The 283,677-nt window shown below is 37.2% G+C and overlaps 8 protein-coding genes and 3 long non-coding RNA genes across 13 annotated transcripts; 7 read left to right on the top strand and 4 right to left on the bottom strand.

Annotated features, from left to right (window-relative positions):
- The first annotated feature begins 3,284 nt into the window (after positions 1 to 3,284).
- LOC139136373 (cytochrome P450 20A1-like) lies at positions 3,285 to 26,494 on the top strand. The gene is made up of 12 exons (XM_070704099.1): positions 3,285 to 3,419; positions 5,144 to 5,223; positions 5,587 to 5,756; positions 7,107 to 7,252; positions 10,527 to 10,694; positions 11,692 to 11,758; positions 12,612 to 12,791; positions 18,266 to 18,389; positions 19,073 to 19,187; positions 19,712 to 19,776; positions 20,671 to 21,658; positions 24,617 to 26,494. Exons 1-11 carry the CDS (start codon positions 3,324 to 3,326, stop codon positions 20,921 to 20,923), a joined length of 1,464 nt encoding a protein of 487 aa, XP_070560200.1. The 5' UTR covers positions 3,285 to 3,323; the 3' UTR covers positions 20,924 to 21,658; positions 24,617 to 26,494.
- Positions 26,495 to 32,658: 6,164 nt separating this feature from the next.
- On the top strand, positions 32,659 to 42,896 carry LOC139136382 (cytochrome P450 20A1-like). Its single transcript, XM_070704110.1, has 11 exons — positions 32,659 to 32,758; positions 33,535 to 33,599; positions 34,153 to 34,322; positions 34,899 to 35,044; positions 37,316 to 37,483; positions 38,432 to 38,498; positions 39,350 to 39,529; positions 39,986 to 40,109; positions 40,788 to 40,902; positions 41,246 to 41,310; positions 42,176 to 42,896. The coding sequence occupies exons 1-11, from the start codon at positions 32,663 to 32,665 to the stop codon at positions 42,426 to 42,428; spliced, it is 1,449 nt and encodes a 482-aa protein (XP_070560211.1). The 5' UTR covers positions 32,659 to 32,662; the 3' UTR covers positions 42,429 to 42,896.
- An 8,042-nt stretch (positions 42,897 to 50,938) lies between these two features.
- On the top strand, positions 50,939 to 67,099 carry LOC139136366 (cytochrome P450 20A1-like). The gene is made up of 11 exons (XM_070704093.1): positions 50,939 to 51,060; positions 56,483 to 56,562; positions 57,104 to 57,273; positions 57,817 to 57,962; positions 59,311 to 59,478; positions 60,291 to 60,357; positions 61,749 to 61,928; positions 62,500 to 62,623; positions 63,823 to 63,937; positions 64,404 to 64,468; positions 65,505 to 67,099. Exons 1-11 carry the CDS (start codon positions 50,965 to 50,967, stop codon positions 65,755 to 65,757), a joined length of 1,464 nt encoding a protein of 487 aa, XP_070560194.1. The 5' UTR covers positions 50,939 to 50,964; the 3' UTR covers positions 65,758 to 67,099.
- Positions 67,100 to 86,522: 19,423 nt separating this feature from the next.
- On the top strand, positions 86,523 to 94,941 carry LOC139144514 (cytochrome P450 20A1-like). Its single transcript, XM_070715215.1, has 9 exons — positions 86,523 to 86,556; positions 87,713 to 87,858; positions 88,170 to 88,337; positions 89,291 to 89,357; positions 89,980 to 90,159; positions 90,689 to 90,812; positions 92,282 to 92,396; positions 93,450 to 93,514; positions 94,689 to 94,941. Exons 1-9 carry the CDS (start codon positions 86,523 to 86,525, stop codon positions 94,939 to 94,941), a joined length of 1,152 nt encoding a protein of 383 aa, XP_070571316.1.
- Positions 94,942 to 109,562: 14,621 nt separating this feature from the next.
- On the bottom strand, positions 109,563 to 110,340 carry LOC139136316 (uncharacterized). The gene is made up of 2 exons (XR_011553180.1): positions 110,203 to 110,340; positions 109,563 to 109,729 (listed from the first exon to the last, which is right to left on the bottom strand). It is a non-coding gene; the product is annotated as an uncharacterized lncRNA (long non-coding RNA).
- A 25,442-nt stretch (positions 110,341 to 135,782) lies between these two features.
- LOC139136305 (cytochrome P450 20A1-like) lies at positions 135,783 to 172,910 on the top strand. The gene is made up of 11 exons (XM_070704034.1): positions 135,783 to 136,072; positions 138,563 to 138,642; positions 139,334 to 139,503; positions 140,103 to 140,248; positions 141,449 to 141,616; positions 143,963 to 144,029; positions 144,691 to 144,870; positions 145,456 to 145,579; positions 167,746 to 167,860; positions 168,942 to 169,006; positions 169,793 to 172,910. The coding sequence occupies exons 1-11, from the start codon at positions 135,959 to 135,961 to the stop codon at positions 170,043 to 170,045; spliced, it is 1,482 nt and encodes a 493-aa protein (XP_070560135.1). The 5' UTR covers positions 135,783 to 135,958; the 3' UTR covers positions 170,046 to 172,910.
- Positions 172,911 to 177,349: 4,439 nt separating this feature from the next.
- On the top strand, positions 177,350 to 259,040 carry LOC139136355 (cytochrome P450 20A1-like). Its single transcript, XM_070704083.1, has 10 exons — positions 177,350 to 177,716; positions 247,129 to 247,208; positions 248,974 to 249,143; positions 249,783 to 249,928; positions 252,097 to 252,304; positions 253,703 to 253,883; positions 254,433 to 254,556; positions 255,272 to 255,386; positions 256,595 to 256,659; positions 258,005 to 259,040. The coding sequence occupies exons 1-5, from the start codon at positions 177,558 to 177,560 to the stop codon at positions 252,283 to 252,285; spliced, it is 744 nt and encodes a 247-aa protein (XP_070560184.1). The 5' UTR covers positions 177,350 to 177,557; the 3' UTR covers positions 252,286 to 252,304; positions 253,703 to 253,883; positions 254,433 to 254,556; positions 255,272 to 255,386; positions 256,595 to 256,659; positions 258,005 to 259,040.
- On the bottom strand, positions 187,679 to 195,082 carry LOC139136298 (uncharacterized). The gene is made up of 4 exons (XR_011553179.1): positions 194,985 to 195,082; positions 192,825 to 192,986; positions 191,161 to 191,219; positions 187,679 to 190,818 (listed from the first exon to the last, which is right to left on the bottom strand). It is a non-coding gene; the product is annotated as an uncharacterized lncRNA (long non-coding RNA).
- LOC139136281 (uncharacterized) lies at positions 206,100 to 214,880 on the bottom strand. Its single transcript, XR_011553178.1, has 3 exons — positions 214,793 to 214,880; positions 208,708 to 208,800; positions 206,100 to 206,523 (listed from the first exon to the last, which is right to left on the bottom strand). It is a non-coding gene; the product is annotated as an uncharacterized lncRNA (long non-coding RNA).
- On the bottom strand, positions 217,619 to 222,817 carry LOC139138660 (cytochrome P450 20A1-like). The gene is made up of 5 exons (XM_070707182.1): positions 222,736 to 222,817; positions 222,151 to 222,320; positions 221,395 to 221,540; positions 218,330 to 218,497; positions 217,619 to 217,748 (listed from the first exon to the last, which is right to left on the bottom strand). Exons 1-5 carry the CDS (start codon positions 222,753 to 222,755, stop codon positions 217,653 to 217,655), a joined length of 600 nt encoding a protein of 199 aa, XP_070563283.1. The 5' UTR covers positions 222,756 to 222,817; the 3' UTR covers positions 217,619 to 217,652.
- Positions 259,041 to 263,984: 4,944 nt separating the features above from the next.
- On the top strand, positions 263,985 to 281,690 carry LOC139136325 (cytochrome P450 20A1-like). 3 transcript variants are annotated; one of them, XR_011553181.1, is made up of 12 exons: positions 263,985 to 264,094; positions 269,020 to 269,099; positions 269,798 to 269,967; positions 270,514 to 270,659; positions 271,275 to 271,442; positions 272,066 to 272,132; positions 273,050 to 273,229; positions 275,214 to 275,337; positions 276,044 to 276,158; positions 276,920 to 276,984; positions 278,252 to 280,015; positions 281,361 to 281,690. XR_011553181.1 is itself a non-coding variant. In XM_070704055.1 (11 exons), the coding sequence occupies exons 1-11, from the start codon at positions 263,999 to 264,001 to the stop codon at positions 278,502 to 278,504; spliced, it is 1,464 nt and encodes a 487-aa protein (XP_070560156.1). In that variant the 5' UTR covers positions 263,985 to 263,998; the 3' UTR covers positions 278,505 to 281,690. The 3 variants fall into 3 exon arrangements, 2 of the variants coding, with proteins under 2 accessions (XP_070560156.1, XP_070560164.1); XM_070704055.1 differs by having other exon boundaries at positions 278,252 to 281,690; XM_070704063.1 differs by lacking the exon at positions 263,985 to 264,094 and having other exon boundaries at positions 269,017 to 269,103; positions 278,252 to 281,690.
- The last annotated feature ends 1,987 nt before the right edge of the window (positions 281,691 to 283,677 follow it).

The following is a 283,677-nucleotide window of genomic DNA, read 5'->3' as shown; positions in this document are numbered from 1 at the left end:
GATGTAGGGTAGGCAGATTAGCTAGATGTAATCACAAAGCACATCTGTGATACAACACAGATTCCACTTTGTGAATACACCACTGCTAAGTTAAGGGAAAGAGGAGAGGCTTTATTGAAAAAAGAAGGAGGGAAACACCGACAAAGTTATAAAATAAAAGCACAAAATGAAACGGGTAATCTATAGCATTAGCTGCGGCTGAAGTGGCTGCCCCAATGCGGAAGGAATGGCCGGCCAATAAATCTGGTTGTAGACCGATACGAGATATATAAAACAGTCCGTAGAAATGCTGTGAACGTGTGACGGTCTAACGGCGTTCTTTCTGACAGGAGAAAAAGTGGTTCGGATGCAGTGGCAGACATTGCTTGACGGACAGACATGAAACGGAGTAATGCGTAAACAGGACAGATCGCGGTACCCGTGGGGAAGAGGCGCAGGTCGAAGCCGCGGCGAAATTGGTCAGTTTTTGAAGACTTCAGTCGTACTGACAGACAGGAGACCCGTCCGTTGGATGCAGTGGTGGTAACGTCCCCGAAGCAGAGGTTCCACTGAGGGTCAAACTTATGAGTGGCGGATGTGAACTCACTACAGCGCAGAAACCCGAAGAAAGCGAGGAGGAATGCCGATTGCAACAAAAGGTCTACATATGGGCCGAATACTCCTTCGTTGAGGATGTTGCACATGCGCCGGAAGATGTCCGCTGTAATAGGGAGGCGTGGTCTTGTGGTTGAACCTTGTAAACGATGGATCCCCGTGAGAACATTCTTGAGGCGCGAGTAAGGATGGCCGTATTCTGACACAAGGGGATTGCGATGACCATTCATAATATAGTAGGAGCGTATTCCAGCTAGATACAGTTTAATAGTGGACAGTTTAAGGTGAAGGAAGGTGGCACAGTGGGTAACGAAATAGACTAAAAGTTCTTCGAACACATCAGGCAGAGACGTAGAACTTAATGAAAAGTCTGACAACGAGCAGAACGTTTTCCATGCATGTAAGCTTACCCCCGACGAATAGGAACTTATTGTCCTCTTGCTAAGTGATGCTTGTTGGAAGATCGCCACAGCATTTACTCAGTTTGGATTCGCTGGTAAGAGGGTATGTCCGAAATATCGCATCGTATACGCCCAGGGTTCGGTACTAATGGTAATACTGTGCAGAAAATAAACGTTCCATTTTGTTGCAAGGTGAAATATACGACGCACGTACGCTATCAATTCAGTCCCAGACAAAGAAATAATAGTCGGGATAGGAAGACAAGAGTGACGACTCCATAATGTGGTCTAAGAGGCAGCATAACTTAGAGACTGACAACTGTTCGACAAAAAATCGAAACGCAGAATCCAAAAAGTTAGTTTTGTTCAAGGAACGTGATCGTTTATTCCCAATTTACCTTGTGATCCTGTGCTGTTTCATGGGATATACATGTACGGCCTAGGTGTCAGTATTTTTGATGACGTGTTAGTCTTTCTTCATCTCTTCATTTCCATCTTTTGCTTGGTTGGTCATTTTTAAGCAACCTACAATGTCCAGTATTCGCATTTACATGAATAAAATCCTGTACTATATGTTTCGCGAAAAAGGGGCTTGCTTGAAATATGGAAAATGTGAAAGGTTATATTAATTTTGGATTCACCAATTGTTTTCATTTTTGTCATTTTAGGAACACAATCTTGTGTAACAAAGTAATGCAGCAGTGATGGCACTGAGAAATAATGCCTTACAAATATGAAAATGTGTCATGTGACAGTGTCTTTGTTTTTTGCTGTCGAAGGTTGTCAAAATCGGTAATGTTTGCTCACCTGATGTTAATCATTTCCGTCTACATTCTTTGCCCAAAAATTTAAACTCAATACATCCTTTTTACTCATTAAGAACTCAAAACATTTGAAGACCATTCTATTTTGATCCCATTCTTTAAAATCTCAGTCTGTATTGATAATTTTACACCAACTATTTAAATGCATCGAAACTTGGCCTACGAAGTACGATAGCTAGTGTTAATAATTTAAGAACAACATCAAAACTCATGTTTAGTATAGCATATAGTGTTAACTCCGCCCTTACACTGTAAAATACCATCAAACACTACTACATTTTGTAGTTTGTATTGTATAGATACGATTGATTGATTGATTGATTGATTGATTGATTGATTGATTGATTGATTGATTGATTGATTGATTGATTGATTGATTGATTGATTGATTGATTGATTGATTGATTGATTGATTGATTGATTGATTGATTGATTGATTGATTGATTGATTGATTGATTGATTGATTGATTGATTGATTGATTGATTGATTGATTGATTGATTGATTGATTGATTGATTGATTGATTGATTGGTTGGTTGATTGGGTAGTTGTAAAAAGCTTACTTAAACCTGTTGTTTGAACATTACCCGATCATTTGCATCAACCATAGTGCCTCTATCCACAAACTTGAAGTCTTTGTTAATAGGCAGCAGACAGTCCAAAGGTTCTTCTGAATATGCCGGTCACGATATAGACCCTCGAGGGTCGAGGGTCACGATAAGTATAAAACTTTAGTTTCGGCACGGCAAACTTCCATAGTGACGAGGGTTGACACGAGTTACATGCAATCGATGTCATATGTCATATGTCAAAGGTTCCGCAACTGGGGCCAAATGTTATATTCATTCGACAAGCTTCGCCCGCTGACAAAAGTCAGGTTTTATTGATCCGAGCTGGCAATATGACTCTACAACATTACCCAGTTACTTTACCCCATTAGAGGGACTGTGCCACATCATAACTATACCCACGACAAATAAGTGGCCATCAACTTGTTTGGAACAAGAAAATTGACGACATAACTTAGCTCCATTCTGGAGGTATTCGAATAGGGTCGCCGGTCGAGCGGTGTCAATAGCCATATAGGGCAGCTTCTGGCTATTGACACCCGGGTGTCAATAGACAGTACCCCTGTTCAGCGTCATCAACCGGAACATTTTCCCACTTCGCCTTGACGCATATGTAGCATCTAATCAGTAATTAACAATTTGCATACTCTCTCATGATTGTTATTTTATGTTCAGCTGATGCCATTGGCCTGGCTAGATCAAGTTTGATTAATTCAAGTCTGCTTTCTAAGGCTTGCATAGCAGCCTGATCAGGGAGCCCAGCATAAATGCTCAAAATGTTTGACACCTCTAGTGAATTGCGACTACAGCAAGCATCCATGACGGTTCAACTTATCAACCCACATCATGTAAGGTTAAGTGACCTTCACACGGACGACCCATGACCTGGTGAACGGTATTTCCAGGGACGTTAAATATGTGACAGTAAAACAAGATGGCGAATGTAGCTGTTTTATTCGCCGTGGCTATCGTTGTCATTTCGATTCTATACCAATGCCTTAGACCAATCTTCACAGCTCGATTTTCAAAGGTACGTTAATTTGTAATCTTTACTGAATCCATTTCGTGTACGAGTTGTACGGCTTTCACTCTGATGTGTGATCTTTCAGGGGAAAAGGCTACCAATTAACTGCGCATGCTACGGGCACTTGTACAGTCGCTTGTGGTTATGTGTACGGCGAACATTCTCTCAGCTGTCATAGAATTCTCATCTACGAAGGAGGGACGTTCACCGTGTACCTACCAACTGAGGATATAGATCAGCTTCAAGTTTCGTGGGAAGCATAAAGTGGTAGGGTTTCCTGGCCTTCAAGAATTCGCCAATTCCATAGTTCTAGAGCAACATGTGAGCGTCTAATACATTGTGCAGTTAGTGATCGACCTATGGTGGCGCTGTTGCTAATAATACAGCGTATATTGCTTAGTAAATTTTTCTTTGCAGAAATTCAATTGTCATAAATTTATTGACTAAATATAAAAATAATAGATTGTACTTCTTTTGTAAAGGCAAGCAGTCGTATTAAGCTCGGGCGAAAATGAATGTTAATGTATCTTAATTTATGCAAATCCTTCCTTGGTTCCTTTTCCCCTGATTTCAACATATCAGAAACATTTAACTCCTCTCCAACAATGTCAAATTTTGTGAAATTTTCACATTTTTTGAAATACTATATATGAACACAAAAATTTGGCAACTAAATCCTAAAATTTTGAATAAATACAGTAGTATCAAGTTCTGTTTGCTTAAATTAATGGAAACAACTAATGAATGTATGTCTTTTCCAAAGCTTGAATATAACCTCCGAAATTACGCCAACGGGAATGGTCCCAGGTGCAGAGGGTGAACGTTTGCAAGATATCGGTGACTTTCCATTGTCTTTCCACTGTATAAGTCCAAGAATGTTCTTGACTATTGCATACTTCTTTTGAACAATTTGCATAATCGAAAAATAGTGACACATTTGACAGACTATACGAAACACGATTGGAACTAATTTGGGATAATAGGACGGTGAAATAATGTCCCTATAACCTGTAAATGTATTTTCATCTACTTGTTTTTATGAGTAATTTGTAATAATGTAACATGCAGTTCTAGATACCAAAAACGTTTGAGAAATTTGAAATAGGCCTATATGAAGATCAAATTATTCAAATTAGTTCGAATCGTAACGAATATAGCCTAAATGAAACCGGTGTTAAAAGATTAATGAGTTCACGGAAGTCAGTTAGTCTGTAGAAGGGTAGCGCACAGTACAAAGTATTGTAGAGAGAAGAGCGTTAGAGCCACACATGTATCAATTCAAAGGAGGATTGAGAGATTAGTTTTAAAGCCACATCTATATTACAAGCCAGTGTTTATGTCTCCAGGTATTATAGAGCCTAGGCTCGTAACTAGTACTTAGGGTCGCGAAATGTTTTGAACTGAACCAGTTGAAACCAAGGGAGAAACAGAGTCTGACTCACAAGCAATTCAGCAAAACAATAACGTCATACACTGCATGCACCAAACTTTTGAGATCTCAACCGATAGATGGGAAATTTCAGACATTTTTGAAGATGCCTGAAGTTTTAACTTTGCATTTAGAGCTATTTTTGATGAACTGGCAAACATGTTCGATGGGTTATATTTAAATGTAACAGTTCTTCGGATTTTAACGCTCAGCCAAATCAGTTGACTTAAATTCAAAATTGCTTCCCATGCTATGTTTTACAAACAACAAAGAAACTAATCCTTCACTCACGTTTTTGCAGGGTGATGACAAAGTCGCAAATGCTGAAGAAAAATTGACAACAGTGAAGAAAATACCAGGAATGGAGAAACGACACCCCGAGTAGGTTTATCGAATTTTTTTTTGCAAGTTAAGACAGTTAATTTGATTGTGTTCTGTCGATGGAATGTGTATTTGACAAGATAACTGTCACTCCTAATAATTTTTCCGTATTTTTGTTCGGTTCCTGGTATCATGGTTTACGCGATGCCATTGTAATGTGAATGTTGTTCAAAAGCGTTTGCCGTTGCCGTAGTAGCAAAAAGAATAAATAAGTATTTCGAGCTAATAGAATTGAATCACTACCTATATCGAAGAATTGTTTTTTTCCAAGTAACAAACATTTATCATGTTATAGTACTTGCATACCGTAAAAATGATCACCATGTTACCAGCTCTCAAATACTACTATATTTTCATAACTAGGGATGGCAATTTACAAGACATTACGGAAGCAGGTGGTTTTCCCGACTTTCTATTCAAGTTACATGACAAATATGGCCATATTGCGTCATTCTGGTATGGTAAGCATTATTACGTCAGTCTGGCGTCACCCGAAGCCTGGAAGGATCACATCAAGCTATTTGACAGACCTGGTAGGTGAATTACCATCCAAATATTTCCATGACAAAATCAGGATTAACACGCTTTATATTATTTAGCAATATTTCTGTGGGTTCAAATTGTGTAATTATCACAGAGAAGCTGACATAATGGTCACACACATGGTTCTGTAGTTTTGTGAAGTGCAACCATAGCGTGGCACTAATTGCGAGCTCGCACGAGAACTGATACAGATCATCAAATTTGATCTTTTTTCCTTGTAAATAATATAAACAAAAGTTATGCTAAATCGTGCGGATACTTTTAAACTAAACGGTATTTTAAAAGTGAAAACGAGACAGAAAACACAAAGAGGCGCTAATCGCATTAAGGTTTATTTGAGGAGCTCTTCTAATGTTATACTTTTTAAAAGCAAGAACAAAAGAGACAAACCAAATGTACAAAGCCAATGCCATGGTGTCAGACACGTTACTGCCTCCTTTTGCGATAAGGTATTATTGACAATACCTGTGATATCGCAGCGGTGCTGTGGCGAATCGATCGCGCTCGGGACAAGAGTAATCCCCGCAGAATAGCTGCTAGCCACCCCTTAGACTTTTTGGTAGTTTACTAGGACACCGATGGGTGTCGCTGATTTTAATTTCGCAAAATAATGAAATCTATTAATCTTCGAATAAATATCCATTTTGAATAAATAACCATTTTCCTGTGAGCAGTCGACGGACTGGACTCTGCGACGTTTGCCCGCTCGATCTCGTGTAAAACGTAGTGAATACGCCGGAGGTCAAAAGTTCAAATTCGAGCAGAAACCGTCGACGGCCCACTAATAAATGATTGAAAATACATTGTTGTCACAGTCAAGTTAGTAAGCAGGAGTAGGATGAGGTGAGTCGTAGATAGTCAGTGATAGAGTAGGTGCAGTTTGATTTATTTAAAGATGAACCAACTTCATTATTTATGAGCTAAATCAGCGACACCGATCTGTGTTGTAGTAAAGGGCACCATTTTACAAGTGTTATAGCAAAAAACTGATGACGTCAAATTCCCGTGCACTATACACAGTGCCATAATTACAAAGCGTCTGTGTTTTGTGTTTGGCGATTTGACGTCATCAGTTTGTGGCTATACCACTTGTAAAATGGTGCTTAGTAGCTACCAAAAAGTCTATATGGTGGCTCGTAGCGATTCTGTGGTGATGACCCTTGACCCGAGCGCGATCGATACGCCACAGCACCGTTGCGATATTACAGCTAGATTAATAAATGCCATTGTTAAACATCGCCATTACTCGAGATGGAAATAAAACAGTGAAGACAATGAAGTACGTGAACATTTCAAAACGTATTAAAAATTTCAAAATGACTGATTTGTCCCCCTTGCAGTTGAGCTGTTTGATTTTCTGACGCCATTAGTCGGTGATATCAGCCTCCAGACAACCAATGGTAAAGAAGGCAAACACAGGCGGAAGATTTATGATGTTGCGTTCCAAAATGAGGCCGTGAAGAATTACTACAAATGTATTCAAGAGGTAAAATAGTACGAATTATAGTCATGTAAGTGAAAATAGCAGTCTCCATGATTCCTCTACAATAAGTCACGAGAAGGTTTGGAATCTTTAGGAGCAAACATTAACTTTCTAATTAAAACACTTCTACACAAAACATCTTTGAACAGTGCGTTCAAAACGCCGGGTAGAACATATAATGATTACAAGTTTCATGTTATATTTATCTACATATAAACATGCTCATAGTTACAAATACTAACATTCAAGTAATTGCGTAAATGTATGTAATTAGACACCACTGTCAAATTCATTAGATTTTCGATCGGATTCGAACCAACAACGTACAACATCCGGTCACATAGCGAAGGCATAACAGTCGAAAAAGCTCGGCCAAATTCCCTGCCTTAAGGTGAAGTACTACGAATTACGTCAAAATTAAGTTGTGGTGTCATTTTTTTGAAACTTTGCACAAATATTCTTTGAAGTTGTGCAAGTGCAAAAATAAAATAAAAAATGGGGGTCACCACGCTCGTTTCCATGGAAACGGACGTTAAAATGGCGTCGTTAGAAATAAATAAAAATGATATAATTCACTTAATCTAAAGAAAGCAATTATAAAAGCTTAGCAAATGAGTTAATTTTAATAAATACCAAGACTTAAGATCCATATCTATCGAATGTATAGTTTTCATGATGTTTGTAAAGAATTTTTTACATAAGTATCGATTACAAAATGACGATATCGAAATTATATCACTACATAATTTTCGAACTTTCTTCCTGTCGCTTTGAATGGTGTCATTTTGAGCAAACTTGGCGAATAAAATCCTGACATAATACCATTTAGTTTAAACTTTTAATAAAAGGGTGTCACCACGCTACTTTTTACAATATCTCCAGGTGAATGGGTAATATGCGCCATGTAAATGGGAGAGAAATGTTAATTTTTCGCTCGTATTGAATAAAATCAGCTTCCTAGGGGGTAAAAAATGACAAAATTATAGGTCACATGTATTTCTAAGAGACTGGGTCAAAAAAATTAGGTAAAAGCGCAATTTCAACAATGACAGGTGATGTTAAATACATGCGCTACAAAGTAACCCATTTGCGACAGGCTGGAGTTAAGTCTGCGCAGAAACGTTCTAAAGCGTGTGCGCGTCCGAATTCGTCGCCCTTTACCTTAAATCACCCGTGAAAGACACGTAGATGAAAATAGCATACATACACAAATACATCCATACATACATTACCTACCTACCTACCTACCTACATACCACATACATACCTACCTACCTACCTACCTACCTGCCTGCCTGCATGTATGCATGCATGCTACATACGTACACACACATACATACATACATACATACATACATACATACATACATACATACATACATACATACATACATACATACATACATACATACATACATACATACATACATACATACATACATACATACATACATACATACATACTGGTTTATTATTAACACTCAAAAGGTGACCGACGGTAAAAAAGTATGAGTTACAGGGAAATTAAAAGGAGTATTACATCTAAAAAACACCTACTGAATAATAAAAAATAAAATAAATTATTGCGTGTAAAAACACTGACAGAGTAAAATAAAATAAAACAAAGTATTACATCTAAAAAACACTGACTGATAAATGCGTTGTTAAATAAGGAGACAGAGCATTACAACATCATGATGACTGATTGTTCAATCTAATACAATGTACAATGGGGCTATTTTCCATTCGTGTGGTCCTACATGTAAAGGTTTATCTTTTCTTATGTCGGGTCTCGTAACCATGTGAATGGATAAATACGATGGTATCAACCGGGACTCGAACCCACAACGCACGGCACCCAATCACCTAGCGCAGAGGACAACAGACAAACCGCTCGACTAAATCCCCAATCCTAATAAAGATTGGTTCAATAACCGAGCTAAGGATGTTACAATTCTGACTGCGCCCTCTCCACTCGCCGTAGAGTTCGTGAAGCACTCACGCTAGCACACACGCTATCATACATCTCACACAAACTATATCGAAGCGAAGCAATGAATACAACGCTTTACACCGGGCGGAAGATAGCCTCGGAGACAATTCTGTCCACCAGCAGAGCTATCAACCCGGGAAAGAGAAATACGATGGTATCAACCGGGACTCGAACCCACAACGCACGGCACCCAATCACCTAGCGCAGAGGACATATTTGGCACTAAGTGATGTAGTTTGTGGTGTTCATTTGTTACTTCAGACCCAAATTTTCTACAAATTTGTTTACGCCTGACTTCTAAACTCACAATTCCCAAACATTTTAAAGCATCGTCATAGTGAGAGAAAGGCAAGATGATTCTAAGTGCTCTTTTCTGGACACTCTCAATCGCCATTTTCAATTTCTCGGTGAGCCAACCTTCCCAAACTATGCAAGAAAATTCCAGACATGATCTAATAAGTGAAATGTAAATCCGTTTTAGGTCGTCCGTTGTTGCCCCATATCTACATAATACTCTTATTAAATGTAATCTCTTACTGACTTTAGATATAATATCATCAATGTGTTAATCCCATTTAAGCGTGTCAAGTAATGTAAGACCAAGACTTTTGTATGAAGTTACAACTTCTAAAGTAACGTTGTTGATGTTCAGTGGAGGAATGAATATTTCAGATTTTGAAAACACTATTCTCATTTCTTTACACTTTTTAATGTTCAGTTCCATCTTAAGCTTGTTTCTCTGAGACCATTTGTAAATTTCATCAAGGTCTGACTGTAGAGTTGAATTTGTAATATTCTTGTGGCAGAAGTGTTCTGATATGGTTGTGTCATCCATAAAGATAAAGTGAGAGTTCCTGATTATAGTATGAATATCATTGACCATAAGTACAAACAAAAATGGTCCAAGTTTAGTACCCTGAGGTACTCCGGCGATAACAGTTCTCCAACTCGATATGGCGTTATCTATCACAACTCGTTGCTTTCTGTTGAAAAGGAAGTGTGCAACCCATTTGATTAAATTTGTATTGATTCCTAGCTTAATCAATTTAGACAAAAGAACAGTATACATACATACATACATACATACATACATACATACATACATACATACATACATACATACATACATACATACATACGTACGTACGTACGTACGTACGTCCGTCCGTACGTACATACATACATACATACATACGTACGTACGTACGTACGTACGTCCGTCCGTCCTGTATTCCGAACTATTGACTTGCCGCTGGTTACTTACACTGTTCTTTCTTTCCAAAGGTGGCTAATGATACAGTGGAGACCCTTTCCTTCATTCCTTCGGGTGAAACTATACCTCTGCAACCGCACTTATCATCTTATGTAAGCAGGGCTTTCGGAAGGGTGTCTTATGGTGACTTCTTCAAAGACGAAGAGAAAGTCATTGAGCTCCGCGACACCTACGAGACAGTAAGTGCAATTGCCTTACATATTGTGCAGATAATTGAGGGTGTAGGGACCTATATGAAATGTTGTTGGCACTGCAATTTAGTGCAGATCGGATTCAAGGTATTACACTAGGTTTACAGGTACACAGTAAGAGTACATAGAGAATCACAATTGCGATAATATAAGGTTATCAAAACAATATCGGTATTTATGTCCGAGTACATCGTGGAGTGGAGATATTGTCCGAGACGGACAAAATCCCGGTATTTTGCGATTAATTTATTATAATACACCTTGTTAGTCCAATTTTACCAGACAGAAAGCCGAAATTCAGGTGTTTTTGGATGCGCGCTGCACTGAGTGATGGCCAGCAGAGGGGATTGCGTTCAGCGCGTTCGCTAAACGCACAGAACGTGATTTCAAACCACGCAGCGCAGTACGAGTGATAGAAATTGGACGTCAGCAGCATAATCATACTCAAACTCACAGGCGTTGGACTGGCCACTATTCATTGCATGATATACTCAATGTTAAGAAGCAATATGTTTGTAAATACCGTAAAATCTTTCCTTGTTTTTCCCCGTGTGGACGTAAGGGTGTTACGAGGTTAAAGGTCAAATAGCGTCCGATATCACCTAATGTTATTGTACTCCACGTCAAAGTTATCGGACTCCGCGTCCTCTTATACCGTAACTTACTGTATGACGAAACTCCCTAGGTTACAGACGCAGGTGTAAATTAATAGCTCTTACGAAAGTCACACTACCTAGCTACTACCAAGGAGAGAATTTGTAAATTATGCACTGGTATTATCCAAATAAAAAAAAAACGAATTAGCTAACGAATTAGCTATCGTTATCAACGATGTCACTTAAACCATAGATTATTTGAAGAAGCTTCATTATCTGTTGGTAGGAAACCAGTTAGTGAAAGTTTAGGGGATTAAAGTGGACGAATTTCACTGCCCATCAAACTAAGATCGAGGCCAGCATTTACCTTTGTTCATGATCCTTTCCAGACCATGGAGGCGCTTAACCAGAAGATGTCTGACGTTGGACCTGCAAATGAAGAGAAATTCAATACGGGTTTGTATATTAAAGTTGTATTATACTCTCAACAACAAACCGCCACGGCTGTAACCATGATCTCAAACCTAATCCAAGCTTCTACTTAGGCTACAATTCAAATACCAGCGGGGGATCTTCCACAGGAGTCTGTATGATGCTCGTTATAAGATATAATATTAACATACGGTGCACATGCTTATTGAAACGGCTTCTATTTCGAAGATTACGCAATTGTGATCTCAAAGAAGGCGTTACTTGAAATAACTTCTTAGAAAGACGGCGATCTGCACTTTCATTCTTAAACCTAGCAAATTGTCAAACGTTGTTACAGACGCAAAGTCGGCCATTAAATATTTATATTAACATGCTAATTTTATCGGCCAAACTATAGAAGAGGGTATGACAGCCAGTATGGATTTAGATATGGGTAGATTTCCTAAATTATAAGTTCTTTAATCTGATGGATGTACATCACATCCTTGTATCTCCTTAATGTTTACCAGGGAAGTCCCTAAACAAATCCAACATTTATTAGGCGATGCAATTTATTCAATCAAGAGTACACCCTGCAACACAATGTCGAGTTAAACAAAACATCCTGTTTGGTCTGTCATTTATAAGAATGGTGGTTAGTCATGGTTTTGTAATGCCTTGTAAAATATACCTTGAGCCTAAATATTGCTGGCCTAAATAAACCTTTATCCGTTCTTATGCATTTTTTTTTATCTTGGTCATCCATATTTGATCCGTTTAGTGTTTTGAACACAATAAACCAAACAGACGAACAAACCAAGCCATCGGGAAAACTACCAAGGTTACGAGTGATACTATTAGTGAAAACCTAACTTTAAATTTTTGCTCCATTTTTCAGCCTTGAATGCCTGGCGTGGACTAATACAAGAAGCAATTCAACACCGACGTGACAATCCTCCACTGAGGGAGGAAGACAGGAACTTTCTCGACGTGCTCATTGATTTCTGCGCAACTGACGAACTATTGTATAGTGAAGCTTCCCTGTTCTTCCTCGGTGGTTACCATACTACTGCCTACAGTAAGTAACTAAAATATTCCCCTGAATATTCGCGCAAGTATGTTAAGGCATGGGACACTTTAGGAAACACGCCGGACTGTATTTTTTTAAGGGATAGTGTCAGTGTTAGGATTGATTTAAATTTTGCCACCTCCTTTGTTCTGTTATCCTTAAACAGATAGAATATATATAATGTTGACTGACACAGTCACGTGACTAAAACTTTAAATTTCCCCTCTAAATTCGTACATTTTAAAAACTGTCCACATATATGCTCAAAATCTCCGTCTCTTCTGCATCTTATGAAAGAACAATTATAATTCAACAGAACATACACCATGAACTGGATAAAAATCTGAAAAGTCTATGAAATATTTGAAAATGTCCAGGAAATATAAATGGTTGCTCTTTTTTAGGTTTTTGAAGAAAAAACTTGACATGGAAAATTCATGATTTTGAATTTGTCAGTGGTTATTCACAAGGGCTTTCACTGTGTCCGTCTGGGAGCGCGATTTTAGAGATTCAGAGTTTTAACCTTTCAACTTCAAACCTTGGGCGATTTAGCAGGCTGCTTGCAGCTTGTTTGAGTTTTTCAATTTCTTTAAACTTTGCATGCGTTACCTCGACACTATCCAAGCCAGTTCAAGCGCCATAGTCTTACACGGTTTCAAAAAAGAGTAAAGACGAGTCCTAGGTTAACTTTTGCACTCATCTCTTTCGCGCCAATGGCCGTAAATTATCCACGTCTTAATGCTGAGCGTAGTTGCGAAAAAGGCGGCATCTACTCCAAGTGGCCGGGGCCACGGTACCAGACCTCGGTGAAAGACGAGAGGGAAGAAAACTCCACTGCCAGACGTCAGTGCCGACCGTAATGAGCAAGTTATCTTTCAAGATGTCACCTTCGAGTTTATATCAGAATTGAGAGCTTTGAAGGAAGAGATAAACAATATCAAAGCCGAACTTCGCTGTGGGCCAGAATCATTATCAGTGCGTATGGATATCAATCCAACCACAGTCACTCGTGGTCTATTCAGCTCTGGGACTATTCGCCCCATAGACGTGAGTACATGGGGCGAATAGTCCCAGAGCTGAATAGACCACGAGTGACTGTGATCCAACCCCGAACTCTGGCGAGCGCGCCAAGCGGTAGATGTCAAAGTTTAAAAAATCACTCCAAACTGAAATGTATATACAACGACCCCTAAGTTCAGAGAAGAAAAGTCTAAACAACGAGACAAGCAAAACCAGGTCAGGAATAGGACCAGATCCCGTAAAGCTCACGATGTGTTTCTGAAAAATGACCATCCCCTACGACGTTTCCATGACTCCAGCATCCACACATAATTATTGAAATGTAATTGTTTAACAGTCAGTGATGAGGGTTTACCTGCCTCACACAGCAGTCAAGAATATCTAGAGAATGAATGCATACATGTGCCTTTGTCTAATTTTAAAGATGATGTTGAACATCAAAGCATTCACATTGTATCATCAGATATAGAATGTATTTTACCAACTGTCCTTGCCACCTGTAACTCGGCAAGGTCAACGTAACACTACTATAATTTGCATGTGAATCAGTTGCAGAAGCATTACTGTGAAGATTCATTCGGTGCTCTTGAAAAGCGTCAGTCTCATACTCCTGTTTTATCATCCAATGAGCGCACAAGGTTCGTTCCAAACGATCTACTGCATTCATGTGGTACTGCTTTCTTGATCATTATGGTACAGCAGACATGGACACTGGTCCATGTACAGAGGCATTGACTTCAAATGACAAACAAATGACAAACAGAGCATATCTTTCTCAAAGTAACGATTCAGTTTTCACAGATGATAAGGGTCATGGCACAGATAATGTTGTGGGTAATAGCGCCCCCGAGCCCACACCCATGCGGCCAACATTGAACGCTGAGGGTAACGCATTTGAACCACATGGCATGCCGGGTCATCATGATTCTCTGTCCTCCCTCGGCGTCCTGTCTGTATCGCGCCTTTCGGGTCGCACCTTAGTTTACGCGAGTCAGTCCGGGTCATCCACATTGACCCACGCAAGTTTCACATCTAAACTCCATTCCCTACGTGATATAGCCTGTTTTCAGTCTGAGTACTTTTCCGGCCATGATTTCCGTCGTAGGGGCGCAACAGTTAAATAATAACACACGCCAGCGAGGGCAAGATCACGATTTGTTGCCCGCCAAAGGGATGGAGCTCATGACGGTAATATTGATAATGCCCGAGCCGAAGGCGAGGGTATCATCAATATTACCGTCATGAGCACCAGCCCGAGGGCAGGCAAAAAATCGTGATCTTGCCCGTGCTAGCTTGTGTTATTAATTTTATTACACCGAACAAACACTTTTTTTCGAAACTTTGCTCAGAATGCAGTCAAGTGTCGATCGAGACTCACCACAGTAAAACGTTCTATTTGTTGCTCGATCGCACTGCTACATGAAGTTGAATTAACGTCTAAAAACGAAGACAGTGTTGTTCAAGCTTTTCTCGTTTAATCTACTAAACGTCGTCATGTACTTCAGGTCGAGCTTATTTCTTGTACCTTTTCAAAAGCCATTGCTTTACAGAAAATACCAAGCAAATGTACGCGATGATGTGGTATGCGCAGAAAGGACGCGCGGTATTCCAGAACGTGGTAGCGGGCTATATCACTGCACGCGACAAGGCTATATCACCTAAGCCATGTTCTATCACTTTTTGTTCTATATCACGTGAGGGAGGTTCAGCCAATCACAGTACCTGAATAATACGTGAGGTGTAATAATAGCATGTTCTGCGCATTTTTCCGGGGAACTAGTAGAATCACATGGTGACTGGAAGACACAAGCCTATCTGCTTTATCTAGAGATCCCATTTTCCAAAGGATTGGAAGTCTCAGAGCGTATTAACAGTTTCATACGTTCCATATAGAGTTAACCAGTCAATAATCACATGCTCTGAACATTTTTGGGGGTACATCATAATCACATGCTATGATGTTTGAGACTGTTGGATTTTCAACGATTAAAACGCTTCACGTTGTTTTATTGCTGAAATTTCTGTCCGTAAACTGTTTCAGATTGAGTCTTTACGCTTGCTTTTTCAAATTAGCGTGCACAGGGCTTGGCCATCTTGCCCTTTCTTTGCAGGTCACATGTGATAAATGAGGTGATCCTGCCCCTTTGTGCCCTTGTGCCCCTATGGGGTCGCGCTTGTATAGAGCGCCCTCAGAGGAAGCAAATAATTATTTAGAGTTGTAACCTTTCAACTCGAAACTGCGCGAGTTAGCCGGCTGCTTGCAACTCATCTGACTTTTTGAAATCCACACCCATCCTCCTACAGATAGTCGGTGGGCATTTCACTATTTTATCACAGTCCTCAAAGTGTAATGTTGTCTTCGTTGCCCTTTTTGCAGGTCATCTGTAATTTAAGTGAGGTGACCCTGCCTCGTTCTGCCAAGCCCTTGTGTCTTGTGTTTTCTGGGTAATAGTTTATTCCATTATATATATATATATATATATATATATATATATATATATATATATATATATATATATATATATATATATATATATATATATATATAACACGCACACTAATGATTTAGTTTAAATAATCTTTTGTCTCGAAGTTGAAATATTTAAATAATAACACATGAGAGCGAGGGCAAGATCACGATTTATTGCCTGCCCAAGGGATGTGGTCATGATCGAAATATTGATGATGCCTTAGCCGTAGGCGAGGGCATCATCAATATTTCGATCATGACCACCAGCCCGAGGGCAGGCAAAAAATCGTGATCTTGCCCTAGCTCTCATGTGTTATTATTTTTATTACACCGAACAAACTTCTTCGAGTACAGTTCGCCTTTCTGCATGAGTCCGGACCTCAGTGTAAAATGTTGTCAGTGCCAAGTCTAGGGTTGCCGCTGAAAGTTTGCAGATCTCCTCGGTCGCGTATCCAAATTTGTTGCTTGCATAGTCGCTGAACACAGAAATTGCATTCCTTGTTGCCATTTTCGTTCGTTTGCTGTTTACTTGCATCAAAATATCGTCTTACTGTGCCGGTGACAGCTCTGCATGACGTTTCGCAGCGATAGTAGCAAGTACAAGCGAACGACAATTTGTTACGCGCAGAAAGGATGCGCAGTAAGTAAAATGACGTCACCTATGTAATATCAAATGCAGAGGGCATCATCACGTTGGCAGAGGGCATCATCACGTTCTTTTACATGTCACGTGAGTCGTGTTTAACCAATGGTAGTGAACGTTGAATGAGTGAGGTGTAATAAGTTATTATATCCCATATGTGATTTCGGCGGGCAAATATAGCCTTTTAGTCACCTGACTTGGTCAAAATCTAAATATTTGCTAAAATTTTGTTTATACATACTGATAGAAATTTATTGTTGCCATCATTAAAGTTATTTCGATCAGAACTTTCTAAAAAACTTGCTCCTTACCTACTGTTAAAAGAATTTTAAAAGTGTGAAACCCGTGCCTTAACATACATGCGTGTTCAATATTATTATCCTTGATAAAGTTCCTGTTACATCGCCCTAACCTTTACAACAATTCACATTATTTGATGAAACCACATATTCTCATGTGTTAACAAGATTGGTTACGTCGATGTACTAGGATTTATTATATATACAGAGGCACACTGCATGAAAACCCTATAATTCTTACAGTATTAGCATAGATTATTGTCTGTATTTTAGCTGAATAGCGCACTGATGAAGACAGTCAAGAGTCCATTGCTTGTATTCAGCCCGCCTGTACTACAGTAAAACCTGTCTAAACCGAACTCTGTCGAAACTGGAAACCTGTCTAAAGTAAACCCTTTTTAAAGTCGTATTGCAATAGAACTCTATGTTAAAAGGACCTCAATAAACCAAACACCTCTCCAAACCAAACAATATTCTCAGTCTCTGTAGGGTTCAGTTTAGACAGGTTTTACTTTATTATTATCATTATAAGACTTTATTTAAACTCGATACACTGTTGAGCCAAAGATTCCTCTCATACATTGTCGAGATTCAAGAAAAATACAATATGTACATTAAAAAAATATAAAAAACACAACAGGGGAAAAACACATTAAGACAGCAAGAAACAGATGACAAAATATAAAATTGCCAAAAATTGCTTTACACCTGTATTCATGTAGATTCATGTGAATTTACGTGCATTATTCTATAACACATTTAACACATTAATGTGAATTTATCTGTATTATTAGATTTTGATGCAGTGGCTGATTTTTACAAGCTTTGCATGGTAATGATAAAGATGTAATGAAGATGTATATGTCTATTGCTGCTAATATGATGGATATGAAACATCTCTAACTTGCGGATTATATGGCATACCATCCCTGTGACTTTAGCAAAGCTTCTAAATCTGACAAGACACTAGTTATTGTTCGTATTTAAACTCATCAGACTTCATGCTCCAATAAACTTACATGTCACCCTGGATTCAACTTCTTTCTCCTAGTGCTTGTATGGGCGATATACTTTTTGGCACGGGACATGGAAATACAGGATAAACTTCACGAAGAACTAGTCGAAGTCCTCGGGAATGAACGAAATGTTGATTTTCAAAACCAAAGTCAGTTAAGGTAATCACTCTATTATATAAGTATTTCTCGACTTTCAGACGAGTATTAATCGATACATATCAAGGATCTAGAGTTTCTATGCACAATACTCAATCACAAAAGAAACGATTCGGAGATTTTGTATTATCCTCTCATTTACCGCTCAAGATTCTTTATTGCGTACTTTACTCAAATATGATATAAACACACGAGTCTAATGCATGTACACTCCCTTAGCTTGATGCACAAATAAAAAGATTTTAGGTTGTCATTGATTTCATAAATTGCATCTTGAAGAAATCATGTTGCATTTTCGCTCACCCATCCTCGTACATGGTGTGTGCTAGCTTATAATAAATGTACTGCTTAATTTTATGTCCCAGAGAGAATTACCTTGGCTACATTGAAAGTTCCATACACGACCGTCAAATGAAATTATTTTCCATTTCTACATGTCATAATGGAACTTTTCTTAGCGATTACATTATTTTGTTAAAATGGTAATCTTGTCAGTAGATATTCCTCAAGTTCTTTTGGATTGCGTCAAGTCAAGTTTGCTTAAACAGTTTTCTGTACATAAAAGTTATTCGCAATATCTAGCAAACGTATATCCGCTTTGTTGCGTACGGACAATTTACTGTCTCGGCCTGCAGTAAAAAAGTTTACCATAAGGTGAAAAAGATGCCAAATGTTCTTTTTAACAGATACCTCAAGAGAGTTCTGGATGAAACCCTACGCTGTGCTGTATTTGCCCCATTTGCTGCAAGGGTGAATTTCGAAGAGGACATGAAAGTCTTAGATTACATTATTCCAAAAGGAGTAAGACGTATTAGGAGTTTTACATTTGCATTTGAGGGCAACTGTATCAAATGCGTAGCATAAGTCTTATTAAGTCAATCTAAATATGCACCTCCGAGTACATATATTCGGACTTTCAAATTTTTGCCATTTTCTGATCTACCACTTGTTGGCGATCATTTTGAAGACCATGGCGTAAGAAAAACTTTTATTGTCAGAGTTTATTCAGAAAATCTATATATAATTTTTTTCGCATTGAGTAAACAAAGGGATATGAGCCATTTTGAACCCAAAAATTTGGTATTTTGTTCCTCTGGTACTAAAATTTGCACGGCGACCCCTGATTTTTATTCTTGATTTTGAAAGAGAACGAAAGAAAGATTCCTCGAGGAAAGTTATAGCAAACGTTTAAGTCTTCTACGTTCAAAACGCATACTATTTTAAATGAAAAATACACCTTAAATACGTTTTCGACAATATTAATGTATTACAATATTAATGTATGATAAATTGTGTTTTTATACGTTTATCCTTCGTCTTTCCAGACTGGAGTAGTACACGCTTTGGGTGTTGTGTTGGCAGACAAGACCATATGGCCCGTCCCAGAAAGGTATATCTGAACTATAAAACGTAGATTGCACTCCGGGACGGACTTTCCGACTCTCAAAGTTACATCACTTTGTTTAAGCTTTTGTGCACTTTTCAAAGTATCGACTTTGTTAAGTCAACTCCAAAATGTAAATTTTCCGAATCCAGCAAACGGAAAACATGTCGTTCTCAATATCAGCTAGCGATTAGGTAATATGGGTATCTATTTCCAAACTTGCGCGATACCGCAGGATCGCGATCATGGAAAAATATTCCAGGAAAGTTTATATCTTTGCTGATTGACAAAATATGTGTCAAGGGCTCGTGTCGCTTTTCCTTTGCCGCAATTCTTTTTGCTTTGTACGTTGCATTACAACTGACACTCATTCTGACAGGACACGGAAGCACGTGATATAGGAAGTGATCAGTCGTTTTTGTAGACATTTGAAAGTGGCTGACCGACCGTCGAAAAAACAGTGCGACACCCGCAGTATTGTGACGTTCGATGGATGACTGCCCTCCCTTTCAGGACAAAAGGTTTTAACAAGTTGAAAAGTCATGTGAACTCATATTACAGAATATTGTAACGACCGGTCATTTAACCACTGTGATAACATACACATATAATTTTGTGAACATATTGATCTTCATGTAATACATCATTACCTTATAAAGTCAGTCGATGCCAAATCATTCCGAGGCGAAGGTTTGTACTCTAAACCAAACGACCTGGGCCCTAAGCAGAGAATAATTAGCAAAAACTGGATGGCTAAGCATGTGATATGCTGTGTCGTGATGAAACTTTATTTGTGCATACATTTGTAAAGTCTCGCTAATTTCGAAAAGCAGAAAATTAAACACTCGCTTGCTATCGATGACCTCTGATTAATAAAACTTACTTCAATTTCATACACAGGTTCGACCCGGACCGATTTCTCCCCGAAAAAGTTGCAAAGCGTCACAAGTTAACATTTTCTCCATTTGGATTCGCTGGCAAGAGAATGTGTCCGGGATATCGTGTATCCGACGCCGAAGCTTTTGTGCTATTGGCAACACTTTGTAGAAAGTTCAAATTTCATCTGGTGGAAGGTCAGAATATAAAGCGAAATTACGGTCTCATTACATTGCCAAGCGATGAAATTAAGATAACGTTAGAAAAAAGAGAGTGACAACTCCGTAGCACAGATCTTCACAAATCGAAAATGGTGTAGCGAATGATGTAACTTACAAGAGGAATCCAAAACGGACTGCATCAAATGACTGTTCCGAACTGCTGGTTTAACTGTTGTTTTCGTTCATGTTACAGTGCCTATTTATTAGCGTGCTTTTTGGATTGCCAGTAACGATTGTAAATGTGTTTTTTTTTCTACTACATGCTGTCTTTTTGCTGTACTATTGATATTGATTTAGATGTATTTCCTGATGCAGACAAAGAAGATAGGTTGACACATGTATTATTATTTTTGTATGTAGGCATGCGTTGTAGGGGAACGAGCACAATTAACGTCAGGGGGAGAGAAACTATTAGGGTGCAAACCTTGAACAAAATTTTCTAATACTAAACTGGCTATGTCTGTGCATTGGTATATGTTTGACAAATTATTATAAATTGAGGCCGACTATACATTGTAGTCTATGGTACAAACTGCATTAAATATTTTTGAAAACTGATATAAATTTACTCCTCTTTAATGGGGTAATCAGAAGTGCTTAGGTGTACAACAAATATGATATTGAATTTTATGATGAAATGAGGATGAAAAACTGATTTTAAACTAGCTGTATCTGTTAAATCGATAATTTGCTTTACCGTCCTTTTCCCTAGCCCATTGTGTACCTTTTATGTACCCCATGATAATATTCGACTATTCTTGTCATTTCTCATTCCCACATTTTTTGCTCACGTGTTCACACACGTGAGCTATTTTGCAGCGATGTCTGTCTGTCTGTCTGTCTGTCTGTCTGTCTGTCTGTCTGTCTGTCTGTCTGTCTGTCTGTCTGTCTGTCTGTCTGTCTGTTGGTCCGATATCTCAAAAACAGCTGATCAGATCAGAATTAAATCAGGTACATAGATTAGTTTGCAAATGGCAAGAACTGATAAGTTTTTGGTCGGTCTGGCTTGCATACTTTTTGCTCATTTGCATAATTAATGATTTTAGAAAAAAACGGATATACATTAAAAACGACTGCACACAATTTGATGAGATTTGCTACAAATGTTGATCACACCAAGATATATCAGCAGTGGGAAGCATTAAGGGGTGACATGAAAGATAGTTGCTAATTTGCATATTTAATGAACTTTCCTAATCAGGGATATATATCTGATTTGACTGGATCAAAATTGACCAAACTTCGTATGTATATTGAAGATAGTATGATTTAACATTATTGAAAGTCGTTAAGCATTTTAACTTCACCCAATTCCCAGTTTGCATATTTAATGAACTTTGCTAATTAGGGATATATATTTGAATTGACTGGACCATTGTTGATGAAACTTGCTACATGTATTGAAGCTACTATGATACAACATTCTTGAAAGTCATTAAGCATTTTTACTTCAGCCAATTCCAAATTTGCATATTTAATGAACTTTCCTAATTAGGGATATATCTGAATTAATTTGATTTTAGGTATTGAAGCATGCTATATACATCAAAGATATTGTGATATAACATTATTGAAAGTCAAAAGACATTTTTACTTCAGCCAATTCCTAATTTGCATATTAAAGGAATTTTCATAATTAGGGATATATATCTGAATTGACTAGATCAAAGTTGATGAAACTTGCTATACACATTAAAGATACTATGATACAGCATTATTGAAAGTCATTAAGCAATTTTTCTTCAGCCAATTCCTAATTTGCATTTTCGATGATCTTTCCTCTGAGATTCACTTGATCAAAGTTGGCAAAACATGCTATGTACATTGATGATTATACCAGGTTAAAACAATATCGAAAGTCATTTCACATTTTCATGTCAGCTAATTTATAATTTGCATATCTAATGAGCTTTCACAGTTCGGCATATATGGCTTGAAGGACTTGGCCAAAGGTAATTACACTTGCTATATATAAAGTGGTGATACAATGACAGCAGTCAAAGAACTTTAATATTTTCATTTCAGCTAATTACATATTTTTATACTTCATGACCTTTTAGAATTAATTGGTGGTGAATATTGTTCATTATGTTGATCATAATACTTTCAATGAAGTTGCAAACATGTGGCAAAGGTTCAAATTTACACATAACTGCAATATATAATGAAACACGTGAGCATTTTCAGTTCATATCTGGTTTGCTCACGTGTTTACACACGTGGGCATATGTCGCAGCGATGTCTGTCTGTCTGTCTGTCTGTCCGTCTGTGTGTCTGTCTGTCTGTCTGTTGGTCCATTATCTCAAAAACGGCTTATCAGATCAGAATCAAATCTGGTACATATATTCAGTTAGCAAATGGCAAGAACTGATTAGTTTTTGGTGGGTCTGGCTTGCATACTTTTTGCTCATTTGCATAATTAATGATTTTAGAAAAAATGGATATTTATTAAAACAACTACACAAAATTTATGAGATTTGCTGCAAATGTTGATCACACCAAGATATATCAGCAGTGGGAACCATTAAGGGTGACATGAAAGATAAATGCTAATTTGCATATTTAATGAACTTTCCTAACTAGGGATATATGTCTGATTTGACTCGATCAAAATTAACCAAACTTGGTATGTATATTAAAGATACTATGATTTAACATTATTGAAAGTCATTAAGCGTTTTAATTTCAGCCAATTCCTAATTTGCATATTTCATGAACTTTGTTAATTAGGAATATATATTTGAAATGACTGGACCAAAGTTGATGAAACTTGCTACATGTATTGAAGCCACTATGATACAACATTTTGAAAGTCATTAAACATGTTTACTTCAGCCAATTCCGAATTTGCATATTTAATGAACTTTCCCAATTAGGGATATATATCTGAATTAACTTGATTGTAGTTGTTGAAACTTACTATATACATCAAAGATACTGTGATATAACATTATTGAAAGTCAAAAGACATTTTTACTTCAGCCAAAACCTAATTTTAATATTAAATGAATTTTCATAATTAGGTATATTTATCTTAATGGACTTGATCAAAATTGATGAAACTTACTATGTATATTAAAGACTCTATAATTCAATATTATTGAAGTCATCAAGCATTTTCTCTTCAGCCAATTCCTAATTTGCATATTTAATGAACTTTCCTAATCAGAGATATATGTCTGAATTGACTTGACCAAAGTTGACAAAATTTGCTACACATATTGCAGATACTAAAGCCACTTCCTAATTTACATATTTAATTAACTTTGCTTATTAGGGATATATACCGGATTTACTTGATCAAAGTTGGCAAAACATGCATGTACATTGATGATTATACCAGGTACTAGATCAAACAATATCGAAAGTCATTTCACATTTTCATGTCAGCTTATTTATAATTTGCATATCTAATGAGCTTTCACAGCTCGGCATATATGACTTGAAGGACTTGGCCAACGGTAATTACACTTGCTAGATAAAGTGGTGATACAATAAGAGCAGTAAAATTACTTTAATATTTTTATTTCAGCTAATTACATATTTGTATACTTCATGACCTTTTAGAATTAATCGGCGGTGATTATTGTTCATTATGTTGATCATAATAATTTCGATGAAGTTGCAAACATGTGGCAAAGGTTCAAATTTACACATAACTTCAATCACGGTCCGGACCGTGCTTCAATATATAATGAAACACGTGAGCATTTACAGTTCATATCTGTTTCCCACATTTTTTAAGTCAGCATTATAGTTTTCATATGCACACACCAGATGTGAAGTGAATTTGCTCATGTGTTTTACAACAGGTTCACTAAGAGTAGTACGTTTTACGGAACAATCAGATATCTGTAATATCATTTTAAGTAGCAGGTTTCATCAACTTTCGCACAGTAATCTCAGAGTTAAATCACTAATTAAAAACTTTATTTAATATGTAAGTGAGCTGTTTATACACTTGACACTGCTAAATGCTTCATTTAGATATTTATCAAAACATCTGTAGCACAGTTCATCAAATTTAAAGCAGTAATTTTGGAGAAATATCACTAATTACAAAGTTCATTAAATATGCAAATATTTTATTTATTAACCCGACACTGCCAAATGCTTGTGAGTACAATTAGATATATATCAGATTAATATTTATTGCAGGTATCATCAAATTTGGTGCAGGAATTTTAGAGTAATTTCTCTAATTACCAAGTTCATTAAATATGTAAATGAAACCTTAATTAACTTCACACTATTAAATGCTTTACATCACAGTTAGATATCCATCGGATCAGAATCGACAGCAGATTTAATCAAATTTGAGGCAGTTACTTCGGCGTTATATGAACTAATTACAAAACTTCATTAAATATGCAAATGAGCTATTTATTACCATTACACTGCCCAATGCTTCTTAGTTAAATGAGATATATCAGATCAATATTTGTTGCACGTATCATCAAACTTGGTGTAGGAATTTTGGAGGCATATTACAAATTAAATATATAAATGAGCAGATAACTGACATGACACAAACGGTATCACCATAATGTTCTGAGATTGTCATCTGTTAAAAGTATCATGGAATTTAGTGAGGTCATTACTGTCTCAATAGGAAACCATTATATTAAAAAAAATGATATTTCATAACTTCATTAATATGCAAGTCACACTAATGAATATCTAATCAGTTCTCGAATTGGCATATGGTACCTGTCTATCAAATCTGACTTGAATTCGTTCAAGCGTTCTTGAGTTATCGTTTAAAACGACAGACAGTCATACAAACACACTAACACATACACACACACGAACAGAGAGACAAACATCGCCATTAAATTAGCTTATATGAACACGTGAGGTAATTATGATAATCAGACATGTAAACTGTAGTTTCATAGGATAATTTTAGAAAACTGGTTTTATAAAAGAATGGTAGTCTGCTTCATGTAGAGTAATTAGCGGTATGTGTTTCATAAAGTGGAAGTGGTACTCATTTGCATGCCCCCTTCAACACTCAGTTTTTCCGGAGCCTTCCAATTTCTTCCGTCTTTCTGCTATTAATTTTGCTCGTTCCCTAAGAGGTATTACCGCTGTGAGTTTGCTGAGTTTAAAATGTCAAAAACAAAAGCAGTTTACAAGAATGCGATTGCAGCAAACGTTACTTTTTGTGTACTGTGCCCTTCTGCTTTTCAGGTTAATCATTTTGAGTCTTGTGTTGTGCAAATCTTATTTCCATAATTTCTTTGTGTCAGGTAACATTTACACCTGAATGGAATTTTTCCACACAGTATGTTACGTTGAAGGTTCTGTTATTATTATTATTGTTTTAGGGGAGTGTCCGACTCCAGGTTAAGTCGCGTAACTTCCAGTTTGACAACGCTTGTTATCAAATTATGAATGCCGGTCCAGTGTCAACGTCCTGCGCTGAGAAGAGTAGTGCCTTTAGTTAAAATTGAAGTTAGCCGATTAATCAAATTTTCAAAGTCGGCATAGCTTTTCTACCCGTTGATTTCTCATATGGAAACTATACTTACCACGTTAATAGTACTTATAATTCATAATTCATAATATAACACTGACTCTACATTCGGTGTATAATAAAATAACAGAATGTTCATGACTCAAAAGCAGTTTGGATTATTATGATTTTTACAGTTATGCTAATTTATGGAGCTACCGTACACTCTTGATTTAATGTTTTCCCGTATGTCACCAAGTATTCAACACACAGGAACTGTCCATTTCATTAATCAGAGAGGAGGTTTTACATTTTCGCTGCTCCGACGTTGAAATGGGTGTGTAATTTTCCTATTGATAGAATGTGTGTGACACTGTAACTATTACAATAGTTCCGTCATCTCGACTCAAAACCAATGAGATCCAACTCTTGAAACTTCGTTTGAGAGAAGACCCGTTCAGAGGAACCTTACTTAGAATATGCCTTTATGGGGACGGTTCAAATATGACCATGATATTCGAGAGGGTACATGTAAAATACAGGCTCTTAGCCAAAAAGCGCAATTTTTTAGCTCAAATGTTCACATACACGAGCTAATGTTGTAGCGATTTCTGTCTGTTTGTCTGTCAGTGCTTGTGTATGTGTGTGTGTGTGTGTGTGTGTGTGTGTCTGTTTACAAGATAACTCAAGAATGACTGAACACATTGAAAGCAGATTTAACAGACTGACAGGTACCACAGGCTAACGGCAAGAACTGATTATATTTTGGTTAGTGTGGGTTGCATATTACTGAAGTTATGACAATTCATTTTTTTCATATAATGATTTCCTTTGGAGACAGTAATGACAGTGTAGGCATATTTCAAGAAATACTTAGAGGTCATTACCCAATATATCGCCTGTTCCTGTTTCGTATCAGCATGAGTGTCATTTATGCTGTGTCAGACACGAGACGAAATCGAGGGTCTGACACAGCACAAATGACACGAATGCTGGCACGACACAAGGAACAGGCAATATTGAGTAATAACCGATTTATCATATACCCATGCCCCCGAACTTTACCAATAGGACGAAAAACCTTAAATTTTGAAGCTTTACTTTATCACGCCTTGCGCGTAAATATCGGATAATTAACGTGAAAAGGTTTCAGTCGTAAACTATACGATGAAGTCAACATCACGCGCGACATCGCTGCAAGTCTTCCATATCTCAATGAACCCAAAGAAAAAAGGCACTGATTCAAAAATTGTCATACAGGAGAAACCTTTAAAAGTGCAATATGCCATGCCGTCGTACGTTTACCCTGAGAGTTGTCATGCCAACCGTCGTCGCGCGCGCGACATCGCTGTCATGCCACGCGCTCGCTACCTGTTCGGGGGTAGACTGTATACAGTGCTGGCTCCGTGCAAACGAAAGAATGTTTGCTAGAGCTAGTCCAAAAATACAAGAAATTTAACAGAAAAACCATGGGGAAAACCTAACAAGACTAAACATGATATTCCGGATTTGGCAACCGAAATACCCGTGTTCCTCGAAGCTCTTCATTTTTTTTACGTCGGCAACATCGACTCACAGGCGGGGAACGGCAGCCATTTTGTTTGTTTACGTTGTTTACCAACAAACTGCTGTTGTAGTTCGGGAAAACTGCATAACCGATGACGTTTATCGTGCATATCTCGACGTTTACCTTGAAATGTCACTTGGATGAAGCGATATGGGCATGGTTGTATGATAATGCACAAAATTTCATGAAAATTTTCACTGATGACAATCTCAGAACATTATGATGATACTGAGTGTTAAGTCAATCATTTGTTTATTTGCATATTTAATAAACTTCTACAATTAGTTATATAACTCCGAAATTCCTACACCTAATTTTTATGAGACCTTCTACAAATATTGATGTGATAGATATCTAATTGTACTGAGAAGCATTAAGCAGTTTCAAGTTAAGAAACATCCCATTTGCATATTTAATGAAATTTGTAATTAGTCATATAACTCCAAAGTAACTGCAACAAATTTAATGAAATCTGGGAAGATACTGATCTGACAGTTATCTGACTGTTCTGTGAAGCACTTAGTAGTGAGAGGTTAATTGAGGTTCTTTTGCATATTTAATGAACTTTGCAATTAGTGATATAACTCTTTAATTCTCAATAATTGTACAGTTGGAGCCTGGGCCCTGGGTAAGCCTAATTCTGAACGTAATAAAGTCAGTTACAGCGGCGTCTTGGATTGACTGTACCTTTGTCATTATTGTTGAAGTATCCCTGTTGTTGCGCCAAACACCGCCGGCTTCATGAAGCGGTTTTTTCTCAGTGTACTGGTTCCGCCGTCATATTCATTTACGTATAATCTGTTGTTTGCATGTCAACATATTGACCTGTTTACAGTCTCCTGTGAATACTAATCGTGGCCGTAATTTACACAGACATAAACATTCGATCCCGCCAGTGAATGTCAAAGGTGAAAGGGATTAATTTGGTCTCGGGTATCAAGTCCCTGGCCTTTAAGGTTTCATTTACATATTTAATAAACTTCACAATTAGTGATATAACTCTGAAATTATTGCACCAAATTGATGGAACCAGCTGCAGATATTGATCTGATAAATATCAAATTGTCGCGTGAAGCAGTGCATGAAGCAGTCTGACTCGCGTACCAGAACAATTATTCATTTCTTAATTGTTTGCGTTTAGTGTGTTTTGCATATTTGAAAGTGTATTTTACGTTTCGCTGTAATCTGAATGTCAGTGCAGTCTCTACTCCAGAGTGGGGAAGACTGTATAACACTACGATCCTTTAACGCCGTTTTTTCGAAAATTGCCGTACTTTCTTAATCAATTGCCTCAAATTCGTCTTCAGTGGATAAATTGTGTGGAATAATCGATAGATTGTCTGTATTCCTATGTTGCCCCACTTGAAGTTTGTTCCTTCACTAGGGATGCCAGGATGTCTAATTTTGTTCAACTGTGTTCAAGGTAGTGTTCGTATTGTTTTTTACTAGATTGAAATATATGTTCTCGTCAACATGTTTTGTGTCGTAAGTTTCTGTTATAAGGTTTTATATTTCTCTGTTATTTGTTCTGAGTCATCTGTCATAAACTTTGTGTGGTATCACTGGTTAACGAGTTATTTTGACGCTTCCTTATTATGTAATTATCAGACTGTCTAGAACTGCTGTTCCACTTCCATTATCTAACGGTTTGATCAGTACCTCGCCGTTTTCTGATAGCGTTCTCAAAGTATTCTATTCTGTGTTTCGGAAAGGAAACCTAGTTTCAGGAAAGTTTGCAATAACATTACACTAGTCTTATTAAAGTTATTATTTACTCAGGGCATTGATAAACAAATGATCACATATGCAAGTTCAAGTTTATTACATTTATGGTTGAGTTTTATTACATTTATGGTTAATTTGTTTATTACATTTGTGGTTGCGGGTTGTTACATTTATGGTTGACTATTTTATTACATTTGTGGTTGAATATATTACAATTGTGGTTGATATTACATTTGTGGAGATTATTACATTTGTGGAGGTTACAACCCTTTCCCTTTCACTGTATCATGTATTCGTCCCGTTATCATCTTTCGTTAGGTTTTATTACTATGCTGCATCCATTATCTGACGCGTTTGATTGCCCATGCGGTTAAGCAAGCAAAGGTATACCTTTGCTGGTGCTTTGATTCGTTGTTGACTTTGTCAAATTTAATTCGGTTAAAATCTGGTGACAGTATCCACAGATTAGTAACTTTCCCTCGTTTGCTTTGGCACATTAGGCAATCAAAGCATCAGTTCCTACACATTTCATGGTTCCCTGCGAATTACAAGACATACCGAGTGAACATTTCAGTTGCAGATGTTAGTAAAATTGCAAAATACGCTTCTTCAATTTAATTTAATGCAATTTCAAAATGTATACCGAATATCTGGAGAAGGTGTTAAAGGTATACTGTCACCTTTTCCAATTTTTCCACAGTTACCATGGAAAGATAAAATCTAATCAATCACAGATTTTAAGCGGGTGGCCGCTTTTTAAAAGTAGCCACATCACATGGGCATTTTGAATACCTAGGAACACCACTTTGGCCATATATGGGCATATTTAGATTACAGGTGACTGTATACCTTTAAAGTGTCCCCACTGAGAAAGAATGACAAGAACTTCCTGGATGTACTCGATGGGTTTGAAGGACTAATAATGAGCAAGTGTTTAATGATGCTGACCTGTACCTCCTAAGTGGTTACACACTGCTATGCACAATAAGTGAATACAAATTCCCAATTCATGTTCCTTAAAAATGAAACATCAAGTACTCAGTTTGTTAACGCCCCCTTCATCACTGTCAGACAGTAACATTTCAGTTTGATTAAACTAACACGGCTCTTGGTACATCAATGTGTAACTTCGCCAGAGATCATGAAAACCACGGTTCACCCCGGAGATGGGATGCGTAGACCAAGTGACAGTCGGGAATGTGCAAGGACCCATGAACTTGTGAATTGATTTGCAAGTCGAAATGATTGGAAAGTAGCTCATAGCGTATCGATATCATCACAATTGTAGAGTTGAAACCACTTTCGTTTGTTTCTAAAATTGTGTAGGCGCCCTATATAAATACGTATAAGGTTCTTCTTACACTACAACCGCAGAACGGAATTTTAGATAACAAGTGGCAGTGGTTGAAACGCGTTATCATTTATAGAAGGGAAGTCTTCATTTAATTACTATTTTCGTTGTGTAATGACAAAGGCATCACATGTAGTGACATTATCATTATTTTATTAGGCCGCAGATGCTTATTCCCGAAATCAAATTTACCCACGACGCCAGAGTACAAGCGCTATCATGATTCTTGCGATACTTGCACTCATTCCCCAGTGTTTTTTTTCCCTCCATTTCCACTGAATACACTACGCATCAATCGTCCATTTATCGCTAGTGCGGAACTCAGCATGTGCACTACAACACAGTTAGGTTCGTCATGCAATCTCTAACAATTTTAACTTATTTCGCTGTCACGCTCGGGTCAGGACGTTTGAAGTCACTAGTTCACAATGTGTCTGTTTCTTTCGCCAGTTGCAGTGATATTGCAAGAGATATACTAGCGTAAGGGTCCTTAATGCAGTATTTTGATTTTCGGGGTTCATGTTTCATGATATGTTGCCCTATTGCATTTATAGTATAAGATGATCTTATATGATTTAAAATTCACTCATTTTTCATACATAACAACACCCAAAACATAAAGAATTAATATTTTTCCGACGTCGATCTTTTGATGTTGTCAGTAACATTTTACTTAACACGATTGGAACTAATCTTGGATTGTTGAATAGTGAAGTAATGTTGGTTTAATCTTCAAATGTTAGCTCATTTGATTTTTTTGCAATTCACTTGTTAATGGGTAAGTTGTAATATTGTAACTTTAATCTATAGGGCGTCTAACACTTTCTTGAAATTTGAACGTAACAGTTAAATGACTAGAATTCTCCGAAATAAGTCCCAATCGTGTTACTAATGTAAATAATCAGTTTATTAGAGTTTACGCGGAAGTCGGTTTACTCTTGAATATTTGTAGATACAAAGTAGCTGTGCTTGTGTATAAATAGGTCTGTCACTTTATTGAATTGTTATGTGTTGGACAGCATTTATGAAGACAGTACATGACAATACGATATACGAAATACAGCTACTTATAAGCGAAAAATGGCCTCAATCAGCTCATTAGATATTTTGTCATGAAAAACGGGGAGCAGGGTCCATTTGCTGGCCCTCCACTTTTGAGAGTAATGTACTATATAACATATAATTATATAGTGGTGAAAATGTGAAAATGTTTAACTTTTATTTGAGAGAGGGACACAAAAAAGTATGGTCTTAAGAAAGGAACTTCTGCTGCCGGCAGTACTAAACAGCAAGAATAGAGCACGAATAAACAACCTGATAAAGTAGAGTAACAGTATTTCCTGTTCATAATGAGGCATAGGCAAATTTTTTCCGTGTTACTCAGGAGTGACAATACTGTCCTTCGCCATATTCAGCGCGGATGGCTTTGTCTTTCGCCCACAAAAACAGTTTTAATACTGCCTTTCTGACCATACGTTGTAGTGAAAATAGTTTTCCATTCTTTTAAAGAATACAGCAGTCCGATCAGGGAGTCAAACATAAATACTAAAATGTTTGACGCTTTATGAATAAGTGATTAAAACAAGCATGGCTGACGGTAGAACTTATCAACCAATCTCATGTAAGGACGATTGACCGAAGTACGGACGACCCATGACCTAGTCAATGTTTATTTGCCTACATCGGAAAACAAGATGGCGAATGCAGCTGTTTTAGTCGCTGTGGCTATTGTTGTCATTTCGATTCTCTACCAATGCCTAAGATCAATCTTCACAGCTCGATTTTCAAAGGTAGGTTATTTTTTTTTGTTTTTGAGCAGTAGGTCACGCACGCTGATGTGCGATTTTGTGAAATGGGCTAAAAGTGACTGCTGCTGGCACGACCGCTTGCAATTATAGGTTTAAGCCTCTGCCTATCATAGAATTGTTTTATGAACGACAAGGGGCGCTCAAAGTGGATTGAACTACATGCGACTATGACAAAGACTCATCTCCCGTATACGCTTCGTGGCTAGCATGAAGTTGCAAGATTTCCTGAGTTCATTAAATTTAATTTTAGTTTTTCTGTAAAAATGTAGAGAGATAAGCGCAATGTCTGTTTCACAAGCCAATGTCTGTGCTCCAGGATGTTATAGCTATTTGATGAGCACAGCCACTTGTATGAACTTTACAGTGCAAAGGCGATATGTTAGGCCCCTGATTACAGGCCCTAGGCGTGTAACATGTACTTAGGGTCGCTAAGTGTTTGAATGACCTAGTTGACACCGTACCAGGAACAGGCTCACTGGCAAAATTGATAAAGTCATTTATTGCAACCATAAACCTGTCCAGATGTTAACGCATGGATGAGAAATTTCAGGCATTTTTAAGATATCATGACCTAAGAAAGCCAATTCAAACATCACACAAAGCTACATACAATGAACTAGGAAACATCAGAAATGGGAAGATATTTTACTGTGACAGTTCCTCCAGATTTTGGTTATATTGTAGGCATGATGACTTAACGAAAATGTACAAACACTTCATATACTATGATTAGTCCCTCACTTTTATATATTTCCCAGGATAAAGCTGTAGAAAAATTGACAACAGTGAAGAAAATACCAGGAATGGAGAAACGACACCCTGAGTAGGTTTGTCAATTGTATTTCACGTTGAGATGGCGAAATTATTTATGTTCTGTCGACGTCATTGTAGTCGACTGAATGTGTATTCCGATCAGAAAGAGATGAATCTCATGTTTGACAAGAGTTCAATGTGCACTTATTTAACTTATTTAAAAAAGTGTTCTCCACAAGTAACAGAAGAGTCGGTATTACGATGAAAGAAGAAAAGTTGAAGATCAAGATTTCTTTTATACAAATAAGGAGCTATAACTCCTAATAACTTATCGTATTTTTGTTCAGTTCCTGGTTTCATAGTTTACTCGATGGTGATATAGATGTTCTTCGAAAGCGTTTGCAATTGATGTCACGGCAGACAAATCAAATGTGTATTTCGAGCGTAAAGGTTTAAAACAGATCTTATCCGAACTACTGTGTACCTGTCGCGGAACAGTGTCTTATTTTTCATTTAAACAAAATTTTATCATGCGATAATAGTTACGTAATTAATAAATGTATGTCTTGCAAAATGCTCACCATGTTACAAGCTGACACATACTAATATTTTTATCAAACTAGAAATGGCAATTTACAAGACATTGCGGAAGCAGGTGGTTTTGTCGAATTTCTGTTCGAGTTACACGCCAAGTACGGCCATGTTGCGTCATTCTGGTATCATAAATATTTCTGCGTCAGTCTAGCGTCACCTCAAGCCTGGAAGGACCACATGAAGATATCTGACAAACCTTGTAGGTGTTCTACATCCAAATACAAATACGACAAATTTAACACGTTTTATGTTTTTAAAAAAAAACCATTACTATGAGGTCAAATTGTTCAATTAACCTCCGAGAAGCTAACATAAAATTCACGTAAATTGTTCTTTACTCTCGTAAAATGCAACCATAGGGTGACCCCAAATGCCGTTTAATCAGAGAATCTGATAAGATCCTCTTATTAATCTTTTTTTTTGTAATATTAACAAAAATTATGTTTCCATTAATCTTTTGATACTTTCAAACTGAAAGGGATATTACAAGTGGAAAAGAGACAGAAAACACAATGAACAATTAATTGCAAAAAGGGTATTTTAAGGACCTGTTCTATCCTCATACTTTTCCAAAGGCAACAACTAAAATACACAAAGCGATTGACAGAGTGCCAGATATTGTATACGTGAACTGCCTCGCTTAGCGAGCAGACAAGATTAACAAATTACGCACTTGCCGTCACTCGCGATGGAAGAGAAACAGTGAAGGCAATAGAACATGTGCAGTTTCAAACGTATTACGCAATTACAAATGACTGATTTTTCCCTCTTGCAGTTGATATATTTGATTTCCAGAGGCCTATAATCGGTAATAACAGTCTCCTGTCAACCAAAGGTAAAGAAGGAAGACGTAGACGGAAGGTTTATGATGTTCCGTTTCAAACTGAGGCCTTGAAGAATTACTACATAAGTATTCAAGAGGTAAAATAGTGCCAACTATATATATATATATATATATATATATATATATAATATATATATATATATATAGATATATATTTAGATATTATTCCCTAATATTTTTCTTCGTTCAGCGAAGGAAAATACGAGTGACGTAATGACCGTGTCACCATGAGTCGAAGACGAGTGGTGACACGGTCATTACGTCACGAGTATTTTCCGAGCTGAATGAAGAAAAATATTAGGGAATAATATACTTATCACATGCACAAGCCAATAATTTGTTATTTTTTGCAAAATAAAATAAGTTTTCCATGACGATTCCGCGTTTAAACTTTTGAACTACTTTAGGAATAAATATCAGTACGCCGTGCACAAGTTGTCAATCATTTCCAGTCGTCCGTCGTGTGCATGTGCGCTCACGTTCGTTCATGTGTGGAGCAAATGACAGCTCTCGGTCTACATGTAGGCTACCTTCCGCAAAGTTGTACTCTATTTCAAAGATAGTATAGTCCTAGAAATGTATCACAGACGAAGATACACTATTTTTCGGGAACAAATATCGACTGAATCTCGACGGCGCGAACATTGTAAACGTCGCACCTGACCCTGTTTGCAATGCGTACGGAACCCACAGTATACGCGACCAGCTTCGAGTTCGTTGTTTCCGCAAATTATTCACGTAATTCCTTCGGAATATACAGGCGGTACACTCTTGTGTTTACATTGTTCGGATTAGTAATGTCTTAGTCTGTGAAAATATCGATTTCATGACATGACTTTTGATCGTGGGAGAAAAATCGGCCACCATGTTGTTTGTTTACATATTTACGAGCACACCGAAGATCGACCAAAAAAAAAAGGTCCAACGCACCAAAATTGATGACATAGACGCGGGTTGTCGTGACGTGGAACGACCAGAGAATAAATCCCGTATTTTTTGTTCGGAGACTACAAACTTGGCTTGTGCATGTGATAAAGTGTATTAAATACAAATATATATTAACAGTGAAAATAACATATAGTATAAATATATATATATATAAATATATATAAATATATATATATATATATATATATTATATATATATATTAACAGTGAAAATAACATATAGTATATATATATATATATATATATATATATATATATATATATATATATATATATATATATATATATATATATATATATATATATATATATATATATATATATATAGTATCAGTAGGACGTGAGCAGTTGTTCCCCAGTGGAAAGTGAAGTGGAATAATATATAAAACTTGATTGATACACACTACCACACCCAGTTGTTTGGTCCGAACGTATTTTAATGAACTTGTGACACAACGTTTCGCTCCAAAACTGGAGCTTCTTCAGGTGTACTGTATAACGGAAAATACAAAGATCGTGCTCATAAATAATGCTGTACATTAAGAAAACATTGCTTTACAAAACTTTAAACTGTGGAATTGTTTGAGAAGTCGATCGATTGGAAATGATATGTGATTTTGTATATCCGCACGCCAGACTCCAACCTTGGGCGTCGGACTGCAAGGTGGGTACTTTTTTCACAAAATCACATATCATTTCCAATCGACTATATATATATATATATATATATATATATATATATATATATATATATATATATATATATATATATATATATATATATATATATATATATATTAGCAGTGAAAATAACTGTCTCCATGATAAATCTACAATCAGTGACAAGGCGGATTAAGGTCCGTCTTATTTTTACAATGACGCTGAAAACTTAACCTTAAAAGCTCTCACGCTCTCTAATTGAAATAATCCTACATAAAAGACTTTTTAACAATTTGAAAAGCCGACAATAAAATAATGAGGTTTACACGTGCACATAACTACACATATTAACATTAAAGTAAATGTGTATGCACGTAATTAGACACCTACACAAAAACACACAATACGTACGTACGCACATACGTACATACATACATACATACATACATACATACATACATACATACATACATACATACATACATACATACATACATACATACATACATACATACATACATACATACATACATACATACATACATACATACATACATACATACATACATACATACATACATACATACATACATACATACATACATACATACATGCATCCATCCATTCATCCATCCTCCCTCCCTCCCTCCAATCACCTATGTCCATGTTAATATATCTCTCTCTGCATTCTGAAATATTGACTTTCTGCTGGCCAGTAACAAGATTCTTTCTTTCCAAAGGTTGCTGATAATACAGCAGGGAAGCTGTCTTCCTTTGCTTCCGGTGAAAATATTCCACTAGAGCAAATCTTATCATTGTATGTTAGTATGGCTTTCGGAAGAGTGTTTTATGGCGACTTCTTCAAAGACGAAGAGAAAGTCATTGAGCTCCGCGACACCTACGAGACAGTAAGTGCAATGATCTTACCTGTGTAGGTTATTGAGTGTAAGTGAGGAGCAAACTGGAATGTTGCTGGCTTAGTAATTTTGTGCAGATCGGATTTAAGGTATATTTAAGGTATAAGACTAAGCTTACAGATAGAGTGTAAGTCTTGAAACTTACCCTTGTAAGGTCTGTTAACCTATTCGGGTATAGTAGTGCGAAAATATCTTTCGAAAATTCTTACTAGCCCATCAATCATTTTCACTTTCAAACTATATAAGATAATTTTCCTGTTTAGTTTGGTCCGAAGAGACTGAAACTATCAGTCGGTCGGGATCTCGTTGGATTTGTCAGAGCTGCTGAGTTTAGCAATGAGTTCTCATGTAACTGGGTGATGAGGGAGTTGTATTTCTGAACTAGCGGTGCTGAGCCCGCTTATCACTGATACAAGTTATATACAAAATGCAAGGATTTACGTCCGAGCACATCTTGCAGTCAAAGTTTGACGACGTCTTGGACAAAACCCATAGGTTACAGACGCAGGTGTACAATAATGACATGTTATTCAACAAATTACATTATATTAAAAATAATTCACGCATGCGATTGAGAATCAAAACTTAGAAATTTATGATTAGAAAGTTGCCTGCGAAGTATCGTAATTATGATAGCTGTTTTCAAACTCACCCCGCTACCGAAGAGAGAATCTGAAAATTATACAACGGTATTATCAATAAAAATAATATGGTACATATAGCGATCGTCACGCAATGGAATAACCATATGTATATAGAAACGTTGTCACTATAGCCACAGATTAGTCTTTGGTGAAGCTTCGTTATCTTTCGGTTGGAAACCAGTTAATGAAAGTTCAGGGGATAAAGGCGGGCGAATTTCACTGCCCTTATACTAAGATCGAGGCAAGTGTTTGAAGTGAAACTTCACATTATACATTTCCTCATGATCATTTGTAGACCATGGAAACGCTTAACCAGAAGATATCTGACGTTGGACCTGTAAATGACGAGAAATTCAATACGGGTTTGTTAAATTCTATACTACACTCTAAACAACATGGCCACCGCGGCTTTAGGCATCATCTTACACCTTTTCCCAACTTCTACATAGGTCATACTCTAGTAACAGCGAGGGGCGGGGTCTCCCACAGGGGTCCGTATGATTCTCGTAGTGTACAAGATTAGCGTATGGTGCATATGTTGAATGAAACAGCTTCTATTTTTCCGATTACGGCGGTTTACGTTGGATCGCAAAGAAGGCGTTGCAAGAAAATATCCGCCTAAAAATTGAAAATCTGCACTTCCAGTCTCTACCTTTGCAAAAAGTCAAATGCTGTTATAGAAGCAGAATCTGCCATACAATATTTAAGTCTTTATTTTTTTCGCCAAATAGGAAAGGGTGTGACAGCTTCTGTGGGTTTAGATATGGTTGAGGTTACAAAATCCAGTTCTCTTAATCTAAAAGATGTACGTCATATCGAATTACATTCCATTTCCCTACTATTTAGCAGCATAATCCCTAAACCACTTCAACATTTGGTTTTTATCTGTTAGTTGATGCAGTTTTTTCAGTTTTTCTCACAATCTACATCATAATATTGAGTTAATCAAAACATCCTTTTGATCTGTTAGTTGTAAAAATGGCAGTAAGCCACGTTTTCTCAATTCCTCCTAAACAATAACTAGGTCCCCTGTTTCGTACACCTACATAATCTTTTTTCCGTTGTGCATTTTTGATGTAAGTCATTTGATCCGTTCAGTGTTTTGAACACAATGAAGTTAACAAACAGCAAAACGAAGCCATTAGAAAAGCTATTTGGTTGTGAGTGATCCTATTATTGAAAACCTAACTTCAAATTTTTACTCCATAATTAGCCTTGAATGCCTGGCGTGGGCTGATACAGGAAGCAATTCAACACCGACGTGACAATCCTCCAATGAGGGAGGAAGACAGGAACTTCCTAGATGTGCTAATTGATTTCTGCGAAACTGACGAACAATTGTTCAGTGAGGCGTCAGTGTACTTCCTTGGTGGTTACCATACCACTACCTACAGTGAGTGCATAAAAAATATTCCAATGGATGTTCGTTCAAATTGTTATAAGTTATAAGGTTCTTGTAAGATCGCCCTAACCTTTACAATGGGGAAAAGGCCGGACGGGTAATAAAGTCGTGTGCGGTCTTTCAAGTTTTTAGTGGCAAGACTTGAAACAGAGTGTTGGAAGAACGTGTGTTTCGTATCGATTTACAATTTTAAGCCTTCGTGACGATATGAATTAGCTAGTTTCCCGCCTGGCTCACTAAATCACAATATGTGACAAAACCACATAGCTCACATGTTAACTAAAGTGGTGATATCAATGTAGCAGCATTTATAATATAAACAAAGGCTAATATTTACACACTTGCCAACGTAATGATGTGCCTATTGCTCAAAAGAAAAAAACCTTACGATCCCAGAAACTTGAGATAAAGCGTATAAATCTGACAACTTGAACTTCTCCCTCCTAGTGCTTGTATGGATGATCTACTTTTTAGCACGAGACATGAAAATACAAGATAAGCTTCACGAAGAACTAGTCGAAGTCCTTGGAAATGAACGAAATGTCGACTTTAAAAACCAAAGTCAGTTAAGGTAATCATTCTTTTATATACGTTTATCTCAACTTTCAGCCAAATACTAACCTATGCATATCCAGGATTTAGAGTTTCTGTGACCCGAGTTAAGCAAACGTGCACAACTGAATCACCAAAGAGTCTAGACGATATAGAGACTTATGTTCCCAAATTTATACAGCTGCAAGATTCTTTATTGCATACTTTACTCCAATCGGAAGACACACGTAAGTCTTATGCATGTACACGCATTTGGCCAGATGAATAAGTAAAATATTTTGAGGTGGTCATTGATATTATAAATAGTATCTGAAAAAAAAACTGTCGCTTTTACACTCAGCCATACTCGTATACGTGCAGCTTAAATTACGCGCACTGTTCAACTTTTAGTCCAAAAGACAATTGCCTTGGCTACATGGAAATTTCCATAAATAAAAAGAACATGTTTTCATTTCTACACTATAACGGAATTGTTCTAATGTATTTATGACAGTATTCGTCAACATGGTCATCATTTTCCTTCTTTCGGGATGCTTCAAGTCATGTTTGGTTAAACAGTGTCCTTGATTTCACTTTTACTTTTAATATCTAGTTCTAAGGAAAGATTGTAAGGTTTGTTTTGTGCTAACATTTTATTGTTTAGGCAGTAAAAAGTTTACCAAAAGGTGGAAGAAATGCCAAATGTTCTTTTAAACAGATACACCAAGAGAGTTATAGATGAAACCCTGCGCTGTTCTGTATTTGCCCCATTTGCTGCAAGAGTGAATTATGAAGAGGACACGAAAGTGTTGGATTACACTATTCCAAAAGGAGTAAGAAGCGATACTTATTAGGAGATGAAATGTGCTTTACCTTTCCAAGTGAACAGCAACTTGTATCAAATGTGTATCTACAATGATAGTCAATCGAAATCGAGGATATACTATTTTTTGTTATCGAATCAATACGCAGACTTTCGAGACAGTTTAATCCGTCCTTAATTCTACAATTGCCATTGTAATTAGGTTAGGTTTTGCCCAAAGTATTCCGGTAACCCTTGCACATCGAGTTAATCGAAATTGGTTAACAGTCAATTTGAAGTCAGAAGAGTTTATTGTGTTTTCATAACATTGGTGAATGATAAAATGTGTTTCAATACTTTTGTTGTCTTTTTAGGCTGGAGTTATACATGCTCTTGGTGTTGTGTTGACAGACAAGACCATATGGCCTGACCCAGAGAGGTAAAGTATATCCACTTAAGGTAGAATTGCGACTCTCAAAATTTACATTACTATGCTTAAGCTTTGGTATAGTTTTGTAAGTCTTGATTTTTCGAAAATTTTAATATTAATTTTAAATTTCCTCTTACAGTAAGCAAACGATATCGATGGCATTCTCTCATTCAGATACCTATAAATTTTAGGTATTATTTTGTATTGTGTTCCTAAACTTTATTCGATATCGCACGATCTCGATTATGAAAGAAAACGGATCAGGAATGTTTGCATTTCAAAATGTTTTGCATTGCCTTGGGAGTAGACCTTTGCTCATTAAAAATACCTTCCATGTTGTTTTTACCGTGCCGTACTTCCTTTCACTGTGTCTGTTGCATCAAACTGACTCTCATTCTGATACGACACAGGAATACGATATCGGTAAGGAATTTGTAAGATTGTCCGCCCCTAAGGATGGATTTTTTCTCAACAACTAAGTGAAAACCTAAACCTACACTGTGATAATGTTCGAGGGTTAACCCCCTCCCTTTGAGGGTCAAAGGTTTTAAAAAGTTGAAAAATTATGCAAAATACTTCAAAATACTATGACAACTGTTCATCTAAACACCTTGATATACGTATTAATGTTGTTAACAAGTTGATCTTCATATAAAACATCATTATCTTTAGTCGATGCCGAATCAAGCCGAGGTAAGTTTTGTGTTCTTAACTAGACGACTCTGGCCCCGAACAGTGAAAAATTAGTCGTGGCGAATATAGATTTGTGCATTCACTTGTAATCTCTCGTGCATTTCGAAAATCAAAAACGTTCAACGCTCGCTTGCTATCGATGACGTCTGATTGATAAAATTTACTTCACTTTCAAACACAGGTTCGACCCGGACCGATTTCTCCCCGAAAAAGTTGCAGAGCGTCCAAAGTTGTCATTTTCTCCATTTGGATTCGCTGGCAAGAGGATGTGCCCAGGACATCGCGTGTCCGACGCCGAAGCTTCGGTGCTATTGGCAACACTTTGTAGAAAATTCAAATTTCATCTGGTGGGAGGTCAAAATATACAGCGAAAGTACAGTTTCGTAACAATGCCGAGCGAGGAAGTTAAGATCACCTTGGAAAAAAGAGAATGACAACTCCGTAATCAAGATTTTTTTCGTCGTCGTTTGTGCTACCCTTTCCCTTGTAATGAGGGAAGTTTTTAACAAATTTTTCCCGTAATCCTTGCACATCGTGTAAATCGAAATCGATTTATATCCCCCTTGAAGCTGGAAGAGTGTATTCTGTTTTCGGTATAGTAAAATGTGTTTCAACACTTTATCTTTTTAGACTGGAGTAATACATGCTTTAGGTGTTGTATTGGCAGACAAGACCATATGGCCTGACCCACAAAGGTAAAATGAATAACCACAGAAGGTGGAATGCACATTGTGGACGAATTTCCGACTCTAAATATTTACATTATTTTCCGTAAGCTTGGTGTCGCTTTTAAATTCTGGATTTTGTGAAAATTTAATTTGAATTTTAAACTTCCCCATACAGTAAAGCAAACGGTATGGAGGGCATTCTGTCATTCAGATACCGACAGAGTTCAGTTAATATTTGTAATATACTATCTATTCCCAATCTTTGTCCCGATACTGTACGATCGTGATTTTGAAACAAAACGGTTCAGGAATGATTAAATTCCAAAGCTTAGGAGTAGATCTTTGCTGATTTAAAGAATACCCGTCAAGCGTTCATGTCGTTTGTACCGCACTGTACTTCGTCTCACTGTGTCTGTTGCATTCAAAGTGACTCTCCATCTGATACGACAAAGTAACACGTATATCAGTAAGAAACTGGTAAGATTTTCGGCTCCTGAGGCAGACACCTTCCTCCCTGAAAACCAAATGTAGTGTGACACCCCGCACGATGGTAGCGTTCGAAGGTAGACCTTCTCCCTTTCAGGGACAAAGATTTTCAACAGTTGAAAAGTCATGTAAAATATTACAAAATATTGTTATGACCGTTCATTTAACCGCCGTGATATACATATGTAATGATGTAAACAAGTTGATCTTCATATAATAAATTATTATCTTACGTCGATGCTAAGTCAAGCCGTGGTAAGGGTTTGTATTTGAACTTGACGATTCGGGCCCCGAATAGTGAATAATTAACAAAATTTGAATAGCTAAGCATTGAATATGCTATGTCGTGGAGAAAACTGATTTGTGCTTAATTCCGAAAATAAAATACAAGTTCAACACTCGCTTGCTATCGATGATGTCTGAATAATAAAACTTACTTCAATTTCATACACAGGTTCGACCCGGACCGATTTCTCCCCGAAAAAGTTGCAGAACGTCACAAGTTGACATTTTCTCCATTTGGATTCGCTGGCAAGAGGATGTGTCCGGGATATCGCGTATCCCACGCCAATGCTTTTGTGCTATTGGCAACACTTTGTAGAAAGTTCAAATTTCATCTGGTTGGAGGTCAAAATATACATCGAAAGTATGCCTGAGTGTCCGGTATTCAGCGAAGCATGATACCTACCGCACAGTACAGCGCTTTCAGCCGGTCGCAACTGACAACGGCGAACATCAATTTATTTTCAATAGATTATCGATCGAAATCTGCTTGGGTGCGCTCATGTGTTCAAGTTACGTCATGAATATTTTCGTAACAACCCGTAGATATTAAATTATTAACTTATATACTATAACATAAACGTATCCGTTGGTTTCAAGTACGTTAGTTAAATTGGCGACAGTTTTTTCAGTTTTGTGATACTTTTACGTTTCAGTATATTTGGGCGCGTTTAAGCCTCGTTTGGTGCCACTGTGACCAGGAAACGACCAACGAGTATGCAACACAAAAATGTATCAATTTCCGATAAAAAATCGATCGATAATAGATCACTGCTTGATTGCGGTGGAGGTACTGCGTTCGCTTTTCTATATTCTGTGTTATTTTTCCAGTTTACTGGAATTTTCATCGTTCATATTCGCCAAACTTGTGTGTTAATTACGACAACTTGACAGGCATTTGGTCTGTACATTTGAATAGACGCTTACTGATTAAAATACGTCAATTTAAGACTACTGTTCTGCATATGTAAACGCCTTCAGACCGCATTTTATTAAGGGCAAGAATATATTTATTTCAGTTATCGGAGTATATAAAATGCAAATAAAACAAGTTTCGTGAAGAAATTCAAAAATCTAAAACCGCAGAAATTTTGTATGTTAATCAAAGGATCACCTTGTCACTTTTCACCGTCATTGGTTCAGAATTGAAAAATTTGAACCAGCGAAAAGTGTGCAACCTCTTTGATGCCTATGGAAATCGAGCTTATTCTGCAAATCGAGCTTATTCGCCACATCGTAAAATGAAAAATACACCTGAGAAACTCGTTGGTTTAACTTTTTCATTCCGCTGTTATTTCTTACAACATTTAAGATTACACATCTCATGAAGGTAAACTAACACTCTATTGCTTTACTTTTTTTTTGTTTCCCTCTTATTTTTATGAAATGAGTTACCGATCGTTTGGCTGTTGGCTGTGTTTTCACCTATTTTCGTATATGGCTATTATCGCTTGGTTATTTTCGATTGCTTGGTGAAATTACTGCCAAAATATCTTAATGGAAAGGGCAACATGTAAGGGAAATGGAATCTGCAACTCTTTCATAAATATTCAACTTTGCAGCGAGGAAATTATTTTAACATGACGTGGAAGGTGGATTTGACCGTATCTACGCGTACTTCGCGTTTGTGTGGCGAAAAGTTGACGCTATTGTTGAATATGAGCTGCATTTGGCCGCAATGAGAAATCCAAAACGGACGACTGCATCATAAATATCAAGTGGCTTACAGTATGTGTCTCTTATTTTGAGCACATTTTTTTTACAATTGATTCAAAACATTACTCTTAATCTTTCGTATGCTGCCTAGGGTATACAAATAGAGTGTCGGTCTTTTCAGGTGTTTTCAAGTGCGAATGAAGTTCAAAAATGTTGCCGATTACTTTGAAATTAATTTGGAACTCTGGAACTATGTATTTGGCGAACCATATTTATTTAGCAAAGAAGTTACATTTTGAATCCATTAGAGTACGCGTTAAATTTAATAAGGTCACATAGCCTTCCTCTATGCGTGCCATCTTTTGTGGAACGTACTGTATAACCAAAAATGATCCGTACTAAAATGTAATCTTGATTATAAGTATTTTGTTTTGCATTTTGATGTCAAAGTTCATTTTTTCCGGATTGCCCTGTGGCTTGTTTTCCGAACCGCTGGTTTAATTGTTGTCTTCGTTTCATGTTACAGTGCCTATTTCATAGCTTGTTTTAATTTCGAGTGACGATTGTAAACTTTTTTTTCAACAATGCTGTTTCTTTACTATACTATTGATATATGTTTTAATGTGTTTTCCTGATGCAGACAAAGATGATGGATTCACACAACGTTTTATTTTTTACCATATTTTGTAGGTAGGCATGTGTTGTAGGGTTGAGCACAATTGACGGCAGAGGAGAGAAATATTATGGTGTAAACTATGAACAATACAATGGCTATGTCTGTGCATTGACATATGTTTGACAAATTATTATGAATTTGCTTCACTAGAATATGGTGATTAGGAAGGCATTTGCGCACAAGAAATTCAATTTTGGAATTTCATTCAAAAGTGTCATTTCTCTATATATTGTAGTCTTTGGAACAAACTGCAATTGTATACTTTTGAAGACTGATGTAAATTTACTCCACTGTTATGGGATAATCAGGAGTTATTAGATGTGATGCTTACAATGATGAAAGGAGGATGAAAAAAGTGGATTTTAAACTAGCTGTATTGTTAAATTGACACTTTGCCTGAACATCCTTTTACCTAGCCCATTGGCTACCTTTTGTTTACCCCGGGATGGTATTTGACTATTCCTGTCATTTCTCATTCCCACACTTTTAAGGCGATACCGAAGGATTCAAATTGCTAAGCAACGGTTGCTAAGGGGAATTTCCAAAATCAATCAAAATGCAAAGTTTTCACGGTTTTCTTTGCATAATAAAGATTTAAAGAACAATACAATTCCAAAAGACGCAGGTTGTTCGCGCGATTGGTCAGTGACGTCACACATATAAAAATTTTCACAGCTGTATTTTAAAACCTTTCAGCTCCTACACATTTTCACCAAATTTTCAAAAATTTCAGAATGTTACACATGAGATAATTGTTTAGAGCCCCTAGCATGGATTATGTTATCTGTTTAAGTACAAACGATTCTTGAACAGGAAAATATCTACTGTGTCACATTGTGAAATTTTGAAGGGTTTTACGGCAATATCTCATAAACGGTCTGGAATTTTTAGAAAGGCATGCTTATCTATATTCTCATGTATGACTTCAATAATCCTACCAAAAGTCGGCTAAATTGGTTTACAATTGAGAGAGTTGAAAGATTTTGAGCATTTCAACACCAAGTTTTCAGTAGCCTTCTGATTTGTTCCTTCTTTCTGCCATTAATTTTGCTCTTTCCCTACCATGGCGAGGTATATATGCCACACTTGGCAAATAAAATCCAGACATAATACCGTTTAGTTTACACTTTTAATAAAAGGGTGTCACCACGCTACTTTTTACAAAATCTCCAGATGAATGGGTAATATGACACCATTCAAAGCGACAGGAAAAAGTTCTACAATTATGTGTGATATGATTTCGATATCGTTATTTTGTAATCGATACTTATGTTAAAATTTCTTACAAACACAAGGAAAACTATACATTCGATAGATATGAATCTGAAGTCTTGGTATTTGTTAAAATTAACTCATATGCTAAGTGTTTTATAATTGTTTTCTTTAGTTTTAGTGAATTATATCATTTTTATTTATTTCTAACGACGCCATTTTAACGTCCGTTTCCATCGAAACGAGCGTGGTGACCCCCATTTTGTATTTCATTTTTGCACTTGCACAACTTCCAAGAATATTCGTGCAAAGTTTCAAGAAAATGACACCACAATCTAATTTTGACGTAATTCGTAGTACTTCACCTTAACTCTGAGAGTACTGCTACATATAATGATATCACAGATATAATATATATTTGATTGTTCTGTGAAGCATACTTCTATTAATAAACTTGTTGTGAAACACGTGATCACATTCAGTTCACATCTGGTTACAATTATGCTAAGTAATCAAGGTACCATATGTGCTTGATTGAATGTTTTCCCGTATGTCACCAAGCATTGAGCACACAGGATTTGCCAATTCCATTAATCAGAGAGGTTTTACATTTTCACTGCTCGTTGTAATGGGTATGGAATTTTCCCATAGTTAGAATGTGTGTGACACTGTAACAATTACAAAACATTGTTCCGTTATCTAGACTCAAAAACAATGATAAGCAACTCTTGGGACTGCATCGATGGAAGACCCGTTCCTCTGAAAATGCCTTTGTTGGGGCGGTGCAACTGTGGCCATGGTATTCGAGAGGGGACATGCAGATACTGATACGACTGATATCGGTCTGTATTGTGTAGCATTTAGTAGTGTGAAGTCAATTAAGGTAATTAGTGATATAACTCTGAAATTATGGTACCAAATTTGGCGAAACAAGCTGCAGATATCGATCTGATAAATATCTAATTGTCGCATGAAGCATTGTGCGGTGTCAAGTTAATACACAGCTCATTTGCATATTTAATGAAGTTTTGTAATTAGTCATATAACTCCAAATCACTTGACCTAATTTGATGAAATCATCTGCAGATGCTGATCCGACAGATATCTATCTGTGTTATGAGCATTTAGCAGTGCGAAGTTAATGAACAGCTCACCTGAATAATAAATGAAGTTTTGTAATTAGTCATTTAACTCCGAGAGTACTGTGCGAAAGTTGATGAATCCTGCTACATATAATGATCTGACAAATGTCCGATTGCTCTGTGAAGTGTACTAATATGTACTAACCTGTTGTTAACCATGTCTGGTTAATTTTATAACAGTCTGACGCGCATTGGAGCAACTATTGAATGCCCGGAAAGTTCACAACAAACGGATGGAGTATCACCGCCGGTCAGACTTATCAGCTCATTCCATGCTACATTCAGCTTCCTACTATACAAAAAGACATGACAAGACGTAGCACGTTTTCGATGAGATTATGTTACCATGTACTGAAATTGAAGATGGCGAATGTTTATGTTGTAATCGCCGTAGGTAAAGTTGTCATTCCGATTATGTAGCAACACCTTAAATCAATATTAAAAGTTCGACTTTTGATTTCAAAGGTAGGTTACAACCCTTTTCAGAATTAGAGCGCGAAGCCACTGCAGTGAACTGCAATAAAACTGCTTACACTAATTAGTTTCAGCTGTAGCCGTGGACACTTTGGTGTTGAACAAGGCTACTTGATAAAGACCAAAAAGTCTGCTTGTACAAAGGCAAAACTAGCTCTGTCTGAGACTCGAGTTGTAAATGAGAGTTTACGATTGGAACCCTGTGTTCAAGATTAAGATACAATGTAACATTACCATGCACTGGTCCATGTACAAATCTTTTTTATTTCAACTTCCCAGACAAACTGTCTGCATGGGACATACAATGTTGTCGACTTAGCCAGCTGGCTACAGCTGAAACTAATTAGTGTGAGCAGTTTTATTGCAGTTCACTGCAGTGGCTTCGCGCTCTAATTCTGAAAAGGGTTGTAATTTAAATCATTACTAAATACATTTCATGCACATATATTATGTTATACACTGCCGTGCGTTATTTGTAAGTTTAAAAGGTGACCTAAAGCTGAACTCCGTAGCTCACACACAATCGGGGGAGAGGGTTCCAGCCTTTCCAAGCCTGGGCGATGATTTTGCCAAATTATTATTGCCTATTATCTATTATTTGTCAAGGTCACCATTTCTCCTTCACTGTTTCATTTATTTGTCCCGTGATAGTCTTTCGTTAAACACGATTGGAACTAATTTGGGATAATTGCATGGTGAAATATTGTCTATTTAATCTACAAATATAGTCTCATCTGCTTTTCTTTTTATATTACACACTTGTTTTATTGGTAATTTGCAATATTGCAACATTCAGGTATATGGCACCTAACACGTTTGAGAAATATGAAAATCCAATTATCCCAAATTAGTTCCCATCGTGTTATTAGGTTTTATCACTATGTTGCATCATTATCTGACGCAGTTTACTGCCATTGCGGTAAAGCAAGCAACGGTATACCCTTGCTGGTGCTTTGATTCATTGTTGATTTTGTCAAAGTTAATTCCGTGAAAATCTTGTGACTGTATCCACACATTAGGGAACTTTCAGTTTCGTCGGCCTGGGGGCGATCGATTCATGGAAGTCACTCTGTTTTTTACTTTGGTGATGGAGGTCAACATGTTTTTGAAATGCTCAATACGTAGGTCAGTGTGTTTTTTTATAACATAGGGTCATATGGGTAAAAATACGTAATACCAGCCAAGAATCTTATTATTCTGTTGCATATTTCGGCCCGCCCTTTGGGCGCGAACCTTAATATCAAAGAAAGTGATATCCTTGAAAAAGAGAACAAATTAAAGATATTTTTCGTTGTGATTGATGCGAGTATTTTCCTCTGTGTCAATTTTTTCCGGTGAAAAGATATTTTTTATGACTAAAATAGTACTCAACAAAAGACAGTTTTTGTCATTCTCAGCTGAGCTTTAATGTTTTCAACGTAAATAGAAAAGGTCCTTTCAGACATTGCGCACATTGGTTTTGGCCACAACTTATAAATAATAGCTCTCTATGGCTTTTAAAGAGATGTAATTTGATGGATGGCAAGTCTAAACACCATCTTCAGTACCACAAGTTCCAGTCACCTGTCTCAAGGGTTATCGTTGACCCTGATACAATAAACAAGGATTTAAACTGCGGCTTCAAGGCAATCAAAAACAACAGATCCTACATATTTCATAATGCCCTCTGAATTACAACATATATTGAGTAAACATTTAAGATGCAGATGTTACTAAAATTGCAGAATACGCTCCTTTAATTTAATTTAATTTAATTTAATTTAATTTAATTTAATTTAATTTAGGAAAAATGCATCGTCACACCAAAAATCTGAAATATGTTTTTAAGTGTCTTTGTAATCTGCTACTCCAAAGTCAAAGAAACATGTAGTCTTCCCAGTTATTCAGGGCAAAGCCTTCAATTGACCATACCATTTATTTAATTGTAGAAAAAGCAGTCGACAAAACATTCACTGCGGATAATTTATGTTTGTTACGATTTCGAAACACATGTCATAAGATGTTTTGAAGGGCATTTCCTGTTCGTAATAAGGCGAACGCTAATCTTTTGCATGTTACTCAGGAGTGTCAATACTGTCCTCCGCCATAGTCTGCACGGATGGCATTGTTTTTCGCCTACATATACAGTGAAAGTACTGTCCTTCTGACCATATTCTGTAATGAAAATAAACCTCGATCCATTTAAAGCCTACAGCAGCCCGATTAGGGAGCCCCGCACACATGCTCAAATGTTAGACACAATATGAATTAGTTACTATAACAAGCATCATTGACAATTAAACTCATCAACCCGTCTCTTGTAAGAATCCTTGACCCAAGCACGTACGACCCATGACCTAGTTACAAGTTATTTTTCCTACACAGAAGAAACAAGATGGCGAATGTGGCTGTTTTCATCGCCGTGGCTATTGTCGTCATTTCGATTCTCTACCAATGCCTAAGACCAATGTTCACAGCTCTGTTTTCAAAGGTAGCTTAATTTTTAATCTTTACTGAATTCATTCCATGTGTGAGTAGTTTGCCGTGAACTCTGATGTGCGATCTTTGTGAAATAGGTCACCAAGTGAATGCTACAGGCACTTTCGCTTATGGTTATAGGTTCACCGTACAATCATTTGTCTAACAAAGGGACATTCGCCGTGTACGTAACCTCAAACGACTATGGCAATAGCTCAGCTCCCGTATAAGCTTCATGGCCACCATAAACTTACAAGGTTTTGTTGCCTTCATCCTTGCCATTCCCATCGTTCTAGACCAACGTGTACTTACAAAACCTTGTACAGCTCGGGAATCGACTTACGGTGGCGTTTTTCACGTAACATAGCGTACTTTGCTCGAAATTACTTTTTTGCGAAGGTTCATCCACTTTTCATTATTTTTTAAAACAAAGATGAAATACCGCTGTCGTTGAAGCAATTCGACTATTATCTTTACAATGTCCAGTATAACGTCAATTGTATGTACATCTAGTTTTATCAGACGTTCGAGGTATTTCTGCAGGAGAGATCTTTTCGGCTTTTCCTAAGCTGGAATATAACCTCCGAAAACACACCAACGAAAAAGGCCAAAGCAAACCCTTATCGTCAGAGCGTATAATGTCCGCTGCCGTTTGAAACACGTTAGTGACTTTTTATTTTCTGTTAACTATATAAGTCCCAGAATGTTCTTGACTATTGCATATTTCTTTTGAACAATTGCATGACCGATAAATTAGACTGCATTAACTTGCATGGTACCTGAAATCCGTGTCCTTGGCTGACCAACTCCGGTGACAAATAGAAGACTCTTAATCTCCAGAGGTGTTCATGTTCCGTTCTTACGTTTATCTTATTCAGCTGGTGTTATGATAGGGACGTCAGGTCTGTGACGACTTACTCAATTCCACGGACACATACATATGCTTGCACATGGATCTATGTCGACAGAAAAAAATGAACTCCTCATTTTTCAACATCACGTTATCTATTAGTTAGTAAAGGGAAAGCAACTCCACACATCGTTCATATTTTGGTTGTTTGCGTTTTGTGTATGAAATTGTGTATAATATAATTGGCCGTTTTATGAAAAAATGTGCTTAGCCATGGAGTTGCTTTCCCTTTACTACTGATGGTTTTTAAATTTAGACTCTAAGTTTTAGTAATATGGTGATATCAGCTTCCTATTTTCAGACGCTTCACTTCAGTAACGCATATTGATCATGTGCAAATGTGACCAGAACAGCATGCAACATTGCTTCCACATGTACAGCTTATTCATGCACAAGCGATCAACGGCAAACGTGTGCTAGTTTTTTTACTTCCAAGAGCTGTGGTGCCCTATCCTATGATATCTCCGATAAATCACATGAATTGCTAGCCAGAAACCTTTATTGTATCAGTATGGCCACTCTTACATATCAGCGGGGGGTGGGGGGGGTCGAGGCAGTTGACGAGGCTTTTGCCGGTGGACCGTGGCGAGAGTTATTGACACAGTCGACGATGGAAAAATTGCAGTGACTTTTCCTGGCTTGTGTAAGAAATACAACATGACCCTTTCTCCTAATATCGTTCGACCAGCAACCAGTATATTCCGTTTTGATTGAAATGAAAACGATCTCTGTAGGATTCAAATTTGCCGCATATCAACGTACACAGTGGTGCCACCCCGCTCGAGTTCCGAGATCCAAAATCACTTTGATCCGAAATCACACTGATTACTTTTAATTGCCCTCCAATTCAAGACAGGGGCTTGTGAGATTTCAGAACCATCATTCATCGGTAATTGATAAGTAAAAAGGCTGAATCCACGATGTTTAACTCTGGTACAGAAAAATTGAGAACTTCCCGTGTACATTATATATGCATTGTACGGAGAGAGTGGCGACCACATGCATTCGACTCAATGCGAGCAAATCTTCACTGCCATACTACGAGTGCATCAGTGTCGGTTTGCTTGCATTCAGGCGAATGCCTGTGGTGCCGACCGCCATGCGTGTTCGATTTCTATCGACGCTGAGGTCAGAACTCTGGTACGTAGATCGTTTGTCATCTTTTCGCGGCCACTTAATTTAAAGCACAATTGAAATTACGAGACTGCTTATTTCCAAAACAAAATAAATTGTTTATGCTTCAAAGGCTTTGGAATTTACCAGAACTTGGTAGTGGTGAATGCATGAGTAGCATCGCACTCACTTGACCCAGACTTGAATGTCGGTCGTTACTAAGTATTAGTGGTAATCAAGGTTATTCGGGGTGTTAAATTTCGCGTATATTGAACACAACAGTGCAACTCCCTTCATCTCTTTCAGGGGATATCAATTCAGTTCTGATAATAAAATCCTTATTCATTATCTATTCATGAACATGAGGATTTGTCAGGCCAACTTGATAAATATGTAAAATATTTGGAATTAAAGTCCCCCTTGACATTTTACAAAAGGTCCACGTACCTCAACTCCATTTCACAATTCGACTTTGTGGTGTACTGAGTGTGTAGTAGTATTTTTTCCGCTGTGCGTTTTCTCTCTGGTGATTTCCTTCAGTAAATACTTTTTGGTTGTACATCTCCACATCGCATTGTTTCTTGTTCATATCTGTTTATGTATTTTTTTTCTAACTATCAGATCTCTTGGACAATTTTTGCGGTGTTTTAGGGATGTTTTTACTTGTGGATTGTAAAGTCCTTCTTTGTGATTGTAATTTTCATGTATTATAGATGAAGAATTCCGCCAAATACTACAAGATTTAGGATGTTTTTTTTTGTTTGTTTTTTTATTGATATAGGATGTGTTTATTATTGGCAGTAAGGGACTTTCCAGAACTCTCCATTGTTACAAATGTATATTTAAACAATGACTACACTACATAGCCACGCATGTGGTTGTCTAATTACAACCTCAATGCCAAACAAACGGTAGCATCACATGCATAATATAGAAGCCATGTGACGATTCTGAAAGTAGTTCCGGCAGTGATAATGTGTTGTTTACACTACAAGATAATCTGTTTACAAATGTTGACATGGAGATTAATCATCTGATAACCAAGTAGGGAAGTGGGGTATTTCTAAGTTAACGGAGCTTTCCCTAACGAGCGGCAACTTTAACAGACTACAAAAATAAAGTGTACATGAAACCGGTGTTAAAAGATTCATGAGTTCATGGAATTCAGTTGGTCTGGAAAAGGGTAGAGGGATGAGAACTAAAGCCACGTCTCTACAAGTTAGGCTGCCCAAGTTCACAAAAAAGGGGGGGGGGAAGGAGCTAGGGAAATTCAGGGGCGATTCGAAATTTGTTGGGGGGCCTAGTGGAGGGAAACTTGAAAGTTTTGCACTGTCGAAATTTGTTGGGGGGCCTAGTGGAGGAAAACTTGAAAGTTTTGCACTGTCTCTGGGGGACCTAAAAATCTTTGGTTCCCTTTTACTTTTACATTCGAATTCGAAGATTTGTCTAAAACTGTATGAATTTACTTAAAATAAAAGTGGGCCAAGTAATGGGGCGGATGCTGCAACTTTTGATTTTTTTTCAATATTTCTATGCATGAATATCAAATACAGTTTCTTGTTGTGTCCCTCAGTATGCTGAGTGACGATAAAGCCTATATTTATAAATATGTAATGGGTGGTAATTGAATTTTAGTCCTGACTGAAAGTCATTTGTCAATTATACAAATGTACAATACAGATAAACAGGCTGTGCTGGCGAGCTGAACACTCGACAATTCAGCATGCTGTAGGGAGTAGAACAAGAACTCAGTCGAAGAAATTCTACAAAAATATTTTCAAAATAATCAAAGTTAATACGGTTACTGTCTTGCTACTGCAGTGTCACTGTCACTGCATATCAGCAGTGACAGAGCTAGCTCTGACTCTGATTTAGTTGAAGAAGAGTTTGGGTTATGACACTCATGATGGTGAAATATACTGGTATACAATATCGAACCAGAGAACAAGACATGATATGGATGACCAGGAAACGTGAAAGCTATCGGGGATTTTTTAATTCTGGCCTATGAGAATAATCAAATATTAAAGGAAAAAGATGGGGGTCATCATGCTTGATTTTCTTAATTTTTTTCCGTAAAATAACAAAAAATTAAAACTATGTACAGTACAGACCGTAATTTAAACAAAAATATGTTTGACTGAATGCAAATATCTAATTTGGACCAAATTTGCCATTATTACACCCGAAAGCTTAGAGATTATACAGTTAATTTTATGGAATATTTCAACCTTCCAGTATGTAAATTTCGAGCAGCAGCTAAGTCATGTATGTCTCGTACTTTTGGAAACAAATTTAATATGTCAGTTTTTCGTAATTTGGCAAAATGTAGCCAGGTATTCACAATTTGAATACTCGTGCACGTGATCGTAATTTTGTGTGCTCTTCAGCAAGTGCCACTGACTTGGCAAGTGTTGGATAACTGAAGTCGGTTGACACTGATCAATCATAAAAATCCGCTGATGCATTTAAATATGAATCAACTTAAGAACTTGCCCTGAGGGAACATGCCTTTACAAACTGCTAATAACAGGTAATGTCGAACATCTGCGAGCAGAACTGCCTAAAATATGTTCGGGCTTTTGGCTTTGCAAGCATCCCTAATAAGTATGCGCCTATATGATAATTTTGGGTGGAGACTTGAAACATTTTAATCATATAGACGGGGAAGCTGGGGGATCTGAAAACAATTTCAATCGCGATTCCTCAGCACCCCCCTAGTCGAAATTTTTGAACGCAGCCTTAGTGTCTGTGTTCCCAGATGTAATAGCTATTTGATGAGTACAGCCACTGGCTCTAGGCGTGTAACACGTACTTAGGGTTGCGAAATGTTTGAACTGAACTACTCGACACAATACAAGGAACAGGCTCACATACAAATGGGCAACAATGATAAAATCATATATTACAAGCACAAACCTTCCCAGATCTTAACCCATGGATGGGAAATTGCAGGCATTTTTGAAGATATTATGGCCTAAGACAGCCAGCTTACACATGTCAAATAGCTACATGAAATGAACTGGCAAACATTATCACTGCATGAAAACCCAATAATTCAGATAAATTCACATTAATGAGTTGCCTGTATTATAGTATAATACACGTGAATTCACATGAATCCACATGAATACAGGCTTGCTGAATACAAAAAATGGATTCTTGACTGTATTCATCTGTATATGCACTCTTCAGCTAAAATACAGGCAATAATCCATGTTAATACAGTAAGAATTATAGGGTTTTTATGCAGTGAACTGGCAAACATTATCAATCTGGAAGATATTTTAACGTGACAATCCTTCCAGATTTCAATAAGAGGTAACATGACTTGACGCAAATGTAAAAACAATTCATATGCTATTTTTTGTAAACGACAAGCAAACTAATTTATCACTTATGTATTTCCCAGGATGGCGCTAAAGTCTTAAAAGCTGAAGAAAAATTGACAACAATGAAGAAAATACCTGGAATGGAGAAACGACACCCCGAGTAGGTTAATCGATTGTATTTGCAAGTTAAGATGGTGAAATTAAGTATGTTCTGTCGACGTCAGTCAACTCAATGTGTATTCGGATCAGAAAAAGATCATAAATCTAATGTTTGACAAGGGTTTAATTAACACTATTTTAATTTAATTAAAAAGTGTTCTGCACCAGTTACAGAACAATCTGTATTATGAATGAAGAAGGAGCAGCTGGAGATTAAGTTTTTTCTTGCATACAAATAAGAAGCTATAACTCCTTATATCTTTCCGTATTTTTGCTCAGTTCCATGATTAATGGTGTACTCGATGGTGATAAACATGTTCTTCGACAGCATTTGCCATTGACGTCATGGCAGACGAATCAAATGTGTATTTCGGGCGGAAAGGTTTGAAGCAGATCTTTCCGAACTACTCTGCACCTATCGAGGAACAGCGGGTTTTTTTTCCTTTTAACAAAATTTTATTATGTGATAATTAATGGATGTATACCTTAAAAATGATCACCACCTTACAAGTTGTCAAATACTACTATTTTTTCATAACTAGGGATGGCAATTTACAAGACATAACGGAAGCAGGTGGTTTTGCCGACTTTTTGTTCAAGTTACATGCCAAGTATGGCCATGTTGCGTCCTTCTGGTATCGTAGCCATTATTACGTCAGTCTAGCGTCACCTCAAGCCTGGAAGGATCACATCAAGATATTTGACAAACCATGTAGGTGAACTACCATCCTAATACCACTATGACAAAATCACGTTTTACACGCTTTGTGTTGTTCAGAAACACTACTGTGAGTTGCTTCTTTACTTATGTGAAGTGCAACCATAGAGAGATCCTAAATGCGAGTTCGCAAGAGAAGCTTATAAGGTCCTTTAATTGATCGGCGGGATTTTTGCAATACATACAAAAGTTATGTTTCCGATAATCGTTTTGCTACTTTCACACTATAAGTTATGTTAAATGTGAAAACGAGAAAGAAAACATAATGACGAACTAATCGCCAAAAGGGCTATTTAAGGACCTCTTCTATCGTTATATTTATCTGAAGGCAAGAAATAAAGTGACAAACCAAAAACACAAAATAATTGACAAAATGTCAGATATCGTATACGTTACTGCCTCGCTTTGCGAGCAATTATGATTAACATATGCACTTGTCATCACTCGCAATGGAAGCAAAACAGTAAAGGCAATAGAAAACGTGCAGTTTCAAAATGTATTACACAATTGCAAATGACTTATTTGTCCCTCTTGCAGTTGACCTGTTTGATTTTCTGAGGCCAATAGCCAGTGATAACTGCCTACAGTTCATCAATGGTAAAGCAGGAAAACACACAAGGAAGGTTTATGATGTTCCATTCCAAACTGAGGCCTTGAAGAATTACTACAAATGTATTCAAGAGGTAAAATAGTACGAAATATGTATATACCCGTGAAAATAACAGTCTCCGTGATTAATCTACAATCATTAACAAGACGATTCCGTCTTACAACGACGCTTAAAACGTCCGGTATGAGGTCTCACGTTTTCCAATACAGATAATCATAATAAAAGAGTTTTTGAACAGACTGAGTTCAAAAAGACGAATAGAAAATAATGAGGTTTACACATGCACAACACTACACATAATAACGTTAAAGCAAATATGTTTGCGCGCAATTAAACAGCTATACAAAAATATGCATAAAAATTCATTCATACATAAATACATTTTCCATGCATCCATCCTTGCATCCATTCATCCATCCTCCCTCCCTCCCTACCTGCCTACCTACCTACATACATACATACGTTCATACGTACACACATACATACATACATACATACATACATACATACATACATGCATGCATGCATGCATGCATGCATGCATACATACATACATACATACATGCATGCATGCATGCATGCATGCATGCATGCATGCATGCATGCATACATGCATACATACATACATACATACATACATACATACATACATACATACATACATACATACATACATACATACATACATACATACATACATACATACATACATACACACATAGATACATACACACATACATACATACATACATACATACATACATACATACATACATACATACATACATACATACATACATACATACATACATACATACATACACATACATACATACATACATACATACATACATACATACATACATACATACATACATACATACATACATACATACATACATACATACATACATACATACATACATACATACATACATACATACATACATACATACATACATACATACATACATACCTACCTACCTACCTACCTACCTACCTACCTACCTACCTACCTACCTACCTACCTACCTACCTACCTACCTACCTACCTACCTACATACCTACCTACCTACCTACCTACCTACCTACCTACCTACCTACCTACCTACCTACCTACCTACCTACCTACGTACGTACGTACGTACGTACGTACGTACGTACGTACGTACATACATACATACATACATACATACATACATACATACATACATACATACATACATACATACATACATACATACATACATACATACATACATACATACATACATACATACATACATACATACATATGAGCAAACCAATACTCCGTTAGAATCACCAATTCCCTATATGTACAAGTCTATGTTAATATATCTCTCTGCATTCTGAACTATTGACTTACTGATGGTCAGTAACCCGATTCTTTCTTTTCAAAGGTGGCTGATAATACAGTGGAGAAGCTGTCTTCCTTTGCTTCCGGTGAAAATATTCCACTGGAACAAATCTTATCGTTGTATGTAAGCAGGGCTTACGGAAGAGTAATTTATGGGGACTTTTTCAAAGACGAAAAGAAAGTCATTGAGCTCCTCGACACCTACGAGACAGTAAGTGCAGTGATCTTATCTGTGTAGATTATTGAGTGTAAGGACCAAGCTGAAATGTTGCTAGCTTAGTAATTTTGTGCAGATCGGATCTAAGGTATAAGACTAAGATTACAGGTACACTGTCTGTTAACCTCTCCTAGTGGGACTGCGACAATTTTCTTTGGAAAATTTTTACAGGCCAATGAGTCATTTGCACTTTCAAATTAGAAAAGATAAATTTTCATTTAGTTTGGTCAGACGAAATTGAAACTATAACTAGACAGACGGTCTTGATATCGCTGGATTTGTCAGAGATGCGGAGTTGAACAATGACTTCTCATGTAACTGGGTAGTGGCGAAGGTGTATTTCAAAAGGAGCTGTGCTGTGCCAGCTCATCACGGGAAAATAATTACATGTTTTTTCAATAAAATTGCATTATATTTAAAATAATTCACGCATACGATTGAGAATCAAAACTAGTAGTATTGTAGAAACTAGTGAGTAGAAAGTAACCTGCGGAGTATGGCAATTATGATAATAGCTGATTTGAAACCCACCCTGCTACCGAGGAGAAATTCTGTAAATTATGCACTGGTATTATCAATGGTACATGTTGCTATCGTCATGCAAGGAAAAACCGTATGTATATTGAAACGTTGTCACTACAGCCACAGATGAGTCTTTGATGAAGCTTCGTTATCCGTCGGTTGGAACCTAGGTAATGAAAGTCTAGGGGATAAAGGAGGACGAATTTCACCGCCCTTAGCGTAAGATCTAGGCAAGCGTTTGAAGCACAACTTCTCATTTTAACTTTCCTCGTGATTATTTGTAGACCATGGAGGTGCTTAACCAGAAGATATCTGACGTTGGACCTGCAAATGAAGAGAAATTCAATACAGGTGTGTACTACACTGTCAACAACTTTGTGCACATCTTCTTACACCCAATTCCAGCTTCTACATCGACCGCAACTCCAGTGGCAGAGGGGGACCTCCCACACGAGCCCGTATGATTCCCATAGGGTATAAGATTAGCATATGGCGCATTTGTTGAATGAAACGGTTTCTATTTCGACGATTACAGTGGTTGTGATCGCAAACGAGGCGTTGCTTAAAAATATGCTTAAAATGGCGATCTGCACTTCCAGTTTTGTACCCTCCGCCAAAAGTCAAATACTGTTACAGAAGGACACCCGGCCACAGAATACTAGCAGGCTTAACTTTTTTGCCAAACTAGAAAAGGGTGTAACATAACAACAAAACGAGGAGGGGAGACATCTGTCTTGAGGTGTCTTCGGGGAAGTTTACTCTCTAGGCTGTAGTCGAGGTACACGGAAACTTGAGCTGGATTATCTTGCGAAGACATGATCAAATATATATGGACTTTAATTATAACGGTGAGACACCTGTAAGTCTTTACTTATGCTACGAACTAGAAAACTAAACTTAACTACTCTAACTACAGGAACTATCCTAAATCTTCACGCCAGCCTGGAGCCTCTCGGAATCCCTTTTTTTTGCCTAAATTCTCTCCTTGTTATCAAGTTTATTTAAGTTTTAGCAAGGAGATGGGGTGTAATTCCGATCATTGGCTTCTGGTCGTGGGAACGCGTCATATCGGGGCGTCAGTCCGTCATGCAGGTATGCATCGTAGACGGTTAGGTGTCAATATGATGTTTAGTAAGAGAAATATGTGAATTGTGGGATTTTTCAGGGTCTCAAGACACGAGTATGTCGAAATAGGAAAAATAATGAGAATGGAATCATTCCAGGGCGGGAGAAATGATAGAAATATGACTAGAGTATGACATCCATTATGGGTTTAGATATTGGTAGATTTACAAAATCCAGTTCTCCTTATTTGACAGATGTCCATTACATGAAATAAAATTCCATACCCTTAATGTTTAGCAAGGTAATCCCTAAATCACTCCAACATTTAATTTTTCTCTGTTAGTTGGTGCAGTTTCTTCAATTAAGACTACAATCTGCAGCACAATATTGAGCTAAGCAAAACATCCTTTTTAGCTATTATTTATAAAAATGGTGTTAAGCCACTTTTTCTTAATTCCTTCTAAAATAAACCTAGGCCCTTTATTTTTTACACCCCAATTAGCCTTTTTTTGTTATTATGCATTTTTGATCTAGATCATTCGATCCGTTCAGTGTTTTGAACACAATAAAGATTACAAACAAACAAACAAATCAAACCATCAGAAAACCTATTGCTTTGTGAGTTTTTATTTATTTATTATTGAAACCTAACTTCAAATTTTTACTCAACTATTTAGCCTTGAATGCCTGGCGTGGGCTGATACACGAAGCAATTCAACACCGACGTGACAACCCTCCACTGAGGGAGGAAGACAAGAAGTTCCTTGATGTCCTCATTGATTTCTGCGCAACTGAAGAACAACTGTTTAGTGACGCTTCCGTGTACTTCCTTGGTGGTTACCATACTACTACCTACAGTGAGTAAATAAAATATTCCCCTGAACATTCGTTCAAAATTATTATAATTTATCGTCCTTATCTTTAAAATAGGTAAAAAGGCGCTTCTCTCCGTATGGGTAATAAAGTCTCTTGCGGGCTTTCAAGTTTTCAGTGACAAGACCGAAGACATGGCATTGGAAGAAAGTGTGTTTCGGACTAATTTACAATTTTAAGCCTTCGCGACGATATTAATTTGCTTGGTTCCCATACGGGCTCACCAAATCACAATATGTGACATAATCACATATGCTCACAGGTTGACTAAATTGATGATGTCAATGTACCAACATTTATGATATAACTAGGGCTAATGTTTTCAAACTTTGAAACATAAAGTATAATAAAGAGATGATAACGATATATGTATCTATTGCTCCAAAATAAGCGCAAATATGAAACATTGCCAACTTGACTGTATGCCTTACCATCCCTGTGACTTTAAAAAAAGCTTATAAATCTGACTAGACACTATTGTCGATTTTCAAATTGATCATTTTGCATGCTGCGATAAACTAACGTGGCACTCTGGATTTACTTTCCTTCTCCCAGTGCTTGTATGGGCGATCTACTTTTTGGCACGAGACGTGAAGATACAGGAAAAGGTTCACGAAGAACTAGTCGAAGTCCTCGGGAATGAACGAAATGTCGATCATGAAAACCAAAGTCAGTTGAGGTAATCATTCTATTATATACGTTTGTCTCAACTTTCAGGCAAATACAAACCTACACATATCCAGGATTTAGAGTTTCTGTGACCCGAGTTACGCACCTAACTGAATCACGAAAGAGTCTAGACTATTCGGAGATTTATACCAGCTTTATAGAGCTGCGTCATTCTTTATTGCATACTTTACTTTAATCGGAAGACACAAGTAAGCCTTATGCATACGGCTAGTTTTCAATCGGGTTCGAACCCACAACATACGGCATCAGTCGCTCTAGCGGAGAGGCCACAGAGAGAACCACTCGACTGAATCCCAACTCTCAATAAAGAGTGATTCAATAGCCGGCTAAGTTGTTACATTTTTCTGACTGAGACCGCTCCACAAGTTGTAGAGTTCGTGAAGCACTCACTCACGCATGCTCACTATCACACATCGCACATACAAACTTTATCGAGGCGAAGAAACGAATTTCATCGCTTTAACTGGGCGAACGATAACCTCGGGGACAATTCTGTCCACCAGCAGAGCTATCAACCCAGGATAGAAAATACGGCTAGTTTTCAATCGGGTTCGAACCCACAACATACGGCATCAGTCGCCTAGCGGAGAGGCCACAGAGAGAACCACTCGACTAAATCCCAACTCTCAATAAAGAGTGGTTCAATAGCCGGCTAAGTTGTTACATTTTTCTGACTGAGACCGCTCCACACGTTGTAGAGTTCGTGAAGCACTCACTTATGCATGTACACGCACTTAGCGTACAAGTACAAGTAAATGATTTTGAGGTGGTCATTGATTTTTTAAACTGCATCTGAAAGAAAACCTGTTGCTTTTACACTCAACCATATCTGTACATGTGTAGCTTAGAAAAGTTGAACTCCTTAACTTTAATTCCCAAAGAACATTACCTTCGCTTCATGTAAATTTCCATAAATGACTGTCAAACAGAATATATTTCATTTCTACATTATAACGGAATTATTGTTAATTATTTTTTATTTTGTCAAAATGGTAATCTTGTCAGTAGACTTCCTTTATTTCGGGATGCGTCAAGTCAAGTTTGCAAAAACATTGTTCCGTATTTTTCTTTTAATATCTATCTCTATGCAAAAGTTCTTCAGATTTATTTCGCGCCAAAATTTTATTGTCAATGCAGTAAAAACGTTTACCAAAAGGTGAAAGAGATACCAAATGTTCTTTTTAACAGATACCTCAAGAGAGTTATAGATGAAACCCTGCGCTGTGCTGTATTTGCCCCATTTGCTGCAAGAGTGAATCACGAAGAGGACATGAAAGTGTTGGATTACACTATTCCAAAAGGAGTAAGAAGCAATATGTATAAGCAGACGAAATGGGTTTTACGTTTACACTTTGAGGGGAACTGTATCAAATGCGTATCAAAATTCTGATTAAGTCAATCGAAATGTGCCTTTCGATTCGTCAATAAAACATTTCAGTTAAAATTGAATTGCCCCGAAGAATATCACAAGACATTCTTGGTGATCTGACGTTATTGGCATTAACACACTGTCAGTGACAAGGATATTCTATTTTTATCATCGAATCAATATGCAGACTTTCTAGACGTTTTATTCCGTTCTTAATTCTACCCTTGCCCTTGTAATGAGGGTAGGTTTTGAGTTCCCCTCAAAAGTGTTCCCGTAATCCTCGCACATCGTGTAAATCGGAATCGATTAATATCCCCTTTGAAGCCGGAAGAATTTATTCTGTTTTCGGTAACATTATTGAATGATAAAATGTGTTTCAATACTTTTCTTGTCTTTTTAGACTGGAGTAATACATGCTTTGGGTGTGGTGTTGGCAGACAAGACCATATGGCCTGACCCAGAAAGGTAATGGATATCCAGAAAGCTAGAATGCAGTTTGGGGACGGTGTCTCCGACTCTCAATACTTAAAATACTTTGCTTAAGCTTTTGCATATATAGTTTTGATTTTCTGAAACTTTAATTTGAATTTTAAACTTGCCCTACAGTAAGCAAACGGTATCGAGGGAATTTTATTATTCAGATACCGATAAATTTTAGTTAATATTTGTATCAATTCCAAAACTTTGATCGATACTGCACGAACGTGATTATGAAAGAAAACTGTTCAGGAATGTTTCAATTTCAAAGCTAAGGAGTAGATCGTTGCTGATTTAAAAAATACCCATCATGTCGTTTGTACCGCACCGTACTTCGTCTCACTGTGTGTTTCATTAAAACTGACTCTCATTCTGATATGACGCAGTAACACGATATAAGTAAGGAACTGGTAAGATTTTTGGCCCCTGGGGATGGATTTTTCTGAACATCAATATGGGACTCCCTCCCTCAGGCTAAAAACGAAAAACGGTGTGACACCCTGCACTATGGTAACGTTAGAACTGAAGAGAGACCCCCTCCCTTTCAGGATCAAAGGTTTTCAAAAGTTGAGAAGTCATGTAAAATACTACAAAATATTGTAATGGCCGTTCATATAACCACCGTGATATACAGATGTAATGTTGTAAACAAGTTCACTTCATATAATAAATTATTATCTTAAGTTGATGCTTAATCAAGCCGAGGTAAAGGTTTGTATTCTCGACTAGATGATTCGGGCCCTGAAGAATGAATTATTAACAAAATCTGAATAGCTAATAATTAAGAAAATCTGAATGGCTAATAATTAAGAAAATCTGAATAGCTAATAATTAAGAAAATCTGAATAGCTAATAATTAACAAAATCTGAATAGCTAAGCATGTAATATTCTATTTTGTGATGAAAACTGATTTGTGCTTACATCTGTAAACTCTTGCTAATTCCGAAAATAAAATAAAAGTTCAACACTCGCTTTCTATCGATGATATCTAAATAATAACACTTACTTCACTTCCATACACAGGTTCGATCCGGATCGTTTTCTCCCTGAAAAAGTTGCAGAGCGTCACAAATTGACATTTTCTCCATTTGGATTCGCTGGCAAGAGGATGTGTCCAGGACATCGTATATCCCACGCCGAGGCTTCGGTGCTATTGGCAACACTTTGTAGAAAGTTCAAATTTCATCTGGTTGGAGGTCAAAATATAAAGCGAAAGTACGGTTTCGTTACATTGCCGAGCGAGGAAGTTAAGATCGCCTTAGAAAAAAGAGAATGACAATTCGATAATCTAGATCTTCTCCTATCGGAAACGGTGTAGTGAATAACAACGTTTGAAGAGAAATTCATAATGAACAGGATCATATAATCAAACGACTTTATTTAGTTGATTCAAAAGTTTGCGCTAAAAGTTGCGCTAATCTGCAATCTGTCCTACGTTGCCTTTGGATTTCCGTATAGAGTGTCGGTCTTTTTCACAGGTGCTTTCAAGTGCATATTGAACACAAAATTCTGCTGATTACTTGAAAGTAATTTGGAGCTGTGTATTTGGCGGAGCAGATCGACCGTAATGTTCCTGTTAGAGATAGCCGTTCCATAACGAAGTTACGTCTGAAATCCATTAAGCAGTAAATTTAATAATTATGGCTGCAGAGCCTTTTCTGTGTGCGCGCCATCTTACACTGAACGTATGGCGACAGAGATCCATACTAAAATAAATGTTGAGTCTTTCAAACGAGATTTGGAAACCTTCCGTTATATTCAGTAATAATTCAGTATAATTTTAATGTTGCAGTCATTTTTCCTAACTGCCCTGTGGTTTTTTTCCCAAATTTCTAGTTTCGTTTCATGTTAGAGTGACTATTGCATAGTGTATTGTTTGAATTGCCAGTAACAATTGCTAATGTTATTTCATCAGTGTTATGTCTTTACCGCACTATAGATATGTTGTTGGTTTAATTGTTTTGATGTTTTCCCAAGATGCAAACACGGAAGACAGAATTACATATACTTTATCTTTTTTGGTATGTAATCATACGTTACGGGGAACGAACACAGTTAACAGATAGGGCAAGGGAGGGAACGGAACAGAAATTATTTCGTCCCTATTCAAAATTTTTAGAGCCCTCTGTTTTTGGAAGCCCAAACACACTATATTATATACTTATATACCATATTATATACTTTTACAGATAATTCACAATTTAGTGAAACGGTATTATGGTAATTTGCATGGCTAAACATGCTTTTAAAGATAATTCACATTTTATTACAAACGTGCACCATCTTTCGTGAAGCAAATCGTTAGTACTTTATCGAGACATGTGTCGAGTTAATGTCCCATTCATTGTGAGAAGATGTGCTTGAGATATTCCCACGATGGAGATAGCGACGAAATACATGTGATCTTGAATTAAACAACATCAACAACGTATTTAAAAATTCAGTCACTATAGTGATTTACCAAAATTACAGTTTACTTAGTATGCTAAAAAAAATAAATTACCAGACATGGCGTTCTCTGTTGTATTTAGCTTTTATATTTGCAGCCAAACAACTCATTAATGTAAACAAATGTTTTTCACAAATAAATATGCTATTCTAACAACAGTTGAACGAAATTTTCGAGTTCCTGTTTCAGATTATTAGCCCATAGTTTATTCGTCAGGTTTTAGAAAATTTGTAACCAAGTATTTATATAGTGTGGCAGTAGAACCTTAATGGAGTTTCAACCACACCATACTACTATTCAAGCAACTTGCAATACAAACAACGGTCTATTGTCTGAGTCGTTTACCAGTTTTTCCGGATATCGGTTGACTCTGCCGCAAAGGGAAAAAACACGTAATTATTACACTATGTCAAACAAATAGTTATTAAACTGAAGTAAAATGTTGTTTTGTTGGATGAGAAACTTTTTATGGTCAATCCTAATCAAAAACTTAAATGATTAACATTTTTATCCGACATCGATATTTTTAGTGTGGTCCTTGTCACTGCCTCTTGTGTAAATAACCATTTATGAGATTTTACGCGTAATCAAACTAACTCTGGGATACATGCAGATACAAAGTATCTACGCTTGTGTAAAATAGAAGTACCCATGCCCACTACACACTCGAGTCCTTCTCACTGCTTGCGTTCTGAATGAGAGAATGGAAATTGTTCGTCAAATCATCGTACGAACAGCTTTTGCAATCCGGCTTCATTGGCTGCAGGTGTACATACTGCGATATTGGCGACCTTATATCTGCCACTCAAATGAAGGTTGCTTCCACTAAGGGGCGACGTCAAAAGTTCAATATCTGAAAACCTTTGCTCCAACCCCCTCGCCCCTCTAACCCCCGCCCCTTTGAACTTCCTTGTTGGATGTTGATCAAGTGTTCCCATCATACTTCTAATCACATACTCAGGATGGGAACATTGCAAATAACAACAACATTTTTACCAGTTTACCAACGAGTCAAAATGCGGACACATCACTCGAACACCACGCGGTATAGACCAAACTTCGTGTAATAACCCATTTATCATACATGCATACGCTGGTAATGACTGTTTTTATAAGGACGTTCAGAAATTCGCGACAAAATCGATAAAAATCTACATTGCTTGCTCCTCGTTGCAACTCATAGAAAGTTGGTTGCTAAGGAGTGATGGTAACTATATCATTTGTTGATCTTATTCCGCTGTTTGGCCATTCGACTTCAAAGGAGCAGTTATGGTACACTTTTAAAGAGAATAATTTACATATTATGGTGTCGAAAAAGTTTATCACAATTTGAAGAACTTTTATCTTAATGTTAAGTATGGTCGTAGATGTAAAATATACGCTGGTGTGTGTAAAATGATTGTTTTTTGTGTTTTGCAACAGAACCCCTTCCCTTCACGAAAGTAATGCGGCCCACCTCAAATTGGTCAAAATACTCGTGCAAGTGTTCTATTCCATGCTCGATCGAGTTCGAACACCTCGAAGCATAGAGCAAGCAGCTCTATGCGACATCTATGAATGCAAAATGGATATTACTTTACCAGTTAGTTTATCTCAAAGAATTATTATTCATGTCCTCAGATGTCCATTATGTCGAATTTACCACCTTAGAATAGAATCTGTGAGCGAAGTAGGTAAAATGTGGAGTTAGTACATTGTGTAGCGTTGTAACTCGATCATGTATATTTTGTTCAGTATGTATATACGGCAAATAAAGTATTTCAAATTTATTTAGATCGTCTGCTCGTACATTTGGTTACTTGGTTGCGTAAATAGCACTTAACTTGTTTTAACAACCTAAACGAAAGTTTTACCTTCTTGTGAGTATCTTAAATCGTATCTGAAACCCTCACAGAACACGATCATGACCTGACAATATGTACACCTTTTCTGTCGCGAGTATTGTCAGTATGGTCGGATTTTGTTGCTCATTTGTGGCTTTACACGATATCATTCACCACCAAATATTTAAACTCGTCAACAGGAAACTTGTCGTATGGCGGTTGTGTCATGATGCACTGTCTGTCTGTTGATCTATCTATCTATCTATCTATCTATCTATCTATCTATCTATCTATCTATCTATCTATCTATCTATCTATCTATGTAACAATTATAGCTGATGTGTTTTGGGCACGTAGCCGCTGCAACTGTGTATCAGGCAAGCCATATAGTAGAGTATTGCAGTAGTGAAGCTTTGAAGATATCGGCGTGGACTAGAGTGGCACATGAATCTATGGACCTGGAACGCAATCTTCAGTAGTGTAGACGACGTAACAAAACGCCATGCATGTGGGACAATAGAGAGTAGAGGAAGAACCGTTAATAATGAAAGGTGTCGGTTCTTATTCGTACAAATTTTCAACGCGTTCGGTCGTATATGAAATAGTCCCCTCAAAATAGGGTTAGTCCCACCACAAATTGCAAAAAGATTTTTTTTCTTCAGAACGCATTTTGGAGAAATACCCAGAACAACATTTCAAAAGTTTACTCCAATAAGCCTTGGAGAATCTAATTTGCATAAATCAACTATGGCTACCAGCTGTCTGAGAAAGATAACATCATTGGCCATATATCACATGTTAAACAAGCTAAAACAAGTGATTTGAAGCCTATCATTATTAATTTGGCACAGGGAATCATGTTGGAGAAATAATGTTTAATATAGGAACTTTCATAATTTGCATTAATTCAATATTCCTACTAAATAACATTTACGCTTGTACATTACATCATAAACAAACTATTTCTGTGATTTGTATATCAAAGTACATTTTCTTTAGCATGAACACACAATTTTTAGGTACAATGTTTTACATAGGCATTTTAACAATTGACATTAATCCAACATGGCTGCCAAATTAATGCCTAAATGCTTAATGGTTTCTAATATGAATAAGGTTCTGCTATATGTTAGCACTGGGAATCTATCAAAAAGTAACTGCGCAGTCCTTGGACGTTTATTTTTTAAAAATATGGACAATATGCTATAAATCTATTTATAATAGTGACCCATTTAACACTGAAAGTATGTTTTTATGGGTTTGTGGGGCACCTGAATGTGTTGAAATACTTTAAATATACTGTTGTTTGTAAAGAACGTAAGGCTGGTTTTAGATACTTCTATATATGACTTACAAACGGATTAAAGTAAGTTATATAATGATATGCTTTTAGTATGAATATGTTAGAAAGTCATGCAATTTTACTTATATCGTTTTATTTCTGCTTATGACACCTGTTGATCATCGTAAGTCGTCAAAAACATTTATTATCTTTCTTAATATAAAATTGGATTCTATACTGTGACAAAACATGTAATGTGATATGTTTACTCTTAAAAAGGTGTGTACAAAATGTTTACTTGTTAATTTAGACAGAACCACCTCATTATGGATTAGACAAAGCAGACAAAGCCATGGGGTGAGGAAGAGGAGGAGGATGGAGAGGACGAGGACGAGGCAGACAGTGAACCGCACTCAAACTTCATTTTTACCCACTCCCACATACGTTTTGCCTGTCCCCTATTGTGAATCTATGTAGGTCCCATGCCCTGTGGTGAAAAAAAAACTTGTCGATTTCCCCTACCTCTGAAAAAAATTTCCATTATCATTGCCTTGCTATGCAGTTTCTGTAACCGAAACACTCAATAGGCACTCGTAATAGGCATATTTACTTACACTGTTCCCCTCCTTGGAAACACAATACACATATTTAATTTAATAAATAGGCTCAACTTCCTCTGTCCCCGTTTCACAAGTAACTTCAACTCTACTCGTTCTTCCCAATACCGGTACCCAGGTCAATCAACCACTATCTACCCTGCCCTAAAAAAACCTAAAATCTGCTCGGAGTCAGCTAAAAATTGTCTCCTGGCCACACAAAATTAGAATTTCATTTACCCTCAAATATTGCTCCAGGAATAGCTTTTTCATGAAGAGCGCCGTTGGCTGTGTCTGTTTAAAGCTTTCAGCAGCCCGATCCACAAGCCACGACTTGGTGAACGGTATTTCCAGAGGTGCTGTCTGTGACTGAAAAGTAAGATGGCAAATGTGGCTGTTTACTCGCCGTGGCTATTGTCGTCATTTCGATTCTATACAAGTGCCTAAGACCAATCTTTACAGCTCGATTTTCCCAGGTAACTTAATTTTAAATCTTCTTCTTGAATTCATTCGATGTATGAGTAGTACGCATTGCACTCTGATTTGCGATCTTTGAGAAATAGGCCACTAAGTGACTGCTAAAGGCACATTCGCGTGTGATTAGTTACACGGCGAACAACCTACTACTGTATCTGTCACGAAAATGTATCTGCGACAGTGAGGCGTTCACCGTGTACCTAAAACACAACGATATCACTTTGGCTCAGCTCCCATGTAAGCCACACGGCTAGTATAAAGTAGCAATGTTTCCCGGTGCATCAAAATGTGTTAAAATATTGTACACACATTCACTCTGGCCTGCCAAATGTAACCAAGTGTGAGCAAAGTGTCATTGACGATTCTTTTAAATACTGTATAACAACACAGCAATTCGACAATAAGGTTCTTGTATTTCGAATAAGAGCCATGCAATTTTGCCGATCATGATTTCAATCAATACTTTTGAATATCAGTCTTTTCTACCTTGCCACTTCAGAATGAGAATAGGAAACACAAAACTTGATCCCGGGGATCAAGTCCCTGGTCTTTAAATTCAATGAAGCAATATCAAATTATTTGGCTTAATTTAATGTCTGTTTTGTCAATGTATATCAAAAATGCTTTTTTTCAAAGGCTGTAATGTAACCTCCGAAAACATGCCTTTTGAAATGACCCGAGGTGAAGCCATACATCGTTATAGAGCGTATCATTGGCATTACCATTTGCTACACATCGGTGACTTTTCATTTTCTGTTCACTTTATGAGTCCCAGAATGTTCTTGACTATCAATTGCATACTTCGTTTTTACAATCTGCAGAACCAAAACATAGCGGCAACTTCAACAGACTAAATATATATAGCCTAAATTAAACTGGCCTTGAAATCATTCATGAGTTCACTGAATTAGTGAGTAGAAGCGTCGAGAGATAAGGGTTTGAACTGAACCAGTTAAAACCATGCGAGGAACAGACTCACATGCAAAGGAGCTAAAAGAATAACGTCATGGATTGCATGCACCAACTCTTCGAGATCTCAACCAATAGATGCGAAATAAATTTCTTGCATTTTTAAAGACATTATGGCATAAGAATGCAAAGTTACATTGACAGCTATTTGTAATGAACTGGCAAACATGTTTAATGGGGAATATTTGAATATGAAGGTTCTTCTAGATTTGAACTCTAGGCAAAATGACTTGATTCAAATGCAAAATCACTTTATATGCTATGTTTTGCTACAACAAAGAATCTGACCCTTTACTAATGTATTTCTCAGGATGAAGCAAAGGTCACCAAAACTGAAGAAAAATGGACAACAGTGAAGGAAATACCAGGGATGGAGAAACGACACCCCGAGTAGGTTTATCATTTTTATTTGCAAGTTGAATTGTGAATTTGCTTTTGTTCTGTCAACAAAATGTGTGTTCGGATCAGAAAAAGCTTCATATATATTTGACAAGGGTTTAATTTCCAATATTTTAATTTACTTACGAACGGATCATTTCATGATCGTTGACGTCACTTGGACAGGGGGCAAATGGCAGTCAATATCGCGGGTGCTGATTGTTATGACTAGCGTGTTCGATCGTTCGGAAATGGCGGCATGTCTGAGAAAATTGATGTCGTCTCATGTCACTGACTTTCCGGACACAAGTAAAAATACCATTTATTATTTTGGCCCACAACATCTTTCAGGTAATAATTCAATTTTTCCATTATCTTTCATCCGAAAATTTGGGTGAAATCGCACTGAGTTGTGAAAGGTGGTTTTTTTACACGCCCCACGTTCATTATAAGGTTTGCTGCTATTGAAACTGTGGTCGTACTACTACGTACATTCCAAGGCATTGTCATGAACCGTCCATTTCACTAACGTGTCAGCCATTGCTCCCTCCATATTATTCCATAAAAAATATCACTTCATGAGTACTATAAATATTCCCGACGCTAGATTAAGGCGAGACGTTCAATAGACATGGTGTGGAGGTACAAGGTTGATGCTCCACGCACATGTTGAGTTAAATACGATTCTGTGTATGAAACTATCTACATGCAATGAATTATTATTATTATTATTATTATTATTATTATTATTATTATTATTATTATTATTATTATTATTCAAAAATCTTGAAAAACGCACTACACATACGTCACAGTGCGCTGTACAGAACACAAAAGAATTAGCTATAAACAAGTGTCAGGGATAAAACGCACCACACGAGCAGTCCTGCGGTGAAGAAAAAGTACCCGCAAAGCATAAACAAATCACTGATAATACAGATTAAAAAGATAGGTTTTCAAACCGTGTTTAAAAGACTCAACATTTCTTGCAGTACGAATCTCTACAGGCAACATATTCCACAACAATGGCGCACACACTGAAAAGGCTCTCTGGCCGTATGCTTTACTGAATTTTCCGAGAGGTGGAATCAGACGTAACTTATCTGCAGAACGGAGATCTCTAGTAGGAACATATTGCTCTATCAGCTCTGTCAAATACATAGGTGCAACGCCTCTAATCAATTTAAAAGTAATTAACATAATCTTGAACTTAATACGTGCTTCAAGAGGCAGCTACCTGTACTAGTACAGGTGTAATATGATCAAATTTGCGAGAACGGCTGACTAAACGTACTGCGGCATTTTGAAGAGATTGCAAACGGTGAAGCTGATCTTTGTTAATTCCATACAAGAGACTATTACAATAATCTAACTGAGATGTTACAAATGCATGGATCAATGTCTCGGTAGTGTCCTGATCGAGAAGGTTACGGACCTTCCAAATTCTATATAATGAGTAGTAGCCAATTCTACAAACGTGGACATCATCAATACGTTGCCAAGTTGAAGTTCATCAAAAGAAAAAATATCCAATGCCTGTTTTTGGTTCTTTAATCGACAGATAGCGTATACTAGTAGTAGCTGTAGAAAGTGAATAAACAGTAGCCATTAAGGTGTATTTCATATAACAACTAGACAGGGTTGTAGCTGTAGGGTGAAGGTGAGCTAAAATGAAGAGGATTTCTAAACTTTGTTGAAGTCTATTTTGTATTGTAGCTTTTAAATATACTTTGCTTTGATAAAATAAATGACTTGATGTGCGTTTGTGTACTTACATATATAAAAACAGCAAACTGCCAAGCTTGTTTATCTATTAATTGGCTATAAGGGAAACATTTTGTCAGCTTTTTGTAATAGTGATTGCTTAAGTGTAAATGTTTATGAAAATTTGATAAACACATTATACAGAAGAAAGAATTCTATCATACGTGCATTGGAAAATATAAAACCTACAAAGCATATTCCCATTTTTCCAGTAGTTTTGTAGGCCAAATTTTGTATCCTAGCGTTGGCAATGAAAATGTTCTGGTTAAATGTACTGTACCACCATAACAGCGTGTGAGGGATCAGCCATGGACTGTTTGGCTTGTATTGCAGACTGACAGAAATCTTCTCGGGGTTGTTGTGGATGCAATGCTTGGTATTCACAAGCATGCTATCATATTGTGGTTGCTCTAGACAAGATGAAGCATGCAAGTCTGATGAATTTCAATGACACATCTTTTACAGACAAACCTATAGTGCATGGAATGACAAAAGTTTAAAACAGATCTAAATCCTGAGTGCATGAATCAAAGGAAGTGCATGAATCAGAAAGTAAAACAAAATTTGATCCGAGACGCAAAAATGAAATAAGAGTTACCGATGTGCAAGTGTCATCATATTTATCAAAGTAGAAAATTATTGAATCTAATGCAGTAGTAGACAACGCTTTTCCAAAGTTCACTAAAGCGAAACAATAATTTGGCATGATCACTTCAAAATCAAGCTCAAATATATGCCAATAATCAGTCCAGACAAAATGCATTGCTCATCAGATTTTCTAGTAAAGCAACAGAGGCGGCGAGCGAATATTATTTTATTACAATGAGTTACATCCATTTGTAAACTTTATGATGAAAGAAGAAACATTTGAAGATGAAGTGTTTCTTACATAGAAATGAGTATATGTGATTCCCAATAGTTTTTTCTCTAATTTGTTTAGTTGTTAGTTTCATGGTTTACAACTATTCCATGGTAATCTAGACATTGTTCGTAAGCGCCAGAGGTGCATTTCGGGCAGAAAGACTTGAGTTACATATTTTCAAATTGCTATGTACCAATCGCTGAATTGTGTTTTTTCTCGTAACATACAATTATCTTTTAGTAAGTAAATAATAAATGTGTATCTTATAAAATGATCACAATGTTACATGCTTTCAAATACTAATCTTTCTATCCAAATCAGTGATGGCAATTTACAAGACATTACGGAAGCAGGTGGTTTTGGTAACTTTCTGTTCAAGTTACATGACAAATATGGCCGTGTTGCGTCATTCTGGTATGGTAAGCATTATTACGTCAGTCTGGCGTCACCCGAAGCCTGGAAGGATCTCACCAAGGTATTTGACAGACCTGGTAGGTAAATTACTATCCAATTATTACCAAGACAAAATCAAGTTTAACACACTTTATGTTGGTGAGAAACATTTTTCGTAGTCCAAATTGATCAATTACGTTTACATGAAGGTCATATACATGGTTGTTTAATTTTGTAAGCACAATAAAGATCCATAAATATGATTTTTTGGTAATATAAACAAAAGTTATGCTTCCAGTTATCTTTTGGATACTTTCAAAATAAACTGTATGTTAAAAGTGAAAACGACACAGAAAACAAGTGCTAATCACCAGAAGGTTATATAATTAGTCCGTGGGCTGGAGGGGCCCACCGTGCGCCCCCCCCCCCCATATCCCTTCTACATGGGCATTTTTTTGTTCTTTAGGACCTGCTGAACAAGAAAAAAGATGTTAACCAACATTGGATATTTTGGGATGCACTACCTATCTGGGCTGGTTTTTGATTTGCATGTACCGCACAAAATGGCGAAAAATGGGTAGGGGTAGGGGGTACTATATCCTCCCCTACATCAAGTAAACTAGCATGAAATAGCACAAACCATACATTTTTGAAAAGCTCAGATTCTGCTCTTTATGAGCAACACCAATTTTAGCAAAATGAATTTGTGTACATAGAATAGGACCACAATTTTGAAATTCTTTACCCTAAATACCATGTAAAAAGTGTTAACATTAATTAGATATTTAACTTTGGGGTATGGGGTTAGATTTGGTCCTATTTCATGAAAACTAAAGAAGATATCGTATATTGCAATATGTCATTTCAAAGCCAAATAAATTGTCCTTCAAATGGCAGCCATAAGCTAGGCTATGGTAAAAGGTAAGCTCAGCAGAAGACTTACAAGACGACACATTTAACAAAAACATATGCGAGTCGGTAATACTCTGACTTCACGGTACCCTTCAAAACATGCCAGTAACAGTTATTCAATACCAATATTTTGTCTGTTAATAGTCTAACTCATATTTTTGACATGTCCCTGTACCGAATTAAATATATTTTATACAAAGCATTGCCTTTTGTAAAGTGTCTAGGAAAATAATTGGTAGAATTTGAGATTAGTTTTGATGTTAATTTGCGACATAAAACGTTGGAGTATGGGGTAAGTTTTGATCTTATTTCATGAAAACTATAGAAGATATTGCTTATTGCAACATATGATTTTAAAGTAGAGTAAATTAACTTTCTCATGGTACCCCATTTGTCTCGTTATGTTCAAAATAAGCTCAGCAGAAGATTTACAAGAAGACAGGCTTAACAAAAACAAATGCGAGTCAGTAATACTGTGATTTTTCGGTACCCTTCAAAATATGACTGTTACAGCTACAGGATCCCAATATTTTTTCTGTTAAAAGTTTATTCCAAGTTTCTAACCTGTACCTGTAGCAAATAAATAAAAATACTGAATTACCAGAAAAAAAATCGATTTAAAGCTATCCAATTCTATGACGTCATATTTTTTACTAAAACCTTATGCATTTTAGAAAGACCAGTATCTAAGCTTTCTAAAACTATAAGGTATATGGCATTTCAAGGCAGTTTACTTCATCAAGGAAAGAATGTTGTACCCCTACCCATAGCTTTTGCACACCCCATACAGATACACGCAATTCAAAATTGACTCCTTCGCTCGTGAAAATATGGCCGCAGGATACACCGCATCACTCGTGAAAATAACTTCCGTACCACACAAACGTCAAGGCAAGGTCATGGAGTTCTGTCATAATATCAAATGGATTTTAGTGTTTGCTCTTATAACTGTAAGGGTTTGAAATCATCTTATGGTCTTATTGACAACATTTTAAATGACAATAATTGTGATATTTTGTTTGTCAGCGAACACTGGCTCACGTCTCAGGAATAGTCAGGTCTTAATATGCAGCTTATTGACAAAAACAGATGGTTACATATGAAATCTAGTATTAATCCGGAAGAACTTACGTCCGGCCGTCCTTACGGCGGTATTGGTTTCATTGCAAAAAGAGTTCCAGGTAGCTCTTATAAAACAATAGCTGTTGACTCTGATAGGATATCTGGTGTTCAATTGATTCCTAGCGGACGAATTATTCTAACAATCTTTGGAGTGTACTTGCCTTATTATAATGGTCATCCTGAGCAAATAGATCTTTTTGCGAAACGCTAGATATTTTACAATCTGCAATTGATAACATGGATTTGTCGCCTATAATGGTCGTGGGTGATATGAATGCTTCATTACCCAGTGGAAGTCAGCTCAATAAAAACTGGTACCGGAAACACCCATTTACAAAACATAGCTATATATTGTATGATTTTTTATGCAACAATGAATTCAAGGTAGCTAACTTTAATTTTGCACAAAATGTTACATACACATATTTTAACGAGATTTCTAAATCTTATATTGATCATGTTTTCTGTTCTGGTATGGCTATGGATATCATTAGGAACTGTACTATAATGTCTGATTTGTCTTTAAATGTAAAGTCATCATATTCCGTTATGTACAACTCTTCATTTCTCTTTTAATTCTGCTTCATATGGTGGTACTGATGATAACTTTGATAGAACACGCAAATATCCTGCTGTTAATTGGTGTGATGACAGAATATGTTCTGCCTATAGTAATTATGTTACTCGGGCTGCTATGTCATTAAAGACTTGTAGTATTGATGATGTTAGGAGCAGAGATGAAGCATGTAATTTTGTAGATACCATGTGTAATGACGTCGCTAATATCATGCATAATTCATGTAAGAAGGTTGTTTCTGATACTCATCAACGTTATGAAGGCCGTTTCAAGAAAAATAACTGGTGGAATAATGATTGTCTTGTGACACGTAATAGGCAACGTTTTTGGTTTAGCATATGGAAATCCTGTGGCAGACCTCGTAGTGGACAAATTTATTTATGCTACAAAGCAGCGAAAAAGACATACAGGAATTCATGTAATCGAGCAATGAATAGCAAGATAAATGGCGTTTCTCATTTGCTCAACCCACTGTATACTTGCCGTAGTTTAAGGAAATTTTGGAATTGCATTCGTAAGATAAAACATGATACATCTCAAAACAACGATGCCAGTAATGATATTACTAAGTTCTACGATCACTTCACCAGTAAATTTAGTATGACTAGTTGTACTAGTGAGGCTATGTCGACTGCCAAACTTAAGGTTCGAGATAAATGCACCAGCCTAATGGATGTTACCTTTTCTGACTTTGTTATGTCTGAATCTATGCTCGTTACGTACATAAAGAAGCTGAGATCTGGCTGTGCACCCGGAGCAGACGGTATAATGTCTGAACATTTGAAATATTCCATTAACTCTAAGGTTATTTATCATATGAGTGTAATGTATTCTATCTGTTTTAAATTTGGTATTGTTCCTTTGTCATTTACTAAAGGTTTACTTATCCCTTTGTTAAAGAAATCGACACTTGATCCTGCAGTACCAAAACATTATAGAACTTTTGACCTTTGGCCTTTTATCCTGTACATTTTCGAAAATTATTGAACTTTATATTCTCGATGTTTCCGGTCAACATGAATATAGTGATTTACAGTTTGAATTTGTTACTGGTAGAGGAACTGCCACTGCTGCAGCCTTAGTAAATGATGTAATTTCATACTGTAACAAACGAGGATCGACAGTTTATTCTTGCTCTCTACATGCAGAGGGAGCCTTTGATGCTGTACCTCATGATGTTTTGCTTTATAAAGCAATGGATGTACTTCCTAATCATTGCTGGAAGATTTTAGTGTATTGGTATAGGCATCTAAGCGTACAAATTAAGTGGGGTTCTAGTTTGAGTGAACCAGTTGTTGTGTCTGTAGGTACCCGTCAAAGAGGATTATCGTCTCCTTTTCTTTTTAATTTGTTTTATCAAGATTTTGTGGATGAATTGTCGTCATGTGTTGGAGGTATCAGGATTAATAATTTGTCTTTTAATGTTTTTTGTTATGCTGACGACTTATTGTTAGCTAGCCTTTCTGTTACTGGTCTTCAAAATATGATCGAGATTGCAAACAAATATATTACAAATCATGGCTTGTGTTTCAATCCTAAAACGACAAGCTGTGTTATTTTCGGTAAGTGTACACTTACACCGCATCCATATTGGTTACTGAGTGGTGTAAGACTGGATGAATGTGAAAGTGTGAACTATGTAGGTGTTACACTTTCATCGTCTAATCCTAATGAACACATCAGAAATAGAATAAATGCAAGTAGGAAAGCTTTTTATGGACTTCGAGGCGCTGGATTCAGTAATGGCCATATTGACTGTAATGTACTCGCTTATGTATGGAATGCTGCCATAAGACCAGTTTTATTGTATGGTATTAACTGTGTACACATGTGTGCTGCGGCATTTTGTAATACTGACGTGTTTTGTAATAACTTACGCAAAATGTAACAAGGGTATCAGCATTTTGTAATAATTCGTACTTTGTAATAACAGTTAACGCATTTTGTAATAATTTTAAAAACTTTCCCCAGTTTTAAAGCATTAACAGATATTTTATTGACTTTGGAATGGTATTACAAAGTGTGTGTTTACTCGTTAATTAAGTTCAAAAAATGATCGCTCCCTGACTTCCATTTCAAATTAGAAAGACTTAATTTAAGATAGCTGTCAATAAATATTTTTACCAACTGATTATCTGAGGCAGGTAACTACTAGATTTTGACTAGTTTATTATTATATATTTGAGAGAATCATTGGTATACACAGTCAGTTGATTTATTAAATAGGGGTTAACGACATTCTTTCTGATGTATTGCAGACAACCAGCAATCAACAGGTAGATAGACAGATAAAATAAAATATAATAACATAAAATAAATTATAATACATCTGCCTTCGCAAACAATACAATCGAGCTTCCTTAAAAACGGGCACGTAACGGGCATGCAATAACCCCTTTACTTTCATATTTGATGATAAACAGTGCGTCATTGAATGGCTCCATACTGAAACTCCATACTGTACTTTGAAAATAACTTCTGATAAAAGAAACAGAAGTAAATGTATTACGACTGTTTGAAGGTGAAAAATATTATGAGGTAATAACGAAAGTTCACCAAGATCGCACTGTACAAATATGGCACGACATCACTGCTCGGCTCGTACATCGAATGTTGGATGAGCGCGCGATGTAAACAAAGATGGCGCTTACCTTTAACCCGCTCGCTATTAAGAGGGCGATGCAGAATATGCCTCTTAAGTGTATGGAATAATGCATCGGAAACGACGGGTGCATACATTCTTGATAAAAAAAGGAGATGTATGATAATAATTATAACGAAAATACCGCAAACTAAGCACTCAGACATTAGTGCAACGCATCGCCCGACGCGCTAACGCGCGCTAATGACTATAGGCGAGCGGCAGACACACCCATTTTTCACACTTAATGTACCCGCCTTACATACGGCCACATCATACATCATTTGAAAGCTTATTATCTCTACTTCAAGAAAATTGACGATGTGGAGCTGCCAAGTAGGGCCATAACCCCCTAATTTGCATAATTCACATGGGTACCCAATTTGCATAAATGTGATATAAAATTATGAAATTCATTGTTAACTACTCTAAACATACTTTTAAACTATTGAGTGATATATCAAATGAAAGGTATTTGCATGTAGAAAACAAAATTGATATCCAAAAAGATATTTAAAATGGTTTTACTGAAATATTTTCATATTAATACTGAAAAAAATATTTAACCCTTTTGAATAACAATATCTTAAAAATTTGAACATATACAGCCACATCATACAGCCACATTATACATCATTTGAAAGCTTACTATCTCTACTTGAAGAAAATAGACAACATTTAGTTGTCAAGTACGGCCGTAGCCCCTAATTTGCATAAGTCACACGGGTACCCCATTTGCATAAATGCGATTGATATTAGATATTTATTATTTACTACTCGAAAAATACTTTTAAACTATCGAGTGATATATCAAATCAAAGGTATTTGCATGTAAAATACTAAAAAGACATCCAAAAATATATTTAAATTCATTTTACTGAAATATTGTCATATTTATATTGAAAAAATATTTTCCCCATTTCAATAACAATATTTAAAAAAATTTAATACAAAAAGCCAAATCTTACAGCATCATCATACGTTATTTAAAAGCTTACTATCTCTACTTCAAGAAAATTGACAATGTGGAGCTGTCAAGTACGGACGTGGCCCTTAATTTGCATAATTTACATGGGTACCCTATTTGCATAAATGCGATATAAAATTAGAAATTTATTAACTACTATAAACATACTTTAAACTATCGAGTGATATATCAAATGAAAGGTATTTGCACGGAGAATACAAAATGGATATCCAAAGAGATATTAAAATGATTTTACTTAAATTTTTTTGTACTAATGTAGAACAATATACTTTCCCCTTTTTAATAACGATATTATAATAATTTTAACACATAGAACCGCATCACACAACCACATCAAACGTTATTTGAAAGCCTATTATCTCTGCCTCATGAAAAATGACGATATGCAGCTGACAAATAGGGCTGTAATGATTTAATTTGCATAATGCAAACGGGTACCTAATTTTCATGAATACAATATAAAATTACTAAAATCAATTGCAAAGTACTCTAAACTTACTTTTCAACTATCAAGTGATATATCAAATGATAGGTATTTGCATGTAGAATAGAATCATGAACTCCATACGTGTATTCAAAATATTCTTATTGAATATTTTCAATTAAATCGTAAACGTTTTGACTAGTTTATAATATTCAAAATATTGTGTACTAAAAACGAATAATGCTAAAGTTTTGGGGATAAATATCTGAATTTGTTTTGCAATTGATTTGTTGTTTATTAAGGATACGAAAACTGGAACATTTTCCTGTCTAATTCCCATATAGCTGAAAGACAAGAATACATAAAACCAATTGGAACTAATTTGGGATAATTTGGTCTTCACATTTTGCAAATTTTCTTAAGCGTGTTTTGTGCTCTATAGTTGAGTGTTGCAATATAACAAGTTACTCTTAAAAACATTACAAGTAAAAAGAAAAGCAGATGAGCTTAAATTTGCAAATTAAACCGACATTACTTCACCATCCAATTATCCCAAATTAGTTCCAATTTTGTTATAAATAGCTGTGTGTTGAATGACCCTTTTGTATTATTGATATCATTTTTGTTTCAATTTCTCTAGAAATCTTGTTAGATGGAGACATCATTGGTTACTACATCTGTGTTACATATGTATTTTCAGTTCAGTTATGTGGAATATGTAGACGGAAGGCACCATATTTCATTTATCGTATTTATTGTCATATAATGAAGGAAAAGCAACTCAACACACCGTTCATATCTTCGTTGTTTGCATTTGTGTATGATATTGTGTATATTGTCAGTGTATATTATGTTTGGCTGTTTTATATAAAGTGTTAATTAGCCATGGCGATTATTCTAGTTAGAGTAAAACACTAGCACCACTAAAAGTTGGTACCTTATGCTAAAAATACAAGTGAACAAAATGACGCCCACGAGGAAAGTTCGTGGGCCGCCCAATTATAAGTGGATGATGCAGTCCAACCTTTCACAGATCAAAATTCATTGACTATTTTCTCAAATAAATCGTGAAGAAATAACAACATACATCAAAGATACGACTGATTTTACACGGAAAATTGAGACAATAAAAGTTCCGGCCAATGCGACATTGGTAACACTAGACATTGTTTCAATGTACACTAATACAACGCACAATGAACCAATGGAATCAGTCGACAGAGCATTAAATCAGGAAAGATCATCAAATGATTGCATAATCAAACAACCAACAACAAAATACATGATAGCTATGCTGAAAATAATCTTGAAAAACAACACTTTTAAGTCAACAGTGAATTTTACCGTCATGTATTTGGATGTGGTACGAGATCTCCAGTTTTACCAGAAATTCCCGACATTACATTTCACAAGACAAAATGAGAATAATTCAGCAACACACTGAACAAATATCGCTCTGACTGAGATTCAGAAACGATGCATGATTCTCATTGGAACTCAACACGAGCTTAATGAATTCATATCAAACATGAAAAAATGCATCATACTTTCACATTTTCGAAAGCTCTTCTCAAGAAATCATATCGTTAGACCTCATTATCTATAAAGGTCATCGGTGGAACAAAGAGGACATTCTCGACTGCAAAACACACACAAAACCAACAGATACATTGCGGTTCACGAAATCAAACGGCAACATTCAAGGGCCTTGTTAAACGCGAAACATTACGATACATTAGAACAATCATGCAACAACAAGGCAATAGAGAATACAAGATATTTTCGAGATAAAAGTAAGGAAATGCGACCAAACGATTCTAAATCTTGTTAAATTATTACTAACTTTGGACAATCGGATGACATTTAAATGTTATTAAATTTTCATTAAATTAATTTCAAAACCTTGGAATCGTAAATATTAAAGGGAACCAATTTCAGGTCCCCTATATGCTGACCAAAATCTCCAAGTACCCCTCTACAATCTCCCAACCCGAATTCCTCTGCCTCTCACCGTTATTTGTGAGCGTAGCCTAATCACATACATAAGAAACGGAAATATAAGCATTACGATGATGCCAAACTTCACAAAACCTACAACAGTCCGATCTCCGATTGAAATGAGCGTACACAAATACAGCCTGAACGAACAGTAGACATCCTAGCTTCCGTACTTGAACAAACTGAACTTTCAGTGGAACAACTCGATTGGTAACACCTACAACCATTCAATCAGTGCACATGTTTCACCATATTAACGTGCCACTCCCATCTTATTAAAGTAAATTATCGACAATCAGCTTTAGAGAAACGCATATCATACGTATAGAAGTTGCTTAGAATACTGCAACCTTTCGTACGTTATTTTCCACTTTAACCCTTTGCACCCCAAGGCCCTGGGGTGGAGTTGACATTTGGAAGTACCATCTAGAATGTCGTCTGACTTCTTAAATTAACAAAGACTGTCCCCCATACCATTATATTTTTGGAAACACCATAAAATACTTGTCCCAATATATGCAAATTATGGTCATGTGACCTCATTAAGTATTCAAAATGGCCGCGCAATATATAAAATATTGTATTTTTTCAACATATTTCTTTTTTTTCATAGGAATTCCCCATTAATTCATATCATTTTTCATCACCAAACCTGTTTTCTATCACGTCCGCTTGGACTGAAATAAAATTGTGACAAAAAAATTGAAAAAACACTGATATTTTGTATCATTTTGACCTGCTAAGTGTAATGTAAACAAAGGATCTGTATAAGTGTTAGGGCGGTCGAAGCATAATGTAACATAACATCCAGCACCTAATATTATGAAATATTTCCTACAGTAAGTATGTATATTTTGAATGAAAATGACACACTTGTCCCAAAAATATGCTAATACTGGTCACGTGACCTAATTAGGTATTCAAAATGGCCGCCAACAATATAAATTTATCATTATTGTTACATTTTTTTCCAATTTTCCAGTAAAAGATATTCGATATCGATCATATCCCAGTGCTAAATCACAAAAATATAGTCCAATGACCATGGACTTTGATGTAAACTTTATATATTATGATAAACTTTACACAGATTTGATAAAACTTACTCAGATTTTCTTGTTTTACTCATAAGTGAAGAATTACACAGAGCGCCCTTGAATAGGGGTCAGACAGGTCAAGGTATCCTATTTTATAACATCTGACTATTGAATTTATCAAAGTTTGTCCACAATTACAAGATATGTTTGGAATTGTAGTATTACAATTGCCCCAAAAATATGCAAATGCTGGTCATATTACCTCATAAAATATTCAAAATGGCAACCAGTATTCTAAATTTACAATGATTTTCACATATTGCTTCTCTTTCTGACGACATTCAAAAGAATTTATCACTTCCCACTTCTCAATTATGTCTAAATGTATATTAGATTCTGTTGTCTACAACCGATGGTTCCAAGAAAATGTCTGTAACATCATTTTTATGAACCCAATAAAAGCTTTGTTCAAATCACAGTGTACACTAACATTAATATCATTTTGCAAACTCAGAATTTGATTATTCGAGTTTTGAAAACTACATCCAATATACATGCAAAAACATAAGAATACACAATTTTATTGTAACCAAAAACAATATTTATTGTTTTTCTCTAGTAAAAAAAGTGAAAATAATGTAGCAACGCCCTAAAAATCAGACCGAAACTCTCAAAATGTCATTAGGGAACCATTTCTGGATAATGTTGGTTTTGTGGCATATACATCATTAGTATAGTAAAATTAGGTCTTAGAACACAACACTGTCAATGTTGATGATGTCGCTGTCTTTTAATATATTCTGAGCTCTGTATGTCATCTCCAAGCCTTCCTCTTGTCATCCACCAACAGTAACATTGAAGAGGGAAAAAATGCAGAAAGGTCTGCAGTATATTGTCTTTTCAAAGTACAGTACTGTATGTAAAACCTACTAAAACTTTCTCAGTTTGTTTTCTCAATTATACATCGCATACAATAAATATCATTCTGTCTTCAATTGCATTTTGACTGTCAACTCAGACCCCCTTATATGATAACCTAGCACTGTTAGTGAGATATAATCTCGATATCATTATATGCTATTACATTTTTACGTATTCAGAAACCACAAAGCATTTTGAAGGAATACAATATCAGCGGATATTTATAATTATTACAAAATGCGTTAACTAATGTTACAAAACGCGTTTTATTACAAAACGCTGATACCCTTATTACAAAGCACGTAAACAATGTTTTATTACAAAATGCTGATACCCTTATTACAAAATGCGTAGACCATTTTATTACAAAATACTGATACCCTTTTTACATTTTGCGTAAGTTGTTACAAAATGCGTCATATTACAAAATGTCGCAGTACAACATGTTCACATCATCAATTAGTGAGGCCAAAAAAATCCAGTCAAAATTATTATAAGCTGGGTTTGGCATTCATAAATATTGTAGAAGTACTTCTTTCCTGAAGGCAATTAATGTTATAAAAATTGATACGTCTCTTGAAATCACTTGATTTGATGAAATTCATCTTCAGTAATAAATCTCGTGCACGTTGTTTTTAACTGCATTTTTTGAATATGTATTTATGTGGTAGATTGCATGGTCACACTGATTTAGTATCACGTGTTAATAGAATTTGTGTCAGAAATGGTATTTCACTTTTGCGGTATATTTTTGAAAAGCGATATTCTCAATCGATCCTTAAAAATATGAAGACATGTTCAAGGCCAGATGAGCTGACTGACAGCATTCGCCAGTTGTTACTTGCCAAAGATATATACAGTCGTCATCTTCTTAATATGTTATTAAGACCATTTTAAATTTGGGGTTTTTTGTCTTGTACCGAGTGTTTTCATTTAATACCCGATTTTTAAATTATCATTTTATTAGTTTTTGTATTTCTCTTCTTCTGAAGGCTTTATAATAAAATAATAATAATAAAATAATAATATAATAATAATAATAATAATAATAATAATAATAATAATAATAATAATAATAATAATAATTTTGCTAAAATTGGTGTTGCTCATAAAAAACAGAATCTGAGCTTTCCAAAAATGTATGGTTTGTGCTATTTCATGCTAGTTTACTCAATGTAGGGGAGGATATAGTACCCCTACCCCTACCCATTTTCGCCATTTTTTGCGGTACATGCAAATCAAAAACCAGCCCAGATAGGTAGTGCATCCCAAAATATCCAATGTTAAAATCTTTTTTCTTGTTCAGCAGGTCCTAAAGAACAAAAGAATACCCATGTAGTAGAGATGTGGGGGATGCACGTGGGGCCCCTCCGGCCTACGGACAAAATGAACTCTTCTAATGCCAATCTTTTCTGAAGGCTCGAACTAAAGTGACAAACCAAATACACTAAACACTTGACAGAGTGTCAAATGTAATACACGTTTGTGCCTCACTTTGCAAGTAAATGTGATTAATATACGTACTTGTACAACGTCGACATTACTCGCAAATGGAGCAAAACAGATAAGACAAAAACGTATTGCTCATGTCAAAATGGCCAATTTTCCTCCCTTGCAGTGGATCTGTTCGATTTTCTGAGGCCTTTAGTCGGTGATAACAGCCTCCAGATAGCCAATGGTAAAGATGGCAAACTTAGAAGGAAGATTTATGATGTTCCGTTCAAAAACGAGGCAGTGAAGAATTACTACAAATGTATTCAAGAGGTAAAATAGTACGACATATATTCATGTTTGTTTGAAAATGGCAGTTTCCGTTAATCCTCCTCAGTAAGTTAGAAGACGGTTTGAAATCCCTTGTTAAGATAAGAGCACTCACGTTTCCTTCTTAAAACAATCCTGCACAAAATAGCTTGGAACAGTTCGTAAAGCCGGATAGAAATAATGGGTTAAAACATGCACAAAGCTAGTACACACACTAGCATTCAAGTAATTGCCTATGCATGTAAGTAAACAGCCATACAAAAACATTTATGAAAAAACCTGCATAAAAAAAAACCTTTTTTTTCTTTCCAAAGATGGCTGATGAGACAGCGGAGAAGCTGTCCTCCATTCCTTCCCGTGAAAATATTTCACTGCAGCAACACGTGCCACTGTATGTAAGCAAGGCTTTCGGTAACGTGTTTTATGGCGACTTCTTCAAAGACGAAGAGATAGCCATTGAGTTGCGCGACAACTACGAGACTGTAAGTGCAATTATCTTGCATGTTTAGAGATTATTAAGGGTAGGGACGAATCGTAAATATAGTTTGAATTGCAATTTCATGCAGTTCTGCTTCAAGGTATTAGACTAAGCTTACTGGTGTACGGTAAATTTCGAAACTTCCGTTGGTAAAAGTCTGTCAACCCCTCGAAGTAAAAGGAAAAAAATATCTTTTTAAAATACATATATTTATTAGCCAATGGATGATTTGCACTTTCAAACTACAAAAGTTAAATTTTCCTGTTTAGCTTGGTCTTAAAGAAATTGAAACTATTATTCTGTCTCGATATATTTTGATTTGTCAGAGATACAGATTTAAGGAATGCCTTCTCATGTGACTTGGAGTTGAAGGAAGTGTAATTCCGAAAACTATGCCTACTCCCCACTGGAATATAATATCAGGTGGTTCACAAAATACCAGGATATTTGTCCAAGTGCATCTTAAAGGGGAGGTATTGTCCAAGACGCGTAGTGCCAAGCACATTACCGAAGCTGATATTGTACAAGGACATAAAACCTTGTGAATAAATGTATGCTTAAGCACCTGTTTAGTCCAATGTTATGGGGAAAAGTCGAAATTATAGCGATTTGGGAATGTCCGTCACACAGTTGCACGGTAGCTGTGAGACGCTTGTCCCGATGCACAATATATATGATTTAGGAAACAGCCATCCACAATGTCTGCAGCATCCTTGCAGAGACTGGAAACTAAGCGTTTAAGTTTATAAAGGTAAATGGCAACTTTTGATAATAACCGTACTGAAAACAACTCGTGAGACCATCCTTCACACATTGGCCTATAAGGTGGGTAGGTAGGTAGGTAGGTAGGTAGGTAGGCAGGAAGTAGGTAGCTAGGCGGCTGGAAGGGTAGGTAGCTAGGTAGGTAGGTTTGTATGTGCACAGGCATCCTTGTACATACATCTTTTCCTGTTCCAGGTCATGGAGGCGCTCAACCAGAAGATATCTAATGTTGGACCTGCAAATGAAGAGGAATTCAATACGGGTTTGTTATATTCTATACTACACTGTAAACAACATTACCGCCGCGGCTTTAGGCATCATCTTACAACCCATCCCAGATTCTACATGGACCACAACTCCAGTCTCAGCAGGGGATCTTCCACAGTAGGCTGCATGATTCTCATAGCTAATAACATTAACAAATGGCGCATATATTTCGATAAATACGGCGAAGCATTGCTTGAAAATAACTGCTGAAAAAGATTGCGATTTGCGTTTCCACTGCTCTCTCTCTCTCCTTCTCTCTCTCTCTCTCTCTCTCTCTCTCTCTCTCTCTCTCTCTCTCTCTCTCTCTCTCTCTCTCTCTCTCTCTCTCTCTCTCTCTCTCTCTCACGACTTGTCAAATCCTGTTACAGACGCGAAATCGGCCATAGAATATCAGCTTGTTTTATGTTTTTTCCCAGAATGAGTTTCGTAGGCCTAAATACGTGCACCTTTGTCTGTTATTATGCTTTTTTGATCTTGATCATCTATATTTGTTACTTTCAGTGTTTTGAACACAAAAAAACAAAAGAATTAACAAACCAATCAATAAGAAAAACTATTGCGTTATGGGTGATCCTGTTAGTGTAAACCTTACTTCACATTTTTACACCATTATTCAGCCTTGAATACCTGGCGTGGGATTATACAAGAAGCAATTCAACACCGACGTGACAATCCTCCACTGAGGGAGGAAGATAGGAACTTCCTTGATGTACTCATTGACTTCTGCGCAACTGACGAACTATTGTATAGTGACGCTTCCCTGTACTTCCTTGGTGGTTACCATACAACTGCCTACAGTGAGTAAATAAAATATTCCCCTGAATATAGGTTTAAGATTATTATGATTGTTTGCAACCGGTAGAAGGCGCTTCTCTCAGTATTGATGTATTATTTTAAAGATAAAATCTTTTGCGGTCTTTCGAGTTTTCACTGGCAAGACTGGAGACATGGCAATGGGAGAAAGTTGTGTTTCAGACTGTTATCAATTTGCAAATTTCCCGGCCGGACCACCGGAATCGTAGTATGTGACAAAACTACGTACGCTCATGTAATAAACACATTAGTGATGTTAATATGCCTGCCTTAATAATGTATACTTTACACTTTGCAAAGTAATATAAAGATAGGATAAAGTTTTACCGGTATGTGTCTGTTGCTGCTAAAATAATGAATGTCAAACATGTCTAAGTTGCAGATTGTATGCCTTACCATCCAAGTGGCTTAAGTATGAGCTTATAAATCTGACAAGACACTTATTGTCGGTTTTTCAATCTTCATGCTTCGACAAATTAACATGGCACCTTGGATTTATCATTCTTCTCCCAGTGCTTGTGTGGATGATCTACTTTTTAGCACGAGACATGAAAATACAGAACAAGATTCACGAAGAACTAGTTGAAGTCCTCGGGAATGAACGAAGTGTCGACTTTAAAAACCAAAGTCAGTTAAGGTAATCATTCTGTTATGAACATTTGTCTCAACTTTCAGACGAATACTAACCCAACCTCCACACACAGTTTTTAGCGTTTCGTTGATAAGACCGTAACCTGACTTAAGAGACCCTTTTAGTCCTTTACCGCGCGCCGCCACCATAAGGGTGGCTGTTGGTCAGACTCCCTAGATACGTTACAATTACCCATGTCACGCTACAATCTCTGTGTCATAATTTAAACTAAAACAAACATGTCAAGGATTTATACGAACGCATACATGTCAAAGGAGTTTCTTTGACCCTTACACTACTCAATCACCGAACAGAAGATTCAGAGATGCGAATTCGGAGCCTTAGGTTGCGTTTACAAAAAACGGTGAGGTGGGAGATTCAGAAATTGGAGGGGGGGTAGCAGAGATGGCTTGAAAGTTTGCACTATTTAATGGGAAGACCTGAAATATCTTTTGTTCCCTTTTACTTTCTACATATTCCGATTCCAAAGGGTGTAAGGTTGAAATCAATGAAGAATGAATAACATTTCAGTGTAATCCAACTATTCTAATGTAAGTAATAATTAAAATCAAGAACCATTTTGTCACATTTCATGACTTTAATCTCGAAAAAATCTAAACATGTACAATTTTTAGCAAATAACAGCAGGGTCGAACATCTGCGAGCAGAACTGCCCATAGACCCTTTCATAAGTCTAGCGCCCTCCTGTGGCCACTGTGAATTTGAAGTCAAAGCGAGGCCACAGGGGAAAAACCTGGGCAGGGGCTGGAGGGTTTTCCCCAGTGGCTCGCTTTGACTTCAAATTCACAGTGGTCACAGGAGGGCGCTAGACTTATGAAAAGGGTCTATACGTGTTTATTTTTTCTGTGTGTTCATCTCTAATGCTAATTAGCGGGAACTTGAGAAAATTATTCATATCGACTGGAGGAGGGGACTTTGAATTTTCGTAGGTATTGAGGGACAATCTGAAAAAAAAAACTTCAATGGCGATTCCTTCAGCCCCCTCCCCACACCGCTATTTGTGAACACAGCCTTATACCATTCCGAGATTACCTATGTTGTACTCCAATCGGAAGATAAGCAAATTAAGTCATTTTTTCCTAAACTCTATCTTGATGAAATCGTGTTGCTTTCGCACTCACCCATTCCCGTACATGTGTAGCTAAATTACCTTGGCTACATTAAAACTTCCGTTAACGACAGTAAAATAGAACAATTTTCCATTTATACATGTTATAATGGAAATGTTCTTATATATTATAGTATTTTTGTCAAAATAGAAGTCTTGCAGTAGATTTCCATTCTTTTGGAGGCGTTAAGTCAAGTTTGCTAACAAAGTTCTACAGAATTTAACTTTTACTTTTAAAATCTAGCTTTAAGTAAACTTAAATGTTTGTTTCGTAACAACAATTTATTGTCTATGGAGAAAAAAGTCTATCAAAAGGTGATACAGATTAATATGTTCTTTTAAATAGATATCTTAAGAGGGTTATAGATGAAACCATACGCTGCTCTGTACTTGGCCTATTTGCTGCAAGAGTGAATTACGAAGAGGACATGAAAGTCTTGGATTACACTATTCCAAAAGGAGTAAGAACGAAAAAGTATTAGAAGCTGAAGTGTGCTTTACCTTTCCACATGGACAACAACTTGTATCAAATGCGTATCAATATTCTGATTAATTCACTCGGAATATGCTCTCTTTAGGTAAAATGCGCCTCGGGGACAGATATTCGGACTCTCAAACCTTTGCAGTTTTTTCTGATCTACCACTTGTTGGAGCTCATTTTGAAGCCATGGGAAAAGAGAAAAACGTTTACTGTCTCAATAAGTTTTTTCTGAAAATCGACACTTTGTTTCATTTCCATAGAGTTAACACAGGGATGGCGGCCATTGTAAATTCTAAACATTGGTAAATCTTGGGTAATTCGTTTCTCTAGAAAAAAATTACACGGCGACCCCTGATTTTTATTTTTCATTTCGAAAACGAACGGAGAAAGTTTTAGCAAAAGTTTGGGTCTTGCACTTTCGAGGCGCATACCGCTTTAAAAACAAAATTACACGTAAAGTCGGGTTGCCTGAAGCATAACAGAATACACTTTTGATCAACATAAGGACGAGGATAGTCTCCTTTATCAATGAATCAAACCGCAGACTTGCATGACAATTTTATCTGTCCCTAATTCGATCTTGTCCCTATAACGAGGGTAGGTTTTTTCCAAATTCTTCCGGTAACCTTCAAGAGTCAATCAAATTTGACTATCATCCCATGTGAATTTGGATGATTTCATTATTTTTGCGATGAGGCCAAAAAGTTTGGTAATTTGGTCCTTGACACTCAACATGATGCGATGATGCGATTTCCCTTTTTTTCTCCAACAATACTGGCTTGGCACTGTTGATGCAACAGTTATTGTTTTTTATCACCGACTGCAAAATACTGCAGTCATCTTTTTCGCATTTTTGGACATGCAAGACAGAGATATTAAGGATAACTGTGCTGATAAGTATGTAACCAAAAAACGGATGACGTGCGGGTCCAAAAATAACGCGCGCGCTGACTAGAAACAAATCTATCATTTTTGCCAAATATTAATGTATGATAAAATGAGTTCCTATACGTTTATCTCTTTTTCTTTGCAGACTGGAGTATTACTGGCTCTAGGTGTTGTGTCGGCAGACAAGACCGTATGGCCTGACCCAGAAAGGTATATCATAACTGTAAAACGTAGAAACCACTCGGAAATTGATTTGATGGCTCCCAAACATTACATTACTTTGTTTAAGCTTTGTCGAAGTTTTCAAAGCCTTGATTGTGTGAAATTAAATCCAGAATTTAAAGTTCCTCATAAAGTAAGCATATTGTACGGAGGTCATTCTCAATATTAGATATCGATCACTTTTAGGTAACATATGTCCATCTTTTCCCAAATTTTGAACGATAATGCAAGATCGTCATTATTGAAGAAAACGCTTAGTGATAGGAATGTTTAGATCATTGCTGATTAAAAAAATATGTGTCTAGGGTTCATGTCGATTGTACTTCGTCTCACTGTGTCTGTTGCATTCATAGTGATTCTCATTCTGATACGACACAGGAGCACACGATATCGGGAAAGGAACTAGTCACTGCTTTGGTTCGGGATTATGGATCTTTTTTCTCAACATCAAAAGTGATTGACCCCTTAGTCGTTGAAAACGAAAAACAGTGTGACACCCCGCACTATGATAACGTTCGAAGGGGGACCCTCCTTTTCAAGGCCAAAGGTTTTAAAAAGTTGAAAAGTCATGTAAACTAACAGAATGTTGTAACAACCGTTCCTTTAACCACAGTGGTACACATAGACATATAACGTTGTCAACAAGCTGTATGTCGTGGTGAAAATTGATTTGTGCATGCGTCTGTAAACTCGCGCTAACTAAAATCAGAGGTTTATAATATAATAATAATAATAATAATATTTGGTTCTTATATAGCGCACATATCCACAAGTAGATGTGACCAAGGCGCTTTACAATTATTATTACCCCTGGTCACTGGACCTAATATGATACCACTCAACTCCCTGGGGAGCAGACAACAGCTCACATGTGCAGCCAATAAGCGCAGCAGAGCTAAACGCACACATAACAACCTCTGTCCTACCAGGTACCATCACTCCTGGGTGGGGAGAAGCAATGAGGAATAAAGTGCCTTGCCCAAGGACACAACACCACAGCCATGCCGGGGCTCGAACTCACCATTCTTTGATCGTGAGTCCACTGCTCTAGCCACTGGCCCATGATGCCTCCTCCACTGGCCCATGATGCCTCCTCAGGTTTAACACTCGCTTGCTATCGATTACCTCTGATTAATAAAACTCACTTCACTTTCATACACAGGTTCGACCCTGACCGATTTCTCCCTGAAAAAGTTGCAGAGCGTCACAAGTTGGCATTTTCTCCATTTGGATTCGCTGGCAAGAGGATTTGTCCAGCATATCGCGTATCCTACGCCGAGGCTTCGGTGCTATTGGCAACACTTTGTAGAAAGTTCAAATTTCACCTGGTTGGAGGTCAAACTATAAAGCGAAAGTACGGTTTCGTTACATTGCCGAGCGATGAAGTTAAGGTCACGTTAGAAAAAAGAGAATGACAACTACCTAATCCAGATCTTCTCAAATCGACGATGATGTAAGCATTGACAACACAAACAGTATCATAATATCAAATGACTTAATATCAAATGACTTAAGTTTTGTATTTTGAGCATAACAGTTGATCGAAAGTCCACTCTTATCTTTCTTATGTTGCCGTTACGGAGAAAAATCCAAAGTTACGGAGAAAACTCCATCTGTCACAACCAAAAGCGTTACGAGGGCGAAATAAGTTAAACGTTTATATGTTAATTGAAAACATTGACAAAGAAGGTGATAAACACCAGCCTTGACGAACAACAACATTTGGTGGCGGCAAAGTTGTATTAAGAAAGTATAGACCTGGTTATAAAACACATCCTCGCAAGATTAGAGCTGATTTTAAAAAGACTAACAAAGACGCCTGATGTCGTTGTTCCGGTCAGCTGTGATATTTGAGATTTAATCTGTCTTAAGAACAATGTAATTAAAATATTTTAAAAGCATGCCAAATCGTAGTACAATATTTTACGGGATGTCAAATCTCAAATAGTCAGTTAATAGCTTTGTAATTAACAGCTCTGTAATTTTTAGTGTAAATTTCCAGCCCATATGTTTTGTCATAATTTTAAAGTAGAGTCATGTTGAATGGTAATTAAACAATGATAGCATCTAATATATATCTTGTTCACATTGGCAACCCAACTGAAATTTGGGCCGACGCAAAATAATTGTCCTTTTGGGATTAAATTTGGTCAGGTCCACACTTACCGGTACCAGAATTAGGGCCGGCGTAACTTTACCTTCCTTTGTGACCTCTGACCTGTCAAAGTTCAAAATGGCGCATTTGAATATGGCACGCTGTTTCTACTGTTCATGATTTTCCTGTGTTTTTACGCACAAGAAGGGCAAATATGACTACCACTCACCCTTTTAATCATCGGAGAGATCTTCACTATTTATTGGATGAGCATATGGTATATATAAGACCGCGGTGGAGAAATAACCAGTGCGCGGCATTTTGACATGCCTCTCTAGTCTATTACGTGCACTGTGGAATCGAATGACATGGTCTCGTTTGCGGAACAAAGGTTGGTGGGAAGTTCTGCGTACATGGGATGATATTAAAATGTAAAGACTGGATTGAAAACTTTCGATAGGTGTAAACTTTAGTTTCAAACGTCGTTTGTTTTGTGCGAATAGGGTGACTAGTTCAACTTCGATCCATGGCGGAGGCCTGGTCAACTGGGACCAGGGCCGACGTAACGTGTCCACACTGGCGATTTGCGTCGGACCAAATTTTGCGTCGGCCCTGAGTCGGCCCTGAACCCCCCCCCCCTTTCAACCGGGACCAAACTGAGTCGGCCCGGCCGACTCAGCGTGTCCAGATTGGTTTTTTACATCGGCCCCGGCCCAGGTCTGGACCTGGGCCGACGCAAAGTCGTCAATCTGAACGTACTAATTATATAGGGCTCAGCCCTTGGTGTCGCGCCAGAGGTTAAGATTGGCAATATTGTTTGTATTGATGTGATAAAATATAATTACAGAGAACACCACATTAACCCGTCAAGCCATTTAGCAAAATGCCTAGTGTACACGACGTCAAACCCTGCAGCAGTGCAGGTATAGATTTGTGTAAAAATGTTGGACAAAAATTGGCAATTTTCACCATGATAACAGCCTACTAACATCCTACGATATTATGCCATCATTACCATTGCAATGGTAACCGCACTGCCCACCTTCCTATTGCAAGCTGAAAAACTATAGCGTTCCCCAAAAAACCTGGTAATTTCAAAATTTAGATATTGACACAGGAGGCGCTTTTCTAAAATTCAATCCCAGCATTCTTTACGTTTGACCCCCCCCCCGTTCATATGCACGACAGTTTTCTCCCTTTTTCCAGTTTTTATGCATGATATTAACGATATTTTGTATCAGCGACAGGGTGGATAATAACACTTACTGGCTTATTACCCAATATCGCCTGTTCCTGTGTCGTATCAGCATGAGTGTCATTTGTGCTGAGTCAGACACTCGACTTCGTCTCATGTCTGACGCAGCACAAATGACACTCATGCTGATACGACACAGGAACAGGCGATATTTAGGGGTTATTACTGTATTGATTTGTTGCTTTCTTGACGAGGGCTCTGATGTAAATTACAATTCATTTGTAACTCAGATTACCCTAATTAAAATAAAGAGTAATAATAAAGAGTAATAATAATAATAATAATAATAATAATAATAATAATAATAATAATTACACGAAGTTTGGGCGATACCGCGTCGTATTCGAGTGATGTGTCCGTATTTGACGAGTTGCGCAGCAACGAGTCAAAATACGGACACATCACGAGAATACGACGCGGTATCGCCCTAACTTCGTGTAATAACCCTTTATCGTACATGCATGCTTTGGTTATGACTGTTTTCCTACGGACGCTCGAAATTAGCGACGAAATCAACTTGAAATCGACCTTGCTTCCTCCAGGCTGTACTTATAAAAAGTTGGTTGCTAAGGAGTGATGACAACGAATCACTTCTTGATATTATTCCGCTATTGGGCCATTCCACTTCAAAGGAGGTTAATAGAGCACTTTTAAAGCATACAATTTAGATATTACGATGTCGACACAGGTTTTCACAATTTGAAGAAGATTTATTTTTAGTTTAAAATGACGGTGGATGTAAAACATAGGCGGGAGTTTGTAAAATGGGTGTGTTTTCGTGTTTTGATACATAACTTCATCCCTGCGTGAAAGTTATGAGGCCGCCAAAATCGGGTCAAAATACTCGCGCCACGCTCAAACTCTATCGAATATGAACAGCTGAGAGCACAGAGAGCAAGCAGCTCTGCGACATCTTTGAATGCACATACAGTGGATATAATACCCATACCAGTCAGTTTATCTCGAAGAATTATACATGTTCCCAGACGTCAAATATGCCGAATTTACCATCTCAGTAAGCGGATTAGTGAAAACATGAAGTGAGTACACTGTAAGCTGTAGTGTCGTAACTCGTTCGTGATTTTGTTGCTGTACGAATAAAACATTTCAAAGGTATTTCCGTCGTCTGCTCGTATATTTTCGTTCCTGGCTTGCCTAAATAGAACTAAACTTCCTTTAACAACCTAAGCGAAAGTTTGACTTTCCCTGGATGGTACATTGTATCTGAAACCCGCACCGCATCGGTGCCACCAGACACGATCATGACCTGTGCACTGACAGGTACAAATCGGAAATATCATGTGCACCTTCAACCTTGTCTGTCGTGAGTATTTTCAGTGCGGTTGAACTTTCGTGGCTCATTTACGACTGTAAACTACGGTGGCCCAAAACTACCTGTTCTCCGCATTCAAAGTCTGCGTCGCAATCAAATGTTTTCTCTCACATATGTCTCTGCATTCAAAGTCTGCGTCGCAATCAAATGTTTTTCTCTCACATATGTCTCTGCATTCAAAGTCTGCGTCGCAATCAATTGTTTTTCTCTCACATATGTCTCCGCATTGAAAGTCTGCGTCGCAATCAAATGTTCTCCGCATTCAAAGTCTGCGTCGCAATCAAATGTTTTTCTCTCACATATGTCTCTGCATTCAAAGTCTGCGTCGCAATCAAATGTTTTTCTCTCACATATGTCTCTGCATTCAAAGTCTGCGTCGCAATCAATTGTTTTTCTCTCACACATGTCTCCGCATTCAAAGTCTGCGTCGCAATCAAATGTTTTTCTCTCACATAAGCTTATGTCTCCGCATTCAAAGTCTGCGTCGCAATCAAATGTTTTTCTCTCACATATGTCTCCGCATTCAAAGTCTGCGTCGCAATCAAATGTTTTTCTCTCACATATGTCTCCGCATTCCAAGTCTGCGTCGCATTCAATTGTTTTTCTCTCACATATGTCTCCGAGGTATGCCTCAGTGTACGTTATTCCGCGAAGCATAATTTCTATCGAACAGCGCTCTCAGACAGTCGCTATTGACAACGACGAACATTGTATCAAGTTATTTTCAATAGATTATCGATCGAAAATTTGTTTGGACGCCGCTTGTGCCGGGCGCCGTGTGTTGAGGTCACGTCATAAACATTTCCACAATAACCCATATATTGACTTATACACTTAAATATCAACATTGAAGGTATCCGTTGGTTTCCTGTACTGAAATTAAATCGACGACAATTTTTTAGTTTTGGTGATACTTATACGTACGTTTCGGCACATTTTGGCGCACCTCGGCGTAGTTTGGCGCCATTGTGAACGGGGGACTACACGCGAGTGAGCGAGACAACAATGTATCAATTTCGGACAAAAGGATATCGATCGATAACGTTCACTGCACGATTACAGTGGAGACTCTACGCCCGTTCGCCTCTGTTCTGTGTTATTCTTGCAGTTTACTGGGATTTTCATAGTTAATATTCGCCAAAATTTGGTATAAATTACAACAACCTGACTGGTATTTGGTCTGTATAATTTAAGAGACGCTAGTGCACTACGGCCCAAAGGCGCCCCATTTTGTACGGTATATAGCGTCCCGAATTTTTGCCACACATACGTGGAGTGCGCGTTCGGAGAGTCAATTTCACCTCCCGCGTCATGTTGAAAATTTCGCCGTATTTCCTTGCTGCACATCTAAATAATATTATATAGGGCTGAGCCCTTGGTGTCGCGCCAGGGGTTAAGATTGGCAATGTTATTTGTATTGATTCATGATAAACTGTAATTGTTACTTCATAAACGTTTATATGACAACTATGCCCAGTTTCCCTCTGATGAAAGCAGTTCACGTACTACACGACGTCAAACCTTGCAGCAGGGCAGGTATAGATTTTCTGTAGCGTGTAAATATTTTGGACAAAAATTGGCAATTTTTACAATGATAACAGCCTATGGCGTTAAACAAGGGACGTATTATGCAATAATTGTCATTGCAATGGTAAACTGCACTGCCCACCTTCCACTTGCAAGCTAAAAACTATAGCGTTCCGTCTAAAAACTTGCAATTTTGAATCTAATTATTGACACAGGGGGCGCTCTTCTATAATTCAATCCCAGCATTCTTTGCGTATGCCCCCGTTCATATGCACGACAGTTTTCTCCGTTTATCTATATCAATGATACTTTGTATCAGCGACAAGGTGTATAATAACATTTACTGGCTAATAAAAGAGGTATATTTTATAAAAGGCATGTTATATCATAGTAATTTGTTTCGTATTTGTTTATTTACGAGTACTCAAAAAAAAAAACATGGCGGCGCCCATCATGAGAAAGAAGGGTACACTTCCGGTTACTCGCATAGTATATTATGAATAAGCGCATGCGTAGTCAGTAAGCCGCTGGCGCGACTAATATTATATAGGGCTGAGCCCTTGGTGTCGCACCAGGGGTTAAGATTGCAATGTTATTTGTATTGATTCATGATAAACTGTAATTGTTACTTCATAAACGTTTATATGACAACTATGCCCAGTTTCCCTCTGATGAAAGCAGTTCACGTACTTACACGACGTCAAACCCTGCAGCAGGGCAGGTATAGATTTTCTGTAGCGTGTAAATATTTTGGACAAAAATTGGCAATTTTTACAATGATAACAGCCTATGGCGTTAAACAAGGTACGTATTATGCAATAATTATCATTGCAATGGTAACTGCACTGCCCACCTTCCACTTGCAAGCTAAAAACTATAGCGTTCCGTCTAAAAACTTGCAATTTTTGAATCTAATTATTGACACAGGGGGCGCTCTTCTATAATTCAATCCCAGCATTCTTTGCGTATGCCCCCGTTCATATGCACGACAGTTTTCTCCGTTTATCTATATCAACGATACTTTGTATCAGCGACAAGGTGTATAATAACATTTACTGGCTAATAAAAGAGGATATTTTATAAAAGGCATGTTATATCATAGTAATTTGTTTCGTATTTGTTTATTTACGAGTACTCAAAAAAAAAACATGGCGGCGCCCATCATGAGAAAGAAGGGTACACTTCCGGTTACTCGCATAGTATATTATGAATAAGCGCATGCGTAGTCAGTAAGCCGCTGGCGCGACTATTAATGAAAGAGCAACAGGTCCTATTTCCGTATATGCTGCCCTTACAATTATAATATTTTGGGAAGAATTTCACAAGGGAATTCCAAAAATACGTAAGCGATAAGAGACATATGCAAAATCAAGTAAAAACACAGTCAACAGCAAAACGATCTTCAACTCGTCATTTCATAAAAAAAGAGGGAAACTAAAAAAAATAAAACCATAGAGTTTTAGTTACCCTTCATGATATGTGTCATACCAAATATTATAAAAAATAACAGCGAAATGAAAAAGTTAAACCAACTGTTTTTTTCAGATGTATTTTTCATTTTACGATGTGTCTACTCTGCTCGATTTCCCATAGAAAACAATTGCGTTTAATGTACTGAACAGACCGTACAACTATCGCTCGTTCAAATTTCTCAATTCTGAACCAATTATAGTGAAAAGTGGCACGGTGTTTCCTTGATATATATACAAAATTGATGTCGTTTTACTTTTTTGAATTTCTCGACGAAACTTGTTTAGTTGCATTTTATTTTTCCGATCGCTTAATTTTGCTCCTGCCCTCAATAAAATGGCGATCTTACAGCGTTTGCATATGCAGAATCAGGGTCTAATATTGACCCATTTTAATCGGTTAGCGTCTCTTAAATTATACAGACCAAATACCAGTCAGGTTGTTGTAATTTATACCAAATTTTGGCGAATATTAACTATGAAAATCCCAGTAAACGGCAAGAATAACACAGAACAGAGGCGAACGGGCGTAGAGTCTCCACTGTAATCGTGCAGTGAACGTTATCGATCGATATCCTTTTGTCCGAAAATTGATACATTGTTGTCTCGCTCACTCGCGTGTAGTCCCCCCGTCACAATGGCGCCAAACTACGCCGACAGTCTGAACGCTAGGGTGTAATTTGAACAGCGCCCTCAGAAAAATAGCCTCGTTTTCATTTCAAAACAAAGGTCGCAGTAGTATGCAGAGGTCACGCTAGCATGGGTCGCCTAAACATGCCTGTATTGATGCTATCCCGCGGACCTGAGTGAATGTTATAGGTAATATGTGTTTTTTAGTAATTTTTTCTGATATAAACAGTTTTTCATGTAAAAATAAACCTGCCTTCAAAAGATTGTCGATGTGTATACTGAGTGGTTTCTGTTGCATAACACGATTTGGGTCTGTCTATGAAGGAGAACTGGGGCTAGTAAATGGTCTTCCGGGTCTTGAACACCGATCAAATTTCAGCAGTGTTTTTTTCAGTAACAATTGAGTGTGTATACCAATTTTTAACTTCACAGTGTTATTTTACTGGAAATGGTACACTTTTCAATAGACCCTTGGCGAAACTTCGTCTTAAAAATTCACCTATGAATGCCGTTTTCTAGCACTTGTTAGAGTGGGCATTTTACATTCACCACAGATGAGATGGCCTCTACAATTTACAAACGAGAATAATTTTACGTTAACTACAACTACAGTTCTTTAGTGTGTATTTTTTTTGTCTCAGAATTTTAGAATTTATAAATTGTTTTATGTATCTTAAAGTCTGTTACTAGTTCGATTGTTAAAAAATCTCAAGATGAGCAAAGTAAAATAAATATAAAAAAGCTGGTACAGTGCTACTCGATTTCAAGGTCATCATCTGAAATGTCTAAGTCTGAATTTTGATAGTTGTTTTCATTTTCTATCACTTCAATTATATTTTCCTCTGGTAATTCATACTCTTCTTCTGTCTCTATGGTTATCTCTGTTTCTATCTCCTCAGTTTCTATATTCATCTCATCTTGAATTAATTCATTTGCTTCTGCCGCTACTTTGTCAATGTCAGGACACAGCATTTCAGAACAACTATCAGTGTTAATACAATTTCTACAATTACAAGCAGGTCCACAAGCTTTGTTTGACTTTACACAACCGCAGTGTTTGGTTTTACAGCCAGTTTACAGCTACAACCTTTAGTAAATTGACTTACATTGGCTTCAACAAGTGCAAAATTGTCATCACTATCCCATAAAATTGAAAGCTTATTTCCAGAGACCTTAAAACCATGGTCTGAGTAGTTTGGCAGTAAAATTTTTGAGGAATGAGATTGATTCCAAAGTTTTGAGACAAAACAAGAGCGAAGCCAGTGATAGTATAGCGCAGTTGCATTTGGAATACATTCATCTTCGTGTCGTATTCTTGGTTGTATACCATTTCTTATTGTCTCTACCCAAAGTTCATGTAATTTTGTTTCACTCAGATTTTTGTTGTCTTGTTTAAGTGTCTTAAAGAGATCCTCTGGGTTTGAATATTCCTTCCCGAATTCAGCATTATGCCTTTTATAATACATTGTTCCTACAAGGCGGAGGAAGGATAAATAACCAGATTCACTGTCTGTCTGGGCCAAATTACCTGGGCCAAAGCTTTTTCCAGCAATGAATGTTGCATGTTGAAAAAATGTGGTGAGAAAAGCTGCTTTTCCATAACCAACAAAAAATGATATGAAATCACAACCGGATGCAATATAGATTGTTTGGATGCATTTAGCCCTATGTATTTGTGGTATGTCAGCCAGGTCTGGATCTCTTAAGATTGCATGATAAAGCTTATTAAGATTCAAAAAAGACTGATTTCCAATTTCTGATTTCAATTGAACAAAAATGTCCTTTTCTTTGAAATCATTGTTTTCAAAAATACTAAGGTCATTTGAATTGAAATATGGCAGACCAATGTGAAAGACATCAGTATCAGGTGAGAAAACAAGAATCTTTGCATAGTTACATTTTGTAATATTTAGCCAGATTCTGGTATCTGTCTCCTCATGGTTTGCATTATATACTATACTCTCAACAGCATCAGTATTAAACATTATTGAGTAAGCTTTGCCACTTTTGTCACCAGTGTATCCGCCAGCAGTGACAAATTCTTTCCCAGGGACTAGATATTGTCTGATTAAACCAGGCAGATTTTCACTGAGGAGATTTATAACAACCTTTTATTGTCCCTGTTTCCAATGAAATCTGCCCATCTCTCCTTTGGAATAGGAGACTGGAGTGTCAAATTTTCAACAGTTTTACATTTGGTGACCTTTCCTTTATCACGCCGACCTTGCTCTATTTCTTTGGGGCTAGGTTGATCTCCACATAGTGCCTTTGGGTCATCAAACAACAGATGGACTGCTTTTGTGTTCCTCCTAAAATGAGGCAGAATCCATCTTTTCATGAGATACATAAAATAATCACCAAACGTTTTATGATGGCTTCTAATAGGTGCACTGTTTATCATAAACATACCCTCAAGTATGACCAAATCAGGAATCCAACCTTCTGGGAGTTTGTCAATTGCTACACACTCTTTTTCATACCTTGATAACAGAAATTTCTTTGCATTTGCCTTTGTAGATTGATGGTACATGGAGCCATCAGCTTGACAAATAGCCCTTGGGAGTGGAATAAACTGTTTGAATGCCGTGATCGGACTGCCTGTCTTTATGGAAAAAGCCATTTGCTTCTTCAAACACAAGTCAATTAATTTTTTATCTTGTTCATTTGTGCGAATTCTTCTCTTCACAGCTTGTACACTTGTGAATGTTTTTAGTTTTTTCATCCTGACAGGGGCAGCAGTACTGGGCACATTTAATAGCCGAGAAGAAATATAATTTTCATAAGCAGTTTGTCCAGTTTTGTAATAACTACACATATCATCATAAACTGAACCTGAAGCAACTTCTCCTGAAAATAATTTCATTAAACCTCTGTTACTAGGAATGCTGTCAACGTTGAAGACATTACTTTCAGTTATTTTATTAAAATATTTGATGCAGATTTGCTCGTCAAGTTCTCTGCTTGATTTTTGATCATCTCTCAGTATTATTTTTTTCAAGGCAGTTTTTCTTTCAGGAACAATCTGTGTCATCATGTTGGACTGACAAGCTGCCCTGTAGGGTAGATAAACAGCAATATTATCAAGCAAGTCCGGTGAAGGTTTGAAGACAGAGTTTTTCACATGTAAATTGATTTGTGACTCATGGGCCTCATCAAGGGCTAACTGCCTCCAACTGAGCCCTGTAAATGAAGCAGTGAATCCACCATTCTTTAAGTGGCCAAGTATATTTTGCGGCATTGTCAACAGGTCTGCTAAGTGTTGTGGAACAAGTCTTAAGTAAATTTTCCTATCAAAGGCATGGAAAAGGGGTGCCAATTTTTTTATAGCCCCCACTCGCAAGTCCCAATTAGAACTCCTAAAAGCCAAGTATAATCCCACATATGACAAGCAATCTCTGTGTATGAAATTAGACCAAAACTGGAAAGTTTCATCCTTTGCACTGTACTCCTCAACAAACTCCCTAAATTCCTGTTCCAGACCAGCAAGTTTACAGTTGATGCTGTCCTGGATTTTCTTAATTTCATCCAGATTATCCATATTGGACAGGTTTTCCATGGTCAGTGTTTTTTCTAAAACCTCTTTCATAATTGCTGTACTGTCAAGGTCACATTTCCATTGTTCAGGTACACAATTTCTGAATTCAAAAATGCTTCCACCTGCTTCCTGTAAAATGCTTCCCAGGACTGCATGAGAAACCTGTGACTCCTTTTAAAATTTTGACATAGCAAAAGTGATGTCAGCAGGCCTTCCTCTTTGTAGGTCTCTTTTGCTATTGTTTTAAGACCAGCATCCATATAGATCTTAAACAGCACAGGCTGAGTGTTTTTTAATAAATGCCAGTCTCCTGGAAAGCAAATTAACCAGTGAAGCTCATCATGATACTCGTGTTTCAATTTTATTAAAAGGTCATAGGTTTTTCCGTCACCAATGACCACCAGGTATTTCAGTCTTTTCCCAATATTAAACACAGAATACAATTTCTCAATCACATGTTTCACTGTGTCTATGCTGTCACAAGGTTCATTTAACACGCCAAGATACACAGCCTTTGCCTTCTCAGTAACTGGAATTTCAGCATGAGAAATCATGTTTCTCAGGTTTGGCAATGCATATTTATCATTTAATGTATATGAGGATTGTTTCTGAAGACAATATAGAAATGTTTGTTTTTGAAGTATGTCAAAGGCATGTTTTTCATTGTCTAGCAATTTAAAGTCATCAAGTGTAATATTGGATGAAGTTGAAAATGAATTTCCACTAACTGTGGGTAAAAAGTGTTGACTGTCATCAGTAGTATCTTTGACTGCCTGTATGTTTGACACAGTTTTCCTTCGCTTTCGTTCAGGTGGCTTCTCATCACCATTACTAGCAGCACTAGCACATGGAAACAACTGATTACCATATACTTCATCCATTGACTTAATCAGAAGATCAGGTTTAAGCAAACGCTGATTTGAAATATACCAGGATTTAAGTGACATAGTGTCATTTGTGTCAATTAATTCAAAATTATCACTCAATCTATCTTTGGAAAGGACCAGGTCAAATACCCCATAGGAATGTCTTATGATGTAAAATGGTTCCACATCAGAGTAGCAAGATCCAAAATTACATTGCAACTCACCATTAGCAGAAAAGACTTTAACTGGACATTTTACAGCATATGAAAGGCAAATTAACTCGCAATAATCACCAGGTATATCTGGGGAGACCAGCTTTTCAGCACGAGTTTCAAAATCAGGAAAGTTTTGAGTTAAGAGAAATAATTGCTCATTCATTGGAATGGTTTCTTCAAAGAATTTATATGAGTCACCATTAGCCAAGATGGATGACAAAGTTTGGCGAATTGTACACGACAAAAAATATTCCATTTCAGAAAGAGCTTCATCACAGGGTAATCTCATATCATTTCTCTTACATGTTCTCAATTTGACAGAACATAAGACAGCAATGCATCTAAACAGTGAACTACTGTCTCTCATCACACAAATCTTTTGCAGCTCTGAGAATGAACGCAGCCTGGTACTTCCAATAATAAAATCCTCACTAGTGTTTTTGTTAGACTCTGGCTTGGGTTCAACTGCCTGATAGGAAGTTGCATGTATACCCCTATTCTTGAAGTTAGGTGTAACAGTTGCATATGGTTGCCCAATATCCAAGTTATCTAATGAAGCTACACAGAAAGAATCTTCAGTAAAACTGCTAGCATGTTGTTCTTTTAAAACATCAAGGACCACTTGATTCATATGATCTCTCACTGTTGCTTTTGAGCAAATAATGCCAAAGGAATTAAGCAATGATGATAGTTTTGAGGAGCCACTGTATGAATCAATGTTATCAGCAAGGAGGAGATGTAATGGATAATTACATTCCTTGTTTTTCATATATAACAGATGACACAAATTGTAAAATATTTGAAGGAAACGTTTGTGCTTGTTAATGGACTCAGTTTTGTAAAATCCATGTAGTGCTCTGTCCAGGTAAAGTTTGTGCGAAAAATCTTTGAGCGTTCACCTTTGCTTTGGGTCACCAGAAATAGAAAATTCCACAGAACAGGGTCAACTTCCTTAACTATATCATGTATCTTGAGAGAAGACAGATTTGCATGAGATTGGTACTTTTCCACAAAATTGGCTGCTTGTGTATACAATCGTTCAGACAAATTTTCAGCAGCAGATAACAGAATGGCCATTGGGTGTGGACTTTTTGATATTGATTCTCCAGTCAAATCTTTTTGTAGTTTATTACAAGTGTCCTCTAGTTGTTTAATTGTTTTGGTCAGATTATAATACTGTCTATGTAAAACATCCTTGACATTAACACCATATCTTAAAATAAGAGTACTAAAGTTTGTTGTACAGTTCCTCCTGATTTATTGTTGAAAATGATATATGATGGCCAAAAATTTTACTCATTTCTAGCTTCACAAATGTGGAGGATCTGTCTGTGTAGTATGACAGTGGCTTTTCTCTATCATGTTTCTTATTATACAGTTCTATGATTTGCTCTGTAAAATAGGATTTAACTTCTGTCAGCAGTAGTGGCTCTTTATCAAAGAGTTTTTTTTCCAACTACTAAACCTGTCCTAGTTAGAGCAATTTCCTCAATATCCCCTGACAGTGAATAATTGTGCAGTTTCTCTTTCAGGGTAGTCAAGACACTGCTAAGGCTTTCATTGTCAGAAAATATACCCTCATGCTGTTGTTTTAGTGCACAGATCAGACGATACAACTTCATGTAACAACTCATACACACTGGACTATCTTTACCTAACTTCAAACTTTGATAGTCACCATGGTCATCAAAATGTTTTTGTAAAAACTCTGCATCAGGTGGGTGTCTAACGTTGCCATATAGACATCTGTCACAGTCTGGCATTGTACAATGAACCCTGTGCCTTGCAGCCCATTTTGAGTAATGTGATTCACATAGAGGAGCATTTTCTGGTACATCTGGTAATTTATCTTCATCAAACAAATTGAACAAGGCCACAAACATACCCTTGTCATCAACATAAGTTGTCTTCCAACTCTCCGCATCACACACAAAACATTTGCATTTTTTCCGTTTTCTATTGTCTTTGCTTTCACATTCAGAATCACCCATAGCTTTACCCTGATTGTACTTATTATAGGCTCTTTCAATGATATGATTGCAAGCATTACAAATACACACTTTTGGTGTCATTTTATAAGTTGCTGCCAACCATTCTAAATATTTTTCATCTTTTTTAAGTTTGTGATGCCACCTAATGCTCTGTGTCACTGCACACCGACCACATGGCCCACACTCAGTAACATCAGGGTGGGCTTCCTTAACTCTAGGCTTTACTCCCCCTTTCCCAGAAACATGTACATATACTGTGGAATTTTTCAATGGTACCATGCATTTCAGAGGCCTTCCATTGAGGTATAACTTGAAAGTATCTTCATTCATATTTAATTTTTTGGCAACCTTGGCTTTAATTCATTAATTGTTGTTGTAACTGGCAAGGTGAAAATTTGGTCTTGAAATTTGACATTGACCACATATGTTGGATTATTGAAGTTGGTCTGAAGCCTTTTGTATCTTGTCTCTATATCTTGCAAGATCAGATTTTTATGATGTGCTTGGCTTTAAAGTAAAGTTGCCATCTTTTATTTATCAAAGTAAGATTATTTGAAAACTTCTTGTGCCTTGAACTATGAACATTCTTGTTTTTGGCCAGTTTCTCTATAGATAACAGGAGATTCCTCCTTTGGTTAGATGCATTGGCCATTCTCACTTCTTGTTTTTGAAATATGTAGGGCAAGTGAATTCTATTTACCAGCTGAAGAAACTGCAAATATCGCTGTACATGTTGTCTGGCAAAAGTAGCAGTGCGTCCTACTGAAACCTGCATTACTGTCAGCAATTTCGACAACCGTGCATTTCCAATTTTTTCAATATTTTGAACTGAGCTTTCCAGAGTTGCCTTCCCAATATTAGCTTGCAGCAGATGCTCATTAATTACAAGCAAGCTGTGTTTACTCTCAGCACTCAGACACAGACTCCTCTTGATTTTTTTTATTAATGTGCTGCTACCATTTTTGGCATGGTTACAGCACCATACCTTTCCAAGTAGGGCATCTTTACAACTCCTTGTCAAACTACTCCTTTTCACCTTTGATGCCCAAAAATATCCCATCTTTCTCAAAAACAGAACACAACAGTTCACCCAGAAAATTAATAAGTCCTGAATTCAATATACTGCAAAGACAGGCTTTATTCTAAATAAACCTGAAGTCACCTGAAGAGACAAATCAGACACGAAAATTACGTCAAAAGACTGAAAAGTGAACCACCATGAGGTCACATGCACATGTTTTTCTACGGGAAGCCCCGGCTGGAAGCCATCCTCGGACTGTGATGACTCTAAAAAAAAGGAAAAAAAAAAGAGGAAAATAATTAAAAACAACTGTGACACGAATTTTACGTATTGCAACCTAAAAGTTTCACTTGATGATAGCTTTTCCCCTAAAAAGCAACATTTGACCTAAAAATACGCACAGTTTTGGGATATATTTCACTATGAGCGTATGCGAGTACACAGTGTGTAAACGTACAGTAGATTTGGCGCCATATTGGATTTTAGCGGCAAAACACAGCGGCGAACTTTGCGCCCCAACATCAAATTCCTGGCATGAACAGACGAAATTTTGCGGCAAAAAGCTAATTCACAGTATAATTCCACGAGATATGCTTGATTTTGGGCCTTAATTTCATGCTACCGTAGTTGGTACAGCAACACAAGTCCGCGCTCGACATGTAACATCGTACTATGAAAAATCGCTGAAATCGCAAAATTCACTTTAATTTTTCAAACAGAGCCCCGAAAAGTCACTTACCTTCTCAGAAAACAATATTGAAGAGATGAAGTTGGTCTCCAATGATAATTATTGGCGAAAAAATGAGGATTTGGGAGCGACTGAAACACGATGTTAGCCAGCCAACCGTCACAGTGTAGACTGAGCTGCTGAGTGCCGTTCGAAAGGAAATGGCATTTGCATATGCAAATTGCACCCCCAGCGTTCAGACTGCGAGGTGCGCCAAAATGTGCCGAAACGTACGTAAAAGTATCACCAAAACTAAAAAAATTGTCGTCGATTTAATTTAAGTACAGGAAACCAACGGATACCTTCAATGTTGATATTTAAGTGTATAAGTCAATATATGGGTTATTGTGGAAATGTTATAACGTGACCTCAACACACGAGCGCCCGGCCCGTCCATTGAAAAACAAATTTTCGATCGATAATCTATTTAAAATAACTTGATACAATGTTCGTCGTTGTCAATAGCGACCGTCTGAGAGCCTGTTCGATAGAAATTATGCTTCGCGGAATAACGTACACTGAGGCATACCTCGGAGACATATGTGAGAGAAAAACAATTGAATGCGACGCAGACTTGGAATGCGGAGACATATGTGAGAGAAAAACATTTGATTGCGACGCACACTTTGAATGCGGAGATATATGTGAGAGAAAAACATTTGAATGCGACGCAGACTTTGAATGCGGAGACATATGTGAGAGAAAAACAATTGAATGCGACGCAGACTTTGAATGCGGAGACATATGTGAGAGAAAAACATTTGATTGCGACGCACACTTTGAATGCGGAGATATATGTGAGAGAAAAACATTTGATTGCGACGCAGACTTTGAATGCGGAGATATATGTGAGAGAAAAACATTTGATTGCGACGCAGACTTTGAATGCGGAGACGTGTGACAGAAAAACATTTGATTGCGACGCAGACTTTGAATGCGGAGACATATGTGAGAGAAAAACATTTGATTGCGACGCAGACTTTGAATGCAGAGACATATGTGAGAGAAAATATTTGATTGCGACGCAGACTTTGAATGCGGAGACATATGTGAGAGAAAAACATTTGATTGCGACGCAGACTTTGAATGCGGAGACATATGTGAGAGAAAAACATTTGATTGCGACGCAGACTTTGAATGCGGAGACATATGTGAGAGAAAAACATTTGATTGCGACGCAGACTTTGAATGCGGAGACATATGTGAGAGAAAAACAATTGATTGCGACGCAGACTTTGAATGCGGAGACATAAGCTTATGTGAGAGAAAAACATTTGATTGCGACGCAGACTTTGAATGCGGAGACATATGTGAGAGAAAAACAATTGATTGCGACGCAGACTTTGAATGCAGAGACATATGTGAGAGAAAAACATTTGATTGCGACGCAGACTTTGAATGCAGAGACATATGTGAGAGAAAAACATTTGATTGCGACGCAGACTTTGAATGCGGAGAACAGGTAGTTTTGGGCCACCGTAGTAAACGATGTAATTCACTGCCCAGATACTTTAAGCTCATCAACAGGAAACTTGTCGTAAAGCGATTCTATCATGATGCTCTGTCAACCGATATCATTATACGAGTAATCATACATCCATGGTGTAATCTTCAGCAGCGTAGACGACACGAAAACACTGCACCGCCACGGGACCGGCCGTGAATTGACAGGTGTCGGCAAAGTATACAAATTTTCAATACGTTTGTTGGTATGTTTTTGGTACAACTGTACTTGTGCCTAAGTGCATGCCCATGAAGTGACTGTAAACAACACAATTTTTGACCAGAATCGTAATGACGTTTCGGATTGTCATTTGTCTTATTCGCTCAGCTGTTTTGTATGTAACGGAGGTCATGCATGCGCATACAGCGAAGGTCACGCGTACGCGTCGCTGTAAGTAGTTCGGTTACAGTCAAAATATAATTCGTATTTTCACTAGTTAAAATATGGGCTCATATCAGTACCGTCTGAACAACAGAAGGTTGGCAATACAGGCACAGCATGTATGATAATGGGTAATAACCGATTTATCATATACCCATGCCCATAATTTTAGGGAATTTTCACTATTAGAACGAAAAACCTTAAATTTTGAGGCTTTTCTTTATTACGCCTTGCGCATAAATATCAGAATGTTTATGTGAACAGGCTTCATCCATAAAGTATACGGCGAAGATGTCAACATCACGCGCGACATCGCAGCAAGTCGTCCATATCTCAATGAAACTCACGAAGAAAGACACCGGGATACAAAAATCGTCATACAGAAGGAACATTTTAAGGTGCAATTTAAGGTGCAATATGCTATTACAACTGTAACCGATCAAAAAACTGTTCAGCTTTAAATCTATCCTGATTTCGATCGTCGTACGGCACCTCGCGCGGAGAGGACGCCATTTTATTAGTTTACCCTTAGAGTTGCCATGTCAACAATCGTCGCGCGCGCACTACCTGTTCGGTGGAGACCGTGCACAGTGCCGGCGCCATGCGCACGGCAGAATGTTTGCTAGAACTCGACCTAAAAATACCATGGGAAAAAATTTCAAGACTCAACGTGATATTTCCGTATTTTGCAACCAGAAATACCTGTGTTCCTCGAAGCCCTTCAAGTTTTTACGTTGGCGACATCGCTTCGCTGATGACGTTCATCCTGCATATCTCGACGTTTACCGTGAAATATCACGGCTGATATTTTACGATGAACGTCACTAGGATGTAGCAATATGGGCATGGGTATATGATAAAAGAGATATATTTTATAAATGGCATGGTATAAAATAATAATTTGCACGTTTCGTATTTGTTTATTTACGAGTATTAAAAAAAACATGGCGGCGCCCATGAAAGTAGGGTACACTTCCGGTTACTCGCATAGTATATTATGAATATGCGCATGCGTAGTCAGTATGCCGCTGGCGCGACTATTATTGAGTGCTCGTTTTGGAAAGTTATCCTTTCACTCTCAACAGGTTCTTCTGTAGGAAGCCTCGTCTGAGAAATAAAGTATTTTATTAATCATCCCAAAGCCAGTGCTCTGGTTGATATCTGCGTACTACTCGCAAGAAGACAGACAAAAACGGTGGTCTCTTTAACTTGAAATCTGCGCGCGCCATCTTACATAGTATTTTTAGCCACAGAAGATCCGTACTAAAATAAATAGTGTTTCAAACGACATTTAAGGCCTTTCTTTATATTCAGTACGTGCTTTGTATTTTAATGTTACAGTCCATTTCCTGGATTGCCCTGTTGCATGTTTTTCGAACTGCTGTTTTAACGTTTGTTTTCGTTTCTTGTTACAAGCCTGTTTCATAGTGTACTTTTTTAAATTGGCAGGAACAGTGTTATGTCATTATCGTACTATTGATATACTGTTGGTTGAAGTGTTTTGATGTATTTCCCAGATGCAGACACACGCATATTTTATCTTATTTTCGTATATAGTCATGCGTTACAGCGGAACGAGAACAATTGACAGTAAGGGCACGGCAGGGGGACGAGAGAGGAAATATTTTGTCCCTTGCCAAAGGTTTCAGAGGCCCCTTTTTGTTGACAAGGACATTTGTGGACGCCCCCAACATACAAATATATGTTTTGTGAATAAGTATGGTTAATTGCATGACTTAAGATACTTTTGCATATAATTCACATTTTATTATAAACGTGCACCATACAGCGTGAAGCAAATTGCAAGTACGCTCCTGAGACATGTGTTGCGTATATGTCCGATTCATTGTGAAAACTAATATGTGTTTGACATATTTCTGCAAAAGAGATATCGGCGAAAAACATGGATATTATCTAAAATTAATCAACAATGTACTTTTAAAAAATCAATGACTTGAGTGATTTACTGAAAAGACCGTTTATTTTGTATGCTGACAGAAAACAATATAGCTTGCCGGACATGACGTTCTTGGTCATCATCTATCTTTGACAGCAAAGTAAACCATTATTGCAAACAAATGCTTTTACAAACAAATCTGCAATTCTAACATCAGTTGAACAAAATTTGCAGAGAACGTGACAGCTTATCTTTACTGCGATTCTGCTACCATTTAAAAAACTCTCAACGACATCTTCCCGCCTGCCTGCCGACGGTCTGCTAGCTTCTCTGTCCTCATTAAAGGGCCATTATTTGTAACTTTTGACCATTTTTTTACCTCGGAAAATTCCATGTTGGAGGCTCATATTTGTTGCAAAATGTTGTTTTACGAAGAAACAAACATGATTAGTGATGTTATAGCCACATAAAACTGCTAATTTTTGTTCAAACGTGTTGCCCTTCCGAGCTCATTTGTTGACGTCTGGCATGCTCAGCGTGCTGGGGAGAACGCAGATATGGTGACGCAGCGATCACGCCAGATGTACAAGTTCACGTTTATTGCGGGATCAAAACAACATTGCGTCGAGGATTGCCAGACATCTGGCTACGCAACGTGCTCGGACAATGGACTACGACGTAAGTGCTGGGCATCAGTAATGAATATTTATTTTGAAATTGCTGTAAATGGCTCGCGCAGGTGAAGAAGAATGCCTACGTTGCAATCCGCGTGTCAACAGAGTTTGTATTTCTGTCCGGACAAAAATTGAAATTTTCGTTGTAAAATCATACGTTATTTAGTTGTAGGGCACGTAATGTTTTCGAATAATATGCGATTCTCTGTTATTTGACAGGCTATTCAACATGAGCTAGTGATCATTTCAATCAAAACTAACGGAAAAATCGCAAGAAGATACAGCTAATGGAACTTTAAAAATAAGTTTCCGAGGCTCGCTGCCCTTTCGCAATATCAAAAGAAATGACTGTAAAACAGTAAACCCCGTCATATCCTTTCCCTTCCGCTCTGAAGTTCTCATGCCCACGACACACTCGAGTCCTACTCACTGCTTGCGTTCTGAATGAGAGAATGAAAATTGTTCGCCCCATCATCGTACAAACAGCTTTTGCAAACCTGCTTCATTGGCTGCAAGTGTACATACTGCGATATCTGAAACCCTATATCTGCTACTCAAATGAAGGTTGCTTCCACTAAGGGGCGACGTCAAAAGTTCAATATCTGAAAACCTAAATCCTTTAAGTTTTGCTCCAACCCCTCGCCCCTCTTACCCCAGCCCCTTGGAATTTCCTTATGGATGTTGATCAAGGGTTCCATTATTTCATTAAAAGTGATACTTCTAATCATACTAAAACATACTCGGGATGGGAACATTGCAAATAACAACATTTTTACCAGTTTCGCAGCAAAGAGTCAAAATGCGGACACATCACTCGAACACCACGCGGTATCGACCAAGCTTCGTGTAATAACCCTTTTATCATATATGCATACTCCGGTAATGACTGGTTTTATAAGAAAGTTCAGATATTCGCGACAAAATCGATAGAAATCTACCTTGCTTGCTCCTCGCTGTGGCTCATCAAAAGTTGGTTGCTATTGATGGTAACAATATCACTTGTTGGTAATATTCCGCTGGTGAGCCATTCCACCTCAAAGGAGCGGTTTTGGTACACTTTTCACTGCATGAAAACCCAATAATTCAGATAAATTCACATTAATGAATTGCCTGTATTATAGTATAATACACGTAAATTCACATGAATCCACATGAATACAGGCTTGCTGAATACGAAAAATGAATTCTTGACTGTATTCATATCTGTATATGCACTCTTCAGCTAAAATACAGGCAATAATCCATGTTAAAAACTATCTACTGTTGATTGACCAATCAGAGTGCTCAATTCAGGGTGTTTTATTTACTCATAAAGCCTTGGTCACCAAATTCCAGAAACGAATGACAGCGCCGTAGTAAAGTATTGTCCAATCAAAAGTGAACATGTCATATTCTGTAGACATCTGGTACGTTTTAATATTCAAATTTGGTAACACAGCGGAAACCAGCTGCAACACAAAATCTGCTGTGCCCTAGGGCATTTATATAATGTGCCCTAGGGCATTTATAGGATGTTCCATTACATTGGAAGGCTATTTCACAAATAAAAGTTTTAATTCATATCCTAAACATGTTACATTGACAAAGGGGACGGTTGACGTAAACACATTGAAAGCGAAAATATATCAGTTAGGGGCGATAGTTTTTAAGTCGGATAAAACCCTCGTACTCGGGCTCTTCTGGTATATAAAGTCCAACCCTACGATAAAATGTCTCGGCCTGCGGCCTCGACATTTATCGTTGGGTTGGACTTTATATACCAGAAGAGCCCTCGTACTCGGGCTTTATCCTATACTTAATACAGTAAGCATTATAGGGTTTTTATGCAGTGTTTAAAGCGAACAAATTACATATTATGGTGTCGACACAGTTTTTAACAATTTGAAGAACTTTTATCTTCATATTAAGTACGTTAGTAGATATAAAACATACACTTAAGTGTGTAAAATGGGTGTTTTTTGAGTTTTTCAACAGAACCCCTTCCCTTCACTAAAGGAATGCGGCCCGCCAAAAATCGGTCAAGTGTTCGATTCCATGATCGATCGAGTTCGAACATCTCAAAGCATAGAGCAAGCAGCTTTATGCGACATGTATGAATGCAAAGTGGATATAGCCGTACCAGTCAGTTTATCCCAAAAAAATATTCATGTCTGTAGGCGTCCAATATGCCGAATTTACCACCTTAGAATCGAATATGTCAGCGAATTAGGTAAAATGTGGTGTGAGTACACTGTATGGCGTTGTAACATTACTCGTAATGTAATTTTGTTCAGTACGTATATACATCATACGAATAAAATATTTCAACAAGGTATTTAGCTCGTCTCCTCGTACATTTTGGTTACTTGGTTACCTACACAGAACTAAACCTGTTTTAACAACCTAATCGAAAGTTTGACCTTCTTGTGAGTATCTTAAATCGTATCCGAAACCCGCACACTACGAACACGATCATGACCTGTCAATCTCACTGTACAAATTGGAAATATAATATGTGCACCTTTTCTGTCGCGAGTATTGTCAGTGTGTTCGGATTTTTGTGGCTCTTTTGTGGCTTTACACGATATCATTCACCACCCAGATATTTAAACTCTTCAACAGTAAATTTTTCGTACGGCTGTCATGATGCACTGTCTGTCTATCCAGTGTCTAAAAAATTGTACAGCGCCAAATATCCAAAGTTAAACAATGCTCAGTGGCGCTTAGAGTTACAATGAAAATTCTCTCTAGAAGATGTAAGTTTTTACGATTACTTTGAAAATGTTAACATCAGGAGAGGTTTTCATGTCCAGGGGTAAAAAGTTCCAAAGGACAGGAGTTGCTGCAGAGGAGCAGCGGCGATGTTTTCCGATTTCTTGGTCTTCGTGTGTTTTGGGCACGTAATCGCTGTAACTGTGTATCAGGCAAGCCATAGAGTAGAGCATTGCAGTAGTCAAGCTTTGAAGATATAACGGCGCGGACGAGGGCGGCACAGGAATCTCTGGACCGGAAAGTAATATTCAGTAGCGTAGACGACGTAACAAAACGCCGTGCATGTGGGACCAAGGAGAGTAGAGGGAGAACCGTGAACAATTAAAGGTGTTGGTTGTTATTCATACACATTTTCAACGCCTTCGCTTGTTTATTTTTTGGTAAAACTGTATTTGTACTTATTATAAAGTGCAATGACCATAAACTTAATGCAAACAACAAAATTTGGGATGATGTTATATATATATATATATATATATATATATATATATATATAATATATATATATATATATATATATATATATATATATATATAGTATCAATAGGACGTTAGCAGTTGATCCCCAGTGAAGAGTGGAGTGGAATAATATAGAAAACTTGATTGATACACACTACCACACCCAGTTGTTTGGTCCGAACGTATTTTAATACGTATTTTAACTTGTGACACAACGTTTCGCTCCAAAACTGGAGCTTCTTCAAGTGTACTGTATAACGGAAAATACAAATATCGTGATTATAAATACAAATGCTTTACATTAAGAAAACAATGCTTTACAAAACTTTAAACTGTGGAATTGCTTGAGAAAGTCGATCGATTGGAAATGATAATGATTTTGTGAAAAAAGTACCCACCTTGCAGTCCGACGCCCAAGGTTGGAATCTGGCGTGCGGATATGCAGGTGAATGGCTATTTATACCTTCGGGAAATGGGCTGAGAGGGCGCTGTGGGAACTTATTTGAATATTGGGTGGATGTTTAAGCCAACAGGTGAAAGAGTAATCTATGCGTTTATATATATATATATATATATATATATATATATATATATATATATATATATATATATATATATATATATATATATATATATATATATATATATATATATATATATACACCACCGAATTCAAAGGTCGCACGTATGCATAGCTGCAAACAGTTCCGGTTACAGTGAAAATATTTCGTATTTTAAGAAGTTAAAATATGGGTTCATACCTGTACCTTTACAACAATAGGAGAATGGCTATAGAGAGATAGCATGTATGATAGTTACCACAATCTGAGGTTTCAATTTGTGCCGATTTGAGCTATTAGAAACCCCGGTCAAATAAAATTAACCGAATTTTTCACGAGTTATGACAGTAAATCTATATGTAATGAAGCATTAGGAAAGAAGTATTTCCTTTTCAGGTTCACGACAGTGGTGCAATCCGTATAATATATGTAATTCTTTTATTCTATCTGTTTAAGTTGCATTGATATGATGGGCTGGAGACATGAACACAATAAGGGTGCTGTTGAGATTTTGATGTGACCTCCGTACTTGCTCTAAGTTTGTGGGATTAACCATGCCAGGAAAAATTGAAAACATTGTTTCTAGTTACTCTGGTGCCAGAGAAATGCACATATTCAGATTTGTGTACAAGCACTGGTGATTTCTCGTTTCTTATTCTTATTCTCGGCAACAATTCATGTCTTTTAGAATCTCTGTTGAAACAATAACAAGAAACAGGCGACTCGTGGGCCAGTCTATGTTGACTTTTTAACTCATCTACAGACATAAAAAACCCTATAGATCGGAGAAGAAGAAGAAGCGAAACTAAGCAAATGCTTTGGATCAGTCAAGAAAGTATGACAACTATGACTAGGATGCACTTCAGAAACACAGAAAATTACAAAGGCTGAAAGTTTCTAACCAAGACGTACATGAAATAGTCCTGTCAAAATAGGGTTAGTCCCATCACAAATTGCAAAAGAAATTTTACTTCAGAACTCATTTTAGAGAAGTACCCACAACAAAATTTCAAACGTTTACTCGAATATACCTGGGAGAAATATGTCTAATTTGCATAAATCCACTATGGCTGCCAGCGGTTTGAGAAATAACATTGTTGGCCATATATCATATATTATACAAGCTGAAACAAGTGATTTTAAAGTCTAACATTATTTATTTGTTACAGGGAATTATTTTGGAGATATAATGTTTAACATAGGAACTTTCATAGTTTGCATAAATCCAATATTCCCACAAAATAAAATTTTCGCCTTACATCACGTCATAAACAAGCTATTTATGTAATTTTCAAGTCATAGTACATTGCTTTGGCGTAGACAAACGAATTCTGGTGCAATGTTTTACATAGGTATTTTAATAATTTGCATACATCCAATATGGCTCCCAAATTAATGCCCAAATGCTTAATAGTTTCTGGTATATTTTTAGCACTGGGAATCTATCTAAAAATACACACTCCTTGGACATTTAATTTTAAAAATATGGACAATATGCTATAAACCTATTTATAATAACGACCCAATTAAAGCTGAAAGTCTATTTTATTACATTTGTGGGGCACCTGAATGTCTTAAAATAATCATAATTTTTATCTGCGACAGTGGGACGTTCACCGTGTACCTTAACCACAAACTATGTCGGTCATTTTGCAAATATCACGTTTTCTTTTAGCTTACATTTGGTAAATGTATATATATAAAGGGGAGACTATACGGTAAGTCGGCGACGTATGTATGTATGTATGTATGTATGGATGTATGTATGTATGTATGTATGTGTATATATGTGTGTGTGTGTGTGTGCACGTGCTTTGCATGTTAGTGTGCATGTGTGTGTGTGTGTGTGGATGGATGGATGGATGGAGGGAGGGAGGGATGGAGGGACAGACGAACGAATGGACGGACATATCAAAAACTCCAAAACCGCATCACCTACCATAATATTTGTAATTGTTTAGGGAATTTTCCCCAGTTCGATCAAAAAATCTTCCTCTCTGAAACCGCTTGTCCGATTGCTTTAAAACTTGCCTGTTCCTTACGGTGACCTCAGTCTGGTTTAGTTAAATTGTGGTGAAGTTTTCATATTTGTAATTTTTGGACAATATCTTCAAATTTTGGTCAAATACACCCGTGGCCACTTTAGTGTTGATCAAGCCTGTCTGGTGCAAGCAGAAATTCTGTCTGCAGAAGGGTGATAAAACGGTTACTTTACCCTGTGTCAGTGGTGATAACGATCCTACTATCGGTACCCCATGGACACGCCGATTAGCCTGAAATTACGGAGTGATTATAAAATACACTGTATACAAATGATGTTGACCACAGCATTTGCCCTATCAGTATTTAGTTTTAGGTAAAACTAATGTGTTTCAAATGCAGTCAGTGTTACAGAACATCACACATTTTGTGCCGATTTCAATATTGCAGTGAATGAATACCAACGACACTATAGCGTGTATCGTAAGTGTCGTGTTCAGACTTTGTTCAGACGCGGGAATTGAGAAAATGCCACTTTGAAAATGTTAGCAATTAAATTACAGACATCGCCCGTCTTGACTGCAAAACTTTCGAAATAAACATTCACTTGCACTAAGCCATGTTTCTTTCCTACAAACCGTGAATAAACTTACTCCAATTTCACTTGGTACGGAAAGGTAAGAGTAAAGTACAGTCGGGGTAGCTAAAGTACAGTCGGGGTAGCGTTTTACATGTACATGTATTCACATGTGTGTAACCATGAACGACACTTTTCTCATCCCGGTTGAAGGGAACCTGTCCTGATACATGTATATCTCTTCCAAACTTTTCTGGCTCCCTCCACGCTTATCTTAAAACGGTCGCTTGCTTGTTTTTTGTAGCTCCTCGTGGTACCTCGCTAGATGCCAAATTGCCACCACATTGTCTTATATTTTGAACAATCAAGCTGCCCACGTCCTTACTGAAGGATTTTCCCGTATGATATTCGCGACCGTTGTTATTGATGTTCATTGTCGGAGTGCAGACTTACAGCGTGTCTACAGTGCAGTGTTGTGATCGAGTTGAATTGGGCAGGCGAGACATTTTAGTAGAACGTTATCTCAATCCTAACAGTGGGGTGCCGATAGTGAACCTTGCATTTATTACACCAACCACCACTTTGTTTCGTTTATACAAACAGAATTTCTGCTTGCTGCAGACAAGATTAATCAACACTAAAGTGGCCACGGGTATAATCTTCTACAATTACATACTAGACCAAGTTTGGCCAAGATTTAAAAAGAAATGGTAAGTTTCGCCACAGTCATTGCAATTCATCACCTTCGTGTACTAGGTGTTGTAAGCTGTCCTTAAAGTGGCTGCTTCAGATGTACAAATACAACTTTTAGTTTTCCCGGTAGGGTTTCTGAGTTAATGGCTGTATGTTGAAATCTCTTCAAGTATTTAATGTATGGGTAAAATGTAAACATTGGTTCAGTATGATGTTTTTCAGTCGATGTCATATACTGCTCATGAAAAATTAAGAAAAGCTTAGCTGTTTGCCTGAACAACATGACACATTTGTCATCAGTTAACTATATTGCCTGATGGTTTTCTTTATTGTCAGACGAGTAGAAAAAGGACAATAAACTAATCAAAATTTGTGTCATTTTGTATCTCTCCATTGGCCATTACACTGTAAAATTGTGTGTGTCTGATGTCTGTCCGTCCATTTTTCAGTCTGTCTGTAGATCACGTTTGTGGAGCTCATGACACAAATTAACCAAATGAAATGTTACCAGCTGAGATATGTGTAATATTATGACGGTAAACGGAAAGGGATCTTGTAGATGCGGATAGCAGAATGAGAAAAAATATGATCATGATTTTTCATAAAATGCAATTATAGTAATATTGATTAGAGTGTTAACTTCAATATTTGATAAATATGTTGGTCGGGCCAATGTATGTGATATTTTCGTCATGTAACTTAGCAGTGGTATATTTGTTGTTTAGAGTTTTTGCTAATTTTTGGTCAAGAGTCTTGTTTGCACAGTCAGACGTATCAGATTTTGATTGCAAGTGTCATCTAGTTATCATTTGTCTAAATGATGATGAAATTTTGGTAAGTAAATATGACCTTGCCTTTTGATATAATAATGGTGAGGTCCCTGGTCTAATTGCAAATACTTAAGAATTGCTGCACATTTCACTTGTGTATTGGTGGTAGATGCATGCTCTACTGTAAGTTGGTATTTGTTCAAAATAATAGCTGTACAAAAATATGCTCTTAACAAGTAATGTGGTGAAAATCTTGATAAGCATCGGTCAAATGGTCTTGAAAATCTGTATTGGTTACCTTCGGTGGCGAACGTCATATGTTTTTGTTACTTTATAATGGTATCTGATATTGTAACCAGGACAGCTAACAACTTATTAACATACCATATTGTACAAACACTGTTGCATTGAAGTAGCCATATGGTGAGTCTACAGGAAGTTGTGTAAAGATCTTTTAAACAACCCGCTTTTTATTTACAAGTATGCAGGATGATATAAATACGTAAAAACGGACTTTCATTGGTATAGATAGCAAATTTGGCCGCTTATTCCAGCAAGGTCACACTATGACAAAATCGTACATCTGTGGATGTAAATATGGCAATTTTGTATTTAAATACTAAAATTGATTTGCAGCCTCGGTTATTTCCATTGTCATATTATATATTTATGGATTTTTTGTCTATGTAGGTCAAAGAATGGCTTCTACACAAATCCCTGGTTTGACGCTTTAAATTTAGTTCGAACTTGAAGGGCTCCCTAACTTGTCTATGATACTGCAACATTTGTTTAACTGGCTGCAACATTTGTTTAACTGGCTGGTAGTTTGGCACATCCTATTATCACGTAGGTGTGACAGCCATTGTTAGCAGTGGCAGTCCTAAAGAAACCATTTATAGCTCAACACTATAGCTTTCGTTTAGATCAACATAGCCACACTTATGAACCTGCATTGATTTTGAAAGGGTGAACACTGCTGAATGCCCATTTTACATGTATGCCCTTGTCTTTGATCGTGTAACCGTAGACAGTAGAAGGATCAAATATTGTCTACATTAATTCCATGCAATACAATCTTACAAAGACACTTTTACTTTGGTACCAAGTAGATTCTGACGCTCATTAAGATAATGTTGTCTTTGTGCGTTTGAATTGCAACAGTTGTCAACCATTACGTACTTCTATGGATAGTGCATCAAAATGTGTTAAAATACACTTGAAATTATGAACTTTACAAGCTGAGACCCATAGATACTTTTAAATATTGTACGTGCACTCACTTTGGCATGCCACCTGTAACTAAATATGAGCAAAGTGTCAATGACGCAACTTTTAAATACTGTATGACAACAGGAAAATTTGTCAAGTTCTTAAACTTTGAAGAAGAGTAATGTCAATTTTGCTTATCATGATTTTAATCATCGTTTTTGAATGTTATACAATCAATCAATCAATCTTTATTATACTCAACTCACACTAGCAGAGAGTGTGGTATGGTACATTCCAAAATTGGACAAAGTACAAAATTGGACAAAGTACAAAACTGAACACTTTCGAGAGGACAACAAAGTATCCAAGTTGTACAATAAGCAAACTGTTTAACAGTGGGAAGGCTACTGGAGGGTCAGCACAAATCAGTGTTCTTCAAGAATATAGCAAGATCTAGAAAATTATACTCCATAACCCTTTTAAGGGCCGTTTCTTTTGTGTGACACCGGAAAAGTGGAGCAATCTATTCCACTTTCCTGTAACAATAAAACTCGTTCAGTGATAAACTTTTTACATGAGAATAATAAATGAAACTCATCATCTATTTCGTTGCTATCACATCTGAGACAAAGTCTATCTTTCAAAGGCAATTTTGGCTTACTTTTCCTACCCAATTCAATATTTAAACTATGATCACTCAATCTAAATTTCGATAAAGCTCTGCGAAGAGTAAAATTTGACAAATTATTTAAGTATTTTTCAAAATAAAATCCGGTCTTGAAAGTTCTATATGTACGCAATTTATTACCACCTCCATTTTTTCTTGTATCGTTTGACATATTCTCTCTCCAAGAATTCAAATACTCGCTTGATATCTTCCTTTTTAATTTCTTGTTTAACTGGGCATATGATGTCACTCTTAAGGAGTTGAAGACATTCATATGATTGTAACTTCCCAAATTACAAAGAATAAAATTTGCCCAAGGAAATTTATATCTATGTTTTCTTGAAGTGCCTGTTTCAGAATATGATTTCCTGTAAACTATTTAACCTACACCAATATTTAATGACAGACATATTAAGATTGATCTTTAATGGAAATCTGCGTAATTCTGCTCTTATCCCTTCAAGTGGAGTACGTTTATTCACTCCCAAGATAAATCTGTAATAAGACATACACAGACCTTCAAGGCAATTATCAGTACTTGTAATTTCTGTTGCCAGATTTCTGAAGCATAAGATAAAATTGGGACAATTAACGTATCAAAAATTTTCAAACAAAGCTTTGGGCTCAACATCTTTTCACTTAAGATTGACTATTTGATACTGAATAAAGCTTTCATTGCTTTATTTTTAAGAGTAAACTGATTTTGCTTGAATTTTCCATTTGGTGTAAAAACTATACCTACATATGTATACTGATTTACAGCTTCAATTACATTTTTCTCATAATAAATGACTTCTTTATTAAACGGTTGCCTTTATTGAAAACCATTGTTTTTGTTTTTTTAGTGTTTACTGAAAGACCCCAACTTTACTAAAAGAATGTAACTTATTCAAACAATTCTGTAAACCTCTGCAGATTTTGACATTAAAACTAAATCGTCAGCATATAAAATACAATTTAATTTAAGATCACCCATATCAACAGGAAAGTCAGAAATGTCACCAAAATATCTGGAAGATCGTTAAGAAATATATTGAACAATGTAGGTGAAAGATTACAACCTTGTTTCACCCCCCGTGAAGAAAGAAACCCATCCGAAATTTTGCTTGACGTTTTCACTTTATACTGAGTATTATCATACATGGACTTAACAACATTATAGAAATTACCCGTTATTCCTAATCTCTGCATTTTTAAAAATAAACCCTTTCTCCAAACAGAATCAAAGGCCTTTTTGAAATCAACAAATGCCACATAAAGATGATTTGATGAATTTTTAGTCCCTTTTTTGTATAATGTTTTATTGATTGCAGTCTTTAATAGAAACACACAATCAGAAGTACGTCTGTTCTTTCTAAAACCAAACTGGCAAGGTGAGAAAAGATTTTTATCTTCAAGATAGTTGATGAGACGCTTATTCAAAATTGATGTGAACAACTTTGATAGACAACTAGAAAGAGCTATCGCTCTGTAATTACTTGGGTCAAACTTATCTCCAGATTTGTGAAGCGGAACCAATAATGTAGATTTCCAGATTTCTGGAAAATGACCAGTATCTAAAATGTGATTAAACAACTTCAGTAAGCTACTAATGCAAAGACCATCACTAGCTTTAATCATTTCATTTAGTATAGAATCCTCACCTGGTGCTTTTTTATTTTTCAGACATTTAATAGCTACTATTAACTCTGATTGTTTAATTGGGATATTAAGATATATATTCAATCTCCTTATTTTTTCCATGTTTGTTAATTCTTTAGATACTAATTTTTCTACTTCAGCTGACAAGGCATTATCCTCTGCACTATATAATGACTTAAAATAAGTGACCCAATCTTTACACTGAATGGACTCATCAATAGAGGTACCTGGTTTCTTCCTGAGATTTTTTAGAATATCCCAATACTCATTTGAATTATTCTTGTGTGTAAGTTCTAGTTTGTCAATTAATGATTTTGCATACATTTTTTTGCTAAGTTTCAATTGCTTTCTATATTTTTTCCTTAAACTGAAATAATTGTATCTAGCAACAGGGTCTTTTTGATTTTTTTCAAAAGCCTTAAGAGCAATTCTTAGCTCCTTACGTAAATTATAACAATTTTTATCAAACCATTGACTTTTTTTCTTCTTTTTTGCAGGTTTAGCATATTTAACTTTGAGACTTTGTCTGGCACCCTTTATGAAAATGTCATTCAACTGTGTAGCTGCTGCACTTGTATCAACAGTGTTTTCATTGTAACTCAAGAACTGATTAAAAATATCAGTAAAATTCTTATTATTCATTGTATTATTAAAATTATCAGCACTGTCATTTTCCCAGACATATTTTGACAAAGGCTTTTTTGACGGAGAATCTTTAACTATTCTGTAATTACAACACAATGAAGTACTAATGGCACAGTGATCAGACATAGCATTAATATCATGTACTTTAAATATTGCAAATTTCTACAGTTTGTCTTAGTGGTGATACAATAATCAACAGCACTAGACCCCATTGGATGATGATAGGTAAATTTTCCAGATAAATCACCAACAGTTCTTCCATTGGCAATTATCAGATTGTTATTTAGACATAGCTCAATCAACTGTTTACCAAATTTATTACCATTGGGAATGGATGAATCTTTGGAATATCTTACTCTAAAGTTATCAGATGTATAGAAATTGGGTACTGGAGTATATACTGTATCATCATTCTGAATGAAGTCTTTGAGAAGACCAACTCTACTGTTTAAATCCCCCAAGATCATTATATCACCTAACAAAGCATATCTCGATATTTCTCTTTCCAATGTATCAAAATAATCTATCTTAATATGTACACCTGAATTTTCTGGTGGGATATAGGCACAGCAAAGGTACAAATCATCTTTCAAGGAAAAGAACTGTTTGTCAAGTTTACACCATAAAAAATCAGATACACTAGATTTCAACTTTGTGATTCCCTTTTTTAAAATGACTTAAACATAATTGCTGACCCTCCAGCAGGTCGACCTCGTTTTTTAAGATTATAGCTTCTTTCTGAGCGAAATACACTGTAACCATCAATGTGAAAAAACTCTTTGTTACAATTCAACCATGTTTCTTGCATACATATTATATCAAACTTTTTGAGAAAACTTGAAAATTCATCAGCATGAACATCTTTACTACTAATACCATGTACATTCCATGAACAGATGGAAATGCTACTTTGGTTACTAACTTTACACATTATACCAAAGGGCAATGATTTGAGCAAGTATTGGCAACAAAAACAAACAAACAAACAAAAACTACATTATGACTATCTGGACGTTTTTACAACCTTTCCGTCTTTTTTACGTTTGAGCTTTCCACTTTTTCCTCCTAGAAATTTGAGAAAATTCTTCTGTTGTCAAACACCTGGGTTGATAACCTTGGGATTGCAAATTATTTGTAGCTCCATAAAAGATGTCAGTGTTACCATGAATATTTGGCACAAAAGTATTGCCAAAATTTGGCTCTGAAAAATGGCCAGAATATGAACCGCTGTTGCCAGGATTGTGTGCCCTGTATCCAAAATCTGCACCATAATGTGGTTTACTTTGACCAAAACCAACATCTCGCCTATATTGATAACTATGGTTACTTTCTGTGTGGGTTGGCATACGGTTTCTCTTGTAAGTTGCTCTACGGTGGGATCCATGAGCCTGATTTCTGGGACTGCTGTATGATCTATTACTATGGTTATTTCTCATACTCTGGTATGGATATGTGTTATAGCGGGTATGTTGTGAACGTATGGGACCATAAATTGATCTTTTTATATCAGCAACTAATAATCTAGTGCCCGCAAAAGTAAGATGAACATTATCAGGCTCAAATAAGAAACGACTTCTAGACAATTTCCTATGCCAGACAAATATACACGCATTCATACTGTAACACTTTGCACGAAGCTTTTCATTTAACTCACTGATCTTAGGATTGGCACTGGCAACATCAAACCTAGGTAACAGGCTTGATATTACAATTTTAGAATTTGGGAATTTCCTGTTTAGACTATCAATAAGGGTGTGAAATCTGTCAGCACAACAATTCACATCAGTGTTAAAGATATCATTGGTACCTACATGTACAACTACAGACTGAATCCTATCTGTATTGACCATCTTGTCTAAAAGAGATACGGTATCAAGAATTGTAGGAGCAAACACTTTCTTTGCATGCATCTTTGAGTACATTGTGGTAGGATAAACTCTCTTAAGCATGGAATCACCTATTACTAGAACATCAACTTCATTACAATCTATGGTACTCGTGACTCCTGAACTTTCTGTCAACGTAACAGGATTGTCCAAGTCAGCTTTATCAGTCACAAGTTGCTGTGGTTTCTCGGTATCGTATTTACACTCGCTGACAACTGATGCGATGGAGAGATCTTCAGTCTGTCCGTTAGACTGCGCGTGTACATTTACAGAGAACTTTTCATCTTGGCTACGATTTCCTGACACACTGGGATCTCCTGTGTCGTTGGCTGGATTATTACTCTGGTTCTTTAAAGCCGACTCAAACTTACACAGCTCGTTTTGCAGCTCCTTCAACAAAGCCTTTTCACGCACCTTTGATTCTGTTTCCATCAGTGTCTGCATATCAGACAATTTCTTTGACCAACTACAGTCAGCTGCGAGTAGGTCGGCCTTTAACGATTTGTTTTCGGCCCTCAGTCTACAAAGCTCATCTTCTAAGCGACCCAGCTTCTGTGTTTTAGCTTTCAGCTCCGAAATTTCCATTTTCAGGACAGTCGTCTCACTCTGTAGGGTGTTGCACTGGTAGACAGCATCTACAAGTCTGTCTTCTAGGGCTTCGATCAATACATCGTATCTGTCCTTCATTTGATCAATTTCCAATTGATGAACAGCAGAACAAGTAGTCCCACAGTCTCTTTCCTTTACATTTGTTGATTGGCTTGCACTACATATTTTATTAGCGCTGACCTGGTCGCCGTCACGGTCATCACGCACACTGTCATCATGAAAGAGACGCTTCACTTCTGTATCTGAGATATCGGATTCATCATCTGACACGAGTGTTTCTGAGGTACAAAGCATTTGATCAGTTCCTGCATAGTCATTATCATCAATGGGGAAATCCTCCGAAACAAAAACACCGGAGCGGTTACATCTATTTTCAGCATGAGGGTCGCCATCAATTGAATCAGTCTCACACCGCGGGTCACGTGCACGAGGTACGCTCTCAATTTCATCAAGTATATTATTCCTGCTGAACCGGTCCAGATATTCCTCAGCCGCCAATCTTGTTTCAAAACTCTTAAAACAATTACCGGGAAACCCATTGGTGTACTTATGGCACAACTTCCAGTCAGTAAAGACGCCAGTTTTACGACCAACTGACACAGCATAATATTTCACCTTCTTTTTCGTCTGCTTCTTTGTATGGCCATGTGCTTCCACTGTGTCATTGTCGTAGTCAATCTCCGCATCCAAATCCGACCCGTAGATAAAGTCCGCATCTGCTTTTGACTTTCTAAGCCTCTTGTCCGGTGTGTGCATACTTTCAATGTTAATTTATCACATACAAACGAAATAAACAGATGCCAACACAAGCTAAATCACGCCAGTTTTCCAGGAGACAACGTAACGTAGTGTTTAGTATAGCGCCGCCATATATTTTTGAATGTCAGTCTTTTCACTGCTGTCACTTGAAAATGAGAATAGGAAAACATGTCAATATTGAATTTTTTCTACATATACTCTAGATATAAATGCGATAATAAAGGCTTACGTCAGGCGTCAGATTGTCTTGCCAGGAAATTTACTTAGTAGATTAGAATGTCGATGGAAATCAAATGGCTATGACACCAGCATAATCCTATTACAGAAAAGAACAAACCTGATCCCTTTCAATTTCATGATGCAATATCAATTTTTCGGCATACTTAGATTAATTTATGTTAATTAATTTATATCATAAATATTTTTCCTAGGCCGTGATAAAACATGTCATCGGGATTGAGCCGAGGTGAAGCCACACATCATTATACAGCATATCATAACGGATTCTCCTTTTCTGTTCACTATATAAGTCCCAGAATGTTCTTGAACATACATTGAATACTTCTTTTTAAAAGTCTCTATGACCAAAAATAGTGGCAAACTTAAAAGACTAAACGAATATAGCCTAAATTACATTGGTTTTAAAAGTTCATGAGTTCACGGAATTATTGAGTATAAGCGTCGAGATGTAAGCGTTAGAGTCACATCTGTACCACAAGATAGAGTTAATGTTCCCGGGTATTGTAGACATTGGAAGGGCATACCCACTGGCCTGAACTTTACAGTACTATGACGATACACTTTATGTTAAGTCCCTGATTACAGAGTCTAAAGGTTTAAGGTGCAACGGAAAAGAGCAATGTGGGATAAAAAATCATGAGTTCCCTCACCCCATAGAACCTTAATTGACTTACATTGAACCTATTGCCGAAACCAGGTCACATTGACGTGTATAATATCAAGATGTGCACCAGAAATGTAATAATCTATAATTATTAATTTTCAATGCAGAAGAGGCCAACAGCTTGCATTGCTTGCGCTAACAAGGGCAGGGGCGGTCATGCAAGGTTTGACAAAGTCTGGTTCAACACGATATTGCACATTTCTTCTATATTTTCTCTGAATATTGATTCCCCTGGCAATTTTTATCTTAATCGATTTGTGGGATTGAAACATTTTGGATCAACCCCCAAACTATAAGGATTAAGTTTTTTATCCTACATTGAACTTTTGACGTTGCTCCTAACCTGTAACAAGGTCGCGAAACGTTTGAACTTAACCAGTTGAAACCATGCGAGGAACATACTTACAAGCACTGGAGCTAAAACAATAACGCCATGCATTGCATCACCACCCCTTCGAGATCTCAACTAATAGATGGGAAATTTCAAGCATTTTGAAGGTATTATGGAGTAAGATTGCAACTTTACTCTAACAGCTATTTGTAATGAGCTGGAAAATATGTTTAATAGGGAATATTTAAATATGACAGTTCTGCCAGATTTCAACTGTTAACGCAAAGGAACGACACGGAGACAAGTGTTTGGCCGAAATCCGGGGTTATGCATGTACTGCCATGGCGGGGGCGACGAGGCGTCAGGGATTGACATATAGAAGTTCAAAATTCTCTGCGAATTACTGTTAATAATTTAAGTGCTAATAATTGTTAACTCTGTATTTGGCAGAGAAGATCGACCGGTATGTTCGAGCTTTGAGGTTTGTTCAACAAAGTTACGTCACTGGAATCCATTACGCTTTATATCAAATAAGGTTTATGGCATCATAGCCTTTTCTGTATGAGTGCCATCTTTTATGGAACGTACTCTATGGCCAAAAAAGATCGGTTTTCTCGCCAGTAGATTACCGGAGATCAACCTGAGCATAGGCTAGTGGATGATTAATAAAAAGACTTCATTTCTTAGTCGAGCCATCTTGCATATGCTATCGTTTGCTTAATTATCATATTGTATAATTATACACTTATATTATGGCAAAACATATGGGTTGGAAATTACAAATTACGTTATTACTAACTTCAAAGTTATCTACCGACCATACTTTTAATATTGTTAATAACATACTTGTTTAGACAGATTAAGACAGATTGAACCTGATGTGTCAAAGCTGATCGGAAAGACAACGTGAGTTTGTTTGAACATCGATAGGAACTTACTTTGCTAGGAATTGGTGATTAGGGAGGCATTTATGTGAGTCTTACTAAAATCGTCTTTATTCTGGCAATGATGTATTTTATCGACCGCTTCTTTATTTATATTATTATAGTAACTTTGCGAAATCCAAATGTTGTTTGGCAAGAATTGTGTTAATCACCTTCTATGTCCATGTTTCAAATTAACATAGGCCTATAGCTGTTTTTTTATTTTATCGTCCTCGACACGTAACGTTGTTGGTTGTACAGATGGTGATTTCTCTAAAACTGTGGAGATTTCTCCGTAACATCGGTACATTTTGGTACTTAAATGCGGCATTTTATTTTTTCGAACTGACATGTGGCTTGCTTTCCGACCTACTGTTCAACTTCTGTTTTCGTTTCATGTTACAGTACTATTTCATAGTGTGCTTGTTTGAATTGCCTGTAACTGTTGCAAAAAATAATGTTATTTTCATCAGTGCTGTGCCTCTTGATATATTGTCAGCTTAAGTGTTTTTATTTGTTCCACAAATGCAGACACATGTACAGAAGATAGATTCACATATATTTTATCACCTTTCGTATGTAGGCATGCGTTGTACAAGCGGAACGAGCACAGTTCACCACTGGCGGAAAAAAACTTGCCTTCACTTTTGGTTTTAAATTGATGGCCGCGGTGGGATTATTATTTGATTGATTATTAATTTTAGGACATAAAAATGTATAACTTTATTGTGCAAACTATGAACAATATTTGCCTATATGAAATTGGCTATAACTGCGCACTTGCATATGTTTGAACATCGATAGGAATTTACTTTGCTAGGAATTGGTGATTAGGAAGGCATTTATGTACAAGAAATTTGATTTTGGAATTTTACCTACAAGTGTCATTTCACTATTTATCATAGTCTACGACACAAAGTATGAACAATTAGTTTCCCTAATTGCATTTGAATATTTTTTTTAAAAACTGATTTCATTTACTCGACTGTAATGCGGTAAACAGTAATACTTGGGTGTTCAGCAAATATGATATTGTATTTCATCAAAAGATATAAATGTGTTATACCATGTGTTATAATATCTCCCAAATCATTATGAAAAAAATTTAATTTAAACTAGCTGTATCTGTTTAACTGATAATTTGCCTTAACGTCTTTTCCCCGGTCAATTGTCTACTTTTTAGCACCCCATGATAGTCAACTGTTCCTGTCATTTCTCATTCCATCACTTTTAAAGTCGGCATAATATTGTTCACATGCACACATTATGATCATTATGATCGTACTAGCGACTGATACACGTAATATCTACTCCTGTGTACATTTTGGCCGATGGCCAGTAGTATTGAATAAACAAACTATCATATTGAAGGTACTATTTACCCTCCAGCCTGGTCGCTTGTTTTCAGGAAAGTGTCACGATAGCTTAAACCTTGTAACTTCCTGGTTAGCGACAGTACAGTTGTAATCAAATTACGATCGCAGACCCAGTGTTAACGTCCTGAGCGTAAAAGGACAGTACCGATAAGTAAACTTGAAGTGAGCCGAATAGTAAAATTAACGAACGTCAGTAGAGATTTTTGTTACACAGATGGTTGTCGTACGAAAACTACCCTCACCACGTTAAGAGTTCGTATAAGTTACTACAGGAAGTAATAAAAAATACACTGCAGTAAATACTGACAAAATTAGGGTCCAGTACATATGGTTGAACACCGACACTACATTCAATGTCTAATAAAGTTTTAGCGATGTATAACATAAATAATAGAATGTTCATGACTCAAATGCAGATGTATTAATCATAATGTTATAAGAGCTACCTTACGCGGTAGATTGAGTGTTTTTCCAACGTCACCGAGTATTCAACAAACTGGGCTTTTATAAAAAATGGTTTTACGTTTTCGATGCTCGGACGATTGTAGCTTCCTGCGATTCACTTCGATTGTTTACATTCCCAACCTTGGAGTAACCGTTATTATCTAGCGTTGAGTGTAACAGATGCTAAACTCGTTAGACATGACCGGAGGTTGACGTTGACTTAAGCTAACCGTTGAAAGAATATCTCCTCCTCTTTTGACAATATTTCCTGTCCTTTAACATTATTGTTTTCCAAAGTCACCGAGTTTTCAACAAACAGGGACTACACATTGCCTTTATCAAAAAGGTTTTCCGTTTTCGATGCTCCGACATGGGTAATGGGTAGATAATTTGCAAAAGACTATTACAGAGCTTATTTCCTTATCTTGACTCTAAACAATCATATACCAACTCCTGAGACTGCGTTTGATGGAAGACCCTTTCAGTAGGACCTACCTTTGATTATGCCTTTGTAGGGACAATGGAAGTGTGTACCCTGTATCCGAGAGGGGACATACGAAATGCATGATCTTAGCCAAAACGCGTCCGTTACCACCCCTAGCAATTATGGCAGTCTGAAACGCTTCGGAGAGCAACTATTGTATGCTTTAAAGATCGTGACAAAACTTTAAACAATTGAGTATCATTACGGTCAAACGTATCAGTTCATTACATGCTATATTCAGCTTCCTACTGAACGGAAACACATTACAAGGCGAAGCATATTTTCGGCGGGATTGCATTACCTTGGATTGTAAACAAAGACGGTGAACGTAGTGGCCGTGGTTGTCACTTTAAACGTTCAATTTAAAGGTAGGTTGACTGAAATCTTCCCCCAATTTATCCCGTGTATATATACTATGTTATACACTGTGGTGTGTTTTTGTTCAGAAACAGTAAGTTATTGAGGTCAACTCACTAGCGAAGGGGGGTCCTGCTTTCAAGGCCTAGGCGTTTCAATTGTTCGTGTAAGCCAACATAAAATCCGGTTTTACCTTGTGGAGTTAAGGAATCAACTGTAGGGGATAGTGTAAATGTCAGTCCCAAGGGGTTAGGGCGGGGTTAGGTGTACCTTTGTCCCAGTAAGTTTATTGCTGCTATTGCTTATTCTATTTTAACACGTTGGACTATGATATTACCAGCAAAACACTTTGTTTTGTCTATATTGCTTTTTCTCCTACCCTGTGTAAAGTTTTAGTCCCTTGATAATGTAACGGCTTCCCTATACCTTTACTAGGTTTTCACACTTTTAACGAATGTAGTAATCAACTTGACCGTTAGTAACCTCAAAGTTACCTCAAAGACTACACTACGTTTCTATGCTATGGGAGGGGAGAGGGTGAAAATCACATGCTGGTCCTCCACTTTACGAAGTAATGTACAGTATTACGTGGCTTTCGAGGCTTATTATAGTGCAAACGTTTAACTTGTATTAGAATGCGGGACACAAAACAAATGCAGGGCCTTAACAAAGGAATCTCTCCTGCCGGCCGACAACATTACTGAAGAGCAAAATGTAAAGGGAAGTACAGAGAAGCAAAGCGATCAGGACTGTATGGAGGACTAATAGATCACCGTATCGAGTCGCGAAACTGTATTTCCTGTTCGTAATTAGGCGAAGACTAATCTTTTCCAAGCTACTTGGGAATGAAAATACTGTCCTTATTCTGCACTCAAGGATTGTCATTCGCCCACTTCAACAGTGAAAATACTGTCCCTAACCATGTCGAGTCGCGAAACTGTATTTCCTGTTCGTAATTAGGCGAAGACTAATCTTTTCCAAGCTACTTGGGAATGAAAATACTGTCCCTTTTCTGCACTCAGGGATTGTCTTTCGCCCACAAAAAGTGAAAATACTGTCCATCTGACCATACTTTGTCATGAAAATACAGACATGCATGTTTATCTTTATAAAGCCTACAGAACCCGTCTCGAGCACCTGGCTCAAATGTTTGACACCTCTATCAATAAGTGAGTATAACAAGCATCGCTGTGGATTAAATTTATCATCCCTTGATCAGCAAGGTTCATGACCCACGCACGGACGACCCATGGCCTGGTGAACGGCAAATATTCTCAAGGGCCTTAAATGCGATCGGAAAACAAGATGGCGAATGTGGCTGTTTTAGTCGCCGTGGTTATTGTCGTTATTTCGATTCTATATCAGTGCCTTAGACCGATCTTCAGAGCTCCATCTTCTAAGGTAGGTTAATTTTTAATATTAATGGATTTCATTTTATGTATAAGTATTATGCCATGCACTCTAAAATGCGAGCTTGGAGAAATCGGCAACAAATTGACTACTTTGGGCACAGTCGCTTTTGGTTAGGTAAAAGGCGAACACCTGTCTGTAGTAGAATGTTTATCCGCGACAGTTGGACAAGCAGTTATACATGTAACTAACGATAAGCGAGGTGGCAACAGCTTAGCTCCCGTCTAAGCTTTGTGGCTAGCATGAAGTGGCAAGGCTTCCTGGCCTTCAAGTCCTTGCTAATTCCATCATTCTAGACCAACGTGTAATCTTATGAAACTTTGTATAGTTATGATTATGGTTGCGTCGTTGCACATCCCTAAGTGTATTTGCTCAATATTACTTATTTGCAAAGATTCATTCAATTTTCATAGGTTCGGTTTTCCTTTTAGCATGACAAGCAGTGGTATTAAAGTTGAGCGACAAAAACCTGTAAGTTTGTGCAAATTTATGAAAACCATTCCTACCTTCGTTTTCCCCCTTTTCAACATTTCACAAACATTTAATCCACTTTGGATAAGTACATTTGGGGCAATTTCACATGATCTTTATAAATACTATACATTAACAAAACAACTCGGCAATACATTTTGAATGAGGGTCATTTCAATATTGCTTATCATAATTTTAACGAGTTTTCCAATCTTTTGACCCCTGTCCCTTTAGAACGAGATTAGATAATACTGAACAATGGTCCCTTTTTTCTATACATAATGTAGTTATAAATTATATATTAAATATCATAAAGTAGAATCTAAGTTTTTTGCTTAAAATTAATGTATGTTTATTAATGTATATCACAGATACTTTTCCTAATCTGGAATATAAACTCCGAAAACACGCCATCGGGAATGACCCGAAGTGAAAACGCATCTAGCCCTGGGTTCCATCTGCGCGGAGTTTGAGGCCGCGTTTGTGTACTGTGACGCTTCTATGGCCTCTCACACCGCCGCCATAGTGCCACCCGTAGTTAAAAACGGCGAGCGCGCAGCACTTTGCTGCGCTCACTTTTCGAATGCGGAAAAGCAACTGAAATGATGTACTGGTGCTTGAAAATACAAAATATTGTTGCTACTTCCGCAATAAATACCTACTTTTACTGTAACATGTATACATCTCTCTTGCGACTACCGACTAACGTAAAACGGACAGCAATTTTGAATTTTTCTTTTATCTGCGCCTTAGCAGAGAGGCCATTAGCAACGATCTCATGATGTCAGCCCCTGGGAGGCGGCTCGAGCGCTCGTGACCTGAAAACAGCCTCCTATTTGTCAAAAGTCTGTGGGCATGTGTCATACGTACATTGCGGTTAAACAATGGAGAGTTGTTACAACTGTTGTGTTGATATCTTTAACTGTTCCTCTTTTAAGGAAATATGAATTCAAAATGCTTTTTAACTTATTCGAAAAGTTCTCGGACTTCTCCCCGCGCATGCGCAGATAAAAGAAAAATTAAAAATTGCTGTCCGTCTTCCTTTAGTCGGCAGTCGCAAAAGAGATGTATACGTGTTAGAGTGAAAGTTGGTATTTATTTAAGAAGTAGTGACAATATCGCACTAGTACATCATTTCAAGTGCTCTTCTGCATTCGAAAAGTGAGCCCAGCAAAATGCTGCGCGCTCGCCGTTTTTTTTTTCTACGGGTGGCACCATGGCGGCGGTGTGAGAGGCCATAGAAGCGTCACAGTACACAAACGCGGCCTCGAACTCCGCGCAGATGGAACCAAGGGCTAGGGTGTATCATACTTATTACCGTTTACAACACACTGGTGACTTTTCATTTTCTGTTCACTATATACGTCAAAGAATGTTCTTGGGTATTAATTGCATACTGCTTTTTAACAGTCTGCATAACCGAAAAATAAGACAACTTTAAAAGTCTGTACGAATATAGCCTAAATTAGATTGGTACTAAATTAATCATCAGTTCACAGAATTTAGTTAATATGTAGGAGGGTAGTGAGATGAACGTTATACACATTTGAATTATTACCTAGAGTTAATTTTCCCGAGCATTATAGATATTTGATGAGCATAGCTACTGGCCTAAACTTCACAGCACGATGATGATACACTATGTTATGCCCAAGATTACACAATCTAGACGTGCAGCCTACACTTTGGGTCGCAAAATGTTTGAACAGAACGAGTTAAAACCATACGAGGATCAGACCCTCATTGCATGCACCACCCCTTCGATATCTAAACAGATACCTTGGAGAAGTTAAGGCATTTTTGAAGATATTATTTGCGTGAGAAAGCAAATGCACATTAAGAGGTATTTGTAATTAACTGGCAAACGTTTCAAAATTGGGAAATTTAAATGTGACCGTTCTTATAGATCTCAATTGTTGGCAAAATCAGTTGACTCAAATGTAAAATCGCTTCGTATGCCATGTTTTGCAAACAACAAAGAAACTGATCCTTTACTAATTTATTTCCCAGGACGGTGTTAAAGTCGCAAAAGCTGAAGATAAATGGACAACGGCGAAGAAAATACCAGGAATGGAGAAACGACACTCTGAGTAGGTCTATCGATTTTATTTTTGGGTTGAGATGGTAAATTTAATTGTGTTCTGTCGACGTCATTGCAGTCGACGAAAGTGTATTCGGGTCAGAAAGAATTGAATATAATGTTTGACAGGGCCTTATTTTGCAATAATTCAACGAAGGGCTCAGTACCAGAAACAGAAAAATCTGTTTTCAAGTGAAGCGAACTTTCGTTAATTTCAAAACAGGCCTGGCAAAATACATTGTTCATCGGATTTTTCTGCCAAAGCGACAAGGCAGCGAACGAATATTTTCAACAAACACTTCGAAACAATGTTATGACAATGAGTGCTGAACATAAGCTTACATTTAGGTTGTTAACTTTATGATGAAATGAAAACACAGTCGTAATACTTAGTTGTAACTTCTTATGACTTTTCAATACTTTCGTTCGGTTCCTTCATTGTGTACTCGATGATGAGGTAGATGTTATTCGAAACGTAAGCCATTGACGTTATTGTAGTGAAATCAAATATGTATGTTTCAAGCGCAAAAATTGAAACAATCTTTTAGGGTTACCCTGTACCCATATACAAATCGCAGAACAACTTATTTTCCTTCAAACAAACTTTTATCGTGTTAGCATACATAAAATATTCATGTTTGCCATAAACAATAATAACTGTGATACATACTGTCACATATTAATATTGTTATCAAAAACAGGGATGGTAATTTACAAGACATTACAGAAGCAGGTGGCTTTGTTGACTTTCTTTTCAAGTTACACGCCAAGTATGGCTATGTGGCGTCATTCTGGTATGGCAAGCATTATTACGTCAGTCTGGCGTCACCTCAAGCCTGGAAGGATCACATCAAGGTTTTTGACAGACCAGGTGAGCGTATCGCTGTTAAAATACTTTCTTCGAAAAATCATGACGCGAAAGCAGTCCTTTACATTGGTAACATTACTGTTAATTCGATTCTTGATTGGTTTACAACCAAGTTAGCTGACATTTTTGTAATGAAACCATATGATAGTATCTAAATGTGAATTTGCCTGTAAACGTGCAGAGAGACCTCGTTCCTTTTTGTTAAAAAGTTATGTTCCAGTTATCGTTTTGATACTTCTGCTTAAACGTAAGGAGAAAATTAATGGCATAAATGAAGCAGAATGAAGTGTTTATATCACCAAACAGAGTTCCAAGGTAGCATTCTCCTAATGTCAAACTTTTTCGTGAGGCAATAACTAAGTTGCGGTGTGCATTTTTGTCAAAGTAGTTATTAAAACAAACACCACCACTTAGTTCACAGATAGCCAAATACTGCGTTCATTACATTCCACTTGACTAGCGAATGTTATCAACATATATGCACTTGTATCGTCATCTGTTACAAAGGTACATCAGTAGTGCAGACTAAGAACGTCACACCTGAAGTAAGTTTCAAAATGTATTATTTCCACTTGCCGCGTACTAATCCAACTATCTTGCAGTTGAACTGTTCGAGTTCAGTAGGCCACTTATCGGTGACAACTGTCTCCAGACTGCTAACGGTAAAGAAGGCAAAACCCGACGGAAGATATATGATGTTTCCTTCCAAAACGACGCCCTACAGAATTATTACAAAGATGTTCAAGAGGTAAGATAATTACGAAATGCTGTCATAAAAAATGAAATAGTATTATTCATAATTCTGCTATCATTAGCAATGAAACGATATTTAATAAATCTTTAATGTTTGCAATAATGCAAAATCTTATTTAATTTCTATCATAATCTGCTTTGCACATATGTATCTCAGACAAAGAAAAAAGTTTATTCATTGATAATAAGTCAACAAATACACAAAATTACACAAAACGTCGAAACATACACGAATAATGATGAATGCCAATATATAAGTACACAGTTATTTATCTAACATGCATGCGTGTATTTTTTTTTAATTTATAACTTGATTTCAGACAATAAAAGCGTGCATTAGATTCTGCCTGTATGAATAGACAGACACACAGAGATGCAAACAGACAGAGGGAGAGGCAAGTCAACAGGCAGGCAGGCACCAAGCTAGCAGTCAGGCATGCATGGACGCATACATGTATGCAAACATAAGTCCCTAAGTCCATACATGCATGCATACATGCATGCATACATACATAGTTACATAGATACATACATAGATACATACATAGATACATACATAGATACATACATACATACATACATACATACATACATACATACATACATACATACATACATACATACATACATACATACATACATACATACATACATACATACATACATACATACATACATACATACATACATACATACAATAACAAATACACGTTTCAGGTTTTTTATCTACACATATAAGTACGGCCTAGATTACATGCTCTCTGTTCATCTAACAAAATACTTCTTACCAGGCGTGACGCTAGGGGCACTACAGTTAATTATGGTTATCGCGCATTTGCAATTGCTGCCCCATTGTTGTGGAATGAGCTTTCTTTTGATGCTCACTGTCTTGGTTGGTCTTGTGAGTCTTTTAAACGTTGTCTTAAAACTCATCTTTTTAAGCAGTGTTATAGTACTTATCTGTAATTTTTTTTATTGCTGAAATTGATTTGATGTCATGTCTACATGTAATTTTATTGTAATTACAGAGCACAGGGACGTAGTGTAGTGCGCTTTTAAGCAATAAATATTATTATTATTATTATTATTATTATTATTATTATTATTATTATTACATGGTCATGCAAACATAGCTCCCTAAATTCCAAACTATTGACTAACCGCTTGTCACTGGTCCTTTTTCTTCTTTCCAAAGGTGGCTGATGATACAGTGGAAAAGTTGTCTTCCATTCCCTCCGGTGAAAATATTTCACTGCAGCAACACGTGCCATTGTATGTAAGCATGGCTTTCGGAAGGGTGTTTTATGGTGACTTCTTCAAAGACGAAGAAAAAGTCATCGCGCTCCGCGACAACTACGAGACTGTAAGTGCAATTATCTGACATAATTTGCAGATTTTGAGGGTAGCGACCAAGCTCAATTTTGAGCTCACGTGTTATAGCGATGTCTGTCTATCTGTCTGTCCGTGTGTGTATGTGTGTGAGTCTGTCTGTCTGACTGACTGTTTACACGATAACTCAAAAACGCCTGAACAGATTTGGTAGACAGGTACCATATGCCACTTGCAAGAACTGATTAGATTTTGATAAGTGTGGCTTGCATATTAAAGAAATTATGCAATATCATTTTTTTTTCATAAAATGGTTTCCCTATGGAGACAGTAATGACAGCGTCGATATATTTCAAGAAATACTGCACAAAATTTCATGAAACTTTTCATAGATGACAATTCCAGAACATTATGATGGTACTGTGAGAGTCATGTCAATTATCTGCTTATTTGCATGTTTAATGAACTTTTGTATATAGTGACATAACTCTGAAATTCCTGCACCAAATTTGATGATAGATGCAAAAAATATTGATCTGATATAAATCTAATTGTACTGAGAAGTATTTGGCAGTGTCAAGTTAATAAATAGATCATTTGCATATTTTATGATGTTTTGTAATTAGTCATATAACTCTGAAATATATGCAACCAAATTTGATGAAATCTGTTTGAGATACTGATCTGACAAATATCTAACTGTGGTGTAAAGCATTCAGTTATGTGAAGTTAATTAAAGGTTCATTTGCATATTTAATGAACTTTGTGATTAGGTATATAACTCTGAAATTACGGCACCAATTCAGTGAAACCTGCTACAGATATTGATCTGATAAATATCTAATCGTGCTATGAAAAATTCAAAAGTGTCAAGTTCATTAAGGGTTCATTTGCATACTCAATGAACTTTGTAATTAGTGATATTACTTTTAAATTACAGCGTTAAATGTAATGAAACGTGCTACAAATGTTGATCTGATAGATATCTAATTGTCCCATGAAGCATTGATCAGTGTCATGTTAATAAACAGCTTATTTGCATATCAAATACATTTTTGTAATAAGTGATTTAACTCTGAGAGTACTCTGCGAATGTTGATTAAACCTGCTACATTTACCGGTAGTGATATAACAGATATCTTATTGTTCTATGAAGCGTACTGCTATTAATGAAACTGTTGTAAAACACGTGAGCACATTCAGTTCACATCTGGTTATGTGTAGATGTTGCAATTCATTTCATCTTCCTTGCCAGGCCTGTGTTTCACTTGTATTGATTTTGATTTTCCCCCTCTAATCTTTAATCTACCTTGTTTTAGTTCTAAGATTACACAGTCATTTTATATGCCAATTTATATGGAATCGTGTAAGTTTTCACAATTCTAGAACTGTACTGTACTTACGTAAGGCGCGCAGAAAGACGATTCACATTCAGTTCACTTGCAATACCGGGGACACAGTATTATTGCGGTAAATTGAAATTTATGTTTCAACTTTTACATCAAGCAACAATACTTTGTTGTAACTTACACAGATGTCATAATTTCCATAGAAATTTACAGCTATCTGATTAAACATAATTAACACAAGGTAAAGAAAATGCACTAAATGCAAACAACTAATATATGAATGGCAGTTGTGTTCCTTTCCCTTTTTCCTATACATAAATATTTAAGAGCAAATTCTTCAATTGCGATGACAATATAATTGTATGCCATTTATGGTTATTATCATTTCAGTTATGGTTGCCATTTATTATATTTATGGTTGCCATTTATCACAATTTTGGCTATGTTTTTATTACAATTATGGTTGATTATGTTGCGTTTATGGGCGATGTTACATTTACGAGTGTATTTTGTCACAATTGAGGTTTGTGTTGCATTTATGGAGATAATTACATTAATGTTAAGGTCATCTGACTCCCCCGTACAGCAAAACGCCTAGGTTACAAATGCAGGTGAACAAAAATGACATGTATTCCACAACTTTCGTTACATTTAAAACAGTTGACGCTTATGATTGAGAATTAGAGCTTGTGACAGTTTAGAAATGAGTGCGTAGAAAGTACCTTGCGGAGTATCGCACTTATAATAATAGCTATTATGAAACTCTGCCTGCTACCAAGGAGAGAATCTGTAACTTATGCACTGGGCAGGTATTATCTAAATACAAATAACGTGTTAAATGTCGTCATATAAAGGAATAGCCATATTGAAACGTTATCTAAAACCACAGATTAGTCTTGGGTGACACTTCGTTATCCTTCGGTTGGAAACCTGTTTTGGAGCGGAAGAAATTCACTGCTTACCAACCTAAGATCGAGGCGAGCATTCGAAGTGCACTTTCATATTTTACCTTTGTTGATGATCATTTCTAGACCATGGAGGCGCTTAACCAGAAGATATCTGACGTTGGACCTGCAAATGAAGAGAAATTCAACACAGGTTAGTCATATTCTGTACTTAATTGTAAACAACAAAACCTCCGTGGCTTTATGCATCATCTGACACCCATCACGTGTGTTACGGAGTGGTAACATAATTGAAGGAACGAAATACAAACTAACAATCAAATTAAACCTCCCGTATGGATGCTTTTCTGTCCCTAGACAATGCACGAGGCTCATCAAACTTTTTGAGACAGGGCAAAGTTCCGTAAATATATTATTGCAAATATACTATTTACCATTTTATGGCATTAGAAAAATGTACTCTTGCATAACAGATCGTAAAAATCATACAAATGCATGTTTTAAAATTCTTCGCCGACAAGGGAAATTTATTCTCTATCTTCCACAGTAGCCACTCCCTGTTTATTTACCCCTAGCGATTTTTTTATCTTGGTTGACCCCCCCCCCCCCCTTCCTTCTTTAACCCAAGCGACTTTTTTTCTGGATCCTCACAGATATTTTGAATAATTTTGAAACAATCGGCGCGCTGTATCTACCCCTGGCAAATTGTCAAATGCTGTTACAAACTCAAAGTCGGCCATGAAATATCTTGCCTATTTTTTCAGTCGACCTAGAAGAGGGCATGACAATTAGTATGAGTTTTGTAGGCTTATGTACACCTTTTTGTTATTCTATATTTTAACTCCGTTGTTCAGCCTTGAATACCTGGCGTGGGATTGTACAAGAAGCAATTCAACACCGACGTGACAATCCTCCACTGAGGGAGGAAGACAGAAACTTCCTTGATGTGCTCATTGATTTCTGCGTAACTGATGAACTATTGTTTACTGATGCTGCGATATTCTACATTGGTGGTTACCATACTACTACCTACAGTAAGTAAATAAAACATTCCCCTAAATATAGGTTCAGGGTTATTGTCATTTTAAAGTTCTTGTTTCATGGCCCTCACCTTTACAGAGTGCTTCTCTTCGTACAGGTGTATTAGTTTGAAGAAAAAATCTCTTGCAGTCTTTTCGGTTTTAAAAAGCAAGACCAGAGACATTGCATGAAAAGAAAGTTGTGTTTCGGACTGATTTCAAATGTAACGGTGTTTTCGCGACGTTATGAATTTGCTAGTGTTCTTGCCGGCTCACTAAGTCGCAATATGTGACGAAACCATATACGCTCATGTGTTATACAAATTGTTGATGTCTATGTTTCAACATTTATGATGTGTACAGTGGCTGATATATATTAAACTTGCAAAGTAATGATAAAGATATGATAATATGTATGTGTCTATCTTAAATGATGAATATCAAACATGCCAAACTTGCAGATTATATGCCTTACCATCCAAGTGATTTAAGCAAAAGCTTATACATCTGACAACACACTTATTGTCGTTTTTTATACTAGTCAATCTTCATGCTTCGATAAATTAACATGGCATCCTGGATTTATCATCCTTCCCCTAGTGATTGTATGGATGATCTACTTTATGGCACGAGACATAAAAGTACAGGACAAGGTTCATGAAGAACTAGTCGAAGTCCTCGGGAATGAACGAAATGTCAATTTGAAAAACCAAAGTCAGTTAAGGTAATCATACGATCATATACGTGTGTCTCAACTTTCAGACGAATGCTCACCCTATCTTTATACAGAGTTTAGCGAGGATAATATTATAACCTAGCTAAATAGTATCTATTGGTCAGACTCTCCAGCTAGATTATGATTATTCACGCCGCGGTACAATTTCTGTCCGGCGATTTACACAAACGCCCACATGCAAAGGGTTTAGAATTTCTTCGATCCGAGTTAAGTTCATAGCTTTAGGCTGGGTTCACAAAACACGATGAGCTGGGTTGGAGGAATTCGGGGCCGGGGCAATTAAAAAATTTTTGGGGTAGTAAAGAAAGTTTTGCACAGCCTATTGCCGGACCTGAAATTGTTTTCTTTAATTTTACTTTTTAGCTCACGTGTTCACACACGTGAGGTAATGCCGTGGCGATGTCTGTCTATCTGTCTGTCTATCTGTCTGTCTGTCTGTCTGTCTGTCTGTCTGTCTGTCTGACTGTTTCTGACGATACCTTAAGAACGCCTGGACGGATTCAAGTAAGATTTGAAAGATAGGTACATATGCTCATGGCAAGAACTGATAAGATTCTTTGTTTGTATGGCTTACATCATTTTTTTCATATAATGGTTTCCTATTGAGACAGTAATGACAGTGCCGACATATATGAATAAAATACTGAACAAAATTTCATGAAGCTTTTCACTGATGACAATCTCAGAACATTATGATAATACTGTGAGTGTCATGTTCAATTATCTGCTCATTTGCATATATTATGAATTTTTGTAATTAGTGATATATAACTCCAAAATTCCTACAAAAAAGTTGGTGATACCTGCTACAAATATTGATCTCTTGAAATACAATTATACTGAGAAGGATTAAGTAGTGTCAAGTTAATAAAAAGGTCATTTGCATATTTAATGACATTTTGTAATTAGTCATATAACTGCGAAATAACTGCAACACATTTGATGAAATCTGCTACAGATACTTATCCGACAGATATTCGATTGTGTTGAGAAGAATTTAGTGGTGTGAAGTTAATTACCTTCCATTTGCATATTTAATAAACTTTGTAACTCTGAAATTACAACATTGAATTTGATGAAATGAGCTACAGATGTTGATCTGATTGATATCTAATAGTCGCGTGAAGGACTGTGCATTCTCAAGTTAATTAAGAGTTCATTTGCATATTTAATTATCTTTGTAATTAGTGATATGACTCTGAAATTTTAACATTATATTTGATGAAACGTGCTACAGATGTTGATCTGATAGATATCTACTGACCCATGAAGTATTGAGCAGTGTTAAGTTAATAAACAGCTAATTTGCATACAAAGTGAAGTTTTGTAATTAGTGATTTGACTCCGAGAGTAATGCGAGAAAGTCGATGAAAACTGCTACATATCATGATCTGACGGATATCTTATTCTTCTGTAAAACGTGGTACTATATAAGAACCTGTTGTAAACCACGTGAGCACATTCAGTTCACATCTGGTTATATTATGTGATTCAAAGATTTGGCAGGTAATAAAATGAAAAATGAATAACTTTTTAATGTCATCCGATTGTTCCAATGGCATTGATAATTATATAAACAAATTAAAAAACCATTTTGTCACATTTTATTACTTTTATCTCGGAAAAATCTAAACAAGTATGAGTTTTCGCAAAAAAAATAGATAATTCTTGCTGTCTACGTACACTCTACTGAAACACACAATATTCAGTTTGTCGACAAAGCCTGTAATCATAGATATCGATTATAGAAGTAACGGACGACGCGCTGACCATCAACGTTTATTTATGGGCAAGGGCGAGAGGAAAGCCAAAACTTAATGAGCGAGGCTTGCCGAGCCCGTTAATTTTGGCTTTCCTCTCGCCCGCGCCCATAAATAAACGTTAATGGTCGTCGCGGAGTCTGCTATTTCCATTATATTATCAACGACCCCCCCCCCAAAAAAAGTCACTATTTAAGAAAATTTCCCGTGCGAACGACAACGGGCCCCAGAACCTGTCAGCGAGAGGTGCGCGGGATTCAAAATTTTGAAAATCCGGAGATTTTTGAAAAACAGCGTCTTACCTTGGCCCACAAATGCTCCATTTTATTTTGTGGTTGATTAGGATTTTTGTACAAATCACAATTTTCGTTTAAGCTGTAAAGTTACTATGTTTACGATATTATTCATATTCACAGGCATGTAAACAAACCATTACTATTTGTGGGTAGTCACGTTGTTCAACTCGACTAATTAAAACGCGACGGAGAGCGCATGGTAATATTAGGGTGGCCAAGCCATTTTTTTCTCTTGTTTATACACACAGTTTAAATGGATTTTTAGCAAGAATGGGGTAAAAGAAGAAAAATTAAAAAAAAAATTATGCAAATGGCTGTATCCAATCAAAAGTTATGAATTTTTAAAGCAATAAAATGCCATTTTTTCGCGGACAATTTTCGGCAAATTTTAAAATTATTTCAATGAATGCCAATTCCTTCAAGTTTGGCAACCCATAATTTTTTATTTACTTCACATGGAATCATTAAACTATGTGTCTTGTGCACAGATTTACCCAATATTACGGAAAAATCAAGATTTGACTGATGCACAGTCTTGGATTTTGAAACTGTGAGTGTTGAAAATTGAAAGTATTTTGTCTGACTTAGTCAAAATTGCGGCGGCACCGTACCGTACCATCGAAAAATAGATGGATTTTTATGTTTTTATGAATTTTGAATTCACATAACTTAAAAACTAGAGCTCACAATACAATGAAATTTTGTCACAATGTTATTTAATAACACTCAATTCTAACAAATCAATTTAAACTGCCAATTGTCTTTTAATGCAGTTCATTTTCAGCCATGAAATTGTAAGAAATAGCTGTCCCTAACTTCAGCCTCAGGCAGGCTGTCAATGATGTGTCAGTGTGACTGCCTTCCGCCGCCATCTTGCGTCACACTGAACTGAGGTCTATGAATGAACACGGTTTTGTTTTTATGATTCGTACTTGTGCTCGTGGACAGATTTTCGTCATATTTCACAGAAATGTTGGAATGATGTTTAAAAAGAGCATGCTACAAGTTTTATGGCAAAAATATGTATCTAAATGGGAAAAATCTACACCGAATTTACCGTACTCACTTTACCTCGTGTTTGCTGGCTAAAATTCCCAGAATATAACAAAAACTCACTACTCCATGTAAATGGGATGGTCTGCCACTTCCTGGCCAAGTTTCACAGTTCTATGACAGCGTGCACAGGGCCCGAAAGCAGTTCCGTTGCGAAATAGGTATTGACTGGATTCAGAAGTGCGTGCCATGAGCGGCGACCGCTCGAGCGCTGTGGCCGGTCAGTACAAAGTGGCATTTTTGGAGAGGAAAAACACTATTTTTCTATCGTTTTTTCTTCAGTTTTTTAATGAAACCTGCCTCATACATCGATTTTAATTGGAAATATCCATTTTTTTAGTAACTGAGCCACTTATTTTCAGAAAAAATGGCGTTTAAAATTTCACGAAAATCAAATTTCACTTTCAGTGTGCGTGAGTTGCGTATAATGTCGCAACATTTTAGCTTAACTTTGGCCACCCTAGTAATATAATAGATGATATTTGAGTCCAGACTGAAAGCCATTTTGCCAATGATACGAATGTACGGCCAGGTATACATACACAGGCTGTGTTGGCAAGCTGAATACTGTCCAGTTCAACATGCTGTTGTATAAACTGAACAAAAATGTTAGTAGTAAGGAATATTTGACCTCCAGGACAAAATAAGAATTTTACACCCATTTTATTCATTTATCTACATGGAGCGAAGGAAAATTTAACCATCCATGTAACTAAAGTGTGACCCTGACCTATATACGAACTCACGCATGCGCAACAGGGGTTTGGCGCAGCCTGAACTAAGCGGGAAATTCCCTTCTGAGCATGTTATACATGTACGGGAAATTCCGTGTGAGTCATCACCATCAAACTAGCCTATATAAAGGAGCCCGTTGTCAGTCCGGCCGGCCGGTCGCGGAGTCTAGCTGATGTTGAACACGAAGTTTCTATCGGTGCGAACTTGTTCACCTGATAGATAAAATTTTAGTAATTTCCTCTGAACTTAAAATATGACGAAAGACCATTACTTCAAATAATATGAGACGTTTCAGATGAATGGTACTGATATCTAAAGTGTTCACTCTTTTATCTCTACGTACAAATGTAGTTCCTAAGTCGTTCTCTATTCTATTCCCACCAACAAAACATTCAATACTCATTTCCCCTCCCCGATCTTTATCAATACTTATGATAATATCACAAGTTGTTCTGTTATCTGTTTTCATAGCATAATATCCAACCAAATCGTCAAATTCATCTCCAGTAGCTAACTTTACACATCTAATGAGAACTGTACCATGTTGAAGTATTTTCATATTATCAGTCATCTGTTGATTTACAGTCTGTAAAGTTAATTCAGCTGCCTCATCACCGACGCTTTTCAGACCCAGTTTCTTTAAGTTGTGTCCCAAAATAATCTAACTGGAACTCCGCTAGCTGTATACGAGCAATAATTCTCCCCTCGTTTATCCACCTTCTTAGTGTATTATCTGCCTTCATTATTGTATTAAGAGGACTAATTTTAAGATGAATTGGTATACCAAGAAGTGCAATGTATGGATTTGTAGGAGTAAGCCAACTACGAAAATCTAACAATTTATATTTGTTTACATTGCTATCAAAATAAATCACATTCGGAGTTCCTGGTGGTTCAGCAACACCTCCTGCAATTTCACTATCCAATATATCTAAGATGTTACGCGGCACATTATAAGGCATGAATTTCTGACTAGCCGAATCCCATGTCAGAGCAAAAGGAGTAGAATCATTCGAAGCCTTTGTGGCGTCAATTACAGTTTCATCAATGTCTTTAAGTTCGGAAAATTCTACAGCATGCTCGTGGGGTGGCGCCGCGGCATTGGCTAAAACGAAATATTTTTCGCGGTCTTTATAACGAAGGACATAATCCTTATTATGATTAGCAGCCATCTTAGTATTATTGTTAACTTTAACATCACTCAGATCTTCAAGCTCAAGATTTTGCATACGAATTGTACCTAGACCGAAGCCACTTGGATCAGACATACTCCGTAGGGACCTATATACAGTGAAAATTAAAATAATACCTTGTAATATACAATACACAGTCATGGCTTCAGCTATAGGAATGACAGTTCTCGGTGCTGTATTAAATGCAACGGCATTCACAGGAGGAAATATTATCGGACAAAAGCTTTCTGGGAATGGTGAGGCTCTTATTGAAGAGAAAGTTCGACATGATAAAGCATTAGAAAAATTTGAACATGATCGCAACGTCTGGTCAGAAAAAAGATTACTACAGGCTGACTGGGAAAGAGAAAATCAGGCAAAGGATGCACATGCTGCGGCAGAATTAAGAGATACAGATGCAGAAATCCTGGAAGAAGCAGAAGCGGTGCAAAGCAACTCTACGTCAAGTCCAGCGCAAGCGTTAGCGCAATTCTCAGATTATTATCAACCCAGCCCTGAGCAAAAGAAATATGAGATGATCTATATTGCTGGAGGATTGGTCGTGGGATGGTTTATCTTCGATAGGGTTACACCGGCCCCGCTTCAGAACGACTACAGCAATTCAATACAAAAGCTAATTGGCCAGTTATTGAAATCGATCATGTTCCCATCCTGATCTGTTATCCAGATACGCATTGAATTCATGTAATCTCCCCCTTTTCTCAATGGCATAGAAATTGCTCCGTTTTTAAAATCGTAAGTAACCTTTTCACTTATTTCTCTCGTATCCCGGATGGGAAGTATTTGTAAACAGTTCGATACTTTCCCCTGTATGTATCCTCCGGAGCCAAATGAAACATAATTTCCAGTAACATCGACTACATCTGAATGAACTATATATTTAGTGACTGTTAAGAAATCCACTTTCTTCGGACTCATAGTACTTTTATAACTGGGTTGTCCTCAGGTTTATCTGAAAAGCCGACGACGTTGGCGAAGCTACCTGTGGCATTGAAATAGACTTTAATATCTTTAGCCAAAGTTAGATAAACATGGTTTGTCGGCAGATGTTTTTCAAAATTAATTTTTGCTTCAACCCGATTGCTTTGTTTAACGTATCGATATTGTAGTTACCTGGACGTATTGATTTAGTCTTCTTCGGTTGGTCACCTTCTTGATATTTTTTTACATTATTCGTCGATGTTATGTTATGCCATGAATTATATAGTCCACACTCTAGCAGTCTTATCTTCGTAAACTGTGTCGTGTCAATGCAAGGGTAAAAATTAACAGTAACAGGTTCACCTGTTTTGCTTTCAATCCAAATGATCATCGTTGTACGTTGTATGTATATATTACTAAGTATAAATGTTCGATGAATATTATTATTACGAAGTATAAGGTTCTGCAGGAATAATATTTTTCTGTTCAAGGAGATCTTTGGTCGCAACCGCGGCAGCAGTCGCACCGCCTAATTTTGCCAATCGAATTAAATTTGGTCGACTTGGATCGCCCATATCCATCTTCAAAAATTTGCTGGAGATCATAAGATATCCCATCGCAAGTCCTGCGATTACAATTCCATCGTACATTGTGTTTACAACTGTTTTAGTATCCATGATTGCTGACTAGTATATAAAATAAAAAATAAAAATAAAAAATATGGGGAGTTAATCCATCTCATACAATGTAGAGGAGCTGGGAACACCCCCCTCCCCCTCCCCCTCCCCTCCCGTCGGAACTGTTCTGGAGGGAGCCGCTACTGGCTCTGTTTTTTCCGCTTTCTTATTTTGGGGAGCAGCCCCTTTCCGATCTGAACTCGATCGATTAACGGGACAGGGGGTATGCCGAGCACGCCCCCAATATAGCCCTAATGCAGTCAATGAAACTCCCACAATTCCTAAAACAAGATAACATTTATTATACCAGCGTGAATTATTATCACACTGTTCTTTCATTGTAGGCGGTAGGCTTATACAGTTTGTCGCTACCGCATCAGTCCCCCCCTCCCCCCCTCCCTCCCCTTCATTGCTTTTAGTTTCTTCTCCTTGTTTTGCCTGTTCCATTCCGCTAATTTCTTCCCTGCAGCAACTCTCCCTGGATGCTTCGGCGGTAACGTCACTTTCTCTATGTTGCGCTGTGGCGTAGGGAAGGTCGTCCCTGACGGAGTCGTTTGCGGTGTGGGCTCCGTCGGCGGGGCTTCTGACGGAGTCCCTAGCGGAGCCGTTTGCTGAGTCGTCGAAGTGAATCCATTTATTTCAGGTACTATATTAAACCCGATTTTTTTAAAATTTAAATGTTTACCCGTAATTAAACCGGTGGAATTAGAGCAATCAGGGGCCCCCACGTGTAAGCTATCCGTCCTGATAATCGTTTTATTTCACTGTTTAGAATAAAATCCTTTTTAAGATCAGTGGCATAGTTATCTCGATCATCGATTGGAACTACCTGACTAATTGCACGGGCTCTAGATCTATGAAACTTTGAGTGATGGTATCACTTATAAGAGAACTGTATTTCGCTTCATAGACTTTAAAGGCTCGTGTTATGAATTCATCTTTCCACGTTTCCACTTCTCTAACTGTAAACTCCTTACCAAAAAATAACTTACTTTGACCACTTGCGATGACACAGAGTATTTTTTCACATTTTGTCTCTATTATGGATTGAGCGTCCGAAGGCGCCGAAGGCGCCGAAGCCCCTTCCGTTCCGATAGGGGAACCGTTCCGGTAGGGCGCTGCCATATTTGCCGCTGCCGATGACTTTATTAAATTCTCCATTGTTTGCAGTATGTTATCTATTCTTAGTAAAAAATAAAAAATTCGTTTAAACCTGAATCCGAAATAAAGTATTAACATAGTCTGGAATGTTAGTAACCCTAAAGAAATCGTTCCGACAGGGATTCCGGGAAAATTCTCCTCCATTTAAATCTATATGTATATAGAAACACGAATAATGAGTACAGACTTATTCCCAGTTGCTTTTCAATTGAATAAGACGAGCATACCAACAGTACAGCATGCTGATACCCCCCTTCAAACCGACGGGGGAATAAAACCTATTCTCATGGACTTAGAAATATATGTAACGCCGACAGATAAATTTACTTTTCATCCACGGGATGTGTTCAAAGATAACGTAATCACTCATCGAACAGCTAAAGAAAGTAATGTCTGGCTGGGCGGTCCAAACATGAAATATTGGGACCAGCAACTGAATTTCGCTGTATGGTGTAGCACTACTGGTTGCGGTATATCATTCGCCCATCTCTTTGATAAGAAATTTCCTCCGCAAATACGATCATTCTGCCGTTTCCATGTATATTTTACAATACGTCGTATCCTTCATGAAATGGGCGTTGCACTTCCAGACGACCCCCTCCCCACCTTCAAAGCGGGCGACAATCCGTACAATCTCGTCCAATATGAACTTCTATGTACTGAATTTGGAAATATAAGTCCAACGAAGTCCGACTTTCGTTATCGAAAAGGTCAAAATAAAGGTCTTGGTTATGGATATGAATATTACACTAATCGTGGGCCTGTTCGACAGCCAAAAGCGATATACAACGGTCGGGACTTTTTCCTCTCCGCCGACGGAGGCGTTTTCTATACACATACCATTTTTGGAAAGAAAAAACATGTACTGCCTGACAAAGACCGACCACACTACTATTTCTTCCGAAATGATGGATCGGAGGGACAATACAATAGTTTCATTCTCTGAAGGGAGACTCGGGACTAACAAAGGCCGGTCTCGCTCGCCTCAATGAAAGCCTTGAAGCCTACGTATATTGCATACTTGGCGCACAAGCAAATATTCGTAGTACCATAGTGGGTGATACTGGCAGTGCAGAGCAAGTCAGAAAAGAATTCGGCGTTCTCCTCGAAGATGAAATTCGTAATACCGACAAAGTAATTAGTTATAGGCGATATCAAGACACAATAATGAATACTGGTGTCAAACTTGATATGGCAGTTTCACCCAATTTACTTCTCTTACCGTCTGAGATGGTCATCCTTTCGGGCCCGGCGATCTCAGGTTATAATAATGAATTGCAATACGCAACAGAATCTATGGTGTTCGGAGTGAACGGTGATATAAACACGGAAGTTCGAGAAAGTGCTGTACACGAGATGGAAGGGAGGGAGGATCCTGTGAAGTGGCAGGACGAGCCCGGAGAGTCACCTCACAATGACACGACTCGGTCCCCGAAGGCCCTTCGGAACGCTTCGGAACGGGCAGCAGCAGTGACCGGCGCAGACCCTATTCATGAATATGGTAAAATTGGTTTGTTATCTTTAGCAATATTCATTACATTTATGTACAGTATATAGATCCGATGTATGCAACTGTACCATTCAACATGATTGTAACTGGACCGACAAATTCTGGCAAAACGGAATATGTAATGGATCTCCTCACCGGTCCGTACCTAGGAAAATTTGAATATATAGTTTTCATTTGTCCGACATTCATGAACAATAAAACGTATAATAAAAGATTCATTTTCACTGATGACAATGTGTTTGTGTTTCCAGTCGGACTCGATGCTGTGGATGATACACTAGCCTTCGTACGTAACGAATGGGTCGGTACAAACACTTTAATAATCCTCGATGACTGCGCCGCGTCCAAAGATATGAAGAAGCGCAGTGACGTTTTAGTCAAACTTGGTTTCAGCGCAAGACACGACGGACTATCTGTCTGGGTTCTGACTCAGCAATATACTAGTATTAGTAAACCATTTAGGGAAAACATACAGATGTTAGTACTTTTTTACACGCCGAGCAAGACAGACAACAAAACTATTATAAAAGAATATGGAATGGAGGTGTCAGAACGGGAGATCACGGACCTGGTCAGACAATTGAAAAGTAGGCCATTCAGTAAACTAGTATTTCATTTACGGCATCCGTACGACATTCAATTTTTCGTTTAATATAGCTAATCATGGAAGGCGACACCCCCAAAGGTTCTACCGAAGGTACTCTTAGAGAATTATATTACAACCCGAAAACTGGTTTTGGAGGTGTACAAAAATTATATGACGCAGCACGCGCCAGCGGACTCCACGTCACTAAGAAAGAGGTGCAGGAGTGGTTAAAAACTCAGCTAACTTATAATCTACATAAACCGGTACCTCGTACTCGTGGCGCGTTCCGAAGGGGCCGGCGCGTTTTCGTAACATCGATAGACGCCCAGTGGGAAGCGGATCTTGTGGAATTCCCTTCACCATTCGCAAAAGAGAATAAAAACATTCGATACATGCTAACAGTAATCGATGTGCTCAGCAAATATGCATGGGCCAGGCCGATACAGTCAAAAACGGCTGATGATACGTTACAGGCACTACAAGACGTGATTAAGAAATCGGGAGAAGACCCGACAAACTTCAGACAGATGAGGGGCGGGAATTTACGAACCGAAAAATGCAGGGGTGGTTGGAGGAGGTGGGAATTCACTGGTTTCACACCTACAGTGACAAAAAAGCTAGCGTTGTTGAACGTTTTAATCGAACCCTCAAGACGATGATGTGGAAATACTTTACATATAAACAGACACGAGAATGGCTTTCTATTCTACCCCACCTTCTTGAGAATTACAATAACACTGTACACGGAAGTATCAAAATGAAACCCAGGGACGTAACAGAGGAGAACGATTGGCAGGCATTTTATACACTATTCGGTCCTGAGTTGGCAGCCGGGGGAGCCAACCTGAATTCAAGCCGGGAGAACGTGTCCGAATTACAAAATACAAGACCACTTTTAAGAAAGGATATTTGCCAAATGGACAGAGGAGATTTTCGTAGTTTCAAAAGTTGTGTACGCAGCTGGCTTGGGAACACCACCAGTTTACAAAATAAAAGATCTGAATGGAGAGGAAATACTCGGCACTTTCTATTCTGATGAACTTCAGAGCGCACCTTCAGAACGCGACGAGCTGTACAGAGTAGAACGAATTTTGAAGACGAAAAAAATTAGAGGAAAGAAATATTATCTGATAAAATGGAAAGGTTATCCAGAAAGTTTCAATAGTTGGGAGCCGGAGGAAAATGTTATTAGTACTACGTAAGTACTTCGTAAGTTCCTGTGCTGGTTCTTGTCAAGTACTACGGTGCTGGTACTTGTCAAGTACTAACGTAAGTATTTACGAAAGTTACTCAATAAGTACCATGGAGGAAGTCTTAATTTCTTGAAAGAAGAAAGTGTCAGTTTACCACCCCGCTTCCAACCACCTGGCCAAGTATTTATCATGTACTGTCGTAAGTAATGTTCACTTATTGCATCTTTTTCGGCCGTATGTGGATGAGGTGGGGGCCCCTCAGTTCCTGAACATATTAAGTTTGCAAGATCTTCAAAGCGACTGTGCATGTTACCACAGTCCGTTCTTTCGAGCCCCCCTTTTTCAGCTTTATCAATAAGTTCTGGCTGAAGTATAATGTACACAACTGACATGAACCATAGACAAGTAACTCCAAAGTCCACCCTTTCATCATATCAAGTGCTCGTAAGTCAAACGGAGCATTATAAGCACACACTGTTTCACAAGCATTAAGAAGTTTGTGTAGGTTCTTGAGTGAGACTCGACGTTGTTCTAGTTGTTCTTGACCAGGTGGGAAGTACGCTTTTTCAAGTTCCTCCTCCTCGAAACCGTCTATTAAAAATCCCTGGCTGCCGCTATCGCGTGCCGAAGGGCTGCCCATGCAATTCCAAAGTCAAAAGCTTGTGGAAAATCTACTGGTCCGACTGTCTCTGTATCAATCGTTGGATTAAGTATATTCTTGAGAACTTCAGGCGTAAGGGGCTGACTAATTACCAAACATGGAAGCCTGTAGTCGTGGCAAATTTCTAAGAAAGTCTGTTTGAACTTGTTGTGAATCTCTTCTAGTTCTTCTAAGGCGGTACCGGTGATTTCGTACGACCTGGCTCGAGTCAACACATTCCGCCTGCAATAATCCCAAGGCATATCTTTGAATATGATAATGAAACTGGGTAAATGGTCAAATGCTCTAGAAACAATCTTTTTTCTTCCCACTCCGTGGAAACGCCCCGGATTCTAGAAAAAGTCAGATGTTGAATTATGGAAGAGTCACAAATAATGTATTGTTCTGAAGGGAGGGGGGAGGTTTCCTCCTCCCTCCTCCTCCCAGCCTGACATTGTAAACTAAGAGTATGTTCTATAAACTGATTCTGAAAATCGGCAATCGAAACGGGGGTGACACGCCCATTATAAAAGTCGGCAATGTTGCTGGAAAAACTAGTGTCAAATTCTGGTACGTGATACACCTCCGGTCCCTCCGCCAAATTTATTGCATCGTAACTCTTACCACTTCCAGTTGGTCCATTTATGAATATGTATGACATTTTGGGGATACTATATCATAGAAATTTTTTTAAAATTTTTTTTATTAAGATATATACGATAAGACAATGACAATCCTTTCTATTTCAGATGCAATAAAAATACTTGAAACCGGAGAAAACATCAAAATTGATGATGGAGGCAAATTAGTATTTGGTGAATATGTAGATCCTTTCATATACGTAGACAGTGAGCTAGAAGTTTTTCACCATCGGACCTAAGTACGGTTCGGGAGGTGATCCTGCTACATGCGATGGGGTGTGTGTCAGTTGGCAACCGAGTCTTCAAAAGTTTACCGATTTAATAATATTCCGTACCCTAGGTGAAAGTTTCGATGCAAGCACTGCTAAAAGTTATGCTGCAAGCCTGGCCGCTCACTCCAAGAATACTATCGGAACCGTCACCGAAGGGAATCCTATCGGAACGACCTGCAGATTTTACAATCCATCTAAAGTGTATCAGAAGCGAGGGAGCGAGGGGCCTCAGCCGGGCATGAGGTATTTTAAATTTCGGTTTAAAAGAGGGGGAGGAGAGGGAGAGGGCTCACGATTTCGCTACATGTATTGATATGGTTCAAGAAATTGACTGCGGTTTTAAAACAGTGAGCCCGTTACTACCAGTCCGAGAAAATCCTGCTATTGTACCTCGTAATATCAGGAAAGGTAGTAAGATAGAATTCTTAGCATTTAAACCGCGTTAAGTAAGCGTGCTCTTTCTTTCACTGTTTGAGAGATTAATATTTTGTGCTGCACCTAATAAACCAGAAATTCAAGATGCGGAAGAACTAGTCGACTTAGAAAGATTAGGCGAGATATATAAACAAATAAATGCTGACAAAAATATTATAGTGGATTTTGATGAATTAGAATAGATATTTCTTTTAATAAATTTATTTATGATATATATAGGACAGTACAATGGATCCAATCGTGAATGAATATAAGATAAACCAATTGGTCGATATACTTGACCTCGATTTAAATAGAGGCTAGACACTCAGAATTATCTGTATACCATGACTCACACAGATTTAACAGATTCTTCAGGTAAAGGTTTTACTCTAGAAAATCCCTTCGGTAAAAAACCATGGATAGATTTCAATGATCTTAGAGAAGAATTGGTGAAGAAATGGGAGAAGGTGCCGCCGCAGTTTATTCCAAGGAGACTTACTGTGCATTACAGCATAAAAAAACGTCGCTTACGGAGAGCATTCAAAGATGTAGTTATAGAAAAGATTTTTCCTACGAAGTCAAGCGAGTCGAGGATATCGCGCAGATTGATATCGAAGGTATGGCCAAAGAAAGAAAGATGTACCGTGTTTATACAGAAATGGAAGTCAAATTCAAAAATCCAAAAGATCAAAGTGTGCAAAATCGTACACACTATGTTAACTATAAGGGGGTATATACACAAAAGATAAGGGAGGGGCGGCAGTGAAAGAACAATTAGTAAAAGACTACAAAGAATGGCTTGATAAAACTGAAGCTGTTGAGGGTTCTGGTCTAGTTCTCGAGGAGATACTTAATTTAAAGTAAGACTGGGTAGAATTACTACTTGGGGCTGGCCCCGGCCCCCAACTGCCGGAATGGTTGAAAAATAAGAAATGTGTGAGCGATCTTGTGCTACTCAGAGGCGCCGAGAACTGCTTCCAGTATGCCGTCGTAGCAAGTTTAAAGTTAGCCGACCCCGAGTTTCGTAAAAAGAAGGCTGGTAATACCAGAAAAAATTGGAATACGTACTCTCCATTTATAGCCGATTACTGTTGGGACGCATTCCATTTCCAACACCCGCCGATGATACTATTTTCGAGCGTTTTGAGCGACAAAATCCGAGCATCAGACTCAAGTATTTCAGATCTGCGAGTCCGATCCCGATCCGTCCGGTATAACTGTGTTTTACGGAGCCCCTAACAGAACCCCTCACGGAACGGTTCCGATAGGGGAAGGTGGAACCCGTCCCGGAACCGTCCAGACAGCGAAGATTTTACTAATAGTCGGCGCCGATGGCACCCTTCGAGTCACTATGTACCAATTACTGCGGAAAATCGCCTTCTTAATTCTAATAAAAATCGTAAGAATGTGCACAGACGGAAGTGTATTTGTACGATTTGTGGAAAAGGATTTGCGTCAACAGGAGAGTTGGAAGAACATGAGAATTATTGTGGAACAGACACTGCCCAGCCAGGTTTTCCTAAGGAAGTATGTCAATTCGAAGGACATCGGAAGAAGGTCCCCGCCCCTACGTCGTCTATGCAGATACTGAGGCAATTATTGAGAAGGGGACCGGTCGACATATTCCAATTTGTCTTTCGTATGTTATGGTGGAACGGGGGTGGGGAGGATCGCGGACCTCTTCGGAACGGCGGCCCACCGTTTATGGTAAAAGAACATTCACAGGTCTCTCCTGTGTTACAGACTTTCTAAAGGATATGAAAGAACGGGCTGAGAATTATTCGAAATCGTATTATTTGAAAATAAAACCAATGAAAGATCCTTCTAATTACGGCAATCCAGTCTGTATTGCATGTGGAGAGCCGGCAGGATACCTAGACGGTGATGATACTTTTTATTGTGAAAAGTGCCGTCCGTTGAGAACCATTCCTATCTACTTTCACAACCTCAAGGGATACGATGGTTCTTTTATTTTGAAAAAGTTACATGAAATCGACGTCGGAGGGGGACCAGAGCCTAAAATCATAGCTAAGACGGGCAATGGTGGAATTATGGGTCTCTCGAAAACATTTATTTTTCACGTCTCAATTGTTGTCGATGGGGAGATGGAGATAAAGAGACGCCACTTTTCTATAAAGTTTATGGACAGTGCTCAGTTGATGATGGGTCATTGGCGAAGTTGGCAACGACTGTGCCGGACCACGGATGGACGGCAGTACCACTTACGTACCCGGACATTCAAAGAGCGAAAGGTTTCTTCCCTACGAATATTTAGACTCGGTTGACAGACTGGGAGAGAACCAGCTCCCGGAGAGGGGGGAATTTTATAGCGAATTGACGGAAGAGGGGATTTCAGAGTCTGATTATGAACATGCATTAAGAGTTATGGGACGAAGTTGGATGTAAGACGATTCGTGATTATATGGAATTCTATTGTGAGACGGATGTTCTCCTTCTTGCTAATATATTCGAAAATTTTCGCGACACATGTTTAGAAGCATATAAGTTAGATCCGGCCCATTACATGTCAGCGCCTGGCTTGACATGGGATGCTATGTTACTTTACACGGGTAATAAGTTTAAACTCATTCAAGATGCTGAGCAGATGACTTTCGTACACGGGGAATACGAGGAGGTATCAGCCAGTGTAATATTCATTATTTACAGACAAATCATCCTGCTTACGCCGCTGGCGGGAATTACGATCCAGAGAAGCCGGTGACCGAAATAAAATATCTCGATGCAAACAATCTCTACGGCTGGGCAATGAGTCAGGCAATGCCTACGGGCGGACTTCATTGGATGAAGATAGAATGGGAAGGCGGAGCCGGCGGAGCGGGGGGCGGAACGGGGGGCGGAGGGGTGGAACCATGTCCCACCTTTCCACCAAGTTTTCTAGAAGTAGACTTAGAATACCCAGCCGAATTACATGAAGAACACAGCGATTTGCCATTAGCGCCGCATCACTATGAATTTCCGAGGCAGGGCGGTCGACTGATTACAAGTGTGATGGATAGAGAGTCCTATGTCTTACACTACAAGTTGCTGGAATTCTATCTTCGGATGGGAATGAGATTGAAAAAGATTTATCGGGTGCTTGCTTTCGATGAAGCTCCATGTCTCGCGAAATATATTGACTTTAACACTAAAATGAGGGCAAAGGGGAGGACAGATTTCGAAAAGAATTTCTATAAGCTGATGAATAATGCAATGTTCGGTAAGACAATAGAAGATGTTCGAAAGTACAGAGACTTTAAATTTGTTTCGGACTGGAACGGTACGGATAGTGGACGTAAAAAGATTCAGAAGTATAATCCAAAGATGAAACATATAACTTTCATAACTTCCGAAGAGGATGGCGATTCCTGCGACAGTGCCCTACTGGAACTGAAAACGGATGAGCATAGATATGTAAAACCAGTTTTCATCGGCGCCGCAGTACTGGAACTTTCTAAGCTGCTTATGTATGAGACGCATTACAATTACTTTCGAAAGCGGTTCCCTGGAATACGATTAGCCTACATGGATACTGATAGTTTTGTTTACAGTGTGCCACTTCCCTCCCCGGACGTAACTTTCAATGATATAGTTCGGGAAGATGTGGAAAAGAATTGTGAGAAGTCTATATATGATACTAGTGGGATGAGTGGACCCATGGTAGCCCCGATTTTCCGAAGATTAATAAAAAAGTGATAGGTAAATTTAAAGATGAGTTGAATGGTGAACCTATTCTTGATTTTGTCGGCATACGCTCGAAAGTGTATGCTTTTCGAACTCCAACTTCGGAGACGAAAAAAAATAAAGGGGTGAAAGATGTTTGTGTTAGAAAACATTTGAACTTTGAAGATTATAAAAGATCTGTTTGAAACTGGGAAGGAGCCCGAGCCGGCACAATTTGTACAGTTTGTACGGAAAAAGGCTGGAGAAATCCGTAGTGAAAAGCGTAGTAAAATCATGATGGCACCAAATGATATCAAACGTGTGCAGTTATACAATCCAGACACGGGCGAATGGCTGGCAGAAACATGGCCGATAGGACGGACGGTCATGTCATGGTTAAAATTGTAAAGACTTTAATCTACTATTTTCAATAGAGACCAGGGCATCACTGATAACATAAATGTGGGCAAATATATTATCATTGTGAGCGTCATCGCCACCCCACGCGGTATCTTTCTTCAGGATCTCAAGTTGAATTCCGTCCTTTGTGTTCATTACTTTTAAACCATTTCCATGAAACTCAATATCTTTAAAGCTACGCAGATCGATAAACAGACAGAATTTATTCTTCAAATAATCGGCCTCATCTATATCAATTTCACACCAATCTTTATCTTCAGCAAAATACCGTCGCACCTCTCGCCAAAATTGTCTTGGTATCATCTTCTGAGCGTACACTTTATTTGCAATGCCTTCGATCATTACAGACACAGATTCAATGGAGGGGTTAAAGAAAAGTTCACTGTTCAGTTCTGACTGATTCTGATTTTTAGTGAAGAGTATAGCGATACCTCTAATGCTACGTCGTGGTACATTTATATTTTCATTGATAACCGTGTCCGATTCTTTGAATGGGATTGTTCTAAAATAATGTATATGCTCGTAGAGAAAACTTTTCCCATTGTTGTAATAACCAGCAGTTGACCTCGCGAGATCGAGGTCAGAAATTGTCTCGTATTCCATTTGAATGTTTTTTAATTTATAATTGGTTGTAATCAGTTTATTACTGACAATTAATTGGGGGGCGGGTGCCAACGTAATTTCCCATTCAATATGACTCCCTAACGCTTTTGGATATGCAACTCCATGACCTGTCACGAGGGGATGAGTGAGACGAATAGCATATTTTGTTTTATATGTGTCGAAAAGTAAATTATCGCCCACGACGGCGGCATCTGCATCGGCCGCGCCACTTCTCAATTTTCTTAGATTTTCGTTCTGAATTCCGTACAGTGTCATGTTCGATCTCTCCTTTTTATGTTTGAAGAGATCACGATAGCATTCAATGAGGTTATATTTACTCAAATCGGAAAGTGCTGGCCCTCAAATGTGAGTTTCATACGCTCCACCAAATTTTTTGCAACATTTTGTACTACATGGGTAGTTCACCTCCCATTACTTCGAGATCAAAAACCAGGTCGAAAGTATCTGGAACTAAGAGTACTCCGCTTTCTAACTTTGGACATCGTATGATAAGTGTCTGGCCTGGATCTGCCTCACTTGGATTATGAGCAATCACGTGATGAGTTCTTTCTGACTTCGTTCCATTCGGTATTCGGTTGGTGAAAGTCGGTGATAATGTTCTATCGTACCCCATTTTTCGTGTAATGTATATAGTAGAAGAAAAAAAGAAAATTAATCACATCTTAAGTTTCACTTCGTGTATATAATGACTTAGAAGAAAAAATTCAAATCACATCTTTACGTAAATATTTCCGTCTGCCTGAAATATAAATCGATTGCCTGTGTCGCGAATCAATCGAAGAACCCAATATTCTTGGAGATGATGAGCCTCTTGGTCATCCTCAGTATCCTGGAATACAGCTATGAATTCTAGTCGCTTAAAGAAGTTAGTCTTTTGACATTCCTTCACGAAAGCTAATATGTTATGATAAAGATTATCATCTTTGAGTCGGACACCTGGATTTGCTCGAAGGATATGTCGATTTACCCGCCGAAGTTTGCACCATTCCAATTCGACGGAGAAACCAAACAGGTCTTTATTTTTAGAAAGAAACTTTGCAATATTCTTTTCACCAAACATGCTGATTCCGTAGGGGTGTCATATATTAGTACATAATTTTATTTATAATGACTAATGTTAATCCAGTTAAAAATATCCATAGCTGTTCTCCAACAAATCCAACAACTGATCCTGCTGTTTTTAAAAGAAAACTGACAAGGGAGCCGATTAAACCTGGTATTGCAGCAGCACTTTTTGCGGCCAATGTTTTTAACCATTCGCCAAATTGCTTTACAATTTCTTTCGCTTTTGTATATACTTTGGGTGGACCTGAACCAGACCCGCCAGTTCCTGCTCCTCCTCCTTTAGTCACAGCCAGGGCAATTGTTGATATTGCCATTCCAAGGGCAGTCAGTATTGCAGCGATTGTTATACCATTTCGTTTAAATAATTCTGTCAGCTTCAGTCTCAGTGATAATTCTGGATCAGAAATTACATCACGAAGAGACCTAGTCGACGCCAGTCTTTCACGTGCCCCACTGATCATATCAAGTTGTACTTCAATTCGATCATCAATTTTAGCTAGTCTTGTTCTGAGTTCGGGTGTAAGTTCTGTCTGCTCTAACAGATTTTCTCTTTCACTGTAAAGCTCATCAAGACGCATATTTGCCATCTTTAATTCATCAACAAAAGCTCTATATTCAGGGTTTAGATTGTTCCATTGTTCGATTTTATTTTCAAAAGCTTGTATTTTATCTGCATTACCAGAAGCATCTTGTCGTAACTCTGTCAGTTTATCTTTGTATATACCCATGTCTTCTGGCGTCATCTTCTCAGCCGGTATTTTATCGTTTTCCACATCTACAGAATGCAATGCACGACTCACATTTTCGGGCTCTGCGCTGCTCCCCCTCAAACTGTATACTTTACTTACAAATTCATATCCTCCGCTTCTCTTTTTACTGTCTCGAGTGATCTAAATCCACGTCCTATAGTTTTTGATAGCTTGAGGTTTTTATAATACAGATTTCCATCCCTAATCTTTGCATTCATAAATAATTCGTTTCGTGCTGCTTCATCAGTAATATTATTCTCGTTTAAGAATTTTTCAGCCATTTGTATTTCAATTGTTACTCTCTGTCTAGTCGTAGGATCTACCTGCGGGCTATCGCGTGAGCCAGCCTGGGAAGGACCGGCTTCTGCAAAAGTATCATCGGTAAAAGATGTTCAGCAGTAACATCGTCATCATTCAAATTTGCATCATCGAAATCCTGGAGTTCTATATTCTCTCCTCCTTCTGCCATATTGTATTTCTATATTACTACAATTATTTTTTATCCCCCTTACATATACAGTAAAAATGCACATCTCAGTTGTTGAAAGCGTTGAACAATTGGCTGATTACATAGAAAGAACAAGTGCTGCATATCGACGAAGTTATAAATTGATGGGTCGAATTGATATGGCTCTTAATATTACTAAAGGAATTCTTGTAAGCTCTGCTGTAATAGCAGCAATTCCGACAGTTCCGGTACTGTTAGCCTTAACTCCTATACCTGGCGTTGTTATTGATGTAATACAAGGAAAAACGGTGTACAAAGAGACGAGAGAAATATAAACATTATTATGTTCAATATAAACAGCTGCTTACACAAATACAAGAAAAAGGCGCAACCCTTCGGAACGAGGAGGCTCCGGAGTCAGAACTTATTCAGAACATATTTCATCAGGCGCTAGAAATACAAAAACAAGAAGGATTTAGTCCACCTCTGGAAAGATATTTAAGACATTATGGATTGAATGGATATGAAAGTTAGTTCGCACCGATAGGAACTTCGTGTTCAACATCAGCTAGACTACGCGACCGCCGGCCGGACTGACAACGGGGCTCCTTTATATAGGCTAGTTTGATGACCCGGTTGACTCACACGGAATTTCCCGTACATGTATAAACATGCTCAGCAGGGAATTTCCCCGCTTAGTTCAGGCTGCGCCAAACCCTGTTGCGCATGCGTGAGTTCGTATATAGGTCAGGGTCACACTTTAGTTACATGGATGGTTAAATTTCCTTCGCTTCATGTAGATAAATGAATAAAATGGGTGTAAAATTCTTATTTTGTCCTGGAGGTCAAATATTCCTTACTACTAATGTTGTCAAAATTATCAAAATTGATACAGCTGTATGCAGCCCTGCTACTTTTGTGTCACTGTCACTACATATCTGCAGTGTCACTGAGATAGCACTGACTCTGATGTAGTTGAAGAAGAGTTAACGTCAAATGACGCAGTAAAGATTCGTTTTTAAATTAAATAATGTGTGGCTAAATAGATAATTTATTTTCTACCAAATTTGCCATTATCACACCTAAAATATCGGAGATTAAAACATTTATTTCATGGAATATTTAAACCTTTCGGTATTGTAAATGTTGAGCATCATCTAAGTCACATATGTCTCGTACTTTTGAAACTTTTTAAGATAATTTTGGCTGGTACTGTGCTGACAAATATTCCTAGTTTGGCAAAATGTAGCCAGGAATTCACAATTTGCATACACTCTCATGATCGTGCCTTTGTGTTCTCTTCAGCAGGTGGTATTGACCTGGCCAGAGTGGGATTAACTAAAGTCGACTTAGACTGATAAATCCAAAAAGTCCAATGATGTATTTAAAAAATAATCACTATAAGAACTTGCCTTAAGAAAAATGGCTCTACAAGCTGCTGATAACAGGTAGTTTCGAACATCTACGAGCAGAACTGCAAAAACATTTTACTTTGCGTGCATCCCTAATAAATATGCGGTTATATGATATAAAGGGCACTTGAAAAATTTTGATCATATTGAACGGCGGGAGACTTGAAATATTTTGAGGGTGTTGCGGGGAGAATCTGAAAAAAATTCTATCGCGATTCCTCCAGCCCCTCAGGGTCATTTGCGAACGCAGCCTTATACCGCTCCGAGATTTTTTATTGTGCACTTCTCTCCAATCGGAAGACACACGCAAATTTGGTCATTGATTTTCTAAACTGCATCGTGTTGCTTTTTCACTTTCCCATTCTCGTACATGTGAAGATAAAAATGTATATGTGCTTTACTTTCCGTCGACAGAAAATTACTTTGGCTACATTGAAACTTCCATAAACGGCAGTAAAACAGAACAATTTTCCATTTCTACATGTTGAAACGGAAATGGTTTTAGGTATGATAGTATTTTGTAAAAATAGAAATACTGTCAGTAGATTTTCCTTCTTTGGGAGGCGTCAATCAATTGTGCTACAACAGTTTTACAGAATTTAACTTTTACTTTTAATATCTAGCTTTCAACAAACGTATGTAAGATTTGTTTCGTGCCAACATTTTACTGTCTAGGGAGAAAAGACTACAAAAGGTAAAACAGATTACGTTCTTTCAATAGATACCTGAAGAGGGTTATAGATGAAACTATACGCTGTTCTGTACTTGCCCCATTTGCTGCAAGAGTGAATTTCGAAGAAGACATGAAAGTGTTGGATTACACTATTCCAAAAGGAGTAAGAAGCAATACGTGAGATGAAATGTGCTTTTACGTTTCCACTTGGACGGCAACTTGTATCAAATGCGTAACAAAATTCTGATTAAGTCAATCGATGTATGTCCTTCTTTAGATAGAATGCACCTCTGGGACAAAGATTCAGACTCTTAAACGTTTGCAAATGTTTCCTGATCTACCACTTGCTTTGGCTCATTTTGAAGCCGTTGAATTGACAAAAATGTTCACTATCGTCGTTTTTCAGAAACATTGACATTGTGGGTTTTCATAGAGTTAACGAGTAATGCGGCGATTTTAAATTCGAAACATTCGTAAATCATAGGTGATTTGTTTCTTTAGAAAAAAGGAACACAGTGACCACCACATTTGTAATACTTATGTCGAAAGATAATAAATGAGATATTATTTGAGGAAAGTTTGAGCAAAAGTTTAGGCCTTTCATTTTCGAGGCGCATACCACTTTAAATAAAATAAAAACACTTAAAATCGGATTGCCTTGTAGTATAACACAATACACTTTTGATCAACACCGTAACAAGGTTATTATAGGCCTACTTCATCAATAAATCAATACGCAGACTTACGTGATATTTTTATCTCTCCTTAATTCGACCCTTGCTCTACAGTGAGGGTACGTTTTGGCCGAATTCTTCCGGTAACCCTTGTACATCGAGTAAATCAAATTTGATTATTATCCCATATGAATACAGAAGAGTTCATTATTTTTGTAAGGCAAAAAAAATGATTATTTTTGTCCTTCACACTCAGCAATGGTGATGCGATGACGCGATTTTCTTTTTTTTGTCCCCCCCCTAACAATGCTAGTTTTGCACTATTTATCCAAGAGTTAATTGTCATTTATCTCTGACTGCAAAATACTACCGTATTTTCTTTGTAGCATTTTTGGACATGCAAAACAGGGATATCAAGGATAGCTGTACTGATTAGTATGTAACCGAAAAAGACATTACGCGCTGGCCCCGAAATTACGGCGCGGCGCACAGAAACTAATCTCTCTTTTTGTCATATATTAGTGTATGATAAAATGTGTTCCTATACGTGTATCTCGCTTGTATATTTAGACTGGAGTAATACACGCTCTTGGTGTTGTGTTGGCAGACAAGGCAATATGGCCCGACCCAGAAAGGTATGTCATACCTACAAAACGTAGAAAAAACTGGGGAACGGATTTTCTGACTCTCGAATTTTACATTTCTTTGTTTAAGCTTCGTCGAAGTTTTCAGTCTTTATTTTGTAAAATCAAATATAAATTTAAATTTCCTCATGAAGTAAGCAAATGGCACGGAGGTCATTCTGAATATCAGATATCAGATTTTAGGTACTATGTGTATCTACTCCCAATCCTTGAACGATAATGCATGATAGTGATTATGAAAGAAAACGGTTCGGGATAGAAATGTTTCGATCTTCGCTGATTGGAAAAAATATGTGTCCAGGTTTCGTGTCGTTTGTACTTCATTGCACTGTATCTGTTGCATTCAAAGTGACTTTCATTCTGATACGACATAGGAACACATGATATCGGGAAAGGAACTTGTAACTGTTTTGGCCCGGGAGGATGGATCTATCTTTCTGAACATAAAAAGTGGCTGACCCCTTCGTCGCTGAAAACGAAAAACAATGAGACACCCCGCACTATGGCAACGTTCGAAGGCGACCCCTCCTTTTCAGGGCCAAAGGTTTTAAAGAGTTGAAAAGTCATGTAAACTGACAAAAATCTGTAAAGACCGTTCCTATAACCACCGTAGTATACATACAAATATAATTTTGGGGAAAAATTGTATGTCCTGGTTAAAAATTGATTTGTGCTTGCGTCTGTAAACTCGCTCTTATTTTGAAAGCCAAAAGTTCAATACTCGCTAGCTATCAATGACCTCTGTGATTAATAAACTTACTTGACTTTCATACACAGGTTCGACCCTGACCGATTTCTCCCCGAAAAAGTTGCAGAGCGTCACAAGTTGGCATTTTCTCCATTTGGATTCGCTGGCAAGAGGATTTGTCCAGCATATCGGGTATCCCACGCTGAGGCCTTTGTGCTATTGGCAACGCTTTGTAGAAAGTTCAAATTTCATCTGGTTGGAGGTCAAAATATAAAGCGAAAGTACGGTTTTGTTACATTGCCGAGCGAGGAAGTTAAGATCACGTTAGAAAAAAGAGAATGACAACTCCTTAATTCAGATCATCACAAATCGGCAAAGATGTAAGAATTGACAAAACTAACTGCATCATAATATGAAATGACTTTGTATAGTTTTGTATTTGAGCATAACAGTTGATTCAAAAAAATACTCTTAGTCTAATCTTTCTAATGTTGCCCTAGGATATACATATACCGTAGAAGTTCGAAATTCTCTACGAATTACTTTTAATAATTTTAATGTTAATAATTGTGAGCTATGTATTTGGTGGAGCAGATAGACCGGTATGTTCGAGCTGTAAGATTTGTTCAGCAAATCCATTACGCAATAAATTAAATAATGTTTATGGCCACATAGCCTTTTCTGTATGCACGCCATATTTCGTGTAACGTAATCTATGACCAAAAAAGGTCCGTACTCAAATGAATGTGGAGTCAGTGATACCACCGTTCTCTGTCGGTTTTTTCGCGAGTAGATTAACCAGAGATCAACAAGAGCAAAGGCCAGTGGATGGTTAATAAAAATACTTTATTTCTCAGTCAAGTCATCTACATGAACCCGATGATGATAATAAGCTGATTTTCCAAATTAACTGATTAACTATCTATGCTATAATTTGCTTAATTACCATATTGTATAATTATACGCTTATATTATGAAATAACGTATAGTTTGGAAATTTACATTACAACTTACATAATTACTTACTTCAAAGATATCTATGACATATTGTAGCTGACGTGTCACAGCTGATCGGAAGGACAAGGTCAAATATCAGTGCCTTTGTTAGACTTACTAAAATCGGCCTTAATCTGGCAATGAGGTATTTCCTGACCACTTCCTTATCTATTTAACACGATTTGAACTAATTTGGGATAATTGGATGGTGAAGTAATGTCTTTAAAATCTGTAAATTTTATCTCATCTGCTTTCCTTTTTACCTTACACACGTATTTCATGAGTAATTTGTAATATTGAGACATTCAGCTATGAGGCAACTAAAACTTTTGAGAAATTTGTAAAATATGAAAATCCAATTATTCCAAATAAGTTCCAATCGTGTTATTTGTAGTGACTTTGCCAAAACCCAATGTTGTTTGTCAATAAATGTGTTTATCACCTTCTTTGCAAGGTTTCCAATTAACATAGAGCTGTTTAATTCATCATGACGTCCTTTACACGTACCGTTGTTGGTTGTGACAATTTGGGATTTCTCTAAAACTTTGGAGTTTTCACCATAACATCAGTACATTTTTGTACTTTAATGTTACAATTCATTTCCGGAATGCCCCGTGGCTTGTTTTCCGACCTGCTGTTCAACTTTTGTTTTTGTTTTTTGTTACAGTGCCTATTTCATAGTGTGCTTGTTTGAATTGTCTGTAGCTGTTGCAAAACTTAATGTTCAGCAGTGCTGTGCCTCTTGATATATTGTCAGCTTAAGTGTTTTGATTTTTTTCACAGATGCAGACACAGGAGATAGATTCACATATATTTTATCATTTTTCGTATGTACATTGTAGGCATGCGTTGTACTAGGGGAACGAGCACAATTAACCGCAGGTGGAGAGAACTTGCCTTCCATTCTCGTTTCAAAGTGATGGCAGCGGTTCGATTATGATTTGATTGCTTATTAATTTTAGGACATAAATAATGTAAAATATTATGGTTCAAACTATGAACAATATTTTCCGATATACATCTGGCTATAACTGTGCATTTGCATATGTTTTAACATTGATGTGAATTTACTTTTCTAGGATATGGTAGATTAGGAAGGCGTATAAGTATTGAAAGTTGATTTTTGAATATTACCCACGAGTGTCATTTCACTATGTAATGTAATCTATGGCACAAAGTATGAACAATTAGTTTCCCTTCTTGCATTAGTATATTTTTGAAAACTGATTTCATTTACTCGACTGTAATGAGGTAAACAGTAATACTTAGGTGATCACCAAATATGATATTGAATTCATCAAAATATATCAATGTGTTATACAGATGATTCTCCCACCTTACCACGAAAAGAAATCAATTTTAAATTATAGCTGTGTCTGTTTAATTGATAATTTGCCTGCACGTATTTTTCCCGGCCAATTGTCTACTTTTCAGCACCCCATGATAGTCAACTTTTCCTGGCATTTCTCATTCCAATACGTTTAAAGTCAGCATCATTCTGTTATCAAGAACATATTATGAGCGTTGGTCATTGAAGCACAGCAGTCTCATTGGATTATATTAGAAAACTTGTATATGAAAGAATTTTTTCTACCCATTCCAGAGTGAATTCTCGGTATGATACACACTGAGTGAAAAGCTGGAGGCCCCTCTAATGGTACCAATTTTCAACCCCTCTCCCTTTGAACACCCAGTATTTTCACAGTTCCCCAATTTTCTCTCCCCAACCCCGAACGATAACTTTGCTTGCTCCTTAGCTTGAAGAGGTATTGTAGCACTGATTCTGCTGAGTTTAGAATGTACAAACGAGTCAAAAGGCGAGTTTACAAGAATTAGGTTGTAGGGAAAGCAACAATTTTTATCCCGTGACTTTGCTGCTTTTCTAGTTATCTGTTCTGAGTCCTGAGTTGTGCTGTTCATAGTTTAGTAATTTCTTTGTGCCATGTAACATTGGGCAGCAACTGAAAATGTTTAATACTATATGCCATATTGAAGGTGCGATTTGACACGAATCGTAGACACGAATTTTTGGATAATTATGTTTCATAGTTCTGTATGATGTATTTTCTTTCTTCTTTTTTTCCGACAGACTTGTATGTTTGCTTATTCTGTCATGTACTAGCGAATGATACACGTAATATCTACTCCTCTGTACATTTTGACCGGTGGCCAGAAGTACTGAATAAACAAACTATAATCATATTAAAGGTACGATTTATTGTCCAGCCTGGTTGCTTGTGTTTAGGATAGTGTTACGATAGGTTAAAGCCTGTAACTTCCTGGTTAGCGACCGTACGGTTGTAATCAAATTTGAGCGCCCACCTAGTGTTAACGTCCTGAGCTGGTAAGAACGGTACCGATAAGTAAAATTGAAGTGAGCCGAATAATCAAATTAACGAACGTCAACAGAGATTTTTGTTACACAGTGGGTTGTCGTACGAAAACTACGCTCACAACGTTAAGAGTGCATATAAGTTACTACAAAAAGTGAAAAAATACACTGCAGTAAATACCAACTAAATTATGGTCCAGTATAGATGGTTAAACACCGACACTACATTCAATGTCTTATAAAGTTTTAGCGGTGTCTGTGTTCATGACTCAAACGCAGTATTAATAATCATAATTTTATAGAAGCTACCTTACGCAGTAGATTGAGTGTTTTTCCAACGTCATCGAGTATTTAACAAACATGGACTATATACACATTGCTTTTATCAAGAAAGGTTTTACGTTTTACGATGCTCGGACGATAGCTTCGACGGTACCTTCTAAAGATTCACTTCGATTGTTTACATCCCCAACCTTGAAGAAACTGTTATTGTCTTGCGTTTAGTGTAACAGATGCTAAACTAATTAGAAATGACCGGAGGTTGACTTTGACTCAAGCTTCCCGTTGAAAGGATATCTCCTCCTGTTTTGACAATATATCCTGTCCTTTAATATTAATATTTTCAAACGCCACTGAGTTTTCAACAAACAGTGACTACACATTACTTTTATCATAAAGGTTTACGTTTTCGATGCTCCTACGGGGTAATGGGCAGAGAATTTGCAGGAGACTATTATAGGGCTTAATTCCGTATCTTGACTCTGAACAATCATATCCTAACTCCTGAGACTGCGCTTGATTGAAGACCCTTTCAGTGGGACCTACCATTGAATATGTCTTTGTAGGGACGACGCGAATATTTACTTTGTATCCGAGAGGGGACATGCAAAGTACATGCTCTTAGCCAAAAAGCGTCCGTTACCGCCCCTAGCAATTTGTTATGGCAGTCTGAAACGCATGGGAGAGAAACTATTGAATGCCTGAAAAGTTCGTGACAAAACAATGGAGCATTACTACCGGTCAAACTTATCAACTCATTTCATGCTACATTCAGCTTCCTACTAAACGGAAACACGTGGCAAGAGGAAGTATATTTTCGGCGGGATTGCATTACCGTTGACTGAAAATTAAGATGGTGAATGTAGATTCTTCCATCGTCGTGGCCGTGATAATCATTTTGATTATGTACCAACACTTTAAATCAATGTTCAAATATCGATTATTAAAGGTGGCTTGACTGAAATCTTACACACCAGTCAGTACACTTACACGGTTAAAAAATATTGTTCCTAACCATGCCCTTCGCCTACATAAACAGTGAAAATACTATCCTTCTAACCGTACATTTTAGTGAAAACACAGGCCTTCATCCTTATAAGGGAGCCTTCAGTAATTACATGTCGGGTGGACTTTGGGAATTGGGGAGGGTCACTTGTTAGAAATCTGTCCAAGAGGAGGATATTTTTTTATAAACCTGTCTTTGGGGTCACTTTTAACAGTAGCTGATTTTATGGCCAAATCTTCGATTGTCCATGTGATATTTCCTCAATAGGAAATCACCGACAATATATATTGATTCTTAAAATATGTATTGATCCTTAAAATACGTTAACATTATCGAAAAGCTTTTCAAGCAAAGAAGATACAGATGTATCCTACATTAAAGACATCGTCCGCTCGCACGGCTCGTTAGCCAGACAGGAGTCTTCCACTAACCACGCCGTGCGGGATACCCCCACTATTTTGCGTTAAGGTAGTATGCACCTCGAAAGTGAAAGACTTAAACTTTTGCTCTAACTTTCCTTAATGAATCTTTCAATCATTCTCTTTCAAAATCAAGAATAAAAATAGGGGGTCACCGTGCAAATTTTGGTACTAGAGAAACAAATTACCAAGATTTACCCATATTAGAAATTCAAAATGGCCGCCATCCCTGTGTTAACTCTATGGAGAAAAATAAAAATTTTCGAATTTCGAAAAACTAAGCCGGTGAAAAGTTTTCTTTCACCAAGAGCTTTAAAATGAACCCCCACATGTGGTATATCAGAAGAGAATTGTAAAAGTTTGAGAGTCCGAATGTCTGTCCCCGAGGTGCGTTCTACCTTAAGGAGTTTGATGGAATTAGAAAATCAGGCGGACCAATCAGAGCACGCGTTACACTCAAAGAGGAAACCACGCCTACCTTCCAAACGCCGACCACCGCACTGTTGTGCACAGCTTTTCTCTCGATTTACTTACTGGTTTACTAGACTTGGTTCAAGTGCGTAATTGTGAGCATGTGAGTTGTGTGAACGTCTGGAATGCAATGATATATGTTCTGTTTTCCTGTGAAATGTGTGAGTAGGATTATGTGAACGCGTTGAGTGGGTGAACGCGAGACAGGGGAGTTTTACCCGGCACAAACTAACTACTGCTATAGCTGCACAGACTAAATAAAAACGCGTTCGATCGCTACCAAATTTTACACGAGGAACTTTTACAAATCATTTTATTTTTTGAAAATTCACCGACTTGAACCAAGTCTCTGGTTTACCTTCGTCCTGTGACACCCTAATGGCTCAAACGGAGATTTAGGAGTGGGAAGGCAATCTTGCCCGAGTTACAGGATTTGATTGTCATGCATGGAAATCTTACTGCGTGGTGGGGATAAAGTTACAGGCGATTTTCTCGTCATTCAGAGAGGTGGCGAAAAGTTCCGTTTCAGTGATCGTGGGTTACGAAATGTATGGCAACGCTTTGTATCGTGTGAAGCGTTAGATATCTCCCAAAGAAAAAAAATCGACAAAAATATGGCGATAGTGTAGAAGATGACTTTGAAAAATCTGACGCTGTAGTCTATGAAAAATTCATCGATGATTAAGCTAATATTGCTTGCTGACGCTTGTAGTCAATGAAAAATTCACCGATGAGTATATTGCTACTGTGATGAATAGGTCAATTTTTTTGAACAACACCCAAACAAAATCCGCTTCTTTGATTTCCAGTTCTAGCTTATTTCACAAAGTCCTAGTCCATGTTTTCGAGCCATGCTTCTAGTTGTTTCTCCCGCGGCGTGTCGATTTTCTGTTCTGGTAAATCCTGTTCATCGTCTCACAATGTTTACAATTTTCCAAAGATATGAACAACAGAATAGCTGCCGGCCGCGCCAGTTGACAGGACCACAATGTCTGAACAACGTCTGAGTAATGGGTTTATCGTGAAAGAACTTTTCTATTTCGCGCTGCGATCTTTTGAGTTTGGCGGGTTGACGTTTTCACATTACAAGTTGAGCGACAGCTGGGAATATCTTGCTGTACGACGCGCTGGCGGCTGGGCCTTTGTTTTGACGTTTTGAACACATCAGTGATTTCAGCAGTAGATTTCAGTAGCATGAAATGTGAACAGCGACCACGAATACTTGTAAATGTAACACCGAGAAAAAAGTGGGAAAAGACCTATACTACTACATTCGTAGTAACCGATTATCTGATTGGCTATTTACTGGTCACATACAGTCGTGTGGTGGCGCTTTAAAAAACACGATTTAGGGGGTCTATCAGCCAAGGTCTGATTTCGGGAAGCATCCAGCTGCCCGGAGCGGAGACCTTGGCAAGCGAAGATGTATCCTACATTAAAGACATTGAACACTATCATGAAAGACAAGAGACAAAAACATATGGGACTGGTTATAGTTCTCTCACAGACTACCGTGTATAGTGAAGCGATATTTCGGTGAAATTCCAAAATCAAATTTCTTGCACACGCATCCACTTGTAACCTCCCTAGCTTAATCAAATACATTAATATAAATAATCAAGAGTACATATAAACACATACTTAGCTAATTTTATATTGGAAAAAATATTCATAGTTTCCTCATATACAGCTATGTACACTGAATCAAAATGTCGGTGAAATTCCAAAATCAGATTTCTTGTACACACATGCACGTTTTACTGCCTATTTCAAACATAGTACATTACCTACATTATCAAACATATAAATGTACAGATATAGCTTGTTGTGTGGGGGGAAATTGTCAAAAGTTTGCCTGATTAACTCCCATGTATTATGATTTGATATTGTTGGGTGAAGCCTCATCTTGCCCTCTTTCAGTTACGCATGATATAGTGATCCTTGAAAAATGCTTGAGCGATAAATTGCGACCCTGCCTCCTAAAACGCAAGCCTCCTATAATATCAGTCCCTGATTTACATAACAATAAAACCAATTGTTATGTAAATGTGCTGATACTGGTTCAGTTATACCTGCGAAGAATACTTCAGTGTTTGGGGGAGGGTCAGGCTTTAGAATGTCAAACAAGGACAAGGATCACATTTTAGACAAGAGGTCAGCGGGGAGGGTCACATTTTACAGTACTGGTGCGCACGGAATTCCCCCGGCCCACCGCTGTAAGTACTGAAGGCTCCCTAAAGCAACCCGACCCAGAGCCTGTCATACATGTTCAAATGTTTAACACCTCTATGAATAAGTGACTATGAAAAGGATCTCTGACGGTTCAACTAAGGTTCAGTGACCCACCTCGAATGACCCGTAATCTGGTGAACGGTATTTTCAAGGGGCGTTGCATATTTGCGACAGTAAACAAGATGGCGAATGTAGCTGTTTTAGTCGCTGTGGCTGTTGTCGTCATTTCGATTCTATACCAATGCCTACGACCAATCTTCAGAGCTCGATTTTCAAAGGTAGGTTAATTTTTATTATATTGTATAAGATGCTTCGCATAAACCTGCTGAACGAAAGTTCCCGATCACGTAGTAGCAGTGTTAGACTAAGTGTAAGCGATACTCTTGTTTAGACTATTTCAGAATTAGGGTATACATGCACTGCCAAAACCCCCATCCCTAAAGGAGTATTCACTTTCAACTGCAATTATGACATCCAAATTTTTCATCTCATCACATGTACTTTAGATAGATGCTCGCTTATACCCTGTGTTCGACTCTATCACCATATTTGACTCACATTGACACTTAAACCCATATTTTGTAGAGGTGGTTTAGCCTCTAGCCAGGTTCGACCTTCGGTCTCAAATACCTCTGGTCCCCTAAAAGAAAAGTGATGCCGTCCTCAACATTACATCGTGACGGGGCAAGTTTTCCAGTGTTCGATAAAACGTAGCAGATAGAGTCTATGGTTAAGGTAGAACGCGCCTAGGGGACAGATAGTCGGACTGTCAGATTTATTCAATTCGTTTCTGAATTACCACTTGTGGGGGAGGGGGGCTCATTTTAAAGCTTTTGGAGAAAGAAAAACTTTCAACGGCTTAGAGTTTCGAAAATCCAAAATTAAATTTCCCTCAATAGAGTTAACACAGGGATGGTGGCCATTTTGAATTTCAAATATCGCAAAATGTTGGGTTATTTATTTCGCTAGTTTCAAATTTTGTATGGTGATCTCCGGTTTTTATTATTGATTTGGTAAGAGAGTGGTTTAGTTTCATTCAGGAAAGTTTGAGCAAACGTTTGAGTCTTTCTCTTTCGAGGCACGTACTACCTTAAAACCAAAGACATATTTTCAATACATTGCAAACATACACCATTCAAACTTATGCTTAAATGATAAGGCATGAACTATGGCGTTGAATGCCTGCCAAAATTAAGCTATGACATTTGTAATTACGACATGCCTTTCGCAATTACGACATGCCATGATGAGATGCAAAATGCGAATATTTGACATGCAGACTTGACATTCGTAATTACGACATGCCATGATGAGGTACAAAATGCGAAAATTTGGACATGCAGACTTGACATTCATAATTACGACATGCCATGATGAGGTACAAAATGCGAAAATTTGGACATGCAGACTTGACATTCGTAATTACGACATGCCATGATGAGGTACAAAATGCGAAATTTGGACATGCAGACTTGACATTCATAATTACGACATGCCATGATGAGGTACAAAATGCGAATATTTGGACATGCAGACTTGACATTCATAATTACGACATGCCATGATGAGGTACAAAATGCGAAAATTTGGACATGCAGACTTGACATTCATAATTACGACATGCCATGATGAGGTACAAAATGCGAATATTTGGACATGCAGACTTGACATTCATAATTACGACATGTCATGATGAGGTACAAAATGCGAATATTTGGACATGCGGACTTGACATTCTTACATGAAGAATGCGAGAATTTGCTATGGGGACATTCAATGCGAAGTTACATTTGATCAGGCGCAATGAAGACCCGCGATGCAACATGCGGACATGCCATTATGCGATGCAAAATGCAGACATGCCATTATGCCATTATGCGATGCAAAATGCAGACATGCCATTATGCGATGCGAAATGCGGACATGCCATTATGCGATGCAGAATGCCGACATGAGGAGTAGAATCTTTGAATTAGGCTACCTTTTCCAGCAAACTAGGGGGTCACCTCATATCCACAATGCACCGGTGTATTCGCAAACATGGTCGGCCTCGAAAAAGACGATCCTACGGTCTCTTGAGCTCCATGAAGGGTCTATGGTATTACGAACGAGCATCAGAGAAGTGCTTGTGTGGCCTTCTGTGGTAAGCTAGCAAGGACACCAGTTACTCAGAGTATACATATATGCCAAATGTCAAAATCAAGCAATCCGTTGAACTCTGATTTTATAAATCGCCATGTACGCTCGAGCATGGAGGTAGTAGGAGCATTCAATCTCTACTTCTCGATCTCAATTCATAACGTATGGATGATCAGTTTCACGATTTCTTCCAAAGAAAATTTAACACAATTGGAACTATTTTGTGATTATAAGATCTTGAGCATTTTGTTGTAATCTATTTAAAAATCATCAATCTGACAGTGTTTTTGTGTGAAGACGAGGGCAAATTTTATAAATTAATGATAATTGCACAATCATCAAATACATCTCTAACAAATTTGACATTTTTGTCTAGCTTTTCGCACTCTCAGGAAAGGAGAACCCATTAAATGTAACTGATTTGTCAATTTTGTTTAGGTTTAAGTGAAAATACAAATTCCCTTTCCAAGGTTGATTTGTAGGCATTTGCTTTTCTCACCGAACGATGCATGATAAAATTTTAATTTTCGATGGTAAAATGGCCTTCTACCTCTACCCAAATCAGTTCTGCTGTAGTGTATGTTTTTTTGGTGATCTCTCTTTCAAATGATTTGGTAGATGTTAAAAAAATGACTTGTACATTTATTTATTTCATATACAAGGAAATAAGACCTGGTAAATTTGATAAAACTAACCTTTTCTTGTGCGTGTGCTAATTAATGCTGGAAAATTTTAAAAAATCTCTGAACTATTTCAGCCCTTCTATTAAAAATGAACTTTTTTGGTAGATGCAAAGAAATGTAATCAATATCATCTGTCTATTGAAACCTTTAAATATTAACGGAAAAACCAACATTTTTTTGTCTGGAATTTTTAAGGACTGTGAAGAGATGTCTTTGCAGCTTTCAGGGACCACTCCGAGGAGACCCTAAATCTTTTAGAGACCACACTGACATGACCTTGAAAAATTCAGGGACCACCCAGATGAGTCCTTGAAACTTTTAGGGACCACCCAGATGTGACCCTGAATCTTTCAAGGACTATCCTATTATGACATTGAAACTTTCAGGGACCACCCAGATGAGTCCTCAAAACTTTCAGGGACCACCCTGATGAGTCCTTGAAACTTTCAGGGGCCACCCAGATGTGACCCTGAATCGTTCAAGGACTATCCTGGTGTGACCTCGAAACTTTCAGGGACCACCCCGATGAGTCCTTGAAACTTTCAGGGACCTCCCAGATGAGACCCTGAACCTTTCAAGGACTATCCTGATGTGACCTTCGCTCGTCAGTTTGTGCATTCACAAGCATTACTTGATAAAGCTGACAGGCAGACACCGCTGAAAAGATTTGGTCCAACTTCCTGCACATACAGCGTCAATATTCATGACGGTTGAAGTTAAGATTATGTAATGGCTTAACACAGCGTCCTCATCGCTCCCATGTGTGACTGGTCGGCCGGCTCTAAAACATGTCTTTGCATATTTATCACGCGACGAGATCTACAAGGCATATTCTTCCCGGCATAAATGTGATAAACTGGGCAGTGGCTGAACCTTCAGTCGACTTAGACGAGCAGTCCTTGACGATTAATGGTAATTTCCTCGCTGGTTGAAGTATGCTGTCACTAGCCGACGCGCCGCTGGTCTATACAGTAAACAATTAATTATTCGCAAACAATCAGTTCATGATGGCACATTCCATTTTAACCTACAGGGGCATCTAGGATTGTGCGCTTGTGTAAGGTCCCGGGTAAGGTACATGTTGCTCTTTTATGCTGGAAAGTTTTCCCACCATTTAAAATACTATGGTTGTATGTTACAGTCTTCATGATTAATTTGGAGATGTAGCCAATGATACTTTTCTCATTAAGCGAGACACTGAATCGTACACCAACTAATATGGTCCTTGCTAATTTACATAGTAAAGGTCACGGGTCACATTGTTGTGAGGCTCTGCATAGTTTCAAGTCGAGTGTGTAAACAGCGTGGTGTTCGAATGGATTTTGACTACTGCACTAATTCCTTCGTCGGGAAAGGTTGCCGATTCTGAATGTAGGACGTCCTGGAAATGGAAAGCAATGGAATACTGGATATCTCCGACGAATTTGATGTCTGTTACCACGGTCCTTTGTGGAGTGACACTGACACTGCTGCATGCTGTTCCCGATCTCGACAATGATGTCAGCAACTGTGATTGTAGCGTGAACATGACTAAGACTATGAGTCCTTGAAACTTTCAGAGACCAACCTGAGGTGTCCCCGAATCTTTCAAGGACTATCCTAATTTGACCTTGAATCTTTCAAAAACCGCCATTGCAAGACGAGTCCTTGAAACATTCATGGACCACCCTGATGTGTCCCTGAATCTTTTAGAGACCACTCTGATGTGACCTTGAAACTTCCAGGGACCACCCGGATGAGTCCTTGAAACTTTCAGGGACCACCCGGATGAGTCCTTGAATTTTTAAGGGACCAACCTGAGGTGCCCCTGAATTTTTCAAGGACTATCCTAATGTGACCTTGAAACTTTCAGGGACCACCCAGATGAGTCCTTGAAACTTTTGGGGACCACCTAGACTTGGTTCAAGTCTGTGATTTGTGAATGTTTGAGTGGAGTGAACGCAATATGATTTGTATTTTGCTCTCATGTGAAACGCGCGCGTGAGTGGACGCGATGAGTAGGGTGAACGCAATGAGTCGAGTGAACGCTATACAGCGGAGTTTCACCCGGAATCACAGACTTGGCTTTCTTGCACGATCTGCGTTGCTATAAATTATTCATGAGATGACGTTTTCTTTACTCATATATTATTCATAAGATGACATCACTAAATTTTACACATTGGGAGGAGTTACCAATTGACCCAAACGAGACGTGCATAAAACTCACATGGCGTTGTTGACAAAATGTCGAGTGCGATCACTTCCACAAAAGTCAGCACGACCTCTGTTGTATCACCGAAAACGCGTGAAAATATCTGTGTTGTTTGTGGGGCCCATGTTGCAAAATGCGAAAATCGTCGCCGGTTATTCAAGGATGGAAAAAGACACCGTCCTTACAGTAGTAGCCTGATCTCTTACGTGCCCGAAGCGATGGAAATCAAAACAATGCATGGGGTCCTACTAATTACTGCCCGTCACTGCCCGTCAGGAAATTAGCCTTCCAATTACTGTAATCAGTCGATATTTCAATACCAAAGACCACTACTCTTGTAAAAACGAACGAAATAATATTCCAAGATCCGAAAAATGTTGATTTTCGAACGAGTAGCAACGTTAATCGTGTGATCGTACATGCATCACCATTGGCCATACATACTGCCCGTCGACGTCCGACCACTGCCCGTCACTGCCGTCGGGAAATTTACCTTTCAACGACTGTAATCAGTTGATATCTCATATCAAAAACATTACTTACTATACACCAAACAAAATTGTCGTCCCAGACCCCAACAACGTTGATTTGCGAACGAGTGGCACTGCCTATCATCACCGCCCGTCGAGTAGAGAACTTAGCGCTCCAATATTCACGTTAGTTCTGAGACAGGACTCGGGCATTTGGAGTAAAACAGACTCTTATTTTGTAGCTTTCTATTATGTAAGTGGTCTTTGGTATTGATATATCGACAGATTACAGTAATTGGAAGGTTAATTTCCTGACGGGCAGTCGACGGGCAGTGACGGGCAGTGACGGGCAGCGACGGGCAGTAATTAGTAGGACCGACAATGTGGGGCGACTTCGTCAGTGATTTTCCGCTGCCTGTTGGTGCGCAGACGAACACATCTTTTCCCTCAATGTACTCTCAACAAGCTTTCTTTGGTAATCTCGCATGATTAGCGATGGTCGACCAATCAGTTGTAAAACGCGGTTGATGTACGAATTTGATGCTATTATTCGCCCAGATATAAAACGTACTCGATATCTAGCTTTGCACGGAGATGACAACGAACTTTTTAATGCATGCAGAGGTTTATTAGCATGCGTTCTTCTTATTGGCCAGAACAACGGCGGGGGCTGTCAATCATTTGTATTTGCTCCTACGTCACTGTGTACACAGTCCGTCTCACCGCCTGTACTTGCAAGAAGTCCAAGTCGGTGAATCCGGGAGAAACTAACTCACTACTGCGCAGACTCAAACGTGACGCATTCAATCGCTGGGAAAACCTGGCGTGAGCTGCCAAATTCCGGATAGGTTTGTACGAAATAGGAGAGACACAAGAGAAACTATTATAAATGATTTTATTTTTTTAAATTCACCGACTTGAGCCAAGTCTAGGGACCACCCTGATGTGTCCCTTAATCTTTTTAGGGACCACTTAGATAAGACCCCTATACATTTTTAAGGACTGGCCTAGAGAGGCATTTTGAAATAGTAAAGAACCAATCACATATGATCCCGAAACCTTCAAATGCATCCAGGTCCTCTAAACAATACAGCAATCATCAAGTTTTGACCTCTAATCTTGACATTTTCAAGAATGTGTATCAATGAGATGAATTATCCGTAAAAAATTGTCAAAAAGGATAAATTTACAATTTTTGAAAAGCAGATGGCTTTAAATACTACAATATTTTTAATACTATTTTAACATTTAATTCAATAATTACAGTTTCGATGTTTTCACTAGAAAAATTGATAATTACTAAATGCTTTGAGTAAACGCTCTCTTAGAGAGCACATTCTGTGACTTTTACTGTTCATCTTATAATCACAAAATAGTTCCAATTGTGTTATTGATGTGAATGTCCATCGTCTTCTTTCTAACTCGAATGCTTTTGGAATAATCGACGACGATGTTGTCAGCCCTGTTCAGCTTGTCATTGGCGCCATTGATGTTCTGGCTAGCTCTGTGATGATGGTTTTGAAGCCTGAGTACCATTATTGAAACCAGCAAATTCCCGAGGACGGCCCTCGTTCAGCATTACTGAGGATCAAGTACCAACTGTGTAATCAAAATGTTTTGAGGGCTGCACGTGACATTTGATGGCATATGTGTGTGTTTGCAGGAAAACTGAAGCATGATACGTGCTGCCCTTAGATGTGAACAACTTACATATTATCCTCCTGTTGTTTGTGGCTTATATTAACAGTGATGGTCACTGTTGTTTGTAAAGGTAGCTAATTGTATTCAAGCGATGAAAATTTTGTATAGTGCATGTAATTAACATGACCAGTATGCAGTCTATGAATTTTGATGTGAAAAAGCGCCTGGCATATTTGAACAAGGAGCAATGTTTGGGACCATCTCTAATGAGACATTGATTGTACCTGTTGTGTACACTGCAAATAAATATTAATTGATGTGCAAGTGACAGCACTCTGTCTGATCCATGCATAGTATTTTTGCTATATATTTTACAAAGGATGGATAGCCACAGTTATTAAGACTTGGAAGAACAGTACCACACAATTTACAATAACAATAAATATATGCATTTATTAACAATCGCTTAAACTTCATTCAATTTTCACAATACTCATACAAGTATGAGAACAGATTGCATTTGTGACTCTACCTCAGTGTAGATCTATAAACATAGTCTTTCATGTATCATTGTGTAGCAAATAACAAACATGACTACATGAAGTCATACTGTACTGTTCCAATGGGTGAAAAAATTCTGACCAGTACAATAGATGGTTAAATGTCAAGTATTTCTTGTATATTTTAAAATTGAGTGCTGTGTCATGGTATCAAAATTATGACAGTTAAAAATCACACACTTTACATGCAGTAAATTTGGCTTGTGTGTACTTATCATAAAATTGTACAAAGTGTTGTATTGTCTTTCTTTAGATATAGTAAGTGGTTAGTCTCACTTTCCCAGACTTTGTTTGCTGCACTGATATTGAAATCCAAATTTAATCTTTAAAAATCTTTATCCCAATTGAACTGAGTTTCCTTGTGTCATCCTTACTTTGAGCATTTTCAAGTTTGCAAAGGCATTTACATCGGTTACATTGTTTGGCAACCAGTTGGGTTTTGCGTTACACCTACCATTACCAGCGAAATCTAAATAACCATGACATGGTGTTCAGAATTCATCTTTACAAAAACCAAAAACCATTTAAAACTTTGCTCATAGTATCATCATTGCAAGCATCTGAAACCATCACAGGGTGAAAAAACGAATTTATGCCGTATAAGTCGACCCATAAATGATCCATAAATTGTAATATGTGCGTTTATGCAAATTTTCGTCCGATTTACGTCAAACATATAACGAAATCCCATTTAGTACAATTTTATGCACATTTTTTTCGGCTTAAATAAACAGTCTGAAATGCACAATTTTGTAGCGTTCTTAAAGATAGTGAAAATATCTTCAACATCAAGTATCACATTTTCCTATGTCATTAAATAGTAAAATTGACAACGATGGATGGTACTTTAAGATGTTATTTCTGAAAACAAATCAAAAAGATCTTCTATATGGCAGCATATAACTGGAAAATTAAATCCTAGGTTGAGGATAAATGCGACCTTTATGTTTCACGCACATTTGTATACAAAATCTACTTTTTGGCGTGTAGTTTTCGGAAATGAAAACAATAGAAAGTTTTCTCTCCTTTTCAGACCCTAAAGTTTGTAATTTTAACGGTAATTAATAACAATATCCAAGTTCGTTTCGTTTCGTACTTCGGTATATGTCTCACGAAAGTGATCATAAAGGCACCATAAATGTTTTCTAAAAATAGTCTTGAAAGTTCGACGAAACTTGTGATAAATTTGTATTCCATGTTTGCATTGTCAAGATTTTATATGATCTTTTTTAATGTAGACCTATACGGGAGCTATCAGTTTCTCTGTCAATATAAAATCTTTCACGATTTTTGCAAAAAATAAAAATTAAATTGCTTAATTAATGGACAAATATCTGAGCTGAACTTTGTAAGTATGATTTTTGTTCTTCGTGCCGGATCGATAGGAAATAGGGATAGAATATGAAGCTGCGCCACGCTATCGATGTACAAATAAGTTACTACATGATTAAACCAGCATAGATAGCAGCAAGTTTCCGTCACAAACGTAAATATATAAATGACGGTTTTACACACACATAAATGCACACATACAACTACACACACCCACACAGACACTGATGATCGCTACAGAGAACACATGTAGCGTGAAACTCTGAGTAACGCCTGCTAAGTCCTGTTTTCTACTTGTTATCAATTATATTATATTATATTATACATATATATATATATATATATATATATATATATATATATATATATATATATATATATATATATATATATATATATATACGTCATCGTATACGAGTGTTTTTCGCGGAGCCGTACAACTTCGAGCCAAAGGAATGAGTTACCTTTGTACAGTTCGTAACATAATTCTATTGAATGACTGTTTCCAAATTCTTAAAATGTTCATTCAGGGATACAAAACTGTTGATTTGTGTAGACCGATTGACACTGCTTTCTACTTACAGTTTTCCATCACAATAAAATCACAAGTTATAAATTTTTAGTTATTTATAACATTTGACAATCACGAAGAATAGAATTAGCAATTTCTTTCCTGTACAGTGTGGAGCTTGTTTGTGTCTCAAAATTATGGTAAACTATAACAAGTGTGGTTGTTTAACGTACTTTATTATGTTGATATCATTAAGTATACAGAGAGAAATGTCGTTTCATCGATGATGATAATAATAATAATAATAATAATAATAATAATAATAGTAGTAACATAAATCAGAAAACAGCGACTTGAGAAAATATGATATTACGCCATGGCTCCAATCCTTTACGTACTACCGCCGCCTATCTTAGTATTTTCCCTTACTTTCGTTTAAGTTGGCCGATTCCTTCTATCAGTTGTGGCGGCCTCTAGTGTTGTAATTTGAACATTTTCCCGCAAAGCTGGAACAACTAACATTTCAATAAGTGCTTTGAAAAGATATCCAGCCGCCATTATGATTTATTAAAATTTATAACTTATTAGTGAAGTATCTTTTGCAAAATTAGTGCCATTATCGTGCTTTTCAAACCAATTATTAAAGGGGACAGCAAGTAGCTTAGGCTTTTGATTATTTTTTTTCATTTTTTTTGTTTTTGTATTTTAACTACAATTTCTTCTAAAGTATGTTGAAACACTTACGATTAAGCTTGTCAAAATAGCGTCTTTAGATGTAAAATACGTTATATTATTGTTTACACTTCAATTATCAACAAAAACAATGCAGTTCTCATGTTCAAACTGCGTTTTTCTCGAGGGTCTATGGTACATCCAAACGCTTTGGTGAGTAGAACGCCAGAGTTGAAAGAGATATTACGGTACTTAACATTGACAAACAAAATTAGTGAAAAAATTAAAAGTTGCAGCTACTGGCCCGAGTGGACAGCTAATATATATTGTTATCAACAGGAGTGTTGAGAAGAACACGTGTGTGATGGAAGCTGTAGAGTAAAACTCTTGTACGGCGAACACTCGTCAGCAGTATATTGTAATTTTCAGTTATCGTTGAGCGTTCTTCCGTATATCATATGCGTGGCACCTGCAAGTGACCGCTCACTTTCACTGACGATATTAATTAATTATTTTATAGGAAAGATTGTAATTCATATATGCCCATGTTTTCAGCCATTGAAATTATCGTGTGGCAAAGGAATGGTCACATTGAATCATGTAAGGACCTGCCTCAAAGTTTACCTGGCGATAAATTGGTTTGTTGTGATCGTTCAGTCATGTTGTAGTCCTATTACTGGGTAAAAATCTTTTTTGCTCTTAAGGCTTTGGTCTATCTCTTTGTATCTGGTATTGCAGTTTCTATATTCATCTTTCTTTTAGTACAAGGCAGAAACTAGATCGAACTCATTGAACGCTTAGTCGTGAACTAAACCTTTACGTCATATATGCCCAGTCCTATTGGAAGACTAGTTTGATAAATTTTTGATAATGTTTTCGGTAATTAAATTGAAGCAACGGGCGAGATGGTAGAACGACGACAGACCTATGTTAGTTTTGAGTGATAACTTTGAAGTCAGAAACATGTATACAGCCTGAGACTTTTCTCTAACATGGAAATATCTCAGTGTATATTATTGAATACATGTAGTTTGGTCGGACTTCATATTCAAGGAATCCCTTCATTGTGACACTCAATCATACGATGGGGTATCTTCCTATAAATTCACATCAATTACTTTACATTTATAACATCACACATTAAACAAAATAAGCAGGTTGTAAAACGTTTCGACATCCACTAATCTTTGAAATTCTTACTGGAAAAGTACACACATTTAAGCGAAGTATCAAAACGAAACAACTCAATTTGTGCAGACAAATTCTACCTGTCATCCTTAGAAAACCGCAATCACACTATATACACTGTATATACACTGTATACACTGTAAGACTATATATAAAAGTAAGCGACCAGTTACTTCATTCTAAAAAGCGTCTTATATGCAGCTAAAAATATCAGGTATCTCACCGATAATAACAACCCAGAATCCATTTGACGATTGGAAATTGACGTATCGAAGGAGTGATAATGACTCGTTGAGGAATACTACTAAAACAGGCAAATCATTGACAATGAAAATATGGAATGATATGTCAAGGATTGCAGCCCAGAAACAGGCAAATCATTGACAATGAAAATATGGAATGATTTGTCAAGGATTGCAGCCCAGAAACAGGCAAATCATTGACAATGAAAATATGGAATGATATGTCAAGGATTGCAGCCCAGAAACAGGCAAATCATTGACAATGAAAATATGGAATGATTGTCAAGGATTGCAGCCCAGAAACAGGCAAATCATTGACAATGAAATCATTGACAATGAAAATATGGAATGATATGTCAAGGATTGCAGCCCAGAAACAGGCAAATCATTGACAATGAAAATATGGAATGATATGTCAATGATTGCAGCCCAGAAACAGGCAAATCATTGACAATGAAAATATGGAATGATATGTCAAGGATTGCAGCCCAGAAACAGGCAAATCATTGACAATGAAAATATGGAACGATATGTCAAGGATTGCAGCCCAGAAACAGGCAAATCATTGACAATGAAAATATGGAATGATATGTCAAGGATTGCAGCCCAGAAACAGGCAAATCATTGACAATGAAAATATGGAATGATATGTCAAGGATTGCAGCCCAGAAACAGGCAAATCATTGACAATGAAAATATGGAATGATATGTCAAGGATTGCAGCCCAGAAACAGGCAAATCATTGACAATGAAAATATGGAATGATATATCAATGATTGCAGCCCAGAAACAGGCAAATCATTGACAATGAAAATATGGAATGATATGTCAAGGATTGCAGCCCAGAAACAGGCAAATCATTGACAATGAAAATATGGAATGATATATCAATGATTGCAGCCCAGAAACAGGCAAATCATTGACAATGAAAATATGGAATGATATGTCAAGGATTACAGAATAAAGTTCATTTATTTGTAGACGTATACGATGACTTCAATTCAAAAAGAATATACGTGACGTTGTTGTTGACATTAATTTTTACAGAGGTCAAGCGTTTTTTTGCACGCCTTTCTCACTAATACACACTTGCGGTCAATATTTGAAAGTAACAGATTTTTCCAAAAAATTCTAACTCTGATGATTTTCTTTGCACATTCTGATCTTATGCGCTTGACGCCGTGGTCTTTCAGCTGAAATGTACTGCGATGTACTCTGCTATCTCGGGATTAGTGTGATGCACTTTCAATAGAGCCAACATTGCAACGACTAGTAATGGGTGATGAAATATGTGATTTTACATTGGATAAATCAGAGAAATCCAAAGGGACCCCATCGGACATATTCTCATTGACCAATGATACATTTATAAGCATTTCTTCAAGTCCCTCCATTTTTTCAACGAGTGATAAAGCGTACCTATGCGGCACGCCATTAGTCATGTGTGAAATATCTGATAGATATTTTGTGATATAAATATCATCCGATAGCTGTTTGTTAAGAAGTGATCCTCCAGCTGACAACTTATTTGCTAATTGTTTTTCAAGCTTTCATATTCTTTTTATGACCACGAGAGCATAACTTTTTGACACGGTAGTTTGGTCCCGATGTACACTTTCACTAGTTGATATCATTGTAGAATCGCGTCGCGCTAAAGCCATGGTTCTTCTTTTTACTTTTTTCCTCATTCTGTACTTTAAACGCTTCAACTTTGTCTATTCTTTTGTTCGAGGTTTCCATTTTCTTCTCTGTAAGATAAAGTGTCATACTCAATATCGTATTTGGTTCATCGGCGTACTGTCACAACACAAGCAAATGTGCACAGCTGTAAGGTCTTCACCAACATGTGATTTACAATGCGTTGTATAAATTCGTTCCATTTCATATGTTGACCATTGTTGACTTGCTCATCAACACATGAAACTGAGAACATAAACGTGATATTTGTAGATTAAGTAAAGACATAATACAACTGAGTGTTAGCCCGATAGAACAGATCATTTCTTTAGTTATTTGTTGTCGAGCAATGGCGAATATGATATTCATCAGCACTATAAATACCCTGTGTTTAGTGTAGTAGACCTACTGACCTTTTCCGCAGAGGCAGCTGTGACATCCATGGGCTTATCATCGTGACTAGCAACAACACCTGAAAGAAAAGTGCTACATGGTTACAGAAGCTTTGCAACAGTCGCTTCACGTCTTGCATTGACAGCAGAATGTTGTTCATTATGCCTTCATTAAATAGAGGGCTACCCGTGAAAAAAGGGAATCATGGTGATTCTTTTGTGTACAGCCGTAGGACTGTAGGTCAGGGCCAATCAAATAAAAGTGGAATAATAGACAACCCAGGCAAATGCACAGCCCCTCATCTTCGCTTGCCATTTCTTGTTCGAGCAGCCCAAATGCTCACGGAAATCAGATATTGGTGGCCCGAGAGGAATACTCCTGATATTTTCATACGGGGTGTGCCGCCTAAGTTGAAAACAGTTACCCATGTATATTCCAAAAATATGACCCATTGTTAGGGATTTGCTGACACACACCCGTACAGCCTTTCTATGGTAGTACCCCCCCCCCCAGGGATAAGTGGGAGATAGTAGTCAAATAACAACCCGTGCGAGCGGACCATGGCAGGCGCGCGAGTTTGTTACACGTGTGACGCCAGTTCGCGTGGCCTGTGTAGCATTTTTTGCCTAATTCATTATAACAGCTTCGCGAAACGACCTGTAAGGCACCTGTTACTTAGTAATGGATGTGTCGTGGTTTTACATGCGATTGTGAAAGATATTTGTGTGTTTTTTGTGGGTTACTTTCCAGGCCCATATCTGGAAAAATGTAATTTACAATTTACAGCTACGGAGGATGGACAGTCGCGTATACATTACGTTTACTTTTTTGTTCTTCGCACACAAGTTTTGTAAATAACATCGTAAATAAAAAGAACCGACTCATTTGAGTGTTTGGGGAGAACACGGAACTGAGAATTCTCGCGAGTCAGACCATAATTTCCGCTCCGCTGACCTACGCAAAAATCATAAGGGGCAGCCTTAAGCTGTTGCCGTAAAGAGGCTTTAAGTTTACGACGACGAGAGCTGAGGTGCCGAAATACTGTAATATCATGTTGATGATATCTGAACAGTTTAGTGTCGGTTAATACTCAACACTCCGCTGACTCCGTGTAGACGAAATATGATACAATGAATGCAGACGAATGCTGATCAGTTTTTTTGTAAAGCAGCCACTACGACATTTGTGTCAGACAGAAGCGTCTATCGAATACTAGTTTTTACTTTGTCATATGCAAGTTTTGATGAAAACATATTTACATAAAATAAAAACACTGAGTCATGGATACCATACAACATATTGCCTTTCATGTCATGATTACGAGTACCAGAATCAAAATTATACAGAAAATTCAACATATCACTGCCTAGCCTGCTGTATATATATATGAAGGAAGCCGGGACTAATTATCTTCATCCTAATCAAATTCAGTCTCTACAATCATGACAATAAGTAATTTTAACACTTCCGTTGTGTATTCTATCAAACACTCAAATGTATTTCTTAGTGTCTTCACTCCGATTTCAAGGGTCATGGGTCCATGGCTAATGACGGCCAAATAAAAATCTAATAAACCGTCATGTCGTGTAAAAGTTGAAGGGCGTGCATTTTCTTAGAAGTGAATAACCTTGAAGTAAGTCTTGTCTTTAACAAAAACAGACTTCTATCATGGGACACTACATACCACTGTTTATCCTTGTATGTCCATAAAACAGACTATGGTATCTGTCTGCATACATGGTATGTCCAGCTAGAGTGCTCTCCCAATGAACTTCAGTCTCCACACATACTTGTGTGTTCTATCCAAACACTCGAATAAGTCGGTTCTTCATATCTACAGTGTTATCTACAAAACAGTAAGCGTAATGGTTACACACAGTTACGAGTGTAGTGATACATAGCGGCCGCGCGTAGTATGCATAGATAAAGGGCGGCGGCCGCTATGTATCACTATTACACTATTACACTATTATTAGTGATTACTCTTATTGTCCATCGTCCATCCTCTGTAGCTGAGTTTCTATCTGTGCGGTAGGCCTTCATCTGATAATATGTCATAGACTTATGACTCATAGTTGAAGACACTGCACCAAAGTTGACCTGTTTAGGTATTGATTATTATCTACAATAAAGGTGGACATTTGTAGACGGTGCTTGTATAACCAATAGTAGGTAAGGAATATCTTCAATTAATTTTTACTTTTATTTCATTGACATTTCATGTATTTGTCAATACGACTGACCTGTAAGGTCAGCTGTATTTTTTAAGGACATAGTTTCTATGATTAGTGAATTTTTACGTTTAACCACTCATTTTTCTGTCATTACTTATCTTTCAAATTAAATAATACATTTGCATATGTAAATTTTTCATCATTTTTTCAAAGTTTTTTTCTTTAATTTCTCCGAGTAGCTTTAACATTTAATAGGTATGTTACACAAGATTTGTACACATTTCATATATGGTTTAAATTATTGAAACCTAAAGCTAACGTTGCCAGTGTTAGTCAGAAAATATGTATCTTACTGCAACTGCTTCTATTACAGCTTTCATTTTTTGGTTTGTAATGTCTTCACGGTTTTCGTATCCTGACCTAAATGATAGCGAACATTGACAGTATAAATTTATACTTCTGCACACTGAGGAGAAAAACATTTACTAGTCCAAAAATGTTCAAATGAGCTTGAAAATGTGAAACAATAGCATTAGTCAGGTAGCTCTGATATTTAATCCATAATTACCGAAGGTAGAATCTGATATTGTTTACCAAATTTTACTTGAAATTTCATTTGTAAGTCCCCCAGACGTGTATAATCAAATCATTACGAAATGAGAACAAATGCAACTTGTAGAATGTTTTTGTGTCGTCAGAAAAAACAAATCTGTTCAAAAATGAAACTGAGCATTCCCATTGGAAATGTCCTTTTGTTCCTTTTGCTGTGCTGAAATATTTATACTACACAATGTACTTGCTTTATGTGAAATTCTTCTCTGAAATTGTTTAATAGCAATCAAAGTGGTAGTTGCTAGGGATTGCCTTATTCTGCTTAAAATGATTACGGAATTTGCATATGCAAATTTTGTAGCTAAATTTCTTTGTATTTGTCTGACGGCTCTTAAATTTGATGTGCTGTTGACGCATTAGCATGAATTTGCATATACGATATATTTCATTTGTCATAATTGATAAATATACTATTTCAGGAATCTTTGCTAGATGTTAAATGCTGTACATCGTTTCCATTCATTGCGCGGATCGCCGAGCTATATCGGCCGCAAGTTAGGTTGACGTTGATTGATCACTCATTCTGTAATTTGCATGTGATCTGCGTAGGGCAATAAGCGCGGGAAATCCAGCGCTGCGCTTTCATGACCTGTGACAAAACTTTATCAACGTTTACTATAGTATATATCTATTTTTCTCTTCAAATTTATGGACATGTTTCCAGCATGCTCGGATTCAACTCAGATTTTAAATACATAGCTGATGTCTAGTGTAACATGATGCACGATGCGCATCGTTCACGTTTAAATTGTTTGAAATGCAACGATTAGAGACCAATTGAAATGCAAAACATGGTACAAACTTAAAGCAGCGTAAAGCTAAGAAAGTTTGCGATGGGGCGTCATCTTCATTTGCGTGCCTTTTAACCAATTCTAGCAAACTTTAAATGGGTACACTCGAGCTAAACAGTTGGATAATATGTCGACATAAAGTAAGGGCGTTCCTTGGTTTAATTTTAAAACACAAAGCAACAATAGTATTTGATTCAAAGTAGGCGTGTGATTGTCATTTTAAACTTTACAGTATTCGTCGCTACCAAAACCTTTTAACAGACTTACCTCCTTTTTCAGGCAATCTTCCCGTTGTTTGACTTTTCCAAAGTGAACAGACAAAGAGTAGGAACGTCCTGACACGCCGTTGCTATTCGTGGAATTTCGCGCGTTCCCTCAACGCATGCGTTGAACATATGTTTCCCTCCATCCCTTCCTGAACAGACTGAGAGTTGAACCAAGGTCCCTCTATGACCGTGGTTGAAATTAAAATAAACAATTCAGTTCTCCGGAGGAAATTCAATCGTGCACTGCAGTTAAGCATTTGTCCCAAGAGTGACTCTATGAGCACTGGTCTGGCCCCTTCTACCGTAACAAGATAGTCAAAGCAAAACACTTCACATAGAGTCTGGTTGATAGCATACATAAATTAAGTTTGGTTGGGCAAACGCGTGTTAAAATCAAATTTCAAAAAGTAAACTCACAGAGCAATGCAATGCTTCCGGCCAATTCAATACGGCGCCTTTGATAATTAAAACACGAACGTGAAAACCTGTCACGAAACTCTTTACATTCTGATACGTTATCTTTGTCTGCATGTAGGGTGCGCCAAGTCACACTTATTGTACTCTATGGCTTGAAACCATGGAAACCATGTGTATGCATGATAATTTGTACTAATTCTCGGTTTGGATTTTGTTTGAAGGGTGTATTGTTCAAAACTAATTTAATCAGTTTATGATATTTTTGAGAAGTTCAGATCACAATGCCATCGTCTAATGAAACGAGAGAAACTCATTGTTTATTTAGAGAAAAAGAAAAGAAGGGAAGAACTAAATGAATGCATAAAAAAATGAATCTAGCTGTAAACTTTCGATGGCATTACTGTTTTTCGAACATGCAAACAAACTCCGTAATGACAAAATGTTAGAAACTATCCTAAACTATCTGAAAAAGTTTAACGATCATTATACATGTAACAAGAAATGTCTCGTAAAACCAAAGAAGACAGACTATGCGGACCATATACTAAAGTGGTTTAAAAGTCTACATAAGAGCAGTGTTCTTCTGTATACATCCATTCAATGTTTGAGAAATAAATAAGACGCAGTGACGGTATACCACGAGAGGTTTGGCCAATTCATCACGAAATGTACATATGTGCACGAGCGATAGTGAACTGGTCAAACTGAGTGGTATACTCGCTGCTGGTGTAGTTTATTAATGTTATGTCAAAATATTAAATTGAAATTTGGAATGAAACGTCAAAAAGGGGATTTTCTCTAGCTAAGAGCTCTTGCATTTTCAAAATGTGTTATATGCGAATATAGCATGGATATTTCCCGTCTCGACCAATCAGATCGTAGTATTTGCGCCATTAATACACAGTTATAATGTTATATTTGATACTATAGTGTAATCTTCTGTTGATTTACGAGTATACGACCGTAGGATTTTTTCACAATCGGTTTGATTGACCTATGACATTAATATTATACTTCAGATAGATAGATAGACAGATAGATAGATAGATAGATAGATAGATAGGTAGATGATAGATAGATAGATAACTTTATTGCCATTATACACATGCATGTACATTAGGAAATTGTTGTGCTGTCGTCACACAAATCAAAACAACAATTTATATTACATGTAACTAAAATCACTTTAAAAACTGACAATAAAACCAAAAAAGTAATTCGAAGGAGCCATGAGTAAAACATAATATAAAATCTTATAGATACAGGTAATGAAAATGCAATTGCAAATTAAAAATTGCGATCTGAAAGTATTTGAACAGCACGTGGATAAAAACTATTACTAAAACGTGCGGTATTCACTTTAAAGGACCGATAGCGCCGTCAGAGGGGAGTAATTGAAATAAATCATGTTGTTTGACCAAAAGAATACAGTGAAGAACAGTTTCCGTGAAAGATAATTCGAATGGATGAGTTCATGGTTCTTACAGTTCTTGTTCCGTTTCGAACGCAGGATCTTGTTGAGAAAGAAATCGCAATATCAGCACACAAAGAGTGAAATCTGTTTAGGTAACTACGAGGAAGTTCAGAAGTCATTCTTATGGATTCACTCCAAAGTCTAATATTATTTCTTTTTCGAGCAGGTAGCCCTCATTTGTTTTTGTTGTTGTTGCATTGTTCTGAATGGTCTGCTCGAGTAACATTACTTCACGCATGCGTCATGACCGAACTCTTCAAGAAGACTTGTTGAAGTGCTGATAGAACAATATACTAAATGTCTCTGTTGAACTAGCTTCGTGTGCACGTATTTCTAAATCAAGAAAAATGTAGTTCTCATGTGCAGAATCTATTTATGGATCTTCAGCACATTTCAACCATACCGGTGCGTTTGATTGATCTGTTCCGTAGTTTTGTAGCAGTTCGGTACCTTCGTGGATCCGATACTTCGCTACAACCACCAGCCTCGCCTTCCCTTCTATTTCAACACTCACTCATCACCACAAACTTGCACGTGAAATGTGAAGGTTCAGCCATGCACCATGATTAATGTCGATTTTCCATGTAGTTTCTGTAATGACCGTCGTTATCATCAAAGTTGCATGGAACACACGAGATAATTATATCACCAATTATATCACAAACTACTTCAGAACCATCTTCGTGTGTTCGAAGTCTAGCATAGTTTGCAAATGAGTGTGAACTGCGAACATTCGCCAGTGCCTCTTGTCTTGTGCCTGACGACATGATGGATGGTGTCCTTGAGGTCATAACTTGGAATGTATACAAATGGATTGTGTTTCCTGTATGTAGAAATTTCAATATAATTCTCATTAGACTTTCTTATATGTTAGACAAATGGCACAAAATGCATCGATGATTTACATCTGAGTTTTGTCGTATATCTCATGTATGCTGACATTTTAAGTTTATCGCAAACTTTACAAAAGTTTACAATTGTACTGTCAGTAGTGGGGCAATAAAGCCATTAATCGTATAAAGTCGACACCAAGCGACCTTTTCACTCCTTCATGCCTGCCTGCGAAATAGGTCACGATACAAAGCAGATTATTTTTTCTGTTGAAAAAGTGAAGTCGAGATTCCTACTCAGATCATTTGAAAAAATAACACAACCATATGGAAATTTAAAAACCTGACACATTGTATTTCAAGGTATGGAGAACTTTTACGTTGGTCTCTAAATGTCATTCAGTCATTGCCTTTGATAGAGAATCGGGGTCAGAGCCGCTTCAGTGTGTTTTGATAACTCGTAGTTGACAGAAATGGGTTGTAAGTGCCAATGAAAATGATGCAGAATCTGAAACATAGGATCGAACACCCTCAAAATGCTCTTTCCGTACATATTCGTCAATGTCAGCGCTAGCACCGTGGCAACAATTTCAGTTGAATTTATAGGAATGTGTTAAAAATCAAGCCAGTATCTTAACATTGCAACATATTGGTGTTCAATGTGCCAAAACAAATTCCACGCGGTACGGAGGTTTGAACAATAAAATAAATTACAGCGGTTTTGAAATTGCATCATGGCCAAAATGAACGCACAAGACGCATATGCACTTTTTAATTTCACTACATTTGCATGTGCGTCTTGTGCATTCATTTGGCCATAATGCAATTTCAAAACCGCTGTAATTTATTTTATTGTTGAAACCTCCGTACCGCTTGGAATTTGTTAAGGCACATCGAACACCAATATGTTGCACTGTGGCTTAGAAATCCTCACAGTTTGCAACTGGCCGGCATATCACATAAATTAGCTCCACGGATTCGGCACAGTTTCACTTTTTGTTTTTGTAAATCGAAGTCAATATCGGAAGCCATGAGTAAGCCAATGAGTAAGCCTGGTTTTATCAAGCAGATTGGCATCATTCACTAAAGCTCCCTGTATTTAAGAGGACACGTGTGTATAAGAACTATATCAGCTGCATCTGTAGATATAGTCAAGGTCGGAATTCTAGCTGTCTCATTTTGGCTCAACACTCAGAACATTTCAATATTATAATTGCATAACGCAGTAATACCATGGATCAAATAACGGTATCATTCGACTAGGGACTGTAGCTCAATGAAATGGCATATCAAAATTGATAGAAAGTATAATTTGGTAATCACGCAAAGTACACAGCATGTACAGTGATGAAGGCTTCAAATTGTTATCTCTGAATTTTGAGTGCAACTAACAGCTAGCCCCTCCCAGGAAACTGTTTGGATTAACCCAGTTAAAATTGGCGGGAAAGTTACATGCAGCCTATTCCATTCCCAGCCCACTGATTGGATATGCTATGACCTACTCAGAAAGTGGAGGGAAATACGACTTCAGAACTAGATATCGACAGCTCTCGGCTTAGGAACAACATTATAGGAAAAACAGCGACTTTGTGTGTTCTTTCATCTTAATAAGCTCCTTGCAAGTCACACAAGTTGAGAAATTCTGAACCTACATTAGTGCGATTCACAGAAATGTCGAATTCTACAAATGATAAACACGCAGTCGGGACCGAGGTTGCCTCTTTTAGTTCAGTAGCGACGAGACCTTAATGACTGATACTCGTTCAGTACAAAGTTCTGGAACAATCCTGTCGATACTTCTGATAACAGTTCAATATCATCAGGTAGTCTGACAATTTAAATTGACACGTAAACTTTCCTGTCTAATTTGAAGGCTATGCTAATGTCTGTTTTCTATGAAATCGCGGTCTTCGCAATCGTCAGACTTTTGATTGGCTTTTGTTGCTTATCTATCAGACAAAATACAAAATGGATGTCCAAATACAATTTTGAACTTCCTCTTATTGCAGAAAACGCGAACATTGGCACAAAGACATATGATCCCGATTGCTGTACATGATGAAAACAAAAGACTGAAGCAGTTGAAGCGGAGAAAAAGCAGTTGATGGCAAAAATTCCGAGCGGCAAATCCCGGAGACGCAAACATAACATCCACGTTAGCTGTGAATGTGCGGTAAGGCAATCCTTTCCGCCAATTTCTGCTCCACTGTACAAGTATTTGTTCACATATACAAACGGGTCAACTTGTTATCACTGAGCACAAGTGTGAGACACACGTTGACTGATGATGGCCACCATGACCTTTCCCCTTAGAGTAAGGTTAATATCAAGAAGGAATGTAGAGAAACTGGCATGAGACATATGGCGAACTGTGCTATTTGTGACAGCGGTCATCTGATGGATACTGGAAAGCTGGAAACATGTCATTGTAAAACCGTAATCTACTTCGTTCTATAAGCCGGGCCTGAACACGTTTCGCGATTCTAACAAAATGCAATTTGCTGGTAAAATAATACTCATGGAAAATTGTCAAAGACGGTAACTTTGCCTTAGCAGGTGTTTCGTGTTATTGCAAGATTTACATAACAAATATTGATAATGAGAGAGAGAGAGAGAGAGAGGAGAGAGAGAGAGAGAGAGAGAGAGAGATGAAAGGAAATGGGATATGGAAGTATGCCTTTACGTTTCAGAAACCGTACTATTGAATCTATAATAAGAACACGATTGGAACTATTTCGGGATAATTGGATCTTCATATTTTTCAAATTTCTCAAAAGTGCCCTATAGCTGATTACAAATTACTCATAAAAACAAGTGTACTTTTTCTAAAGAAAAGCAGATTAGCTTACATTAGCTGATTAAACCGACATTCCTCATCCAATTATCACAAATTAGTTCCAATCGTGTTTAAGATAAATAATTTAACAATCTCACCTTTAAACGTGTAGTAAGTCATCAGCAAGAGCCACAACAAGTCCAAAATGCTGTACTTATTTAACGGACACCAAATTTGAATCTGTATTACGTCGGACTGCGTATGGGATGGCGAGGGCGTAGCCTACAAATTTTATCAAACCGCAATTGGTCGATGTGTGTGCATTTCAATGAGGCACGTTGTCTTCTCAAATCACGCCCAGCAGCTTTTGTTCATGTTCTCTACAATCAGGCCTTACCGTAAGCCAAATTGGCAAACGGAGCGATAGTGACTGTTCATTATTGTCCTGTATGAAAATTTTAGTGCGACCTAAATGAAAATCCGTTGTACTATTCGTTTGTATTTTTTAAACGAATTTGTTCTTTGTGATGAAAAATGAGTGACGTTTCGTTGTTGTTTTGTTTGAAAATGGTTCAGCCTGTTTCGTTCTAAATTTGTTTTGCAGAGAGCAGTGAAGAAAAAGGAATTATTATCACACGAAGACTTTACGGGCTTCGTTGAGAAAAGGTAAATGACCCACACTTCCTGTCAAATAACTAATGAAAAAATAATGAAACATCCACTTATTATTGCACGAAAACTCTTTCATATTAACTTATTATTATTCTCCGCTTTCAATTTCATGAAAACTCATTGATATTAACTTATCATTATTCTCCGCTTTCAGTTTCAACGAACCAGAAAATCGCGCTGTTATGAAGAAACTCATGGGAGAAATACGCTCAATCTATGAAGAGAAAGTGTGGAGTGCTCAAGAAATTGAAGGTAGGCTGACTGAGTCTCCAGACTAGCTAGGATTTTATCAATCCATTCAGCGATCAACAAAAATTAACCTGACTGTTCAGAAGAATTTGTCAATTACTCTTTCCTTTATAAGTATCTAGTTCCCATTGATTACAAAAGTATGTTTATCTTATTCAAACAACAGAGGCTGCTACACTTACTGGCGAACACGCAGCGATCAAATGACAAGGCAGCGAAAAGGAACTGAAGCTCGACACAGGGAAAAATGTGTCGTCATGAACGAATCAAAAGAGTAAGTCTTCTCACATGATAGTCTACAACTCTGTTGTATATGTGCGAACAATCTTGACTATCTTAATTTGTAAATCTCTAATGTCAGAGGATGTATATTAGAACAATATGATTTCTTTCATAAGAACGAACTTAATGACCGAATTTAGTTGGAACACACTCAGCACACCTGGCGATCATGGCTTGAAATCAAAAATACCTTTATTGTTGTTCAGAAACTAAAGTGCAGAACTGAAGACCTAGGGATGACCGACTGGAACGAAAAAAAGAAGAAAAAAATCAGCGCCATTCTTCAGCCAGAGTATCAGAGTTCTGAAGACGACGACAAAGACGCAATTCCATCAATGCCCGAAAGTGGATTCGGCGCTCTTCCCCGAAGAGTCAGGAAACTGAAATGGCGGTCAAAAAAAGTTGACAACTTACAAAAGAGCACTCGATAGCATTTTTTTAGAAAATATATCTCCTAAGCGCCGAGCATCAATGGCAACTATATCAAAACCTGACAATTATATGTCAGAAAGGCAGGTTCCAAAAGACGCACCTTCATGGGCTGTATCGAAAGATTATGATCAAATGTCTTACCTACAAGCATCAGATGAGAATGATAAATAGGTTCAAATATTTTGTTAGAAAGGTATCAAACCTATAAGTCTCTGTGCATATTTTGATGACCAAATAGAATATTAACACGACCACTTTTCTTTCCTTTCATAACTGAATGTTACGTACTGAAAGAATATATTTACAGTAATTTTTAAACTTGTTTGACGTGAAATTGACTACCGTAAATGTTTTGATTAGTATGGAGAAAATCATTACAATTTAAGATTTCACTTGATGATATGTAAAGATCCTCTTTTAGCACAGGCTGGTACAAGTGTGATAACATGTTTTGGGATTGAAAGCTGCGTTAACCACAGACAACGAAAACAAAGAAACCGAACAACTATGATATTATTGTCCAAGCCGCACTTTATCTAGATTTAAGTGTAAGATTATATGTTAAAAAGTAATTGGATGCGTGCAATATTGTAAAAGGACCATCACCTCGAGCTGTGTGTTGAGCATCATGAACGAGCGCCGCTCGCGTTGATATGTTATATCCCTCTTGAACGATTCTCATGGTGGCGTGGTACTCAAACCTTAACTCACAGGAAGTCGGGCGTGTTCTCGTGATGTGTGCTCTTCCAACAGCTATAGCTAGAGTTTTTGTGTATGTGTGTGTGTGTGTGTGTGTACACACACATACACACACATTATCGTGAATTGTTGTTAATTGTAATTTTTTATGTGTTTACAAATATGCAAACATCGATAGAGGTTTACCAATATATAGAATGCGTTTTTGGCCATGTTCAAGACATTATCGCAATTGCAAATAAGATTCTTTTCTTGATTTTGTTAGGATTAAAGACTTAATGCTATCCATGTAAACATGTTATTCCTGTTTTTTCAAAGCATTTCCATGGAAAGTGAGTTATAACTATTTTTCTAAACGACGAACGGGATACTAATCTGTAAATAACATTGTGATATTCAATATCAGATTAGTATTTTTTACCGAAATAGTGTTGCACTTAATTTCACTTACGACAGTTTCCATGGAAATGCAGAACTCAAACACACACACAAATATGCCAGTTTAAATGCTCATTAAATGCGACAGTAAAGAATCCATTTATGGCAGCATAATGCCGTAATGATGAACCATAAATTTGGCGTAAATATCAATTAAAGGTATACTTTATGCGACATTTATGTGTTACATTTCCAATCAATACGCAGAAAATATGTAAAAATAAATTTGTCATATATCCGATATTTCAAGACGACATAAAAACATCGTAAATGTATTAAATGTGACAACATTAGCACATATATTCCACATAAACGTAACATTTTTTGTATATATATGATTCATTTTGTGTTGTGTTTACGTAGACATTATAAGGTATTTGCGCGTTTGAAAACATTTCCGTCAATTCCATAAATTGTATAATTCCGCATAGCAGTCATTCCATAAATGACACACATACACATACCACAAGTTTGCTGGGATGCGCCATAAATATGACATAAAGCATCAATTTGCGTCACGTTTCTTTAAATTTAGGTCTGCAGAAATGAGTTTTTTCACCCTGTGCATGGCAACTGCCTGGGCCTGCCAACGCAGCTTGCAGCTTTAATTTATTTATATAAGTTGTAGTATATAATTATGATGTGTACATTGCCAACAAAACTTTTATCTACTGATTTTTTGGCATCTTGGTCTTTTGTCAACAATAAACGCACTAGCAATGGTGATAATCTGATGACAGCAGCCACAGATTAGCAACTTACAACTTTCTTGCTTTCCTTAGTGCAATAGGCAGTCACACTCATGATGAAACAGCATGAGATTATCACAGGACAAATACATGACACTATGCATGCAGTTATAGCCTGTATAGAGGAAACTAGGGTCTATGATACAGTGTCACTTAGTGAAGAGAACAACCTCAACAAGAAATCTTCAGAAAACCAGTTTTATAAGACCAAGACCCTTTAGGTTGATGGTATAAATCTTCATTGGCAATACATATCATACTCCAAACTATCAAAATAAACAACAACAACAAGAAACTTGTGGTGGGACCCATACACCCCTAACTCTGGTGTCAGTATGGGCCACACTTATACCCAGTGATATGGACTTAATAAGTTTGACATGTGTAGTGATTTTAAACCAGGCTTAACTTTTTCAAGGGGAAAAACCTCATCAGTCTTGTTCTGCAAGCATAGGAAGCACAGAGTATGTAATGCCATAAACTGTCAATCACTAAAAACCTAGCAACATGTGTGAATTGGTAGATGTTTGCAATGTCTTTGTATCAGATATGGTTCAAATATATGTTTGCTCTTTACCACAAAATGCTAAGAATAGGGATAGTATAAAGTGTATGATTTACTAGACTTATCACAAGGCCCGAGTAATTACATTCTTGGATTTGCATTCACACATGCACAGGATTTTTGGAGGTTTCATGAACAAAGAACACTGTATTTGAACACCAGTAGGACTTTACCGTTTAGCTTTTTGCCTACAAATCTACTCTGTGAATATGTGACAAGGTAACATATTGTAGGTACAGTATCTGTCGTAGTTATATTGGTATGCTTGTCTGTCTGTCCATCAGCTGTGAAAGTTGAAAAGTGCTGTGTTCATTACTCTGATAGTTGCTGTGAAGGTATGTAAGGGGATTGGGACAGATTATTTTTGTGTAGCATTGGAGATATGCAAATGAGCTGTACAAACTGCAAAAATGATAAATTTAAAGAGACATTGTTCAAAACCTGCTCAAATAGCCTCGACATTTAGTGTCTATAACCTCAGGGGTGATTTGAGGCAGATTTGCTCAAATTGCAATGAAACTACAAATGTTTTAAATTTTTAGGCAATTTTCTCCATTCTGAAAATTCACTTTCTTAGGAATCACCTGTGTGATTAATTTAAAATTTTTATGCACCTCAAATGCAAATAATTGACATGATACTTCTACATATATTTGCATGACATAACCGTACTGGAAGATCGACATCTGTAACACATGAATTTGATACAGCATTTCTAGACATATCATACTAATTATGAAAGTTCATTAAATATGCAACATAGCAATCAATTGACTTGATACTGCTTAATGACTTCTCACAGTATTACAGTACTGAAAGATCAACATCTGTATCATTTTTCATCAAATTTGATGCAATATTTCTGGACAAAGCCCCCTAGTTAGGAAAGTTCATTAAATATGCAAAATAGCAATTAATTTGAATGACACCACTAAGTACCTTTGCAAACTTATATGACTCTGTGTGCTAAAGATCTATACCAAGTTTCATCAAATTTGCTGCAGTATTTCTATACATATCACCCTAATTACAAAAGTTCATCAAATATGCAAATTAGCAATTAATTGATGGAATACTGACTGTGTGCTATCAGAGCTCTGTGTGACAAACATCTTCACAAAGTTTCATCAAATTTAGTGCAGTCGCTTTAGAAATAGAGCTCTTTTTCAAAAAGTCATTGTCAATGACATAGTCCCCGCTTTCTCAATAAAATGACCGTCACACGGCCATATTTGGTCAGATCGCAAAACAATTTGATGTGCATATGCCTGACATAAGGAGTAACCCTTGTACCAAGTTTGAATGAAATCGCTCCAGACGTCTCTGAGATATCTCCATGAACGGATGCACGCACGCACACAACCAAAACTATAAGTCCCCCTGGACAGTATCCGTGGGGATATAACACAGAATCTTTCCCCACAATTTAGCAGCTTTCTTCAGCAGTGACATGAAACAAAAGTTCAGCATTTAAGTTTGCAACAATGTAACTGAACATGAAAAAATAGAGTGCAAATGCATGTGTTACATGTAATTGCAAAACATTGGTGTCATATCAGTTTTAATCCATGTGCAATTGCTTTATCAACAAGTTCAAAAAGTTCCTGACTTATAACTGATTGTTTGAGTACTTGTAACAGATGTTCCATTTTGCCCTCATACAAAGGTTCCTCTGTGTTTCTTGTCAGTGTTTGAAATGTCAGGTGGAAGAACTCTCTGGATGGATCCCAAACATCCACTGCAGCCTCTTCCTTAATACCAGAAATTAATGTTACAGATGGATGAATAAAAAGATCAACTTTCTTCTCATAAATGCCAAACATTTGTTGAAATGGTGACTTGGCATCTTGGATTTAGTATATCTTTGGTGGTCTAGCATGCCCACTGATAGTTGTTTTCCTCCATTCTTCAAGTGTTTCCAGGGGTGTCATAGCAGAAGGTGTGTGTTTTGCAGTGTCTGAAGAAAAAAAAAGACAAGTAACTTTAATTACATAACATTTGCATGATCTAAACAATTCCTACTGATCGTGATCGTAAAATGACTGTCCTGAGTGACAAGTAATCGTTGATGACGCAGCCCCGGTTGTTAATGGCTACTTCGATTACATGATTACGTTTCATGGTTTGTCACAATTTGGACATACTTACCAAGGTTTAACCCTGTGAACATTCATACCAACTTTCAAAAGAAGTGGACAAGCAATTTCAGATAAATGGGTTTTTTTAACAAAAATGGGGAAAGTTGCTAAAAAATACAAATTACAAGACCTGTCACAACTAAGGTTACCCTTAGGTACATGCATACCAAGTTTCAGCCAAATCTGGCCAGTAGTTACTGAGCTTCAGCACTTTGCAGGATTTTACTTTTTTTGACTCATTTGCAAAATTTTTGACATTGACATTTTGATATTTTACCAAATTCAAATCTCCACCCCAGGGCCCACCTGTACACAGAAGAATAAGATGGCAGGTGCTGTGGTTTTGAGGTTTTGATACATGCATACATACATACATACATACATACATACATACATACATACATACATACATACATACATACATACATACATACATACATACATACATACACACAGACATACTTACAGACATACGTTGTTGAAATGGGTAAATACCTAAATGCGTAACTGCAGACAGACTGACAGATAGATAGACAGATAGTACATACATACGTACATATGTATATACATACATACAGACACATACATACAGACATACATACACACATACAGGCACACAGACAGACATTTCATGGTCAATTATTGACGAGCTACTCTAACATAAGCAAGCGATGCAATCTCTGCATATCAGAAAAGCTGCACATTATCAATACTGAGAATCTTTGCTGTTAAACAAACAATCTGAGTTGGTTTCAAAATGTCGCCATCAAAACAAATATTATTTATCAAAGTTTAACACCACATACAAATAGAATGGTATGTCCCAAAGATTTAAAAGAAAGTGGGGTAAGGATCCTTTAACTTCATTTGTTTGATGATTGAAGGATGCATGGACCTTAAGTAATAATCTTTACGGCCCTGATACGAGTTTAGCAGGCCAAGGTCGTACGGCGGAAGGGCCCGAGTGTGAGGGCCCATATGCCGTGCGACTATGGTCCGCAAAACTTGTATCTGGGCCGTAAAGGTTTTATCATATACCGTATGGAATGATAAATATGTACTTAACATAATATTTAGATTTGTTCTGAGGTAAAAATTTGTGCGATATCAAATATTCATTGCCATTTGTGTCAATTTTTCAGAAAAAGCAATGGCCTCTTCACATAGTTGATTTACTTACATAATGACGTTATTTGTTTACCTGCAGAAGAACACGCAAAGCTTCATACATGAGCAACAGAGATCCAGGTTGTAATCAAGGTGTATTAACCCTTTTCCTGCCAAGTCCATATTTCACCACCAGGCCAAGATGGTTAAAATTAATGAAACACAACATATTCCATATGATGTATTTTAACATAATACTGTACATTTGAAGGTTGTTGAAAACATAATACTGTAATGTTGATTTTTTTCGGACAAAAGATGCTATAACTGACCCAGCCAAGTGTGTGAAAATACGTAATGTTTTGGCTCAATACCACTTTTTACTGACTTGGCTGATGGGGAAGTGATACAGTTATTACTGTCTGGCAGGAAAAGGGTTAAAGAAGGACAATGCGTGATGTAAATTAGTGTCATTTGGCACGCACTTAGGATAGGCCTACGATGGATTTCACTTGACTTTAGAAATATTAAATGTCACCAGCCCGACTCCACTGTCGCCACTATACAATCTTAGCGAGCAGACGTTTTCCTAATCTTGCTTTGACTTTATGTACAAATATAACATTCCCCGATAGCAACACGCGTTGTAACAAGTATTGAAGCAGTTCATATAGTTCAACAGTGAACACGATTGCCCATATTTGGACGTGCAGAATTCAACGCATTCATCCAAATTTGGGCACTGGGCTGCAGCGTGATACGTTAAAAAAATGCATGGATGTTAGGGTGCTTTCTCACGAAGCTTTATATTGGCACGTGAATCTAGGTATATGATAACAGATATTATTACTGTTATGCTGTACTTTGTGTACAGGGAAATGAATCATTTAGCTTACCACTTGTAGGTCCATGGTCTGTTGATGTTGATGCCATGGATGTAGAACCCATCACATCTTGAACTGAATTTGTCGCTTCATCGTGGTTTTCATCTGGAATATAAAATGGGCAAATGTCAATGTTTTTGATGATTATTCTTCATTTTTCAATTCTATGTTGTACAGTATCTCACTGTCTATTTTACTTAGACTAAGAGTCCAATTTCAACCCAGTGTCATACTCAGCATAACTTTAGTTGGACACATACAAGAGGCTTGAACTGGTAAAGTCTACCACGTAGTCATCTTTGCAAAACTTGCATCATATGAGGAGTGTGAAAATAAACTTTCTTTGACATACATGTCGATGCTGGTAGCTGGTCCTGTGAGTGCTGATACTGGGTATATGACTGTTGTGACTGTTTTGAAAGCACTGTGTGACTTTTTTGAGCTAATTTGCATATTTTCAACAATATTAAAAAATACCGCAATTATACGGTGTCACTCAAATTTGATCAGAATTGGTATATATCAGTTTGGGTACCAAAGATCAACAATAAATGTTGCTTCTATCTGTTCAGAGCAGGATAATTCTACGTTGATGTTATGACAATGATTTCTGCACAGTACAACCAGGAAAACAACAAGAAGTATTTAAACCAGAAAAACAAGAATAACAAAAGTAAATAAGGTCTGAAACTTTAGGTACTGGAGGTCAACTTTAGCAACATGCATAGCAGAAACAGCTAGCCCCTCTTAGTTTGAGCATAGACAGTCTTCCCCCTCTCTTGTCTATGGTTTGAGCAGGTCTGTTAATATGTAACAGTTCATAAACAATGACAGGATATGACTCAAGGTCAGTGGAGTTAGCCTGTCTTTAACTGGCATGCCATCACTCCTGCACATTTGCAGAATTTCCCTTTTTCTTACCTCATTTGCACATTTTTGACACTGACATGTTCATTTGAACAACATCATATCTCAACATCTCAACCCCTGCATCTACCTGTACACCAAATACTGAGATGGTAGCTTTGGCGGTATGGTAGCCTTGTGTGACGGACATACATCCGCACATACATTTCCACATACATACATACAGACAGACAGACAGACGCCACCGACTCATCATGTAAGCTCTTTTTGGTATTTGTATACAAAACCAAATATGAGCTAATATATAGCCCAGCCTACTCGTGAGGTGCTGACGGATGCTTATTCAGCTCTGTGTTTTCGTCTGAAAAAATTGCCGTTTTTCTTTCTCAACTTGACTGACCGTCGACGTGTCAAATAAATTAAGCGCTGGGTAACGTATTTGCACTATCTGTACGACTAAAAAGACACCGAAGTCGGTGAATTCATGAAAAATAGGTCCTTGTGAGCTGGTTTTTGGAGAGGCATTACGTTGCCCACAACTTTTCCCATCAGGTGTGTACAATAACTGTTGCGTAATTACGCATAGCTGATCGCCATGCTAACTTGCTCTGACTGCAAACTTGTCTCGAAATCGGTAAAATTATGCCAAGGTGATCTAGACCTCTGCTCTCCTTGTAAGAGACTGCGATTTCCTGTACATGACGCGAACCAAGACCTGCCTACCCGTTCAGTCGATGTGTCTACCTGTCCTGAAAATAAAGTATCTACGAATGGTGTAATTATCAACGAGCTGCTGTGCTTTATTACCAACAAAGTCGACGTGTTGCCCAGTGAGGTCATCGTTAAAGTCTATGTTGAGCACTTTGATGACCAGGATATCGAAAAGTCAAAGCGCTTCATATTTGATTTGATATGTTCTGATACGAACGGTCGTTATATACAGAGGAAGGGTCAAAACAAGAAGTCCAACAATATCCATGATATCCTTGTTTGATACATCAAACTGACCCTGATATGATACCATGCTTCGTAGCTAGGGATCTGGCAAAGTTACCACCAGTTGACATGTCTCATATTGATGTCTCATCGATGTTACAGGAATTGCGATCACTCCGAAGAGAGGTATCGACTATGAAAGATGCTATTTCTCTTACTAATGATCAACAATCGAAAATCCAACTAGATAAATTGCGATCAGAAGTAAATGAATTGAAAATGATTTATTCGCGGTCATGCTCAAAATCAGGTGATAGTTTAGCAGGTGGAATCTATACCGATGGTTTTGTCCCTGGTGTTCATCGGAATGAAGATACTGCAGCTGGAACGCATGTGTCTCAAATGTATATGCATCTCAATCAGTTATCGATCCATCCATTGAAAGCCGTGACTCTGGACCGACCACGGAAGAATCGGTATCTTCTAGTTAATATGCAAACAGATACGCAAGATCCGCCAAAAGAGCGACATATGCCAGTGCCGTGGTCAAAGACAAAGATGTTATATCAGCAGTAGGAATAAGTCAAGGAATCAAGTTTCGACAACCACTTACATCAGTTTCAAATAACGACGAAGCATTCACTACTGTAACCTATCGAAAACGGAAGCCAAAACGATCGCAATTGTGTATTGGCACTTGCTCCAGTGGTGATGATAGTGGTGGATCTCTGAAAGCTGTGAACTCAAAGCCTCCAGCAAAGTTGTTTGTAAGTAGACTGTCTCCGAATACAACGGCGTCAAATGTTGAACAATACATCAAAGAGAAAATAAATGTTGTAGTGAAGTGTGAAACATTGAAGCCAAAGTATGATACATATGCTTCATTTTTGATGACCGTGGATAGTACTCAATATGAAAACCTGATAAAACCGTCGATTTGGCCTGTTGGGGTTTTGGTGAGACGTTTCTATCCAGCAAAAACAAATTAATGACTCTCCGTATAGCTACATACAACTGTCGTAGCATTAAATCTGCCATTGAGGAGATAAAACTACTATGTGACTGCCATGATATCATTCTATTGCAAGAGCACTGGCTAACTAAGTCAGAACTACCGATGTTGTCCCGTTTACACTCCGACTTTTGTGCATCCGGTACGTCTGCTGTGAATGAAGATCTTGGTCTCAGGATAGGCAGACCTTACGGGGGCGTCGCCGTCCTGTGGAGGAAATCTTTGTTCAATTCTGCTCATGTGAAAATTAATTATTTCAATGATGATCGCATAACTGGTCTTGAACTGCAATGTGGTGATAAACTTTTTAACATTCTTTCAGTGTATTTACCAACGGACTCTGATCATAATTATCATGAGTATGTGCAATATTTAACAAAAATCCAAGCTATTATAAAGGACCACAACTTAAGCAGTTTTATTATCGCTGGCGATTGGAATGCTGATCCGCAGAAATCTTTCGGCAGGGAGCTGGTCTCATTCTGTAGAGAGTACGGCTATATTCTCTCGGACATTGAATTTCTAAGTGGTCATGATACCTTTACATACGTCAGTGATGCTCATAGAACAACTTCATGGCTCGATCATTGTCTCTCGTCGAAGTCTGCTCATGACGCAATCCAGTCTGTTAAAGTTCTAAATGACTTTGTAGCCTCTGATCATCTGCCAATGTCGATCGCTCTTTCCATTGGTGACTTGCCATCATTAGACATTTCCAGTACGAAGAGTGTAAACGAAAGTCATAATGTAAATTGGTCCAAAGTGAAGGATCATTCCATCAGATTATATAACGTTATGTCTGCTAGACTCCTAGAAGGTATCAATGTACCCCTTGAAGTTCTTCGGTGTGACAACAAGTTTTGTGAATTGGAAAATCACAAGTGCCAAATTGAGGTTATTTTACAATGATGTTATACATTCTCTGAAATGTGCATCTCAGGAATGCTTTGTGAATAAGAATTGTAGTACTGACCACGTGATTCCAGGGTGGAACGCTTATGTAAAGGAATTCCATAATGACGCAAGAAATGCTTTCAAATTATGGGTTACTTTGGGTAAACCACGCAATGGCCCTATCTACATGACAATGAGCACAGCGCGTGCCCGATTTAAGCAAGCACTACGTACATGTCGACGCCGTGAACAAGAAGCGAGGGCTGACGGTCTGGCTGACTCACTACAATCTCATGATCATAACACTTTTTGGAAGAAGGTTCGTTCGATAAATAGTCAAAGTTTACCTTTATCTTCTAATGTGCACGGCTTTTCAGGTCAACAAAATATAGCGAATATGTGGAAAGATCACTTCAGTTCGTTACTTTCATCTGTGACGAACAATAATTATGAGAAATTTGTGACGTCGTGGGTTAAAAGATCCTGACACCATAAGGGAAAGTCCAAATATTTTATCATCTGATATAGCTGAAGCGATTGTAAAGCTCCCTCTTGGAAAATCTATCGGCCATGATCATCTGTCTGCCGAACACTTCAAATATGCTAATGAACGTCTGCATGTAATGCTAGCTCTGTCTTTTACTGCAATGTTAAATCATGGCTTTCTTCCTGAAAGTCTAATGAGAACTATTCTTGTTCCCCTAGTCAAAGACAAAACTCGTGATATGTCCAGCAAAGATAACTATAGACCAATTGCCATTGCAACAGTGACTTCTAAGATCTTGGAGTTAATTATTTTAAAGCGTTGTAAGGACAGTCTGAATACTACAGATTTTCAGTTTGGTTTTAAACAGAAACATTCTACTGATTTTTGTATTTATGCCATGAAAGAAATAATTTCCTACTACAGTCATCTCAACAGTCCAGTATTTGTATGTTTTCTAGACGCAACCAAAGCATTTGATCGTGTCAATCATTGGGTTTTATTTAAAAAACTCATAGATAGAAATATGCCGTGGTACTTAATTCGTATCATAATGGTCTGGTACCGCACACAGTTATTTTGTGTTAAGTGGGGAGATTGTTTTTCTTCGTTTTTTTCAGTGATAAACGGCGTCCGTCAAGGTAGTATTCTGTCTCCATACCTGTTTAATGTATACATGGATGAGCTTAGTGCTCGTTTAGAAAATTGTAGAAAAGGCTGTATCATTGGTGGACTTATCATCAATCACCTAATGTATGCAGATGACATTGCGTTGATGTGTCCTTCTCTAAGTGGTTTGCGTAATTTAATGCTAATCTGTGAAACATATGGCTTTGAACATGATATAGTTTTTCACCCAAATAAGTCAGAATGTATGTACTTTTTACCACGTAAATTTGGTTTGACTACAAACATGGTCCCTCCAATTTATTTAGGGGGTAAGATTTTAAACGTTGTCTCCGAACATAAATATCTCGGTTATGTTTTTTCTGACACAATGGCAGATGATGCAGATATCAAGAGGCAAGTGCGTAGATTTTATGGTCAAGCTAATTCATTGATTCGTAAATTCTCAAATTGCAATAACCATGTAAAAGTTTCTCTATTTCGTTCTTATTGCACTAATATGTATTGCTCCCATTTATGGTGGTTATACACTAAGAAAACATGAATAACCTCAGAGTGGCATATAATAATGCTTTTCGCATTCTCTTAAGTTTACCACGTGACTGCAGTGCGAATAGAATGTTTGTATCAAACAACATTCCATCTTTTGATGCTCTCAGACGCAAACTATCGTATAATTTCTTCATCAGACTGCACAATAGTAAGAATTGTGTTCTGAACCACATTGTGAAGTCTCATGCATTCGTCGTCTCAAAATATAATGAATCGTATAGAAAGTCGATGTATACTGTGTAATCGGGAGTACCCGCTTGGTTCCTTTTAATTAATCCTTTTTAACTTTTAAAACAGTCATGTTTCGTGGGTTTTTTTATCGTTCGTTTTTCTCGCTGCTTTTCTAGTCTGGCTGCTTTATTTGTTGTCTATAATGTGTATCTATATTCATACTTGCCTGTGTTCTTTTAATTACTATTTTTTATACCATAGTAAGATATGTATTTTTGATATGGGATGTATAGATTCCTGAACTAAATAAATAATAAAAAATAAATAAAATCAAAAAAGATATTTTGTCAGAATCATATGTTCATCAACACAGGAAATATCAAGTCTGTAAGTACTACAGTTCCCCAGATATTTGAGTGGACGGACATCCTCACAAACAGACATACATACATACAGACTGACAATGGATGCCGGACGGATACCCATCCCAATAGCTTCTATAGACTATTAGTCTATAGTAGCTAAAAAAATATGTATGTATATGTTTTGCTTACTTGCCACTTATAGCTGACAAATCATAAAACACTTGATTGGAATCACGATGGTGATGTCTAAGCCTTCTTATTACTTCATCTCTGCTAAATTCCCTGCCAAAATTTCGATTAAAATATCTGCTTTCATGTTAATCTGCAAAAGATGAGGAAATGTATGTCGGTGGTTTTTCACAATCAAAACCACTACACAAAGAAAATCTCTCAAACATTGTAATAATGTTCTTTGGAAGAGCAACTATAAAAAGAAAACTTTCAATGACATTCTTTAAAAATCCTTTTTGAATATGATCATCATGTGCCACTGACAAAACAGCATCAAAGTCACCATAGCAAATCTGTATCATACGTCTTAAAATCTGATGAACCCATTCTGAATATACATCCGTGCAGACTAGAAAGTAAATAAGATAATAAATAAACAATTGTCACTTCTACTGTATTGTTGTATAATCAACATCTGTAGTATACCCAATTTTATGTTTTGAGCTCGATGGCAATTTACGTCCAATTCTCAGATGACTGCGGTAGTTACTGTACTTTACCTAGCGCTGTGGACCGCGTTGCCGTCTCCGAGTCTAAGAGAATGTCGTCGCAAAATTATAAAGACCAGCGACTGTTTTAAATCGAAATAAAACTATGCAATACAATCTGAAATATCGTATAGAAGTAAGGTTAGGGGCACAACACCTGCTCTTCAGCCACTTGGCGACTCGGCGTTGGGTCCAATTGACAGCTACCTGCCGACCGATAGCAAAACACCACCAACAGATTTCAGCTTTGGACAGTTTGGAAATTGTTTTCCAAATTTTTTGGACGTGATTGTAGTCGCCATTTTCATCCGTGAAACGGGCCTTTTTATACCGAGTCCGTATCTTTGTAAATTCAACTTCTCCATGGCAGTAGGTGCTTGCAACGCACTGCGTTGTCGCTCATCGGCCTCACTTGTACCAGCTCCAGGGCTCGGAGTTCAAAACTCGACGCCATGTTTGCAAATAGTTGAAAGACAGATGCATTGTGGATGTAAGGTGACCTCCTAGCTTGCTGGAAAAAAGGTAGCCTAATTCAAAGCTTCTACTCCTCATGTCGGCATCGCATAATGGCATGTCCGCATTTCGCATCGCATAATGGCATGTCTGCATTTTGCATCGCATAATGGCATGTCTGCATTTTGCATCGCATAATGGCATGTCCGCATGTTGCATCGCGGGTCTTCATTGCGCATGATCAAATGCAACTTCGCATTGAATGTCCCCATACCAATTCTCGCATTCTTCATGTAAGAATGTCAAGTCTGCATGTCCAAATATTCGCATTTTGTACCTCATCATGGCATGTCGTAATTATGAATGTCAAGTCTGCATGTCCAAATATTCGCATTTTGTACCTCATCATGGCATGTCGTAATTATGAATGTCAAGTCTGCATGTCCAAATATTCGCATTTTGTACCTCATCATGGCATGTCGTAATTATGAATGTCAAGTCTGCATGTCCAAATATTCGCATTTTGTACCTCATCATGGCATGTCGTAATTATGAATGTCAAGTCTGCATGTCCAAATATTCGCATTTTGTACCTCATCATGGCATTTCGTAATTATGAATGTCAAGTCCGCATGTCCAAATTTTCGCATTTTGTACCTCATCATGGCATGTCGTAATTATGAATGTCAAGTCTGCATGTCCAAATTTTCGCATTTTGTACCTCATCATGGCATGTCGTAATTATGAATGTCAAGTCTGCATGTCCAAATTTTCGCATTTTGTACCTCATCCTTGTGCTACAGGTTCTATTGCAAATTGAAGGCATTGCGTGGAATTATGAAAGCCAAATGTTATACATATGATGCTTATGGAAATGTGCTACCTACAATGACAGTTTAAGGAAATTGAATGATATTAGTTTGTGATTAATTGAGCGTTTTTCGTAAGAAAAATAAAAGAATTTATGCTACTACAAAAATAGCTACAATTTAAAAGTCGTTAGTATATTCTCTCTTATAATTAGCTCAGAACAAAGCAACGTCAATTTGTGAGCTGATGCATCATTATATCATGGTGAATTTGCGTCATCTTTAAGGAGCAATGGATAAGTATAATAGCTTCGCCTCAACCCCCTAGCCCCTCCCCTGAAGGAAAGTTTGAAAGTGCGAATATCCAACCAAGCCACATTCTATTTCTGCATACGAACAATAATTAATTACATCGCTATGAAATCAAGCTTATGATACCGCCTCCCCTCCCCATACTCCCTTCAAAATCAATCTCTATTCAGCGCCAACTCAACAATGACGCAACCAATAGAATGAAATGAAACAGTGTATCCAAAATGATTGTTACGTTATTTTACTCGTGCACTGATTCACATGGGTGTCAAAAGAATGCTGGTGAGCGCCGGTGCCATGTTGGCCTGGAACACGCCAAACAGTACAGCGATATTTTGGGATACATAAAAATGTGTAGAAAGATGTGGCGATAGGAAAAATTATTTTTGCGCACGGTAATCAAAATACGGCCAACCCCCCTTAAACACAGAAGTTACGTTTACCGTGCGCGCGTTTTAATTAGCCACGGCCCCTAACAGTACCCAACACAATTAACGATACGTAGAACAGTTAATAAGGGAGAACGTTCTCTTCTTTCGAAGTTATTTTTCAGCAGTGTCCTTTCGTCGTAACATTCGTAATAATTGTCAGAATATTAACAAGCGGCTCTCTTTTAAACGTATGCAGCATACGCCAATATATTACAAAAAGACGAATAACAAGACGGCTGCCTTATCCTGGCAAGCTGTAATATTTGTAGCTTGTATCGGGACTAGTATGAAATGAAAGTATTGTTGATAGTCATTTACGGTGACATTAAGCGTAAAGTATGAAATGAAACATACCGGCATTGAATTTTTCATCATTCGCAGGGCAGCTATCACTCATCTTCTGGTTAAACACCCCTAGGGTCTAAAAATAATATCGAACGAGGACAAAAATGTCAATATTTAAATCCGAAGACAGCACAAGCTGTATTCAGATTGAGGATTCCTACTAAAAATTACGGAGTCGAATTTACAGAAAGTTCAATTATTCTGAACACCATCTATATGCTCGAATGACGTCATTTATTGCCTTCAAATAATCTGTTGTGCTGAGCAAGCATATCCTAGCTCTTTAAGAGTTCAAATTTGTTAACTTTCATGGCACGTTTCCAAAGTTACATCTCTCTCTATGTTTATTAAGGTTTATACAACACAATATTGTATTTTTTCTGGCCCTTGATATTCAGTAACACTCAGCTTTTTCTAAAGTTCAAATGATTCACTTGCTCGCAAAATGTACACAAGATTATTTTGATGTTCTTAATTTGGATCGGAGGGCGAACATCTCATTATGTCGGCGTTTCGAGACATTCGGTCGACTTGTAGTTGAAGTGACTTTACATTAGGAATCAGAAAAATGTGCCATTATTTACAATTGGTTCACTTCACTGAATGTTAGTCTCTACCCTCACTCATCTGTAAAATTTGTTAGATTAATGCGCTTACCGTTTCGTAATTGCGGTATAGTTCAGTGACCTTCTGTTCGTCTTCGAAGTAGGCCCCGTAAAAAGCCCTTCCAAAGACCTTGCTCACAAACAATGACATGTATTGCTGCAGTGTAATGTGTTCTCCGGGACGAACAGAAGACAGCTTCTCTGCTACGTCATTAGCCATCTTTAAAAAAGTTCGGGTCACAATTATAAATAATCATATATCCTATGCACGTCATGTATAAACACGTATACATCACATCTCTTGACCAAGTCACATATTTGACGATATGCGATAAGCTAAAATAATGTAATTACAAATTTTCGGTCCTCGACAATTACGCACAATTCAGGTTTTTGGCTCACATGTGCAGACACGTGGGCTAATTTTGCAGCAATGCCTGTCTCCCTGTTTGTTTGTTTGTTTTTCAGTCTGTCTGTCTGTCTGTCTGTCTGTCCGTCCGTCTGTTTGCACGATATCTCAAGAACGGCTAATCGGATCGGAATCAAATCTGTACAAAGATTTTGCTTGTAAATGGAAGAACAGATTAGACTTTGAAGGGTGCGGCTTGCACATTTTATGCTAATTCCCATAATCAATGATTGTAGACATAAGAATTGCTACAAATGGTGATCAAACTAGTATTTAACACCCGTGAAAGACAATTGCATATTTAGTGAGATTTCCTAATTAGAGATATATATCTCAACTGACTAGATCAAAGTTGAGGAAACTTGCTGTGTACATTGGAGATACAATGATGTAACAAAAATATAATTATCTGTCACATGAACATCTTGACTTGGCAACTCTGAGGCTTGTCTTATTGTAAATCAAGCTCATGTTTTTGAAAGTCACTTAAGTTTTAACAACATTTTCCAACTAAGGCATATTTTATCCACATTGACCTTATCAAGGTTGATGAAACTTGCTATTTACATTGCATATACTGTGATGTAACTTTAGTGAAAGTCATTTAGCTTTTTTACTTCACTAATTGCTAATTTGCATGTTTTGTAAACTTTCCTAATACGGGGCTATATATATTGATTTACTTATCAGAGTAATCAGTTACATTAAAGATACTACAATATATAGCACTAATGAAAATTCTTTAAACGTTTTCAGATAAATAATTACTCATTTGCATAATTCCTAATTAGGGATACCTATCTGAATATACACGATTAAAGTTGAAAAAGCATGCTATGTATATTGAAGAAGATGAAATAATATTATATAGGGTGAGCCCGTGGAGTGGCACCAAAGAGTAAGAGATTAGAAATTTTATTTCCGCGTGACGATGCATAGTCGATGCTTACATGGTCAATAACAAAAGTGATTCACGATTAATGATAATAAAGAATAAAACAGAATTAATTGTTACTAAAACAGTTAACACAGGGTATCAGGCTGGTGTAGATTTAGGTGCACAGTAACAACCTGTTTTTACTGCAATTTATGTAGTCGGGAGAGAGGTTGAGCAGACAGTTTACATCCTCTGCAATTTATTCACCTGTTCGCCAAGAACTTCGCCCAACAAGAATTTGATTTCAAGGAGACTGGTAATGTTCCCACCATTACCAGTTTCCTCTTTTTATTGGTAGATTTGCAGTTTTATTTGTCACAAAGCTGGATATAAATTTGCAAAATGGTAAAATGGTAAAATGGTAGTAACCCACTGTGTTTAATGAGGGACATATTTTGCCATCTTTATCGTTGCAATAACAACCGTACTGCCGAACTTCAAGTTGCAAGCTGAAAACCAACGTCCCGAATAAACACCGACAATTTTTGACACAGAGAGCGATTTAATAGTAGTCCCTAGCTTTTTCAGCCTTTGTCCTCGTTCATACGCGGGACAGTTTTCTGTCTTTTTCTGTCTTCAAAGAGTTATGATAACGATATCTAGTATCGGTGACGATGAAGAATGGAGATGGAGAATAATATTTACTAGTTAATGGCAGTGATATGTTTTATAAATGCACGTTTCGTACTTGTTTCTTTACAACCGCTCAAAAACATGGCAGCGCGAATGAATTTAGTTAGGGACACTTCCACGTGCTTGCATAGTATATTAGCAACCTGTACATGCGTAGTCAGTAAGCCGCTGGTGCGAATATCACTGAAAGTCGTTTAGAATTTTAAACACAAGCTATTTATTAATTTGCATATTGAACTTATTTGCGCAATTTGGGACTTAACACTGAGGGGACTCAGTCTCTACAAACGTTTCTGAATCTTACTATGCATATTGATGTGATAATTTTATTGTGTTAGTGAAAGATACTTTGCATTTTTATGTCATGTAATTCATTTCAATTTCTATATCTACTGAGCTTTCACATTTTGGCACATAAAGCTATGAAGAACTTGATCAAAGGTAATTACACTTGTCATATAAAGGGGCCATACAATGAGAACAGTCGAAGAACTTTAGCATCTTTGTTTCAGCTAATTCCATATTTGTATACTTAATGAACATTGGAATTCATCCGTTGTGAATATGTTTCATGATGTCGTTCATAACAGTTTCAATGAAGTCGCAAACTTGGGGCAGAAGTTTAATGTTACAAATGAATTATTAGCTGGCTAAAATATGTACTATTGATTATCTATTTGTATTTAGGTGCATAAGTATGTATGTATGTATGTATGTATGTATGTATGTATGTATGTATGTATGTATGTATGTATGTATGTATGTATGTGTTTGTGTGTGTGTCCATAAAATAAACATATGCAAGCTTGTTTGTGTAATTTTGTGCATTCGATGATGATTGTCATTGAATATACTTTTTGTCTCAGGTATATACGTAAGCCATGTAATTTGACTTAATGCCATTACAGGATGTATTATTGTTTGTAGCGATTATTTTCCATTCGGCCTAACTGTACAAAGCAGATAATAATAGAATTTTTACTTTGAATAATTAGGCAAGATAGTATGTTTTCGTAATCACGATTCAAGCATCATCGTAAACTATAATCGCTTATCTAAAATTGTTTCATTAATGATCGTGACAAAGTTATAGATAGCACCATTTCATCCTTAATAAACAATTTTGTAACTATCTTACCACTTGAACATATTTGTAATAATTCTGTAGGGCGTCATGTTGGAATGAAACATCATATATATTCCGTCGGCTTCTGGCTTCATTACCGTTGGTGGTCTGGAGACTGTTATCACCAATTAGTGGCCTCAGGAACTCGAACAGTTCAACTGCAAGATGGTAAGATTAATAAATGGCAATTGGAAATAATAAACTCGGAAACTTCCCATATCACGACATTGTCTACACTACTTTGTTGACCGTTGTAACAGCAATGCGATACAAGTGCATACGTTGATAACAATCGCTGATCAAATGAAACATATATAAATGAAATATCTGGTTACCTGTGAACTAAGTGGTTGTGTTTGTTAGAGTTGTTACTTTGACAAAATCTGGATCGCTGCTTACTTCCTGTCCTTAATTCACGAAAAAGCATGCCATTTAAAGATAGCTACGTACGAAATATGTCCTTTATGCGTTTAATTTTCAGCTTACGTTTAAGTCAAAGATTATCAACAGGATAACTGGAAGTATAACATTTTGACAAACAGAACGAAGTCTTTCTTCATGTTTACTGGCAAATTCACATTTAGATACTGCCCATGGTTGCAGTACGAAAACGTCAGCTACTTGGTGGCAAGCCATAGACTGTAGTTTGTATAGGGACTATGGGTGAACCAATAAAAAAAATCGAGTTAGCAGTAATGTTTCCAATGTACAGGAATGCTTTCGTATCATGATTTTCCGAAAAATGTATTTTAACAGCGATTCACTTACCTGGTCTGTCAAAAACCTTGATATGATCCTTCCAGGCTTCAGGTGACGCCAGGCTGACGTAATAACGCTTGCCATACCAGAATGACGCAACATGGCCATACTTGGCGTGTAACTTGAACAGAAAGTCGGCAAAACCACCTGCTTCTGCAATGTCTTGTAAATTGCCCTCCCTGGTTTGATGAAAAATAGCAGTATTTGACAACATGTATCATGGTGATCTTATTTTACGGTTTACATTTATTTTTAAGTATTATTACACGATAAAATTTGTTTCTTGGATAAACCCTGTTTTACTGTCACAGTTATACTATACTGTTATACTAAAATTGTTCTGTATAGTTCGTAAACAAAATATTCGCCGCCTTTGTTACTTTATTTCGCAGAAAAATCCAATGAACATTATGTTTTGTCTTGCCTTATTTGATTGATGAATGTCATTAGCGCAGAATACTTTTTAAATAGGTTAGTGCAAATTCAACCCTTGTCAAACTTTATGATCCGAATACAAATTCCGAATTTCGTCGAATGCAATGGTGTGGACAGAACACAATCAAATTCTAAATGAAATGCAATGGATAAACCTACTCGGGGTGTCGTTTCTTCATTCCTGGTATTTTCTTCACTGTTGTAGATTTTTCTTCAGCTTTTACGACTTTAGCACCGTCCTTAAAAACACAAAGGTAAAGGATAAGTAATTTGTTGTTGTTTGCAAAAAATAACATATGAAGCGTTTTTACATTTGCGTCAACTAATATTGCCTTCAATTGAAATGTGGCAGAACTGTCACAGTTAAACATTCCCCATTGAACATGTTTGCCGTTTCATTACAAATAGTTATCTACAAAAAATAGTTATTTTTGTACTTTTACATTCTTACGCCATGATATCTTTAATTATGGCTGAAATTTCCCATCTGTTGGTTGAGATCTCGAAGGGCCGGTACTTGCAATGCATGACGTTATTATTTCAGCTGCATTGCTTGTGAGTCTGTTCCCCGTATTCATTCAACTGGTTCAGTTCAAACATTTCGCGACCCAAAGTACAGGTTAAACGTCTAGACTCTGTGATCAGGGACATAACATACAGTGTATCATCATAGTAATGTAAATTTCTGGCCAGTTGCTATGCTCATCAAATATCTATAACACCCGGGAAAATTAATTCTAGCTTGTAATACAATGTGGCTTTAACGCTCATGTCGCTATCGAAATTCCGTGAACTCATGAGTCTTTTAACACCACTTTCACTTATCTATATTCGTATAGTCTGTTAAAGTTGCCGAAATTTTTCGGTTAGTATGCAGACTGATAAAAAAGTATGCAATTGATAACCAAGAACATTCTGTAACTTATATAGCGAACAGAGAATGACAAGTCACCAATGTGTTGTGAACGGTAATGAGTATGAAACGCTCTATTATACTAAATGCGTACGTAGTGTATATCTTTGTATATGGAACATTCCAATACGGTGTTATGCGTAGCGTATATCTTTGCAGATCAAGGGTATACATAATGCAGATCTATGAACACTAAGTGTACACTGTACTTTTGCATTTTATTAGTATACGCACGTGTATTCTGAACGTATTCGTCACATGTACAGAATCAGTATATGTGTATATATTGTTGTATATCAAGCATTTTGCCCAGTGTTATGCTTTTGAACATTACGCATGTGAGCGTAAAATTAACGTCATCCTCATACTCCCCTCAGCTTCACAGGTAAGGCATCAAGGATTCTGAGTGTATGACGCTGCAATGTCAGCTCCACTATTCCCGGTAGACTCTCGCCAGTCGCTTGTACTGCTTGGTTACGCGTATTGGAATAGCTTCCGGTTTTTGCTGGTACAAGCGACTGTTACGCCACAGGGGACTCGAACTTGTTGTTTATTTGTGTCTTTTTGTTTGTTTGTTTGTGTGTATGTGTTTGTGTTTGTTTATTTGTTATATTTGTTGTATTTTTAATAAAATAACAGCCAAAAGCTGATTTGTTAATATTTGTCAATAAAGAGCAGTTTGTTTGTTTGTTTATATATTTGTTTGTTTGTTTGTTTGTTTGTTTGTTTGTTGATACGTATTTTCGATGGTTAGGGTTAGGGTTAGGCTTACGTTAGGGTTAGGGTTAGAGTTAGGCTTAAGTTAGGGTTAGGGTTAGGCTTAAGTTAGGGTTAGGGTTAGGGTTAGAGTTATTCACTCCCTCTATATATTGAGACAAGGGAAGCAACTGGGATTCCAACATCTGTATTTTCAAGTCAAGAAAAACACACCAAATAAATGCCAGACAATTGAAATATTGGGTTTGTGGCAGCATCATGTCCTGTACTTACCACACCTATCCTTTAATTCGATGGAAAGGGCGAAAATCGGCGATATTTAGCATCTTTCTCCTTTGATTCGTACAGTTTGTACGGCAAAACGTAAGTGTCACACTTTGGCGGGTTAGTACGTCAGAGAAATTCAAATCGGACCAATCAGGCAGCTTGTTAGACTCACAACACTACGCGAACGCCAGTTCTCAAGCGACTATACCACAGCAAGATGCAGTCATCATCAAAATTACGACATGCCATGATGAGGTACAAAATGCGAAAATTTGGACATGCAGACTTGACATTCATAATTACGACATGCCATGATGAGGTACAAAATGCGAAAATTTGGACATGCAGACTTGACATTCATAATTACGACATGCCATGATGAGGTACAAAATGCGAAAATTTGGACATGCGGACTTGACATTCATAATTACGACATGCCATGATGAGGTACAAAATGCGAATATTTGGACATGCAGACTTGACATTCATAATTACGACATGCCATGATGAGGTACAAAATGCGAAAATTTGGACATGCAGACTTGACATTCATAATTACGACATGCCATGATGAGGTACAAAATGCGAAAATTTGGACATGCAGACTTGACATTCATAATTACGACATGCCATGATGAGGTACAAAATGCGAATATTTGGACATGCAGACTTGACATTCATAATTACGAAATGCCATGATGAGGTACAAAATGCGAATATTTGGACATGCGGACTTGACATTCTTACATGAAAATGCGAGAATTGGTATGGGGACATTCAATGCGAAGTTGCATTTGATCATGCGCAATGAAGACCCGCGATGCAACATGCGGACATGCCATTATGCGATGCAAAATGCAGACATGCCATTATGCGATGCAAAATGCAGACATGCCATTATGCGATGCGAAATGCGGACATGCCATTATGCGATGCCGAATGCCGACATGAGGAGTAGAAGCTTTGAATTAGGCTACCTTTTTTCCAGCAAGCTAGGAGGTCACCTTACATCCACAATGCATCTGTCTTTCAACTATTTGCAAACATGGCGTCGAGTTTTGAACTCCGAGCCCTGGAGCTGGTACAAGTGAGGCCGATGAGCGACAACGCAGTGCGTTGCAAGCACCTACTGCCATGGAGAAGTTGAATTTACAAAGATACGGACTCGGTATAAAAAGGCCCGTTTCACGGATGAAAATGGCGACTACAATCACGTCCAAAAATTTGGAAAACAATTTCCAAACTGTCCAAAGCTGAAATCTGTTGGTGGTGTTTTGCTATCGGTCGGCAGGTAGCTGTCAATTGGACCCAACGCCGAGTCGCCAAGTGGCTGAAGAGCAGGTGTTGTGCCCCTAACCTTACTTCTATACGATATTTCAGATTGTATTGCATAGTTTTATTTCGATTTAAAACAGTCGCTGGTCTTTATAATTTTGCGACGACATTCTCTTAGACTCGGAGACGGCAACGCGGTCCACAGCGCTAGGTAAAGTACAGTAACTACCGCAGTCATCTGAGAATTGGACGTAAATTGCCATCGAGCTCAAATCATAAAATTGGGTATACTACAGATGTTGATTATACAACAATACAGTAGAAGTGACAATTGTTTATTTATTATCTTATTTACTTTCTAGTCTGCACGGATGTATATTCAGAATGGGTTCATCAGATTTTAAGACATATGATACAGATTTGCTATGGTGACTTTGATGCTGTTTTGTCAGTGGCACATGATGATCATATTCAAAAAGGATTTTTAAAGAATGCCATTGAAAGTTTTTCTTTTTATAGTTGCTCTTCCAAAGAACATTATTACAATGTTTGAGAGATTTTCTTTGTGTAGTGTTTTGATTGTGAAAAATCACCGACATACATTTCCTCATCTTTTTGCAGATTAACATGAAAGCAGATATTTTAATCGAAATTTTGGCAGGGAATTTGGCAGAGATGAAGTAATAAGAAGGCTTAGACATCACCATCGTGATTCCAATCAAGTGTTTTATGATTTGTCAGCTATAAGTGGCAAGTAAGCAAAACATATATATACATATTTTTTTAGCTACTATAGACTAATAGTCTATAGAAGCTATTGGGATGGGTATCCGTCCGGCATCCATTGTCAGTCTGTATGTATGTATGTCTGTTTGTGAGGATGTCCGTCCACTCAAATATCTGGGGAACTGTAGTACTTACAGACTTGATATTTTCCTGTGTTGATGAACATATGATTCTGACAAAATATCTTTTTTTTTTTATTTTTTTTTTATTATTTATTTAGTTCAGGAATCTATACATCCCATATCAAAAATACATATCTTACTATGGTATAAAAAATAGTAATTAAAAGAACACAGGCAAGTATGAATATAGATACACATTATAGACAACAAATAAAGCAGCCAGACTAGAAAAGCAGCGAGAAAAACGAACGATAAAAAAACCCACGAAACATGACTGTTTTAAAAGTTAAAAAGGATTAATTAAAAGGAACCAAGCGGGTACTCCCGATTACACAGTATACATCGACTTTCTATACGATTCATTATATTTTGAGACGACGAATGCATGAGACTTCACAATGTGGTTCAGAACACAATTCTTACTATTGTGCAGTCTGATGAAGAAATTATACGATAGTTTGCGTCTGAGAGCATCAAAAGATGGAATGTTGTTTGATACAAACATTCTATTCGCACTGCAGTCACGTGGTAAACTTAAGAGAATGCGAAAAGCATTATTATATGCCACTCTGAGGTTATTCATGTTTTTCTTAGTGTATAACCACCATAAATGGGAGCAATACATATTAGTGCAATAAGAACGAAATAGAGAAACTTTTACATGGTTATTGCAATTTGAGAATTTACGAATCAATGAATTAGCTTGACCATAAAATCTACGCACTTGCCTCTTGATATCTGCATCATCTGCCATTGTGTCAGAAAAAACATAACCGAGATATTTATGTTCGGAGACAACGTTTAAAATCTTACCCCCTAAATAAATTGGAGGGACCATGTTTGTAGTCAAACCAAATTTACGTGGTAAAAAGTACATACATTCTGACTTATTTGGGTGAAAAACTATATCATGTTCAAAGCCATATGTTTCACAGATTAGCATTAAATTACGCAAACCACTTATCAAAATTTTGGCAAATCGCAGACAAAATGACTGTAGTACATTTTATAAAGTTGAAAAAAATAGACAGGCGCTCAAAGGGTTAATACGTGGTATATGACAGAAAATGTCTCTTGTCACTTTTTATGACTATCACAGCCCTAATATATATAATATATATCTAATGCAGTGTTAAGGGTGATCGAGCCACTAATTTTTTTACCCACAATGTTAGTTATTTTTCTTTAACAGTAAGACTTATATGTGAGGATGAGATTGCGACAAAAATCATATTGTCACCAGATTAATTTGGTAGCTAGAAGGATTTGAAATGCACTTACTTTATCCCATTCGAATGACAGAAATTATGAATCTCCAGGGAGCATTGCCCAACCTGATACATTTATTTTCTGTTCCTTTCTTGAAATGCTGCACTTGTTTTATTTACATGTGGACCACATTGAATAATAAATGAAACTTTTGGCTATTGTTCTGCTGAAAATGTGAATAAGAATTGAAATTATCACGACTCAGGCCTTCTAGAACAATAGTTAAACCTTTTGCAAACTTAAATGTAATAACAACGCCTTATCCATACTTTGTAGAATTATTTAGAATTCCAATCTAACAATTTTGTTTATCTTTGTTGAGATATTGCGTATTCTATGCATCAAATAAAAATATGGAGTCACCAGCCTATTTACAATAAGAAATGAGCTTTAAGCAACCGATGTGCAGGTTTTACTCTTATTTTCTAATTACTAAGTGGTGATAATAAGGCTGACGTGGTTGATATTTAAACATTTCTATCAAATGCAATAACTTTGTTAATGATATCAGTACACAAATGCCGACATGGTTTCGATATATGTATTTCATACTCTCCACAACAGTAGTCTGTATACCTATTATAGGTAAGGTTGAGGAAATTTCCTGATGGTATGCAAGTGCTCTGAGGACCTCTTTAAGGAGTGAAATCGTACATGCCAGACATATTCAATGCTAGTGAGTGACTGCAAGGTAAAATATCTACTCTGCTTACAATCGAGATGTACAAGATTTTTCAATTTTCTCCAAAAAGCACACCGGCCTTCACAACTACATATCATCAACTTTTCACAAAATACGCAACAATGTCCTTCTGACCATACTTTGTGGTTAAAATACAGTCACTCATCCTTTTAAAGCCTACAGCAGCCCGACCCGGGAGCCAGACATACATGCTCAAATATTTGACACCTTATAAATTAGTGGCTATAACAAACATCGATGACGGTTCAACTTATCAACTCATCTAAAGTAAGTTTACTTGACCCAAGCATGACCGTTGTGAACAGCTTTGGCCTACATCGGAAAACAAGATGGCGAATGTGGCTGTTTTAGTCGCCGTGGCTGTTGTCGTCATTTCGATTCTATACCATTGCCTTAGACCGATCTTAACAGCTCGATCTTCAAAGGTAATTTGTAATCTTGATTGAATTCGTTTACTGTGAGTATGCAGTACACCATTCAATCAGATTTGCGATCTTTGAGAAGTGGGTTATCAAGTGACTGCTTACACGCACAGTCGCTTGAAGTTACATACACGGTGAACGCCCCTTTATCTGTCATAGAATTTTCACTTACGACAGAGAGACGTTCACCTCGTACCTAACCACAAGCGACTATGGCTATAGCTCAGCTCCTGTATAAGCTTCTTGGCTAACATGGATTGGCAAGATTTTCCAGCCTTCAAGTACTCGTCATTTCTATCGTTCTAGAGCAACTTTTAACTTACAATACCTTTTACAATAAGAGAATCGACTTATGTTGCTTAATATCACTGTTTGTAAAGATTCATACTTGTAATGATTCATTGTTAACCAAAGATTAACATATTGAATGGTTCCCCTTTCAGCATGTTAAGCAGTCGAGAACAGATTGTAAATTTATGCAAATTTATTTAAACCGCATGATTTCCTAACCTTTTTGCCTGTTTCCAGCATTTCATTATATGCAACTCCACTTTGACAATGTTAAATTTTGTGAAATTTTCACATGTTCTTTAAATACTATAGAACAACACAGCACTTTGACAATATAGTCCTTACATTTTGAATAAGATGCATTTCAAGTTTGCTTTTTATGATTTAAATCACTTTTTGAATGTCAGTCTTTTGAATCCTGCCTTCAAAATGAGAATTGATAATGCTTTAAAATCACCTTTGTTTCTACAGATACTCTAGTTGCAAATGAGATATTTAATTTCATCGTTTCCAGTTTCTTTGCTTAATGTTTATGATGAATGTTAAAGTTGAGGGTTTGAAGGCAAATATATACCCAATCATTCATTGAGTAAATTATTGCGTCAATACAAAAAATTAGATTAACTATATTTTGAAAATATATAGTGTAGGGGGCTTTAATGTCATCTTTGATAGGAAATTATTGCTTGGAAACTGTGTTGGTAAAGTGCACCACCACCTTAAAATAGACAATTATGTATGCGCATGCGCCATGTTGCTACTAAGGTTATCGAGACCACACATGGTTTAAGTAGGATCACGCGTTCTTGTTATTATTTCTTTATATATGATTCCCGATTTCCATCACCACAGCAACTGTTTGCCTGATCGATGAGTGGATTGACACCAACCCTTCCTCGCGTGCCAAGGAACAAATGAACGTTTTAGTACATACTGCTGACCTTGAAGAGCGATTTTTGCAATTCGATCGCAATGTTAAAGTGTCTAGTGTAACTTCATATATATATTTATTGCCTTTGTCATCACTTTTTATGACTATCACAGCCCATAAATAGTCCAGTCAAAATAGGGTTAGACCCATCACAAATTGCAACAGAATTTTTTTCTTCAGAATGCATTTTAGAGAGGTACCCAGAACAACATATTAAAAGTTTACTCGAATCCACCTTGGGGAAATATGCCTAATTTGCATAAATCAAATATGGCGGCCAATCATCGGACAAAATAACATAATTGGCCATATATCACATGTTAAACAAGCTATTTCAGTGATTTCAACGTCTGACACTAGTAATTTGGCTCGGGGAATCATTTTGTTCAACATCTTAAGTTTTTAATTTAGATTGGACCCCTTTCTTATCGATTGGCGCATCTTTATAAGACCCCCCTTGATGATAAGCAAGAAGTCATTACACTTAACAGCAAAAATACAATAAACACAACAAAGCTAAAAAAACAGAAAAATGATATGACCAAATGAAAAAAATGCCATAATACGCACAAATTAAAACTTAGCACTATTGCAAACAATGTCAAATTCATAAAAACTTAGGACACGCAAACTCACAAGAGCTGAATACTGCATGCTTTAGCAAAGGCTTATAATTAATCCAAACACACTGATTCCAACTATTACACAATACAAACAAGTACACCAGGAGTCGTTTTTCCAAGTGTCATTTTTCCAGATGTACATGTTTGTATCGTGTAAGTTGGATTCTGTTGGGCTGATGAGTTGTTTGAATTAATGTTAAACCTTCGCTACGCATGCAGTTTCAATTTTGTGAGTTTGCGTGTTGGTCAAGTTTTTAAGAGTCTGACATTGTTTGGCAACAGCGCTAAGTTTTAATTTGTCTGTATTGTGTCATTTGTTATTTTTGATCACATTATTTTTTTGTTCTGAATTTTTATTATTTTTGTTGTGTTTATTTTTATTGTATTTTTGCTGTTAAATGTGATGAATTCTTGCCTATCATCTTGGGGGATGTACAAAGATGCACTCGTCCATAAGAAGGGGGCTCAGTCTCAATTAAAAACTAAGCATTTTGTACACGACTTTTTTAAAACAGTAAACATTAAAGATCACATGTTTTGACACTGTAGACTATAAAACATCTATAAAAATCACAAATAATGCTGTACACAGAAGAATCGAATGTTATATTCAGAGAGAGCGATTATTATTAGATGACTAACAATCATTAACGGTTGTCATATATATAGAAAAATCACAAAATTATTTATTTTGCATAACTCTCTTACACCTCAATAGTAAAAGCACATCAACATATACGTATTTTAATCCGTTCGGAAGTCAGATATGTAATTTTACCAAATCACTTTAACACTCTTTTCAAAATACAATATGTTAATGGAGCATGTTAACAAATTCAGGTATCAGAGACACTTTGTAAAATAAACATTTATTCTTAAATGGATCGTTATTATATATAGTATATTTTCCACATTTTTAAAAATAAATGTTCGAGGACATAAGATGGAGCTGCACGTTGCCAACACAGTTTTTTTCAAAGGAATATTTCTTGTCTAAGATGACAAGGAAACCCATAGAAACTACTTGTAAAATGTAATACTTCACTTAAAACAAGACCATATGTAGATAAAAACGACAATTTTATTTTTCATTATCTATCCTCTACAGCGCGCCAAATGTTACAAAAATATTTATCGATTCAGTGCAAAAATAAACTGTCTTTCTCAATTGAAATAAAAATTCGGTCTCATTAGGAAGGAAAAAGTAAGAAAAGTATAATTAAAAAACAAAAGACAGAAATGTCATTTAATACTTCATTTTAACTTGAGAAAAAATCTTTAAGCGTAATTAGGAAATAAACAATTTTCAACGATTTGAAAAAGTCATACATCCATACTTATCGACATACATACACGTATAATAGTTCGCGAAAAAGGTGCAATGAGTGCTGATTTTACAAAAAGAAAAAAGAAAAATATGTTATACAGTGATACGTCCACAAAATTCACAAGAAAATCACTAAAAATCACTACTACCACCCGGAAAAAAATAGTACAAAAAAATAAAAACGTGAACCACATACAGAAAATAATTGTAAAAGAATCAGACAAAAAAAGCCATGCATACATAAATTATTTATGTACTTAAGAAAATTAAAAAGCACTACGTCTCATAATAAACGTATTATAGATAATCAAAAATATAATATGAATCACCAGCCGCTTTGACAGTAAAGAGAGAAAATCGGTGAAAAAATTCGGCAGTGATGGCTCTAGACAAAAGTGGATCTCATCTACAAAAAATAAAATTAAATAAAATAAAAACGAAAAAAATAAAAAATGCCATGAACAGAGATACAAAAAAACGCGTGGGCCTGTGGAAAGAAAAAATAAATGAGGACTCGCCACAGCAAAAAAAAAAAACGAAAAAAAAAAAAAAAAAAAAACGAGCACTCGCCACAGAAAAAAAAAAACAAGCCCGAAATTACAATTATTTTATTCAAAAACTCATGGTTCACGTTCAGTTTCCTTCGATCGATGAATCCCAACAGCGGGGAATCCGATCACCACATACTCCAATGTTTGACGAAATATTAATTGAGCATTTCAGTGATAACGTGACATCTTGAAACCTAGCTCTGTTTGGCTGGGCCCTGCTCTACTTGAAACCATACTTGATGAAATGAAGTGGGCAATATTTTCTAAAGAACGTCCAAGTTAACAGTGAATAGTTCCAGCGAGTCAAGTTAATTTCAGGCAGTCCACAGGTCAGATCACGAGCTAGACGTACAACCCATGACCCTTCATAGCAACACTGCGAACAAATCGATGCCTTAGGCGCGGTATGGCAGGTAGCCCACTGCAGGCCTTCCACCGAGCCGCACTGTCATCGCCGTTTGGCCTACATGATTTCTACACAGTTGTATACGTATGGTTCGATACATGGGGTTCAAATACCATGATAATAAACCACCTCGTTGTTTGCTAATTCCTCGTCTATCCTCAAAGATCACCCAAATCATGATAAAATGAATAGTTTTGAAGAAATCTGCCGCGTGTTGAGAGAACATCCATCGTTTTCCGTGTTCGACAAGACGAGCGACGCAACTGTACAAGCCTTACGACTACGAGTATGGCGAGTGTCCGGCCTTCACAACGCCAGACACTCTCACTATACTCGCAGGGCTATACACGACATGTCGATCCCCATTGCAAAAATCTTTATATCCACACAGTCCAATATATGGAGCTACGATATTTGTGCAGTAGCCATATACATAGCTCTGGGTGGCAGGGCAGGGCTGTGAGTTACCGGCGTTATACGGCCTGGCCGTATCCGGTAACTCACAGCCCGGCCTTGCTGCGGATCCGTAGCCCTACCACTCCCTTTGCTGGTTGTGTTGAGCTACAGTGTACAGAGAAATAGCGGCTGGTTGATCAGTGTTTGTCAAGTCGGGCGCGTTCGCGTTCTACAGGTACTACTACTACTATATATAGTGAAAACGTTGCCTCGAATTTAGACGGAGTGTTTCAGCCCGATTATTTTGCCTTTGCCATACTCCGTTTAGAGGCTAAACCCATGGGATACGTGTGTGGCTCAATACATAGCGGCCGCTGCCAGCTTTGCACGGCAGGGCTGTGTACGTGTTACCGGCGTTATACGGGAGGCCGTGTCACGCCGGTAACACACAGCCCTGCCATGCAGAACTAGGCCGCAGAGTGCTGCGTAGTATGCAATTTTACTATGCATACCCACACGGCGGCCGCTGTGTATAGAACCACACGTAACCGTGGGCTAGCGGCAAGCCATCGCAGCTTGAGCGGACGTATAGAAATTTGCATAATTCAATAGGCTGCAGAGCCTCGTTCTGAATGTAAACAAGCAATATGTCGGAATACACGTCGTTCTAGCGACTTGGTCGTGAAAATGGGCTCGAAAGCTCACAAATATGATTATTTAATGCAAAATTGAACATGCTATGAGGTAATGTACACTTTTGAGAGTAATTTCATCGTATCTATGCATGATAGAAATAAATACTAATGATAATTGACAACTGAATTCGTACGTTGCAATGATGGTTTATACCTCTCAGCTGTGTGCTATTTTAGACTGTGACCCGAAACACACTGATACAGGTCTTGAACAAAAATAATACTTGTTGTGTCAAACCACTTGCTATTGAACAACGCTTGTGACAAGTTTCGTGAATTTCTGACAGTGCGCCTATATTTGCGGCATGATTTCATGATGCCATGTATGCGCTGTTAGTGTTACCCTACAAGGCCGATCGTACAGCCCAGTGTACGCGTGTACAGCGTACAACGCTATGGCACTGAAACTCGCCTTTATGCTATCGGACTTCAGTCAACATTGACGAGTTGAAACATGGTAACTGAACAGTGATATACTACCCGTTACCAGTGAAAAGGAAAACTGTGACAAATCACGGTCACTCAAATCCACTCTTACAAAGTATTATTATCTTGAAAGGCTGAGGGGTCAGTAAAATCAGGCGTGGGAATGTCCGACCACCACATCCTGCATCGACTCCAAACAGACAGACACTGACAGTTGACAATGACCGAATACAAGAGAAGTCGGCCAGTACAGTATGCACCCTATTAGAATATATGCTCCATATTAGTGTTTCTTTTTTTGAAGTCTCACTTAAGTTATATACGAAAGCGATCTAAATGTCATTCATAAGATGAGCGTAATGTTTGCAAACTTCACAGATCACAGTTCAACGTACGTATGATATACACACATTGGGTAAAATTAAAGATGGCGGTGTATCGCGATCGTGGTAGCGAGTTTTGCAGTCTTCGTCATAGTTACACTTGAAGTTCGTTAAAAAGTCATAGGAGATGGCGAAGCAACTTAGTTAAGAGTCATCAAGCCATGAATTTTACTGAAGAAATGGCATAATGTTTGCCTGAACTTTAATACGGTACGCGCGCGATCTGCAGAAACACGGAGGCAGACCGTACATGTTTTGCAGGGTGGACGTGGGAGCTCTTCGACTTTGAGTTGTTTTCTGAATGTTCGTAGTACCCGGTAGTATTAAACCGACAAAATAACAAAAACTATGGTAGTAAAAAGTTAAAATTGTTTGGCATATTCAACTGTGAAGAGAATGCGTATGCAATCATATTGCTTTGTTGCGAGTGGCAGACTTCTCCTGGCCGAGTCCCACTGCACTGGCCGAGTTGGTCGGCACCATCGGCGCTGGCGATGGCCGAGTTCGCAACTGCCCGACTTCTCCGGTTACCCAATGGAATATTGGTAGCCAATGCCTACGAGGACTACCGCGAAATTGTAACCCAAGCATCAAATATAAATATAACATAAGTTGGATTGACAACAGTAAAATATGTGATATTGTGCAATCTTTGGGCCTAAACAATTTGTAAACGTGAGCAAGGCGTCAGCGGAGTGCAACACGTTCCTCACTCTAAGCGGCCATCTTGTCTTCTGATGGCGGGACGGTGTACGACCTTTACGAGGCCAAAGCAGTGATTTGCAGGGCGTGAACAAGAATAAAACTAAGTTAGGGGTCTTCAATAATGATTAGACTGTCTAACTATGTAAAAATATTCACAAGAATCAGCTGTGCATGTAGTTGCGGCAGCCCAAAAGTAGGCCTATGTTTAGCGAGCCATAGATCGACAATACACACATAGCACCAAAAGTAAGCCGTAGAAGTTGATAAAAATTCATAGGCACAAACTTAACTGCTTTATATGACCATAGAAACGTCTCTGACATCGTTTGTTGGGAAAAAATGGGCTGAAATTGCCCCCAAAAAAACAGGAAAAATCACACTAACGGTCAAGTAGAACAGCGCCCTCATCACTTCCATTTGAACGAAATTCTAATATAAATATGCAAATAGGGGTATCTCCGCTCAAGCTGATCGTTTGGTTGGGGTTTGGGCACAGAATGTCTATGATTTGGGAGAGGCGGCCCTACACTTTACAGCGAGGGGATCGCTGGTTGCCGGCGTGTAGGCCTACTGTACTAGCGACGGGACCGCCGGCCGCTGGCTTACCACCTCGAGTGTACATTGGAGCGAGGGACCGCTGGCAGCCGACGAACCACCAAGAGTGTTTTGTCCATTTTTAACCAAAACTGGTAACTGTTTAATATAGAATGGGACGTGTCGATAGCTTGGACGTCCATGAGATGATATTGAAGACTAGAAGCTGAGAGTTATCGCTGAAATACCCCAAATATCATGTCCAACATCCGAGTGTGATGATCAAAAACCCTCTGGCATTAAACTGTAACAATCATGACGTTGACAATTATTCAATTTCATGCTGGGCTTTTCTGCGGGGTGTCCCACTCTGTTTTCTTTTCTCGAACGGGCCTCTTTTTTTCTACTGAGTTTTTTTTTTGGTAACCTCTTTTTTTTTTTTTTTTTTTTTTTTTTTTGTTTTTTTTTGTAACCTCGCTTTGGTTTCTTCCAAGCTGACCTCGTTTTGGTTTCTTTACAGCCTCAACGCCGGCGCGATCTCGGTCGACTTTTCAATTGTGATTCTCTTTCTTTTTTTTAGTCAGACCTGATGGTGGTTCGTTTTGTTTTTTGGTAGTAGTGCAAGTACTATTTGTGGTTTTGTTTTTAATCATTTCAATATTTTTTTTTGTGTGTGTGCTTGATTTTTTTTCTTTTTTCCCTTATAATCAGCATTCATTGCACCTTTATATCAAATACACGTGTATGTGTACGTCAATAAGTATGGGAGTGTGGTATTTCCAAATTTTTGAAAAGTTTATCTTCTCATTACGGTTTAAAGAATATTTTACAATTAAGCATTACATAACATTCTGCCCTTTTTTGCAATAATACTTTTTCGTTTATTTTCTTCGTAATTCCATCGAATTTTTATTTCAATCTAGAAGGACGGTTGCACGTAATCTTTATCTGTACAGGCACATTCAAATATTTAATGACACGTATTTTCAAATGAATGCTATTTTTATGAAAAGGTACATTAATAAAATGCAATGATATGGACGAAAGAACTTTTTTCTTTATTATTCATACACGTTGAAGACTAAATTTTTAGAAAGAAAATTTGACAGTTTATTTTTACTCTATGACGATAATATTTTGAAACATTTGGCGCGCCGTAATCCTCATTCTAATATGGCATGGGTTGAAAGACTGACATTCAAAAAAGTTCTAAAATTATGATTAGTAAAATAAAAATGCCTTTTATTAAAAATGTAAGAATTTTATGGCAAACCAAAATAGTTGTTTTATAAAGAATATGATGTGAAAATTTCAGAAAGTATGACCCAGCCAGACTGGAGTTACTGTACGAGATAATATGTTCCCGGGGCCATTAACTTGCATTAGTTCTACCGAACTATCTTCATGGCGCTCACCACTCAACTTCAGATATTTCAGACACATTATTGTAACAAATATTTATACATTTTGTTTATTTGCACTGAATTTTATATTGTTACAAAATGTTCACTTTTTCGTCAGTGTTGAAACAACAAACAAACAAACAAACAATCAAACAAACAAATGCTTTGGAAATCTTGAAATTGGAATAAAAGGGAAGCAGGAAATCGGTTAATACATTTGTATACATTAACACTTCTATATCGTGCAACTTACGACTGCTTGCCAAGCTAAAAGGTGGACCTGACCAATTTTTTAAACTTGGGTTAACAAATTAATCAAAATTGGATGAATATTTGCAATTTTCGTTTGGAGCACAATACGCTTTGTTGGGTGCAGTACCTTCTTAACAGTTTTTTCTTGATACTCCTATTGCTAAAAACTCTACCAGAACCCTATTTATATTAGAAGCTATTTGGGTATTAATTTGGTAGCCATATTTAATTTGTGAATGTTATCAAAGTGTCTTTTAAAAACATTGAACCGCTAAAGGTGATACTTTATGCTCAAGAAATTTCTTTAAACTTCAAAACGGCTGAAATAGATTGTTTAATACGTGATATATGACAGAAAATGTCTTTTGTAGGTATATTGGCCGCCCTATTGGATTCATGCAAATTAACAAAGTGCAAACGCAAATCATTGCAAGCCAAAAATCGTTTTTCCATGCAAATGCAATACACTTTTAACTTTGAAATCATAGAAACAGCTTGTTTAATCCTTTGACTGCTGTAATTTTTACATCAAAATTTTAATGCAATATTTTTACCAATTTCTGTGAATTTTTCTGTACGTTTTTTCATAATTTTGGACCAAATGGATATCATTTTTCATCAGCTACAGATTTTTTATCAAAATTTTGGCAAATAGCAGAAAAAATGACTGTAGTACATTTTATAAAGTTGACAAAAATAGACAGGCGCTCAAAGGGTTAATACGTGGCATATGACAGAAAATGTCTCTTGTCACTTTTTATGACTATCACAGCCCTAATATATATAATATATATCTAATGCAGTGTTAAGGTGATCGAGCCACTAATATTTTTAACAATGTTAGTTATTTTTCTTTAACAGTAAGACTTATATGTGAGGATGAGATTGCGACAAAAATCATATTGTAACCAGATTAATTTGGTAGCTAGAAGGATTTGAAATGCACTGTATCCCATTCGAATGACAGAAATTATGAATCTCCAGTTAGCATTGCCCAACCCGATATATTTATTTTCTGTTCCTTTCTTTAAATGCTGCACTTGTTTCATTTGCATGTGGACCACATTCAATTATAAATGAAACTTTTGTCTACTTTTCTGCTGAAAACGTGAATAAGAATTGAAGTTATCACTTTTCAGGTCTTTTAGAACAATAGTTAAACCTTTTGCAAACTTAAATGTAATAACAACGCCTTATCCATACTTTGTAGAATTATTTAGAATTCCAATCCATCAATTTTGTTTATTTTCACATAACTTATTGTTGAGATATTGCGTATTCTATGCATCAAATAAAAATATGGGGTCACCAGCCTATTTACAATAAGAAATGAGCTTTAAGCAACCGATGTGCAGGTTTTACTCTTATTTTCTAATTACTAAGTGGTGATAATAAGGCTGACGTGGTTGAAATTTTAAACATTTCTATCAAATGCAATAACTTTGTTAATGATATCAGTACACAAATGCCGACATGGTTTTGATATATGTATTTCATACTCTCCACAACAGTAGTCTGTATACCTATTATAGGTAAGGTTGAGGAAATTTCCTGATGGTATGCAAGTGCTCTGAGGACCTCTTTAATGAGTGACATCGTATATGCCAGACATATGCTAGTGAGTGACTGCAAGGTAAAATAACTACTCTGCTTACAATCGAGATGTACAAGATTTTTCAATTTTCTCCAAAAAGCACACCGGCCTTCACAACTACATATCATCAACTTTTCACAAAATACGCAACAATGTCCTTCTGACCATACTTTGTGGTTAAAATACAGTCACTCATCCTTTTAAAGCCTACAGCAGCCCGACCCGGGAGCCAGACATACATGCTCAAATATTTGACACCTTATAAATTAGTGGCTATAACAAACATCGATGACGGTTCAACTTATCAACTCATCTAAAGTAAGTTTACTTGACCCAAGCATAAGCTACTCGTGACCGTGGTAAACAGCCTTGGCGTACATCGGAAAACAAGATGGCGAATGTGGCTGTTTTAGTCGCCGTGGCTGTTGTCGTCATTTCGATTCTATACCATTGCCTTAGACCGATCTTAACAGCTCGATCTTCAAAGGTAATTTGTAATCTTGATTGAATTCGTTTACTGTGAGTATGCAGTACACCATTCAATCAGATTTGCGATCTTTGAGAAGTGGGTTATCAAGTGACTGCTTACACGCACAGTCGCTTGAAGTTACATACACGGTGAACGCCCCTTTATCTGTCATAGAATTTTCACCTACGACAGAGAGACGTTCACCTCGTACCTAACCACAAGCGACTATGGCTATAGCTCAGCTCCTGTATAAGCTTCTGGCTAACATGGATTGGCAAGATTTTCCAGCCTTCAAGTACTCGTCATTTCTATCGTTCTAGAGCAACTTTTAACTTACAATACCTTTTACAACAAGGGGATCGACTTATGTTGCTTTATATCACTGTTTGTAAAGATTCATACTTGTAAAGATTCATTGTTAACCAAAGATGAACATATTGAAGGGGTTCCCCTTTCAGCATGACAAGCAGTCGAGAACAGATTGTAAAGTTATGCAAATTTATGTAAACGACATGATTTACCAGCTAATTTACCCGTTTTCAACATTTTAATAATATGTAACTCCACTTTGACTATGTCAAATTTTGTGAAATTTTCACACTATGTTCTTTCATACTATAGAACAATATAGCAATTTGACAATATAGATCTTACATTTTGAATAAGAGTCATTTCTTTCAAGTTTGCTTTTTATGATTTTCATCAATTTTTGAAGGTTAGTCTTTTGAACCCTGCCTTCAAAAATGAGAATTGATAATGCTTTAAAATCACCTTTGTTTCTACAGATACTCTAGTTACAAATGAGATATTTAATTTCATCGTTTCCAGTTTCTTTGCTTAATGTTTATGATCAATGTTAAAGTTGGGGGTTTGAAGGCAAATATGAACCTCATCATTCATTCATTGAGTAAATTATTGCGTCAACAAAAAAAAAGATTAAATACACTTTTAATGTCATCTTTGATAGGAAATTATTGCTTGGAAACTGTGTTGGTAAAGTGCACCACCACTTTAAAATAGACAATTACGTATGCGCATGCGCCATGTTGCTACTAAGGTTATCGAGACCACACATGGTTAAAGTAGGATCACGCGTTCTTGTTATACTTTTTTTTATATGATTCCCGATTTCCATTACCACAGCAACTGTTTGCCTGATCGATGAGTGGATTGACACCAACCCTTCCTCGCGTGCCAAGGAACAAATGAACGTTTTAGTACATACTGCTGACCCTGTAGAGCGATTTTTGCAATTCGATCGCAATTTTAAAGAGTCTAGTGTAACTTCATATATATCAGTTGCCTTTGTCATCACTTTTTATGACTAACACAGCCCATAAGATATAGCTTCTTTGGAAAGATAAAATTAAGACCACTACAATGTAATTTTTATTTTGATAATCTATTTACAAGTTGAGAGCTGGCTCTAATATCTAATGCAGTGTTAAGGGTGATCGAGCCACTAAATTTTATACCCACAATGTTAGTTATTTTTCTTTAACAGTAAGACTTATATGTGAGGATGAGATTGCGACAAAAATCATATTGTCACCAGATTAATTTGGTAGCTAGAAGGATTTGAAATGCACTTATTTTATCACATTCGCATGACAGAAATTATGAATTTCCAGTAAGCGTTGCCCATATATTGCCCGATATATTTATTTTCTGTTCCTTTTGTGAAATGCTGCACTTGTTTTATTTACATGTGGACCACATTGAATAATAAATGAAACTTTTGGCTATTGTTCTGCTGAAAATGTGAATAAGAATTGAAATTATCACGACTCAGGCCTTCTAAAACAATAGTTAAACCCGTTGGAAACTTAAATGTAATAACCACGCCTTATCCATACTTTGTAGAATTATTTAGATTCCCCATCTCACACTTTATTTATTTTCACATAAATTATACAATACAATACCATACGATACCATACGATACAATACAATACAATACTACAATACAATACAATACAATACAATACAATACAATACAATACAATACAATACAATACAATACAATACAATACAATAGTAATACAATAGCTCTTTATTATCCAAAAACATGGGCAATTCTTTGTACAACAGCGGACGAGTAAAACAGTTACACAGATAAGACATGTATAAAATATTTGAAAAAGGTCAGTGACATTAAACACATTATATAAAAGCAGAGATGAACAGTCGTTTCTGTTTTGATTCAGTACAGAAATTGCAGTGGGAATGAACGAATGTTTTGATCTATTTGTTCTAGTTATTGGAAACCTATAACGCCGGCGAGATGGTAAAATATTGAATTCCTTGTAAAGTGGGTGGTGATGATTCCTCACTATAGAATTGGCTTTGTGTAAAACTCGCTTTTTATACAATGTACTGAGACTAGTTTGTTGTACTCCAATTATTTTACTACAGATCTTTACTATTCTACCAAGTTTGTTCTGGCACTGTACAGGGAGGTTTCCAAACCAGCAAATGAGTGAAACACTTAAGATACTTTCAATACATGATCTGTAAAAACGCACAAGCATTCTTCTGTCAACTTTGAAGAAATTCAATTTCCTCAAGAAGGACAGACGCTGCTGGCATTTACATAATATTAATGTTATCTTCCCATCGCAGCTTATTATCTAAAATAGAACCCAAATAATTGTATTTTTTCAACAATTTCCATTTCTTTACCATTAATAATTGTTACATCAGCTAATGGTGCGTCTTTCTGAATCTATACACAAATCTTTGGTCTTATCAATGTTAAGTTCGAGAAAAGAACTTTTACACCACTCTACAAAGTCATCAACCACTGGCCCATGATTTATTTTCATGATTTTGGAGTAGACTGATTACGGCAGAGTCATCTGCGAACTTAATTATAAATCTCATCATGGTGACTTCTGCAATCATCGGTATATAGAATATACAGAAGTGGTGACAGTACACAACCTTGCGGTGAGCCAGTAGATGAGATACATACATCAGAAAAAGTGCCATTCACTCGAACATGTTGTGATATCCCAGTTAGGAAATCCAAAACCCAACCGACAATTTTAGGATGAATATTAAAATGAGACAATAATTTACCAGTTAAGATGTGCGGCTGAACAGTATTAAATGCAGAGTAAAAATCAACAAATAGAACCCGGGCATGTGTTTTATTTCCTTCAATGTGATTATAAATTAAATTAAGGAGGGTCAATGAGGCACCCTCCACTCCTCTACCTTCTCTGTAAGCAAACTGCAAAGGATCTAACATATTCTGGGTTTTATCTAAAATATACCGTTTGATGATTTTTCAAAGGATCATTCATTCATTACGAGTGATATAAGGGCCACGGGTCTAAAATCATTTAGAACCTGACGCGATGCTTTCTTTGCAATAGGTACTACAGTACTTTGTTTCAAAAGTTACGTATGTCACATAACTGATTGGCACATGATTTAAGGATATAACCGCTAATGTTGCCTGGGCTAGGGCTTTTTCTAGTTTTTTGTATTTTTCAGGGACTTGCGCACATCATCTAATGTAATTAAAACCTGCTCATTTGTAACAACAGTTTCCCTAACTCTTCTCTGTTCCCGATCAAAGTCATAGACATCAATCTTAAGTAAAACTTATTTAGTGCATCTGCAAACTCTTTATCAGATTTATTTTCCCACTTAATATTATCTCTGTTCCCCTTATATTTTAGACCTGCCATAGTTTTTATCCCATCCCAGGCTGATTTCAAAGACCCTAAGCTTAATTTATTCTCAATTTTGTCTTTCTAATTACCCTTGCTTTCCTGATTTCTATTTTCAAATCTCTCTGAACATCCCTATACTCACTTAGATTACCCTCTTTAAACAATTTTTTCTTCTTACTTATAACATTTTAAGAGATTTAGTGACCCATGGTTTATTATTTGGTAAATATTACAAACTTTCTGCCATACTACGTTACTCTCGCAAAAGGAGATGTAACTACTAACAACATCAGTAAGTTCATTTATGTCTTAGCAAGTATTCTTAAACATGTCCCGATCTGTGTATTATTGTTCAGATATTGCGTATTCTATGCATCAAATAAAAATATGGAGTCACCAGCCTATTTACAATAAGAAATGAGCTTTAAGCAACCGATGTGCAGGTTTTACTCTTATTTTCTAATTACTAAGTGGTGATAATAAGGCTGACGTGGTTGAAATTTTAAACATTTCTATCAAATGCAATAACTTTGTTTATTATATCAGTACACAAATGCCGACATGGTTTTGATAAATGTATTTCATACTCTCCACAACATTAGTCTGTATACCTATTATAGGTAAGGTTGAGATAATTTCCTGATGGTATGCAAGTGCTCTGAGGACCTCTTTAAGGAGTGAAATTATGCATGCCAGACATATTCAATGCTAGTGAGTGTCTGCAAGGTAAAATATCTACTCTGCTTACAATCGAGATGTACAAGTTTTTTACGATTCTCTCAAAACAGCACACCGGCCTTCACAACTACACATCATCAACTTTTCACAAAATACGCATAATGTCCTTCTGACCATACTTTGTAGTTAAAATACAGTCATTCATCCTTATAAAGCCTAAAGCAGCCGGACTGGGGAGCCCGACATACATGCTCAAATATTTGACACTTTATGAATTAGTGGCTATAACAAACATCGATGACGGTTCAACTTATCAACCAATCTAAATGTCAGTTTACTTGACTCAAGCATGGGCGACCCATGACCGTGGTGAAAAGCCTTGGCCTACATCGAAAAACAAGATGGTGAATGTGGCTGTTTTAGTCGCCGTGTCTATTGTCGTCATTTCGATTCTATACCATAGACTTAGACCGATCTTCACAGCTCGATTTTCAAAGGTAATTCGTAATCTTGATTGAATTCGTTTACTGTGAGTATGCAGTACACCATTCAATCTGATTGCGATCATTGAGAAGTGGGTTATCAAGTGACTGCTTACATTCACAGTCGCTTGTAGTTACATACACGGTGAACGCCCCTTTATCTGTCATAGAATTTTCACCTACGACAGAGAGACGTTCACCTTGTACCTAACCACAAGCGACTATGGCTATAGCTCAGCTCCCGTATAAGCTTCATGGCTAACATGAATTGGCAAGATTTTCCGGCCTTCAAGTACTCGCCATTTCTATCGTTCTAGAGCAACTTTTAACTTACAATACCTTTTACAATAAGGGAATCGACCTATGTTGCTGAATATCATTGTTTGCCAGATTCATACTTGTAAAGATTCATTGTTAACCAAAGATGAACATATTGAATGGGTTCCCCTTTCAGCATGACAAGTAGTTCAGAACAGATTGTAAAGTTATGCAAATTTATGTAAACGACATGATTTCCTAGCTAATTTACCCGATTTCAACATTTTAATAATATGTAACTCCACTTTGACTATGTCAAATTTTGTGAAATGTTCACACTATGTTCTTCAAAAAATTTGACAATATAGATCTTACATTTTGAATAAGAGTCACATCATGTTTTCCTTATTGATTTTCATCCATTTTTGAGGGTTAGTCTTTTGAATCCTGCCTTCGAAAATGAGAATTGATAATGCTTAAAAATCATCTTTATTTCTACAGATACTGTAGTTACAAATGAGATATTTAATTTCATCGTTTCCAGTTTCTTTGCTTAATGTTTATGATCAATGTTAAAGTTAGGGGTTTGAAGGCAAATATGTACCCCATCGTTTATTGAGTAAATTATTAGGTCAATAAAAAAAATTAGATTAACTACATTTTGAAAATATATAGTGTGAGGGGGTTTAATGTCATCTTTGATAGAAAATTATTGCTTAGAAACTGTGTTGGTAAAGTGCACAACCACCTTAAAATAGACAATTACGTATGCGCATGCGCCATGTTGCTACTAAGGTTATCAAGACCACACATGGTTTAAGTAGGATCACGTGTTCTTGTTATAATTTTTTATATATGAATCCCGATTTGCATCACCAAAGCAACTGTTTGCCTGATCGAGGAGTGGATTGACACCAACCCTTCCTCGCGTGCCCAGGAACAAATGAACGTTACGTTTTAGTACATACTGCTGACCCTGTAGAGCGATTTTTGCAATTCGATCGCAATTTTAGTGTCAAGTGTAACATCATATATATATATATATATATATATATATATAATATATATATATATATATATATATATATATATATATATATATATATATATATATCTACGACATCTGACTTTCAAGCTATTTCTATTGACGAGTTCTTTGCGGCTGTTTCCAGGCTTGAATGTAACCTACGAAAATAAGCCATATGAAATGCCCATAGGTGAACCTATATTGTCAGAGCATAAGATATGTATTGCTATTTGCGAGATATTCTTGACTTTTTATTTTGTGTCAACTATAGATTTTCTTTACTGTTTTATTTCCGTATTGAATAATCTGCATAACCACAAAATAGCGGCAACTTAAACAGACTATAAGAATAGTCTGAATGGAACTGGTGTTAAAAGACTCAGTAGTTCACGGAATTTAGTTAGTCTGTAGAAAGTTCGAGAGGCGAGCGTTTAAACCACATTTATACTGTATTGTACTATAAAGAATGGCAGGGAGATGGGCGTTAAAGTCGCACCTTTATTGCAAGCTAGTGTTTATGGTCCCGGCTGTTTTAGCTATTGGATGAGCACAGCCACTGGTCGGAACTTTAAAGTAGATTGTTATGGCCCTGATTACGGAGCCTCGGCATGTCTTGATTCAGAAGTCGCTAATGACGCTAATAACGCCATACCAGGTTCAGACTCACGAGCAATAGGGCAAAATAGTGAAATCATGTATAGCAAGCACTAAACCTTCGAGATCGCAACCCATCTGATAAGAAATTAAAGGCAATTTCGGAGATATTATTACCTACGAATACCAATTTCCACATTATTAATAGCTGTAATGATCTAACAAACATTTTCGATAGGAAAATATTTTAATGCGACAGTTCTTTCAGATTTTCATGGTAGGCAAGTGACTTGACGCAAATGTAAAAACACTCCATATATTATGTTTTGTTAATAAGGAATTGCTAATCCGTCTCTTATGTATTTCCAAGGATGGTGCTAAAGTTGTCGAAGCTGAAGAAAAATTGTCAACAGTGAAGAAAATACCAGGAATGGAGAAACGACACCCCGAGTAGGTTTGTCGATCGTATTTGCAAATTGAGATGGTGAAATTGATTGTGTTCTGTCGACGTCATCGCAGTCGACTCAATGTCTATTCTGATCAGAAAGAACTGAATCTGATATTTGACAATGGTTTAAATTGGGGTGCATTATTGCTATTAGTTTATAGTTTTGGCAATGCCAGTGAATTTGTAGTCGTAGAAAACGAATAAAAAGGAAATTTAAACTGAGTTTGAAGCCAGTGAGCGTCGTCCGGCATGATCGGCCCTGACTCTGTTATACTGTATACATTTACATGTACTCCACACTGCACTGCACTGAACACGCTCGGTCAACACAAAAAGTGAGCAGCACTTTCACGGTTCAATATGGAATCAAAAAACGATGTATTTTTGAAGGAAATGAAAAGGAATTGCATCCCTACCGTCTATATCGAACTTGAAACATCGACTTTAAATATCATGCCATTCAAAAAGCCGACATGGTGAAGTGCCAGACGTAACGAAAACGAAATGTTCATGCATCTACATCAGCATAATCAGCGAGCTATATGGTATCAGCTGATCAATACGATCATTATAATGACGCTAGTTGTACTGCATTCAATTGCAACGATATCAACAGAGTTCAACAATGTTTTTCAAATGATTAAATTTCATTAATAATAGTGTTTATGAATTTAATTTTCGATGGCTTCTTGAGAAGAGCTACTTTATTTCGGTGAACGAGAAAACTTGACGTAAATTGGTGCTTGAAAGGTACAGTCGACAAACGTGCTGGAGGGTGTCCGTCGCCATGTCGAGAACAAAGCGAGGTATAACCACAGACAAGGAGAAAAAAAGATGAATGAAAGTTGTCTCCGATTACAGTCAGTACATCAGAATTAGGTGACCGAGATGTTAGATCAACGGAGGGTCCACCATCGTCATGATTGTTGGCAGTAGCTGACCTTGGACCGAGACTTTTATCGTCCCCTAGTAATTTCCGTATACAATGCCGGTCAAGGTTGATGACAGCAAGCTGCCGTTGTTGGCCTATTTACGGCTGGTTCGAGTAGCCTTTCACGCATGCATCATTTACATGGCCACTGACATACATAATATGCCATGTGTCAAACCCAGTACCGTCTAGGAGTTTGCAAGCGTACTAAGTTCTGTTTCACCTATACGGCAAACGAAGTAAACCTTGTTGTAAACAAACGTAGTAGTACAAACAGCGTCGCGGACAGGGACTGCATGCTGAGCGCGAGCCAGGCAGAGCAGACGACCAGTGCATGCGGGAGGACTAAAAAAATGTGACATATCGTACAGTTAGACATTATTATCAATATTGTGCACCATTATCAAGATTTATAGTTTTGTGTATTACATGGTTTATCCGATAGTTTCCCTTCTTTTAAGTGCGCAGTCCTTTTTTTGTTTTGAAAAACAAAACTTGGATTGTTATGCTCGCTGTGGAGCCGCAATAATGTGTAGATATGATGTCACAAAATTCGCTGGTATTGACAAAGCTATAATATAATTTGCAATAGTATAACTTATTTACGAACTGCTCTGCACCAGTAACAGAACTAGTCTGTTTCAAGTAGAGCGAACTTTCATACGACTTGAATCTGATTCAGACCTTTCCGAATTACTGTGTTCTTTTTGAGAAACAAAGTTCTTTCCTGGCAACTAAATTTTATCGTGTTTTAATACAAAATAAATTGATGTATTCTGTAAAATATGATCACAATGTTACATGCTGTCTAATACTAACTTTTTTATCAAAACTAGGGATGGCAATTTACAAGACATTACGGAGGCAGGTGGTTTTGCTGACTTTCTATTCAAGTTACACGCCAAGTATGGCCAAGTTGCGTCATTTTGGTATGGCAAGCATTATTACGTCAGTCTTGCGTCCCCTCAAGCCTGGAAGGATCACATCAAGGTCTTTGAGAGACCAGGTAACCGAATCGCCATTAAAATATTCTCTTCGGACAAGCATGATATGAAAGCATTCATGTACATTGAAAACATTACTGTTAACTTGATTCTTAAATGGTTCACCCATAGACCCAGGAGGAACTACAGTCTATGGTTTACCACCAAGTAACTGACATTTTTGCACTGCGATCATAGAGTGTATCTAAATGTAAATTTGCCATAAATGCGAAGAGAGGCTTCGTTCTCTTTGTCAAATGTTATGCTCCCAGTTATCTTTTTGATAATCTGGGACTTAAAACGTAAGATGAAAATTAAAAGCATTAAGAAACCAACACGAAATGCTAATATCGCCAAACATATTAAGAAACTATCTTTTTTATGATATATTTTTTCGTGAGTTAAGGGCAAGAAATGTTGCGGTCCACATTTTGTCAAAGTAACAACTCTAACAATCACAACCATTTAGTTAACAGGTAAGCAGATATATTGTATTCATTAAAGTTTCGTTTGACCAGCGAATATTATCATCATATGCACTTGTACCGCATCGCCATCTGTTACAAGGGGTAGCAAAGAAGTATAGAGTATGACGTCATGATATGTGAAGTTCCAAAGTGTGTTATTTCCAATTGCCATTCACAAATCTAACTATCTTGCAGTTGAACTGTTCGAGTTCCTGAGGCCAGTGATTGGTGATCACGGTGTCCAGACCGCCACCGGTAAAGAAGGCAGAAGCCGACGGAAGATATATGATGTTTCATTCCAAAATGACGCAATACAGAATTATTACAAATATATTAAAGTGGTAAGATAGTTACGAAATGTGTTTATGAAGGTTGAAACGGTGGCATCTATAACTCTGCTACAATCATTGATGAGTCGATTGTAAATAAACATTTAATGTTTACGTGGATGCTTGGATCGTGATTACGAAAACATACTATCTTGCCTAATTATTCAAAGTAAAAATTCTATTGTAATCTGCTTTGCACAGTTAGGCAGAATAGAAAATAATTCATAATACATCATGATTCATCGTATAATCGTATGAAGTCAAATAACATGGCTTACACATGTACCTCAGGCAAAAAGTATATTCAATGACAATAATCATCGAATGCACAGAATTACACAAAACAAGCCTGCAAACGTATGTGCATTAACTGCTTATGCGAATATTTACGTTTACTGTAATGTATTCTTAGATACCTGCATGTATTACATAAGAGCCTACCTACCTACCTACCGACTGACCGACCGACCGACATACATACATACATACATACATACATACATACATACATACATACATACATACATACATACATACATACATACATACATACATACATACATACAGTCAGTCAGTCAGTCAGTCAGTTAGTCAGTCAGTCAGTCAGTTAACAAACATACAGTTAGATGATCATGGTACGTTTGAGCCAGCGATAAATCATTGAATAACCAGATGGGAACTGAATAGTTGTCTAAACGTAAATTAAAACTATGGCCAAAAATTTACAACTACATTGAAACTTATGATCAACATCATTATCAGTATTCACCAAAGATTAACTCCAAAGGTCATTCTGTATACAAATATTTAATTACCTGAAACAAAAATGCTAAAGTTCTTCGGCTGTTTTCATTGTATCGCCACTTAATATAACAAGTGTAATTACCTTTGGTAAATTTTTATATCTTTATATGTTAAACTGTGAAAGCAAGTTAGATATGAAAATTATGAATTAGCAGATATGAAAACGCAATCTATCTTTCACTAATACAATAAAATTGTCTCATCAATGTACATAGTAAGTTTAAGAAAGTTTTGTAGAGTCATTAGAGTCACATGTCCCAAATTGGGAAAGCAAGTTAAATATGCAAATTGGTTAACAGCTGGTGTTAAAGTGCCCAACGATTTTCAGTAATAATTTATAAAAGCATCTTCCTGAATGTACATAGCATACTTTGTCAACTTTTATATTCATATAGGTATCCCCAATTCGGAACATTAAATATGCAAATGGGAAAGTATTTATCTGAAAACATTGAAACAACTTTCATGAATGTTATATATTGTAGTATCTTCAATGTATATTGCAAAGTTTTGTCAACTACGATAAGTCAATCCCGATATATATCCCCTCATTAGGAATGATTGTAAAAGATGCAACTTAGTAATTAGCTGAAGTGAAAAAGCTAAAAGACTTTCACTAAAGTTACATCACAGTATCGTCAATGTACATAGCAAGTTTCGTCAACCTTCAATTCCTTCAGTATGCAAATTAGTAATTAGCTGTGGTTAAAATGCTTAATGACTTTCAAAAATGTTATATCACTGTATCTCCAATGTAAGCAAGTTTCGTCAACTTTGATCAAGTCGATTCAGATAATGTATATGCCTTATTACGAACGTTTATTAATATGCAAATATTTTTCACGGCTGTTAAATCCCAGTGTGGTCAACATGTGCAGCAATTCTTACAAAATTTCGTGCAGCCATTGTCAGTGTTTATCCAGTTTTTCTTCTATCATATCTTCTATAAATACGCAGGCCGCACCCTCTAATCAGTTCTTGCTATTTGCAAGCTAAATCTATGTTCCAGATTTGATTCCGATCCGATAATCCGTTCTTGGGATATCATGCCAAAAGACCAACAGACAGACAGACAAACAGACGGACAGACAGACAGACAGACAGACAGACAGACAGACAGACAGACAGACAGACAGACAGACAGACAGACAAACAGACAGACAGACAGACAGACAGACAGACAGACATTTGCTCATGTGTTAACATTTGAGCCAAAAATCTGAATTGTCCATAATTATCGAGGGCGGGAAAATTGTAACGTTAAGCTTATGGCATATAATCATGTGACTGGGTCAAAAGATGCGATGTCCACGTGCATATACATAACATGTTTAGAATGTATGATTATCGATAATTGTTATCCAAATTTTTCAAAGATGGCTAATGACATGGCGACGAAGCTGTCTTCTGTTCCTCCTGGAGAACACATTATACTGCAGCCATTCATGTCATTGTTTGTGAGCAAGGTCTTTGGAAGGGCATTTTACGGTGCTTACTTCGAAGACGAACAGAAGGTCATTGACCTTTACCACAATTACGATACGGTAAGCACATTTATCCTATAAATTCTGCAGATGAGTGAGGGTAGAGGACTAACGTTCAGTGAAATGAACCAATGATAAATAATGGCAAATTTTAGTGATTGCTATTGTCAAGTCACTACAACTACAAGTCGACCGAATGTCTCGAAACGCCGCCATAATGACATATTCGCCCTCCGATCCGAAGTAAGAACATCAAGATAATTCTGTTTACATTTTGCGAGCTAATATATCATTTGAACTTTAGAAATAAACGGCTGTGTGTTGCTGAATATCAAGGGCCAGTAAAAATTACAACATTATTAAACATTGAGACAGATGTAACTCCGGAAACGTGCCATGAAAGTGAACAAATATGAACAGTTAAAGAACTACGATATACTTGCTCAACACAACAGATTCTTGGAAGGCAACAAATTACATGTCGCTCGAGCATATAGATAAAGTGAAGAACAATTGAACTTTTTTGTAAATGTTACTAAGTAATTTAGTAGGAATCCAGACTGTGAAATCAGCTTGTGCCGTCTTTGGATGATCATAATTTGAAAAATGACATTTGTGTCCCCTTTCGTTATTACTTTTAGATCAACGGGATGCTTAATCAGAAGATGATGAAAAATTCGACGCGGGTATGTTTCATTTCATACTTTATGATGATTGCCGTTTCATACTTTATGCTTTATGTTTAATGACAATCAACAATACTTTCATTTCATTCAAGTCCCGATGCCAGCTACAAACCTGGCAGCTTGCTAGGATGAGAATGTTGCGACTAAAACGACACTGCTGAAAAAGACTTTGTAAGAAGAGGGCGCTCTTCTTTCTTAACTTTCCTACACATCGTCAATTGCGTTTTGTGCAATTAAAGATGACGCAAATTGACCAAGATGCATGAGCTCACACATTGCCGTTTCTTTGCTCTATGCAAATTATAAAAGAGAACATGCTGACGATTATTACAATTGTAACTATTTTTGTAGTAGCAAAACACTTTTATTTTTCTTATGAAAAATGCAGAATATAATCACAACTAATGTCATTTCATTTCCTTAAACAGTCATTGTAAGTAGCACATTAAAGTGTGGAAGCATGTGGCTTTCATAATTCAACGCAATTCCTTCAATGGACCATACAACCTGTAGCCCAAGGGGCGGATCTGGAAAACATCTATTGATTACTGTACTTGCAATAATGAGCTTCTGTTACTTTTTCGATCCGCCTCTGAAAGCCAACGCATGCCTTTCAAGTATTTGTAGTGTTTTGTATGATTAAATATATTATGTCCCTTTGTCCGCGTTCCATCATTTTTCCATGGGAAGGTATGTTTGCTCTGGTGAGTGTTTTCACACTCTCCCCATTAAAACAGGTGATCTTCTACTCAACTTAATATGTATAAATTGTATCAGTCTTCTTCATCTAAGCGAAACACTAACCGCTAAAGTGCCATTCACATTCCCTTTATTCAGCCATGAATGCCTGGCGTGGGCTGATACAAGAAGCAATTCAACACCGACGTGACAATCCTCCAGAGAGGGAGGAAGAAAATTTTTGCGCCACTGACGAACAGTTGTTCAGCGACGCGTCCGCCTTCTTCATGGCTGGTTACCATTCTTCTATGTATTGTAAGTGAATAACTATTTACCATCATTATATTTAGAAATCCACGACCAAATACTTCCTGCGGTGCCCTCTTTACCATCACAGGAAGATAACTTTTCAGTAAAGCCATGAAGCATGGTTTTCTGTAATCCCATTTTATTTTACATGTATTATGAGAGCCTAGAAGAATATTGTCCACTCGAGTAATCGGTCGAGCGTTCTTTCAAATAGTCTATGCATTTATAAGATGAAGGAATTAATGCTCGATTATACATGCATACATACATGCACACATCCATACATACATACATACATACATACATACATACATACATACATACATACATACATACATACATACATACATACATACATACATACATACATACATACATCTTTATATATAAAGCAAAATTGTTGGTACATTTCAAAACTGCTCAGCCACACCCATTTGAAAATAATATAGAAAATGTACGTAACATCTGAGAGGCTTCTAAAATTGGTATTGTACCTGATCAAACTTGATGCTTTTAATCTAACATGGCTGGTCGGAATTGCTTTTTCCCTCCTAGTGCTTGTATGGGCGATCTACTTCATGGCACGGGACATGAAAATACAGGACAAGGTGCACGAAGAAATAATCGAAATACTCGGGAAGGAAAGAGATCTTGATTTTCAAAATCAAAGTCAGTTAAGGTACGTATTTTACAGTTTACGCGTTTTAAACCTTTCAGACAACTATTGTTCGCTACATATCAAGCATGAAGGGAATCTGGAGCTGGACTTACAAACACTCTTTGCATTTCTACTGCTGTGAAAGTATGCACCGAGAATAATAGTCCTCCGGGAAGATATACACAAAACTATCATTTTGAAGATGGTCATTAATGTTGAAATATCCTAAATAGAGCGTTTAATTTGTGGTGAAAATGTGCTTTCATGTGCTTCGGAGACAAATTAACTCGTTTTGTATATCAACTTAGAGGTTATAGAGTACCTGCACATTGATGAACTTTTGAATACTTAGTCAAATTTTCTTGGGCACATTGAAATGATATCGTCACCTCCTATTAACACAGAACAATTTCTTTTCCATGCTATACGATGGATCATTTTAATTTTACAGTATTTTGTTAGAAAGTCTTACTCATGTACTATTCATTGCTATTTGTAACTTTACTAAATATTGTTTCAAGAATTGTGTTTGCATAAACATCGATTTCTATCTCAGACCGATTTGAAAAGATAATATTTGAATTGTGCTTGCAATATGCACATTCAATAGCTATATCAGTTTTTCACTAAGAAAATACAGCTCTCGGCGAATATTTACTGGTTTTGAAGTGGCGTTCTTTCATAGTCTGGGAAGACAAAATTCACAAAAATGGTAACAGATACTTTCTTTTAAAAGGTACCTGAAAAGGGTCATGGATGAAACAATGCGGTGTTCTGTACTTGCGCCAATCGCCGCAAGAGTGAATAACGAAGAGGACATGAAAGTTTTGGATTACACTATTCCAAAAGGAGTAAGGAGCATGCGTATTAGGGAGGAGTGTGTGTTTTAGGATTGTACGTAGAGGGCGAGTGTTTAAAATTCGTAGTGCAATGCTGACAAAGTTCACATTAAACTTCTACTGAAAATCTCTGAGACGAGTTGCAGTGTGGTAGCGAAATTTCATTTTATCAATAGTTACGCGTGAAGTCCCCTGTGATCTTTGACCTTGTACTTTAATGAACTTTTGTTGCGACGATGAGCGCAGAGTTAAGAAAAATTCCTGTGTTTAGCTTAACAAGACAAAATCAGTGTACCAAAATTTAAGTCAGGGGCTTTACTTTGTTTTCAACATTAATTAAGGTTCCAAGACAAGAAATTGACCATTTTAAACTAACAACTTTCTAGTATTTAATAAGCTCAGAACCCCCGTAAATTATACATTTTCAGAAAGCCTAGATATAGGGGAACATTTTTGTTACCGTAGTGTCACCATTATTTACATACCTATCACGTGACAGGTAATTTGCATAACCTTTCAAAAATCGGTTTTCCCTATGTTTTGTTTCAATGCTTTGAGATATGTGGCTGAAATTTGTGTGAGTGCAAGCTGTCCTAAGGGTCTTCAAAAGTGTGTCTCAGAATTTTTTTAAACCTTCTTAAACAGTTTTTATGCCAGAAAAACTTCCAGAGCAGTGAATTTAACCGTAGTTGATTTCTTTAAAATTGTGCTCCAAAAAAACTAAGCAAGATATAAAAAATCTGAGACACACTTTGGAAGAGCGTTGTGACAGCATGCATTCCAGCAAGTTTGAGTAAGATATTTTGAAGTATTGAGACAAAACATAGGGAAAACCGATTTTTGAAAGTTTATGCAAATTAACTTGTCACGTGATAGTTAAGTAAACAATGGTGACAATGTGGTTACCAAAATGTTCCCGCATATCTAGGCTTTCAGAAAATGTATACTTTACGGGGGTTCTGAGCTTATTAACTGTTAGAGAATTGTTATATTAAAAAGGTCAAATTTCTTGTCTTGGAACCTTAATGACGTTTATTGCTCATGTTACCCTTACAAATCTCTACTGTGTTGTCACTCTTCAGGTCCTAGCGGTTATATTCTAAATGATGAGACACACAAAACATGCACCTACACTCCGGCAAAGATGTGCATTTACACTCATACTTTGAGTTAAGTTTAAGGTTTGATAATAAGTATATTTGTATATCATGTCTCTGTAGGCTGGAGTAATACACGCCCTCGGTGTTGTGTTGATGGACGAGACCATTTGGCCTGAACCAGAAAGGTACTGACTGAATAACCGAACGACAAAAAGATGATGCACCTTTAATGGGCATATTTCTATACTTCAAAAATACATTATTTTTCTTGTGTGTTGCTCGTGAAGTCTAATTTGAAGCAAATGCAGCAGTTTTCACTGTCCTTATTTTTGAGAAAACCATTCGAACCCCCCCCCCCCCCATTATTCGCAATAGAGTAAACACAGGGTGTAGCGGGAATTATCAATATCAGACAACGGTAGATTTTAGATACTCTCACTTGTGTGTCTGACCCCACATTGCGAAGGATAACCTTAGGTTGCTATTCGTGATTACAAACAATGGACTTAGTGGCCGGTACAGCTGTTAGGTTTGCTAAAAAATAATAAAATCGCTGCATGGATATTGATACGCACAAGATGACTCGTTACAATGTAACAGTTACTACAATGTAACTACATAACTGTTTGTTGCTTTATCATGTTCCAGTGAAGATTGTCCTCCATACTCGTTAGCAAATGTCGCCTCTAGACACTCTACCCATACAGCTAACATGCCTAATTACTTTAGAAAGCCGGTATAGTATTACAAAAATTCATGTTCAACATTTCGCTTACACAAACTAGGACAAGATGGCGACATACATGCAACCAAGGACCTAGCCAAAACAATTCAAATTCAAATCTTACCTTGTTTTATCATGAGTCACCTGTATATCAAATATGAAAGAGCGTTTTGCAGTGGTTTTTAGAGGACGGAGAATGAACCTATCCGAATATCTTTGCGAATGTTTTAAATGTTCCTAGAAGGAAATCTTTTCAGGTACAACCATCTGGTTCTGGGCACATATTACTTGGAGCATTAATTACGAGTGGCTATATTACCCGAATAAAACCTGCTTCGCTCTTGTCCACACATTCGACCTATAACATATAACCCTAAGGTAGAATGCGCCTCAGGGACAGATAGTCGAACTCTCAAACTTTTAAAAATTTGTTCTGGTCTACCACCACTCATGGGGTTCATTTTAAATCTCCTGGTGTAAGAAAACTTTAACTGTCTCAGTTTTTCGAAACTCAAAAAATTCTTATTTTTAACCATAGAGTTAACACAGGAATGGCGACCATTCTGAATTTCAAGTATCGGTATATCTTAGGTAATTAGTTTCTCTAGTACCAAAATTTGCATGGTGATTCCCTATTTTTGTTCTTGGTTTTGAAAGAGCATGGTTGAAATACAAGGTTTGGGCAAAAGTTTAAGGCTTAACTTTTAAGGTGCATACTACCTTAAGGGTAGATTTACGTGGACGTTAAAATTAGATGTAAGGGATTGTTTCTAAATCGATAACACTTTGATCGCTTTTGTACACAGATTCGATCCGGATCGCTTTCTCCCCGAGAAAGTTGCAGAGCGTCACAAGTTGGCATTTTCTCCGTTTGGATTCGCTGGCAAGAGGATCTGTCCGGGATACCGTGTCTCCTATGCTGCGGGTGCACAGCTGTTGTCAACATTATGTAGAAAGTTCAAGTTTCATCTGGTGGGAGGTCATAACATACAACGAAAGTATGGTTTCGTTACATTGCCGAGCGAAGAAGTCAGAATCATGGTAGAAAAACGAGAATGACGACTCCGTAACCTTGATTGTGTCGCTAATGAGATACTCCATACGACGTTAGGAAGGCAACGCTTAGACTGAAATTCAAACAGACAATATCAAAATAAAATATATATAGCTTTGCATTCGGAATTAACACGACTGGAACTAATTTGGGAGAATAGGATATTTTAATTGTTCAAATTTATAAAAGTGTTAAGTGCAGGATGGCTTAAATTTTCTATGATACAAATTACCCATAAAGTCAAGTGAATTGGAAAAAAAGAAAAGTAAGTGAGCTCAAAATTGATGATTAAATCAATATAACTTCAATATCCTATTCTCCCAAATTAGTTCAAATCAATTGTTACCTGTTACCTATTTCTGATTACGTTTGCTTGTTTAATGTGAGTTTATCCTTTCAAAATTTGATGTTTCCACAAGATGGATTAATTTAACCCACAATTACACATGCTAATATTTTAAATTACATTTGATTAAATTAAATGTAAGGTAATTTCTATCTCCGGTAGAGACATTGCGTTGTGATATGGTACGAGATTGATTTCATTTCATTTCATTTTATTTCACCAGGGGAAAGATTACACAACACAGTGAAGTAATAGAAATATACAGTTAAAGCAATGATATAGCAGTGCTAATGATTACATTGAATAAACGACCCTGGTGAGGACCATGGAAATAGTTCATTCAAACTAATCAAGTCCATGGCCCTGAACTAGTAAAGATCATGATTCAACATGACTTTCAGGTGACAAAGCAGTGGAAATAAGGAGAAAAATACGTGGAATTGAAGTGAGACATAAAACATTGTATAAATTTCTTTTTTCCAAATAAATAAAAAAATACAAGTCAGAGATGCCAGCAAAGGAAAGACTGAGATAATGTCGATGTCAATTCATGTCAAGTAAATATTTTTTCAACTTCGTCTTGAAAGAGTGACGATTTGTTAAGTTTTTGATGTAGCATGGAAGAGAATTCCAGTGTTTGGTTGCTGCGTACTTAATATTATGTTGACTGACTTTGAGCTTCACTTTGGGAATTCGGAGATTTTTATTAATCTTAGAGCGAGTATAATAGCTATGGGGTACATGGTCTTCAGTATAATTGTTGAGAGTACGTGCAAAGCGGTTATTCTTAAGATCATAGAAAAAAATGCAAGTCTGAAATGTACAAAGTTTGTGTATGTCCAAGATGTTGAGATGTTTGAAGAGGGGCTGAAGAGGCATTGAAAGTGGAAAAAGTGATAAGTCGGACTATTTTCTTTTGTAAACGAAGAAGGGGTTCAAGAATAGTGTGGTAAGTGTTTCCCCAGATTTCAATGCAGTAGGTCATATGTGTGAGAATTAATGAGTTATAAAGCAGAAGAAGAACACATTTCGGCACATAGTGGCGTAACCGTGAGATGATGCCAACCAATGGACTGATCTTTTAACAAACTTTATCTATGTGCGATTTCCAAGTCAGCGACGGGTCAATAGTAACCCCGAGATAGATATCAGAAGACACGGCCCGGTCTCTATAGGTGTGATTCCCACACCCACTCTGCCACCAACAGTAATAGGTCTCTGAGGGGTTTTAATTACCATATAGTTTGTTTTCTCAACGTTAATTGTTAATTTGTTTGCATTGCACCACTGACAGACTATCGAATTCATCATGTAAGTAATCCAGGTTGATGTTGTGTGTGTTCAAGGATTTGAATAAGTCAGTATCATCCGCAAAGAGAGGGAAATCAAAGACATCTGTAGAATTAGTAATATCGTTATTATATAAAGAAGGAAAAGAATGGGTCCGAGTATAGACCCCTGGGGTACACCACATAAGACTCGTCTAGGATTTGATGACGTGCCATCAATGCTGACTACTTGATAACGGTTATTAAGGTAACTTTGGAACCACTGCAGGGGTAGTCCTCTGATACCATAATGTGATAATTTATGCAATAAAATGCCATGGTCTATTGTATCGAATGCTTTTTTAAGATCGATAAAATACCAAAGGTGATGAGACCCTGGTCCAACTTATCGGTAATATCTGACACTAGGTCAGCTAGGGCAAGATTAGTGTTGTAGTGTTTGCGAAAACCGTACTGTGTGTCCATAAGGATATCATATTTGTCAAGGAAAGTCAACAGTTGATCTTTAACAACAGATTCAATCACTTTGCTGAGAACTGGTAAAATTGAAAACGGCCTATAATTATTATCATCAAGGGGTGAACGCTTTTTTATAAATTTGAATAATTTTGGCCAACTTAAGGGAGTCACCTTAAGGGAAATACCTTTTGTGAAAGAGCAAATCACAATGTGGGCCAGTGGACGTGAAAAGAGGAATGCAGCGTACCTTATTAGTTTATCGTGAATATGGTCAAGCCCCTTAGCTTTGCGAGGGTCAATATTTTGAATGTGTTTGAGAATGTCTTTTTCAACAACAGGACTGAGAAAGAAAGTATGGGGATAATTTCCTTTGAGATAATAATTAAAATTACCGGCAGCGGAAATATTTGCTGCAAGAGTGGGTCCCATTTCGGTGAAAAAATGGTTAAACTTTTCTCCGATACTAGCCTTGCCTGTCAGGAGCACATCACCATCACCCTTTATATGTTTAGGGGAAGAAAGTTTGTTACTCTTCTTGTTGAGAATTTCATTGATAGTCTTCCAAGTTTTGTTAGTGTTGCCGGAATCGAGAAAAAATTTGTCGGTGAAATACTAGTACCGTCTGTTTGCTATTTTTAGCAACTTTGTAAGCATGTTGAGATAAATTCTGTATCTGTTACTAATATCAATATTGTTAGGCAATCTTTTCATTTTACTGAATAGCCTATGTTTTGTCTTAATTGAAATGGATAAACCCTTAGACAACCAAGGTTTATACATTGGTTTATGCTGGATATTGCATTGATGGACAGGGGCATGGTTTGTCGAAATATTGTGAAAAAGATCGCAAAATGCCTTTTAGGCATCATTAGAATCGACACACTCGTAAACTGGTTGCCAACTATAATGTCAGTCAAATCGGAGAGAAAAGCATCCTGATCGTTGTATGAAAAGTCTGACTTAAGGAATGAAACGTCATTAGAAAAACCATGCTTAAAATTTTCAATATTGGCAAAGATTGGATAATAGTCACTGATATCAGTGTGAATACAGCCACCATTGATGAAATTATCTGTAATGTTTGTTATCACATGATCAATCATTGTCGCTGTACTAGTAGCATCTCTAGTTGGATGGTCAATAATCTGAACACAGTTGTAGGAATTTAACATAGAGTTGTAATCAGCGGCTGGGCTTGTATTCACACTGATGTCAATGTTGAAGTCACCCAGAATGATGCAATTTCTGTCCCCGGTAGACAAATATGCCAGACACTTGTTAAAACTGTTGAGGAACTCCTGCATTGAGGTGTTCGGTTTTCTATACACAACACCCACAACCAGCTGTTGACCATTGAAAAATGTTTCTATAAACACTGACTAAAGACTTATGAATGTATAATTATAGACCCTCGTGTTTTTCTCGAGGGTCTTTGGTATAATGCAGCTCCCACACCAAGTGAAATTCACGATTACAAGTGATAAGTTGTAGGGTTTGTATGTTGAAAAGAGAACGATCAGAGTCCTTGCGTAACCATGTTTCAGTCAAAGCGACAGCTGAGAAAGTGTGATTCAATGATCTCAAGAAAATGACGAGGTCATCATAGTGTTTTCCCAATGATCGAAACTTTTATTGAGGAAAGTTGGAGCAAAACTAGAAGTCTTTCACTTTCGAGGCGGATACAACTGTTACCCAACATCCAAAGAATTCTTGCCATGATTGGCAAGAATGAAAATAACTCATTAAATATAATGACAAGACAAGTCTAGAATATTCAAAAACGTTCTGACAAGATGTAAATTAGTCTGGATTAGTCTCTAAAATGAACTACCGGTAATGGACGCAACATTTGCATATGAATGTTGCATGTTAGTATTTAGACACGTTGAAGTGACTATCACAATGAAACCTTTAGAATAAGCTTAGTTTCTCATAAATTTTCAATTTATTTTGCTTTAAGAAACAATAAAAGATTCTACAAGTACAAAGTAATGATATATGTTACTTATGTTTCATGCATCTTGCAGTATCTTCAGGACGGACGGAAGATTGCCAAAGTGTCTGTCGTGAAGATTGGAAGATGCATGGAACTTAGTAACGGATGTTATTACTTTTCCCTGAAGTAATTCGTTATTATTTATAACACACTGCTTTAGCAATGACTACTGTAATTTCCCTAGATGACACCTGAATACTTGTATGTGTGCTATGTTAATAGATGTCTAACTTTATGTCGTCTAACCTTCCTTCAAAAACAATAGCAGTGCCTGCGGCTTTAAAACTACGAGCCAAATATTAGAGCTATTGTCCTTTTAATCTTGATATAAACCAATTGTACTCAAAGTACTTAATAGAATTGTTTTTTGAGAAATCTAATCTCTTTTTTATTAGGATGAGTTTAAATCCTTGCTTAAGTGATCGTCTGTAATGTTTAAAATATATTCTTAAAAAGTTAAAATGACAAATTTTAAGTTTATCAATTACCATATTAGTGATATAAACAGTGGTAGCCAGGGACGGGTCACAATTTAGGCACTAAAAGTCGGGAGGGCGGCTTTTTTCATGCAAACATATATACAAACGGTAGATACTGTGTAGATGTGCACTGAAATCTTCACATAAAGTACACAGAGTAGTCCAATGTAATGCATAGGACTGAATGTTCTCAACTGTGATATTGTATGTTCTTTTTCCTTTGTCATATTACCAATTTTTGAAAGTTGCGGGAAATAAACATGACCGTTGAAATTTGAATTTACATGTCAAATGTTTCACAAAAGAATGGTTTCCTAATGCAGTAAAAGCCCATATCCCTTCAGAGAGTAGAATTCAGAGAAAAAAGGAGAGAATGTGAAGATATTTAAACGTCAACAAATTTCAATAGTCACAGCTAGTGTGACTTTAAAGTGTTTTTACAAATTACAACTTGTCAATGGATATCAACACAAAACAATCAGGTATTCTGTTTGTGCCTTTGGTATACCAGAAAAAATAAGCTTTAAGCAACCAATGAGCAGGTATTTACTCTCATTTGCTAATTAACAAGTTTTGATAATTTACGATTATGGTAAGGCTGACTTGGTTGAATATGTCAATAACATTGTTGATGATATCAGTACAAATGGCGACATGATTTTGATGTATGTATTTCGCACTCTTCTCAGCAGTAGTCTAAATACTTATTGTAGGTAAGGATGAGAACATTCCCTTATGGTATGCTAGTGCTCTAAGGGCCTCTTTAAAGAGTGAAATTATTTATGCCAGACATGTTCAATATTAGTGATTAACTGCAAGTTAAAATACCTACTCTGCTCACATTCAAAATACACACGATTTTTGTTCTCTCTCCAGAAAGCACCCTGGCCTTCATAACTACACATCATCAATTTTTCACAAATATTATACATAAATACTGTCCTTCTGAACATACTTTGTAGTTAAAATAAAGTCATTAATCCGTATAAAGCCTACAGCAGCCCGACCAGCGAGCCCGGCATACATGCTCAAATATTTCACACCTTATAAATTAGTGGCTACAACAAGCATCGATGACGGTTCAACTTATCAACCCATCTAAATGCAAGGTTCCTTGACCCAAGCATGGCGACCCATGACCGAGGTGAACAACCTTTGGCCTAAAGCGGAAAACAAGATGGCGAATGTGGCTGTTTTGATCGCTGTGGCTGTTGTCGTCATTTCGATTCTATACCAATGTCTAAGGCCAATCCTCACCGCTCGATTTTCAAAGGTAGGTTAATGTTTGATCTCTGCTGAATTCATTTCAGGTATGAATAGCACACCATATACTCTGATCTGCAAGCTTTGAGACGTAGGCTATCAATTGACTGCTACAGGCACAGTCGCTTGTCGTTTGACAGACGGTGAAAGCCCCTGTATCAGTCATAGAATTTTCATCTACGTTCACGGCGTACCTAATCCCAAGCGATTATTGTTGTAGCTCAGCTCCCGTACAAGCTTCATGGCTAACATGAAGTTGGAAGGTTTCCTTGCCTTCAAGTACTCGTCAATTCTATCGTTCAAGAGCACCATGTAAACATACAATTACTTGTATAGTTAGGGAATCGACTTCTCCTGCTCAATGTCACTTTTTGCAAAGATTCACTAAATTTTCATTAACCTGTTAACCAAAAATGAACATATTGATTTGGTTCTCTTTTTAGCGTGACAAGCAGTCGTATTCAGTTTTTGGGCGAGAAAAGTGTGCAGATTTGTGCAAATTTATGTAAACTACACGATTTCCTAGCTTTTTTACCCGTTTTCTACATTTAATTATATGTAACTCCACTTGACTGTGTCAAACTTTGTGAAATGTTCACACCATGTCTTTTAAATAACATAGAACAACACTACAACTTGACAATATAGTTCTTACATTTTGAATGAGTAATTTCAAGTTTGCTTTTGATAATTTTCATCAAGTCTTCTGAACCCTGCTTTCAAGAATGAGAATTGACAACGCTTAAAAATTACCTTTGTTTCTACAGATACTATGGTTACAAATGAGAAATTAAATATCATAGTGTCCAGTTTTTTTTTCCGTAATGTTTATCATTCATGTTAAATATGTACCACTCCATTCATCATGTAAATAACTGTGTCTACACTTAAATTAGATTTTCTACATTTTGAAAATATATAGTGCGAGGGGGTTTTCATGTCATCTTTGATAAAAAAGTATTGCTTTGAAAAAGGTTTGTTGGCTAAGTGCACCACCACGTTAAAATAGAAAAGTATGTATCCGCATTCGCCATGTTGTTACTGAGGTTATCGAGAGCATATATGGTTTATATTTAAGTATCAGTACTTGTTCTCGTTATAAGTTTTTACATATAATTCCCTATTATCGCCACCACAGCAACTTTTTGCCTGATCGAGAGGTGGATTGACATCAACCCTTTCTCGAGTTTCATATATATATATATATATATATATATATATATATATATATATATATATATATATTATATATATATATATATAATATATATATATATATTATAATGATATGTGTGTGTATATATATATATATATATATATATATATATATATATATATATATATATATATATATATATATATATATATATATACAACATCTGACTTTCGAGGTATCGAGCTATTTCTAAAGACAAGCTCTTTGCGGCTTTTCCTAAGCTGGAATGTTACCTCCGAAAATAAGCCATAGGAAACAGTTGCTGTGGTGTGCTCCCAAGGTGAACCTACATCGTCAAAGCACACGATATTTATTGCTATTTGCAATATATCGTTGACTTTTAATTTTCTATTCGCTTAGATTTTCTTGACTATTATATTTCTCTATTGAAAAATTTGCTTAAGGTTCCAAGACAAGAAATTGACCCTTTTAAGCTAACAATTCCCTAGTGATTAATAAGCTCAGAACCCCCGTAAATTATATATTTTCGGAAAGCCTAGATATAGAGGAACATTTTGGTAACAACATTGTCACCATTCTTTCCATAACTATCATGTGACAGGTAATTTGCATAACCTTTCAAAAATCTGTTTTCCCTATGTTTTTGTTTTAATGCTTTGAGATATAAGACTAAAATTTGTGTGAGTGCAAGCTGTCCTAAGGATCTTCTAAAACGATTTGTATGCCAGAAAAACTTCCAGAGCGGTGAATTTAATCCTAGTTGATTTCTTTAAAATTGTGCTCCAAAAAACTGAGCGAGATATAAAAACTCTGAGACACAATTTGGAAAAGCGTTTTTACAGCTTGCATTCCAGAAAGTGTGACGTGAGTCAGATATTTTGAATAATTAAGACAAGGGATATGGAGTGCAAAGTTTGCTTGAGTCCATCATGGGCCGGGATGGGGTATATTATTGCTATTATTTTATAGTTTTGGCAATGCCAGTGAATTTGTAGATGTAAAAAACGAACACAAAAGGAAATTCAAAACTGAGTTTGAAGCCAGTGAGCCTCATCGGCCCTGAATCTGTATACTGTGTCCATTTCTACGCTCTCCACACTGCACGCACATTCAACACAAAAAATGAGCAGTACTTTCACTGTTCGATTTGTAAATAAAAATCGATGTATTTTCGAAGTAAATGAAAAGGAATATGCATCCCTACCGTTTATCTCGGACTTGAAACATCAACTTTCAATATCACACCATTCAAAAAGCTGAAATACGGTGAAATGCCAGGCATAAAGAAAACGGAATGTACATGCATCGACATCAGCGAACCGCATGGTATCAGCTGATCAATACGATCATTATTATGTCGCTAGTAGTACAGCATTCAATTGCAAACAATATCAACAGAGTTCAACAATGTTTTTCAAATGTTTAAATTTCAGTTATAATTGTGGCTATAAATTTAATTTTCGATGGCTTCGTGAGAAGAGCTATTGTATTTTGGTGAACGGGAAAACTCTATGTAAACGGGTATTTGAGAGGTGCGGTTGACAAAATATGTGTATTGGACGGTTTTTGTCGAGAACTAGTCGAAACCGATGATGAAAGTTGTCGCCCAATACAGCTGGTGCATCAGAACTAGGTAACCGAGATGCTAGAGATCAACGGAGAGCCCAAGGTCGTCATGATTGTTGGTCGTTGCTGACCTTGGATCGAGACTTTGAATGGCGCTGGTGTCATTTCCCTAGACGTTACGGGTCATGGTTGATGATGTTGCCGTTGTTGGCCTGTTGATGACTGCTTTGAGTAGCTTTCCACGCTTATCTCGCAAAGCCGACTGAGTTCTGTGTATTTACCAATACATCAACGAAGTGAGCCAAATGCGAGCCACATCGTGGACAACGTAGTACTGAACCGTGCACACTGCACTGCATGCAGCGTGTCGGACGGGGACAGCTGACCGCGAGCCAGACAGAGCAGACGACAAGTGCATGCAGGAGGACTCAAAATATTTGATAAATCGTACAGTAACGCATTATTATCGATATTGTGCACCATTAAGAGTCATCGTTTTATGCGTTACATGGCTTTCCCGCCACTCCCACCCAGTCCTTTATTCGTTTACAAACAAAAACCTAAAGGCTTGTATTGTGCTCGCTGTTGGGCCACAATGCTGAATAATCGGATACATTATCAGTAATAATGAAGGTTATGACATTGCAAAATTCACAGGTATTGACAAAGCTCTTATACTATATTGTACTATAAAGAATGGCAGAGGGATTTGCGTTAAAGTCACACCTTTATTACAAGCTAGTAATTATGGTACCAGATGTTATAGGTATTTGATGAGCACAGCCACTGGTCTGAACTTTACAGTAGAATTGTTATGCCCCTCATTACGGAGCCTCGGCGTGTCTAGACTCAGAAGTCACGAAATGTTTGAACTAGCATCACAAGCAATAGAGAAAAATAGTAACATTGGCAAGCACTAAACCCTCGAGATCTCAACCCATCGGGTGAGAAATTTAAGGCATTTTTGGATATATTATTACCTTAGAATACCAATTTCAACATTATTAATAGCGATTTAATGAACTTGCAAACATTTTCGATGGGAAAATATTTTAATATGACAGTTGTTTCAGATTTCCATGGTAGGCAAGTGACTTGGCGCAAATATAAAACACTTAGGCCAGAGAAAAAAAATCTTGTTCATCGGATTTTTGGACCAAGTTCCAGGAGCGGCGAGCGAAATTTTTTTTTAAATTTTTTTAGGCCGAAGGTAAACGCGGTTCTCTGGCATTTTTGCACAGATGCAGACAAGGCAAGATAATTGTTTCCCTTTTTACCAGAAATATCTCAGACAAGAAACACTGATACTGGTAACTGAATTCAATACTATATTTCCCAACAATAACATAGGACATTCACAGTTAGTGTTTGCACAACATATTCTGAGTATTTCAACATTCTCTCAGAATTAAACTGAAATGTACAGCAAATCACTGAAATTCAACAATTCAGTATTGTCCTTTAATATTGTCCTGCTAGAACCTAGCATCTGAGTTTTTTCATTTTACTTTGGCCCCATGTTTTGGCAACTTCACCGCGCTCTATACATTTTACACAATGGTCTAACAACACTGTACTGTGATCGGAGTGAACTTATATAGTCATCATTCAGATCGTACTTTAACATCGACTCAACCATGTGTTTTGTCATTGCCGTAATTTTTTATACTTTCGATGTAATTTTCATTCAATCGGATGCACCGTCCATCTGCTGTCACGATCTTGTTGAACAAATCGCCGAAAATATCAGGACAAACACTGAATAGCGTCTTTGGAGCTAGCTGTTATCCATCACGTCGAATGTTGGCGATCAAATTAATACTCATGATGTGACATGTACTAACCTTTACAAAACGAGGAAATTTCTGTCCAAATCGACCCACTTTGCGTCGTGATTCGCCAAATTCAGACGTCACAACCACGTGTTGGCGGTAAACTAAGTCCAAACACGTCGGAAGTCTCATTCAAAATCCCGTGCCCGCGAAAACCCGACAAAGTGTAGGGCGCCACCAGCGGCAGTACTAAAAATATTTGTGATGCAGAAGTAAGAATTTGCCGCGATCAAAAAAAATTCCAAATAAGCCAAAGTAGAAGCGGCGATTCCGATGAACAATTTATTTTTTCATCCTGGCCTTAATATATTATGTTTTGTTGTTAAAGAATTGCTAATACGTTACTTATGTATTTCCAAGGATGGTGTTAAAGTCGTAAAAGCTGAAGAAAAATTGTCAACAGTGAAGAAAATACCAGGAATGGAGAAACGACACCCCGAGTAGGTTTGTGGATCGTATTTCCAAATTGAGATGGTGAAATTGATTGTGTTCTGTCGACGTCATCGCAGTCGACTCAATGTGTATTCGGATCAGAAAGAACCCCTGAATCTGATATTTGACAATGGTTTGATTTGCAATAATATAACTTACTTACGAACTGCTCTGCACCAGTAACAGAACAGTCTGTTTCAAGTAGAGCGAACTGTCATCAATTTGAAATAAGGCCACAAACTATATTGTTCATTGGATTCTTTTTCGAAAGTAAGTGAGGAAGCGACCGAATTTTTTACGAACGACACGGAAGAATTTTACATAAAGGGTGTTTGCATTAACTTGTTAACTTTGTAATGAAAGAAGATCACACTTGGAGATGAAGTGTTTCTTGCATATAAAAGAACTGTAACTCCTAATAATTTTACCATATATTTTCAGTTGCTTCCGGTCGTTTCAGGGGATGGTGATGTAGACGATGTTCGAAAGCGTTTGCCGTTGACGTAATCAAATCGAATGTGATTTTCGAGCGGATAGATTTGAATCTGATTCAGATCTTTCCGAATTACTCTGTTTTTATCGAGGAATAACGTTCTTTCATGGCAACAAATTTTATCGTGTTGTAATGCAAAATAAATTGACGTATTCTGTAAAAAAAGATCACATATTACATGCTGTCAAACACTAATATTTTTGTCAAAACTAGGGATGGCAATTTGCAAGACATTACGGAGGCAGGTAGTTTCGCTGACTTTCTGTTCATGTTACACGCCAAGTATGGCCATGTTGCGTCATTTTGGTATGGCAAGCATTATTACGTCAGTCTTGCGTCCCCTCAAGCCTGGAAGGATCACATCAAGGCCTTTGACAGACCAGGTAAGAGAATCGCTATTAAAATATTCTCTTCGAACAAGCAGGATATGAAAGATTTTCTGTACATTGGAAATGTTACTGTAACCCGATTCTTGAAAGGTTTACCACCAAGTAGCTTAAATTTTTGTACTTCAACCATAGAGTATATCTAAATGTGAATTTACCCATAGACATGAAGCGAGACCTCGTGCTTTTTTGTTAAAATGCTATGCTCCCGTTTGTTGTTTTGATACTACTGCTTAAAAGTGTTCTCATCGCCAAACAGATTTCTCAGGTATCTTTTAATCTCACACCCTTTTGTAAGGTAAACTCAATAACTAAGCTGTGGTTCACATTTTTGTCTACGTAACAACAAATACAGCTGCTTAGTTCACAGATAACCATTCTTTACAGTCTCATTTGACCAGCGAATGTTATCAACATATATGCACTTCTATCGCATCGCTTTCTGCTACAACGACATCAATAATGTACATTACAACGTGACACGTGAAGTTTCAAAAAGGTATTATTTCCAATTGCCATTTCCTTTATCTAACCATCTTACAGTTGAACTGTTCGAGTTCATGAGGCCACTGAATGGCGATAGCAGTCTCCAGACCACCAACGGTAAAGAAGGCAAAACCCGACGGAAGATATATGATGTTTCATTCCAACATGACGCCCTGCAGAATTATTACGTATATATTAAAGGGGTAAGATAGTTACGAAATGTATTTATGAAGGATGAACTGGTGGTATCTGTAACTCTGTCATGATCATTAATGAAACGATCTTAAATAAACGTTTAATGTTTGCGATGATGCTTAAATCGCGAGTTACGAAAACTTACGCTCTTGAATTATTCAAACGTTGTGCAGTTAAGCCGAATAGAAATAATAATGTACACATCATACTACATCCTATGTACGTACGTGACTGCCTGCCGGCATACCTACCTAGCTACCTACCTAGCTACCTACGTACACACATACATACATGCATGCATGCATGCACACACACACATACGTACGTACGTACATACATACTTTGTTCTTGTTATTTGCAAGCTGAATCTATGTACCAGATTTGAAAGCCTTTCCTGAGATATGAACTGACAGACAGACATCGCGGCAACATTAGGTCGCGTGTGCCAACACGCGAGCCAAAAACCAAAATTTTGTATAATTATTAAGGGCCAGAAAATTGTAACATGAGGCTTATAGTATTTTGTCAAAAATGTGACTGGGTCGAAAGATGTCCATGTGTTTATACATATGTTTCAATTGAATTACTTGATAATTGAATTGTGACACAAACCTTTTTTAAAGATGGCTAATGACGTAGCAAAGAAGCTATCTTCTGTTCCTCCCGGAGAACACATTACACTGCAGCAATACATGTCAGTGTTTGTGAGCAAGGCCTTAGGAAGGGTTTTTTACGGGGCCTACTTCGAAGACGAACAGAAGGTCACTGAACTGCACCGCAATTACGAAACGGTAAGCTCATTAATCCTACGAATTTTGCAGGTGAGAGGTGGTAGGGCTAGCGCTCAATGAAATGAACCAATGATAGACAATGGCACACTTTTGTGATTGCAAATTGCAAACTAACTACAAGTAGACTTTATGTCTCGAAACACCGACATGTTCAGATATTCACCATCCCGTCCAAAGGAAGAACATGAAGATAATCCTTTGTACAATGTGCGAGCTACAGTAATGAATCATTAGAACTTCGAAACAAAAAGCTGATGAGTCTTGCTGGTCATCGAGGGCAAGAATAATTACAATATTATGTTGTATGAATATTGTGAAAGATAGTGATAGATGTAGCTTCGGAAACGTGATTTAATGTGCCATGGAAGTGAACAAATTTTATTTCTTAAAGAACTACGATATGCTTACTCGACACAGCATATTCTTTGAAAGCAAACATACGACATGTCATTCGAGCACGTAAATGGTGTGCAGAATAATTGATATACACATTAAATGTTTTTATGATTGAATGTGACTAGGTAATTAAGAAGTAATCCACACTGTGAAATCAGCTTGCGTCGTCTTTGGATTATCATAATTTGAAATTTAACATTTATATCCTTGTTCATGATTATTGTTAGATCCTAGAGGCGCTTAATCAGAAAGTGAGTGATAGCTGCCCTGCGAATGATGAAAAATTTAACTCTGGTATGTTTCATTTCATACTTTCTGCTTAATATAACCGCACTTTCATACTAGTCCCCACATCGGCTACAAATCTTTTAAAAGATCTCGCCATCTAGCGACTTGCCAGGTTAAGGAGGCGGTATGGGTCATTCTTATGCATATAATATGTGCGTATGCTGCCTATACGTTAAATAATTCTGACAATTATAAGGAATGTTACGGCCAGAAAGACAATGATGAAAATAACTGCGAAAGAGGAGGGAGCTACTTTTTCACGAAAAAATCCTTAAATATGGGTCGATTTTTCATTTGAAAAAACCATAAACATGAATCAATAACGAAGCTTATGTCCCATGTTTTATAAATCCTTCACATGAAACGAAATAAAGGTGAAAATTTCCCAAATTTGTCAAGCAAATCCCTAACAATAGGTCATATTTTTGGAATATACATGGGTAGATGTTTTCGGCTTGGGCGGTATACCCCGTATGAAAATGTCAGGAGTACCCTTCCCGAGGTTGAGTGCTATTAAAGACGACGCAAAATTGACTATGGTACATCGGCTTGCACACATTTGGCTTTCCTTCGTAATTCAACGCAAAGCATCCAGTTAACCATACAACCTGCAGCACAATGGGCAGTTGAGGAAAACATCTATTGCTTCGTATACCATACTTCAAATAATGACCAACAGTTACTTTTTCCCTATTCGCTTTTTAAACTATTTATATTGCTTTGAACGGTTAAACACATTTTGTTCACTAGTCCGAGTTCGAGCATTTTTCCATGGGACTGTATGTTTGCTCTGTGGTGTTTTTCACACTCTCCCCAGTAAAACAGGTGATCTTCCACTCAATACAATGTGTATAAATTGTATCAGTCTCGTCCATCTGAGCGAAACACTAACGGCTACGTTGCTTCACGTTCCCTTACTTCAGCCTTGAATGTCTGGCGTGGGCTGATACAAGAAGCAATTCAACACCGACGTGACAATCCTCCACTGAGGGAGGAAGATAGGAACTTTCTTGACGTGCTCATTGATTTCTGCGCAACTGACGAAATGTTGCTCAGCGACGCTTCAACCTTCTTCATCGGCGGTTACCATACTACTATGTACAGTAAGTGAATACATATTTCCCACTATAATATTTAGAAACCCACAATCAAATACTTGTTGCGGTGCCCTCCCCATTATCACGGATAGACAGGTTTTGAATAAAGGCATGAAGCATGGTTCTCTGTAATATCATTTACAGATCACGATTGGAATTAATTTGGGATAATTGAATGGTGAAGTAATGTCAGTTCAATCTGCAAATGTAAGCTCTTATGATTTTCTTTTTAATTTATGCACTTGTTTTTATGAGTAATTTGTAATATTGCAACATTCAGCCTTAGGTCACCTAACACTTTTGAGAAATTTGAGAAATATGAAGATCAAATTATACTAAATTAGTTCCAATCGTGTTACATGTACTGTGATAACCAAGAAGAAGATCATCCACTCGAGTAAATCGGTTGGGCGTACTTTAAAACAGTAAATTAATTTAACACTTTCACCGCAGGAGGACGCATTCTGCGCCAACACGCCAGACTGCGGGAGGCGCGTAAACGCGCCAAGAACGTACGCGTTTATATGCGTTCGATATACGTGGCTTTGTCTGATCTACATCATGTTTGTTGACTATTTCCTCAAGCCTAGTGTAGCATACGAGGTAGAGGTCAAACCTAAATGAGCATGCGCGCCAAATTTGTAAACAAATGCCGCCATACTCGGTCATTTCTCCGCCGTAATTTGTAAGGATCGTGTGATCAGTTGTTATTTTTCTGTCAGAGGGTATTTAAAAATGGCGACACGGCACAGTTCAACACTGACTAAGCCCTTGAGCATGTTTTTCTAGACAGTGATAGTGGAATTGTCACTGATCGTGAAACTGAACTCGACGGAGATAGCAGAAGTCAAATTTCAAATTACAATAATACCGAACTTGAATATGTTCCCGAACCAGTTGAGCAAGACAGAGATTGCAAGCAAGACAGAAAGGTAGGCCAGCTGAGCATGCTGAGAGAAAAGTGCTACAAAGGGTCGGTGACCGACGTCACAAATGTTGATGAGGTATCCTGTGGATGTTGTACGACATCAATCTATCAGTGGCAATTACACATCGGACTAGCTACAAGTATATAAGCATATATATAATATATCTCTCACTTGAATGTCAGATGATACATGTTGTTCAAAGATGAACTTGTAATAAATATGCATATTTACCTCATTTATGTGTAATATGTTTTAAAGTATGTGTTCCCTTGCTTAATTTGAGTTAATATAATGTAAGTAGTAATTTTAAGTGTTAAACTGAAAAAAATACATTTATATATTGAAATAACAAAAAAATGCAACATTTTTTGAACTTTTTTGCAAAATCCAATATGGCCGCCATTATCACGTGACCTTCCAGATGAGTCACGTGACCTTTTGTTAATTTTATGATGCTCTCTCATATTGCAATACTCACTGAAAAAATTGCCCGAATACTCTTATAGTTAAAAAGATACAGCTCATGCATGTAAATCAATATTTATAAGGCCATATATCCATAGAAAACTATGCACAGGAATGCACGTATAAAAATTAATTACGCAGTGAAAGTGTTAAAGAAGGAATGAACGAAAAAATGGAGGAATGAATGAATGAATGAATGAATAAAACTATCTATCTCGTACGTATGTCAAAGACATATTTTTGATATCTATGTATAAGTCCAATGTGCAGTGTTATTTATATGGAAAGCACATATTCCATTATCTACACATTTTAAGACAACTACTGTTAGACACATTACATATATATATATATATATATATATATATATATATATATATATATATATATATACATACAATGCAATAGATAATGTTATACTTCTGCGACGTTTTCATATTCTCAAAGATACATATTCTCTTTGTTTTCCTGTGTTCCATACTTAAAATAATATAAAAGATGTACAGTGGATCGGAGAAGCGTTTAAAGTTGGTTGTGTAACTGGTCAAACTTCATGCCTTGTAAACTAACATATCTTATCGGGTTTTTTCCCCTAGTGCTTGTATGGGCGATCTACTTTTTGGCACGAGACATGAAAATACAGGATAAGGTATACGAAGAAGTAATCGAAATACTAGGGAAGGAACGAGATGTTGATTTTATGAATCAAAGTCGGTTAAGGTATACATTTAATTGTTTGTGCCTTATAGACAACTATTGTTTGGTACATATCAAGTAGGCCTATGTAATGATTTTTTGCTCGACATACAAACGCTCTGAAAGTATTATCAAACGTTATAGCCTTCCTAGGAAGACATACGCAAATCAGTCATTTTAAGATGCTTATGTATGTTGATATATCCTGAAGAGAACGTTTAATTTATTGTGAAATTGTAGTTTAATGTGCTCTGAATACGAAGTAACATGTTTCGTGCCTCACTTTAGAGGTCTTAGAGTACCTGCATACTAATGAAACTTTCGGTTCAAATAGAAAATTATGTGGGCCACATTGAAACGACATCTTCACCTCTTATTACCACAGGGCAATTTTTAATGCTATGAGAGCAATCATTTCTAACACAGTATTTTGTTAGAAAGTCTTACTTATATGTTATTCGTTTCATGTTGCAATTTTGCTAAAGACCTTTTACAAGTATTATATTTGCATGAGAGCATCGATTTCTGTAGAGGCATCTCAAACCCTCAAACTTATTTAAAAGGATAAGATCCGCATTATGCACTTCGGTAGGCGCATTCAATTGCTATCTCAGGTTTTAAGGAAGAATGTACAGCTCTCGCCAAATATTTACTTGTGTGTTTCGTTGTTTTGTTTCATAGTATGGGAAGACAAAATTCACAAATGGTAACAGATAGTTTTATTTAAAAGGTACCTCAAAAGGGTCATGGATGAGACAATACGCTGTTCTGTACTTGCACCAATGGCTGCGAGAGTGAATTACGAAGAGGACATGAAAGTGGTGGATTACATTATTCCAAAAGGGGTAAGGATTCATGTCTGTTAGGGAGGGGTGGTTGTTTGGGATTCAACGTGAAGGGCAATTGTTGCAAATTCATAGTGCAATACTAGCAAAGTCGGTTGAAACGAAACTTCTACTCAAAATCTCATCACCGAGAAAAAATAACACTATGCGTAATCAAATTTATTAGCATTACCCCATGTCAGGCATGTGTGAAGATCCGTGTGACTTTTGCCTTTGGTTACTTTTTCCCCTGCTGTTTATCAGAGATTCCAGTCTAGATGAGGACAGATTTTAGGTAAATTCTACTTTTACGCCTTACAAAACGAAATCGGACAGTACTCAAAGGAGTAAACTCAGAGGAGTTTACTTTGTTTTCGACATTTGTTTAAACCTGTTGCTCGTGTAACCTTTACAAATCTTAACTGTGTAATGAACACGATTGGAACTAATTTGTGATAATTGGATAATGTAGTAATGTTGGTTAATCAGAAAAGTTAAGCTCATTCAATACACTTGTTTTTATTGATAATTTGTAATTATTGCAACTGTCAGCTAAGGGCGACTAACATTTCTTATAAATTTGGCCAATTAAAAAGCCCAATTCTCCAAAATTAGTTCCAGTCGCGTAAATATAACTCTTTAGGTCTTAGCTGTTATATTCTAAATGATGAGACACATTTAAAATGCTTCTACATTCCAGCAAAGATATTCATGTACACTGATACTAGGTTTGAGTCAAATTTGAAGTGTGATTAGTATATTCGTGTCTTTTGTCTTTCTAGTCTGGAGTAATACACGCCCTCGGTGTTGTGTTGATGGACGAGACCATTTGGCCTGAACCAGAAAGGTACTGAATAACCAAAAAAAAAAATAAACAGATAATGCGACTTTGACGGACATATTTTCGTCTTCAAAAATACATTTTTTTTCTTGTGTGATACTTGTGGAGTCTACCTTTTAAGCTGTACAGCATTTTACTGTCTTGAGTGCGAGAAAAACCATTCAAAGACATAATTTTGCAAAAAGTAAATATTGGGTGTAACGAGTATTTTAAATATCAGATAATGACAGATTTTAGATACACCCACTTGTGTGTCTGATCTCCATGACTCTGATTTCCATTCGTGATTAACAACTATTGGTCTGATTACCGATACAGCTGCTGGGTTTTTGCTGAAAAACAGAATCGCTGCATAGCTCGAGCTCTCCAAAATAGAAAGGAGATCAATATGGCTGGTGGAAACCGTAGTCTTTCTTAAAACCGATTGTATCTAATGTTATAGTGTGTCGTCAAAAATTCAACATGTGAAGAGGGTGGCCAAAACAGATTGAGGCCGTCCCTTTGAATTATAAAACAAGATTGATTAGTATCAGACAAACACTTTCAAAGAAGTATGTTTTACGGCAAAAATTATCAAAAACATTAGGTATGCCAACGTTTTGCAAATTTTATAATTTCTTCATAAAGGTATTCTTAAGCTGATTGATTTTCAAAGTTGTAAGACCAGTGGTATGAAGAAAGCGATGCTTTGACCGAAAATGAGATAATCAGTCCAAAGAAATTTCCATCCCTTGTCACAGGAACAACCAAAGAACGGTTATCATGGGTGACCTGTATATCAATTTATGAAAGATTAACACGATTGGAACTATTTTGGGATAATTGGATGGTTAAGTAATGTTGATTTAATCTACAAATGTGATCTCATCTGCTTTTCTTTTTACATTACACTCTTGTTTTATAAGTAATTTATATTATTGAACATTAAACTATCTGGCACCAAAAACTTTTCAGAAATTTAAAGATTATGAAAATCCAATTATCCCAAATTAGTTCCAATCGTGTTGATTGTTTAGCAGTGGATGGTGGCCGCCATGAATTTCAAATATTGGTAAATCTGGTGTAATTTGTGTCTCTGGTACCAAAATTTGCATATTGTTGCTCTTGATTTTAAAATAAATAGTTGAAATACACCTTGAGGAAAGTTTGGGCAAAACTTTAAGGCTTTCACTTTCGAGACGCATACTTATACGGATAGATTTACGCGGACATTAAAATTATATATAAGGGATTGTTTCTAATTCGATAACACTTTGATCGCTTTTGTGCACAGATTCGATCCGGATCGTTTTCTCCCCGAGAAAGTTGCAGAGCGTCACAAGTTGGCATTTTCTCCGTTTGGATTCGCTGGCAAGAGGATCTGTCCGGGATACCGCGTCTCCTATGCTGCGGGTGCACAGCTGTTGTCAACACTGTGTAGAAAGTTCAAGTTTCATCTGGTGGGAGGACACAGCATACAACGAAAGTATGGTTTCGTTACATTGCCCAGCGAAGAAGTCAGAATCATGATAGAAAAACGAGAATGACGACTCCGTAAACTTGATTGTGTCGCTAATGAGATCCTCCATACGACGTTAGGAAGGACAACCTATAGACGGAAATTCAAACAGACAATATCAGAAAATTAAATATATATAGCTTTGCATTCGGAATTAACACGACTGGAACCAATTTGGGACAATAGGATTTTCTAATTGTTCAAGTTTATGAAAGTTTTCAGTTGCTCAAATTTGCAATAATACATAGTACACATAAAATCAAGCGAATTACAAAAAAGGAAAGTAAGTGAGCTCAAATTTGATGATTAAACCAACATTACTTCAATATCCTATTCGCCCAAATTAATTCCAATCATGTCAATTTTTACTTATTACCTATTTCCGATTACGTTTGCTTGTTTAACACTCGGGTTGTGAGTTCAATTCTATTTTCCTTTTAAGAAACAATAAAAGATTCTACAAGTACTAAGTAATAATATATGTTACGTATGTTTCATGCATCTTCTTCGGGACGGACGGACGATTGCCAAATTGTCTGTCGTTAAGATTGGAAGATGCATGCAACTTAGTAACGGATGTTATTACTTTTCCCTGAAGTAATTCGTTATTATTTATAATACACTGCTTTAGCAATGACTACTGCAATTTCTCTAGAAAACACCTGTATACTTGTATGTGTACTATGTTAAATGACTTATAATTATATGTCGTGTTATCTTTCTTCAAAAACAACAGCAGTGCCTGCGGCTTAAAAATTACGAGTCAAACATTATAGCTATTGACCTTTTAATTGAGCAATACCCAGCTGGAGGCGGGTATACACGAGATTTTGGTACAATTAGCGACATACAGCACGAGCCGATAGGCGAGTGCTCTATGGAGCAAATTATACCAAAATCGAATTTATTCCCGACTGCGGGGAGGTTGCTGCTTTTATATTATATCAACTTGTGTGTCTTTGTGGCCTTATTTGGGTATTTTCGTCAATTCAAGCCTCAAATGCAGAAAACGGACTTATGAGAGATCGAACGTAGAAATCCAGCGCCCGAGACCGAACATCTTCATAAGTTGCAATTACGTTGACAACACTCGCACACAGTATTCAACGATAACATACACATTACGTTCTTCATCATTGCATTTTATTCACATGCAACGCGAACACTATTAAAGCCCCAATAGATGTGAATGTGTGACCGATCTCAAAACAGTCCGAGTTTTCCAAGAGTTTTCTTTGAATAAGACCTATTAAAGAAAGAAAAAGTGTATCACTGTCATTAGTGTCGAAGGTGGCATGAAAGTTCAAATGCTTTAACATCGTTTTAGATTTCCCGCCACTTTCAAAATGGCATGATGCTTGTTTCCTTTACGATCACGATGTATATGTGCAGGAAATGCTGCATTTTTTGTACTTTTCCGTGCAGGCGCCATTTTATGAATGCGGTACCAGTTTAGTATATATAACCTTTTAAAACGCGTCGGCATGGTCCAAATCAGCGAGCAGTGATACTTCTGTACATGTCCTTCCATTAACACATGTACACGAACAATAGACCCTCGAGAAAAACGGGACAGGCAACTGCTGAGGTTTCTTTGTGCGATCTATCTTGGAATATATAAAAGTTTATTTACCAAGCGGTCCCCGACAACAATAGTCCGTACTTAACACTGAATCTCATTAACGATCAAACTGACGTTCTGAATATGTACACTTTGCTCTTGCATGGCACGTTCCGAGTAATGACACAGAGAATTTGAGGGGTTTTTTTTATACTAGTCATGGTGATTGTTCTTGTAACGATGAAGATCACATTTTGGATTCTAGCCGAAGCCAACGGGAAAAAACCAGACGATAAAAACAGTGTACATTTAGCCAAAGACGCTGCAGAAAACTCTTGCTAGGTATCGACAATATAAGTTTATATTCCCTACCATAAAAATCTCCGATAACAACAAACATTTACAAGTTTGACAGCTCTACACTTCCCCAGTCCTGCGAAACGAAAATCTGACCTTTATTTCATCTGTCACGCAACATTTGACGAAAATCAGGGTACATAAAAAATGACTACTCCATCGGAGCTCAAATACACGACCTCTATCATTTTGGTACTGTTTTAACCTAGAGAAACACCAAAGTTCGGATAAGCTACACATGTGTACATCCGCAAAGTACTAGAAAATATATTTGCAACACTCACTTTCGCTGTCAGGAGAAACTTTGCGATAAATCGGGACTCTCCAACGGTTGGTGGAGTCAGAAGCGGTAAGGTAGACACGCATTTACACAAAGCTGAACGCTGTCCTCGTAAATTTGGCCGTTCACAGTTTTCAAACAACAAAATTTCAGTAGTTAACATACATACTTTACCGAATCATGGAGCATTCCGACGGTTAAAAAACTGCAAAAATGAGGGAAAAGGATACACGGACGATTGCGGAATGTAAACAACTCTGTGATGTCAACTGCTGTCAAGTCTGGAACTGCAGCGATATGTGTTTCGGATTTCTATTCGAAACTTTGTCACTTTACAGCAACATACTAACTCCCTGCAGACTTCTAGTTGCATCGAATCTCGCTACCAATATGTAAAAAGTACTTTAAAACCATTTTCACGAATTCTTCTCAAAATATTTGTAACACTTTTCTTTCTAAAATTGGACTTGCGGGTAATCTGGAATAACTTGTAATCCGAAAACATTATTGCCGTATACCCGCATGCACGTGTCTATGAACCGGACGTTGTGCAGTCGATCGGGTCCAGCTTCATTCTGTGCCCGACCCATTAACACCTCTTAATTATTCCAAGATAGATCGCACGCTGCTAATCCCATAGACCCTTTGTTCTCTATCGCAGTTGCCTGTCCCGTTTTTCTCGAGAGTCTATGCACGAACCAACCTTGATTTGAAAAAAAAATTATGAAAATAATGCATTAATTCGCAGCTATTGGAGCTTTAAACTTGTTAAAACTACCTGCTTACAGACTCAGACCACATATGAACTGGAAATGCTCACATGTTTCAATATATATTGTAGTTATCTTTGAAGTTAAACTTTCGCCACATGTTTACAACTTAATTGAAAGTGTTATGATCAATATCATGAATAATATTCACCACAGATTAATTCCAAAGGTCATTAAGTATATATGATTATGTAATTAGCTGAAATAGAAAATAAAATTTCTTGGACTGCTGTCATTGTATCATCACTGTATATAGCAAGTGTAATAGCCTTTGGTCATGTCCTCCAAGCAATATATGCCAAACTGTGAAAGCTCATTAGATATACTAATTACCTGACTTGAAAATGCAAAATATTTTCACTTATACGAGATAATTGTCTCTTCAATACATATAACAAGTTTCATAAACCTTTTAGAGTCCTTCCAGTCTCATATCCCTAACTGGGAAAGCCAGTTAAATATGTACGTAGCAAAGTTCGTCAACTTTGGTCACGTCAAGCAAGATACACAACCCTAATTAGTAGACTTCATTAAATATGCAAATAAGAAGTTGGCCGAAGTAAAAAATGCTTAATGACTTTCAATAATGTTAAATCATAGTATCTTAAAAATACATACCAAGTTTATTACAATTTTGATTTCTAAATTCAGCTATATGTCCCTAATTAGGAATGTTATGCAATATGCAAATTAGCAATTCACTTTAATGTGACCCCTTTATATCTTTCATAGAGGATAATTCCCTGTGTGACCAACATTCGTAGCGAATCTCATTCAATTCTGTGCAGCCGTTCTCAACGTATGTCCGATTTTTCAAAAACCATTAATTACGCAAATGAGCACGAAATATGCAAGTCACACCCACCAAAAACTAATCAGTTTTTACTATTTTCAAACAGAATCCATTTACCAGATTTGATTCTGATCTGATGAGCCGTTTTTGAGATAACGGGACCACAGACAGACACACAGACAGACACACACACAGACAGACAGACAGATACAAAAACAGACAGATACACAGACAGACATACATCGCTGCGACATTAGCTCACGTGTGTTAACACGTGAGTTAAAAATAGGTAAAGAGTTCAAAGCAAAAAAACAACAAAGTAACACGTGAGCTAAAAATAGGTAAAGAGTTCAAACCAAAAAAACAAAACAAAGTAACAACTTTTCCTAAATTTACATGAGGACAAAAGTCCTGCATGGTATTTTTAGCATACTAAAATCGATTAGTCTCACTCTGTACCTTTGGCGTCAATCGTCGCTCAAACATTCATATGTGATACAGCAGGTGCCGCCAACTAAGCTGTTCGTGCAAAAAAGTGTTCGTGCGCAGTTTTGCAGCGGGTGGGCAAATTTCAAAATTAATCAGCCGGCGGGGAGAAAAAATTGATATTTACTGTGGGAGGGGAAGAAATTTTATGATTTTCTGTGGATGGGGAGAAAATTTACAGTGGGTACCGGAAAATACGTAGAGGGAGGGGAAAGCCGTGGTTGATAGAACTAACTTAGAGGGGAGCAATGTTCCGAGGTATACTGCTAACTGCTCGCAAGGTTTTGCGTTGATCTGGGTTGCCCAGTGGGCATCTAGTCGGCAATGGTGAATTTCAGTAGTGGGAAAAGGGCAGTGGGGAGCTCGAATTGTTGTGGGGAGTGGAAAGCGGGCAGACCATAGATGCTGGAGGGCAGTGGGCATCAAAATTCAGTAGGAGGGCATATTTTCCGTTTATGCCAGTGGGAGGGCAGTTACGAACAGCTCTACTTTCCCCTCCAAATTTTGGGTCAAGGTCAAAAATAAGTGAAATTGGTATATCAGCCTTCAAAACATGTTTTGTGATGATTTTGCGAAATTGATGAAATTTACCAGTTGGTAGTACCTGATGCAGTGAGGTCACAGGTGCTATTTTTGATGGATAATTTGGAAATTGACTGTACAAGAAAACGCGCAGTCTTGAAATGGTCCAGAATTTGGATGACAGCAGCTGTGATCAACCCTTGTGCACAGTGAGCTGCTTGATTCAGCGACAGTTTGAAGCTGACACTGCTAGTTGCATCTGATGTTAACTTAACAGTTAACTTTCTTCGCAGTCGCAGGGGCCAGGAGTCAACTTCTTGGTTTGGAGCACCCTTGTCTGTTATAGCCCAAACTTAGGGAACAAATATCTGACTTACCGTTACTCTGAGGAAGTGTTAACTTATTTGGGTATCAACGAATACTAGCTCTAAT

The sequence above is a fragment of the Ptychodera flava genome, chromosome 1 (genome assembly GCF_041260155.1).
Source record: "Ptychodera flava strain L36383 chromosome 1, AS_Pfla_20210202, whole genome shotgun sequence".
In the NCBI taxonomy this organism is placed as follows: Eukaryota; Metazoa; Hemichordata; class Enteropneusta; family Ptychoderidae; genus Ptychodera; species Ptychodera flava.
The sequence above is the reverse complement of the archived record's forward strand: the minus strand, read 5'-3'. Positions and strand labels throughout refer to the sequence as shown.

What these genes read in the sequence shown, in the direction of transcription:
- LOC139136373 (XM_070704099.1), top strand. Translation starts at nt 3,324, where the DNA reads ATGGCGAATGTAGCTGTTTTATTCGCCGTGGCTATCGTTGTCATTTCG. An exon ending in ATGGAGAAACGACACCCCGA is followed by an intron (nt 5,224 to 5,586) that starts GTAGGTTTATCG and finishes TTTCATAACTAG; the next exon opens with GGATGGCAATTTACAAGACA. An exon ending in CAAAACCAAAGTCAGTTAAG is followed by an intron (nt 18,390 to 19,072) that starts GTAATCACTCTA and finishes TCTTTTTAACAG; the next exon opens with ATACCTCAAGAGAGTTCTGG.
- LOC139136382 (XM_070704110.1), top strand. Translation starts at nt 32,663, where the DNA reads ATGGCGAATGCAGCTGTTTTAGTCGCTGTGGCTATTGTTGTCATTTCG. An exon ending in TTACCATACCACTACCTACA is followed by an intron (nt 39,530 to 39,985) that starts GTGAGTGCATAA and finishes TCTCCCTCCTAG; the next exon opens with TGCTTGTATGGATGATCTAC. An exon ending in ATTACACTATTCCAAAAGGA is followed by an intron (nt 40,903 to 41,245) that starts GTAAGAAGCGAT and finishes TTGTCTTTTTAG; the next exon opens with GCTGGAGTTATACATGCTCT.
- LOC139136366 (XM_070704093.1), top strand. Translation starts at nt 50,965, where the DNA reads ATGGCGAATGTGGCTGTTTTCATCGCCGTGGCTATTGTCGTCATTTCG. An exon ending in TCACAGCTCTGTTTTCAAAG is followed by an intron (nt 51,061 to 56,482) that starts GTAGCTTAATTT and finishes TGTATTTCCCAG; the next exon opens with GATGGCGCTAAAGTCTTAAA. An exon ending in TCCTCGACACCTACGAGACA is followed by an intron (nt 59,479 to 60,290) that starts GTAAGTGCAGTG and finishes GATTATTTGTAG; the next exon opens with ACCATGGAGGTGCTTAACCA.
- LOC139144514 (XM_070715215.1), top strand. Translation starts at nt 86,523, where the DNA reads ATGTCGCAGTACAACATGTTCACATCATCAATTA. An exon ending in TTACCATACAACTGCCTACA is followed by an intron (nt 90,160 to 90,688) that starts GTGAGTAAATAA and finishes TTCTTCTCCCAG; the next exon opens with TGCTTGTGTGGATGATCTAC. An exon ending in ATTACACTATTCCAAAAGGA is followed by an intron (nt 92,397 to 93,449) that starts GTAAGAACGAAA and finishes TTTTCTTTGCAG; the next exon opens with ACTGGAGTATTACTGGCTCT.
- LOC139136305 (XM_070704034.1), top strand. Translation starts at nt 135,959, where the DNA reads ATGCGATCGGAAAACAAGATGGCGAATGTGGCTGTTTTAGTCGCCGTG. An exon ending in CAAGGTTTTTGACAGACCAG is followed by an intron (nt 139,504 to 140,102) that starts GTGAGCGTATCG and finishes ACTATCTTGCAG; the next exon opens with TTGAACTGTTCGAGTTCAGT. An exon ending in ATATGGCCCGACCCAGAAAG is followed by an intron (nt 169,007 to 169,792) that starts GTATGTCATACC and finishes TTTCATACACAG; the next exon opens with GTTCGACCCTGACCGATTTC.
- LOC139136355 (XM_070704083.1), top strand. Translation starts at nt 177,558, where the DNA reads ATGACCCGTAATCTGGTGAACGGTATTTTCAAGGGGCGTTGCATATTT. An exon ending in TCAGAGCTCGATTTTCAAAG is followed by an intron (nt 177,717 to 247,128) that starts GTAGGTTAATTT and finishes TGTATTTCCAAG; the next exon opens with GATGGTGCTAAAGTTGTCGA. An exon ending in ATTACAAATATATTAAAGTG is followed by an intron (nt 249,929 to 252,096) that starts GTAAGATAGTTA and finishes AATTTTTCAAAG; the next exon opens with ATGGCTAATGACATGGCGAC.
- LOC139138660 (XM_070707182.1), bottom strand. Translation starts at nt 222,755, where the DNA reads ATGAAGAAACGACACCCCGA. An exon ending in ATGAAGAAACGACACCCCGA is followed by an intron (nt 222,321 to 222,735) that starts GTAGGTTTATCC and finishes TCATCAAACCAG; the next exon opens with GGAGGGCAATTTACAAGACA. An exon ending in TATACCGCAATTACGAAACG is followed by an intron (nt 217,749 to 218,329) that starts GTAAGCGCATTA and finishes TATTATTTTTAG; the next exon opens with ACCCTAGGGGTGTTTAACCA.
- LOC139136325 (XM_070704055.1), top strand. Translation starts at nt 263,999, where the DNA reads ATGGCGAATGTGGCTGTTTTGATCGCTGTGGCTGTTGTCGTCATTTCG. An exon ending in TCACCGCTCGATTTTCAAAG is followed by an intron (nt 264,095 to 269,019) that starts GTAGGTTAATGT and finishes TGTATTTCCAAG; the next exon opens with GATGGTGTTAAAGTCGTAAA. An exon ending in ATGGAGAAACGACACCCCGA is followed by an intron (nt 269,100 to 269,797) that starts GTAGGTTTGTGG and finishes TGTCAAAACTAG; the next exon opens with GGATGGCAATTTGCAAGACA.